At 41.1% G+C, this 245,453-nt stretch overlaps 1 protein-coding gene, 1 long non-coding RNA gene and 1 other non-coding gene across 7 annotated transcripts; 1 reads left to right on the top strand and 2 right to left on the bottom strand.

The window, feature by feature from the left end:
• The first annotated feature begins 108,401 nt into the window (after positions 1-108,401).
• Positions 108,402-226,135, top strand: EPB41L4A (erythrocyte membrane protein band 4.1 like 4A). 3 transcript variants are annotated; one of them, XM_038123344.1, is made up of 24 exons: positions 108,408-108,490; positions 108,749-109,063; positions 155,048-155,152; positions 161,827-161,878; positions 162,370-162,448; positions 166,049-166,146; positions 168,641-168,761; positions 172,881-172,968; positions 175,061-175,149; positions 175,529-175,592; positions 184,824-184,915; positions 185,841-185,918; positions 188,393-188,505; positions 194,565-194,646; positions 199,209-199,292; positions 201,443-201,556; positions 203,887-203,934; positions 208,415-208,492; positions 212,854-212,973; positions 218,206-218,253; positions 218,836-218,904; positions 219,781-219,891; positions 220,896-220,977; positions 222,032-226,135. In XM_038123344.1, exons 2-24 carry the CDS (start codon positions 108,965-108,967, stop codon positions 222,158-222,160), a joined length of 2,043 nt encoding a protein of 680 aa, XP_037979272.1. In that variant the 5' UTR covers positions 108,408-108,490; positions 108,749-108,964; the 3' UTR covers positions 222,161-226,135. The 3 variants fall into 3 exon arrangements, with proteins under 3 accessions (XP_037979271.1, XP_037979273.1, XP_037979272.1); XM_038123343.1 differs by having other exon boundaries at positions 108,402-109,063; XM_038123345.1 differs by lacking the exon at positions 203,887-203,934 and having other exon boundaries at positions 108,402-109,063.
• A 1,166-nt stretch (positions 226,136-227,301) lies between these two features.
• Positions 227,302-230,557, bottom strand: LOC119695255. 3 transcript variants are annotated; one of them, XR_005255125.1, is made up of 5 exons: positions 230,268-230,557; positions 230,091-230,162; positions 229,262-229,378; positions 228,431-228,989; positions 227,302-227,977 (listed from the first exon to the last, which is right to left on the bottom strand). It is a non-coding gene; the product is annotated as an uncharacterized LOC119695255 (long non-coding RNA). The 3 variants fall into 3 exon arrangements; XR_005255124.1 differs by having other exon boundaries at positions 227,418-228,651; positions 228,814-228,989; XR_005255123.1 differs by having other exon boundaries at positions 227,333-228,989.
• LOC119696222 lies at positions 229,835-229,967 on the bottom strand. The gene has a single exon (XR_005255546.1). It is a non-coding gene; the product is annotated as a small nucleolar RNA SNORA13 (small nucleolar RNA).
• Positions 230,558-245,453: the final 14,896 nt, after the last annotated feature.

Genomic DNA, 245,453 nt, shown 5'->3' with positions numbered 1-245,453 from the left:
CCAAGACAGGTTCCTGCTGAGGGGTGGGTGCGAGCAGCTCTCAGGTGTGGGAGGGAAGGGATGCCGGCGGAAAGCTCAGAGTGCCCACGGGCACTGTGGAAGCTGAAGGAAAACAGGGGATGGACCCTCGTTATGTGTTTCTCGAGAACCTCACGCAGCCGGCAGTCGGGCAGTTTGCCTTCAAAAGATCACACAATCACGGGATGGGCAAGGTTGGAAGATATCACAGCAGCTCATTTGGTCCAACCTCCCTGCTTAAGAAGAGTCACCTGAGTGGCACAGCATTGTGTGTAGACTGTGCTGGAGTATCTCCAGGGAGGGAGACTCCATAACAGCTCTGAGCAGCCTGTCACTGGTCTCATGAGGATAAAATCTTCCCTGGCAGCTCCTCTTTGTCCATGTGCTCAGTGAGCTTTGCCACAAGTGCTTCAGCTTCACAATGGATGAGCTCAGACTCTCCAGTTTCTCTCTCAAGCTGGGCTGTCATGGCCTCGCTTGGCAGTGATGCTTTGGTGGTCACCTCCCAGCCATGAGGATGGGTTCTATGCCACAACCAGTAGTTCCGTAGTTTGGTAGCTGAGGTGTCTCATCATTTGTGCCTCAATGTTGCCTAGTTTGGATGACTTTCTTGACTTACAGGTGAAATGTTTGCACAGCCTGTATTCCTCTTCCCTATTTAGGCTTGTATTTCCTCTGAGGTTACTTCAAGTTGATGTAGATCCCATCCTCAGTGGGAGGCAAGTCTGGTGTCATGAATCCCCAGCATATCCAGATACAGCCCGGGGCAGACAAGGTTTTGAGCTTCTCTGCTAGCTTTGCCATCCTTGACCACACCATTGTACTCCCTCCCCCAGTTAAGGCTTTTGTTTTTAACCCATCTTATGAGTTCTGTAACTACCTTCTTTCTTTTGATGTATGTACTTTTTTACTACCAGTTTGAGTATCCTTTGCAAGGTGTTCTTCAAATTCTTTTCTAGTCCTCATTTCCTGCCTTGATGAGACCTGCAGTGTTTTTTACAGCTTTCTGCTCTCTTTATTTTGGTCTAGACAAGTTCTGTGCCCTCATTATCAAAGGAATTGCCTTGGACAGAGATCACACTAGAGCCTGTCACGAGAGGCTGTCAAACCACAAATGTTTGTGAGTGTTAAACACATATTTAGGAAAGCTGGTACATACTAATGAATAGCTGTGTCTGTGTATTTTAAGTTTTTATATTGTTTTTTCTGCTTAATTTAGCAATGAAATTTTCCTATGATTCGAATATAATTTTTAAATGCAATTTCTATCATTGCTGTTTCATGATTATCCCTGTTTCAAGTGTCATAAAATTGTATCCTACAAACCATGATCATGAATAGCTAAATACAAGCTGATACAAATTTGACCCGTATTATGAAAACTGGCACAGTTAAATATATGGAAGAAATTCTTTACTATGAGGGTATTGAGGCACTGGCACATGTTGCCCAGAGAAGCTGTGGCTGCCACATCCCTGGAAGTGCTCAAAGCCGAATCCAGACTGGATGGGACTTTGAGCTACCTGGTCTAATGGCAGGTGTCTCATGACTGGGGGTTTGGAACTGGATGATCTTTATAAGGTCCCTCCCAAACCATTAAAATATCCTGTGATTCAGCTGTCCCAAATGGTATCTTTTACAGAGTCACATGACATCACACTATTATGGCTTTTTTTGAAAGACAGTTGTTCTCTGTAATATTTTTGTAAATTCAGTCACCCTTAGTTTTGCTAGCATATTGCCCAAAAGCTGAAGGATAAGAATCATAATAATTTTATATTCTAAGGAGTTTGGATTAAGTCAAAGAATGTTCACTGTGTGACAGTCTAAATAAAGACAATTTTAAATGTCTCTGTGGTACACACAATAACCTTCCACTTCATAAAAAAAAACCTTCAACTTTTCTTGATCCAATTTATGAGAATGTCTTCGAACAGATTTCCTCCTGACTAACACAGTAGCCCTCTGTAGTGGAATAAATGTATCAGGACTGTAGCTGGACAAGGAAGAGTTATGGATGTTATCTAACTGGGTTTCTGTAAAACTCTTAGTACAGTCCCCCACAACATTCTTATGTCTAAATTGGAGAGGTTTGATCTTGATAGATGGAGTGTAGGATGGAGAAGGAAGGGCCTGGGTTGCCATATTCAAAGAGTTACAGTGAATGGCTCAATGTCCAAGTGGAATCCGGTTATGAGGGGTGTCCCTCAAGGGACTAATCCTGTTTAATGGCTTTATCAATGACAGAGACAAGTGGGAGTGAGTACACTCTCAGGAAGTGGACAGATGACACCAAGCTGAGTAATGAAGTTGATGTGCTTGAGAAGAGGGACGTCACCTGGGGAGACCTTGACAGGCTTGAGGAGTGGTCCCACGTGAACCTCATGAAGTCGAACAAGACCAAGTGCAAGACCCTGCACCTGGGTTGGAGAAATGCGGTATTCACATACTCTTTGAACAGAGAGAGACATAATTCTCTCTCCCAGGATCTTTCCTGGGGAAGGCAGTGAGAAAGCTCAGAGAGAGAAGAGAAAAGAATTCTTAGCTCTACGTGCTGCTCCTGTTGTTTGGCACATGTGGAATGTGTTATGGAGATGGTTTACTGAAAGGGATTTGTTAATTGGGCTCTGATGGTGGTTGTTTGGATTGATTGACCAATTAGGTAAAAGCTGTGTCGTGACTGTCTAAAAGGGTCACAGGTTATTCTTTAGTAGTATAGTATAGTATAGTATAGTATAGTATAGTATAGTATAGTATAGTATAGTATAGCATAGCTTAATAAAGCATTTTTTCAGCCTTCTGAATCATTACATATTATTCCCGCGTCAGAGGCTCCCTGCATTGATAGGGAAATCCCCACTATTAAGACAAGCACGGCAATGAATGAACTGAGAGCAGAGAGAAAGGAGTCGAGGGTACTGCTGGATGAAAAATTGGACATGAGCCAGCCATGGGCACTGGCAGCCCAGAAAGCCAAGTGTGCATCCAAGGCTTTATCCAAAGCCCTGTGGGCAGCAGGGGAGGGAGAGGATTCTGCTCCTCTGCCCTGCTCTGGTGAGACCCCACTCTGGGCTCCCAACACAGGAAGGACATGACTTGTTGGAGTGAGTCCAGAGAAGGGTCCCGGAGCTGGTCAGAAGGTTGGAGCACCTCTCCTGTGATGAAAGTCTGAGGGAGCTGAGGTTGTTCAGCCTGCAGAGACCTTGTCCAAACAACTGTAGGAAAATAAAACTACAGCAGTAGTCATTTGCAATTTGCAGTCCCTTGGTTCCTTGAGGTAATAAAGTGAACATATGCATTTAAGTATAAGCTGCATCTTTGTGCTGAAGTGCAGCACAGGACTGTTGCCACAGCTGAAATATAGAGAATGTACCTGCCCCAGCAGTGTAAGCTAGCTCACTGGTATGCTGAGAGTACTTCAAGCAGCTGCTGCAGAGCTTTTGCAGCTATAGATCCTCCCTGGCCCCTGTGGCTGAACACCTGTAGCTAGCAGAGAAAGAAACTTTGGCTAATACACCATCTGTCTTTGTGAAAAGGGAGAGTAAGGTACTCTCAAACTAACCTGCCTCATAGGGGATAAAGTCATACAAGAGAGGTAGAAAAACAGTAACCAGTTAGGATTCTCAAGGGACCTGGCTGTAACTGCTCTAGATTGAGGCATAAGGAAATGTATGCCATTAGAAATCAGTAGGAATTTGCCCTAGCTATTTGCCCTAGGAAAAAAAAAAATACAGCTGTTTTAAAATCTGTCTCTCTTCTTCTCTGTATAGGAGTAACTTATTGCTACAACCCAGCTATGACCTTTCCTTTTCCTCCCATTGTGCCTTCTGCTGCTGAGTACCTATTCCAGAAGTAAACACAGGATTTGTCTGTGTGCTGAATGGAGAATTCACTGAATAACGGTGAATGTGGTATACTGTGGTAGCGTGAAAGTTGTGGATGTGTTTCTCAAAATAGTCTCTGAAACAATCTGCTTTCTTGTCTTTTCAGCTTGCTGGCTAGTCACTCAATTGGAGATTATTACCACTTGTTGTTTAGTTTTTAAGACATTGTTCAGATGATGATCAGATTAATATTCCAGTGCACTTAAATGTTTGATACATGTACATAAATCAATTTCTGTCCTCAATCAGTAGATATAAGAACATACACAAGAATAAGCCAGAACCTACTGAACAATATAAAGTGGCAGCAGGTCTAATTCAGTAATTTGACAGTTGAACAAGATGATCATACTGAAGATTCACTCTGACAAGTTCTAAAGGAAATTTGTCCACCAAGACAAGTTCTCTAGCTATTGGCCCATATATTCAAATGTTAGTTGCAAGATGGATGTTTTCAGAAGTGCTTTTGGGGCAATTCTATAGCTCACTGTGAAAAACTTTTCTGTAGGACTACATTTTAAATAAAGGCATGAAAAATGTCAATGCTGTTAACTAGAATACTAAGTAGAATAATATTCTCCTCACTCTGGAGAATATAATTACGGGAGGAAAGCATTTCTTACAATTGGCAGTTTCCTGTGTGGTGTATTTAAACAACATTTTGTAGGAACATTTATCTTTCAGGACAAAGGCCAATCTGGAGAACCCCAGGTAAGTAAAAGCAGAGACAGAAAAGTTAGATAGTAGTTTTACAGATGTTTGCTACAGAGGGACTAGCCTTCTCTATTTATGGATTGCCAATCACAAAGAAAATTCACCCTTAAGAAGAATGACTTCCCTTTTTTGTGTTTGGTTTGAGCAATTAATATTTTTACATTAAAAGGTCACTCATTAATTTACTTCGTTTTGTGCTACACAACAGTAAGTTGTTTACTGGAGAAATTTCAATCAAAAGAAAGAAATGGGAAAGCATGAACTCACAACACCTTATGTCTTGAGTTCCAACATATAACAGAGGAAAAAGTAAGAGATGATTTTCAGGATAAATAGTCTAAACTTGGATATTCTGTAATCCTGGAATCCATAACTGGAACTGTAAAGCTTATTATTTTTTAATAATTTATTTTTGGTGTAGTTAAATATCAATGCATTAGCTAATTAGATCAGAGAACTTGAAGCAATGAAGCATGTGGTGGGTAGTCTGGTTCATGTTAAGGTTCACATTTCTAAGAGAAAACAAAGGGAAAAAGAAAAACACTAATGTCAGAAAAGAAATCCCAACTTGGGATCCCAGGATCAAAAGCCACATTATTTTTAGTTAATCTTATCCAGTCAATATAAAGGAAAGGGATAGTTGAATGGAATATGTCCAATTTTCCTGTGCTGGAACTGAAATGGGAAAGAAAATGAGATATGAAGGTCTTGAATATTCATGAAAAAATGACTTTGAGTTTAGTCCAGAGAATGAGTCATTTTGAGTTATGCTCAAGTCCTGACATCAGAAGAGGTCTGAACTTGCACCCTGAATTTCAGCTTTCTGAAAGAAGGGTGTTTTTTTCCACAAAAAACAGATGTCTACATCTTTAAATAACATTGTTGCTTCCCTTGGGAGATAGAAGGGATAGAGACATCCTAAAGGTGAACTCAGTTGATGTGCTTTGCTTACCCAAGTCTCTTAAGCCAGGAAGATTTTTAAATAGTTCTTGCTTTACAACAGGAGATGTCATTAGCCAAAGACACAGAGTAAAAAATTTTCTCTTGAATTACTCAAAAGTATTACAAAGTGTAGAGAAGCTGGTATCTAACAGATGGGCAAGGGGTGCTCTTGAGAAAAGGTTGAGATAAAAGTCGGCTATAGATACCAAAGGTCGGGACTCAAGTGACAGAATCTTTGGAGAAATTAGAATTCAGTCATTGCATCAAAAAGATTGCCTGTGGTAAATAGAAGAATTACATATGGTGACCCAAGCTACTCTGATAAGAGCAGACAGGCAGCCATCTGCATGATAATGTTCCACCACAGAGCAAACAGTAATGGTAAACACTTCACAGTGAAGACATTAAAACTGGACTTGTAAAATAAAAGTGGATGATTTTTGCTCATGTAGTCATTTCCAAAAGTGAAAAAAATATAGTTGTGTTAAAATCCGTCTTTCTTTTTCTGTGTATAGGAGCAGCTTACTGCTACAAACAGCAAGAATAATATGGACTTTGTATGAGCTCTAAACCCAATAAAATTAGCAATGTTACTGAACAAATTTTTATGTATTCTTCCAAAAGAAGCAAATCTCTGTTATCTTCCTCAAATTTTTCTTATGATCAGAAGTAACTTCCTTACCAGGGAAGCAACTGTGTTAGCATGTGGGCTTGATAAACTTTTGCCCTCTATTGGTTTTTATGTAGAATAAATGAACTAACACTGATGATACCTGTACTTGCAATTTTCTTGAAGGAAGAGTTAAAAATTATAGATGGGGAATGGAGCAGTACATTTCAGTGTTCTCCAGATTATGACATCTTATGTGAAAATCTTCATGCTTTGTTTTTTCATGCTTATGCTACAGTACATACTAAAAGAAACATTTCCATATTAAGCCTTAATTTCTATAAAATTTAAGTAAATATGGCAGATAATACAGAGTGCTGTTAGGACATGATTTTGTACACTCTGTGTAAGATTTAGCTCAGCAATGTGAAGCTGGGTTGAACATATCACATGGGGCAATTATTCTAACTTATTTTAGGCATGTAAGAAAAATTGCCTGCTAGAGTTACCTGATTCTGCCTGCTGATTATAAGCAGAATCTAGAGTCATAGTTCAGCATTCATGTTCTTAAAAGAAAACATGATAATCTTGTATTATATATCAGTACATTATAAGATATGACACAATCCAGTGAGTTAATGCAACTAATACACTTTTAGAAACTATGTGAGAATCAAGAAAAGTAGATAATTTTATCCAAAATACATACATTTTTGAAATCTGAAATCTGAAATGTTTGCATTTCTATTGTTACTGCCACTGGTCTTTTTAAAAGTAATATATCCTTTATCTGAGATATTACTACTGTTTCCCTGAGAAAAAACCCAAACTAACACAGAGGCCTAATTTATTATATCTAGGTCAGATATAACTCAATTTAAACTAGCACATCAATGTCAGTGAGATTAAATAGCCACACTCATGACCATCTTTACATTATTTATTTCTGAAAGTCTGTGTCATAGTTCACCAATAGCAACAGTATTGGCATTCCTTATGCAAAGTTCAAAATAACCATGATTTCTCTGTCCACACAGTATTCTGGGAAAAATCTTTGAAGGCTGCCTAAATGAAAAGCTCATTACTATAACTACATCACTTGTGCAAGTTTTGAGAAAAAAGATTTAGAATCAGGTTATCTCCTTGAAAACTTGTTGAAAGCTTGATTTGGTGCAGTGTCCAAGCTTCCTTCACAATTCATCTACTGAAGTTCATGTAAAAATTTATATTATTTACAGGGACATTTATTGTGGAGGGATGTATTAGCAAGTGGAATGTATATAATTAGAATTGATTTGGTTGTTGAGAAATGGTAGGGCTTTAGGAAAAAATATTTAAATTTAGATAAAATGACATTTTAATAACACTTCTTGTGCAGTAGAAGCCAGCTGAGTTAATAAATTTTCTCAGAAAAAATAAGAGAGTAAGAGTTAGACTTTAGATATCAGTATTGCTAAATTCATCACTATGGGAAAGACCACACAAAAGGTCACATCTGAAACCACTCTAAAAATTCCTGGCATGTTACTAAAACTACACATGATAATCTTATTTTAGAAGCAAAATACATATTTTTCTTATTGAAAACCAGTGTATTTCAGCTCAGGTAAGATATCTACTGTCCTGCTCTGATGTGTCTCATGTTTTCATGGAAGATAGACTGCAGGAGTTTTAGTAATGATTCAGAAATAAATACTTCTATGTAGCTACTCAATTAGTTACTTAAAAGGGAAATCTGTTCTGACATGCCCATCAGTCTCGACCATGAAGTAGCGACAGTGTTTCCACATTCACAGGTGTAGATTTTTTGAGGCATTGGTCAGTCACAAATAGTGCTGATCAACTTGTAAATTCCAGAACCAGGACAGCTGACAGAAGCTCTCATGCAGAATAAAAGTCACAATTGAAAATCAGTTCTGAAACTGCTGTGGGAGTATTGGAGAGAGATGTATATTTCTTCAGAAATATATCTATCTGGATGGTGTCATTTGCAATAATTTCAGGATTTGTGTGTACAATTTAATGGAGTGGTAGAGCTCTTTGGCAGAATGTACAGACAATCTTAAAAAACATTACTTGCAAAGGAAAGCACCTGAATATTAAGAAATCTGAAGGTTGCCTGTGCAGTATTAATTAATTTGATTTCTACATTTGTTTCATCCCCTCATGCTGTGAATCAGTGCTTGTTCATAAAATCATAATATCTTATCTACAGGGATCGGGAATCAATCAGCAAACCACATGTACTGAAAATATGAGAACATGGTGTGTCTTAGTTTTGCTCTCTGTGAAGAATGCATTGTTCTGTTTATTCTGAATGGGTATACTGTGATTTTTGTTTGAAGCCACTTAATTCATGTGTCCAGAGAGATAGTAAAGCATTCTCTAGTAATCCTTTCTCATCTGAAAATGCCCTGTCAGCCATATTTTTTCCCAGGATGAACTGTCCTAGTTGAACTAGTCAGTCCCAAAACGGAAGGTGTACCAAGTCTTTCACACTCATCTGAGATCCTCTTTGAGTTTTGCTCTTTGCAATTTGAGACAGAGGCACTGCCACTGTGCCTAATCTTACAAAAACAGGGGTACGTTATCTGAAAATTAAAGTAGACTGTATCACCAGGACCTGTCTAATGCACATGATTTTTAACTCCTTCGAAGAATGCCACTGGATTTGTGTGTAAAGTCATAAAATACCCACACAGATTCCTTCCCAGTGAAGATAATCTATCCACACTACCATTAATTTTATTCTTTTTCATGGTTTTCACCAACTTGTCCTGCGAAGAATTTAGGCTTACTGCTCTTTAGTTCCTCTTCTTCAGGTCTTTTGGAAGCCTTTTAAAATCAGTGTCATATTGACCATTTTGCAGTTGAACAAAGAGAAAAAAATTAGAAAAGTCTTTGAAACCTAAGGAAGTATTGGAGCCAAATCTTGCAGAACTTGATAGTCCAAGTAGAATTGCATGCTAGTGAATCTCTGTAAAGCAATATTGTCACTACTGCATACTTACATGGTAGTGCAATAGGATAGAATTAATAAATACATATTCCAAATCCATTTGAAAAACTCGAATGTGATAATTTCAAACCACTGAATTTAAATATTTTTTACTTTTAGAGTGCTCAAACTACTTTGATAAATGTAATTTAATATTTATATCACAGTTTAATTTTCTAAGTAATTGTAATCTTAGATTTCTGTTCCTGGTCAGTTTTAGTTATCTGAATAATATTTTATCCAATGTATTTTTCTGATGTTTTTGGTGAAGTTAAATAAAAACATCTGACTATGCTAAGGCATGATTATTTGGAGGTGCAGAAGATAACATATAGATTTTCAAGCAAGTACAGAAAGAGAGAGAACTGACTAAACTGGCATCTAACTATAATACTGGGATTGTTATGTACAAGTAAAGGAAAAATTGTATTTAGTGTCTATGGTTATAGCTTAAAATCCCTATGAGAAGTAGCTCCAAAACATTGACACATGTACGTCTGTGTGTTCAGGCTGCCCACAAACTTCAAACTACAAGGCAAACATTGTCTCTTAAGTGAAATTTTGAATATGAAAAACAGATAGAAACCAAGAGACTGTTCAAAGAGAGGTAACCTAAGCAAGAGAATTGGCTTCTTCTACCTGAGTGGCTGGTTATTATTGTACTTGACATTTTCTAGTTGGTAACAGCATTATAAAACCAGCACAGGAGCTAAACTCAAAGTTGTCAGAAGCTTATATGGGCACCTTGGCAGAAGCAAAACACAAGTTAGTTGACTTGATTTTTGTTATTGACATGAATGCATAACAGGAAGATTCCAGTCTAAGTAAAATTTATCAGGATAAATTTACATCATTAGCAATTGGAGGAAAAATCAAATATGCGACGCAGCACCATGCACTTTTAAACTTATTTTTAGAGCCTGAGTTTAATTACCTCTGGCACTGTCACAGCTGCTACATGATTCTTAAATATTTTAACTGAGCAGTTTGCATCCTAATAGAGAGGCTGTCTCCAGTACATGTTCTATCCACATTCTGAAGCAGTTTCATGAAATAATCTAACTGGCTGGGCTATAAATACCCTATTAAAAAAAAAAAAAAAAGGCACAGTTCACTTCTTACACAGTTCATTAGATGGAGATAGTAAGGAAGGACAGAATGGTGCAGGAAGCCAATTTTACCCTTCTTCTTACCTGTAACTCTGTAGCTATTATGGGTTACTTAAATAAATAACCAGAATAGATTATCCATTACATATTTGAAGAGTGGGTAAGTAACTGTGCCTTTAACTCTGACATAAGCAAAACCTCATCTGGTAACTTCATTTAACAGTTATTAAGAAATTGGCATCTAGCAATTTGGGAACTCACATAAAATGTTTTATACATTCAGAATCCCCCAAATTTTATTGATTTATGATTTAGATATTCAATCAAGCCTAATATGATTATGTTAGACATTCTGCCAGTTTCTGAAATTAATCTCTTACATTATACTATTCAAAATATTTCACAACACAAAAAAGCAGTCTAAATTCCTGTTTTGTCAACAAAGAATATTAAATTAAAGAAATTTTGAAATAATTAGAGACTGATAATGACAAATGGTTAGAAGCAGGCCCGAAAGAAGGCCTTATTTTGAGACCTTGAAAGGATATGACTGCATGCTTACTTTTTACAAATTGAGTTGATTCATGCATAACTGTTCAATATCTACAGCTTTATGTTTTCATGATATTAAAGAATACATATTTACACCCATTTGCTTTGACTAAAAGTTGTGTGGTCTTAAAGTAGTTCTTGAAGTCTAAAGACCCATATATTGCTACTATCTCCATTGTCTTCTTTTCTCCTCTAAGTTATTCCCTGATGTCTTTCTGATTTTCTCTCTTCACCTTGCTTACAGAAATCTGCTCTGCTAAGCTGCTATGATAGATCAGGAAGGAGAGAGACAAGAAAGAGAATAGAAATGCTTTAGCTCAACCATCAAATATGTGGGATTGAAAGAAAATCAGGCATCAGTCATGGAAGCATTTGATCTTTTACTTAAATGTATTTCAAAGGAGGAATAGTGCTGTGAAAGATCATGGGTTTATGCAAGCATTTCCATGATTACAGCCTATGGATTATGAATTAGAATTTTTCATGGTGGAGTCAATAGAATTAATTTATTTAATTCTTCTGAGGTCTGAACTTGAACCAGTTGCTGAAGATGGAAAATATGCATAAACTTTCCTATAGAAACAAGAATTAAAAAAGGTCAAATGCAGAGGATAAGCTTTACAAGCATACCTGTCTCTTCATGTCACGTACCTGCCTGTTCTGTACTGGCGGTGGAAGATAAGAGTTGAAGTGAGGGAGAGATGATGCTGGGCTTTTTCTGGATCAGTAAAAAAGGCTTTGACAACAAATGGCTTAATAAGATAACTCCATTAATTAGACAAACTAAAAGTAATATAGGTAGGAGTGAAACCTGATGTTCCATGAGTGGCTGGGGCACCCTGAATTTGTGCACCACGAGATGTAGCCTGGATGGCTTTTCCCATGGCACACTGTGCAGAGCAGATCCTGTCTGTGCCGAGAAGCTCTCCCTTTCAGTACTGGGAGATACTCCATTGTTTCATTACAAGAAAACAGCACTATTCCTAAGGGATTGTAATGGGTACTCCTTGCTGCACTTGTAGGTAAAGGCAAGGCCAGGCAGGTGATGAAATCACTGATACCCAGTGGGAGCTGCCCGTGGGCTCCTCTGTTCCAGTAAACTTGCTGTGTTTATCCTGCAGCTAAGAGCTTTGTGTAGCACAGAACAGCCCTGAAAGCCACCCTGTGTATTCAGCACAGCCCTCTGCCTATTCAGGTGAACTATTGCGTGGATCACTAGCTCCTAAACATGGAATGCTGTCCTGGTCTGGACCAATACACAACCTAGGAGCACCAGGCGTAGTTTCTTTGAGACCTCTCTGTTGATGCCTTCTGAAGGCTGACCTAGAACAGAGGATAAATTTACAGAGTTAAAGAATAAAGTAGGTATTTATTAAAAGGCTTCGGTGGATACACACCTTGGGCAGTACAAGAGCCCAGCCAGGGCTACAGCCAAGATGAACCCAAAGTGGTCAGAAAATAGATGACCGCTCATGCGGTCTCACACTTTAATAAAATTTTGGTCCATTTGCATATTGGAGTTAATTGTCAACTATAGCTTTAGGTTAAGAAGTAACATCTTCCTTGTTTTTCTCTCTTCAATTCACCGTTGTTTATACTTTTTGGGCTTGGAGCTTGTAACAGTTGTCCTCGGACAAGCTGGAAGAGGATTGTTTTGTCTACCTACCCTGTGAAGAGAACTTGCTAACACCTACTATGAAGCTCAGAGTTACACACTAAAGCAGCACAGAACCTGAAAAATATAGAAGCTAAAACTTAAGCAAATCGTCATTCCTTCATGTTTACTTTGATGGGTAAATTTATGTTTTTAAGGCTGTAAAAGTACTCTTCCTTCTAATGAGAGGCTGTTGTATTAAACACTGTTGTCTAAGGAAAAAGAGGAAGAATAGATAGATTGCCTAAAATAAATACAAATTCTCAAATTTAATCTTGTCATCTAACACCTTGTAAAGTAATTTTAGATCAATAAACTAACTATGTAGCAAACAAACAAAAATAATTTTCAGAGTATAATAGAGGTGCTTCTGTGTGTGCATTCTAATGAGGATGTTTTCTGTTGAGAAATGAAATTTCTGTTTCAGCCAGAAATGAACCACTGATTGGGAGAAAGTAATCCTTCTCCTATCTGCTAAGGGGTACAGTAGATGCACCCTTCTTTAGCCCCTCCTGGTTTGGATAACATGGTATATATTTCACTGCACATCCTATCACAAGACCCTGGGCATTCAGCCATTGTGTGACCAAGTATGGTACTTGTTGATTAATAGGGGAAAAAAAAGAAGCAAAACAGAATCTATTCTCGTGTTTCTTCCTTGAAAAATTAGAGGGATACCACAGCAATGAGACTTCAGTTGCCCTTGTTGAGATCAGCTCAGGTATTTGTGAAGATTTCTAACTCCAAGTTCGCATATGTGATTACATATATTTTTTATTTGCCTTATGAAATTTTTTCTATTTAAGATTAACTTTTTCTGTTTCCCTGTGATATCAACTTGCTCTACTTTTTACAGATTAGTAATGCATATCTGTATATTAATGGTATTATTACATCAGAGGCTTGGCTAACACACAGACTTCTGTTTCAAGTGCAGTCTTACTGTCATATCAGCATGATTTGTGGTGGAGCTAATAAAAAGTGACCGCTGTAAAAGAGGTATCTCTGTTTCCAGGCATAAAAATTTGCACTTTTGAAAGCAATCCCTTGGTTGTATCTCTCCACTGCTTACACACTAACATTGCACCTTGATTTCTGGAAGTTAAGTTAATTTAGTAAGTATTTTAGCAATGAACACATTAGAAATTTTTTTATTGCATTTTTAAAATAGAAGAAACAAATCCTAAAAGTCTTTCTGTACAGGAAGGGAATGGTAATGTAAGTGAAAATAATAAAAGAGAATCAAGCTTAAATATGAAAACATAAGGCCATTTTTCACATATGGGCCTGTTCAATTTGGGCCTGTCTGTCTCACATACAAATATCTAAAAATATTTGAAACGAATTATTTTGTTCTTACCTTAAAATAATCAGTAAAACATATGGGATAATGAGTATCATATTTTCCTTTCTTTCCTGCTGTTTTAAATTTTTTAATTTTTTTTAATGCTAAATGGAAAGGACAGGGTACAACATCTCTGTTTCTATGTATTCTCTATTTATCTTCTCTCTAAATTGCCGTTCTTAAGTCCTGCTGTGCAACCAACAATGCTTTTAAATAATGTGAAACAGAATAAAAAATTTGAAGGAGCAGTGCAGTGTGCCCTGAGAGGTGATAGGTGTTCCATCCCTGGAAACACTGGAGGTCCGATGGGATGGGGTTCTGGGCAATCTTTCCAGTCAAAGATGTCCCTGCTCATTCCAGTGGTGTTGGACTAGGTGACCTTTAAAAGGTCCCTTTCAGTCCAAACCATTCTGTGATTCCATGAAAAATTAGAGCTGTTGCATTGTCACTGGTTTCTTTTAAGCTTCTAGGCTGCAATTAGATTCTCATCAAGCTATTCTCAAGCTGTTTCATCCATGTTCTAACCAGTAAATGCTACACTGAATTTACCACATCAGGATAGCACTACTCTCACAGAGTTCAAGCTGGAGATCATAAGGAAGTGCGGATTTTGGACACCGACGGGGTGCAGACAGAGCTAAGCTAAATAGAGGACCATGGAGGCTGCGCAACTTAGAGATTTGTGCTGTATTCCTGTTATGGTACCAAGTACTGTTTACTTCCCAAATACCAGTGGGGTTTAGGTGACACAATATTCAAATAATGAAGTGGGGGGGAGAAGTGCCTGGGTAAGTGGCATTTCCTCTGAAAAACACGTTGTATTTTTCTAATAGAGGAGACTAGTGCTTTAATTTCCCGTGACGGTCATGTAGGTTTCATCAATCCTGTTTTCCAGTGTGTTGCATTGCCTCAGGCGACTTGATTGGTTTTAAGAGAGTCACTTTCAGCAAAGTGACACTTTCTGTGGTGTTGTTGGTTGCTGTGCTCACACACCATGGACACATGCATATCTTCTGATAGCTTTTCCTCAAGTACACACTTCCTGCTTATTCTAGGTTGCCATCCAGTGCTTTTATAATGGCTCCTCATCTGTATACATTTTACAAATAAAACATCCCCTTATGCATTGCCCTTTACATATTCCAGTTTCTACATACCTCCTAGTAAACATGAATACAAAATATTAGCATTCAATATAATGTAACTAATATCACAACTGTATTGAGAGTGATTGCGTAGGAACATTTGCTGGTCAGATTTTGCATCAGTAAGCAGAATATTGAACATGGAATTGCCTGGCATAAAATCTTTATCCTGGACACTTTGTAAATAACAATATGCAGCACTACTGCAATCTAAGGAATTTATTTACTCCTTTGTGGTGCCAAACATGTACAGCAGAGCAACTTTTCTTATTAAGGAAACAGAAATGAAAAAAAACCCACAAAGTGAAAGTGGACTGAAGCCCTCTGGTTTTGTTAGTCCAGTCTGTTCTGTTTTTTCTACAGTCTCCCTTTTCCAAAGAAAAGGCACTGAGAAAAAGTCGTAGGGAATGTATTCAGACATGTTTGCTTTACACACCTGCTTTGCAATATTGGGTGTTCAGGATCACTGTCTTGACTGAGGGAGGGTGGGGAGATAAGTAGCCAAGGTAGGAAGCACCAGTAACTCAGTCCTAATGCTTCCTTCTTGTCCACATGTCTTTCAGTCAGCTTCTTTCTCTGCAATCAGCCATCTCTGTGGACTGGTGCGGAGGGCTGTGGAAGAAACAAGGCCACAGCTTTGCCAAATGAATGCTTCCTCCTGCACGCACATGTTCACAGCAGAGTGGCTGGACAGGGGCTGAACCCCTCTCAGAGCCACATTTCTGATGCAGGCAGCCTGAGTGCTCTCACTCGGAGAAAGAGGCACTTTCCTCCAGATTTTCACTAATACTCTGTGTCAGGGTATTAATGAAAATCTGTCCCTTGTGGTGAATCATTTCCCAAAGGAAGTATAGGGGGGTTTTGGGTTTTTTTTTTTGTATATCCTCCTTGTGGAGTTGATGAGAAAAACCAGAAGCTGGAGTGTTATTTTCAATGGTAAAACAATAGGAGGGAAGTTAGGTAAATGAAAAGGAGGAAGGACGGACTGAGGAAAGGGAAAACACAACACAAGCAAGAGGAGAAAGAAATAAAAGTAAGGAAACCTGTATCTTAAACAACTCCAAAACACCAAGGGAGCATTTACTTATCTTGTATTTATCAATCTCTCCATATTGGCACAATCACTGTATTTCACTTCTGTCATTGGTACTCTACAGCTTATATGTGAACTCAGCTATTCTACATGAGAGAAGTAAAATAGGAAACAGAGCTGCATTATGTGGGAAATTATTTTATTCAGTGAGCAAATGAAGGGAAAGAGGGAAAAGAGCTTCACTGCTTTAATTTATGTCTTCTGAGCTATATCCATCTGGAGCTTTGCCTCAAGAGAGCTTCAAGGTGGTGAAAAAGGGGACTGTTACTGCCCGCCATAGTACAGAAATCATAGATCTGTTTCCTTCGATGGAATGTTGAGATACATTTTAGAAATAATATTCCAATAAAAATATTAATTTTTGTATATATTTCAGATTTCTAAAAGTTAAACATTACATAGAGACCGTTGTCATAATTTTTTTTCACTTGTCTAATTCAGCCTCAGGTGCTCCTGTAGTTTCAAATCTGACCTGAACAGTTAAGAAAACTTGCAAAAAAAAATTCAAGTTTTATTTACTTGGGGAGTCCCTGGGGGAAAAAAATAATTTGTCTATATTTTCAAGGTTAAAAAATGTAATGCATACATTGCTTACAGCAGTATTTCACCCACAGTTTTTAGCTGGGTTGATTTGTCAGAGAGGCAGCTGTTAAACGGAAAAATAATAAGGTCAAGAATGAAGCTGTTTTATTTGTAGCATGAGGGCATTTGAAATTTTTGAAATTTGCTAAAATATGATTCTAACCAGAAATGGCATTTGCTAATAGCCCAAAGGATTTTGGCCAGTATCTCGTTGTGTTTCATAGACATCTGGCGTGGTCACAGCCAAGGAAGAGGCTCAACCCTGAGGTTGTTTACTTTCAGCACTGGCAGAGCATTGGTCAGAGATTCAGTTCTTGGTAAGAACATCCCTATTAGAGACAAATTTCAGTGTATTGCTGTGGATGTATAAACTCATAGCTGGAGTGGCTGGATTGTGGTGATAATCACTGGTCATTGTGATTATCTGTTCTGGACCTCTTTGGGGCTTATTTCTGTTTTATGCTGAGTGTTTATCATAAAACACATAAATGTTCTTGGGAGGACAAGGTAAGGGTACAAATCACTGGGTTTTGGAGAATACATCTGCGTGATGTGCAGCACAAACACAAGCCCTTTTCAGCTGTTTGACCAGTAGGCAGCCACTGGGAGTCCTGAAGCTACATTGATGTGCACTCAACTTAAAAAAACACCAAAACCCATTCTTTAAAAACAAATACTTACTTGTTTGTCTCATTTTTGACACATCTTAATCTCCAAGGCTCTTATTTTTGGAGTCCTGTCTACTAATATCTCATTCTAATCCATGTTGCGGTTTTTGCTTTGGATAAAGCTGTTTTTCCCCACAGGCCAATACTGACTGACAGCTTTCTCATCTCTAAATGTTCCAAGTGCTATAACCATTTTTGCTTTGTACAGTCACATGCCGTGCTGTAAATACATCATGCACAAAAGGTTAATTTATGTAACTGCTTTATCAGATATTTCTTTGCTCTGCATAAGTGACTTCAGCAAAATTCATTATATTAAGTATTAAACTTATATTAATATTTTGGCACTGCAGTTTGGAATTTACAGCATTTTTAGAGATATCTGTCTTTAAAAAGAGAAAATTCTACCCCTGTCTTAAAACAGTCGGTGTTTCAAGACTGGCTGCAAAGGCATGAATTATGCATCATATCTTCCCTGTGCCAGATTAGGAAATAATGGTTTCCCTCTTATTTGAGTAGTTACACCAGGAGAACTAAATGAATGCAAAATATAACCTTTAATTTTGTTTCAAAAATTCATTAGTTTTCGAGGCTAAAGGAAATATATAGGGGTATTTCTCCCCATTTACTACTCCATATTGAGACAGTTGTGACCTACAGGATTTCCTGAGCCTTTTAACTACATGTCAGATTTTTTCTTCCATGAATTTGTCCAGCCAAACTTTATGCATTAATGGGTTTGATATTCAGAATATATTGTATTAAGAAATTCTACAATTTAACATTTGCAGAATGCAAATTTACCTCCTATTTTAAAAAAAATTCTTTGAGTAGTAATACAACTTGATACTCCCTCAAATTAAATAATAAAACAAGATTTTGGGAAAAGAAAAACTGTCACAGAAACATTGAAAGGCATGTATTTTATTTAGGTGCTATTAGTGGAGAATTGTCACTGAGGCAGCTTCTGTCAAAGCAGTGTCCAACTCTTAAATATTGTATAGTGAGCTGCCTGGATAATAGATTGAAGACAGCTTTGAGCATGCTATATATGACATACCTCATAACCATTCCTCAATCTCTGCTTCTTCTCCTCTTGAGAAAAACAAACAGAAAGCTTCTTTTTAAATGGTTTATCTTTGTATTGTGAGAGAAATGTGGTTAGATGTGGCTGTCAAAAATTCCATAGAGAACCATTACTTTATGGTAATCTTCATCAGGCCCCATTGATTTCAACTCCTTATACATTTTTAAAAAAATTAAATACTTACATTTAAATATCCTTTAGCCTTCATTTCCTCTTCTGAAAGATGTGTTCCTACTACCTTGTAATTAGACTTTTATTTATGAAAAATTACATCAGGATACTTTTTATTTTAAATGGAATAGTGAAAATAGCCACTGAATATTTCTGCTTTGTAGTTACTTACTTCAACTATGATTTTGTACCATACTGCAGCAATATGTCATTACTTACAGTGGGTCTTTTTTGATTTTCAAAGCACGAGAAAGGGTCTGATATAATAATTTGTGATATACTTCCCGGTTTTCTTGTGTATTGGAACAGACGTTATATTAAAGCATAATTGTTTTTATGTTATCTTTTTTAACTGCTAGTTTGATGCACCATTTCTTCCCTTTTAGATTTTTTTTTAGATGCAAAAGATTACAGAGAGAATGTAGGTCACATGTCACAACAGCTGCTTGCTTCCATGTCCTTGCTTACACCTGAATCTGCAAAGGAGGAAAAACACACAGTCTGCTCTGAAAACACCAGTTTAAAAACTGAAATGAGAACAGACAGAAACCAACGTTTTTCAACTTTTCTGTAATTATTGTAACTCATGGACTTCATGCTTATAGCAACTACATTTGTTGGTAGGCTCAATATTTGCAACAGCTGTGCCTGGAGCGCTGGATGTTGTGTGCCTGCCACGTCTCTGTGTCTCTGAAAATTGTGGCCCACACATATTCTTTTAACTAAGGAATCTGTAAAACTCTCCTGACTGTATTACCAGCTTTACAGAAAAAAAAATGGGGGGATGCCTTTGACCTATAAATTAATATAAATTTCATGACCCACTTTTTGAGGCTTCCTTAATGTCCCTACAGAGTCATCTCCTCCTAAATGTAGTTAGTGCCTTTTGACTGGTAGTCCTTATTTTGCTATGGATCCTACCTGGAAATCCCACACTAAGGATGTATGTTGGTTTTATTGTGTGTGGATGACAGCCATGTGGTGAAACTCTTACCAAAAATCAGTAAAAATAAAACTCCATCACACCAGTGTAGCATTACAAAGCAGGTGTTTTTATTTGGCCAGATCCCCTGAAAGTTGTGCATACTGATCTTAGAAAAAGTTCCTGTTTATATATTGTATTTTACATATGTATCCATTGATTTTCCTGGAATAAACATGTGTATAATAAACATTTTCCCCAAGTCATTAACACATGTTTTCTCCCCTCTGCTCATGTTCTTCTGTCCCGGGGATCTCTCTGGTGGTTTCTAGTGGTCACAACCCCAAAGTCGCACCTGACCATCTGGTGAACTGGTAAAAGTTGGCACAACTGAGCTGGTTGCTTTCCTGTTCCCCTTCCTACACAATAACCATTCTGTGGTTCCACAGCCAGTGTTTTTTAAAGCATAAGCATTGTGTTAGCCCACCAGGTGCAAAGAATTTTTCATCAACAAAACTCTTCTAAGGCAGGCATGTGATTATCCCAGATAAGGCTGAAATGAGACTATATTCAATATAAATGAGTCACAGTCTTGCAAAATGAGTTGTGGTTCAAAAGGTAGTGTAATATATAATACAGTTTCAGTAATGTTGCCCACTTTTAAAACATAGTTCTGTATGTTAATATCTGTCAGAGGACAAAAATATTTCTTGTTATTCACCTGACACTGTCATCAGCCTTTGACTTCTAAGCAGTTCTGAAGAAAGGAAGGAGGAACAAGCTAAGTAGCTTAACATTTTAAATCTCATTTACTTTACTATAATAATGACATTTATTTCCAAAACAAAATTACTTAGCATACGGGGCAAAGGGGATTACAGTTCTGCTGGGGTGTTAGCATAAATCCCAAAGTTTGATAACTAAATGCATTTATATTTCTAGTTCCTGTCTACACAAAGACTGCTGATATCACGACATAGACAGCATTAAAATAGCAAACTCTCTGGGCTAAGGAGCCAAGTTTAAATCTAGGATATTTATCCTTGAAAAAGTAATACCCAGTTAAATGTGTTCTGCTCCAGGTAAGGATGGTAAATTCTTAAACATCATTCAAGCAGTCAGTCACTAAGAGATTAAACATACCCAAAAAAGGTTTTAATTCCTATGCAAAGGAGCTTCAGTACTATTTTTTGCCTTAGAACATAGTGATAGTATGAAGAGCTGGGTACAAGATATCATTCCCTTCCCATTAAACTTTATATTACAGAGCTTATGTTTTCTTAGAGCTTTTCAGTTCCCTCAAGGGAAAATTTTTTCTAATGTTTTCTGATTTTTTCTTCACTGTGAATGCAAAGGGATCCTTATTGCTTTTCTAGAACCTATCTGATCAAAAAATATTACATGCATAAAAAGTTAGGCTTAAAAGAAAGCTATTTAAGTATACAAAGATTTGGTGTCTCTGAAAGAGCTCTCTGTACTTATGATCAGAAAACATACAGTGTTCAGATAAAACAGGCTTCATCCTAAAAGGTCTGCTCCAAGTGCATATTTTGAGTTTGGCTGAGTTCAAAGCCTGCTGGGCTAGCTTTCTGACTTATAGGGAGATTAAAAGTTTCATCACAGGCTGATGATTCTGCTTCTCTGCTTCCACAGATTTCAGCAAATCAGCAGAACTGTGCATGAACTCCAGTCCAGCAGAGCCCCTGATCACTCAAAAGGCAGTGTTCAGCTGCTCAGCATGACTCTTCTTGCTGCAGTGTTGCCACACTCCCCGATTTTTCAGGGTGGAGCGCCACAGAATTAGATCCTTTCAGTGTGATTAGCTCTTTCATCAGTCTTAGCAATGACACAGGACGTTTTGCTTAAAAATTTATAGGTAAAGGAAGAATGGATATTTATGTTTTGGTTGGATTGTGACAGAAGTGTGGCCTATTTTTATTTCCTACAAAATACACCATTCCTAGCTTTAAAATAAGACATGTAAATCTAAGCAATTGCCTACATAAAAGAGATTGATCAATATCATCAGTAAATTAAGGTTTTTTAATGTCTTTTGTGATTCAGAAATTATAAATTATATTGCCACTACGAGGACCTATGAAAGTTTTATTTCTTTGTATTTGGTTTTGTTTTGTTTTTTGGAAAGAGAAAGTATGCTTTGAGAAAAATTTATAAAAGGAAAACTGCTTCTTTTTAGTTAATTATAGAATTGAAGATATTGGGGAGATAAACGGCTCCAAATACTTTAAAAATCTTTTAATTGATAACCATTGGTGTGAATCAAAGACTGCAGGGTCAGACAGATGCTCAACGGAAACCTAACTTGGGATGTCTGATGAGATGCTCCATTTCTCCCCGCTCTGCAGGCAGCTCACAGCCGGACCTTAAATCACCATTGCTCAATGCACAGCATTGAAAAGCACCATAATCAGCCCCACAGTTTAGAAGGTGCAGCTGTCAGGTATCTGTGCCACTGGTAAAGGATGGGCAGATGACAGGAGTACCTTTTTAAACAGTCTTAACCTGGGGGGCCCCCTGGTTACAAGTCAGAATCCAGAGCATGAGGTTTATACAATGGTTCTTCAGTAGCATAAAAGTGAATCTTTTCATGTGAATTGTCACTGTGACACCTGATGTGCTAACAGGAGCTCTACACCAATGGAAAACTGTAGGGAAGGAAGGCAGGTTTAGAAAGAGAGCCTAAATGCATGATGCTTTTATGACTGGTCTGCCATGTATGGTCTCTTGGGAAAACTAAAACACAAGCCAGGAGTTAATCAAATGTACGCATAATGCTTCTCATACTGTAGTATTTATAAAATTTTTGGCAGACCCGAAGCTGTTAGCAAATTGTGGGAAGGTCCCTTAAGATGGAAAGATATGGTTCATTCATTTCTTCCTTAGGCAATCTGGGAACTCTGAGTTTTTTGTGGGTTGAGCTAGATGCCGTAAGTTATTAAGACTTTTCTTTGATGTCATAATTATTTTCTTGGTAAGAAATGTAATACTTCAGCAAAATTATTGCTGTGGATGGAAAGAACAAAATCATAACATTCTAATCTGCATCTCTTTAATGCTAGTAATAGTGTAAACTTGTAATGACTTTCAATTTGCCATTAAGTATAATGGCAAAAATCATAATAAAAACTGATACCCTTTTCAAAGATGATCTGATAGGACTGGTTAGGTGAATGACTACAGACAAAAATGTGAAGGCATGACATGCAAGTCTGATGCCAAGCCCTTAAATAGGCCCTGGCAACACAGCCAGAAACATGCAATGTCACCTATTCATGGACTCAATAAATCATAGAATGGCTTGGGTTGGAAGGGACCCCAAAGCTCATCCAATTCCATGGACAAGGACACCTTCCACCACCCCAGGTTGCTCAGAGCATCATCCAGCCTGGCCTTGAATGCCTCCAGGGATGGGGCAGCCACAGCTTCTCTGGGCAAGCTGTGCCACTGTCTCACCATGCTCACAGGAAAGAACGGCTTCCTAAAATCCAAGACCAACTTCCTCTTATAGCAAACACAATTTAAAGCTCATTGAAGTAATTTTGTTCACTGAAATATAATCAGAAGCAAAACTGTAAGGACAGTTATTTAGAGATTTATGTTTTGATGGGTGAAAACTCTTCCTATTTTTAATGCTTTGCTAAATTATACTTGAGAAATTAATGACTAAGGATTTCACCAATAGCATTCTAGTTACATTTTCAGTTAGCACACCTTATTATAATGTTTAAGACCTACAAATTCACATTTTTAACACTGTCACAAAACTGGGTGAGCAATTTGAGAAAGAAATATAACTTGTCTTTTTAATATATATCTTACAAAAAAATAAGAACGCATGCAAATGGGCAATCTAATCAACTCCTATTTTTAAAAATCTGTAAAGCATATTAAGATCTTTCTAGAATAAGTGATTTGTGGGATATGCCTAGTCATATGTGCCAAGGCTTAAGAATTCAAATATATACTCAAGATACTCAAATTCTTTGATGCTTGAGGAAAATACATGGCAAACCCCACAAAATCAGGTTATGCTTTACCTATACGACTATACTTTAATATATTTTTCAATATGTGAACTGGGTAATTAAAGGGAAGCAAAAGTTCAAAGTTAATTTTCATTTTACCTAGCTATGCAATGGAATGGTTAACAAAGTTAACACAAGTACTGCCATTTGTAAATGGTACTTAGTATTAACAATCAACCACTTGGTTTCCGTCCTCTTTTCAATGATTGGTTTTCCTAGAGCATTTTTGCTTCTTCCATGAAAATAACAGAGGAGGACTTTGGTATATATTTTTCCATTGTAGAAGTAACAAATTACTTTTTGGAATACATTTATTTTTTTCCATAGCTCAAATCACCAGAGATCACATGCAAATATCCATTCCTTCTGTCCAAGTCAGTAATTGGTTCCAGTGTTTTGTCAGCTGAAATAGGAACTAATATTTTGATGTCAATTCTTAAATATGTGTTCTATTCTGCCAAGATACAGGAGATTGGAAAACACCACTACTTTATCTGAGGTGACAGTCAAGGGATACTCATGGAGACTCTTCAATATTTAATGCCAGTTATGGAAGAAAGGAAGAGGAAAACAAGCACTTGACTTGACTGATGTAGTTAGTGGGATACCATTTGTCACTGGAATTCACAGGTCTAGCTTACCTCTTCAGTTTATCCTCATACAAAATTTCACAGGGAGTGTATTTCCCTGTTGTTAACTGGGAGAAGACATTCATTGTGTCTACAAAAAGCCACATTGATGAAGAATGATGGGTTGCTGCCCACCAGCCTCTCCCCATTTGGGTTCCACATGTCAGAATCGCTGAGGAACCACTTGTGTGTTCATCACACGAGCGTTTGGGAAGAGGCGACACAGGGCTGAGGGCAAGGCACAACTTGAGTTCTGGGAAAAACAGTTCCACTGCAGCCTTCACATTGCAACCACTGGTGGGGACATCCTCTGCTTAGGTCTTTTCTTACACACAGAAAAGGCAGGTATTGAGTTCAGCTTAAGCTGAATTCTTTCTGGAAAGATGATGTGCCTGAATTACATTGCTATTAAAAAGCTACAAGTAAGTGGCACATAAATTTAAAGGATTAACCTGAGCATGTAACTGTAAATTAAAAAAAAAAAAAAAACAACCAAAAACTAAGGCACAAAATGAGGCAGAGTGTGTTGCAGAGGCTGAAAAAAATGAAAATTATTGTAAACTCATGTGTGGGGCCTACAAAGAAATTTATAATTCAGCAATTTAACTAAGGGGAAAGGAAATAAAAGAGAAACAGAGAAGGTTGGAGCATTCATCTCTCTCTTTTGCTTCTTTCTTCACAGAAAGACAATTTGAGCTTATTTATGATTGTTGCCTGAACATAACATAGCTTCAGCTAGGAGTCAAATAACTGGCAAGAAAATGGGAGAAAGAGCCTTGAAAGAATATCAAACAAGTTATGTGTATTCCAATCAGCACTCTGTAAACCCCAGCAATTATTTCCAAGATCTCTTCAAAGAAAAAGGAAGAGTGGAAGAAAGTCCACTGTATTATTTATCTCTAAAAAAGGCATGTGGAAGGGACAATGTGAAGAGCTACAGACCAGTCCCACTCAAAGCTGATTCCTGGGAGGAGACAGGAAAAAATTATATGTGACTGTTTCAAAGATTCAGCTAATAAAGCAGTAAGACAGAGCCAGCATGGATTTATCTAGGACAAATCACGCTAAATCAATTGAATTTCATTCCTGACAGAGGGACAGTCATAGCAGACAAAGTAAGAAACAGCTGTTATATCCATGGTCTTTTACGAATACTTTATTGGTACTGCTTTTCACAATTTGTAAAGCAAACTAGTGAAACGTGTTCTAAATTAAATTACTGGTACATTCATGTACCACTGGCTGGAAGGATGTTCTCAGAAATCAGCAATTAATGAAGTGCTCTGAGAGAGAGAAAGAATTTCAGGCTGGGTTGACAGGTTACTGTCCTAAATCTTTTGTTTAACACAATTTCCATTCATAGCTGACTATGTACTAGTGCAGTTTCCAGGTAACACCATGATAGGAGAGTTTGAAGTCACTCTGAGGGGTAGTGTTAGCATTTAGACTTGAAACGTGCTTTTGCACTGAAAAGTGAATGCCATTTCTTATTATTTACTTCAAAGATGAGACTGAAATCCACCAAAACTCTCTGCCAGTAATAGGGATCCAGAAAACTGTGATTTAAATAAATTAACAACTATTATAGTCATTTGCATGAATGCCTACTTTAGAAGCACAGACAGTGAATTGCTTCCTGACACTGGGATGCATATATGTTCATCCTTTCTTTTCAAAATATAAAATAATGGCAATATGGATGTGGATGAGATTTTACTCTGTTTCAGAGAAGGACCAAGTGATAATCCTATTAGAAAGCTGTAAGTTGCCTGCAGCTGGTGTTTTTTTTAGTATTTCCCATTGCTGTTATCACCTATAATGCTGTAAGTGAAAGCACGAGCAGAAAATCAGATAAAAAGGGTAAGTTTAAAAGCAGATCTAGAAGACCTAGCTCACACTGAGATGTTCTCTTAGCGCTGATGTTGATCCCTTTGTTTTTATCTCACTTTTTTGGTTTTTATTTGCCTCAAAACAAAACCAGCAAAATTAATCCAAATCTTCCCATGTAGCATCCAGCATTCATTAAAAGAATAATGTGAAAAAAAAAAATACCATGGTATTTTTTTCCAAGAATTTATTTTCTGGGGTATCAAAAGAACCCACAATACAAAGCAGGAACTTTTTTCATATGGAAGTTAACACATGCAGCACTTCTGTCTTCAGCACTTTACATGTGTGATGCCTTTACTTTAAATCCAAAATTAAAAGACAAGGAGTAAGATAGATTGGACTTTTTGACAAGAACAAGCCCAGTCAAAAGCTCAAAGGTTAGTAATCGTCTTTCAAAATCACTCAGTTTCAATATTTGAACTCAATGGGATGTGGAGAAAACTGTTAGATAATGGTTCAAGCAACCTAAGAAGCAAATTATTTTTATACTTTTCTACCAGGAGGGAATAGATGGAAAAGAATAGCAGCACTGTATAGAGGAAAATCACAGTCCTTACAAGGTGGCTTCATAAGGAGCAGAGTCAGGACCACAGAGTCCTGATTTGCTGCTGTTAAAATATCCAAGGATTTTGCAACATTTGATTTGCTTTTCCCAATGAGAGTTTTATGAGCAGTTAAATTTTTTTTTCTTGGCTACAGCAGGTTTTGCAGGAGTATGCATAGGATTTGTAGGTAGTCCAGAAATATGACAAGAATATAAAAAATCTGATATTAAGTTCTATGGAGTTTTTTGTGGGTTTTGTTTTGGTTTTTGCTTCTTGTTCTTCCCTTTTTAGGTTTCTTTTTCAGTTTTTGGGTTGTACTGTTGGCATATTAGCATGCCTTTAAGCTCACATCGCGCCTTCTCAGTGTACTGCTTTGATGGTGTATTTTGTTTTTCCAGTTTTCTCATATTTTCTTTTCCTGTCACCCATTTTTATTTTATTTAAATATAAGTTTTTTATAATACCTTATGACTGAGTCAGAAGACAGCATTCAAAAAAATATAAAAAGTGACAAAACTATCCCATCTACACTGAAGTGTGTCATGGGGACACAGGTCCCAAGTATTCTGAGAAAGGAGACTTAGAGTGTTTATTTACTGCTTATAGTCCCAAGACTCACACTCCATGTGAGCAGACCTGAAAACTGTAGTAGTCCTGGGAGAACTTAACAGGATAGCTGTGCAATCAACAGAAACAAAACTAAACCCAGGTCTGCAAGAAGATCCTTTTTTTTTAGTGTGACTATCCTGTCATGTATTCCAAAGAGAAAGCATTCCTCTCTGGAGCCAGACATCACAGAACTTCCTCATGTGACTGACATCAAAAAAATCTTGATTTATTTGTGTCTCTTAACAAGGCTGGTTTGTCTAGATGGAAGAAGGAGCTACACAGCTTGAGTCAGGCACTAAGGCAAAGAGCTGCCAGGCACGGTCCCTGCTGGACCCACATCCACACTGAGCAGAATCACACTCCTTCAGAAACACAGGAATCTAGATCAGAGCAGGCTTCTCGAGTCGAACTTTTTTCCACCTCTTCCCTTCCTCACTCTCTGCCCCAAAAATGCCATTCAAAATAAAATAAAAGAGCTGTTGCCAGGCAACATCTCACCATATCTTGAAGTCAATTTTTTATGTGGATGCTAGATGCTGAAGTCTGTATGGATGTATTAGGCACAAGATAATTATTGAATTGCTAACGAGAAAAGAATAATCACACCTTTCTTAATTATATATGCACTAGATAGAGATCAAGATCATTAATTATTAACTACATTTCCAATCAGCTTTTTCATTAATCTTCATAGAATGTGAGTTTAAAGTGTAACAAATCCTTCTAAATTTATGGAGCCTGATGGGATTAATCTGAGGATACTCAAAAAGCTGGTTGATGTCATTGTGAGGCCTCTTGATTTTTGAATGGTCTTGGAAATCTTGAGAGGTCTCTGTTGCCTGGAAGCTGGAAAACAATGTCCCAGTTTTCAGCAAGGGCAAGAAGAATGACCTGGAGACTACAGGCCTGTCAGTCTCATTTCAGTGCCTGGTAAAATTATGGAGAATATTATTCTGAGAGATAGTGAAAAACACCTAGAGGACAATGTAACCATTGGTCACAGCCAGTGCAGCTTTCTGAGAGGAAAGTCTTGCTTGTCAAACCTAATTCCTTTTGCGACAAGGTAAGCCACCTAGAGATATGCCAACTAACGTAGTATTCTGGATTTCAGTAAAGTTTAGGATCCTGTCTCTCCTAGGATCCTTCTGGACAAAATTATCCACAACTGGATAAACACATCATGTGATGAGTGAGCAACTGGCTCATCAGTCAGGCACAAAGGGTTACAGTGACTGGGGTGACATCGGTGACCTCTCTGGTGACCTGTCACTAGCAGGGTTCTGCAGGACTCCGTTCTTGGCCCTGTGCTCTTCAACATAACATAATAAAATAATAACATAATAACATAATAAACAACCTGCACACAGACTGGAAGGGAGACTCAGCAAATTTGCAGATGATACAAGAGAGGGAAGAGCTGTTGACTCCCTCAAAGGCAGGAAGGCCCTGCAGAGACCTCGACGAATCAAAGAGCTGGGCAATCACCAACCGTGTGCAGTTCAACAAGGAAACATGCCGGACTCCGCACCTGGGATGGGGCAACCCTGGATGTATGGAAAGATTGGGGAATGAGAGGCTGGAGAGCAGCTTCACAGAGAGGGACCTGGAGATCCTGGTCATGGCAAGTTGAACATGAGCCAGCAGTGCCCTGGCAGCCAGGAGGGACATCCCTGTCCTGGGGGCATCGGGCCCAGCATCCCCAGCTGGGCAAGGAAGGGGATTGTCCCACTCTGCTCTGGGCTGGAGTGGCCTGACCTCAAGAGTCCTCAGTGAAGTTTGGGGCACTACAGTATAAGAAAGACATTAAGCTGTTAGAGGACATCCAAAGGAGGCCATGAAGATGGTGAAGGGCATTAAGGAGAAGCCTTGTGAGGAGTGGCTGAAGGTGCTTGGTCTGTTCAGCCTGGAGAAAAGGAGACTTGAGGGGAGACCTCACTGGGGTATGAAACTTCCTTGTGAGGGGAAGAGGAGGGGTAGACACTGATCTCTTCTTTGTCATGACCAGTGACAGGACCTGAAGGAATGCCTGGAAGTGTGTTAGGGAGGTTTATGTTGGATATCAGAAAAATGTTTTTCAGCCAGGGAGTGCTTAGACACTGGAACAGGCTCCCCAGGGAAGGGGTCACGGCCCCTGAGTTCAAGAAGTGTTTAGACAATGCTTTCGAGCCCATGGTGTGATTCTTGGGACTGTCCAGTGCAGGACCAAAAGATGGACTTGATGATCCTGGGTCTCTTCAAACTCTGCATATTCTATGATTCTATAAATGAAATAAACTGTGCACCGGTCCTCAAGTCAAAGAAGGTCTACCCATCAATACTAGTCAACCGGTGACAACAGATTTTAAAAAAAGGCTGAGAATGCTTTTATACCTCAGTCTCCACTTGCAATCTCTACTCCCGCACTTCTCAAGTAGATGGACAGAAGGATGGGGCATGGGGGAACCTGAATGTATTTAACTGTATGGGACCCAATAGGATTCATCCCAGAGTCCCAAGGGAATTGGCTGATGTAGCTGCCAAGCCACTCTCCATGATATTTGAAAAGTCATGGCAGTCAAATGGAATTCCAGGTGACTGAAAAGGGAAAACATTGTACCCAACTTGAAAAGGGTAGAAAGGAGGATTCTGGGAACTCGGGGAAGATCATGGATTTTAAATCCTCCTAGAAACTCTGCTAAGGCTCATGGAGGACAGGGAGGTGATTCCAGACACCCAGCACAGCTGCACTATGGGCAAGCCCTGCCTGACCAACCTTGTGGTCTTCTGTGGTGGAATAACTCCATCAGTGGACAAGGGAAGGGTCACAGGGGTCACAGATGTCACTTACCTGAACTTACGTAAAGCCTTTGACACAGTTCCCCACAACCTCCTTCTTTCTAAACTGGAGAGAGATAGACTGGATGGACTGTTCAACGGACAAGGAATTGGTTGGATGGTCACATCCAAGCATTGTGGTCAACAGCTCAGAGCGCTGACAGACATCAGTGACAAGTGGTGCCTGTCAGGGCTCTGTGCTGGGACCAGCTCTATTTAATATCTTCCTTAATGGTACAAACAAAAGGATTGAGTGCACCTTCAGCAAATCTGCAGATGACACCAAGCTGAGCAGTGCAGTTGACACTCCTGAGGGACAGGATGCCATCCAGAGGGACCTGGACAAGCTCAAGCAGTGGCCCATGGGAATCTCATGAGGTTTAACAAGGCCAAGCTCTGGTGCTGCACCTGGGTCAGGGCAATCCCTGGTGCCAGCCCAGGCTGGGCACAAACAGATCGAGAGCAGCCCTGCCCAGAAGGACTTGGGGGTGCTGTGGGGGAGAGCTGGACATGAGGCAGCCGTGGGCACTCCCAGCCCAGAGAGCCAAGTGTGTCCTGGGCTGCACCCAGAGCCCCGTGGGCAGCAGGGGAGGGAGGGGATTCTGCCCCTCTGCCCCGCTCTGCTGAGACCCCACCTGCAGAGCTGCCTCCAGCCCTGGGGTCCCAGCACAGGAAGGACACGGAGCTGCTGGAGAGAATCCAGAGGAGGCACCAAGGTGATCAGAGGGATGGAGCACCTCTGCTATGAGGGAAGGCTGAGAGAATAGGAATTGTTCAGCTTGGAGCCTTCTCAGGAGAAAGAGGTTTTCGTTTATTTAAATAGCTACAAGGAACAGAGTGCCCAGGATAGGCCCGAGCACTCATGCAGCAACTCAAAACAAGAACAGTACGTTATCCCCAAACGTTCTGCATTCTCCCTAGAAAACAACTTTCCAAAAAAAAGAGAACCAAGCCCAATCGAACTTCCCCCTTTTATACCCCCTTCGAGCCCAGGATTGGTGGATTTTGGATCCATGCAGTAATTGGTCTGTTTCCAGGCTTCTCATTGCTCTCTAACGCCGTTCATTCTGGACCAATCATTTCTGCAGGGCGTCGAACAATCGGTCAGATCTTCCGTCCAATCTTCTTCAACCTCGCTCTGCCCCACCGGACTGTTCCTCCACCAAACCCTGGACCCTTCCTCCAGAACATTCCAACAACTCCAACTCTCAACATAACAAAATTAATACAATATAATTGAACTCTAACATAAGTTAAGTTTTACTTATAACAGGTTCTTATGGTTACCTAATTGTGGCCCTCCAGTACGTGAAGGGACTTCACAAGAAAGATGGACAGGGACTTCTTACAAGAGCTTGGAGTGACAGGACAAGGGGGAATGTCTTCAAATTGAAAGAGAGTAGGTTTATATTGGATATTAGGAAGAAATTCTTTTCTGTGAGGGTGGTGAGGACCAGGTTGCCCACAGCAGTTGTGGATGCCCCATCCCTGACAGTGGTCAAGGCCAGGCTGGATGAGGCTTTAAGCAACCTGCATAGTGAAATATATGCATAAGTGAAATACATATCTTTCCATGGCAGGGGGTTTCCATCAGGAAACCAGACAAGCTTTAAGGTCACTTCCAACCCAACCATTCTATGATTCTGTTAGATAAGGTAACCATTCTCCTGAATAATTTGAAAAGGAGAACAGTAATTGAGATTCTTCACTGCAACGTTCAGTCTTCTTGCTGCTTAACTATTAATTCATCAGTACTTAAATAAGTATAAAAATATTTGCCTTGAAATGCATATTTTAAAGCTTAAATAGTCACTACAGTGCTCTGGTTTTATTTCTCAATCAAAATTTTGCATTTTAGCTCAATAGTCTGTTTTAACAAAGTTCTCTGCTTTCAGATGAAAATAGCAACTACACCAGATACTTTAATTTCAATCTTAATAATAATGAGGAGAGGAAAGAAATAAGAATAGGAAAGTCTAATTGATCACCTAGGGAGAAGGAGACTTTACTTCCTTTCTTTTTTCCTAATTAAATAATGTAATAATGAATGAGTTAAACAGGTATGTGGTGGAGATGGCCCTATTATCAGCACAATGTTGGTATAAAATGATTGCTTTCCTTCAGTTTTAATTGCAAAATTGTAATGAGGACAGGAAGCATTTATTAAAAATCATACTAAATTAATCAGATTTGTAACAGCGTGTTTGAATGTAGTCTTTCATTTTGCATTTAAATTTTTTTGGAAGATGAAAACTGATCACAAATATTATGAAAAAGGGGTCATTCAAGCAATTCTTCAAATTAAAGGTACAATATATACAGAGTGTTATTCTGAGAATGCCCCAGTGATTAGATGCATGGATATTCCATTCTATTAATATTCCTATTTTGGAAGCAGAAATGGGGGGAAAAAAAAAACTGCGTCAGAAATTTCACTGCATTGCCATAAACACCTGCTATTGTCACCTGCTAATTTGTTGGCTACACCAGAAGCAGGATTCTGCTTCTGAGTGCCACACCTTTCATTCTGGCCCCTACACTAATGAGACCTCCATAAGCTGATTTAATTCACTGATGTGTCAGAAACCACCATAGCAAAAGGAGGGTGGTTAGTTGTTTCATTTTTGGTGTTGCTGTGTTGCATCTGAAGGGTCTGGCAAGTGCCAGAGAGGATAAAAGGGCATGGGTGAGACCATCTGGCAGGTGGGCAGAAAAGAAATGGAGATGGGTGTCAGAGGAAATTTCACCTGAAGGTGGCATCAGAACTTCTATAAAAAGAACAAACAAACAAAAAAGAAAAACAACAAAAAAACCCCAAACCAAAATAAAAGAATATAATGTAATGTAATGTAAATACAATATAATTAATATAATATAATATAATATAATATAATATAATATAATATAATATAATATAATATAATATAATATAATATAATATAATATAATATAATATAATATAATATAATATAATATAATATAATATAATATAATATAATATAATATAATATCCCTCCAAAAAACCACAGAGACATTTTGACTCCCCTTGTGCTCTGGAGGGTTACAAAGGTTCCTGCTTCCTGCACAGCTCCTTTAGCAATTAAAGTCTGTTATACAAGAGGTGACTTTCCCTGCCTCTCCTCTGGTTCTGCACACAGATGGTGCTGGGATTCAGGCATGCCAAGCAGCTCAGCCTCTGCAGGGGACCTGGCTGTGGTGATACCCACCCACAGGGTGAAACCTGGCCCCACCTAGGGAACTGGATGATTAGGTGAGGCAGAGGTACTCAGAGTTCTATCCAAAAATCTGAAAATTTTAAATGCATATAGGGTTTGGAGCATTTTTTTTTTTTTGCCAAGAAAAATAAATTCAGAGAGGATACTGAAGACACTGAGCTATCTTCCAGTGCTTGCAGGAGCATTATGAATGCCTTCTTATAAAGTGGATCACTATGCATTCAGCAAGAAGATTATTGAGCAGTACTGTTTAAGTCATAACTAAACTATAAAGTTGAATTTCTGCTTTTCAGGTCATTTCTCATCTCAATAATTCCTGTAGTCAATCAGATATGAAGAACTGGGCACTGTGATATTTATGCATTTTTGTGTTTTATACATTGTGTTTAATTGTTTAGGGAAAAGAAAAGTAGAACAAACATATGTTGCATGCTAAATTAGCAATTACATTTAGTTAGAATTAGGGAACATTCATCACTTTTAAATCTCTTTTACCATGTATTGTCAGCAGTTGGAATGACACCATGTTCCAATGTGGCCAGTAACATGACCTTAAAGCAAGTAACTTCATCTCCAGCAAGTATTATGAAACTTAAAAATAGCTTAAGCAGCTGCTTCTGTTACACATCCACGTAGGTTGCACCAGTGGAAATGAACAAGAAATATTTGTAATAGTTCCTTTTGTTGACTGTCTCTCTCCACATCCTCTCCAGCTGGTACAGAAGACAAGTTCATATTTTAAATGCTGTATATTTTCAAGTGGTTTTATTTACCTTTAATGTTCATCCATTTTCTGATTTGACCTTCAGTTCTCCTGATATCCAATGAACTGGAGAGTAAACACACACACACACACACACACACACACACACACAGACACACATTCTATGCACACTTTCTAAATTATTTCCTTAATGTGCAGAACATTCAGCCTCTAAATGTCAGAGAAGAGAAGATGAAGTGGGAGTTAGCTTTAGGTGGCACTCATGATGAATTTCTTCCTCTTTCTGCAACTGATCCAAGGACACAGGCCTTTTTTCCTCATTTTGGTTAACAGTGGTGAAGTAGGCATGTAGAAAGATTTGAAAACTACATAGTGAACCGCTTCAGTTCTGAAGCTCAGTACCCCTGAAATCCACGTCTAAGACACTAAACTCTGAGATATCTTAATCTGCTTTGCTGTGCTCACCCAACCTATTTCTCCCAAGGCTGATTAAAGCTGTAGAAAGTGTGAGGTACATGGATGACTAGCACAGGTCTGATGAGAATCTGCACCACATTATTTTTGTGAAGAGGACTATATTCATATATCCTGAATCCCACCAAACTCCAGGACTTAGTGGCCAGTTGCCCTCCAAACTAGTAAAAAGATTTAAAGGAAAACAATGGACAGATTATACACAAGTAAAATTTTGACCCGCAATATGATGTTATTTATTCAAAGATCATGGTTGAGTAGTATTTTGCTTCAAGTATTGTGGGGGTGAGTATCTGGATCAAAACAGATCCTATAAGCATTTGGTGTGGATATTTCAATCTCTCGAATAAACTCCACTTTTTTCCCCCTCAGGTTAACCTCTGGAGTTTAGCAGTTCCTGGGTGTTGGTTTACCAGTCAGTTGTGTTGTGGTGCTCTTAATTTTATTTGATGCCATTCTCGAAAACTCCTCCACAGAAGTTCCACTTTGAAAATGCAGATGTGTGAAACAAAGTGAACATATTGGTGTGTGCTTAATAGTTTTCTCTAATCTTCTAAGAATCAGCCTAGAAAGATGCAGGGAGGAATTAAAAAAATGTTCTATACATCTGTTTGCTTCTTGTGTGTGTAAAACTGTCTAAACACCCCATTCAAAGGTTTTATTTTCAGCAATGGGATTTGTAGAAGGGTTAGCGGCCAAAAGGATAAAACAAAGTCTCTTCAAGTGGACTGGCAGTAGCAAACACAATATTGAAAGGCTGTCTCAGCCAGGCGTGGCTTCACAGATGAGATGCACACACACATCTGCTGCTGGCTTTATTGGTGATTCAGTAAAGCATATTGCACTGGAGATATGGGATGCTATAAACCAGAATGTGATAGTCTCACAATAAGCTCAGAACTCCAGATGTCAGTGACACAAGGAACAGAAGCTCAGCAGAAGAATCATACTTTCGGGAGCTGCCCTGTCTTTTCACCTGCAACCTTGCAGTGGCGGAGAGTGATGCAGAGTCTATTCAGGAACTCTCTCCTGTACTCTGCCACAGAATTCTTCATGCTGAGAAGGAACCATCCTTCCTCTCACACTAAAAGGACAGAGATATTCTCTCCCATGCCTTTCCAGTTGGTCCCTTTGCCTCTGGTGAACTGGGACCCATGGGGTATATTGGCAGTGCAGTATACTCCCACAAAACCAGCATTTTCCAGGATGGCAGAGTATTTTAGTGTTTTTCTGGTGAAACTGGTGTTTTGGTGTTTTTCAATGTTACACACAGTGCTAAAAAAAAGATTTAGAATTAAATAAATAGACAAACATAAATAAAGAAATTGAATATTTAGCAGGGTCCTCCCCTAGTCAGCAAGGCATATTGAATATTTCCCCTTTAAGGAATGAAAATGCCGTTTCCATTCTGCCCCTGCCTATTTCTTGTTCAAAGTGCTTTAGCTTCTTCCCTCTTATCATTCAATTTAATTCACCATCTGTCCACCCAGGACTTAGTATTTTCAGCTGAGATTTCAAAAGGAAGACCACATTAATCAAACACTGGTACTTTTGAAGCAAGTAGGATCTAGAAGAACATGTTTAAATCACGACATCTAATTACTGGTCACATTTTTCTTTAGCTCAGCCTGTAGGAATGCATGTGCTTCACAGGTTGGTACATTATCCAGAGGTTTAAGCACTCAGGATGCAGAGGCAGGAGAATTAGATTTTCTTGGTGACATTAAGAGGACTCAGGGGTAACTTCTGCTTACAGCTAACAAGCTGAAACCAAAATTAGTGCTGTGTCAGAACGCTCACAACAAATCAAAGTAAGGTTAATAAATACACCCAGGGAATACAAAAAAAAGTCAGAAAAGACATCATTAGAAGCCAAGCTGTCAAGAAAAAAAATGGCTATTTTTGAAAGGGTTGAGACAATAGAGACAATCATTGCTGAAAAATGGCATTTTGAGATAAAATAGGTCAGCAGAAGTAAAGAATGAGAAAAAGTAAACCAGCTAAAAGGAAAAGATGATTGCCTCATGAGCAATTATTTTCCACTCCAACTAACACAAGTACAGTTTTTCTGACCTTTATTTTTTGCTTGTCACCAATCAGTTCAGAACCTTTTTCTGTAAACTGTCCAGCTTTTAAATTGCCATTTAAAAACAAATTTTATCAAAATTTCTGATTGAAAAATTTGGAATAATTTAATGATCATCTGATATGCATTTTACAGTCAAGTTACAGAAAGGTGTTGTTTAAATATATATAGTTCAAGAGACTATTACAGTCATTTTTAAAACACATGGTTTATGAAAACTATTTAGATTACTTCTGTAGGAAAGAAAAAGCTGTTTTCCAAGATACATTAGCCTTGGATAGTGAAGAGCAGTTGAGCTACCTGTAAAGTAGCTGATTTAAAATTTTTATCATACAGTTTTTCCTGTAGCAGCTTTCTGTAACCAGTTTCCTAATGTTTTATCTTGTTTTCATTTGAATTTAATATAATTGCTTTTGCCTGCATATTCTCTTTAAATAAGATGTTCCCCCTTTCTTGGGACACTTTGGACTTCTCGTCCTGAAGGTGTTGTCTCTGATACTGGAGCTAGAAGGATGTTCACATTGCAGAGCAAAAATCACCTCTCCAAAGGACTTCTCCAAGGACCACAACACCAAAAAAAAGGTCCTGGCCAACCACCATAGTTATGTGGTATATTCAAGATCTTTCCTTTAACATTTTAAGAGCCCCATAATAAATGAGGATTGTGGTGTTGAAAAATTGCCATGTTATATCCAAGTATTTTTGCTGTATAGCAAGAGGATGTACAAAGAAAATACCATCTGCAGTCCAAGCTGTCTGTATTTACACAGGAAAATATTTGAAATTTCTTGAAAAAAATGGAGTTTCACTTAGCTTTACATGGATTTCAAATTTTGCCAGACCTGGCCATGTGAGGAGCTGCTTTCCCTGTTCACCACATCCTGAGTGCTCCTCATGCCCTGAAACTGACCCTGTTTCTTTTGAATTTTGCTGCTACCTCCATTGAGCTCTGTATGAGTTTATGTGGCATTCTCAGCTCCCATTGGATCAGGTGCAGAGGTCAAGACAGAAAATGTTGTTTAGATAGTAGTGTTTCTCTATTTACTAACTACATATCTTTAAGTATAAACCTTGAAAATGGTGAGTTTTCTTTTGCTTTGTCAAAAACTGACGTCTGGGATCTCACTCTGATTTTATGTGAGCCACAGCTCAGCTAATTTCAGTGGACTTGCCCCACATTTATGTTGCTCTGGGAAAAGTGTTGGTTTTAATTCTGTCATCAGGACTGATTTTAGAAATTCCATCCACTGTAAATACAGTTCTAGGAAACCAATTCAGTGAGTCAGACTTGTTGATGGGTTGTCCCAGTCTCCTGGCATTTACGCACTAGATGCCGTTTGAGAGTTCATTTCAGATAATAAACTGTTCCGTTTCTGGGACTTAATTGGAGTTCATGACTCACTGGAAGTGTTGAGTGCCAAAAAATTTGCCTTTTATAAACTTCTGTTATCAGAAACTCATAGCTATTTCTCATCCATGCCAAGTAACATTTTCAAACTGTGTGTTTTCAGAACAAATTGGAAGATGTATCGTGAACCCAGGATCTTCAAGGATGCCTTGTGGCACCACATTTAAATTTTTGAACAGGTTAGTACAGGAAAAAGTGTAAAAGATATACCACAGTTTTTCCCTGTCTTGGACCTGTGGACTTTTCAGTAAAAGCTGGGCTGTGTAGAAACCTCAGTCACACAGAGGTCTCCTGTGGGTTGAGACTGTTCGCAAGATGAGGCAATGCAATGTGACATATTCATCTTGATGGGAGATGTTAATTATGAAGAGAGATGTGCAGCAATTTTGTGTCTTTAGAGACAAAGAATAGGCTGTGTGCAATGGCAAAAAAAAATGGACTTCATTCTGATGTGGTCAGAAACAGCCTTAGAACAGCGAGGAAGCTGTGAATCCCAGAGACCACTTACGCACTTCACACTCATCAAGGAGTAAATTTATTTTAAAAAGCTGTTGTCACTAGTTGCAAGGTAACAGTGTAGTTCCCTCAGGCTTGTGATCAGCAAATGAATTTTTCTGATGATATAATATTGGTAACTCTTGGTGCTGGAGCCAGAAAAAAAAAAGGAGGACTTTTTCTGAAACTTCTCACAATGCAATTAGTTTTATTTGTCTGCTTTACTCATAAAATTTTATTTGACCCTAATGTAATGTTCAGTGTTAATTAAAAGCTCATTTTTATAACTTGCTCTGCAAGAAAATACAGCATTCCACTATTGCATCTTAGAATAACCACATGCAGTTTTCAATTGTAAGTGAATTATAAAGATGAATCCTTAAATGTTTTGCTATCTCTACATATTGTATTTATATGTAAAACTGCATCATATATACTCCCCAGTTGGCTTTCTAGACAAAGGAAGTAAAGAAAATGAAGAAGTAGGGAAGTAAATTGAGGCAAGGTAAAGAGGAAGGTTACAAGGAATGCTGAGTGGCAAAGAAAGCACAGCTATTGTTTAATGGATTTGAATTTTCTTTACTGTAGACATTGCACCAGGGCACAAGACTGAAGGCTTCATTCTAGAGCCCTTTTCCTTAAAAAGTTTTGGATGGATTTCCACCACTGCTACAGGGTGGTGCACTGGACCATTCCCATTGACCTCGACAGGGACACAAGCCTTGCAGCAGAAAACAAAATTCTGTGTCAAACTATGTTTTTTTACTGTGTGGAATTTTAAATATTTCATCCTATTGTTATTTACCACATCCTTCATATCTTCTCATTCTTGTAATAGCTGTAATTGTCCACTATTTTTTGTGAGAGGAAATAATGTCTAAATGTTTGCCCCAGCCATAAATTTTCACATTTTCTCTCTGCTTACAGTGAGGAGACCTTCCTGCCCTCTTTATGTTGTATTATGCAGTGTAATGCAAATTAGTGAATTCCTATAGCATCATTGGATTAATTCCTCCTGGGAAAAAAAAACCAAACAACTGGCATGAAATACTAAAAACAGCTTTGTGGATGCCTTCAAATTTTTTGCATTATTGGCATAAACTGGTGCTTCATAGGGGAAAAAATGAGCCTGTCAGTTTTGTTTGCATGCAAGTTATTGCCTCCCTTGCAAAAGCAATCTCATTCTCTGTGAAAAGCTGCTGTCAAGTCAAACAAAACGTTCTTCTGTGAACGGGCACGGTTTGTGGAACAGGAGGTTACCCCATTACCGTCAGTGACAGCGGGGAGGAGTTGTGGCAGCAGTGTGAGGCTGTGGCACTGTCAGAGGTCTCCCTTCTGATGGAAGGTTGTGCTGCCCCAGCAGGGTGTGAGGGCTCCTTGGCCGTGCTCCTGTGAGGTTGGTATCCAATTACAGGATGAATCAAGGTGACAGACATGCTATGTGTTAGGGCTGCAAATAAGATTGTGCTGAAATTAGAGGTTCAGTTAAAGGATTTTCTGCAGCTATGTTATCTCATGATGTGTATCAGTCTGGAGTGTGATTGTAATGGAGTAATTAATCTATAAAATCATTGCATTCAACAATTGGGAAAAATTACTCTAACTAGCAAGAGGGCATATTCAAATGTCTTTTATTGATTTATTACTAGAAGACACCTGAATACATTTATCCCACAACTGTGTACATGAAGGAAGGAAAAATAACCCCAAGCTATTGAATAGTAACACCAGTAAAAAAGCTTTTAAATGAAAGGTTGTATTAGATGAATCTTGCTGTAACTAGCAACTAGGTCACACTGAAAGAATTTTTCTACCAACAAAAGGTTCTTCCTGATTTGAGGTTAAACTGGCAAGAAAGCTCAGTAGGTCAGTAGAACATCCTGAGGGGGAATGCTGACCAGCCAAAATCTTAATAATCAATGTGATTTCCTAGAACTATTTCCTAGAATAAATATCAAGGGCTGCTGCTTGACAAAATCTGAAGGCTAGAGGTAACACAGAAGGATGACTTCTAAGCATATTTTTAACTAATTGAAAATATTAATTTATTGTCAGGGTTTAGTGGAAGAGGAACTTCATTCCTCCAACTCTTAGATAAACAAGCTGGAAAACTTTGAAATGAAAATGAAGAAGCCTTTTTCAAAAGCTGATTGTAAACAGTAATTTCTGTTCTGTGTGAATTCCAACAGCTGAAAATTTAATTTCATCTCAATGGAATGAAGTCCAGGTTTTTAACTTCCTACTGAGACCTCATTTTTATACAAATACTTAAAGAAACCCCAAACCAAAAAAACATAAAACCCCAAAACCATAGAACATTCTGTTTTGACAGAAACAAAATATTTCTTTCAGCTTTTGACTTTTTCTTTTCAGAGCAACAACTATATTTGAGAATGTTGATACATTAGTATTTTCTGTGGAGAAATATGAATCATTGCAAACATGTTGACTTTTGAAGCAATTTACTGTCTAATAAACTATGTTTGCATAACTTATAAAATACACTTGGACAGCAGCTCTTCTGACTCTTTCAAGCAAAGGAGGAAATACTGGGTCATGAGGAGGAAACCGAGGAACTGGCAGATTTCCAATATATCACCTTTTCTTAATGAAATTCCTTATCATAGTTTCTTATCATGATAGATTACACAAGGCACTCAGTTATTCCACTTAAAAAACTCTGCCATTAGCATCAAGAACTGTCATTAAAGATATTTATCTGCATAATCTTTCTACATTACTTGTTAATCTTTTGCTAATCATGACCTCTTTATCTTTCTGTTCCTCTACCTGCTCACATTGCTTACAATTTGGGTTTTTTGGCAAAGGAAAAAAATTAAATGAAACAAAAAAAATTAAAACATAGGATGAAACACATGAGTAAAAGTTGTGAGGAGATGAGAGTATGATAGGATTCATCATCTGTCGCCTTTCAATATTGTTGATCAACATGTGCCAGAGATTACTGCTGTGAGCAGTACAAGAAGTAATGGATTAGTAAGAAGTGTGGTGACCTTCTGCAGAACTCTGTAATGTGATGTAGCCTCAAGACACATGTATTTCTGTATAAAAATAAGCCTCCTTTTTACTTTTATCTTTTAATGGGAAAAGTTCTTTTTTTTCCTTCCCGTTTTCCAATGGTACTGTAATATGAACCTTTGCCTTTGACACTTTTCCTTTATTTTCTTACCTAACTGGTGGCATACATTTCCTAAGGCTAAGAATGGCACTACTTGCATCCAAAATTAGAGTCAGGCTTGCTACCACTGCAAATATATGAAAACAAAAGCATTGGCAGAGTCAGGGAATTTGCTGATAGTTATAAGGGCTGACCACAGGAGCTCTGCTCAGAGATTGATCCTGGCTGGGTAACAGCATCTGATGTCTGCACGTTGCCTGTGCAAAATTATTTGGAAATCTCAATCACAGTCACATCAGATTTCAGCTTCCTGCTTTTTGCTCTAATAAATGGTGATCCTTTAAACTGGCAGTGTTGTGCCATTGATGGTGTGAGTCCACAAACTCATAGGAATGCAGGGAATGCTCCTTGTTGTTCCCAAGGATGTCCTTGTGCCAGAAATCACTTGTATCTCATTGATATCATGAGGGCTGGTTCTGTGTCAGTTCTGGCCCTATACCCAGCATATTTTAATGCATACTGCACAAAAATAGAGGGTCATAGTCACAACTGGGTCAAAACAAAGACCTTCCAGTAACCCATCTCAGACAGAAATGTAGGAAATTATAGAATATTACTGAAAGTTTGTAGCATTCAAGTAAGGAGTATCTGGAAATCTGTGATTAAGGAACTTCCTGAACTAGATGTTGAATTGTGTTTGTTGTGTTCAATAGCCACCCCGAATTTGTCAGCTGTCAGTTTTTCTAATCCCACTCCCACTCCGACTACTCGATATTTGAGGATGATTAATTCACCGGCTTAGCTGTGTGCTATTTCCCTTTTACTTGCTTTAAGCTTGCTGCCTGATAACTTTATTATGTGCCCCCCATGCTTGAGCTAAGAGGAAAAGTAATCAACTGTCTTTAGCTTTCCCTTGCCTTCTCTTCCACTTTTCCAGTCTACAGAGTCCAAATCGACTCAGATTACCTGATACCAGAAACTTAAAAATGTTTGTACACTTTTGATCATCACTGTTACTGAGTCCTCCACCTTCTGTTTTTCTACTACACACTTTTTGTGTACAAAATGCAGGAGTGATAGAGTTAATACAGGAATATAATGGTATTTTTCAGTTTATCCTGTACTCATCACTTGGTGTTTATAATTATATTTTATAATTTTTTTCCTCCAGGAGACTGGCACTGAATGTCATGGAACATTTTATTACCCAGTCACCCATCTCTAGATGAGACTCTCCTGAAGTTTACTATAATTGGCAAGGTTCCTTGCCATTGTATTTAGCCTCCTTTTCAAATAATTTTTGGATTTATTTGGCAATATAATCATCCTTGATCAGAACTGGGGACCCTGCTAATAATTTGCTTTTCTCATGGATCTTTTCCACTTATAATGAGGGTAACAGTGAAACAAAATGCAGGGAAAAAAATTAATCTAATCTTTCTTATGTTGTTTGAATTATTTCTGCTTGAGCCACTCCTTCGTTACTTGGAAAAAGGAATCTAGCTCTCTACTGTTGTTGGTTTAGTGTTTTTAGAACATACTCAATCTATGCATGTGGAGACAAAAATAGCTTCAAAAATCTCCTCTCTGCTTATCATCTAGAATAAAAATAAGGAACAAAGAAGCAGGTAAAAAGGAGATGCCTGCAGCATGTTTACAGTGAATGACATTGCAGCAATGCCGCACTACAGTATGTCACACTTATTTATGGATTTGAAGCTATTTTCCATGTTAGAGGAGAATCAACTCAGTAGAGGGAATTTGTTATTCACTTCCTAAGTCAGATGCAAATGAATGCAACTCAGCCCAAAGATTTTTTTTTACAAAAATCCTTTTGATTTTCTCTCATTTTGAATGGAAGAGCACTATCATGACCACAGTGTACTTACAACAACACTGGCATTTACTGTACTATCTGATTGTTTACGGAATTTTAAAAGGTTTTTAGTAGAAAACTCAGGCATAATAGAGAAAGTTTGACATGGTAAGATCCCTCACTTTAAAGGTAGAAACAGCAATCTTTCAAATTAATTTCTTAATCAAGTCAAAAAAGGTAGCCTAGTTAGACTGGTTGGCAATAATTGAGCTTTAGTCTATAAGTGAAGAAAATCAAAAGTGAATTAGATTTTTCAAAAAAAGTACATCTTTCTGAATCTAGTGGGCCTATTAATGAAAACAGTAAAGGAAGAGACTTGTATAATGAAAATCACTTTGAATTTTCAAAATCCAGTGAAAGGTAATGCAACTCAACAGCATTTTACAAGAGAATGGAGAAATGAAAAGTAATGTCAGTTTGAAAAAATCAAGTGTTACATTTTTAGAAAGGAAGTGTTCTGAAAAAGTTGAGCAGAGATGATGTAAATTGGTTTTGCCTGTGGACTTGAAATTTTCATCGCATGGATTATTTCCACCAGGAAATATTTTGCTACTGCTCTTTTTAAGTTTATCACTATTTTTTCAAGATTGAGCTAGTAAAGAAAATGTCTTTTAGTGTGCCCCAATCTTTAAAGGAGAACTTGTAACTCTCTGTGAATCAGCTGTGGGTTACAGAGGCTCTTTGCCACATTAATCCTAATGCCTAGTCAATGCAACAAAACCACTCACAATACAGTGTCTATAGGAATATTTTACCTGTGTCTAAATACAGCATTTTCTGAAAAGGTAGGGAGATAAACTGACCAACTGGTCTAGAGAGGACTAGAGAGTCTTTCTTGTTCTAAAAGTGCTGGTAAATAAAGTCAGGTAATGAGATCAGCTATTCCTAATACTCACATATGTTGAACATGACACATTTGCATCCTGTCAAATTCCAAAAGAGAATTAAGTTTTTAAGATCCCTGTTTTAACACCCACTTCAAATTGCAGTATTTCTTTTACAGCATAGGATGTGTCTCAATGCCATGCTTAATTAGGAGCACCTGAGATAGGATTCAGAAATGGAGGTAAAGAAACTTCATGCAGCCTAATGTTCACATTCCTCCCAGCTGAGGAGTGGTTCTTTAACAGCAAAATTTTAAAAGGTATCTTCATTATATGGGACCTGCACTCCTTTTATAGATAGATTTTTTAGATTAAAAATATCTAACCATTTGGATTAGAATTATCAGAAGTTGTTTAAAAATCTAATCTATTGTAAAAATTGAGCAGGGGCAAAAATTTAAATGTTGCTGTAAAAAAGCTGTCTTTCTCAGCCTTAGCTTCTAGAGGAAACAAAACAAGACCTAAAGCAACAAGGAATAAAGCTGGTCTGAAATACTGTTTTGAAGTTCCAAACTCTGACACTAAAGAAAGAAAATGAGTAAGTTGCATAGACAATCAGAATCTTATTTAATCTGCACTGAAATGAAGATGGAAAGGACAGTGAGTATACTGGAGGGTAGGTCTGGAAATCAAAATGATTTTGACAAATAAACTAATTAGGATGGCAGTCAGAATGAGCAAAGGCAAGGTAAGTGATTTTCATCACTAATAAAAAATGAGGAAAGGTTTTGAGGCAGCAAACCTTTGGAAAGGAAAGTGAAGATCACGAGACTACAAGACAAACTTCAGTTAAAAAACCAAAAATCAGTGTTGTTGTGAGAGAAACAGTATTCAAAGCTGTGTACAGGTGGGAATAGTGAAGGGTGAAAAATATGGGCAGTTGGGCAGGTGTCCCTAGGGCAGCTGCTTCCCCCCAGATGTTATGGGCATAGATGTGAATAAAGCAGCACAAAGTTGTTGGCCACACTGCCTGGAGCCCTGGCAATCTGGAGAAGGATCTGTGAACAACTGCAGCCTCCTCTAAGCTAAGCAAAGTGCAAAAGGTTCATCTTTTATTTGCTCAGCCACTTTGCAGTTTTCCAGTTCTTCATTTGCACATGGTATTGCCTTCACTTACCTCAGTTGCTCATTAATCTGGACTCTGTTGGTGGTTTTTGTTTCCTGTATCCACTTTCCACAACCTTCCTTATCTCTTTCAATTCTGCTTAGATGGCAAATACTGTTCTCACTAATGGCAGTGGGCTCAGCCACTAGTTATTCCTTTTTGCTGTTGCCCACGGCAACAACAGGATATTTGGGATATAATAGCACATTAATCTCTCTGCTCATCATAGCTCTGGTAAGGCTCAGCTGAAGTCTGTCCCAGGCTTGTGTATTGCCTTTAGGAAAGATGTAAGTAATTTAAAAGAGTCTGGAGAATTTATTATGGTCAAATATGACCAGTAAGGAAAGACTAGAGAATCTGTCATTCTATGGTCCAAAGAGGACTCAAAGGGCACATGATAATAATCTGAAACTAAATAAATGGTTGTTATGCATCCAAACATTTTGCTACCTGTGCAAATGGGGGGTGATAAAAGTTAATGGGCTTCAATCCAAGCAAAAGAAATTTTAGCTGTATATATTTTAATGGGAATGGAAGTACTGGGAGAGGGACTACCAAAAGAGACAGGAGCAGTCTTGGACAGGTATTTGCTGCAAGAATTACTAAAGATGAGATAATCTTTCAAGAGTCCTCGCAATTGTACTTATTATGATTCTGTAACTACTGTTTCTGTTTCTCTCCTTATTCTATTTCCTTTTGGAATAGTAACATATATTCTACAACCTTAAAGCTTTGGAAGACTATTTTTTAATAGCACATTTATGAAGATCCAAAGAAAATTTTCTTTCTTGTGGTCACTGTGACACATTTTCATAAGGGAGGCACCAACCCTCAATAAGCCTTTCTTGTAGGAAAGGAAGATGGGTGATGTTTTATACATACATGACCATTAAAAAACCATAAAAATATGTATGTGTGCTGCAGTTAAACCTTCACTTAAGCAAAGAGAATGATGTTGGCCTGAAGCCATCTGGATCAAATGCAGGCAAGAATGACACCTGGTGTTGAAAACTTCTCACAGAACTTGGCTGGGACAGGGAGCAGCAATCTGAGTAGGGAAGACGCTGAGATACTAAGAAGGGCACAGGAGCAGGACAAAGAGCAAATGACAGTTTAGGGACACAGCTAGGATGGAGCACAACGGAAAAAGCAGAAAAGAAGGTGTTAAACCTGAGGGTGGAGAGCAGAAAAATATGTGTGTTCAAGTCCATGTCCCTGCCTGGTGCTGAACAGTTCCACCTCAGACACCCAAGAGCTTTGACAGATGCCAATGAGTTGTCATGGACCTCTCAGCAGAACAGTAGCTTGGATCCCAGAACAGTAGCCACCTTGGTGTGGTGCTGCTCCTGGGCTGCAAAGTCCTGCATTGGAGCAGCTAGACCTGGAACTGGTTCACACAGAGCTTGTGTACCAGGCTGCATAGCATGTACCCTGAATTTCACTATTACTTTACAGACAAAAATATCTGTATTTTATACAAAATACAAAAATTTTATACAAAAATATCTGTACAAGGCAAAGTATCTTGTTCATTCCATAATCATATCCTTCCTCACCTTCTGCAGAAAGCAAAGCATCTTAATATAGACTCAGTTTCTCAGCTTGGTCCAGGGGCAGCAGTTTGTGCAGTGGACTGAGCTCAGACTGAGCTCTGAGTATTACAAGCAGGATACCACTTACCTTGCAAGCGCTTAATGAATTTATTGGTATTGTGAGAAGTCTGGATACTGTTTCAAGAAAACCTCATAGAACAGCCCATAATAATTTCTCTGAAGGAAGGAAGGACTTTAAAATTTGCAGAAATGCCACCCTAAGGTCTATTACCTAAATTCTGACAGTGAGTAGAAAAAATAGCGGTTTATTGAATGTTGCTACTTCTATACAGTTGACTCAGGCATGGAGTCCAGACACAAGGCAAATGTAATTAAAGGCTGTCTCAGACTTGTGTCTCAGACACAAGATTACCTTAATTCTGACATTTTCTTGATACTCAAAAATTTGCAGCCTCAGTAGTACAGAGACAGGGTTAACTCGAGGCATCCATCAAGGACCACAGGCTGCTGGGGGAAATAAAATTGCCTTACCGTTTTGGCCTTTGCTGCAGGCCAGGAAAGCCAAATACTCCATGTCCTGCTGCTGGGTGGCAATACCTACCCAGGTCAAAGCACCCACATCCCCTTTCCTTGGCTGTAGGGGAACTGCAAACCTGGCCTGACAAACAGGCAAAACCCAGTCACATTCAGTATTAGGGTACAATAATACCTGAAACTTATTGAGACTGAGGAGAGCAAAATCTTTGGCCTTCACTACACCCAAGCTGCAGAAGCATCAGCCTGCAACTTCTGCCATGGCTCAGGGCTAATCTGTGCAGCTGCTTATGCAGCCTTTCCCCCCCTCCCGCCAATTAACAAGGGATTTGACTGTTCAGGCTTGTTTGATCCCTGGTGAAAAGTCTTCTAGAAGAGTCAGGGAATGTGGGAATGCAGAGAGAGAGAGAGTACTTAAAGGGGCAATGGGAAAGGGTGGAGCAAGGGAAACTCTCAGAGGAAAGAGGAAAGCTGAACAGAGAGAGGTTGAAGTGAGATAGAAAAACACAGCTACTGAGTTATGAAGTAAAAATTAATCTCATAAATATACATATTCAGCAGCCCCCTCTGATCAGTTAACCCATTATCTTAGCCAGAGGAACAGCTCTGGGCTTCTCTATGCCATACAGCTTGAATGGTAACACCTCTGCCACTTGGACGCAGTGCACACTGCACCTCAGGACCTGCTCTGTGGATTGTGCCTGACACACTTGGTTGTAAATAGAGCAAGACTTAGTGAAGACTGAGGGGTTTCAGGGGTTATTTTAGATCACACAAAGAGCATGGAAGCTGTTGCTGTTCCATCAACTTTGGGCAGCTTTATAGGATCACTTAATAATTAAAACAGAAAAAAACATCTGGACTAACCTAATCTAAACTTCTTTTATTCTCTTCACTTTTCAATCTATAATAAGATTCCTCGTGAATGGGTTAAAATCAGCTAGGCATATCTTACCAGATCTATTCCAGGTAACTAATCTACCCTCCCACTTGAAATATACTTGTAAGGAAACAATAAATATTTTAAATATAGTTTTAAAAAAAGAGACAGGGTAAGGTTTCCCTGTATGGCACTTACATAAAATAACCATTACAAATTTTCCTTTACCAGCAGTGTGGTTTCCTGTATGTGTTCTACTCCTTCTAATCTGGTTGAAGGGAAAACATGTCATAATATACTGCTTGTATTCATTTTATTGAAGTACATGCAACAATCCAATATAATTTCATGTGCCCCTGAAGCTAAAGGAAAAAGGTAATATAAATGGTTTTTTACAAAGACCACTGGGCTGCACTGAGCTGTATTGAATGTTTCATCTTTTCTTTTTCAACAATATATTATTTCAAAAGGTGTTTGAAGGTTTCCATGCTGAGGAAGTGTCAGTACAGTTCAATGGGAAATCCACTTATCCATATGCCTATAGCATTTCTAGAAATATTAGCATAATGAATTTTCTCTTGTGCTTTGCTCAGAGAATCAGCTGCACATGAAGTACCTGAATTATTTACATATTTTGGCCGTTACGTGTTTCAATGTAACAACATTTTTGCAGTCTCTTAAGTAGGTCATAAAATATAAATTGTGAATGCTGATTTTTGTGGAAAGGGTTACATATCACAGTGAAGTCAGACTTACACGAGAAACACAAAAAGCTCACTGGCACTGAAAGCATTTGTGGCCTACTTAATTTACTGGTAAAGGAATTTACCTTTGAAAAATCAAAACAGAAATTCTGGCTTCCTTAGTGACCCGTTCCTTACTTACCCTGGACTCAGTTTTTTTCTGTACTCCAGAGGGGAATGTGTTCCTCCAACCTATAATTTCATCCTTTTCTCTTCAGCTCCTAACAATCTGACTTTTGCTCCATGATGAATCAAGACCACTGGAAAAAACTGGACATACTGACCATATCTTCATCCTCCTGCAGAAACATATATGCTTATGCCCTTATTTGTGCCCTGTCTTGTTTGTCCTTCTGAGGTATTATTTTATTCATGTTCTTGGATAACAGACTAGGTTCCCTATTTTGATTACAGAGGCTTTTTATAGTTTATTGGTCTGTGATTTCACTATTACAACACAAGAGCTGTAACTGATTGCATACAAAGCCTAATAACTCACCTTTATAGGCTCTATAAGAGTTTACATAAAGCTATTTTTCGGTGTTCTCTTGGCACAAGTTGAATTGAGAAAGCTCTTGGGAAGACAGAATCAGGAGCGGTGTCCCCCGTGGTTTTCCCAGTGATCCTGCTAAGTCTTTTAAAAGAAATGTACCAAGGTAACTTAAACTACATCTGATCATGCCTACCTGGCTGCATCTTACATATATACTTGTGGTGGTGTGCTTTTTCTGTTATAAGTTCAAAATGGTTTGTTCTGGTTGCCCCCCATGCATGCTTGGTTCACCCCAAAGTTGTACCCTCCCATTTCCCTGTCCATGTCCCCAAAGACCAACCCTTTATTCTGGATTCTTCCCTGCCAGTCAGTGAAACCCTGCCCTTCTCCCTTGTCCATCACTGTAGCCCCACCTTTATTCCTAGAATCTTTGATGTCTATTCTGTATCCCTTGAAATCCCATTGGTATGTTTAAACGATTCTCCTCCCCTACTGCCCCCCATTGGCTGTCACGATGTATTCCTCGCCCTGTGCTCCTCCCCAGGTATCCTCCAATTGGTTGAAGTTTGTATCCTCCCTTTGTACCCTCCCCCATATTTAAGTTGTTACAAGGTTGTATTTATTGTCACTTGTCCTTGGCTCCTCTCAAGAATTAAACGTTCTGGGAACATATACAAGTGTCCTTTCTAATTCTGTTGCTTCAGATTCTTGATTCCGGTTAAAACCAGCAGCTGCAGACAGCAGCCTTGCTACTTCAGGGTACCAAGCAGCCCTGCTCGCACCTCTACACAGACTGGCCCTAGGGGCGGATAGGGAGTGGCTACTCTTGGCAGGGGCCAGGAGATAGGGCTAGCCAGAGGTATCTCCTATGGCCGTGGTGTCATATATCCTTCTTGAATGTCTGGGTATGTGTATTTTTATTGTGAGAGCCTGAAGAGGAGAAGGAAGTTCTGAGAAGAGAGAGAAAGCAGAAACTTGAGGGTGTTTTTCTGCGTTGTACTGTAATTAGAAGCTTATTCTTCCTGTTTTTAAACTATGGACCCTGTAGTTTCAAACAAAAATTACTTTCCGCATGAACCAATATAGTTTCACATAGATAAAAAAAAATCTGAGCTCACGATGTTTGTCCAGCCTTGGTTTTGTTTGAAATCTAGGCTTTCTGTTCTTGGTCCTGTGAAGAGGCATAGGTGTAGGCATGAAATACATATACTTGCTATGAATGTGCACACAGAATGTACTTTTGTAGATTGCATCTTCGCAGACTTCTACTTTTCTGCCCCATTTTCATTATTTATTTTTTTCATCGGAACATGTCTGGGTTATTTTATATTTCATTTCATCCAAAATTCCAGCTTTTCACAGCATCATAGAGAGAGAAGGCTCTTTAGCCAGATAACTTCCATTTCAAGATTTCCTTAAGGCATCAATATCATTATTTAGGAAATCAAAGAATAAAACATAATGGTCTTTAGGCACATAATTCCTTCTTTTAAGTTATTACTAATGAGGTCAAGGAAATCCTGGCCAGTCATCAGTGAAATTTATGGATCATGCTTTGTGTGCCATCTAGTGTTATATAATGTTTGCAGAACTGTAAGACAGAAACTTCTTGTCCTACTGTCCCTGAGTTTAAAGAGCATCTCTTGAGCATATCACTTGTGGGAGCCTGCACCTGGATTGAGAGCTGAAAATACAGCTAAAGCCAACCCAGTTTTCAATCAGAGGTGGAGGAGCTGCATATTCTGTTTGGTTCAAGCACCAAGGCAAACAATTTGTTTAACTTCTGTAGGCAACAAGGCCCTGTTCCCAGCACAGCTTTGCCACCATCTTGAGCTGTCTCTGTAATGTGTCCTGGCAGTGCCTTGATCCAAGGTGTTCCTTTTAAATCCCCAAGGACAAACGGGGCAAAAAACCAAAATCCCTGTGTTGTGACCTGACTCCTTTGTGCTCTCCTTAATGTGTTGAAGAAAAGTGTCTTAGATAGGAGAAGGCAATGGAAAGGATTCCAGTAAATTAGTGGCATCCCCAGTCAAAGGCTGATTCATTGAGCTCAAGTCACTTCTGCTTGAGAATTCCACAACAGGGAGTGATGTCCAGTTCTAGAAGTCCTGCCAAGGGCAGTGTCGTGTGTGCCACAGTGCAGAGTGCAGCCTCCAACAGCCTTTAGAGCAATACAGAAGAGACCTGGAATTCTGGCATCCACTTGAATGAGTGGATGTCAGGGAGAGTCAGAAAAAGCTTGTAAGGGGCTGGAAAGGCCAAGGGAAGATGGGAACTGCAGAGGCAGGAGCATGTGGAGGAAGAGATGTGTCATGGTATAGTTGTGACATCTTACACTGGCTGAGGATTTCTTGCTTCCCAAATAAAACCTACTAAGCTGCTGCTGGTAGATGAGGAGTGTTTGTTGGACGAACAGGGGTTTAAATAGCAGCATCTCCTTCCTCTTCATCCTTTCTCATATTTCTGGACCGTTTGTTATTCAATTGGGACCTTCCTGCTGAGCCAAGAGGTAGCAGAGTAGAAATGGAGAAAGTACAGAAGCTGTATGTTTCATGTCCAATTGTTCACGTATTGTTTAAATCCTCATTGTCTTTCTTATGATCGCATTAGGGAACAGAAAGGCCAAACTGGGGCGTGGCCGTGTGTGACTGTGGTATTTGCTGAGTTGCCAGGAGAAAGGAAGAAATGATGAATCTGACTCCATGTTCTTAGAAGGCCAATTTATTATTTTAAGTTACTACATTTCAATAAAGAATACGATACTAAAACTATGCTAAAGAATAGAGAAAGGATACAGACGGAAGGCTACCAAGAATGAGTAAGGAAAAACTTGTGACTCCTTCCAGAGTCCCAACACAGCTGGACCATGATTGGTATTAAGTCAAAACAATTCACATGCAACCAATCAAACAACCACCTGTTGGATAAACACTCTCCAAACACATTCCAAAGCAGCAAAACAGAGGAGAAGCCAATGAGATAATATTGTTTTCCATTTTTTCTGAGGCTTCTCAGCTTCCCAGGAGAAGAATCCTGGGCAAAGAGGATTTTTCAGAAAACATGATGGTGACGTGACAGTGGCCCTGTGTGATGCAGTGGCCATAACAGGTAGAGGCCATTGTGATGCGGGGCCCCATCCTGACAGTGAGGGTATTTATGGAGCAGAGAGGTCTAGGGTGCTCAGTACTAGGACAGTAGCTCTTTCGCAGGGCAGCAGCTCTCCAGGGTGACAGTGACAGGTCTGCGGCACAGGACGCCCCAGGCCAGCATGCAGAAGGAATGGCCGGCAGCAGAGCCGGCCTGGGCGGGCCTCGTGTCTGTATCAGCTTCTCTGAGCAGGGATGCAGATGCAGGGACAGGCCAGCAGCAGCAGGAAGCGTCACAGCAGGAGCGAACAGGGCTGTCTGTGCTTGTTGAGTGCCAGCAAAGCCCTTGGTGGCTGTGGGGGCACAGGAGGTGCGGGCCTGTTTTGAAGGAGGTCATTGTGTCCTTCACGAGGAGGCCTTCAGAGGAGCCAGGCAGGAGCTTCCGGGCCCATGGCTGGCTGCAGCAGCAGGATGGCCTGGAGGAGAGAGAGCCACAGAGGCAAGGACAGGGTTCCTCTCTGAGGTGCCCCAGGGCCCTCGATGACACACCTGGGCACGTGAGTGCCAGCCACAGAATGGGACGGCCTGAGACCGAACGGGACGGGAGCACAAGCCTGCCCTGGACGATGGGCTACACCGCACCACAGCAGCCACAGGTGACATGTAGGAGGTTCACTGAGGGCACCACAAACCATCAGGTGCTACTGGAGCGGCTGGGAGGCCAGGCTGCAAGCAGTGAGCCAGTGTCCTGGACCAAGGAGCAGGAGTGTGAATGGGCCCTTGATTCAGAACTGTCTGAGGAAGAGGAGTGGGAAGATGCCCTTGATCGAGAGCTGTCCAAGGAAGAGGAGTGGGACGACGCCCTGAATGTTGAGGTGTGTGAGGGAGAGGGGTGGGAAGACCGAACAGGCACAGAGCTGTGCCAAGGGACAGATGGTGTTGGGTAATGTTCCATCTGTCCCTTTGTCAAATGCTTGGGCCTGCAGGACAACAAGGGCTCCCAGCCTGGTCTGAAGGACGGGACTGCCTTCCCCAGAGATGAGGCAACAGTACAAAGTGGCACACAGGAAGGACCTCAGGACAAGGAATGCCCCCCAGCTGAAGAGCAAGAAGGAGAAGGTAGCACAGCCATTGCCACCCCAGCAGCTCAGGAAGAGCCCTCTCTGGTGGCGGAGCAGGCAGCAGCTGTCCCAGACCCTGGGCAGGCCATCACCTACACCATCCATTTGTCTGCCTTCCTGGACGCCCTGGCTGAAGAGACCCAGATGTCACGGAGGAAGGCGTCGAGCGTTCTGCAGAAGGCCTTAATTGCTGCCCAAGGCAAAGGAGAGCAAAAGAGGCAGCAGCCAACAGGCTGCCAAGAGATTGTGCCAGAGCCAGCACAGTTCATCAGGTTTGATGGCCTGGAAAAGGAGCCGCCTGTGAAAGAGAGTCCTGGCCTGCAGCTGCTTGAAGCAGAGCCAGACCTGCACGTGAGCATGTTGGAAGCAACAGAAGCTGGACCACCTGCAGGACCTGCCTTCAGGTCTCCTTCACCCACAGTCATCGATGCCCTGGCTCGAGAGAGACGGACATCCATCTTCAAGAGAGCCCCAAGTGTTCTGCCCCAGGCCTTCACTGCAATGCACAGGAGAGGAGGGCAGGAACAGCAGCAGCCCACAGCCTGTGCACAGGATCTGCCAGACACAGGCCAGAGTATCAGCAGTGAGCTCCTGAGCAAGGCTATGACTGTGATCCAGGGAATCAAGCAGACAGAAGAGCAGAAGTACCCGGAACACAGCACGGATGCAACATTTGCAGTAAGAGCTGGAGCAGCAGGGGCAGTGAGCCTGGCACATGCCCCACACAGCCCCACAACTGATGCCCCAGCTCTCCCGGACACAGCCCTGTACATGACAGACGAGCTCTTGAGCAAAGGTGTAATTGTGATCCAGGGATCTGAGGAGCACATGGAAGAACGGGGGGACCTGGAACAAGGCACTGGTGAGGGGATGATGGTAACAGCCCCAGCAGAAGGGACAGATGGGCCCGGACACAGCGTGCACAGTCAAAGAGCTGATGCTCCAGTATTCCTGGACTACAATGACTACAGACGGACGGAGGCGGTTAACAAGGCCGTGCTTGTGGTCCAGGAACCATCTGAATACCCAGAGGAGCAGCAGGAGCAGGAACTCAACCCAGAGGATTCAACAAGAGCAGAAGGACCTGCAGACCATGCCCAGAGTGTTCCTGCACTTGGAGTCATGGATACAGAGACTCGCCTGAGATGGCAGAAGCTTGTCTCGGAGGCATTGCGGGTCCGGAATGTACTGAGGGCTATGTACCCAGAGTCCTACAGCTGGGGGTATCTAAACCCTGCCGAAATTGCTCCTGCATCTGCAGTCATCCACAGCCCTGCTCGACAGAGATGGCAGATGGCGATCCGGAGAATACGTCAGGCTGTGCGCTCAGCCTCCACAGCCACCTCCAGTACAGAAGGGCATCAGCCAAGAGCTGATGCTACGAATGTGCTGGACACAGCCAATAATATCCCGAGAGATATTCAGGAGAAGGCTACTCTTGAGATACGTTCCTCCAGCCAGCAGAGTGTGGAACAGCAGGATGTGGAACACAGTGGGGATGTGGCATTGGCAGTGACACCCACTGCAGCAGGGGCAGAGAGGTGAGCACATGAGACCCACAGTCCCAGAGCTGATGCTCTGGAATTCAAGGACGGTAACGACTCCTTCAGGATGGAAGACTAGGTCCACACTTCCACGTGGTAGGCCAGCAGGAGCCCAGTCAGCAGAGACAGAGAGCCCAGCACATGCCCTGCATAGCCCCTCAGTCCATGACCCACTGTCCATGACATAAGTGGCTTTCCCCTCTTTTCTTTATCATCCTCTTCTTCTTCTGTAGGGTTTCAGTGCATAAATCCCCATATATATAGATACACCTCTCTATATATTTATATACACACACTTCTATTTATATATACACACATATGTACACATACATACATATTTTTATATACACACATGTATACCTATCTATAGATACACATACATATCACCGCTAGAAGTTAGTTTCTCATAGCACATAGATGGTTTAAGGATCATTTGTGAATATGGAAGTGGTATGCCAAATAGGTGTACACTGTATACAAATGTGTCTTGCTTTTTAGGGCTGTATTACAGGCATGAATACATGTGTATATTCAAATAATAAAGGTATATGTTACATATATATACATAAATATATGTGTTTATATACATATGTTTAAGTACACATACATATATACACTGATGAAATATATAAGATCTCTCCAGGCTACCCCGCCGAGCTGCCGCTGGGGAAGAACTTCTCCAGAGGACCCAATGGCTTTCCTCGGACGATGAGACCACGGCAGGGGCTATGCAGAACGGAAAGAATTCCGAATCACATCGCCCAGCCCGGCCTAGAGCCCTCGAAACGACCTCAACTCGAAGCTGCTCTCCGTAGCCCCTGCCCCGCGAGCCTAGCTGGAGCCTGCTGCAACTTTGCTGAGCCCTGAGCTGCACCACCGCACCGCACCGCACCGCACCGCACCGCACCGCACCGCACCGCACCGCACCGCACCGCACCGCACACAGCCGCTGCCTGCCAGCGCGGCCCCGGCTCGCTGCCAGCCCCCGCGCTCCCGCCCGCTCTTTGCCGCCCCGCCTTGCCCAGCCCGGCAGCCAGTCAGGGCACAGAAAGCTGCTGGGAGCGGCCCCGCACTTTCCGGTGGGGAGTGCCCGGATGCCCGCGGAAATCAGCTCGGGAAATCGGGCGGTGGGAGGAGCCTTAGCGCCTCACAGCCGTGGAGTGCGCCATGAGCCCGGCGGCATTTCGCTTTGGGGTCCTTGGAGGGATCAGCGCTCGTCCGCAGGGTCAGCTTGGCTCTCCCTCCTGCCCTTCCAGGCTCGCCTTTCCCTCCTTACGGTCCTTCTTCCCAGTCCGCATCTCCCCTGCCTGCCCTGCTTCGCCATTTTCCCGAGGCAGGTCGCCGCCTCGAGAACCTCGTGCTCCCGCGTTACCCCGACAGAGCAGCTGCTGCCTGCAGCCGGCCCGCGGCCGCTGCCGTGTTGCCCGCAGCACCGGCCGGCAGTAGCCAGCCCGCTGCACAGTGTGACTGCCATTACTTTTCTGTGTAGCCTACGCACCATTACAATGCTGTAGTGACTGAGGGACTTCAGTCCCTGGGGAGACAGGCCAGCTGAAAAAATGGGTGAATCCAGGTGGAGGCCATTAGTCTCTTTGAGAATGTTTCCTAGTTTTTTGGGGTTTATGCTCTGGGTTTGTCTGAGTCACACATTCACTCCTCCTGTGCTGGGCTGGCTAATGAGGGAGATACGCTCATTTAATGAACTCAATGAGAATAATTTACATCATGGATCCACTTAAATGTAGTAGGGAGTTGATGTTACGTTCAGGAAATCTGAGTGGAGCCATACAAAAAAAGGAATCACATAACGCCACACAGATCTAAATAAGATGAAACTTAGAAATTTATCTGTGAAGTGAAGGCCAGTTTTTCATTCCTTTTGTTTTGAGCCAAAACGAGATTTTTTTTTTTGATTTGCAGCACCTAAGTTGCCACCCCTTCTGTATTTCCCAGGGCTTAAAGAGCATCTCTTGAGCATATCACTTGTGGGAGCCTAGCACCTGGATTGAGAGCTGAAAATACAGCTAAGGCCAACCCAGTTTTCAATCAGAGGTGGAGGAGCTGCATATTCTGTTTGGTTCAAGCACCAAGGCAAACAATTTGTTTAACTTCTGTAGGCAACAAGGCCCTGTTCCCAGCACAGCTTTGCCACCATCTTGAGCTGTCTCTGTAATGTGTCCTGGCAGTGCCTTGATCCAAGGTGTTCCTTTTAAATCCCCAAGGACAAACGGGGCAAAAAACCAAAATCCCTGTGTTGTGACCTGACTCCTTTGTGCTCTCCTTAATGTGTTGAAGAAAAGTGTCTTAGATAGGAGAAGGCAATGGAAAGGATTCCAGTAAATTAGTGGCATCCCCAGTCAAAGGCTGATTCATTGAGCTCAAGTCACTTCTGCTTGAGAATTCCACAACAGGGAGTGATGTCCAGTTCTAGAAGTCCTGCCAAGGGCAGTGTCGTGTGTGCCACAGTGCAGAGTGCAGCCTCCAACAGCCTTTAGAGCAATACAGAAGAGACCTGGAATTCTGGCATCCACTTGAATGAGTGGATGTCAGGGAGAGTCAGAAAAAGCTTGTAAGGGGCTGGAAAGGCCAAGGGAAGATGGGAACTGCAGAGGCAGGAGCATGTGGAGGAAGAGATGTGTCATGGTATAGTTGTGACATCTTACACTGGCTGAGGATTTCTTGCTTCCCAAATAAAACCTACTAAGCTGCTGCTGGTAGATGAGGAGTGTTTGTTGGACGAACAGGGGTTTAAATAGCAGCATCTCCTTCCTCTTCATCCTTTCTCATATTTCTGGACCGTTTGTTATTCAATTGGGACCTTCCTGCTGAGCCAAGAGGTAGCAGAGTAGAAATGGAGAAAGTACAGAAGCTGTATGTTTCATGTCCAATTGTTCACGTATTGTTTAAATCCTCATTGTCTTTCTTATGATCGCATTAGGGAACAGAAAGGCCAAACTGGGGCGTGGCCGTGTGTGACTGTGGTATTTGCTGAGTTGCCAGGAGAAAGGAAGAAATGATGAATCTGACTCCATGTTCTTAGAAGGCCAATTTATTATTTTAAGTTACTACATTTCAATAAAGAATACGATACTAAAACTATGCTAAAGAATAGAGAAAGGATACAGACGGAAGGCTACCAAGAATGAGTAAGGAAAAACTTGTGACTCCTTCCAGAGTCCCAACACAGCTGGACCATGATTGGTATTAAGTCAAAACAATTCACATGCAACCAATCAAACAACCACCTGTTGGATAAACACTCTCCAAACACATTCCAAAGCAGCAAAACAGAGGAGAAGCCAATGAGATAATATTGTTTTCCATTTTTTCTGAGGCTTCTCAGCTTCCCAGGAGAAGAATCCTGGGCAAAGAGGATTTTTCAGAAAACATGATGGTGACGTGACAGTGGCCCTGTGTGATGCAGTGGCCATAACAGGTAGAGGCCATTGTGATGCGGGGCCCCATCCTGACAGTGAGGGTATTTATGGAGCAGAGAGGTCTAGGGTGCTCAGTACTAGGACAGTAGCTCTTTCGCAGGGCAGCAGCTCTCCAGGGTGACAGTGACAGGTCTGCGGCACAGGACGCCCCAGGCCAGCATGCAGGAGGAGTGGCCGGCAGCAGAGCCGGCCTGGGCGGGCCTCGTGTCTGTATCAGCTTCTCTGAGCAGGGATGCAGATGCAGGCACAGGCCAGCAGCAGCAGGTGCATGTAGGAGGTTCACTGAGGGCACCACAAACCATCAGGTGCTACTGGAGCGGCTGGGAGGCCAGGCTGCAAGCAGTGAGCCAGTGTCCTGGACCAAGGAGCAGGAGTGTGAATGGGCTCTTGATTCAGAACTGTCTGAGGAAGAGGAGTGGGAAGATGCCCTTGATCGAGAGCTGTCCAAGGAAGAGGAGTGGGACGACACCCTTGATGTTGAGGCGTCCGAGGGAGAGGGGTGGGACAATGCCCTTGACCTTGGGGTGTGTGAGGGAGAGGGATGGGAAGACAGAATAGGCACAGAGCTGTGCCAAGGGACAGATGGTATTGGGTCATGATCTATCCATCACTTTGTCAAATGCTTGGGCCTGCAGGACAACAAGGGCTCCCAGCCTGGTCTGAAGGACGGGACTGCCTTCCCCAGAGATGAGGCAACAGTACAAAGTGGCACATGGGAAAGACATATGTGTGTGTGTGTGTGTGTGTGTGTCTATATATAAAAAAAAAATAAAAAATATATATATGTATGTATGTATATATGTGTGTGTATATACATATGCACCTATATGTATATATGCACATAGGTACATATCTATATATGTGTACGTATATAAAAAAAAATATATAACACCCCCAGGGGTTAGTTAGTGTCACCACATAGATCACTTAAGGATCATTTGTGAACCACGCTGGTGGTATGTCTGCTTTGTGTACACTGTGTACAAATGTGTCTTATTTTCTAGGGATGTTATATAGATTTAGATACATGTGTATATACATAAAATATGTGTATGTTACTTATCTAAAAATACATATATATACATATATGTGTATATATATATGTATATGTCTATATATATAGGTACATCTGTATGTATACATAGTATATACACTGGTAAAATATTTACTGATGATATATACATATATATTACATTTACATGCATAAAATATATACTGTTATTGACCAATATTTATATACACACACACCTGTAGGAGTGTAGCAGCCTATCTATATCTATCTCTCTATATATCTATATCTGCCGCAGTGGTGTTGGTGGCAGAAGTGCTGTGACCTTCCCAATGAAGCGTCTTCATAAAGATGTCCCCAGGGAACAGGCACAGTCCTGGCTGGTTGAGTGGTTTCAGCTCAGCCGCAATCCCAGTGATGCAGAGAAGGAGGGACTAGAACACTGTTTGGCAGTTCTACAGAGTGGAGGTCTTTTTCAAGAGCAGGGCCCTCTGTGAAGCGAGCCAGGGACTGCAGCTCTCTCTTCACAGGGAAAAGTGGGGTTTAAATAGGGAGCAAGAGGGGTGGGGGAAAACTGGCAATGAATAGGATACAAGTGACTTGGTGGGGTGACAGGGGAAAAACCAACGGGATACAAGAAATCAACAACTGACTGCAAAGGATTCTGGTCAGGACAGTTTTCTGACCCTAAGTACAATGTGCCTTGTTCATGGGCAGGCTCTCCAGGGGAGAGCAACCACTCCTTTGCTGGCCGATTTCTTGGCCCCCACAACTCCTCCTTCTTTATTCACTAAGAAAGCCTCTCCCAGAGACTTGATGAGCAGTCTTTTAAAACAACCAAACATGCATATAGAAATAACAATGACTAGAAAAGCCCAAAAAACATTCTGAAGAAGGGAACCAACCCATCTCTTTGAGTTCCCCGCTCCCAATGATGTCCTCAGACAACAGAGTTTTCTTCTCGGTTTTGAGTTCCTTGACCATATCTTGGAGTTTTTGGATGCGCGTGTGGATGCCTTCGCTGTGGCTAGATAGATGAAGCAGCACAGCCCATTGAACTCCTCGCAACCATGTCCATGGGCAAGAAGCAAAAAGTCTACCGCGGCCTGGTTCTGGAGTGTTGCATGACAGGTGGTCTCTTCATCTGTCAGAAGGTCACTCAACACAGCAGATATTAAATTGGCCTGCTTACCAAGCCAGTACTCCAGGTGAGAAAGCTTACCAAGGGCTTTGGCAGCAGAAACCCTGGGTAGGAAAATGGACATCACCACCCTCTTGATATATGACCAATTAATAATTTTGCTGTTGCAATTTTCATCCAATTGAGTGAGCTCTCGTTTATGGCAGGCCAATTAATACTTTTTCTGCCAGTTGGTAATAGTTGTTGAGTTCGGGGTGAGGATGGTAAGCTGGCCAAGTGTGCAATGACCTCCTTGCAGACAGGAGGGAATGCTGGCCCAGACTCTATCCCCACAGATCAGGAACGTGCCCTGGGATGACAGGTGGAGATGGAAAGTGTGCTGCTGGTGTAATTGCACCAATTAAATTGGTTGTATGTTTTGTCATTAGGTGACACATTTCTCATATAGATCAATTTTTGGTATTCAGCAGCAGGCCGTGGTTTACCTGATGGACGGTAATAAAACTTAATAAAATATGCAGCCTTGGAGAACCCCAAAAGCTCCAATTCTTGGGGCTCCTCTGGTGCATGTGGCAAAATCCTCGTCCACTCGTCCCCAAGTGTCCACCAGATTGGGCTCCTTGCCTGTGAAAGGATATTCGTTGGGTTTCAGGACTAATGCCTACCAGGCATGAGGTAAGGGGATTGCTGGCACTGCCCATGGACAAGCACATGTTGTTTTACTGGAGAGACTTTGCAAGGGTGATCCACACATTCTCCTTGGGCTGTGGTACTAGCCAGGCATCCACTGTTGACATCGCAAAGAGCATCCAGAGGAGGAACATCCAAGGGGTCAGGGACTGCAAAGGAACTATATTTTCCATTGTGCCGAGTAGTCAGACCATCTGTGGGAGCATTATTAACAGAAGAAAGTTAGTTTTGAAGGGTGGGGTAACTCTTGTGTTAAACTCTCCTCTCCTCTCCTCTCCTCTCCTCTCCTCTCCTCTCCTCTCCTCTCCTCTCCTCTCCTCTCCTCTCCTCTCCTCTCCTCTCCTCTCCTCTCCTCTCCTCTCCTCTCCTCTCCTCTCCTCTCCTCTCCTCTCCTCTCCTCTCCTCTCCTCTCCTCTCCTCTCCTCTCCTCTCCTCTCCTCTCCTCTCCTCTCCTCTCCCCTCCCCTCTCCTCTCCTCTCCTCTCCTCTCCTCTCCTCTCCTCTCCTCTCCCTCCCCTCCCCTCCCCTCCCCTCCCCTCCCCTCCCCTCCCCTCCCCTCCCCTCCCCTCCCCTCCCCTCCCCTCCCCTCCCCTCCCCTCTCCTCTCCTCTCCTCTCCCCCCTTCTTTAATGAATTTATGAACAAAGAAGTAACTGGTGTTAGTAAAAGGGCTAATGATTAATGAAGTAGTGGATTGCTGGTGGGACCAACAGTCACTGGCGTTTGCAGCATGAAGGTGGCTCTGCGTTAAGGTGCATTGGCATCATCCGTTGGTGGATGAAGTGATGAGGAATTATGAAAAGGATATTGCATGGTGAGGGAAAAGGAGAAAAATGAGGAAGAAGAGGATAAGAAGAGAGGGTGTTGCAGCATTCAGCTCTGTAAATAGGGAAGGGAGGGCGTTTCAGGACCTTTGCTTATCCTGAGGAGTGGCAGCGTCATGGCAGCTTGGGCTTGTTTGGGACCTGGTGACTTGTGCATTGGATCTCAGTGGCAGTGTTCTCTGGCGGCATCTTTGTCTCCAGGCGGAGGTTGCTTGTTGATCTGGAGGACCTGTGTGGGTCTCAGTAGAGTCTGAGTTATCTGGCAAAGGTACTGTGTTTGCGGGGCCTAGGTACGGTTTTGCATCTTTACCTGGGAGCCATTTGGGACCAGATGGTGTGGACACACAAGCATACCCTCTTCCCCAGGTAATCAATGGGAAGAGCCCTAATGTTTGTTGTGATTCAGGGTCCTTGATCAGCCCGGGTGGCTTCTTGGTAAGCTTAGCTTAGATTGAATTGGAGAAATGCCGTATTACAGGGGGGTCAGGCTCTGAGGATGAACAATTTAGGAAGTTGATGACATAGAGCACTTTGCAGAGTCTCTCAACGGGAGGAATGATCTCTGTTCCTCCCCGCTGCTGATCAAGGACTCTTTTGAGTGTTTGGTGGGTCCTCTCCACAATTGACTGTGCTGTGAGAGAGTGTGGTATGCCTGTGATGTGCTTCACCCTGCACTGGTTGAAGAAGTCCGTTAGTTTGTTGGAGGTGCAAGCAGGTCTGTTGTCTGTTTTTATTTGTTGAGGGACTCCCAGGGTAGCGAATGCAAGGAGAAAATGCCGGATGGTGTGCTTGGCATTCTCTCCTGTGTGGGCTGAGGCAAACACAGCACCTGAAAACATGTCGACGGACACGTGAACATATTTTGTCCTTCCAAAAGAAGGAATGTGAGCAACATCAGTTTGCCATATCTGGCAGCTGCTGAGACCTTGAGGATTAACCCTGGTGTTCATTGATGGGATTTGGTGTGATTGGCAATTTGGACAAGTTGCAACAATTGCCCTAGCTTGGTCCCTGGGTAACTTGATCATTTGAATTAATGCAGGGGCATTCTGATGGTAAAATGAATGGGATAGTTTTGCTTGTGCAAAGATGTCTGGGATATTGGCTGTTCCAGCAGGTGTGGCAAGTGCATCCGCCCTCCTGTTTCCCTCTGCAATGGCACCTGGGAGGTCTGTGTGTGACCTCACATGCATGATGTAGTAAGGTTGCTTCCTGTGGAAGATGAGATGTATTAGTTTAGAAAGCAATTTATATAAATTTGGACTGGGGACCTCCTTCAGCAAAGAATGTTCAGCCCTCAAAGCTATGCCAGCGACATATGCCGAATCGGTCACCAAATTGAAAGGTTCTTGGAACCTTTTGAAAGCCCTGACAACAGCTGCTAGTTCAGCAGTCTGTGGTGATCCTTCAGCCACTTGGACATCAGACTCCCAATTCTGCGTCCTGGGATCCCTCCAAGTCATTACTGACTTGTGGGATTTCCCTGAGCTGTCGGTAAAAATGGTCAGAGCTTTGAGCAGTGTTTTGCTTAGTAATGATTTGGGGACCAGATTAAATATTGTTTTGAACAATCTGTGGCCAGGTGGCTGGATGGAAATTTGGCCTGTGTAGCTATCAAGGGCAAATTGGAGCCTTTGTTGGCTTGAAGCAAAGGCTGCAATTCCCCAGTTTTAAGTGGAAGAAAAACTCACTTCATGTGAGAGTGAAGACTTCACTTCAAAACAGTTCACTTGCACGTGAGTTCACACCCCGCAAGAGTGTGGAGGTGGGCTCTGGCCCTTCTCATGAGTTCTGCCATGATTTTCTGCAGAGTTGTAATTGTTTTTGTGGATAGATTGTGTGTGAAGACCCACTCAGTAATGAGGAGTGGGTCCCTCAATGTCCCGTCCCATTGGCAAATGAGTGTGTGGAGATGCGGAGCCTTACCGGGAATGGCAGGTTGGAAGGGCAGGCTAGGTTAGTACCGGTGGCCTTGTTGTGAGGACAGGGCTTCTTGAACCTTTAGGATGGACTCCCGGGCCTCTGGCGTGAGGGTGCATGGGGAGTCCAGGTCCTTGCTGCCGCGGAGTAGGTTGAAGAGGGGCACGAGGACTTTTGTTGTGATCCCGAGCAGGGGACATACCCAGCTGATGGACCTGCACAGCTGGTGTAAATCCCGCAGGGTCCTCAGGTTGTCCCGGATGGTGAGGTGCTGGGGTACGACAGTCTGCTCATAGATGAGGAGTCCCAGGTAGGGCCAAGGGCAGTTGTGTTGGATTTTGTCCTCACGGATCTTGAACCCAGCTTGTTCAATTGTCGCAATTGTCTTCTGTAAAGTCCGGTGGAGGGAATAGTCATCTGGTGCACGGATAAGGATGTTGTCAATGTAATGTAGGATAATTGAATCTGGGAACAGGGTCCTCATGGTGGAAAGGAGTAGAGAGGGCAAGGCAGAAGAACAACCACTGGTGAAGGGATCTAGGGACAAAGAGCCCCAAACAAGGGAGGGTCCAGGGTATATAAGTGGGACAAGATAGGAGTGGTCAAGATACAAATACACCAATGGGGATAGGGATGGGAGGAGGAGTCAGAGTGGGGTGATACAGCTTTTGCCAATGAGGGAACAGGGAGGGTGTGGTGTTCTGGGGAAAGCCAATGGGGAATCTGGGAATACAGAACATTCTGGAACAGGGGAGGAGACCTTAAATTACAGATAGGACTTCATTTACATTGAGTGCGGGGGTGTCTTGTCCTTGGGCATGTCCCGACAGGTCCCTTGGGCCCTCAGCCAACCTTCCGCCCAAGCCCGGATAGTATCAATGCCTCACCAGTAAATGACGCGCAGGGGGGCTTCTTTGCTTGCCAAGTCCGGAGGAGTTTATTTCAGGAAAGGAATAGAAGGGAGCAGGGGTACAACCCTCCCCGAAGGGCAGCAGAGGCAAAAAAGCCCCGACCTTAGGGGGGGTCCGGGTATATATTCGAGGGGGGTAAAGGCGGAGAGTGAGGAGGAGTTAAGGCGGGTTGACAGGGCACGGACCAACGGGAAAGAGGGAAGGGAGTGGTTCATGACAGGGGACTAATGGGGGACAGAGGACAACAGAACCTTCTAGAACGAAGGAGTGGGGAGCGGGTGAGTGGCACACTGATTGACAGGTGGGGACTGCCTCATACACACGCCTCCTCCCAAGGCATCCCCGATGCCTCTCTCAGCCCACCTCCCACATCTCCCCCCTTTCTATTAATTAAAAAGACATTTTTGAATGCCTTAGTTATGGTCTTCTTAAAACACATGATGGCTATGGAGACTATCATAAGAATGACAAGCACCCAGATTAGGCTTTTGATGATGGAAGTGGCCCACCCAGGAATACCCCATTGCGCCAGCGCCCGGTCCATAGGGTCATAAATCTTTGTCTCTGTAAGTAAGGTGGATACTTGGTCCTGGATCCTTTTGATATTTTCGTGGATGGAGGTGCTTCTGGAGGTAAGGTTGAAGCAGCAGAGTCCTTCAAAGTCTTCACACCCGTGGCCATGGGCGAGTAGAAGATAGTCAATAGCAGCCCGGTTTTGGAGGGTTGCGTGCCTGGTGGTTTCTTCATCCGCCAAAAGGTCGGACAGGGCGGCTGAAGTAGCGCTGGCCTGCTTACTCAACCAACACCCCAGATGGGAAAGCTCCCCGAGGGCTTTCGCAGCAGCGTACCATGGCAGAAAGATGGATGCTGCGATCCTTTTGCCCTCACTCCAATCATAAATTTGGTCATCGCATTTAGGGTCGAATTGAGTGTACGCACGTTTTTGTCTCGTTAATTGTTTGTCTTTTTTCCAATCCAGAATCTGTGTTTTGTTCGGGGTGAGTGTAGTGAGCTGGCCAAGGCTGCAGGGACCCCCTTGGATCTTAGATGGGATCCCTGCCCACACCCTATCCCCACAGATAAGGAACACACCTCTGGGGAGCAACCTGGGAGTAAACGTGGATTCAGATGCCTTGTGGCTGGTATAGTTGCACCAGTTGGTATATTTTTTGGAATAAGGGGACACATCTTTTCTTTCTATTTTTCCCATTTTTTCTTGGGATTGTCCAATCATGTGCCAATGTTCTTGTTTTGGTTTATAGAAAAAGTTGACACAGTAAGTGGCAGGGAAGGAGCCCAGTAAGTCCAATTCCTGGGGTTCCTGTGGTGCATGCGGGAGGATCCTCGTCCACTCATCCCAGGTGTCTACAGGGTTGGGTTCCTTACCAGCATAAGGATGATCTCTTGGGGACAGGGGCATTCCCACCAGGCATGTGGACAGTGGGTCGTCCACTTTTCCCATGGCCATGCAAAAGCTGTCCTGTTGTATGGACTTTGCAAGGGTGACCCAGATATTTTCCTTCGGCTGCTGTACGATCCAGGCTGCAGATACCCATGTGAGCGAGGCGCAGATGAGGAGCATCAGGGGTGTTCTGGGAGCTTTGTGAGCCATCCTAAAGTTGGTTTCTATAATAGAAAGGACGGGGTGAGTATCTTAAAAACTCTTGGTTCCACACCTCTACCGTGTCCCTTGATATTACTTCCCCCTCTCCCCCCCCCTTCTTTTTTTGAATACTTGAAGGGGATATTGGTTAGGGTTGGGGTTTGTGGGTTCTAGGAATGAGGTTAGGGGGAAAGGGGAATGGGATAGGTGGGGATGGGAGAATAGCAGTGTCCGGCATGGTGGGTAAGTATCTCCTGGTAATGAGTACTCTTGCCGCAAGGTTGGGAGGAGAGATTTTCTTTTTTCTCCTGCGCCATGCCACAGTTCTGTCCTGAGCATTCTCATCAGGGGGTGCAGTCTCGGTGGGCACTTCAGCGTCCGCGGCGGCTGGAGTTGAGGCTTCCACAAACGGCTTGACAAACTTTGCTGGGATCCATCGAGGGCCCTGCTCGGTGGAAACACAGCCATACCCTCTCCCCCAGGTTACCAAGGGATATGGTCCCTTTATGTCTTTTGAATCAGGGTCTTTGATTAACACTGGTGGCCTTTCTTTTAAATGAGCATAGGTGGAGTTGTGAAAATGACGGAGAATGGGGGGGTTCGGCTCCTTATCCGAACAATTTAAGAAATTCATTACAAAAAGAACTTTACACAACTTCTCCGCCGGAGTTAAGAAGGGATTAACACAGTGTTGGTGGTCTAATAATTTTTTGATTTCTTTGTGGACCCTTTCTACTAGGGATTGCCCTGAGGGGTTGTGTGGGATTCCGGTGCTGTGTTTAATGCCCCAATTCTGTATAAAAAGTGCAAAGTGCTTAGAGGTAAAAGCAGGGCCATTATCAGTCTTAATTGCTTTGGGTACGCCTAGTGTTGCAAAGGCCATATGAAGGTGTTTAATAACATCTTTGGCTTTTTCCCCTGTATGAGTGGAGGCAAACACAGCCCCTGAAAAGGTGTCTATTGAGGTGTGGATGTATTTTAGTCGTCCGAATGGAGTGTAGTGGGTAATGTCAGTTTGCCAAAGTTCAGTAGCCTGCAGTCCCCTTGGGTTCACGCCAGCTGCTATTGATGGCAGTGCGTGGGATTGACAATTTGGACATGTGGAAACGATTGCTCTGGCCTGTTCTTTGGAGATTTTAAATTGTCTGGCCAGGGCAGGGGCGTTCTGGTGGAAAAACGCATGGCTCAAGCGAGCCTGTGCGAAAATGTCTGGGACTGATGGAGTTGTTAATGCAGCCATAGCGAGAGAGTCCGCTCTTCGGTTGCCCTCGGCTATGGGCCCTGGGAGCTCTGTGTGCGACCTAACGTGCAAAATGTGGTAAGGTTGCTCTCTGTGGGAGATCAGCCAAATTAAATCAGAGAGCAAGCTATACAATTTTTTATTTGAGACTTCTTTCAACAGGGCGTGCTCTGCCCGTTCTGCTATCCCGGCAACATAGGCGGAATCGGTGACCAAATTAATTGGCTGATGGAATTTTTTAAATGCTCTCACTACTGCAGCAAGTTCTGCAATCTGGGGGGAACCATCAACAATTTGGACATCAGACTCCCACTTCTGAGTGTCCAGGTCCTTCCAGGTGAACACCGACTTGTGGGATTTTCCCGAACCATCGGTGAACACAGTGACAGCATCTGCTATAGGTGTTTTACTTTTGAGAGATTTTGGAGCCAAATGTAACGTGTGCTTAAAAAGCTTATGTTTAGGATAATGTATAGAAATCTGGCCGGGATAGCTATCTAGTGAAATTTGTAGATGCTCGTTAGTTTGTAAAATGAAATCCAATTGGTCCAAATTATAAGGGAGGAAGATGCACGCTGGGTCGCAAGAGGCGAGGGTTAATAGCCGTTGGCGACCTTTGATGATTAATTTTGAAATTAGCTCAGGTGGGGTGGTGACAGTTTTTCGGGGCTGATATGGAAGGAAAACCCACTCAATGATAAGGAGTGGATCCTTCAACCTATCATCCCACTGGAATAATAAGGCATAAAACCTGGGGCACTCACCCAATACGCAGAGATTCAGCGGAAGCGTGCTATCAACCCGGTGTGCCTGCCGAGTCCTGATAGCGTCGGCCACTGTTTGCAGCGCCTTCCTCGCCTCAGGTGTCAGAGGGCAGGGAAGACTCAGCTCGCTGTTCTTTTTCTTGGGACTTCCTGGGTCTCCTGGTGGTGTCTTGAGAAGGTCGAAGAGGGGTGACAGTTCTTCGTTGGTGAGTCCCAGGAGCGGGCGAATCCAAGTGATGATCCCACAAAGCTGTTGCATGTCTCGGAGTGTCCGGGGATCGTCGTTAATAGCGAGGTGTTGGGGCACGATGGTTCGCTCAGTAATCAAAACGCCAAGGTATTTCCAAGGTGCAGAGAGCTGGATCTTTTCTGCTGCAATCTGGAATCCTGCGTCTTTGATGGTTGAAAGTGTTTTGGTGAGAGTCGCGTCCAGGTACGTCTTTGTTGGGGCACAAATTAAGATGTCGTCCATATAGTGGAGGATGACCGCATCAGGAAACAATTTCCGGACTGGTGACAACACCTGCGCTACAAAAGTCTGGCAGAGCACAGGGGAGCATTTCATTCCCTGAGGAAGGGTGGTCCAGTGATATCTTTTAAAGGGCTCTGCTAAATTGGTGGTGGGGACGGAAAATGCAAATCGGGGGGCATCTCCCGGGTGCAAGGGGATGTTGAAGAAGCAATCTTTGATGTCAATGATTGCCAGTGGCCAATCCCTAGGGAGCATGGAGGGTGAGGGGAGGCCTGGTTGCAGGGGTCCCATGTCCTCGATGACATTGTTTACTTTTCTTAAGTCCTGCAGGAGGCGCCACTTGTCCTTGCCTGACTTCTTGATAACAAAAATAGGGGTGTTCCACGGGCTGGTGGATGGTACTAAATGCCCCAAGCGGACCTGTTCTTCTACTAATTCTGTGAGCGCTTTAAGTTTCTCCTGAGGAAGGGGCCACTGGTCTACCCACACCGGCGTATTGGTCTTCCAACGCAGCGGCGGGGTAGTGCGCTCCACAGTGGCCCATGCTAAAAATCCCACTTGGGGTCAGGGATGTCGAGGCGGGCCCCCCACTGGGACAACACGTCCCTGCCTAACAGGGCTACATTAGATGAAATAACAAAGGGCCGAATGGTGGCGATTTGACCCTCAGGTCCCTCTACACATACATGGTGTTTGCTCCGTAGTGAATTGACTGTCCCCCCAACGCCTGAAATGGTCCCACAAGGCGACACCAATTCCCAGTTGCTGGGCCACATAGATCTGGGGATGATGGTGATGTCTGCCCCAGTATCTGCCATGAGCCGCACTTTGATCGATTTCCCCTTATAGGAGATGGAGACGGGCAGTACAGGCCTCTCTTTAGTGACATGTTGGGATAGAAAAACCCTGTAATCGTTGTCCGCAGCGCAGGGGTCTTGCTCAGATAAGATGTACATCTGTGCAAAAGGAGTCCCTTTCTGCAGGGTAAAAGGCGGCTCTATGCAAGTGATGGAAACAGTTACCTCATTTCTGGGCTCGAGAGTGACGACTTCAGGTGCGACTGTAATGTGTTCAGGTGTGTGGCGAGTGTCAGCGAGGATGAGCACTGTGGTGGTTTGTTCACAATAAGGAGGGGGCAGGAAGCCCGCCGGTACTCTTACCAGGTCCTCGTCGGTCAGCAGGAGGGTGACACCGCTGTGGAGCAGGTACCTGGTGTTGTTGCTGAGGTTGCGGGTACGACGGAGGAACCGGATCCCGTTGTCAAGGTCTCGAGTCTGAGAGACGACCCTGTTGGGAATTCGTCCTCCCTGATGGTGGGGAGCGCTGGGCGAGGCAGCCGTCCATTTATTGTCGTCGCGCGGGGCCATGTCGCGCTCTGCCATCCGTTTCCCGGGTTGTAGGTGTATCTCGGACCCTGAAAGAAAGGCTGGGGACCTCGGGGGAATCTTGCGGGGGAAGCAGGGTTATAATGTCCCAGGTAGTGTGGACAGTTCATTTGCACGTGCCCTAATTGGCCACAGTAAAAGCACCTGATGTTCTGTAAGTTCATCATAGCTTCCCCTACTTCTTTTGTTACTGTGGTCATGGTTTCCCCCATTTCCTTAGTTACCGTTGTCATGGCCTCCCCCATGCCTTTAGTAACAACCTTGGTCAGAGTGGTTTCGAGGGAGGAGGCTCTAGTGCAGGCGTTTACCATGTCGGTGATAGTTGGTTCAGGGTCCTGGGGCAATGCTCTCAGGATCTTTTTTGTTTCTGCATTTGCATTAGACATCACCATCTTTATTAACAGTTCCCCTCTCGCGTCCGGGTTGTCAATCTGTCTATCAATTGCCTCCCTCATGCGGTCAACAAATTTAATAAAAGATTCAGTCTCTTCCTGGCGAATGGAGGCAAAGCTTTGAAGAGGTGTGGAGTCATCCGGCACTTTTAACAGTGCTGCTTTGCCTGCCTGCTTAATGTCTGCTAACAAGTTAAAAGGCAGCAGTACTTGGTCCTCAGGGCGATCAAATTCACCCTCACCCATGAGGGCATCTAAACCATCGTTGCCATCCCCTAGGAGCTGCTGCAGGTTGTATTTATTCACAAGAGGCCGCAGCAGTTTTTTCCAATGTCCCTCCCAGACCATACACTCAGTGGGAGATAACAAGGATGAGGCAATGTATTTGAGGTCGTGGGGGACAAGGTCATATCCGTTAAACATCAAGTCCAAGACATTTTTAAAATATGGAGAGTTACGTCCATAATCTTTGGCAGCCCTCCTTAAATCCTTCAATTCCTTGTACGGAATTTGCTCCCACTTCGGTTGATTTCCCCTCCTCACAACAACAGGAGCCGCAAACCTGTCAAGGTCCTTCACTAGGTCCAAGTCCCCCTCCCTCAAAGCCTCCTTGCGGATCCTCCGCCAGCTGCTACCCGGCCCGGTATCGGAAGAGGAGCGGTTGTCATCCTCCTCCTCCTCCTCCTCGGAGGACGAGATAAGAATGCGTGCCTTGCGGTCAGCCGGCAGGGCACGGCGGTGTGATTGTTTGAAAGCCAATATGGCCTTCTTCCGGTCTACGCCACATCCGGTTCCAGTAGCGTGGGAATCGGAAGCAGTGGGTGGGGTCGGGGGCCGGCGGGAGGGTGGGCTGGGACTGCCGCTGGAGGCGTGGTTAGCACCGCCCACAGAGGTCCCGCCCATAGGTGTGCCCAAGGAGGAGGGAAGGGAGGGTCCCGACGCTGACGTAATCGACGGTATAGGTGGGAGGGGACCCGACGGAAGGGCGGAACCCGACGGTTGATGGGCACCCGGAGGGGGGGAGTGGGAGGAGCCGCCATTTCGTGTCCCGTCTCTATGATTTTTATCTCCCGCCACGTGGCGAGCGCCATTTTGAGAGTTAACGAGTGAACTGGGATCTAAACTGGGAACAGGGGGTTTAGGTGCAGGGCGACGGGATGAGCCCTGTCCGGGGTGGCCAGTCCCGGGCAAGGAAAGGGACTGAGTGGGAAGGGGGGTGGCAGGGGGCAGATGGCGACCCTGTGCCGATTGGCAGGATCCAGCGCCCATCCCACTCATAGGGGAAAACGGGTTAGGGTCGAGGGGGGTGGAAAGCGGGGAAGGAGAACTGGGGTCCCCAAACTCCCTTTTCGCCTTTACAGCGCTGTAAATTAAATCGAAAATAGGAAAATATTTCCCAACCCTAAAATTCCCCACGACCTGCATCTCATAAATCCTTTTCCCCACATTTCCCCAAAACGAAACTGATTTAATGTTTTCCTGATTAACCTCAGGAAAATGTTTGCACAGAAATTTAACAAAAGCCTTCAAATCCCCTTTTTTAAAAGAAATGTTTCCCTCAACCAGGGTAGAAGAAACTTGGAAATATATCCCCTGCTGAGCCACGGTCAGGCGGTTGCCCATGGTTTTTTAAAGTGTGGCTATTAATGTCCCTCCCTCTGAAGAAACCGAAACAATAAAAACCGTCACTCACTCTAATGTAGCGAGGGTCTTCAGAGGGGCTGGTGGGCTGCTGCCGGTCCCTGGACGTCTGGAAGCTTCCTCGAAGCCGCGGTGGTTGCTCAGAGCCAGGGGTTGTCGGCAGACCCGAGCCAAGCAGCCCTCCAGAAAACGAAGGGGTAGCTCGTCTCGGAGCCGGCACCGAACGGCGCTTGTAATCCAAAAGTCTTCAGGGTCACGGATCCGAAGAATTCTGGAGTCGCTCAAAAGGGACTTGGGGGATGCCCAAGGTCCCTCGTTCGGGCGCCAAGCTGCGGGGGTGTCTTGTCCTTGGGCAGGTCCCGACAGGTCCCTTGGGCCCTCAGCCAACCTTCCGCCCAAGCCCGGATAGTATCAATGCCTCACCAGTAAATGATGCGCAGGGGGGCTTCTTTGCTTGCCAAGTCCGGAGGAGTTTATTTCAGGAAAGGAATAGAAGGGAGCAGGGGTACAACCCTCCCCGAAGGGCAGCAGAGGCAAAAAAGCCCCGACCTTAGGGGGGGTCCGGGTATATATTCGAGGGGGGTAAAGGCGGAGAGTGAGGAGGAGTTAAGGCGGGTTGACAGGGCACGGACCAACGGGAAAGAGGGAAGGGAGTGGTTCATGACAGGGGACTAATGGGGGACAGAGGACAACAGAACCTTCTAGAACGAAGGAGTGGGGAGCGGGTGAGTGGCACACTGATTGACAGGTGGGGACTGCCTCATACACACGCCTCCTCCCAAGGCATCCCCGATGCCTCTCTCAGCCCACCTCCCACAATTGAGGAGCAGGGAACCCTGGGAGAATGCTCCAACTTCTCACTCTAACCTAAACTGGGGAGTTCTCCCAAGGCATCCCAGCCCTGACACTACCAATACTGTCTCCTGCAATGATTAATGCCTTGATTTGCTGCCACAGTGTAGGTGCTGGACATGCCTTCTGCAATCCCCTTCGTGAATGCGAGAGCAACAGTGTTCCTGGTAGATGCATGCTTAGCACGAGCCTCAACCATCTGCTCGATGGTGGGCTCCGGGTCGAGAGGGAGGGCCCTTAAAATTCTCTTGGATGCTGCGTTGGCTTTTGCCATTGCTGTTTTTACTAAAAGTTCTTTTTGAGCCTCTGGGCTCTCTGCTTGTCTCTCAATGGCCAACTTAAGGTGGTCTTATATATTTCATGAAGGACTCACTTGACTCTTGTTTGGTGCTAGTGAAACATTGAGTTGGAACTTTGTTGTTGGGGGTGACAAGGAGTGACATTTTGGCAGCGTTGGCAATGTCCTTTTAAGTGGATTCATCCAGGTCTCTGGCCTGGTCTTGCAGCTTTTGGAAGTCACCTTCACCTGCTGTTCCAATGTTAAATTTGGTTTGTTAGCGTTCTTAGCATCTGTGCCAGCCAGTTGTTTAAGGCGTTTTTTCCATTGCCTTCCCCACAGCATATATTTTGCTGAGGAGAGAAGGCAGTTCATGATGCTTTTGATGTCATGTGGAACCATAAGGTCAGCAGTGAAAGTGGCTTCAAATAGGTTTTTAAAGAAATGCAAGCCATGACCATGGTTCCCAGCCGCTATGCAGAGCTCCTGCCACTCCCGGTAATGGATGGATTCCCACACTGTGATATTTGCCCCAGCCCTGTCACGCCTATACACTACTGGAAAGGCTATGATTTTCTTTGACAGGGCTGAGTCCCCCACCCGAGTGGCTTCTCTTTGAATCTTGGCCCAGCGATCCTCATACTCAACATCTGAATCCAAGTATGAGGAGTCACTGCTCTCATCCTCTGAAGAGGATGGAGGGCGCTTAATAACAGCGCAGGGCCATTTCAGGCAACTGGAGTTTGCCTGTTTTTGCAAGGCATTGGAAGCCAAGATGGCTTCCTTCCAGTTGACATCATTCCGACTTCAGGTCCCAGGGTTGTGGGAACCAGAAGTGGAGGGGCCATCGGGGGAGGAGCTCAGGTTGGAGGAGGCGTGGATGGGCTCTGCAACTGGGAGGGGTTTCCAGGTGGAAGGGGAGGGTGCCAATGTGGTTACACCCATTGGCAATGCAGGAAGGGAGGAGGAGCAGGACACAATGGAAAGCGTGTGAATGGAGGGGGTAGAGGCGGGAAAGTGGAGATTTTGGGATGAAAGGGTGGGAAAACTTGGACATGAAGATGACAAAATGGCAGGGCTGGCCACGTTGCCAGTGCCATCTGTGGACGGGTAGTAACTGTGGGAGATGCAACTGGGTAAGTGGGCATAGGGAGGAGGTTTGAGGAAAGGTCCAGGGTGGCATGGGCCAGTGCTGGCAGTCCTGGCAAGGGAGGAGAGACAGTTGGGGGGTGTCAGGGAGATGGCAGCAACCCTGTGCCTTCTGGCAACAACCACCCACCAACTGCCTCTTGGATGGGGAAAAGGGTAGGGGATCACGGGAAAAGGATGGAGGGGACGTGGTTTGTAACTGGGGACCTGAAACTTCACCTGAAACCTTTCCCAAAATTTTCCCAATTTGTCAACTGATTGTACAATAAGATGAAACAAAGGAAAAAAACTGCGCAACTGAAAAATACACTTTCGCTTGAACCGACTACAGTTCTTTCCCAACTCCATCCCAGAAAGAGCTCAAATGAGCAGAATTGAGAGTAGTCTTCGGAAAATGTTTAAAAATCCTGTGAACAATTTTTTTTCAAACCCCCTTTTGAAAACATAAAATTTCCTGCAACAGGGGTGCCCACAACTTGGATGTAAAAGTCCCTTTCAGGAGGGGTAAGCTTTGGTCTGCTGAACTGATTCCCCATCCTGAATTTCTCACTCTCCACCCAATGGTAAAAGGAGAACTAAAAGCAAGAAAGGCCCAAGAAGGTGAAAAGTCTTTGAGGGTAGGAGACTCATGATTTTTCTTCAGGCTAATGTCTGCAGGGCCAATGGAAAGCTGGAGGGTGGGTGGTTGCCTGGCAGCCGGTCCTCAGGGAATCTTTCTTCTTCTCTCCAGATGGTCAGCGAGGGTCCCAGTCATTGCCCATCGGATAGCCCTTGCTAAAACGCAAGGATTTCTCCTCTGGGGATGGCGGCTCCAACAGTGGCTCACTCCGCAGTGAAAACTGCAGGTGGACGCTTCTTCAGGTGTAGGATTCTTAGCTAAATAAGGCCATGATATTCTCCTACAGGAATTGGACAGCCCTGGCCTGCAGATTACAGAGATACTTTGAAGACCCTGTACTGTCCTCGGAACAAGATAGACCATTTACTGGCCTTGAATAGATACATCAAGGAAGAAAAAGCATTTTGCTAAGGTTAGACTAGATGTCAAGCACATCGTGAGGACTGCTAACTTGGCACACCTTAGCTAAAAATCCTTATGGCATGACAACCAATCAGTAATTGTTGTAGTGCAGTATGTAAACCATTTTGTTTAAATGGTTTCTCCCAGCCCTCCCCCCTTTATAACCAAGTGTTTGCTCAGCCCCGGTTTTCCTGCCACCCTCCTGATTGGTCCCCTGTTTCCCAAGTTCAGGTTGTCAGTTATATTCCTCCACCCCTGTTATCATTGTTTTTTGCTTAATCATTCTGTTAACCCCTCCCTAAGTCCTTGTCTGTCACTCAGTGTCTCCGCCCCTTATTCCAGAATGCTCTCTCAGGCATATTGGGTGATTGGAACAAGAAAAAACACCAAAAACACCCCTCCCCATCCTATCGTCCATTTGCAAGCCAGAATGTCCATTATGTTAGCACCACCCCTTCTGCCTTTCTTTATTGGTTCATTCAATATAGCCACCCTTTACTCCACCCCCTATATAAGTTGCTGTCTTCTGTGAACTTGGTCTTTTGTTCGTTTGGCCTCCCTGGAGGAATAAATTCTCTGGACTGTACCCCGGCTCAAGACCTTCTTTTCATTACCTTGCCCTTCCTTCCACTGTTGCCTGACTCCTGCAAGGTGCTGCTTGGAGCCTAGGGCCACCTCGCCGGAAGCTAACCCAGGTAGTGCCCCTCCCTGCGACTTGGGCTGCGTGTCGGCTCTAGCCTGGCACAAGCCTCCTCCCAGGACTGGGAGTAGAGCCTCTTGCAGATGCAGCACGGCAAGGAATTAACATGTATGTGTGAATATAGCTACTTAACCAATGAGCTTTAAGCATTAGTGGGGTGAGACAGTGTATAGAGAAAGATAAATAAGCCAAAGTTACTAAATAAAGTGAGAATGGCATGCAGCCACATTGGTGTGAGTGTCCTTACTCGGCCAGCTCTCCGACTGGGACCCTCTTCATTCAGGGGCTTCTTCCAATGCTGTATGTTGAGCGCCAACTGCTGCATTGCCAGATTTCTTCTGCCTGACTAGCTCCCGACACCGACAGTGACAGTGGGCCGCCCCTAGAAAGCTGTCGAATCCGGGGTGTGGCTATAGGGCACAGCTGCTTTATGGCACGGGTGGACTGCATTGGGGATAGGACTACGCCAAGGGTAGGGACGAGGAACAGGGAGAGGCCTTCTGTATGTTTTCCAAAGGTGTTTATTCCCCAGAGGGTCAGGGACAGAAAGACAGCGACTCAAAGGCGTACATCAATTTGTAAACGGGGGTGGTTCCAGGGGAGGATACAATCTTTAACCAATTGGGAGAAACCGGGAGTAAAACACGAGGTGGGGAATAGAACGTTTAAACCAATAGGGGATTACAGGGGAGGAGAACGACTTAAACCAATGGGGTTCTGAAGGATACAAAATTGATAGGGAAGTTTCTAGAGAAAGGGGCAGGCTTGGGGAGGGATTGACATTCAATGGGAGTAGGAACAGGGAAAAAAAGGGCAGGTCTTTGGGGAGATGGACAACTAGGGCAAAACCAACAACACAGGAGGGAAAGGAACACTCCTTTAGTAACAAAATATGCTATGACAATACAAAATAGGAAATATTATAAAACTGACTACTAGAACCACATTACAATTGAAAACACACACTGCAACATATATCTATGTATTATATGTACTGATAATAACTTATATGTGTGTACACACACCTATATATATATATGTATTTGTCTTCATATATACCCACATATGTATAGATACATACATATCTATATATGCACATATATGTATTGTAAATCAAGGTCAACTCTGAGAAGGGGAGAGAAAATGATGCATCTGACTCTGTCTTATCAGAAGGCTAATTAAGTACTTTATTACACTATATTAATCTATACATCTAAAACTGAATCTGCCATGCACTCACTCTTGCTCACAACTGCAAAGAACTGCACTCATCCTCTGATCCTTCCACGACCGTCTCATGACTGTCAGCAGACAGTCCCGACACAGACACACTCTTGGCCCTGATAGGCCAAGGGAAAAAAACATCCTCATTTTGGGTAAACAATCTTCACATTCCATTCTACTTTGGCACAACACAGGCACAGCAAGCAAGATAAGAATTGTGCTTTCAGAGAATGTGAATCCCAGAAATATTCTTGGGAAAAAATGTGCCTTGCTTTTCTCTGTGAAGAGAAATGTGGCAACATCTATGTATATCTATGTATAGATGCATAGATGTACTATGTATAGATATACTTTTATAGAGCACTCCTAGAAGCTAGTTAGTCTCAGCACATAGATAATTTGTAAATATGGTAATGGTATGTCAAGTTTGTGTACACTTGTACAAATGTGTCTTACTTCGTAGGGTTGTAGTAGCCTATCTATATCCATATCTATATGCATAAATATATCTATCTATACCTAATCTATATCTATTATGTATATATCTAATCTATATTCATCTATGTATTATATATACTGATAATGAGTTATATATACACACCTATATATAGACAGATATATATACATCTATCTACCTATCTCTATCTACATTCATGTAACCCACATATATACAGATACATACATCCCTATACACACACACACACACACATATATATATACTAATATATATACACACATAAACAGGATCCCTAGCGGTTAGTTAATCTCAGCTCATTGATTATTTAAGGATAATTTGTGAATATGGTAATGGATTGTCAAATTTGTCTACACTGTGTACAAATGTGTCTTCTTTTGTAGAGCTGTAATGGCCGATGTTTATATGTATGATATAAATATATGTAATATAAACTGACAGTGACATACATATATATATATGTGTATATATATGTGTGTATATATATATATATATGAAAAAAAAAAGTGTCAGGTGGTAGTGACATCTCTGTATCTCCATGTCTATCTCTATCTCTGCTTCTACCTCTACCTCTATCTCTGTCATCTCTATTGTATATATCTGCGGCGGGAGTCTCGGTTTCCACTCCGTCTGCTGGGGGGAAAACCCTGGGCCGCTGCTGGCAGGACACCAGGGGGATGAAGATTGTACCCTTGTCCAACAACACTACCCCTCAGACCACCTTCTGCCCAGTCCCAGATGTATATTCTCCGCTCACCGGGGCAGACGGAGGTGACTCAATCCCGGATACTTCCAACGAGTTTATTGCAGGAGATGAAACGAGGGAAAAGTGGTGGGTCGAAGGGGCAGGGAGATAACTGTGAAGGGCACTGGGGAGATAATCCAACAGTTGAGGGAGGGTCCAGGGTATATAAATGAATAGGGGTAGGAGGAGTCACAATACAAATGGTCCAATGGGAAAAGGTGCAGGAGGAGGGGCTAGGATGGGGTGATGGAGAACAGTCCAATGGGGAATGAGGAGGGGGTGGCTTTAGGGGAACAACCAATGGGAAACCAAAGCACAGAGAATGTTCTAGAAAGAGGTGTGTGCAACACTTGTCATTTTCATACACATTATCATAACAGTTGTAGAGAACTATAGGAAATTACTACAACAACTGAGTCTAACTTAAACAACAGAACGCTCCCATGGCATGTCTATGCCAATTCTCTCACACCCATCACCCACATGTATCTGTATCTATCTATTATATAAACCGTTTAACACCTCTGTATATGCACACCTATATATACCTGTGTATATATATTAATATATACCCTCATATGTACAGATACATACATATCTATACACACGCACACATATACAGCACCCCTACAAGTGAGTCTCAGCATAGATTATTTAAGGATCATTTGTGAATATGGTACTGCTATGTCAGGTTTGTCTACACTGTCTACTAATTTGTCTAGTGCAAAACCAGTATTCTGATGTAGGGAAAACTCACTTCCTCACCCCCACTCTGCTTCGGAATGTCCCACACAGAAGAAACACAGCAATAAAGGCATGTTTTCTGAATGTTCTGAAGTCTGCAGGAACTTTCTTCATCCCAGTGTAGGAGAACTTGGATATTTGCTTCGATGACGCAGATGAGAGTGTTTGTAGTGTCACTGTAAATTTCCTTGAAGAGGAAGCCTGGCTGCTGTTCCGGTGCCTTTTCTGAATCAAGCCTCCTCAGTGATCTGTGCTCATGGAGCGCAGGAGCCAGGCTGTTCACCGAGCACCAGTCACACCCTTGTCCATGCTCGCAGTGCCTGCACACCACCTGCCGACCAAACATTGACAGGCCATCGGCAGAGCCGTGGTAGCAACACCCTGCATCTCTCTCATCTCTCTCTGTCCATCTCTTTCCTCCTTTTCCTTCCTTTGTTTCTGCCTTTTCTGTCATCTCTCTTAGTTGTTTTTTTTTTTTTTTCCTTTTTATCAAGAAATGGTTCAAAGATGTAATATCGGTCTTGTTTATGACTAATTTCATTTCAGGAATCTGATAAGTTTCCCTGCCCCCAGCTTCAGTCTGGGTTGGGACATCTTTGGTGTCAGAAGTGGGAGTGGACCAAGATACCAGCCAAAGAGGGAAGGGAGCATAACAGAAAATTAAATCCCCCAAACAAGAACAACAAAAACAAATATGCCAGCCTGTATGATGAGTGTTACTCACTTTTAATATATATGGTGATTGTCAAATCAAGAGGAAACTCAGGGGTAGGTCCTTGACTAGTTCTTTAAGGAACAAATCTTTAAAATATTTTCCCCAATATTTTCCTGGTGCAGACATAAGCCTGTCACACTAAAGACAGGGCTTGGAATCAAGCATACTTTAGGAGTTGCCTGTTGCACTGCCCTTGTGGATGCCATTTGCTGCACAGGAGGAACTGCAAGGTGATTCCTGGGTGGATTCTGTGTGATGGATGCTGTTTCAGGCTCAGCATTCTGTATATCTGCACACAAGATCTACACAGGCAATCTGGAGGTACCACATGATACCGTAAAAAGTTCATAATCGTCATTACTATGATCTGGCTAGTGGAAGGTTGTTCTGCTGCATACAGCCTGGCATTCAGAGGTATCCAAAGCATACCATTGCACATCCAATGCAAAGGAGGAGATGAAGGAAGGTTCAAATGAAGTACAGCAGGCACACTGTTGAAAATGTAGCTTAGACAGTCACATAAAATTGGAATAAGAATATTAATATTTTAAAAATTAAGTTGACACTTTTATGTCTAAAAAAAGCTTTCTAAATGTCAGTCTGTAGCAGGATGCTGTGCCTAAGCCCAGATACAGCAGTTTGAACTTAGTCATATTTACATTCTGTCTGTGATGAACTGAGCAAGGAGGGCCTGCTGTTCATTGATGAGATTGGGCAAAGAGGATATGCTGGTTTTATGTCTCCTTGACTGACCATCAGACCCAGTGCAAGTCCATGCAAGGCCCTGATATGAAGAATCAAAAGTGTTGAATAGAAGAAACCAAAGAGCTGATTACCAAAAAAAAAAAAAAAGCACATTTTGCTGAATAAGCCTGGCAACACTTAGCTTAAAAATATCTGTGAGTGACAACTGACATCAATTAGGTCACGTTATATGCATATATGTAACAGGAATTTTATACTATCATCTCTTTCTTACAAAAGTTTTGTACCTTTTCGGTGTTTTCTGGTGAGCAGCTCCTCTGAGCACACCCTTTCTCTCTCAGCAGGTAACCAACTGACTCCAGTTCCCTTCCTGCTTCAGGGCATGTTCTCTTAACAAGCCAACCCACTCTTTTATAGCTCCTGTTGTTCTTATTAGTTACAGCTGTGGCCTGTTGAAGTTAGGCCTTCTCCTCATTTTTGATAATTGGCCCAGCTGCAACTCCTTTAGGGGTAAGATTACTTTCTATACCATCTCCATTCTATTCCCCCACACCAGTCCCACTTTTTCACAGTGAAGACTTCTGGCATACCTCCCTAAGGTGTGTGAAAATCCTTCCCTTGAGTGTGAGTACACCCCAAGGCTGCTCCTGGAGGCTGAGTGAAAGAGATTTGCCCATAGTAGTTGGTATGAATGAGTAACACCAGTCTCTCCTGAAGAATGGTTTTTGCTAGCCTTAGTGCTGTAGCAGTGATTCAACACTGCTTCAAAATAGTCCATTACAGTAGTAGTTATAGGTACCTATACTGTGTGGAAATTATGATGGAAGTGTTTATTGTCTACTAATTAGTATTGTAGGAGTTTTAAATAAATTATTGTTTGCCATCCTTAGTTGGACAAATCAGTACAAGGGCTGTATAATCATTTAGGCATAAAGCATTGACTAAGTGTAGGGCTAAGATTAAATTGAGATGCACCTTGATCCCTCTCTGAGGAGGAATTTAGGTAGCAAGGGGATCCTTTTTGCACTTTGTGTCTCAGTGAAAGGGCTTCTCTTACAAACTTTGACTGATGCATGCACCATTCTGCAGGCACCACAGAGGTTTCCAGGTGTGACACTATTTCTGTCTACCATGGTACTAAACTTATTTGCATCAGACCATTGCAGGATGCTAATTCCAAAGCAGTCAAGTCAGTCAGCTGGAGAGTCTTCCATTGCCTCAGTAGCACAGAGAAAAGTTCTTACGTTTAATTGCAGGTCAGTAACACAGGAGTGACCCTAGACAAGCATCAACAGTTTGGCTTTCTTCCCGATTGCAAGAAAAGCCTTTCAGATTTTTTGGCAAAATCCTAAAGGAGTAAAAGCTAACACCTGGTACAGGCAGGTCACTTCCATAAGCAAAAACTTCCTTCTCCCCAGTATGGAGATTCATATCACACACCTCTTTGCACTGTTGTCATGCTGCCTAGACTGTCCACAGAAAATAAAGCCATGCAAGGACCTGAGCCTTCTGTAACACAAGGTCATACAGTGCACTTAAATGACCTGTTCAAGTAGTAAAAGATGTGAGATCTGAAATCTCATTGACTCTTTGTAAGGAGGATTATAAATATGTAAGTAAGACACAAGAAATTATGGTTAAAAATATAGTGGTTAAAAATAGTTCTCTACATAGTAGTTATACTTACAAATATTTGTACATTATCAAGGTTTCAGGAGAAAAAGCTTGCAGGAGCAGATAACTCCAGTTAGTCTTACTTTCCTGAAGAGAAAAAGAGGTTAGCTCTTGTCGGAATCCAGAACATCCCTCTGGGTGTCCTGGATGGCCAGAGCCGCTGGCAGGGGGCTCTGAGACCCTGGCATGCAGCCAAAGACACACGTGGGGTTTTGATCTTAGCCCGTGGAGCAAATTACCAACTCTGTATGAAGAATTACAAGCCACAGACACACAAGTTTAGATAGCATAGTAGAAGTAGTCACGAAGTAAAGGGTAGGATTTCTGAGTGCTGTACAGGGGGGTTTTAAGCCTTGTACGCAGGGGTCCAAGTTTTGTACATGGGGGTCAGGGGTTCTAAGATGGAGGGACTTGGGTGTGGCCTGTCCTCTTTCTTTCTCCTTCCTAACCTCCATGTCTTTGGTGATGTTGGCACTCACAGATTGGTTTAGAGTAGAAAGTCACCATTCAATATAGATAGTAGGTATTGGAGAAAAAGCATAAACATGTAGTACGTAATATATGATATAAAAGATGGCACCAGCCTCCTGGGAGGAGAGAGTGCCTTTGTCTGAGCTGCTGAACGGGCCACAGCAGCTCAGGAGAAGAATCTTGTAGATAACCAACAATAAACAACCTTGAGAACAGACAACAGAAGACTACTGAGTCTTTCTTCGAAGGCACGGGTTGGAGGAGGGACTTTTCCATCTTTCGGGGTCATCCCAGTCCGGGGGTGAAACCCCACAAGCTCTGTCCTTAAACTAGAGAAGAATTTTAGAGTGCGTCAAAGGGTTCTTTATACCACTGACCATTGAAGCTTGTTATATGTATAATGGTGTCGTATACTGCATACAGAAGTCCTGGGGAGGTGCTGAGGAGACCACAAAATCAGAGGAGTGCATGTCCTATCTGTCTTCTCATGCAAGAACATGACTTGCACCTACATTCAGGATGTATGTCACCATTTAAATACTTGCAAGAAAAGGAATTACTAGAGTCTTAAATCTTAACCACAGAAATATTACTCTCTTTAGAGTACAAGCAGATATACCTGGCACACAGTATTCTCAGTGATGGGCAGACACTCTTACTAGTCAAAATGCAAGATTTTAAAAAAGTGTCTTTTTTCCCTGCTACTTGTTAGTCACAATTTTCCTTTGACTTCATAGTCACAATTTTACAGCTACTTCTGTCTGCAGGTGTTAGAAATAAATTTGTAAGTATACAAGTGTTACAGCTTATCTTTCTGTTAAAAATGATCCACTGATTCTGACAGTGCTAAACCTGTCTTGTCACCACACACAGAGATATCCTGGCTTTGCCCAGAGAAAGGCCAGTTATGCTGAAACAGAAAGGGGAATACAGGATGACAACTTCATTTGTCCATAGCATTAAGACAGATAGTTTGGCAGACCAGAAGCTATTCCCGCATCTCAAGCAGCTGCACTAGCAAGAGTATTGAGCTACCTTGAGCTAGTTCTCAAAGCCAGCACCATATTTACATCATAGACTACTTTTCATGTCAAGTGGGTACCAGGCCAAAACATTGCCTCATTTGGTGTCTCCTTCTATGCTATCTATTCAAAAAGAATTCTACTGCTCCAGGAAACTTGTGCCCCTCTTGCTGCGAGGTGATGGACTTAGCTCTTGTCCGTCTAGATGCTCCCCCTGTGCCAGTTGCATATACACTTCCCACTTGCTTGAGGGCAGGCTTCCAATATGTTAGGGCATGGTGTTCACATCAGGGCACTCCCTCTGGTACTATGAAAAGCCCTTTCTCTTCTTGTGCACCGCAGGTGGCAGCGGGGGAGCAGTCAGCTTGAGCGGGCTTCTTCTCCCATGCCAGCCCAAGCCCTCCAGCCTCTCTATGGACAGCTGAGAGGGGCTGATGCGAAGCAGTGTCTTCTCTGTGCAGCTAAGGGGGCGATTTGGCAGTTGCTCCCTTCTGTGGGAGGTGGGCTGAGAGAGGCATCGGGGATGCCTTGGGAGGAGGCGTGTGTATAAGACAGTCCCCACCTGTCAATCAGTGTGCCACTCACCCGCTCCCCACTCCTTCGTTCTAGAAGGTTCTGTTGTCCTCTGTTCCCCATTAGTCCCCTGCCCTGAACCACTCCCTACCCTCCTTCCCGTTGGTCCGTGCTCTGTTAACCCGCCTTAACTCCTCCTCACTCTCCGCCTTTAACCCCCCTCGAATATATACCCGGACCCCCCCCAAGGTCGATGCTTATTTGCCTCTGCTGCCCTTCGGGGAGGGTTGTACCCCTGCTCCCTTCTATTCCTTTCCTGAAATAAACTCCTCCGGACTTAGCAAGCAAAGAAGCCCCCCTGCGCGTTATTTACTGGTGAGGCGTCGATACTATCCGGGCTTGGGCGGAAGGTCAGCTGTGGGCTTCCATCCAAGGGACCTGTCGGGACCTGCCCAAGGACAAGACACTCCCGCAGTCTGGCGCCCGAACAGGGACCTTGGGCATCCCCCAAGTCCCTTTTGAGCGACTCCAGAATTCTTCGGATCCGTGACCCTGAGGATTTTTGGATAACAAGCGCCGTTCGGCGCCGGCTCCGAGAAGAGCTACCCCTTCGTTTTCTGGAGGGCTGCTCGGCTCGGGTCTGCCGACAACCCCTGGCTCTGAGCAACCACCGCGGCTTCGAGGAAGCTTCCAGACGTCCAGGGACCGGCAGCAGCCCACCAGCCCCTCTGAAGACCCTCGCTACATTAGAGTGAGTGACGGTTTTTATTGTTTCGGTTTCTTCAGAGGGAGGGACATTATCAGCCACACTTTAAAATCATGGGCAACCGCCTGACCGTGGCACAGCAGGGGCTTTATTTCCAAGTTTCTTCTACCCTGGTTGAGGGAAACATTTCTTTTAAAAAAGGGGATTTGAAGGCTTTTGTTAAATTTCTGTGCAAACATTTTCCTGAGGTTAATCAGGAAAACATTAAATCAGTTTCGTTTTGGGGAAATGTGGGGAAAAGGATTTATGAGATGCAGGTAGTGGGGAAATTTAGGGTTGGGAAATATTTTCCTATTTTCGATTTAATTTACAGCGCCGTAAAGGCGAAAAGGGAGTTTGGGGACCCCAGTTCTCCTTCCCCGCTTTCCACCCCCCTCGACCCTAACCCGTTTTCCCCTATGAGTGGGATGGGCGCTGGATCCTGCCAATCGGCACAGGGTCGCCGTCTGCCCCCTGCCACCCCCCTTCCCACTCAGTCCCTTTCCTTGCCCGGGACTGGCCACCCCGGACAGGGCTCATCCCGTCGCCCTGCACCTAAACCCCCTGTTCCCAGTTTAGATCCCAGTTCACTCGTTAACTCTCAAAATGGCGCTCGCCACGTGGCGGGAGATAAAAATCATAGAGACGGGACACGAAATGGCGGCTCCTCCCACTCCCCCCCTCCGGGTGTCCATCAACCGTCGGGTTCTGCCCTTCCGTCGGGTCCCCTCCCACCTATACCGTCGATTACGTCAGCGTCGGGACCCTCCCTTCCCTCCTCCTTGGGCACACCTATGGGCGGGACCTCGGTGGGCGGTGCTAACCACGCCTCCAGCGGCAGTCCCAGCCCACCCTCGCGCCGGCCCCCGACCCCACCCACTGCTTCCGATTCCCACGCTACTGGAACCGGATGTGGCGTAGACCGGAAGAAGGCCATATTGGCTTTCAAACAATCACACCGCCGTGCCCTGCCGGCTGACCGCAAGGCACGCATTCTTATCTCGTCCGAGGAGGAGGAGGAGGAGGAGGATGACAACCGCTCCTCTTCCGATACCAGGCCGGGTAGCAGCTGGCGGAGGATCCGCAAGGAGGCTTTGAGGGAGGGGGACTTAGACCTAGTGAAGGACCTTGACAGATTTGCGGCTCCTGTTGTTGTGAGGAGGGGAAATCAACCGAAGTGGGAGCAAATTCCGTACAAGGAATTGAAGGATTTAAGGAGGGCTGCCAAAGATTATGGACGTAACTCTCCATATTTTAAAAATGTCTTGGACTTGATGTTTAACGGATATGACCTTGTCCCCCACGACCTCAAATACATTGCCTCATCCTTGTTATCTCCCACTGAGTATATGGTCTGGGAGGGACATTGGAAAAAACTGCTGCGGCCTCTTTTGGATAAATACAACCTGCAGCAGCTCCTAGGGGATGGCAACGATGGTTTAGATGCCCTCATGGGTGAGGGTGAATTTGACCGCCCTGAGGATCAAGTACTGCTACCTTTTAACTTGTTAGCAGACGTTAAGCAGGCAGGCAAAGCAGCACTGTTAAAAGTGCCGGACGACTCCACACCTCTTCAAAGCTTTGCCTCCATTCGCCAGGAAGAGACTGAATCTTTTATTAAATTTGTTGACCGCATGAGGGAGGCAATTGATAGACAGATTGACAACCCGGACGCGAGAGGGGAACTGTTAATAAAGATGGTGATGTCTAATGCAAATGCAGAAACAAAAAAGATCCTGAGAGCATTGCCCCAGGACCCTGAACCAACTATCACCGACATGGTAAACGCCTGCACTAGAGCCTCCTCCCTCGAAACCACTCTGACCAAGGTTGTTACTAAAGGCATGGGGGAGGCCATGACAACGGTAACTAAGGAAATGGGGGAAACCATGACCACAGTAACAAAAGAAGTAGGGGAAGCTATGATGAACTTACAGAACATCAGGTGCTTTTGCTGTGGCCAATTAGGGCAAGTGCAAATGAACTGTCCATACTACCTGGGACATTATAACCCTGCTTCCCCCGCAAGATTCCCCCGAGGTCCCCAGCCTTTCTTTCAGGGTCCGAGATACACCTACAACCCGGGAAACGGATGGCAGAGCGCGACATGGCCCCGCGCGACGACAATAAATGGACGGCTGCCTCGCCCAGCGCTCCCCACCATCAGGGAGGACGAATTCCCAACAGGGTCGTCTCTCAGACTCGAGACCTTGACAACGGGATCCGGTTCCTCCGTCGTACCCGCAACCTCAGCAACAACACCAGGTACCTGCTCCACAGCGGTGTCACCCTCCTGCTGACCGACGAGGACCTGGTAAGAGTACCGGCGGGCTTCCTGCCCCCTCCTTATTGTGAACAAACCACCACAGTGCTCATCCTCGCTGACACTCGCCACACACCTGAACACATTACAGTCGCACCTGAAGTCGTCACTCTCGAGCCCAGAAATGAGGTAACTGTTTCCATCACTTGCATAGAGCCGCCTTTTACCCTGCAGAAAGGGACTCCTTTTGCACAGATGTACATCTTATCTGAGCAAGACCCCTGCGCTGCGGACAACGATTACAGGGTTTTTCTATCCCAACATGTCACTAAAGAGAGGCCTGTACTGCCCGTCTCCATCTCCTATAAGGGGAAATCGATCAAAGTGCGGCTCATGGCAGATACTGGGGCAGACATCACCATCATCCCCAGATCTATGTGGCCCAGCAACTGGGAATTGGTGTCGCCTTGTGGGACCATTTCAGGCGTTGGGGGGACAGTCAATTCACTACGGAGCAAACACCATGTATGTGTAGAGGGACCTGAGGGTCAAATCGCCACCATTCGGCCCTTTGTTATTTCATCTAATGTAGCCCTGTTAGGCAGGGACGTGTTGTCCCAGTGGGGGGCCCGCCTCGACATCCCTGACCCCAAGTGGGATTTTTAGCATGGGCCACTGTGGAGCGCACTACCCCGCCGCTGCGTTGGAAGACCAATACGCCGGTGTGGGTAGACCAGTGGCCCCTTCCTCAGGAGAAACTTAAAGCGCTCACAGAATTAGTAGAAGAACAGGTCCGCTTGGGGCATTTAGTACCATCCACCAGCCCGTGGAACACCCCTATTTTTGTTATCAAGAAGTCAGGCAAGGACAAGTGGCGCCTCCTGCAGGACTTAAGAAAAGTAAACAATGTCATCGAGGACATGGGACCCCTGCAACCAGGCCTCCCCTCACCCTCCATGCTCCCTAGGGATTGGCCACTGGCAATCATTGACATCAAAGATTGCTTCTTCAACATCCCCTTGCATCCGGGAGATGCCCCCCGATTTGCATTTTCCGTCCCCATCACCAATTTAGCAGAGCCCTTTAAAAGATATCACTGGACCACCCTTCCTCAGGGAATGAAATGCTCCCCTATGCTCTGCCAGACTTTTGTAGCGCAGGTGTTGTCACCAGTCCGGAAATTGTTTCCTGATGCGGTCATCCTCCACTATATGGACGACATCTTAATTTGTGCCCCAACAAAGACGTACCTGGACGCGACTCTCACCAAAACACTTTCAACCATCAAAGATGCAGGATTTCAGATTGCAGCGGAAAAGATCCAGCTCTCTGCACCTTGGAAATACCTTGGCGTTTTGATTACTGAGCGAACCATCGTGCCCCAACACCTCGCTATTAACGACGATCCCCGGACACTCCGAGACATGCAACAGCTTTGTGGGATCATCACTTGGATTCGCCCGCTCCTGGGACTCACCAACGAAGAACTGTCACCCCTCTTCGACCTTCTCAAGACACCACCAGGAGACCCAGGAAGTCCCAAGAAAAAGAACAGCGAGCTGAGTCTTCCCTGCCCTCTGACACCTGAGGCGAGGAAGGCGCTGCAAACAGTGGCCGACGCTATCAGGACTCGGCAGGCACACCGGGTTGATAGCACGCTTCCGCTGAATCTCTGCGTATTGGGTGAGTGCCCCAGGTTTTATGCCTTGTTATTCCAGTGGGATAATAGGTTGAAGGATCCACTCCTTATCATTGAGTGGGTTTTCCTTCCATATCAGCCCCGAAAAACTGTCACCACCCCACCTGAGCTAATTTCAAAATTAATCATCAAAGGTCGCCAACGGCTATTAACCCTCGCCTCTTGCGACCCAGCGTGCATCTTCCTCCCTTATAATTTGGACCAATTAGATTTCATTTTACAAACTAACGAGCATCTACAAATTTCACTAGATAGCTATCCCGGCCAGATTTCTATACATTATCCTAAACATAAGCTTTTTAAGCACACGTTACATTTGGCTCCAAAATCTCTCAAAAGTAAAACACCTATAGCAGATGCTGTCACTGTGTTCACCGATGGTTCGGGAAAATCCCACAAGTCGGTGTTCACCTGGAAGGACCTGGACACTCAGAAGTGGGAGTCTGATGTCCAAATTGTTGATGGCTCCCCCCAGATTGCAGAACTTGCTGCAGTAGTGAGAGCATTTAAAAAATTCCATCAGCCAATTAATTTGGTCACCGATTCCGCCTATGTTGCCGGGATAGCAGAACGGGCAGAGCACGCCTTGTTGAAAGAAGTCTCAAATAAAAAATTGTATAGCCTGCTCTCTGATTTAATTTGGCTGATCTCCCACAGAGAGCAACCTTACCACATTTTGCACGTTAGGTCGCACACAGAGCTCCCAGGGCCCATAGCCGAGGGCAACCGAAGAGCAGACTCTCTCGCCATGGCTGCATTAACAACCCCCTCAGTCCCAGACATTTTCGCACAGGCTCGCTTGAGCCATGCGTTTTTCCACCAGAATGCCCCTGCCCTGGCCAGACAATTTAAAATCTCCAAAGGACAGGCCAGAGCAATCGTTTCCACATGTCCAAATTGTCAATCCCACGCACTGCCATCAATAGCAGCTGGCGTGAACCCAAGGGGACTGCAGACTACTGAACTTTGGCAAACTGACATTACCCACTACACTCCATTCGGACGACTAAAATACATCCACACCTCAATCGACACCTTTTCAGGGGCTGTGTTTGCCTCCACTCATACAGGGGAAAAAGCCAAAGATGTTATTAAACACCTTCATATGGCCTTTGCAACACTAGGCATACCCAAAGCAATTAAGACCGATAATGGCCCTGCTTTTACCTCTAAGCACTTTGCACTTTTTATACAGAATTGGGGCATTAAACACAGCACCGGAATCCCACACAACCCCTCAGGGCAATCCCTAGTAGAAAGGGTCCACAAAGAAATCAAAAAATTATTAGACCACCAACACTGTGTTAATCCCTTCTTAACTCCGGCGGAGAAGTTGTGTAAAGTTCTTTTTGTAATGAATTTCTTAAATTGTTCGGATAAGGAGCCGAACCCCCCCATTCTCCGTCATTTTCACAACTCCACCTATGCTCATTTAAAAGAAAGGCCACCAGTGTTAATCAAAGACCCTGATTCAAAAGACATAAAGGGACCATATCCCTTGGTAACCTGGGGGAGAGGGTATGGCTGTGTTTCCACTGAGCAGGGCCCTCGATGGATCCCAGCAAAGTTTGTCAAGCCGTTTGTGGAAGCCTCAACTCCAGCCGCCGCGGACGCCGAAGTGCCCACCGAGACTGCACCCCCTGATGAGAATACTCAGGACAAAACTGTGGCATGGCGCAGGAGAAAAAAGAAAATCTCTCCTCCCAACCTTGCGGCAAGAGTACTCATTACCAGGAGATACTTACCCACCATGCCGGACACTGCTATTCTCCCATCCCCACCTATCCCATTCCCCTTTCCCCCTAACCTCATTCCTAGAACCCACAGACCCCAACCCTAACCAATATCCCCTTCAAGTATTCGAAAAAAAGAAGGGGGGGGGGAGAGGGGGAAGTAATATCAAGGGACACGGTAGAGGTGTGGAACCAAGAGTTTTTAAGATACTCACCCCCTCCTTTCTATTATAGAAACCAACTTTAGGATGGCTCACAAAGCTCCCAGAACACCCCTGATACAACTCATCTGCGCCTCACTCACATGGGTATCTGCAGCCTGGATCGTACAGCAGCCGAAGGAAAATATCTGGGTCACCCTTGCAAAGTCCATACAACAGGACAGCTTTTGCATGGCCATGGGAAAAGTGGACGACCCACTGTCCACATGCCTGGTGGGAATGCCCCTGTCCCCAAGAGATCATCCATATGCTGGTAAGGAACCCAACCCTGTAGACACCTGGGATGAGTGGACGAGGATCCTCCCGCATGCACCACAGGAACCCCAGGAATTGGACTTACTGGGCTCCTTCCCTGCCACTTACTGTGTCAACTTTTTCTATAAACCAAAACAAGAACATTGGCACATGATTGGACAATCTCAAGAAAAAATGGGAAAAATAGAAAGAAAAGATGTGTCCCCTTATTCCAGAAAATATACCAACTGGTGCAACTATACCAGCCACAAGGCATCTGAATCCACGTTTACTCCCAGGTTGCTCCCCAGAGGGGTGTTCCTTATCTGTGGGGATAGGGTGTGGGCAGGGATCCCATCTAAGATCCAAGGGGGTCCCTGCAGCCTTGGCCAGCTCACTACACTCACCCCGAACAAAACACAGATTCTGGATTGGAAAAAAGACAAACAATTAACGAGACAAAAACGTGCGTACACTCAATTCGACCCTAAATGCGATGACCAAATTTATGATTGGAGTGAGGGCAAAAGGATCGCAGCATCCATCTTTCTGCCATGGTACGCTGCTGCGAAAGCCCTCGGGGAGCTTTCCCATCTGGGGTGTTGGTTGAGTAAGCAGGCCAGCGCTACTTCAGCCGCCCTGTCCGACCTTTTGGCGGATGAAGAAACCACCAGGCACGCAACCCTCCAAAACCGGGCTGCTATTGACTATCTTCTACTCGCCCATGGCCACGGGTGTGAAGACTTTGAAGGACTCTGCTGCTTCAACCTTACCTCCAGAAGCACCTCCATCCACGAAAATATCAAAAGGATCCAGGACCAAGTATCCACCTTACTTACAGAGACAAAGATTTATGACCCTATGGACCGGGCGCTGGCGCAATGGGGTATTCCTGGGTGGGCCACTTCCATCATCAAAAGCCTAATCTGGGTGCTTGTCATTCTTATGATAGTCTCCATAGCCATCATGTGTTTTAAGAAGACCATAACTAAGGCATTCAAAAATGTCTTTTTAATTAATAGAAAGGGGGGAGATGTGGGAGGTGGGCTGAGAGAGGCATCGGGGATGCCTTGGGAGGAGGCGTGTGTATGAGGCAGTCCCCACCTGTCAATCAGTGTGCCACTCACCCGCTCCCCACTCCTTCGTTCTAGAAGGTTCTGTTGTCCTCTGTTCCCCATTAGTCCCCTGCCCTGAACCACTCCCTACCCTCCTTCCCGTTGGTCCGTGCTCTGTTAACCCGCCTTAACTCCTCCTCACTCTCCGCCTTTAACCCCCCTCGAATATATACCCGAACCCCCCCCAAGGTCGATGCTTATTTGCCTCTGCTGCCCTTCGGGGAGGGTTGTACCCCTGCTCCCTTCTATTCCTTTCCTGAAATAAACTCCTCCGGACTTAGCAAGCAAAGAAGCCCCCCTGCGCGTTATTTACTGGTGAGGCGTCGATACTATCCGGGCTTGGGCGGAAGGTCGGCTGTGGGCTTCCATCCAAGGGACCTGTCGGGACCTGCCCAAGGACAAGACACCCCCGCACCCTTCCTCATCCAGCCTGTCTCTTGCCACCTCTCACCTCCAGAAATTCTGCTTTAGGCGCCTCCAGATTTGCCTCCAAGCAAGGAGAGTGAGAGCTCCATGGAGGCTGTGGCGGAAGCCCCGACGAGCCTTCCTGACTCAAGCAGGTAAAAGGCGCTTGCATTGACTGCAACAAAAAGGGACTTAGCTCGTGCCTCTGGGCTTTGCCCATCTAATCCAACCAAGCACATCATGGCTTGCAGGCTACCCCGGTGGAGGAACCCAGCAGGAAACGACAGCGAGAAGGCCTGGGCCAGAGATGGAGAATGGCAGCCCAAGAGGAAGAGGGACGGCAGGAGATGCCAGCAACCCAGGAGGCTGCGGCACGCCAGGAAGCCCAGGTAAGAATGCCCCAGGCTCTGCTGCCTGCCTTTCTCTCCACACTGCCCTGAGTCAGCCCAAGGTGCTGGCAAGAGCCACCAAGGGCTGCTGCTGGCCAGGGCTTGGCGAGAGCTCCTCTGCAGCCCTTGGCTTCCAACGCAGCCATGGGCTGTACCTCTGCAGGAGGAGTGCTCTGCGCGGGAGAAAGCGGCCGTGGGAGAGGCTGTGAAGATGGGGCAGCTGCCATGGCTCTCCCTCCACTTCTGGGTGTAGCTGTCTTTTCAGCTGCCCTTTTGAGATAAGGTTTTAATCAATTTCAATTTCAAAAGTTGTAGCTCCATGGTTAAGGAGGTAGGTCTTTTGCTGTTTGGGAGAGGGAGATGCTGCTTTTTGCCCTCTTCCCCCCACTCTGCTGCCACTGTGCCCTGTTGCCTTGTACGCCCAGGCACCCCGTCCCCTCTGGCCGCGCTGGCTGTCAGCCAGGCCGGGCCGAGCAGCGCTTTCAGCCCCAGTCCCGGCTGCCCGCACCTGACAGGAGCGGCGGGAAGGCCGGCGGCACCGGGCACCGTCCCCCTCAAGGCACCGGGGAGCCGCTGAAGGGCCGGTAAGGCTGAGGGCACCAGGGCTGTAAGGGGCTCAGCGCCTCTGAAGGCACCCTTCGGCTGCTCAGGAGCTGCTGCTGGTGCCCAGGGCACTGAGCGGACGGTGAGGCAGTGGGGGCTGAGGGCAAGCAGTGGAGCTCTGGGGGCTGAGCGCGATGGTGGCGGAGGCTGAGGGGGCAGGGAAGAGGCACGGGCTGAGAGGGCTGGGCAGGCCCAGGGCGCTGGGGACGCTCAGGGGGATGGCAGCACTGCGGGCGCTCATGGACTAGGAGGCTTTGAAGGGACTGGGGAGCTCGCGGGTGTGCTGAGGCTATGGCGGGGCTGAGGGCACGCCGCAAGTGACTCAGTGCTCCCTTTGCTTCCTAGAGATCTCTGTCTGCTTGACGTTTCCAGAAGGGTCGCTTTGCGCGGGACCAAGGGACCGAGGGGGAGCGGGAGCAGATGGGCCGGCCCTGTTCCCTCTGGATCTTGTCCTAACCCTATTTGTACCGGGTTAGCATTGTGCCTCTATATAGTTATGTCCTGTCTGTCTCCAGTTCTTCCTCAGTATGCGCGGCACAGTAGAGCTATACACAGTTCTGTGTCTTTAGTTACTGGGACATGAGGGTGTAGCTGGGTACTTTGGTCATTGTATAGCTTTGCACAGGTTCATGTTGTATAGAGCCATTTGTATACAGAAGTCAATGTTTTTTCACAACACAGATCCTTATGTTTCTCTCTGCAACAATTCCTACATAAACCTGCATCACACTGGGCAGTTTCCTTCCAGCTCTGTGGGTATTTAGAAAGGGCCAGGGATGTTTGTCACTCTCCCTCCATACCTGGAGCTGTACAGGCACCACTTTGTAACCTGTCAGTGATGAACTGGCAGTGATCTCTGTCGCTTGCCATGGAATCAGCAGAGACGTAACTATGTGCAGTTAGCTTGTAGCAGAACTTGTAATTGCATGTAAGAAGCACAGGTACAACAAGCTGTAGCACATTTGCTTTTTCAACTCAAGTTGCCTTTGGTGCACTTCTACTTGGACAGTGCTGCTGGAGCAAGGCGCAATTAGTGAAACTGGAACTGAAACAAGTGTTGGTTGGTGTTCTTGGGAGGAATTAGCAGATGCCGGCCTTAGGATCCAGGAGGGTTTTGGCAAAGACGGCTGCTGGGGGCTGGGGGAAGGCAGGCAGGCCTGCCCAGCTGAGCCCCCAGTTGTGCAAAGATGGGCCAAGAAACCATAAAAGGGTCTGGGCAGGCGGTGGAGCCACACATTTGGGGAGAAGGAGCTGCAAGGGCCTGCTAAGGAAAGCTCCAATTGCCATTGGGAAAGTGGGCAAAAGAAAGCAAGCCCCAAGGCTAGAGGGCATCTTTCTTCTTTTGGGACAGCCCATCCCAAACTCATCTGTGCTACTATGGAAGGGGGATGCACCAAGGAAGGCTCTGTGCAAGGATACCAGTGAGGAGTAGATATAAATAGAAATATTTAAAAAAAAATCTCTGTGAAACACAACAAGAGAAACTGAAATTAGTACATATAGCTATATATTTACAGCACAGAGACATTGGATCAGATATGTAAATTTAAAAAGATTGTGGTTTACACAGATTTGAAAAACAGATATTAAAGCAATTGAAGGAACTCAAGCTTACTTGAATGATGAGTTGTTTTTCTATCCTGTATAATTTAAAAACTATGTATGTATACATGCTTTTGTAATAAGAAGTGTTCATTTACTTTAAATACTGATATGTATTTTTAATTTTTTTCTCAATACATTTATGCACTTTTTGGTCCAGATAAATCCTATTAAAATATAATCTTTTAAATATATTTTTCAGCAAATGTCAAAGAACAAAGTTAACATGACATCTCAGTAATTATGGAAAACAAGATGCTATAAGATAGAACAGAGGATGTATAGCCATTTATTGATATAGCAAGAGTAGAAAAAAGATTTGGAAGTCTCTTGTGCTTTTTTTTTTGCCTGGTGATGAAATCTTCAAATTTACATGAAAAATATGACTGGTACAAGAGGCATTTACCTTAATGTTAGTAGTTCTATCTTTAGGTATTATGTAATGGTAGTTTTCTTATCTAAAAACAACATAAAAAAGTATAAGACTTCACCTATTTTATTTTAAAATTCACAAAAGTATGAAGTAGCAACATTCTGTAGTGCATACTATATTAAAAAATTACTTTTAATTCCAGACAATAAACAACGAGGCATCCAATTTATCAATGTGAAGGGGACTTCACACTTTTCAGGCAAACAGCTGATTAAGTTGTTAGCAAATTATTCAATAGCACAAATGAAGGAAACAGATGTTTAAAAGACAGAATAATGTTTAGGGCACCACCTACTCTTAGCTCACTATATTAGCAGGAGATTAAGAAACATTACATACCTACAAGTAAATGGAAATGATGGTCATAAAGAATGTGGATTGATCGCACTAAGAAAACATATGGAAAAAGCTTTCTCTTAACATGTCACAGGGTAGAGATGGAATAGCTTCTGTAGAAGATCAGAAGAGGTGGGTTTAAAAGCAGTAAAATTTATAATACTTAGTGGAATAAGAATATCCAAAACAAACAAAGAAAAATAGTAATATAAGGGAAGCTGAAAAAAATAGAAGAATATTGTACAACTCAGAAAAAGCAACAAGACAAAAAATTTCAGATTTTATCTAGCACACTAAAAAGAAATACATTGACATCATCCAGTGTAAGTACTAGTAAATCACCTGTAATATGTAGGAAGTATACCCAAGAAAGAAATTAAAACTGTAAAAAAGAAACAGAACATCATGTCTCAACTCCTCAATCAATGCAACATTAACTTTCTGATTACTGAAAGCCAGATACTTTTGGTTAAATTAAACTTTCTAATGGGCAGTGCCAAATCAGTAGAAATAGTGGAGTAATTCTAGGAGCCTTTAGAATGCCTTCAGCTACTGAAATACTGAAATATTAATTTAATATATTTATATATATTAATATTTATTTAATATATTTATATTAATTAATATAATTTTAAGAATTTGATTTACAAAATCTTGACACCATAAGGTCTGGTCACTTTAGATAAATTTTAAACTGCACATGTTACTTAGAAAATATAGGATTTAAATTCTGCATTGTTAAATAAAGTATTTTATTCAAATTGGGAAGAGTTGGTGAATAAATATAGGCATTTCTAAAATTAAGATAATGATCACCATTTTCAGTTTACATATAGTCACTTTTGCCGATTTCATACACAAATAGTCCTAATAGATGATGAACTGAAATAAAAGTCCATTATGAGATTATACAACTACTTAATATCCTAAACCACACTTCTGAAAATAGCATTTTGTTTCCTCAGTATAACTATAGATCACACATTGTTATATTTTAACAACCAATTCTTTCAGAATCCTGGAGGAGCTCTGACCTTGTTCACTGTGCAGCTGAAGATATTTCTTAAATTGTCAGTGACTTTCAGCGATCTCTCTTCCCATTCAATGCTACCAGACTTCCTAGGGGTGACCCATGAGTCACTGTAGCTCCTGTGTTTACTCCAGTTATTGTCAAGAAATGTGATTATTCCCCAGACAAAGAATCACCGTCTTCTCTGGCCACCAATTTAAGCCCGAAGCTCAGTATGCCTAGGTTTGAGTGGCTATTGGCTTAATTATAGTCAGCCTTCACAGGGTGGAGTCTCTCTGCCTTCAGGGATTGTGTCTTCTGGCTGTGTCTCCTCTAGAGACTAGTGCCAATGCAGTCCGTTTTGATGAAGAGCAAAACCAAAATGGTTCTTCATTAAAGCAAGCTGTTCTGAGCAGATGAAACTAAGGGGGACATCCTGGAAATAGTTTACATGGGAGAACTTTTCTAAGTGTTGTCCCCAATAAACTGGACATCCTGACTAACCAGCAATCAAATTCTTGACAAGGTTAGTAATTTCATTATAACTGAATAGCTTTTCAGTATTCTTTAACCAGGTATATCTCTGCCTATGAAGAAATATACAGGATGATCCCACAAATGGAGATATTGTCTTGTTTTGTAGGTATTTCGATAATCTCAGAACCCTGTTTTCTCTGTGAACTTAAAAGTCATACTCTTGTATAAGCCCAAATAAACATCAAATTGTTAATGAGTTTTCTCTGTGATTATGGTCAAACTATTAATCTTGTATAAGTCCTGTGTAAAGGGCATTGGAAATACCCTGTGTTAAAGAAGCTCATGAAGTTATGCGTTAAAGAATGCTCTGTGGTTGGAGAACCCTGGTATGTTCAAAACCTCGTTCAGACTAATGTGATGTCTGATTTGTTGGCTGTCTAGTGCATATTCATATAGATGCAAACAATATTCTGCCCTTACGGCTTTCATTTACCTGTGTGAATCTATAAAGCTGTGTAGTCTCCAACATCTAAGGTTTTAAAAGCAGGGGTGAATAATGTCCTGAGGAAACTGTGTCTAGCCTCACAGTGGATTAAGCTGGAGTTTGACCTAGAAACATCTTGAAATCCTTTCCAAGCTTATCTTTTGCTACCATCATCCTAAGATATTTGTTGATATCAGGTGAATTGTCACCAGTTCTCTGGTGAGTCAACCTTGACTGAGTGCCAGGTGTCAACCCATTCTTTTTCACTCACACTTCTCAACTGGATAGGGGCAGAAAATATGATGGAAATCCAATAGATCAAGGTAACTACAGAGGTATCTTTTACTAATTAGTGTCATGGGCAGAACAGACTTGACTTGGAGTATATTGGTTTAATTATTTGCCAATTAAAAATAGATCAGCATTATGAGAAAAAAAGACAAAACCTGAAAGCCCTCCCCAACTTCTTCCCAGGCTCAACTGCTCTATTTCAGTGTCAACACTTCTACTTCCTTCTGCCTCCAGCAAGGGACATGAGAAATAGGGGCCGGGGTCAGTCCATAGCAGTTCTTCCATGCTTCTCCTTCCTCCTCACTTTTCTGCTGCTGCAGCATGTCCTTCCTGTGGGATACAGACCTCCATGAACTGCTCCAGTGTAGGTCCTTGCCACAGGATGCAGATCTTCACTACTGCTCCAGCTGTTCCCTTTCCACAGGAAAGGGTCCTTCAGGAACAGCTTGCTACAGTGTGGGTCCCCCACAGGCCACAATCCTGCCATCAAACCTGCTCCAGTGTGGGCAACCTCCACTTGCAACAGCCCCTCTGAAGTGGGCTCTCCATGGGCTGCAGTTTCCTTCCTGGCACCTTCTGCATAATCTGCTTGGGTTCCTCCATGAGTACAGCGCTGATCTCTGTCCCCTGTGCCCTCCATGGGCTGCAGGGGCACAGCTGCCCCACCATGGTCTCCTCCAAAGTGAGCAGGAGAGTCTCAGCTCTGGCACTGGAGCACCTCCTGCGCCTCCTTCTGCACTGACCTTGGGGTCTGCAGGGCTGTTCCTCAGATTTTTTTCTCAGCCTTCCCTCACAGTCATTGTGCAGCATTCTTCCATGTTGTTAAATGTGTTATTACAGAGTCACCACCATCTTGGCTGAGGAATTGGCTGTGCCCCACAGTGGGTCTGCTGTGGGTTCGTTTGTGGGGCTGACTCATCCTCCCTCTCCAGTGACCATTCCTGCAGCATATCCTGCCAAGACCTGGACACTTGTACCTGGTACAAGTTCTGCTCAACAGCATTCTAAACTTGGTTTCTCCAAGTGCAGAAGGATCACAGAGGAAGGAACAAGAAGTGGGTGATTTTTTTACAATATTTCCAAAAATGGGATCCTTGTCCTGAAATGTCATGCTTATTCTAAGCTGACTATGCTGTCTTTGAAAGCTTCAAAGTAGTAGATGAAACAATCAATTTAGAAGACCCAAGTGTTTTTTCTGAAAAGGTCAGTATTGTTTCAGTCAGCTGTCTGCCTCTTCTGCCAGTCCTTACATCTTTTACAAAAGAACTTGGATCACTAGTAATGATTACTATACAGTCAATATTGCCTTCTTGGTTTTCTTCATACCTCTATTGAGAGAGCAGTATAAATAAAAGACTTCTTTTTTTTGGGGGGTTTTTTTGATGGTACAGACAGCAGCAAATGGAAATACAATATTTATTTTTAACTGGTAAAAAAATTTGGCAGCATTGTAGTCTGTACAAAACCATTTATAAATATGCAAGGAATGGTGCAGAACTTGGTTACAACCATCAGTTGGATTAATAGATGTCAAGGAATAAATACACCACCATTCAAAATGGTATTTCAGGTATGCTGTTCTGGCAATGAATTAAGATCCTAGGAATGCACACCCTATCAAAACAGCATGAACTTGATATAAATACATGTACAAGCAAATTAAAAATTCATTGTGATCATTCAGTGCTAGCAGCAATGGAAATTATTGGTGAACTTGATATTATGAATATGGAACACTATCAGTTTGTAAAGAAAAAGCATTTCTGTAGAAATATTAATAGAGAAGGAATGGCTTAATCTCATTAATCTTCTCTTCGCAGATGCTGTGTACAGAGCCCTTATATCCTTGGAGCACTGCTGTATCAGTGCCTGGCAATCTGTGCTTTTCTGTAATGTGGTGGGTTTGAGAATATGCATCTATTAGAATAGTACTGCATTTTACATGCTGTGCAAGCTGTAGCATTCCTACTTTCATGTCCTAGAAAATAAATTAATGTCTATAGTGTAATCAATGTGCACATAATATTTAGCATGCTAAAAAGGGGTGTACACTTTGATTTATTCATGATCATCTCTGAACATCTAATGTGGGACACCTAGTTCTCCAAGGCTGACAAAATCCCATTTTTAGTTCAAGGTATAGAAATATACTTGGCTTCATGAGCAATCGCTTAATTTTTTATGTTCAGGTGCAGGGGAAAAGAACCTCCAAACACTGAAAAACCCAAAAAACATATTATATGAGCAACATAGAGCATACCTTGCTGTTTAATAACCCATGTGCTTAGGAGGAGTTACAGCAAGACAGGTTACCAGTTCTCTGCTGGAAGCACCAGAAGCACATTTTTAAAAATTGTGTTTTACTGTGTAGCAAGGTAGGAAACCAGGCCAGGAACACATCCTGGGTTTTTGAGGAGCACAAGAGGAAGCAGATGAAGGGGAGAAACACCCATGGTTCTTAGACCACATTCCTGTTGCCCTCAAGGCAAAATGGTACATTGGAGGATAAGACCTGCACAAGCAGCATTTGCACTTCAGTTCCATAAAAGCTGTTTCCATTTTCGTGGCCTCATCTGATACTCTCTTTCTGTCTGTGCTTGGCAGGCCCAGCTCCTACAAAAGCAATTCCTGGTTAGAGCATTTTTATAATACTTTTATCTTCTTTCTCTTTTTCAGTTTACATGTTCTTTTCCTCCACTTTTATTTCTGTCTTCTCTGATGTACCTCTCATAGTTGCTTTTATTCTCCTAGATTTCACTTCTGTATGGTGTACTTACTTTTCAGTTCTTTTCATCCCAGCAACAAACAGATGTTCTTTCTCCTCCTCCTCCTTTTTCTCCTGCCCTTTTCTTGTATACTCCCTTCTGCTCCCCTATGCTGGAAATTGAGTTTTTCCTTCTTTTTTATTTCAGCCAGCTGACTGTTAGCAGTCAGCCAAGTAATTTGAACTTAGAAGTGGGGTGGCAGTAAATTAGACTGTTATTCAGACTGATGAGGAGCAGAAGGTATAGTTGTACTGTTAAAGCCTGTGTCAGACACACACTATGAGAATATGAAAGGCAGCAGTACCAGGGCTTTAAAAATGCTCTGAACCTCTTCCATTTCTTTGAAAAACACTGGGTGCTGATAATTTTTATTCTGAATGCAAGATGAGTTCTGTAATTTCCTTGCTTTATTAAGGGACTTGCTGTACCATGGAGATTTCATTTCCATTTTTTCCCATATGTCTTAAGGAGACAATTAAATACTAAGAAAAGATACACACAGAAATATGTCAGTCAGGTGTAACCATGGTTAGAAGCTCCCAGAAAAGGAGAAGACTTTCCAGATTGTACTGTTGTTCAACCTGACTTAATAATTCCAGAAAATACGCTATATCAGAGTGAATTTCTGTCTTCTGCAGCAAGAAACATCCCCCATATTGAAGACAATGTTATAAACATGAAATAAATTAGTTTAGCTTAGTGGCCCTGACTGACTTTGAGCTGGAGCAATCCGAGCAATCCCTCTGCAGGCTCAGCATCACTCAGAATCAGAGGCTGATGCAGGAGCTTGAGGGAATCCTTCTCATCCATCTGCTACCAAAAGGAAATTTGAACGGAAGACACAGCAGGCTACATGTGGCATGTTTTAGTCTGTGTCTTCTCATATTAATTATCTGAGTCTACAAGATATATGACAACCTGGTTATTTCCTTAATCAGCTGTGGGAGCTATTTAAATCTCTTTGCTTTTGAAATCCACACAGATAAGTCTAGTCACTGAAGAAAAGATTTATTTCTTCCAATTTCCTCCAGCATCCCATCACCACCCTATCTCATCATAGCTCACAATAGATGATGCTGTCCAGACAATAACTGCATTTTCTGCTTTCGAGGTTCAGCTAAAGATCACTGCTTATCCAGAAAGGGCAATTCTTCACACAAATTGTATTAGAAAATCTCTAGATTTTCAGGTTGTCCAAAACTTGAAGTGTTGCTGCATACTACAGCTGATATTATTTTAGTATACATCTCACAATGGTAGAAATTGATATTAGCTACATGAGAGTGACAGGTTTAAATTAGAAACTGTGTTTAGGATCTCAATTGAGAATGTGGCTGTAATAGCCAAACATCAGAAGAGAGAATAAATGAAGATCTAATACCTGTAAAAAAAAAAAAAATTGACCTGAACTTTTAAAGATTAAGGTTCACAGTGGAGAGTTTATTAAACATAAAAGTAGTCAGCTGTTTTCTCCATCAGAACTTCCTACTGATGGCTTGTATATATAAATGTTTTCTTTTATGCGTGGAAAATGCTTGTCTTAATGGACATCTATGTCACTCTTGACTAATGACCTGACTTGGAGTTCTGGCTGGGGAGAGTCCTCTCAGCCTGTGTTTGTCTTGCCTAGATTATTGCTTAGGTTTATTGTGTCCCTGGGTTTATTGCCGTGGCATTTGTGGACATCTGTCTAATTAATCTCAGCGGAACGGAATTGAGGATCTCCGAAACTTGCATCCAGAAAGTGGCAGAGAGGAAAAGAAGATGAGATGGCTACAAGCAAACATGGTTTCTGTTGTATTTGGACAATGTGGGGCACAAAAGGCAGCAAACTGGTTACCTGAGCCCCCTGTCATCTGCCAGCCAGCACAGCCATCCTGTCCTTGGGATAAAAAAAATGCTTCACTAAGTGTGTTCAGAACAACTGCTTTCTACAAGAATGTCAGAGTATATCAGATGCCTTGGAATAGGCATTCACCAGCTCCCTGAGATGTAGGTTTTGTTTTAATGTTGTTCATTGTCTTACCCCTAAGATGCATGTCTGGAACTGTTCTAATGGGATAGGAAAAAGTGCAGTAGTGTGGAGACAATAGTCTCCTCTTTGTGCTTAAGCATGGATCAAGTCTGTTGTGCTTGATTAAGAAAAGCAACAGTTTATCCACTAGGTAGTATTCACTGAAAAACTCTTCTCTGCAAGAAGATTACTTCCCAAATATCCACAGTCCTTCACAGCCTCTGTTTTTCTCTGCAGACTGGAGCTACAAGGTACTGGTTTAAATTGTGAGAGCATGACTTGAAGTCATGTAGAGAATTCTTAGTTTTGTTTCCTCTTTGTGAGTTAGATTGTTACATCTTGCCACTCAATTACCTTTACTATTAAAACTTATTTAAGTTCTGCCGAGGAAGCTAAGCATAAGCAAAATAAAACAGGATCATCTGGTTCTTCTTTGCATAGGGGTAACTTGTGAAAGCCTTGGCAGAAACTTTGTAAAACCACATCACACACAAAATTAGGTTCAATAAATAGTAGCTAAAACCAGATTTTTTTTTTCTTGGCTTGATAAAAGTGTACAGATCTTTCAGTCTCTAATTTTAGCTCTACGGTTTACAATAAATACCCTGAAAGCTTTATTTTAAATTTTTCTTGGGTGGAGGAGGTATAGTTAATGTCATGTGTTTCTATTAAAAGATCAGCAAGTGAGAGATGCTTATTATTTCCTTGATTGCTAAGTGTGTGTTTGCAGTGTTACAATCTTCTGGGGTCTTGTTAAATGTGTGAAGAAAATTAGGAATTGATTGTCATTCAGTCCCATGTCAGTTCAGAGGATCTCAAGGCATTTATTGCTATAGAATGACTAATAAATGTAATCTGTACAAGTTTACTTCGTGGTCTCCTAAGATTTTAAAAAATGTTTTGTTTTGTTTGCCTGTGTGGGTTTTTTATGTTATCCTTGCACTATATATCTGAACTTTGGCCTTTCTGTAGCCTGTTTTGTAATTAAGTGGTCTTAACTGGCATGTCTTGCTTTAAGGACTCTAAATGTATTGCGTAGAGCATAATGTCAACATTTTTTGCAGGAAATATAAAACTGATGAATATCTGAATAAAATTCTTTTCAGAGTGTTTTCGATCATAGATTCTAATGGTGCAGTGGGTGCATACATGTCTAATGTGTAGTAATAACACAGAATCCAGATAGATCAGTAGTTGACAGCATCCTTGAATGTGTTTTAAGTAAAACCTTTCATTAGTGAAATAAGAAATGTCAATTCATGCAACATTGCAACAAACTTTTGCCTCTGAATACTGTAAAATGCTATGTGGAAAGTTTTCTTTTTCTATGGCTGCTTTGCTCCTCTTTTTGGATCCAAGAACCACAAATAAGTAGAGTTCTTAACAGCACGTTGAAGCTCTGGAGAACCCCTGTGGCAGGGCTGAGGACAGGTGTGTCTGGGTAGGTGGGCAGAGCAAACCAGAGCAGTGCAGTGCTGCTGGGGGAGTTGTACCTTATTTTCCCTGTAAAGATCAGAGACCCTACTGGACAGTAACTGTTGAACAGTTGTCTCAGTAAGATTTTTTTCTTTAATGGAAGATACATTTGTACATGCAGCCCAGGGAGTATGTGCTGTTTCTCTGTTTTCATTTTAATTTTCTGGCATTAGATCTCAGTGCTTTGCCTCTGCTCATTGTTTGAGCAGGGAACTGAGTCCAGGAGACTTGTTTTTACATGTAAAGAAGAATGAAGAGCTTCCTTTGTGCCTCTCTTAAACTTTTCACTCAGTCGCTGGAAGCCCACATGGATAAGATGTTGGAATTGCATCCCTACATATTAATGGATAATAGTGGTAGTCAAATGATACTGATAGCTAGAACAAGTCATCATAACTCCTACTACATTATCAGCTTCCTGACAGCAAATGTTTGTGAGCAAAACTGTGTGAAAATGAGGGAGAAAGCAGATATGCCACCCTTTGTCCTTTGCGCAGTCGAATTGCTGGTATGTTAGAATATGGATATAGATCACTTCCTGTACAGGAGTCCTTGTGGTGCCATTGCAGTGCCTTGTTTATACGACCTCATTGAAAATACTGCATTACAGCTAAAACTGAACATTTTAATGAGGGTGTACTGGATCACAGAGGCTGCAGTGAGTTCTGCTGGCTACTTCATCAAACAGGCAATAGACAAAAATGCCTTTATGCTCTGCTCCTGTACTTACATGCCTGAGTTAAACATGTCCATAAGTGTTTGTGTGATGAGAGCTTACATCAACAAGTTTCCCTTTGCAGCGCTTGACCTGTGTTTTTTATTGTAGAGAGAAGTAAAAAGGAGCTCAGTTTCCTAATGGATTTAGAAAACAGATGGCTATCTCAGGATCTTCACGAGTTGTGAGCTGGTCCTGATACTTGAAATACCGAGGCAGGGCTGGTCTTCTGTAACATGGTGCTCCAAGGAAAAACTGGGCCCTACCTTTTTGCCTGCTGGTCGTTTTGATTTCCTGAGCTTCTCAGGGCTCACACTGGTTCATAGTCTAGATCCCATCTATTCCATCCCCTCTTCCTCTGCTCCCCTGGCTGATTTTCTCACTGCTGAATTTCAGAATCTCCTCCCAGGTTTTCACCTCAAGTAGCAGGTTCTGGTACTGCTTCTTTATCAAGTGTTTAACTGTCGGAATGCCTGGCTAGGAGACAAATTCATGAGTTAGCTTCTCTGTGCTCCAAATGCTGGCATCAGCTCAACATGACCGTGTATTTTGTATTTTTCCCATGGACCAATCAGCTAATGTGCAGCAGCATAAAATGGATCTTCAAAAAGAGAAGACATGAAATATTTCACTTGGACAGCTTATAAGTGACATATAACCCAGAGCAGTATCGGTAAAACTGCTCAGATTTGGGATGGTGATTGTAGCTATATGAACACTTTAAATTATCAATAAAGATTTTGAAGCAGTTTTGAGTTCATTGAACCCTCCCTTTCACTTGATTAACCAGTGATTTACACATATATAATGACTTTAACTGACTTAGAGGGTAATTTATACCACAATGTGCATGATATATGGATCTAAATAGACTAAAGAGAGGGGGAAAGGAACCATCTGATCTCTAGAAAATTGTCTGCTGTTAGAGGGGTTCAAGAACTGTTTGAAAAATGTGTTTAGAAAGTCATGAGTAATTCCTAAATTTGCTGTGCTTTCTGGATAGCATTCTCACTGGGTATGTATTGCCCAGGAAAAAAGGTTAGGAAGTCGAATTTTTTAACTTTGACTAGTCTTTGTAAGTCTTTCTAGGTCTTTCAAAAGGCTTTATTTTTATGAACCTATATGGTGGGTTTTGTCCTGATCTTTCCAGTGCTCATGGAATATTGTTTTTTGCAGCTACAGCATGGATATGGAGATCCCAACACCCCAAGGTCCAAGTTGAAATATGAAAATGAGAGTGTCATTACTTGGGAGCAGCAGGGTTATATTTAGGACAGGTGTTTAAAAGCAGGGTTTTATAAACATAATTTCCTTGTACCCCTCTCTTATGCTATATGAACAAGTTAATGACCAAAAGAAAAACACTTCTGCATATTCTTAAATTTATACATGTGAACTTCTTCAATAGGACGACTCATGCATACAGATTTACGTAAAAGCACAGGCACTTGTGGGATCAGGGCTTAACTTGTAGGATCCCTTTTCTACCTGAGAGGGGATAATCCTGAAGGTGAGGTATGTGTAGCAAAGAAAGTGGATTGTTGTGCGCTCCAGAAACTATAGAGAGCAATCGCAAAGGCAGTTGGAGGATCTGTTCTGTTCCTCCTTTTCTTTGTTTGTTGGGTTTTGGTTTCAATTTTTTAAAATTGATTTTTAAAAATGTATCTATTTATTTGTTTTCAATACCGTTGCTTTTAAAATTAAATATACCTGTAGCAAGCTCAGTATCTAACAGCACGATGGAGAATAGACTTCCGATCTAGGGCACTTTCAAAAATTCAACCTCTGTTGGACCCTTCACCCGTGGTGTCTCCTGAAGCGCTTCTTTGTCAAGGGCAGAGTCAAAACCCGCTCCCCGCTCTGACGCCCGCCGGAGCGGAGCGGCGCAGCCCGCAGGGGTCAGTGGTGCCACGGGGACCGGGGCCGCGGCCGCCGAGACGGGCAGCGCTGCCCAGCGGCGACGGGGACAACCGAGGGGCGCGGGCCGGGGCAGGGATCATCGCCCCCGCTCCATGGCAGAGGGCAGCGAGGGCCCGGCCCCAGACCTAGAACGCCGGTGGGGTCCCGTGCCATGATGCGGCGCGGTGCCGGTGCCGGGCAGGTGCCGTCCGCCGCTCTCCAACCCAAAGGCGCCCCGGGTGAGTCCTGCCCGGCGGCCGGCAGGAGGCGGCCGGCGCTGCCCGACCGCTGGGTCTCTCTTCTCTCCATCCCTCCGCCCCCGACGGGGAGGAGGCGAATGCTGCCGGCGCCCCCGCCCCCGCCCCCCCTCCTCCCCACGGCCGCGGGCAGCCGGGGGAGCAGCCCAGCGCCGCCGGGCACTGTCACCGCCCCGCTCCGCCCGCAGGGTCCGCGGCCGGAGGTAACGCGCTGGCCGGGCGGGGACCACCCCCACGCCCCGGCTGCGGCGGCGGAGAGCGCTTCTCCGGCCCCGCTCCTGCACACAAAGGGGAGGCGCGGAATCGTGCGCGGACGGGGCGGAGGACCAGGCGGGTGGGCGGCTCGGTACCTTCCCGGGGCGGCAGCGGCGGGGGAGCCGCCTTGACAGCCGAGCGCGGGCGAGGGCTGTGCCCTGGGATCCTTCCTAAAAAAGCCGCCGGTCTTTTTCCCACTTTCCCAGAGAGAGAGCCGGGCAGCCCCGTCCAGGCTGTTCCGCGGGATGGCGGCGGGCCGCCCCGCGGGGCTGGGCGCTGCGCCCTAGCAGCCGCCGGGCTCCATCCGCGCAGCCGGGCGCGGAGCCGGGCGCGGCCCAGACCCGGCTGCGCCTCAGCCCCTCTCCGCAGCCGCCCGAGGCTCTTCTCGCCTCCCCACTCTGTCCTCGGCCATCGCAGCAGGCATGGGCTGTTTCTGCGCGGTCCCGGAGGAATTTTACTGCGAAGTTTTGCTCCTGGACGAGTCCAAGCTGACCCTGACCACACAGCAGCAGGGCATCAAGGTAGGGACGCCGGCAGGGCTGCGGAATCGCGATGCGGGAGAGCCCGCGGGGCTGCCCGGCGGCGGCTTCCCCCCAGCTGCGCTGCGGTAGCCGGGAAGGGAGCGGCGGCGGAAAAAATGGGTTTCGGGAAGAATAACGTCGTAACTTTGCTTACGGTCGCGCAAAAGACAGATGGATCAGGGTGACGCGCGCCGGTGGGGCAGACGGTGCTCTGGAAGGCTTCATCGAGATAGTGACTTAAAGCGAGCAGGTGCCGACCACCCCTTGGCGCTCGGGACGCTCCGCGCAGAGGTATTGTTCTGTACCTGCCAGAGCATGAAAAGAGAAGGCGGCTGTGTGCACGGTGTGTTGCGCACCCATGTTGAGTCATTCCCCGCTCCCTCTGCCTCGGGCCGTGCCCGCCCTGGGACGCGCTCTCCCGGGAAAAGGCCGGGGGCAGCGGTGCGGGGCGGGAGCGCTGCAGCTCCTGAGCGCTAGGGGTGAAGTTCCAGCCGCCTCCCCAGCCCGGTGTACCGTCGCCCGGCTGGTGGGAACAGCTCCTGCGCCGCTGCAGCACGCTCGGCGTGGGTGAACTCTTCAAAGTAGTCATCTGCCAGGCGCTAATGAGCCCTGACAGAGCTTGTGAAAACTGAGATTTTTGTAAAGGCCCTTAACTTGGTCCTGTTTGGTAAAGCCTGATGAAAGCTGATAGCATGTCGCAGACACTTGAAGTCCTTGTTCGAAGATCCGGGGACATGAATTTATTAGCAACGTAAGAACGTGGTTTCAGTGTTGGATCAGGAAAAAACCCAAACAAACAAAAAACCCCAAACAAACAAACAAAAAAAACCAAAATGAAAGAGAAAACACAATCAAAGAAAGAAATTCGTTCTTCTAAAATTTACTGTTGGAAAGGGCTGACCAGTTTTACCTAAGACATCCAAAGAATAAAATTCTGTGTGCCTTTGTGTTTTAGCTTGAATTATTGAAGCTTGGTGAAGCACCTGGGGAAAGGAGAACCTGAAGGAGGGTAGCGGGGAGAGGGAGTTTATATTTAACAACATATTTTCAACTGTAATCAGTGATATTACCAGGTCTACATGTATTCAGAATTATCAAGCTTTGCTGAATCAACTGCCTGCAGATAGGCCCATAAATCCATGCTTAGCCCTGAGGAGTAAGCAAATCATGGTGACGCTGGAATTCAGTACCTGTGTAGGGTCTTTGAAGTCTAAGTTTAGATGCTTCTGAAAAGCCTTACCTTTCAATGTGCAGATGCGGGTGTGTATATCATGCATGCTTTTGTGCAGTAAACGTGCAGTCGCAGAAGTATGTTAAAAATGTAATCTTTAAAGATGGTTAGTGTAATGAATCTAAACCCTGAAAGGGAAGTGCGGTGTCTAATGGAAATTAATGTCCCATGGGAAAGAATGAGTCTGAAGATTCTTTCCAAGAATGCATGACTTGCAGTGTTGGGAACTGTCTAGTTTAACATGAGTGTGTGTTTTCCTGCCATTCTTAGTGTGATCTGAATGTGGTGTAATGCTGAATATTTCATCCCTTCTACCTGCTGCTTCTCTGTCTTGAACGCAATCACAGAGTAGTCATGGAATCAGTTGGAACAGATCAGTGTGGATCTGACAAGAAAAGTAGTAGTTCATTAACATTTTGGCATAGGCACTCACGCTGCGCAGTGAGAAACCTTAGGGAAGGGAGAATCTCCCTTTTTGTAGCAGCCTGTTTTCTGTGTTTTCTTTTTCTTTCCTTTGTTTTAAGATATACTTGGTACGCAGTGAAGCCACACCCCAGTGCTGTAGCTCCATGGGCCTTTGAAAAACCAAGGTGAGGAACTGCAGAGCTCTCTCCCAGGCAGCGGTTTCCACCATGGTGCCCTCCCTTGCCTTTGTACCCGCATGAGTGCTTGTGCAGCTGTGCATGAAGAGCAGCTCCTGTCCAGCTGAAGGCTGGCCACCGGTTTGCCTTTTGCTGGGTGAGCCTTCAGCTGGGCCTTTGTGCCCTGGTCCACTTCACAGCTGGAGGATGGCAGAAATGGCTTTTTCAACTCAGTCCTGGCTTCAGTAATTTTCAACTGCTCAGGGGACGTTCATGTTGTTATTACTCTACAGCTTTCCAGGGACATTATATTATCAATTCTTAGTGAAACAGAACATAAAATTTGTCATATTCGGTCATGCTTTGTCATTTGTCACTTTACCCTTGAAATACAAATGTTTTATTTTAAATCTTTTAAAATATACTCAGGTGAAATGTACTCAGAGACTTTTATTTTTAATTTTTTTTTTTTTAAATTGGCATTTCAGCTTTGGCATCTAGGTATAATTTGTAAAAGTTCCTATGGGTTTCATTTTAAACCAACATTTTTTAAAAAAACATTTCCTTAGAACTACAGATTCTGGATGGGATCTTCCTTTTGTCATCTTCACTTTTAATTTGGTTCAGAGATACATGGGAAACAAACTTTTGGTACTCTTTCACATATCTTGAATTGTTACAGGAGCAGTGGTTTTAAATGGTTATACAAGCAACTTTGCTCTCTTATTTTCCCCCAAGCAGATGCATATCTGTTAGAAATAAAGCCACAGCTCAACAGCTTTTGGCAATCTATGTACTCGCTTGATATTAGTGATATAAACCTACTTGTTTTGAAGGATGGAAGGCAGTGCCCTGTAGAAGTCTGAGGCAAGTTTGTTTCTTCAGGGAACTGGATGTGAAGTAGATACTTGTATCCAGAGAGTTTTGAGGATGCATTGCTTAGTTTGTATAGTGGTTATTTCTGACTTGTTATGCTTGGCAGCAACTCTACTCATCAAAACATGACATTTTAAAATTACAATTTCATTGACTCATTCTTCATACTACAGAGGGCTTCAAATTGTACTTCACATTGAAACAATGAGCAGCAGTGACAAGACTGAGACTTTGAGTGCAATTTAAGGAAAATTTTCTCTGTGGACTTGAAAGAGCTTGTTAGGGAAAGGAAAAGATTAGTTTTCTTCTGGCTCCCAAGTGGGGAAGCTAAGATGGAAAGAAGTCAAGTGGCTTTTTCAAGGTCATATGTCAAGGAAACAACTTCCCTTTGCGATGAGGGTGATAGGAACTGACCATTCTGCCATGGGCCATGCTGTCTTGGAGGGGTTTGTGAGGAACTCTTCCTCAAACCGATTTTTGATTCTCAGGTTTTTTTTGTGGGTTTTTTGTTTGTTTTTGTTTTTGTTTTGGTTTTGGTTTTGGTTTTGTTTTGCTTTGTTTTGTTTTTTTACAGTTCTCAGTGCTGCGTTGCTGTTCTCCTTTCTGCCTCTGTGGTTTAAGGTTAGAGCACTGCTCTATGAAAATGTGTAAGCTGATTCTCCAGCACTGAGGCTTACAGGAGACTTATAAAAGGCAATCAGAAAAGGCCATCAGGTGTCTCATAATCTTAATTTTAATGTTTTCTTATAGTACATTAACAGAGATATTCTGGAGTGTACATGCATTGAGATAAAAAAGTGATGGCAGTTGTTAGTCCCAGCAATTTTGGGATGGAAGAGGCCACCACATTCTTATACAGTTTGTCTAGTCAAGGTGTATGGCCTCAAATGGGGACAGCTTTTTCTCTTAAAAGGATGTTCAAGTTTCCAGTTAGGAAATGGGTTTTTGCTTAAGATATGGTAAGAATGAGCTGCCAGCTGAAAAGCAATCACTTTTCCAGGACTGCTACTTTGCATTCTCTTCACACAGACTAAACAATAACTTAGGCATTTTTATGGTACAGTACCAGTTGTAGCTCATCTGTTGATGTTGCAAGACATGTCAGTGGACTTTTGACGTGATACCTGACTGTAGGGTTGTGGGCATTACATATTTTGGCTCTGTTAAGAACTGGGCTAATCGTCCTTGTAAACAGTGGGATGTGTTATTGCACAGATTTGTTTTTGGAGGTTAAGGAAAACCTCTGTGGTCCCTTAAAAATAATGCCTTGAAACCTATTGGTGATCAGCTGTTTCATAAAGAGTGCTCATCTTGTAATGTGTGTGTTACAGGAATCTAAGAACCCTTTTTTTTCTCCTCTTGAAAATAGTATTTAAGGGAGAGATTTGTTTTGGTTTTTTTCTCCTGAAGAAGCTAAAATGATATGAAGCATCTGTGTCTCATGTTTGCATCTCTTTGGTTGGAACAAAGATCTCAAAAAAAAAATATTAGCTACTTCTGCAGTGAAGAAGCTCTCTAATTAGTCTTAAGCCGTCTGGTCATTGCACTTTTGAAGTGGTCCTTGAAATTCCTCGCTGAGCACAGTTTTTATGTTCTGTTTAGATTGACATGTGTGATGGGCCAACAGTAGTATTTCATTAGAAGAGAAGTGATGAACAGGAATGATACACAAGGTCTTCCTGGGATAAGTATATGTTCTATAATATTATTTTATTAGGTGGTACCATTTATCACTGTTGGGCAGTGATATTCTGGCCATCATACCATTTACTTGATGATTTACTGAGAATTTAACAAAATGATGGTTAAAAAAAACCCCAAACACTCGCCTCAAAAAAAACCAAACCAAAACAACAACAACAAAAAACAAAACCCCCCAAAAAAACAACAAAGCAAAAAGAAGCCTGAAATAAAGAGTGATTGATATTAGGAACTGTGTTAAATAACTGGATATGTAAAAAGCATGAGTGGGAGCATCAGAATATTATACATATTGTGAAGATACTTATGGAATAATTGACAAAAGGATTCAGTATGATCTACAGAAATAGGTAAACACACCATTTCTTAGAAAGTTTTCTGTGGATTATGTGGATTATTCTGGTATTTTTCCTTTTTTTTGTTGGTTTTTTTTTTCATTTGTTTTGTTCAGTTTGGTTTTTTGTTTGGGGTTTTTATTTGTTTGCTTTTTTCTTTGTTTTTGTTTTGTTTGACTTTTTTTTTTCAGTTCCCAGTGAAGCTAAACAGTTCCAGACCTCATGTCTTTAAAATACAGTGTATACAGAAAATATGGAATGCACTTTTACATCAAGCTATATTAGCTGTAGGTACACCAAGGAGTCAACCTGGGAATGATAGGGATCTGTTTTTTTTCCCAGTGAAAATACTTAATGGATACATTTGATAGCAGGAAATAGAATCCTATGAATAGAACGAACTTGTATTGTGTTAATTATTTTAATTGAGAGTTAGCATTAGAATCAAATTGGTAGTAATTTGCTGTGAATGTGGAATGTATTCTTTATGAAAGTGATTTCTGCTGGTTTATTCTTCTAAATTTTACTAGGAAAGGAAAGTGTCTTTTTTGTGAGAAATTTTTAAAATTTTCTAGTCACACTACTTCAGAAATTTGAAAAATCTTTTTAAAGATGGATTGCAGTAGCTTTCTACCTATGGTATTTTCAGCACCTACAGGAATTACTAAACTGTAATATCAAAAGTTCAAGCATATTTAATCATATTTTCTTCTGCCCTCTTTGGTATTGATTAATAAAGAAATAATTAATTGATAAATATTTCAAGGCAGATTCTTCTTGATATTCAGCATATTGATTTGAAAAGAGTAGTTAATAAAAAGTGAATTGATTAAAAGGGCACCATCTCAGTCTCATTTCAACCTTGTAATATATTTCCTTTATAAAGCAAGAGTTCTGCTATGTGTACATGTTTTGCATAGCAGCAGGAAAATTACACAGACAATATCATCAAGTTCCAAGTGTGAATAAATACTCATTTTCTTCTTTAATGCAGTTGACACCATACATCTAAGGATCTTCTGTAGCAAAAGAAAAAAAAAATTGACAAAAAAGTAAGTTATTGATAATCCTTTCCATATCAGAAAGGTGCTGGTGCTTCTTATATTTCCTTATGGGTATAAAATGGTCATCTGATTGCACACTGAAGGCCAGATCGTTTATATGAAATTTTGAACTATTTCAGTCCTCTAAAAATGGGCCGAAACAGTGCACAATTCTACTTTACAGCAAATTAAAGTAACAAAATGGCTCATCAACATTGCTATGAACTGCTCTGCAAAAATTTGTGTCGCAAATTTGAAATGGATTACTAATTTTTTACAATATCTTTACAGATAAGGCCAGTGATCTTGAATACCCCACAGAATAACCATGAAATAAATGAACAATGAGACACTTTATTTTCCCTAGGTTCACTTAACTAATTAATGAAACCAGCATGACAACAAGAAGTAAGTCCATTAACTTCTAAATGGAGTTATGTCTTAGTCAACTTGAGGTTTGAGCAATAATATTGTTAGAGGTGTCTGTTCTTCTGTTTTCATTGAGCAGTAATTTCATAATAGGACCAGCGTAAATGTAAACTGTAAGGCTGCTTTTTTGGTACAGTTTTGGGTTTATGTAACTTGGATCAAGCATTTCTTATATTACAGTATTTTATTATAGTTAAATATAATCTCTTGGTATGTTATTAATTTTAGTTCCTAAGAATTTTGAACTAAAATTCAGCTGTAGAATTGCAATCCTTTCCCTCACAAAAAGAAGACTGCTAAAAATTATCACATTATATGAGGAGAAATATTGAAGAGACTGAATTGAAAAGTTGTTCCAGAAAGACAGTGTTTCTAGAAGCTTAAATTTTATGTCACTTCTTGCTGCAAAAATACCTGTTTTCAAGATGATATTGAACACATGAAGAAAAGAGAAATTATGTATTGGTCATGTTGCATCATTATTAATATCTTTTTTTTTTTTTGCTAGAAAGATGAGAGATGACTTGCCAGTCTTTTAAATTATTTTTTTAAAATTTATTTTCCTAAACGGGATTTAATTTTATAATGACAGATCAGCTATATTACCTTCACTTTTTTCACAATAGATACATTTCCAACTGAATAATCACATTTCAGTATCTGGGTATAATTTTGCAAACTGCATTTTTAAGTGCACATTTTAGATGCTGCTTTTTGATCAGATCTTGTTCTTGCTGCATACTGATTTAATTGCAGAGTTTAAAATGAAGGTTGTCATTTCAGTATTGATTGAACTTTTGTTCCCACTTCTTCCATTGCATCCTGAGTTGTGGATGGTTGAACACTGCAGGCACTAAGGTCAAAAGGACATGCTCGAGGTCAACACATGCTATTATTCAGAAGTGGAAAAACAATAGAAACATTGCAAAATGAGAGCTCAGCTCCTTTGGTTTTGCTGCAGCATGAAGAGGGGAACCTGCCTGTTTTGCCAAGTTGGAAACATGCTTAATCTGCTCTCTTTGGCTTGTGACCACGAACATTGATTTCTTTGAAGGGAAGAGACCTTTTGTGAATGGTAATTCTAGCAGTACCTTTCCAGAGGCAGGAAAAAGACACCTCAGAACTTCCTTTGAATTGATATACAAATTGTTTTTATTGAAAGTAACAACCAAAATTTAATATACCCGCATAGTCATTTTTGATCATTCTAGATGGAAATCCCTGTTGGGCTGAATGTACCACTAACCAATGGTACTAGGGTAGTTATGTTATAGTTTGGTTGTTAGAGGTCTCAGAGGTCTGTAAAAATTCCTTTCTAAAAAGCCTTTCATTCCTCTTGCCCCTCATGATTTCTTTTTAATTCTGTCTCAGAAGTGCATGCAAATGGCAAACTCTCACTCCTATCAGAAGTTTGTATTAGTTATGCTTGGTAAGAGCAAGCATAAGACTTTATATTAAGTGAAATCCAACTGCTCCTGCTTACATTTAAAATAAATAATAAAGTCATTACAGTAATGGGTAGTTACTAATGTGAAGGAAAAGTGGATCTAATTTCTATGGGCAATGTGTTTATTTATTTGTCAATATTTACATTTTAAACTGTGCAGGATTACAACTGGTTGTCCATAAAGCAGAGAAGAAGACAATCTATCTTCGTGTAGTTCTTGAATTTTTGGGCATGTGAGTAAAATCTCTTTGTGATTGAGTGAGCCAGTTTGATAATAGATCGCTCAGCACTTGAATACTTTTCCTCTGTTCTCAGGAAAGTAAGAACTGAGTGCACTGAAGAATAAGTTCTCTTGTTTGTGTGAGAGACAGAATGCCTTTTAGGAATGGAAAGGAAGGACCTTCAGTATCTCAATTCCATGAAAAGAATTTAGAAGGCAGAAAATGGCAGTTTCCCTATATAATTAGTGGCAAAATTTGGCATGACTATTAATGTAGGCAAGCACATGATTTAACACTTTGTAGAACAAAATGCACTTGATTGTTTGTAGAATTGATCCAAAAGAAAGTTCATCCAAACAAAATCCAATGGATTTGGTTTTTGTTTTTCCACATACTATGTATTTCACTGAAAGTTCTCTTTTATGTCTGAGAAGAGGCTATTTGTAGTGTTTGGAAAATATTTTCTATCTATAGTAATACTCATTTGTATGTTATACAGAATATCTACTTTATTTTATTATTAATGTTTTAAATACATTAGATATGGGGAAAAAAATTACAGTTCTTGTTTTGGTTCCACAGTTTTTTTCAGATCACAGTGTAAAAGAATTGTGACAGACTTCTTTCCTGTTTGGTGGATGAATGGTAGCTGGAAGGAATGTAATGGGGTTTTGTTCTTTTCCCCCTTTAAAATACCAGAGCAAGAATTCTCTTTATAAGAGACTGCACGGAGAACCATTAGGGAAAGTAAATTTTCTTTTATGCTATTTGTATGTACCACAGAAAACTGATGGAACTAACAGTTCAGAATTATAAAAATGAGGAGGAATACATTGGAGACTAATGAGGAGTGAGTTCAGCACTGACTCGGGACTTGAAGCAAGTAATTCAACACCCCTTGTAAGAAGAGGTAATCCCACAATGCTGGTGTGACAGGTAACATGGAAGCAGATTCTCCACATCTCTCTTGGGGATGCCTCAAACTGTCTGCAAAACTTGCTGTTTTGAAATGAGTTTTGCTTTGTTTGGCCAGCACCAGGTACAGAAGAATGCTGCACTAGGCCCTGCCTCTGCCCTGATTCCGTGCTGGTGGAGTTTCCTGAGGTGTGGAAGGTAGCTGTAATTTATAAAGTGGTGTAATCTCCTCATGGCCATTGAAAGGAATGCAAGTCACGTGTCAGAACCAAGTGGGATTGGAAGGCCATGACTGCCAGCCTTCTGTGTTTGTTCCCACGGAGGAATCCTCAGATCCTTGTTCCCTGTGGTTCCTGTGGATGTGGAAAGTGAGCAGGAGTGCAAAGGAGCTTGTTGCAGCCTGACACTTCCACTGTGTCACACAGAGCCTGGACCTCCTCCACAGGGGTCCTTTCAAGTGTGCTTCAGGCTGACAGGCAATCTTTTGTCTGTGTGGTTGGTTTGTTTATTTAATATGCCAGAACAAAAGAAAGCTGAGTGTCAGACTCTCATAATTCTGATTGTCATACCATGACTGTAAGGGGTGGGTGATATGTATCAGGGTGCCTTGGAGGGGACAAGACAGCAAGTAATCATGAAAGCTGTGCCTGGATCTCCTTTCAGAGCAAATTAGGATACCTCAGGAGGGACCACAGGAGAGAGGTAGCTTAGGTTCAGTAGAGGTGATCAGAAGGAAAAGTTCCTGGGCAAATGAAGGAGAGTTGCAAATGGACAGAATGGTCTTGCAACAAACAAACTTTTTTGTAATGCCATTTGCTTTGTGAAAGAAGGGGAGAAAGCCGCAAGCCTTTGTAGAGGAACCTTTTGATGAGGCGTGTGAATGTCCTGACCTGCCCTCAGCTTTTTAGGTTTAATTTCTATTGGCTACTTTGGGTAGGGGAGGAGGAACTGGGGAAGGGAGGAAAAGGGGGAGTAGGAAAAACATTAAAAATGTTTTTTAATAATATTTTCAGGATGGAATAAAGCCCTTATGTTCAAAAGATCAAATATTTTCCCCCTGCTTTGAAGTGATGTCAGATTCTTCAGCTGTATTCTTCTCTTCATTATTTTTTGCTTTCTAAAAGTCCCATCTTCTTGTGTACAACACGTAAGTTGGCTAAACACTTCAGTTCTCTTTTCAGTGTGTGTGTCCTTCTTCTGAAACATAGCAAACTCTAAAGCTGTGGGAAACAAAAGCTTCTGGTATTCTTCAAAGGATACCTACCACATTTATTCTGGGTTATTCTGAGAAGCCTTTTGTTCTTAACAAATGCATTTCTGTTGATAAATTATAATGCCTTTAAAATCACCTCTGACTGAACCATCTTTCTCCAAAAATGAGGAGTGTTCTGGAGCTCTCTCAGTGCTCCAGGTTTGGATGGATGAGATTTACTAAGAAAATATTCTTGGCCTTGAGGTTCCTTTATCTGTGTCTTCAGTGTCTCAGAGCAGTTCCTGCAAAAGCAAATTCTCTTTCTTGGACCACCATTTAGTAATAATGTTTCTTTTTCTTTTCCTGTGAAAGGAATAGTGAGTTACCATGGTCTTTCCTGGATTGGAGAATACTTGAAATTTTGTACCTGGTTTCAATTCCAATGTTGATGACATACATTTTGGAGTGCTTTGGCACCAACTTCAACAGGAGCCAAATAGAACCCAATTTTTTTATGACCAGGTTCAATTAATAAATGAAAATTTACTTGAAAGAAAGAATGTAATTTCTTGGATAAAGGTGACAGATAGTATTAATGTAAAATAAACATAAAAAATTTCTACCTCTTTAACAGAAGTCAAATCTTTTTCTTAATCATCCTTGGCCTTTCATCAGTATTCAGCTCTTGTATCTGTTTAGAGCATGAAAGCTGTGTTTGTTGTTTCCATGTCTGAATTTTTATTCTTTTGTTTCTTTTTTCCTACTTTCCTGGAAAAACTCTTCTACAGGACCAGGTTTCATGAACTATCTCCTGAAATCTTTGTTTAAAGGAAAACTGACCATGTTTGTTTATGATGTCTGCTGCTTTGGGAACAGGTGAACAGAAGTCAGAACAAATGATCAGAAAAAAGAATAGGTTTATTTTTGGTATTACATGTGTGTTTGTCTCCAACAGAAATTGGTGAAACAACATGGCGAAATCAAGTTATTTGGGGAGAGGAATCTGTAAAATGTCAAAAACAAGATAGCTCCAAGTACTATTGTTGTTTAAAATCTTTCTTTGCAGTGTTTGTAGTTTTGTGAAAGCTGAAAATTTTTCCTGTGACATGGAAAAGCTCCAGAAGTAGGCAGAAGTCCTGCAGGAAAGCTTGACTCCAGCTTGACGTATTTTGTTGAGAGGAAGGTTTGATTGGGAGGAAGTTAAACCATTTCCACTGAGTTGGCTGAAAATGCATCAAACACAGTTTTTTAATAGAGATACATTTTCTTTTTCCTGTTGCTTAATCTGTATCTCAGACCATGACACTTTCAATTATCTTGATATTAATTATTAATTAGGTTTTTTTTATGCTAATTTTTTTGTTTCACTCATGAGTTTTAGAAAGATCAAGGTAGAAGATTTGCAGTAGGGCAGCACACAGAAATATTTCTGCTGCTGTGTGTGAATATAGCATGCTTATAGAACCCTCCCTCCAAGAATATTTACTTGGAACTTTTCATAGACAAATAATGCCCCCAAAGAAACTTCAAAATTGAAAGGGTGATTTTTTTCCTTCTGTATTAGTTAATCCTACTGTGTGTCTTACCTTGAAGAGAATTCAAACCAGACAGATTTTTATGTGCCTGCTGTACTAAGGTATAAGCATTCACTTGAAAAGTAACAAAAGTACAAGTCAGTGTTCATTTCAGCATTCACCTCTCTGAAAGTTACATAAATGTGTGTGCTGCCCAACTCCATGCCGAGCTTGAGGTGATTATACTCTGTTTGTATCTAATCCACCAGTGGATTCATGCAATTCTATTGAAAATGGCAGAGTTACTTTGCCTACAGTGGATTAAAGGCTCTTCATCGTAATATGCATTTTTCCTACCTAATCTAACCACACAGAGCACATGGACTTGGTATTATTATCTATAAGATGAAGAACATCTAACACGATGCTGCTTATTATCTTGTTTTTCAAGCTTGCTGTGATTCATATTCCTTCTCTGGCATACAGAAGGAATATGGGGTAAGAAAAATTACTTGAACTGAAGAAATTGCTGGGTAATTGAATTTTGAACATTGATTTTTGAGTGTACAGAAAATGAAGCAAAATAATGTACTTGAGCAGCAAATTACAGGAGGTAGGACAGTGTACAGTGCCTTCAAGAAGCAGGTGTTTGCTGGGGAGTTCATTGTGCATACAAATGTGCTTGCATTTTGAAGTTGGTTAGGAACAGTTACAGGGGAAGAGGAAACCTGACTGGCCTAATCCAGGCTTTTTCTATTCAGTACAGGCTTGAAAAAAGAGGGGGAATATAATAATTTAGGGAAAAGCTGGGTTTTGTTTGTTCTTTAAAGTTTGAAGCAGGCAAGAACCAGAAGTATGATTTAAAGGAAATTGCAGTAGTGGTTGTTGTAAGTACACAGAGAGGAAGCCTTGCATAATTTTCAATCTGGAAGGAGGAACTGAACATTTAATTAAACAATGCCTTTGAATCAATTAGTCTGTACTCCAGTATTCTTAGTACATACAGTTTTAGGTTATTTTACAAGTCTACAGCTGTCTCCTCCTGTGTAACATCTGAGAGGGAGGTACACAGTGGTTCCAGGAGCAGAGGGAATGGAAGAAGGCTTCTAGGCCTGAAGATTTTAAGCATCTCTAACTCAAAGCTGCAAAGGTAGCACATCTGACAAAAGCCTAACAGGTAATTTTAGAGTGAATATTGACCTTATCAAAGTCTACCAAAAATCTATTGAACCCCTTTGATCATCCCATCACCCCTTCCAGACTGCTGAGCCCCAAAACCTCAAGAGTTTCTCTGCATGCAGAAATGGTATTTGACTAACTGGATCTGCTTTCATAGGGAAAATAAAATATCATCCACCTGTAATCTGTTCGAGTATGCATTGTAATAGTGCTCATATAACATAGGTTACTCCCTTGTGGGCAAAGGAATATGTTGGACAATGTTGAAACACCTTGAAACATATTTATATATATAATTACACTGAAAAATAGCAGAAACAGTGCTTTGGTGAAATAACAGACTTATTGAACCATGTCATAACAGATGATTGTTGTGATTTTTTTTTTAACTTCCTTGATCTACCCTTATCTACCTCATTTAGATAGAAGACTGGATCTGCTTAAAAGGACACATTATTTTAAACAAGGATTTGTTCGGGTTTTTGGCTCTTGTTTCGGGGGGAATTACATCTTCTAATGACACTTGTTTAAGCCAAAATAAGTCAAGTCAGTTGTTGGAGTTTAGTCATTTCACACATGTTCTGCTAGAAGAGGAGGAAAGAATACTCTCCTTTGTTGAATTATCTCAAACTGCATTTAAGCAATAGTATATCAATGCAAATAAAGTGCAGATCAAACAGAAGAAAATTATGCATAGTAAAATGAAGAAATTGGAAAGATCTGACCTTGATGAGGAAGAGCCTGCCAGTTTCAGTGGGAATTATCATATGTTACATAATCATAGGCAGGATTGCAATTGTGCCCAGAAGACACAGGCATTGGAACTTATTTTCAGAACTATTTAGGTGCTTGCATAAGAGTCTTTCAAAAGTCTTTTCTAAAGATTGTACTGGGCACTCAGGCAACTCTGAAAACCTCTCAGGACTGAATCAATGGTTACAGAGTAAATATCAGGACAACAATGTCACTTAAATCGAGGTACCTGCTGTATGAGAGCTTGACCCAGAGGCTGAGACTGGGAAGCAGTATCTCAGCTATATGAGCTGGCATTTTCTTACTCAATGCTAAAAACAGAAGATAGAGAATTTTATGCTGCTGAGGCTGTGGACTAAACAGTTTTAAGGAACAGTTGCTGCTGAGACAAAGAAATGTTTGCCCCATAGCAATTCTTCATACAGAAGAATTGCTTCAAAAGGAAGGTTTGGCTGTCATAGGGTTGTTTAGGTGGTGACATTGAGCTGAAAGTTCTGTGATTCAGGTTGGTGTGTTACCCTATCTGAAATTCAGTTCTCCAGAGGGATTACAGTGTCTAAATATTTTACTTGTGTGTAGTATGTGCAGGCCCTGCTGATTCTTACAAGTTTCTATGGAAAGGTTTGGACATGTGATCAAACTGGTTAAGTGTTCAGTCTGGTAGCTGTCCGTATGCATGAATAGCAAATATTTAGTAATTCAGTTTATTTTAGATTGCACTAAGAGGATTTAGTTGCATTACCTTTTATTTGCTGTTGGCTAAGAGCCTTCGCTCGTTGTGGTGGTGGTGGTTCAGCTTTCGTATCTTGAAGGCTCTGATTTCTCTGGGAGGTTCAAATCTGCAATGCTTCAGTCTGATTTTTACAGTGGATTTCACTTTGGTGTTTTTGTCAATGCAAAGTCTTGAATTTCTTTCTTGCTTTCATGTGAAATAAACTTTCTGTTGTCATGGTTGCAGAGAGGAGCTCAAAAGCATGAACCCTGCTGACTCCTAAAACCAGTAAGCCTGCATATTTCTGTGAGGAAGCTTGGCACTAAAGCAAGTGCTATGATTTTTTTTCCCCTTGAAGGTAAAGTCATCATTTCTCAATGGCCAGGATTGCTTATGTCGAACAGCAGGGACAGGAGGGAATAATCAGATGAGTAGTATATATAGTCAGTGTATAGTGAATTACGTTACATGAGGGCATGGTCACAATTATGTGGTTCATTCTTTACAGGTTCTTTTAGTGTGATCTGTTTTTGAAAACCCCAACTAGAGGAGCCTCCCAGGAGCTCAGCTGCAATCCTTTGTTACTCTTGCAGTAGAAAGCTTTCCCTGACATCTTGTCAGGGTCATGTTTGTTTTCAGTTAATCTACTTCCATGTTTTCCTGACTTTGGTGGGTGTGTGCAAAGAGTACATTTGATCCTTAACCTTTTTCCACATGCTTTTTTATAGAACATTAGGAGACTTTATGCTAGGAGATGCTACAAGCTTTGACTTTGAGCAGAGGCAGACACCCAGGCAATTGTCTGCCAGCCAGGGTGGAGGAGGTTACCTGAATATAGAGCATTAAATTGTTTGCTGAACTCTTCCACCACCATCTCTCCTACTCATGTACCTAAGGAAAATATCAGGATTTGGGTTTGTTTTACCTTAGCTGCTTCTGTCATGCTCAGTGTTTCTGAGTACCCCCAGGAACCTTAATCTTTGTTCCTGCAGTATGTCCTCACCGTTTTGCAGTTCCCTCTTGCCTTTCTTGAGTAGTTCTTCTTGTTCTGTTGTTTCCTTGCTGGTAGCATTGGTCTGTTGGCCAAAGACTTGAGACGGCATGTGAATGAGCAGAGTGCAGTTCTTTTTCTACCAGCACTTAGGACAATCTGGGATTCATATCTCTGCACTAAAAAAAGTGGGAATGGGGAAATGGTTTTGGGTTTTTTTGTTTGTTTGGCTGGTTCACTATTTTGACTTTATGTTTTGGGAGCCAGGGATTAGTAACTGTATCTTTTATAATCCATGCCACAGGGAGCTACAGTATTTTAGCATTCCTTTTTGTGTCTCATCTCTAAATCATGGTGACAGTAATAAAGCAGGAGGGGCAAGTGGCATGAGGGGAAATAAGCACCGTAGTATGAAACATATATTTCAATTAAAATTGATCTTATCAGATACAGGTCCTTCTACCACATACAAGTTCTCATACAGTTCTTTGTTAGAAGATCTGAGAGGACCCTGAAGACTGGAAATGTGTTGAAGCAAATATCTGGGATTTTATTTAAACTAAAATAAAAAGGGTTGACTAAAAGCAAACCCACAAAACAGAAGCAGAGCAAAAAATATGCAAACAAACTTCACGCACCGGCTCTGCCAACTTCCTGGCCCCTCTCCCCTTAAAAAATGCCTACAGCTGTGGACAGATTACCCTCCCCAGAATTAATTTTGAAATTTAGGTTTGCTGGCTTATGCATCCAATATTTATAATTTCCACTACACTGTTGCATCCAGTGTCCCTTCTCATTTTGAAATGCTTATGCATTTACTTCCCAGAGGTAAACCCCACGATTTTGGAAAGATTTTAGAAAATTCATGGTTTTTAGAAAACTCAGGGGTTTTAGAAGATCCCTCTGCTTCCAGGCATCTAGCAACAGGACAAGAGGACGTAGCCTCAAACTGTCCCAGGGTTGGACATCAGCAAGAATTTCTCCCTGGAAACATTGTTCAAGCATTGGAATGGGCTGTCCAGGGATGTAGTGGAGTCACCATCCCTGGAGGCTATCAAGAAATGACTGGACGGTGCACTAAGTGGTATGATCTAGACTGGTCAGAGTTTGGACTAGATAATCTTGGAGATCTTTTCCAACATAAAAGATTCCGTGATTTCAGGAGGTTCCTTCAAGTGAACTCATTGCTATTTGCATTCTGCACTCAGGCTTTGAAGAAGCCATTTGTAATGGCTTCCTATTAGATTAGTTCTGGCCTTTCCTGTTTGAGAAGTGCTCTGGGTCTTTTAGTCATGCTGTCATTCTGACAGTGAAGCATTAGACTGAAACTGTAAATGATATTAACCACCTTTCTTGCCGACTGCTATGTGGGCAACAAAATCACAGAAACAGAAAACGTACATTGAATCAATATTTTCCACTGTTGCTGGGTTCAGTTTTACTGAAGGCCTGTAGAACCTTACTGTAGCAGTTGATGTTGATCTCCAGTTTGGCACTTGGCTTGCTGAGATTTATGGAGTCAGGAACAGCCTGCTTTGAGTTACACATCGGATGCACTTTCTGGGCTGGGGGAGTGGTATAGCAGCACTGATATTGCAGCTGAATTTTTAACTCTGGCATCTTTTTTTAAGATCTGGGAATCCCAAGTGCTGTAGAAATAGGAATGACACAGCAGAGGTGATGTCCCTTCCCATTCATGCTTCTTCCAGCCTAGAATTGTTGGTATTTGTAAGTCTGGCTGTGGAGACAGGTGGGATGGAGACAGGCTAAGCAGACCTTTGTAAAACTCTTACTGCTCAACAAAATTAAGATGAAAAATGTCTTTGATTAAGAGAGTGTTTCTTGAAATCTATCCTGGTTACAGCTGCGTGTTTCTCCTCTCCTGACTTGTCCAAGCCCTATGTAAGGTAGCCTGAGGTCTACTTTAATTTACTCCAGTTGGCAGTGGTCCCTGAGGAGCTGTATGTGACCTGGCCATGGCTAGAACAGGGCTGATCCCAGCCACTCCCTTTCCCCACCCTGCCAATGTGCTGTGGGCAGGAGGGTGTGGGAGCTGGATCTGTTGAATCAAAGCCCACCAGGTTCCTTCCAAGTGAGGAGCCCCCAGTGGGGAACTTGCTGAAATTTTCTTGTTTAGGCTGTGTGGTGTGCAGAGAAGGAATGAACCTGCTGTCTTCCTTCAAATACTCCCTCATGCCCACAGTGAGAAGTTTGAATGCTGCAATGCAGTGCCCTGTAATTTGAAAGACAGGCACAAGGACTTCTGGCTGAAGGCAGTGGGTTTTATCAAGGAACTTCTCTAAAGGCCCTCTCAGAACAACTCTGCAGTTTGTTAGTCAGAGATACTAATGTCTCTGTATCTTTTGCAAAAATGTTACTTGGATGACCTAAATAGGAATATTTCAAAGAAAATTTAGTTGCCTTAATTAATTTACAAAAGATAAGTTTATTTTTCATCTTGCTGGAACGAGTTTTAGCATCCTATTTCACTTAACAGTGTGTATATGAATAGTAAATGCAATAAATAGCTACAGAATACAGTGTAACATGAGAAACTGAGATCATAATTCATTCAACTCGTTAATTTTTTCTTTTCCCAGTCCTCTGCATCAGAAATACTATAATAATTGCTTTTAAATCTACACTTCTTGCCTCACTCCCTCAATATATGCCATGTTTTGGGAGTTGTTGTTAAAAATGTTTGTGCTGAAGTGTAGGAATTGATTCCTTGTGCACAGTAGAGCTATTGTTTCTTTAAATAAAAAGAAAAAGGCACATCCATGGATTATATGCTATCACCAATACATTTTTAGTGTTACTTGCCTGCTTCATGCATTTATTTATCTTTATGATTTATAGTCAGGCTCAGTATTGGCTTTCATCTCCCTTGATGGCAGATTTAATGCAACACATACTTTAGGAATTGGGTTGTCATTGTAAGAGTTTACAAATCAAAAGTGTTGCTCCAATGCATTGTACCTGTGTTAAGACCACTGTTTTTTATTACATGGGGAATTATTGTCTCCAGCCTTCTGAACAGGCTTATCATCAGTCATAGAAGATACATCCTAGAATGTGTAATATTGTTTTGACATAATGTTGTCAGATAGCAGCAAAAAAATATTTGTTTCTTTTTCCCATATTAACCTTTAACTTCACCTTCATGTTGCAGTAGGCTGTTATCAGCAAGAACAAGTTATACTTTAAAGTTCAGCAGACCAATTAGTTACAAAAAAAAATTCATTATGACTCTGATTTATAGAACCTGAGCGGGTTTGAGATTATAGTGAACAAGTGTGTATTAAATTGCGTAGCTGGAAATCTAAAACCTTGAGTAAATATTGACTGTGAAAATGAATTTTCAGGATTTTTTTAAGCATTTGGATATGTTCTGTGCAAATCACCTGCATAATTTGGTAACTATTTGATTTTACTGAGTAGTTACTGAAAAAGATTAGCCTTAAATAGAATAGAAAAACCAAATAAACACACAGTGTAAAAATGCCTTTCAAAAAATGTATCCTTTATGTAAAAGAGTATACAGTACATAAAAAAGATAAATGTAATTTATGCTGGGATCTCTCTATCTATCTGTCTACCTAAAAAAGGAACTGAAAGACTAGAGCCATTTTCCAGGAGATTGGTGGCTGAAAAGTGCAAATGTGCTGAAGAACTGCTGAGCTGCCATTCCTAAAAGTCTGCAAGAGGGCTTTGAACCTCTTGTGAAAGAGCAGAAGGTGCTCAGAATTTTGGTGAGTTGGTTGCAATGGGAAGAAGTTTAAAGATGTGTTGTCCATGTGATGTACACTATCAGTCACCTTTGCTGACTGAGATGAAGTAAATTTAAGGAATTGTAATTGGATCTTTATACGGACAGTTTAGTTAAATGTCACATTTTCCACTTTCTCCTCTGTTGAAAAAGACCGTGACAAGGGCCTGGAAAAAATGTCTGTGTGTGTGTGTAATTTTCTCCATATATTAAGACAATTTAAAAAACAACATAAATGTTCTAGCAGAACGAGAATTTATGGTAAAAGTTTCAAAACATTGGTGTTCAATGGAATCTTTTTATTTTAGAGGAGATTTCGTGCACACACATCCCATAATGTTTGCTTTATGTCTCAATACTTTTTGTCAAGAGTACTAATTTAACATGTAAACACAGAATGAACATAAACCGCCCCCCCAATTTATTATATTATCTGATCATGTGAACACACATTTTTAGCCTACATTTTAAAATCCTAAAAGTAGTGTATTTTTTCAGATTTCTGGGTATATTTTCCTGAAAACGTAAGGGCAGGATTTTCAGGTATGTTTCCCGGTGGCATATTTCCTATTTTACATGGCTTCGTAGATTTCTGTTGGCTCTGCATTAAATTTACGGAGTTTGAAAATGTCTCAGGAAGTTTTGCCTGAACATGAGGAAGAACTTCTTCACTGTGCAGTGACCGAGCACTGAACAGACTGCCCAGAGAGGCTGTGGATTCTCCCTCACTGGGGATATTCCAGAACTGGGGCACAATCCTGGGATAACCCTGCTTGAACAGGGCAGTTTGACCAGATGACCCCATTGTGGCTCCTTCCAACCTCACCCTTCTGTGATTCCCTGATTCCAGCTGTGCATTGTTAATGCTGATCTTCATGTCTAGGGGTTTCTGCCTGTGGTATGGGACAGAAAATTTATCAGGGAAATCAGGTCAGTGGAGACAGAGTTGATTGTCCCAGTGACACAACAGCAGGGAGTAGCAAATCTCCTATGAGGAAAGAGCTTGTTTTATTTTGGTTTTCTGAAGCATGTTTGCAGTGCGTTGTCTGAGTAGGGCAGGTGTGTTTTTGTACTTTGTTTGTGTATGGTGCTGTGTTCTGAGCTGAAGTGAGGCCAGACTAGGAATCCTTTGGATATGACCAGAATATTCCCAAAGTTTCCACTAGTACAGTGTTTAGAAGTGGATTTACAGCTGTTGTCTGGACTTTTAAGTAGTTTGTGGGCTTGTGAAGAAAATAGCAGTATTGCATTTCTGGTTCATGACAGGTTTTGTGGAGCGTCACTGTGGAAATAATCTGTCCTGACACGACTGTGGGGTGCCAGTCATGGTTTCATAAAGCCAGGTATGCTTCTCTCAGTGCCACAAACTAACACAGAATTAGCCAGTTTTTAGAAGTGAATAAACAACAAATCTCAACAGCATGTCTGGGTCTGTTTCAAAGAATTTTGGAGATTATGTGTGGTTACCAGCATGTTAGTAACTTTCTGGCAGAGCAATTAAATGTTTTCCTTTATCCCTACTTGGGCCAACTGGGACTGCTGAAAAGCCTACTTCTAGATCACTTCTCACAAATTACTCTGCCCTGTATTCTGTTTGTGAAATACTAAGACATCTTATTCGTTCACCTGTATAGCAGCAGAAAGCCTTGGAGTAGGCAGGGACTGCAGAAGGCATGGGATTTTTTGCCTTGTAGGTGATAAATAGTATGATGGAAATACAAAGCAAATCTAGTTTGTGTTCTGTATACTTCACCTGCCTGGGAGTGTTCTATAATTAGCCTTACATGCAGTACCCAAGGGGACGTAAAAATCATGTTTTAAAACTAGATATGGATAAACCTGCACAATAAATTGATGCCTGACAGGCAATTCTCTGAGCTTTTTAGCAGCACACTTTGATTGCCTTTTGGTTCCTATTTCATCCTTGCTCTCTTTTTACCTTTTCCCTTTTATTCTGTTTTTATGAGGTGTTTTGAGTGTAGGGGTTTTTTTTGTCCTCTCTCTTTGGTTGCTTGTATAGGCTTGTTAGGCAGGCTCTTTCTCACCTCGTCGTGCATGATCAGGTGATGGTTCTGCAGAACCAGCAGCTCGCAACTGGAGTCTCACAAGAGGGTGAGAGTGGGTGGATGGGGCACGGGGGACATGCAAAGCTCATGTTCTGCTCCCTAAAGGTAGATGTTTATGCTGCCCTCCCTGTTAGGCAGGAGAAGGTGGTCGTTTCTTTCACGGAGGGCACAGTGTTTGGAGTGTGAGAAGGAAAGGAGCCGTGCTCTCTCTCCTTCTGTTTCTGCTCTTTCGCTCTGCCTCCGTTTAATGCATTTTTGGCTGTCTCCTTCCTGACTGGAGCTCCAGGAAGATCCTTCCAATTGCTACCTATCTTCTTTCTGTTTTGCAGAAAAAAAAAAAAAAGGTTTACTTTTAGAAAACAGACTTTAGGGTTGAATTTTTTTTCTTTTTGTTGCTCTACTGTGTTGAAAGCAGACGTTTACTGCCATGTCTTATGTTGCTTATCAGTACATGAAGCCTAATGCATAACTGCTTTCAGTACAGCTTAGGGATGTTTTGGTCTCGGGCACATGGCTTTGAAGCAAGAGCTCATTTTCTCACTCACTCAGCCAGAGAGATCCAGAAGAAGGGTATTCTTCATCTGAGTCCTTTCAAAATTTGAAAGCAAATTTAGAGCTGATGGCTTATGACAAAGCCACCCCCACTAATGAATCCAAATAGTATTTGTACAGTTGGTTTCCATCCAGTTTTAAACAAAATCCATTCTCTTCCTGGGAGTTCTTCCTTCTCTTCACTTCTTATTGAAAGGAAGAACTGAAATGCAGTTTTAAAGTACCCATTATCTATTTTTGGTATAGATCACATCAGTTGTGACAAATTAAGTTGCATGTGTGGCTTGCATATGGAAGTCAAAGTGTGACAGTAGAGATCTGTGGGTGCTTTTTGTCTGACTTACAAAAATTACTGCGAACAAGGAATTTTTGGTTTCAGGTAGTATACAGGTAAATAAATGTGAGTGGAATTCAGACACTAAAACTTGTCAAAGAGGATAAAGTCTGAGAATATCAGCTCAGAAATTGTGCCTGTTTATTTCATCTAAGTAATTCAGTTATCCTTTTCATTCTTTAAAAAGCACCATCCATAAGAAGGAAAGGCAGTGCCTTTTATGGCAGATTGTGCCAATTGAAGTAAAACCCACCCATCATCTGTGAAGGAAAAGGATTTTGTTTCTGCTTTAAGTGCTAATTTCAATGCAGCTTCAAATTTGGAGCAATCATTATGTAAAACTGCCCATACTTTAGCTCATTTTTACTGGCTTATACAGTTTCATAAACCTGCAGAGACAGATATGACAGAGCAGCCTGTCTGGCAAAAGCACAGCAAGAAAGCGAAGTGCTTAAAAATTGGCATTCATCTTCTTTTAGACAAAATACATTAGAATATTCCTTTAAACCTGAAATGAAATTATTGCTTTTTTGAGCTGCTGTCATGTTTGTGGTATTATTTTGCCCTTCACTTAATGAATCCCAGAGCTTCAGGATTGCTATTGACATAGCGATTGCAGTTGAATATAGAAGTAATTTTTCCAACCCTTTCACATTGTACTTGCTTGGTTGAGAGCACTTATTATCTATCAGTGTTTGAATCCAGTACTGCTTTCTTGCTGTAAACAAAAAGACTAATGAAGGGATGTATCTTCTTGGAAATAGGGAATGTTATCTGGTATTGAAGTGGCAGAGGGGGAAAAAGAATCCTATTGTATTTACTGAGTAATCACCCCTACTTTGTATGATACTATGCAATATACCAGTAAGATAAAACCTAACAGATGTCTTATGTTTCATATAAAATTTAGCTTAGGTTTTCTCATGAGAGAACCATGGAGGTTTCTGTAGGTTTTGCTGCTGCCTGATACAGTGAGAAAATCCGAGTGCCTCCAGAGGCAGTACTTTAATTTATGAGGAGTCGAGTTTTACCAGCCACTAGTGTATTTTCACCCCTCTGGACAGAAAAAGAAAAAAAAATTAACTCCTCCATCCGCAGGAGCCTTTGGCTTCAGAATTGCACTGCCCTGAGCCATCCCTTCCAATATGATAATCTGGATCCTTAGCATGGTTATTCCTAAAGGAGGATTATGGAGAACTTCAGTGGCAATGAGCCTTTCTGCTAGCAGCGCTCTGAACTGGAAACATGAACATGTGAGTCAAGTGTCCAGGCTTTGAAATACATATTCTTCTGACATGTTTGGATACAGCTACACATCCTTCACTGCAGCTGTGATTGGTCACTACAGTGGATATTTAATTTTGGTGATATCCTGTTAACAGTCCTGACCCAGAAATCATTCTGTCTTCCTTAGCTGGTGAAAATTTAGATACATGCAGTATTGCCTCTCTAGAAATTTGTGCTCAGTTTTTAAAAAGGCAGTGATGAGAACGTAAAGTTTAAAATTAAGTGTTAATATATCACCTGTTAGGTTGTTTGACATGTTATTTTTGTTATTGTCACTATTAATTCTTTTTAATATTTACTGTGAATTTGTGTAGATATCTTTTATCCATTTCAGCTTACTCCGCCCTTTGCTCTTAAAAGCTCTCTGTCAGAGGCCTTCCTTGAGTTGATACTGGGAGGCACAGACCAAATCACCTTTAATCTCTTTCTGATGCACCGAAAATTTCAACATTCTTTGACCCCTCCCACATGAGAAGATTTCCAGAGTTTATCTGTTTATTTTTTTAAAATCCCCATCTGAACAAGTTTTAATTCTTGAAGTACAGAACCAGAAGAGAACTAGTTACATTTCTTCAATTATATTAAAGTATTGCCACCTTCCTACAGGGATATGTGGAACAGAAGTTCATGGGGTTCTTGTATTCTCTCCTTACCCTTGCTTAATAACTACATCACTGTGATCTCAGGTTCACTTGCTTATTCCTGGTGATGCCCAAATTCCATTCAGAGCTGCAGCTTGTCAGTACACAAACCTTACTTCATAAAATTGCTGTATTTTCTTGCTATAGATGATCTTGCCCTTTGCAGTTGTTAGAATACATGTTTTCAGAGAGCTTGTCTTACCAAAAGGCTCAGGTGATTTTCACCAATAACTGGCTTTTCTCATTACTTGTCACTATAGTGATTTTTGGAATGTCTACAAATTGGAATGTCTACAAATGTCTACAAATTTCTAGGAGGGGTCTTATATTGCAGGTCATAGAAAAAATGTTGCCAAGCCCTCCTTTGAACTTGGAAGACAGTCCTCTACTAAAAATTATACTTTAAGGATGTATAATTCACAACATTTATTTAATTTAATTAATAGTTCATTGGTATTTTTTTATAGTACAACTTTTAAACATTATTTAGGGTAGATTTACTTATAACTGCCAGACATCTCCAGTAAATTGTTGCTGTTACAGCAGGCTCCAAAATTTGAGTGTGTGTGGGAAAAACAGACCCCTGCCGTAATACACATTTATTTTACACAAAGAAAATTGTTGATTTTAATTTTTTTCCTGACTGTGGTTAATTATTTTGGGGAAGGAAATTTTACATATGATATTTCTGGTGCTGGAGCTGAAATGGTATGAAACCTATAAACAGAGCTTTCCCCCTCCCACCCTCCAGAATAACATCATTATGGAACGCTATAATCAGGCTCTTAAAGGCTTTTTCTGTAGTCTGTTTACACAGTCACAGTGTTTACATGGCAAGGCTTTTGTGGTGGGGTCTGCAGGGGTGGCCTCTGTGAGGGGAACAGGGGAGAAGAGGAAAGGATGGAGCAGCAGTGAGGGGCACTTGCGGATTGAGCACAACCCCTGCTCCCCATCCCTCTGCACTGCTTGGGTCGGGGATACAGGACTCAGAAATGAAGTGAAATTGAGCCTGGCTAGAAGAAATTGAAAGCATTTGAAGTTTTGCTTCAAATGCTTTCTCGCCATCTCACCACTCTGCGGTTTCTCACCATCCTTCTTGTAATTGTCAGCAAATTAAATCACCTTTCCCCAAGTGGAGTCTGTTTTGCCTGTGACAGTAACTGATGAAGCAATTTCTCTGTCTGTATCTTGACCCATAAGCTTTTAATCTTGTTTTCTGCCTTTGTCCAGCTGAGGTGGGGAAGTGAGGGAGTAACTGGGTGGGCATCTGGATACTCACTATAACAATAAAGATTTTGGACATAAAATGTTAGCAGCCTGGTTTCCTTGAATTAGAACAAGAATATATTATTGTAAGGGGTTATGATAATGCTGCTGATATTCATGAAGAAGGGTATTGGAAAAATTGAAATACTAAGGAAATACTAAGAAAACACTAAGTTATACATGTGCTTGGCAATAGTATGGTGCATGATTGCTCTCCCACTCCTGTTGTAGCATTGAGTTGATACATTCAGTTTTATTCTACACTTACTGTAGTTCAAAAATATTTAGCTGTATTTTAAAAGGTACAAGTTACAAAAGCTATTTATGCTTGTTTTAGTTAACCTTTGTTTGGTTTTGTGGCTTTTAATGCTTTTTCAAATACAATTTATTTTGGCTGCAGAAGGAGTAGATTTTTGACACTATTGATAATTTAATTGGTTTTGGGGTTTATAAGGTATTTTAGCCTTGGTGTAAAACCTATTCTTTCATGGTTTTTACTACTGGTGCATATTAATATTAGTCTTCCCGTAATGAAAATGGGAAAAAAAAAACCAAAAAAAACCCCCCAAGAAACGAGGAAGAAGTGCCAATATGAATGGAAGATCTTTGTAATTGTTTGTCACTGCGTTTTGAAACAGTATATGAGAAAGTAATGTTGATCATGAATTTCTGATAATTTATTTTGGTATGTGATCAACATGAAAGTTCCACAATTAAATTGCATATGTTGAGATACGTTCTGCTGCAAAAATTGTACTAATAATCCATAGTGAAAAATATTACTTTTATTATTATTGTGTGGATAGAGAGGAGCAGGAGGAAAACATCTCCGGGTTCTCTCCAAGGGGTTTGAGAAACATGCAGTTGTGAAGTTGTTTCTTGACCCACAGAAAAGTATGTTTTATTTTTGTATTTTCTTTAATATCATGTATGTTATGTGTCAGGTTGGAGATGTTCTGTTGAAGTGCCCTCCTTGTGTGAGTTACCAGAAGGAGTTGTGGTATTGTGGCTTTGTTTTCATACACTGTGGAGACTTTATTTCTGTTTGAAGTACTGTTGTGCCGTTTGAAGGCCAGCAAATTAAGAATCAAACTGGCTTTTACATAATGTTTTCTTATTTCTTGAAGAAACTGAAAGTTTTTAATTGAAAAACATATTACTAGGTCCTGGAACCTCTAGTGATGTTTGATTTTGTTTGTTTGTTTTTGTTTTTTTTTGATTTTGTTTGTTTGTTTTTGTTTTTATTTGTTTTGGTTTTTCCTTCTCTTTTTTTTTTTTTTTTTTTTTTTTTTTTAATTTCAAATAAATAAAATGGCCTGGGATCAATTCACCTGTCCTTCTGGGTAGATAATGTGAGCACTGGCTGAAGTTAAGCCAGATGTTGCATACTAATAGCAAGAATTTATTTTTCTCTGCTTGCAACAAACTTGTCTGCTTGGATGCCTCAGACCTTCCCATGCCAGAGGCTACTGGCAGGCACAGGTGCATGGCCATGGCCTTCTCAAGCTGGCAGCAGGTTTGCTGCAAATTCCTCAACCTCAGGGTAGCTCTGTGGTACTGCAGGATCTGGATGTGAGGACATGGGGGACTGGTGTGTCCTGAGGTGCCACTGAGATGAGACTGTGTGGACTGGATTCCAAAGAATTTGGGAGGCCTGAATGAGACAGAAGCATTGTGTCACCACATGGATGGATAAGCCAACGATGTAAATAATATTTGTTAATGACAGTCTTCTGTATTCTTCAGCTGGGTTGGTTTGAAACACTTGGAAATAAGTTCTTGAGTTTAAAATGTGTTCCTATTGTGGAACCTGCTTGTGGAAAATAGTATAACAGGTGGCTTTCTCATCCACAGCATAATTTCTTGATTGAGACCTGATTTGGTTCTCCTGTTTTATAGACAAATTGGACTAATGCCTAAGGCAACAGCTTTAAATTAAGATTTTCTGGCATATCTGTGTGGGGTCCAACTATTGCAATATTCCTTTCCAAAACAGAGCCTGAGGCTGCAGTACCACAGATTTGGGCTGAAATTTTGAGTTAATTTATTTTCTTTCCAACAGCTTTATGAAGATAAGAAAATGAAGGACCAGTAGGATAAGTATCTTCCCTTGTGCATTATTAACACAAATGTCTTGCATGCTAATTGATTGCACTTATTTAAACCAGGGTGTAGCTGTAATCTGAAGACGCCATCAGTTATCTAGCTGCCTATATAGTGGAGGTTATGAAATAGTATTTTGCCCTGGGAGACTATCTTAGTGTCTTGAGTCATGAAATTACCTAAGGTCAGAATGTTTTATTTCATTTTTCTGTATAAAAAAGCAAAAGAAGTGTTAGAAAAGTTCCCCGAAAGGTATTTAAGTATAAAGTTTTAAGGAGTATGCTGGCAGGAAAGGAACTTTCCTTTTAAATGTTAAACTTACACAGTTCTGATGGTGCCTAGCCCATGATGAACTAGGGCTTTGCTTGTTACAGCTAAGAAATGTTCTCGCTTCTTGCCTTTGAAACAACCAGCTTTTAAAGAATTTGTGCTTGGAAATTTCAATATTAATTAAATTATTTGCAACTGTTGTTTTGGAGATTACTTTTGAGCTGTGAGGTGCTATATAGTCTGCCTGAGCTTTATAGGCAGGTAGCACTTGTTTCTCCTGTGCTGGAAGAAAAGGAAAAGGAAAATAATGTAGATAAAGGTGCTTGGAATTTGGTATTCAATGCTGCATTTTTTCAGACACTGTTTTTCTCATTTCCATATATAAATGAAGAATGAAGTTTAATCTGTAAGAGAAACAAATTGTAGCTGCAGATTTGGCTGTGAACTGCTTGAGTTGCGAAGCTCTAGTAAGAAAATTGTTGATATCTTTTAATTGTAAGTTATGCATAAGAAATATTTTCCTCTATCAACATAATGTTTCGAAACCATAGCAGATTTGACTCTGTGACATAGATGGCAGAAATTACATCCATAAGTTCCATGCTAAGTTCTGGGATATCAGCTCTATGTAATGGCAAGGCTCTGTTTTAATTTTTGCCAGTTTGTAAGCAGTAATTACTGGAGAGTGAAAGATTGATTTCCAGTTTCTTTTGGGACTGGGCTTCTTTCCTCATCTAGTTGGTAAATGTAAGCAAATTCAGTTTGGTATTGCCTTTCCCAGAGGAAAGTCAGAGCATTGTCTTGTTACAATAGAGGTGGTTATAGCTGGCCCTGTTTAAGCTGTCCAAATTTTTCTCTTTTCAACAGTAATAATTCATAGTAGTACATAGAACTAAGTTGGTTGAATAAAACCATAAAAGACAAAAGTAAATGTAAGAATTGCAAAGTCAGTCATCTTATATTATAATTAATGTTAAGCTATCAGATCATGCTGTGACCGAAATGGCTTTGAGTGGGTCACTGAGATGCTTGTGCCATTGTTTCAAAGTGGCCCTGTTAGCAGCGCAGTAATTTATTAAAAATAGTCTGCTTGAACTAAGAGTCTTTTGTTAATAATTACTGAAAAAAAAACTCGTGACAAGTGCTGCTGGCCTCAAGTTTCTATTTTCTTTAGAAACTCCTCAGAGGCAGCATTTCTGGAAATTTTGCTATAGGTAAACAGAGCTGAGTTGTGTAATTGACTTCATGCATAACCTATCGTCTGGTGTGTTTACTTTTAATGTGAAGCTGACTTGATGGTTAACACTAGAATATCTCACTGCAGTTAAGAGTTGTAGTTAATATCTAAGAGATTTGTGTAATTTCTTTTAACTCCTGCTTTCCTTTTATATAAATATAAGCAGTATAAAAATGAACATAAAGCATTTTTGTGGGAATAGTCGTTATGAGCGTGTCCACTATGAATTAATCATGTGCTGTCACATACAAATATTTTTCAGTATGTGTACTTATACCTTCAAAATATTTTTGAAGTTCAAGTGAGTAGCATTTGGATAAACAATACTCTATTGTTTTGGAACAGTAGGTCTACTATTTATAAGCATTTCAATAAAAAATACTGATAATGCTTGTTGACTAGATGTCTGTACAAGCTCTGTTAGGAGTTGGGAGTTTTACAGACTACCTCCGATTTCCCCGCCCTTTTTATAGTTGTATCAATTATATAAATTTATTTTAATAATTTCTGTATTAGAAAGGTTTCTTACAAGATCCTTGGAAGCCAAGGATATGTGTATCCTTACCCCAAACTACTATTTCCACTTACTCACTTTCAAGTCTAATTTCAGACAAATGCAGATAAAGGGATGCAGCACTAATTAGCTCTCTTCTGTGAGCTGTGTTAAGTTGTGTGATAGGATCATTAAAGCTGGATGGACCCTCTGGAGGTCATGTAGTTTTATCTTCCTTCCAAGTTAAAGCAGGAACTTTCCCAGGTGAGTTTTGAGTCTCTCTAAAGGCGGAAGCTCCATAAACTGTGGCTGTAGGCAGCCTGTTTTCTGCACTTACTCCCTCTCTAGTGAAGGATTTCTTGTGCTGCATCTTGTGATCCTTTAATTTTCTTATTGTGTATCTGTGATGAGAGTCTGGCTCTGTTGTTTCTTGCTGTGACTACACCTTCCTTTGAGTTCTCTGCAATGTAGATAAGTCCTCGTGAATACTTGGATGTCCATGTGCTGCACCCCACTAGCAACCTTTGCAGCTCTCTGCAGAACTTTATTCTGGTTTATCTTTGTGTGGGACTTGGATAAACTCACCTTTTTACAGAAAGGAGGCTTAATCATTGTCATGTAACTCACGCAACCAGGAGAGAGTGAGGAATAAACATGAATTTTCTCATGTCTGTCCATAAATAATATAAAAAAGTTGTACTTCATCCTTATCTAGATATGGTGACTGCGAATTAGCAAGACTTTTGATGTGTAACTTCTGGTCCTAATTAGCCCAGAACTTTCCCAGGGTGGTAGGAGTGTGAATATACCAGATTAACTGCACCTGATCTTACCTTCTTTGGGTCTGTCTTCTGAAAGCAGGCAAAAATATTATAATGGCTATAAAATTACTTAGAAGAAAATATTTGACCTCTTCATAGTCCTAGTGGCAATGTATTCTGCTTGCTATTTTATGAACATCTGTTTCTCAAGTAAGCTACTGAAATAATTGGACTCCAAAAATTTCCTTTTCCATAAAAGAGAAATCTTAAGCTTCCCAGTTTGTTTGCTAGGTATTAAATTTGTGCTTATTTTGGTAAATGTTATGTATATAAGCCCTTCTGTGAAATGCAGTTTTTCTGAATAGTATCTTGCTTGGATAGGATTAGGACACAATGAGTGCTGTCAAAACAGCCACGTCACCAGCTGACTTGTCAAACGGTGAAGTATTTGGAGCCTACTTACGCCGCTTGGTTTTGACAGTGGAGTTGCACACCTTTTCTCCTTGGTGACAGATTTGACAGCAAACATTTTATAGGGGAACATAGTAAGACCTACAATATTCTGCTGTTTGGTGAGCCAACAATGTCTTTGACTTTGTCTTTCAACAGCTGTGCATCTGACTTATTCAAACATTTTCTTTAGTTTTGTCACCTGGAACAGTGCAGCCAACTGGTTTGTAACAGTTGTTTGAACACCGGGTGTTTACAGGTCTTGTGAACCCAGCTGAGGCTCCTCTACTTATATCAGCTGAAGATGCTGAAAAATTTCGAGTCTCTGAGACTTGTTGCACTCATAAAATTATTCAGATAGAGATTTAAAACATTTTTTGCCATTGTCAAATGTGTAATGCATTTATGATCTCCAGGGAAAGAACTTAAAACTGGGTTTCACGGCTTGGATTGTATTATCTTTTTTTTTTCTTCTAATTTGAAAGAAGGACCTGCCCAATTAATGTAAAGTTGACTGGTGTATATTTGAAGTGTAGGCTTTTTCAGTAGGATCTTGGTAACTAACTTGTCTTAGCCACTTGGATCTTGGTATTGTGTGATGATATTTATTAGGTTTAGGAATAGAATGCTGAAGTTTCCTTGGACATATCTCAGCTGTATTGATTTTAGTGGATTTATGCAAAAAATTAAGAAGAACTAGATACAAACACAAATCAGCATTTTAGTAACAGAAGGGATGCATGATCATGCTTGCAAATGTGGAGGTGAAAAATAGAAAAAAATTGATTCTTACTGTGGGAATAAGTACAGAGAAGACTTTCATATCAGAACAGGAAGAACTGTTGTTCCTGTTTGTATAGTATTAAAAATACTTGTGGACAAAATGAAGTCATTACAAATTTGCAAACATCTCAATTATTGAATATTAACATACTTTTGCCTTCTTACATGTAGTGCTAGGTGTAGTCTAGTTTCTGTAAAAACATGCAATGAGTTTGTTCTTGCTAGTTGCTAGGGCTTTATTTGAGCCAAGGTTTAGACCTGTAATTGTGGACTAAAGTAGAGTGATATAGAGGACATATATGAAGCATTACCTCAGAGCTACAGTAATGAGAAACTACCCTTCTCCTCTTCAAAAATTATTAGCCAGGTAATTTGGCCTAAGTGGTAACTGTCCCCTACCCAAGATGGGAGCTCCAGCATTGTTTGGGTTATTTCAGCTCTGAAGGGGATAACAGATGGGTTCCCCTCATCTAGCAAAACCGTAATGTTATTTCTGCTTCAACCAACAACTCTGAATTGAGCAAAACGTGTTGCTTGGCAGCCTCCATGGACCATTCTCAATCTAGCTGTGCAAGTGGGCATGATGGTTTCTCTCATTTCACTTGCTTTCAATTGCCTGCACTTGATTTTCATACTGTTCTGCTTCTGTGTCAAAATGTGACATCCCCAAATCCATCAGCTGCCTTTCTTGAGGAAAAGTCAGCAGCATATTTCAGACTATAATAATATTCAAATCCTGTGTTCAGCTTTGAGTCCCTCATAACAGGAAAGTCAGTGAGGTGCTGGAGCATGTCCAGAGAAGGAAAACTTCTCTGGGAGCTGGGAAAGGGTCTGGAACACAAGTTGGATGATTGGGGTGGTTTAGTCTGGAGAAAAGGAGGCTCAGGAAAGACCTTTTTGCTCTACAACCACAACCACCTGGAAGGAGAGCGTTGGTTGCATGTCCCAAGAACAAGTGATAGAACAAGAAGAAATGGCCTCAAGTAGTGCTGGGGAGTTTTATATTGGATAACAGGGAAAAATTCTTTATGGAGGGGTTGTCAAACAAAGGAACTGGCTGCCCCGTGAAGTGGTTAAGTCATCACCCTGGAAGTATCTGAAAGATGTGGACGTGTGGCACTTAGGGACGTGGTTTAGTGTTATGGATTTGGCAATGCTGGCTGAGTAGTTGGTCTCAGTGATCTTAAGGTCTTTTCCAACTTTGACTTTCCTGTGATTCTTTAATGGAGTTGGTGTCACCTTTCTTCTCAGTGTTCCCAGGAGAAGTTTGTGCTCTTGCGGCAGGGAGTGACAGCTAGGTAATAGCTGAGTTTATAGAAACTGCCAGACAACTGTAAAGGAGTGAACAGCTTGAATGTAAAGAAGTGAGAACTACTTCACTCTGGGAGGAAGTGAGGGTGCATTGGACCAGGCAAGCCTTCAGTATCCTTCTTGAGTTTTTTCCATATTTTCTTAGGTAGCCTGGATAATCTTTGATCATCCTTCTTTCAGTGTGGGTTTATTGCCTGTTCTGTGGTTTTGCTTTTTGTTAAAATGTGTATTAAAATACAGGGAAGATACTAGGGTAGTGCTGTCCATTCATCCATGAATGACTCAGTCACTGACTTTGGTGGTGTGTTGCACGGCAGCAGGTTCAGGCTGGGCCTTGGAAATGTCTAAGCCACTGGCATTACTCCCCCTTAATTATAACTGGATGAATGCCATGTACATCACTGGCATAGTGTTCTAGTCCTCCCAGGCCCAATCTAGATATAAGTCGTGTATTTTAACAGCATATCTCTGTCTGGGAGATGGCCAATTTGCAGTTAAAATCTCATACATTTTGCATAACTGGATATACCAAATGCCTTTTATCTCTGTGCTGTGGCTGGGATAACTGATCACTACTCCGGTGCAACTCCTGCAACCTGGGGGACTTGTTTGAACATTTTCATACTGATTGTATGCCTAAAATTCCTAGCAGGTTTCTGACTGAGATGTCAGCAGACTATGGCAAGTCAAAATCCATTAGCTTTTTGAAGCTTACCTGAGAGATCTGTGCTATCCTGGTTCATTTTCATTGAAACCAGATGAGTTATACTCCCAGGAGCAGTTGTATAGGCTGTCATCCACCCTATCTTCAGGAGGGGAATGGGGATGTCAAGCACCTTTGGCATCTTTCTGAGAGCTGCTGGATTTGTTACAGCTGGGAAGTTGGATGAGACTGTCCTTGAGAGCATTTGTTAAGTGGGTATTTCAGCTAGAGCTAAGAGGGCAAATAAATGAAAGCCTTGATCCTTAATCATGGCTGAGAGATTGTAGTACAACCTGGTGACCAAGGAGCAGGGCCTGGGAGAAATACAGCTGGGATGAATCTTTAACATGGTGGATACTGGACCAACACCTGTTAGGTTTAGACTTCTATGGTGGAAAAGATTTACTGAAACCTACTTTGACTCATACAGAACTGCACCTTTCAGTAGGAAGAGACAATCTGGCAGTTTTAGTGTCTTCCTTCCTTTTATTAGCTACCTGGGATGAAGTTTCAAGTCTCACCTTGGCTGGGAAGCATCAGCATTTTGGGGGATGCCCTAAATAATAACACAACCTCCTCCACTTATAAACAAACACGGTTATTTAAAAATCATTTTGCATACATGTTGTAACGTGTACATAGAAAGAGATACATATTCTAATATGGCTTTGTATGTTGTCTCATGTAACAGTCCTGATGTGGTTATTGTCAGCAGAGAAGTTTTGTGAGCAGGAGTTCATATCACTAGAAAAAAAAACAAGAAAAAAAAAGAAAAAAAAAGATGCAAAAGTTAAAACTTTATATTTTACAAGGAAGGATGCTTAGTCACAATTAATGCTGGAAAATGAGAGTCACTGACTTCTCAACAGAACTTCAAGAGTCACTACTTTGGTTTCTCATTTAGCAGCCCATTGACAAAGGGATGAGTATGGGCATGGTTAAGGTCCACATGAAGTGGTAGACCTTAAAAATGTAATTTACAGAAATGGTGCCTCTTAACTAAAATGCCAGGGGAAGCCTAGGGACTATTACTTTATTGAGTTCTGCTAAATATGCTACTGGTTTTACTCTAAGCAAACTACATTATTTTATCCTCAAGCAATCCGATCAAAACTGAAGGGTGTATCCTCCTGTCTTCAAGCTAAAGGTTGCTGGGGTTTTTTTGGGTGTTTTTTTTTTGGTTGGTTGGTTGGTTTTGGGTTTGTTTGTTTTTTTTGGGGGGGTTTACTTTTGGATTTCAGTGTGAATAGGATTTTGTCTAAATCATCTAGTAAGCTAAATTTACTGTAAACAAAAGTAATACTGCCAAAAGTCTTGTATTCAACACAGATCAGAGCTGGGTAATTTTGCCTTAGAGATTTGGACATAATCAAGTACATTTTGAGCATGTTAAAAATGAAAGTAGTGATCTATTTGAAATGAAATGGTCTAGTCTGCAGAACATGTCATGGCTTGCCTGCAGTGAAAGAATTGTGTTGGGCATATGCAGTATTTAAAATAATTCCTTTAAAACCTGATCACTTAAGGTTGTACCCTGCTCTGTGGCAGGGTACAGCTGTAAGAGAACTGGAGACCCCTGACAATACACCATTGGCTTGCCTGCAAGCTCTGGATTTAAACAGAAGACTTTTTACAATCAGCCTTCAGTTTCATAGTTTATTTTGCTTTTCTTGCAGTCATCAGTTTTTTACTCTGATTATTGGGAGGTAGCTGGGACCTGTGTGATGTTTGGGTCCAAAGAAAGGTGATTAAACTCATGAATCTGGTAGCTCCACTGTGAGCAAATTTTAGGCTAAAGGCTTAAAATCTTATTTCTAACATTAATCTAAAATTCTCTGCCTTAAAAGTCAGTAATAAATTTCACATTTACATAAATCTGAACGAGTTATTTTCACATCACCAGTGAAAAATTTAAATAGATTTTTGTTGTCTTCTGGTAGTAATCAACTCCTTTTTTTCCCTCATGAGAAATATGTTTGTGATTTCATGTCCATAGTCAGCAAGCTGTTTTAAAAACTGTTTTCCTTCTTGTTTGAGATGTGTAAATGGACTCATAGAGTATAGCAGGTAGGAAAGGGTGGTATACCTGGGGCATTTAATTAACTAACCTCGTTAGTCTGATAATGGAGATGCTGCAAGGATGCCTTTTTTCAGTGGAGTCACAATACTGAGACTGTGAGCATTAAGGAGTTAACTGCTTACATCTCTGCCACTTTTGTTAATGCACAGACATATTTGCTGGTTCTGTACTAAATGTAAAGAAAGAAGGATCTGGTTCTGCAAAATTACATGTGCCATGTTTGTGTATAGATCTTAATACTATGCTTATCACTAATCTGCCTATCAGTTGGCAGTAAAGAAATTTATCCAGATTTGCACATGTATTTAATCACTTCTCCTTCATGGAGATGTATTGTAGAGATGCTAATTAAGGTGTGGTTTTTTTTTTATTATTTTTTTTTTTCATTATATGGAATATTCTTGTTAACTTACATAGGTAAGCTGCCATCATGTATAAAAATATAACTCTCATATATGTAATATATATCATGCATATCATATTACACCGTGTATTAAATGCTCCGTTTCTTGAATGTTCCATATCAAAGAATAAAAATCTTCTGCAGGAATAGGTTTCAAGTCAAGGTATAGCAGTTAATTGGTTTGTAGCCTCATGTTAAAAACATCTTTCCCCAACAACTTTGGTATGTTAAACATCTCGTAAAAATAAAGAGATTGTGGTAATTTTATTGATGACTGTGTGAACATGCAAATTGTGTTCTCTGGTTTGTGCAGTTCCATATCGTACAAAGGCACTTCAAAATATACTACCCATTTTAGGGATCCGGTGAAGACTAAGCAGTGAGAAAGTAGTGTCCTTGCTTGAATCCCTGTGATTAACATCAAGTCACTACCTGAGAGGTTTAATTGCTGAAAGGGAAAAAGAATGGAGGTCACTGGGAAAGAAAATCTTACTAAAATATAGTTGCCCTTAAAACCACACAGAATATTTTGTGCATTACCTTTTCATAGGGAGATAGATGTGTTATCACTACAGTTCCTTGCCCAAGAGCTTGTTCAGAGTAATACTGACTTTTTAATGAAATCTCTGAGGAAATAGCTGTAAATTCAGTGTGAGAAGCTTGTGGGACTTTCCTGAAGAGAAAGGTGCAAGGGAGAGGGTTGTTAGCCCTACTGGAGTTGATTGTTCTCTTTGTAGATTTTCTACTCATCAGTTTCCAGACTCTGCAATGAATTATTTCACAAATTTTTGTTCAAATCAGTTTACCTATTTCCAAGAAAAAGAAAACCAGGCAACTTTTATCTGAGAATATCTTGGAGCAAAGAGATTACAATTGCTGTCAGCATGGTCACCAAGCCAGAGATGTGTTGTTCTCCATTTTTTAAAAAAGATATGCCTAAAATAAGCCCATTAAAGATGCTGGAATCTCTCAGGAGAGATTTCCTCGGACTTTCTCAGTGAAGTCCTGTTAGGATGCTATCTCACACTAGCACTATGAGGTCCCAGTGTTCCTGATGCTTGAGTTTGGGCAGCAAAACTGAAAACAATTTTCTTGCATTTGGAGCCGTCAAATGTGTCTCTGCGTTACCTGTCCCACAATATGAGAGTGTGGAGAGATTTCCTATCCTGATTCACGTGGGGACAAAGGCAAAGTCGGAAGGGAAGAGTGAAGAAACAGATTGGAGGTGGGTCAGAGTAGTGGAGGGAGGGTTCAGTGCAATCCGCAGGAACCAGTGAGGATGTCTGTCCTGGGGAAGCAGCAGTGTCTGTGACAAGGGGGTGTGAGCATGTAGGGTGCTGTTCGTGCTCTGTGGAATGAGGAAGGATGTGGGAAAGGGCAAGGAACTGGGAAGTGGTTCGAGAAAGCACACAAAACCCCCTGGGTTACACCATGGGTAGATCTAATTAAGGACTACAGCCCTGGCAGCCAGGGATGAGCAATGATGCCGGGGAAGAGACAGTGATGGTCCTGTGTGAGTTGCAGGGGGAGGGGAAACAACTGGTGGTGACACTGCCACACCCACACAAAAGAATGAATTAATGATTAGCAGGTTCTGTCGATGCTCTAAATTTAAATTATGTGTGTTGCTATTTTAACTTAACACTTGCGTTTTGTATTTATTTATGTGCAGGGGTATCATTCTACAAAACAAAAAACAAAAAAAAACCCAAACCAAACCAAAAAAACCCAACAACAACAACAACAACAAAACCCCAAAAAAAAAACCTAGACTAGCTTGTATTCTGTTTTATCTGAATATGCAGGGCTGGAACCTGCAGCGATTCGGGGACTGATTGACAGCTGAATGATTCGGGAATTGATTGACAGCTGAATGAGGCACTCTGGTTGTGAGTGTGGGTGCGAGGGGCCAGGGAGCACTAGCAGAGGGTGACAAGAGCTGGGAGCTGTGATGGATACCTCCTTTTCATCCCTCTGCTGCCGCGGCTCCGTGAGCGGCCTTCCTTTCCCATGCACGGGCTTTTATGTTGTGATTTTTTTTCAGTCAGGCCTGGTAAAGTTGAATGCAGCCCAGCATCAGTAAAATGGTAATAAGAGCCCATGCAGTGTGTGGCACTGGATAGCATCTCTTCAGGACAGCCAGAAATTCTAGAAGGGAAGGAGAGAAAGCAGGTGTATAGAGTTCCCCATTAGCAGCCATTATGGCCTGCTAATGGGTAACTTATTCTTGTCCTGGTGAAAACGTGTTGACTGCCTTTTTTTTTTTTTTTTTTTTTTTTTTTTTTGGGGGGGGTGTGTGTGTGTGTGGCATTTGTTAATGAGACTATCTGGAAAACTATTTTTAGAACAAACTACTTGCAGTGTATCCTCCATTACTCTAATGGAAAATGTCTATTGAACAAAAAATGAAGACTTTTTTAAAAATGACAATATTAATTTTTTTTTTAATATGAAATTCCAGATGTTTATTTTTAGAAATTAGGAATTAAGTTTCCAGTATAATTAATCAATTTTCTGGGAAGCACAGTGGCAATAAAATTATCAAAGAAGTACAGAAATCATATGTACATTTTTCAGGATAATATATGTATTCCTTTGCCTTCTGTCTGTCACCACTGCAGATGTAAGTAACTTGGTGGTGTCAGCCCAAATGAGAATTTGAACTTCATCAAATGGGAAATAACATTCTAAAATATTAAAAATCATAAAGTGTTTGGGAAAAGCTTTTTGGGATGTGAGCGGCTCTGTGGTGGGGCAGGACTCCTTCAGGTTTGTGGTGGAAGAGGAAAGTTCCAAAGATCAGTGTGCTTTGAAAGGCTTGTTGAATGGAGAGAGCTACTATTTTTGTTTTGCATTTCCCCCTCTTTTTCTTCCCTGTCACCTATGCCAGAGCTAGGGAGAAAAGGTGGATCTGTCCAATTAAGAAATATACTTTCTCTTTGTCCTTACTGTTAGTTTTGCACCTGAGAAGGTCGCACTGTTTTTCTTGTAATTTTTTCTCTTGTAATATCTCTTGACTGATAATGAGACTTCAATTAACAGAATCAGATGATAAACAAAATCATGCTAGCACTATTGCTTTTGAAGAAGGAAAATATAAGAAATTATTTAAAAAAATAAACTGAGCTTGATAGAGGTTTCTAAGGTGTGAATTGACTTGAAGATGAAGATTTAAGTCTCTGTGTTCTCTATGTTGTAGCCCTTAATCTTGAACATGGGGATTTAGAAAGAAAGGGTTAAAAAATAAATTGAGAATCTGCTTGGGAATTACCATCATAAGTTGCTGACTTCATGACCAGAAAGCTGATGAGACTTTGAGAAATGGAGACTAAGGGAGGGGGAAGAAAAACAGAGGGATGACACACGTCAAAGTCAGAGAGCAGCAGAAATAATTATCTTAAGAAAAGAAGAAGCAAGTTGAAGGCAAAGTTGTTAACAAGATTGAGAGCAGGTGGTAAGCAGGGCACCAAATTTGGGCTTTGCTGAGGGAGAGAGAGCATGAGAAGGTGGTTTGTTTTTTTGCTCAGTCTAGTGGAGCGCTGTACAAACAAGCTTCTGCAGGTATGCTCAGCTCTTACAGTACAGCTATTCATTCTGAATGAAAAAATTACAAAATAAAGGATTGGCAAGGTGTTCACTGACCTTTTCTCCTGCCCATTCTTCTTGCTCCTAAAAGCTTCCCAAACAATCTAACACAAAAAACCATCTAACCATTCTGCCAGGTAACAGTTTGAGCCAGCTTCTTATAATGAGAATATAACTTCATTACTTCTTTAACAGCTGAAACCATAGTAAGATCCCTGAGCAGTTTGACAGAGTGAGTGTCTAGTCTTTAATTTTTAACATTCTCTTTCTGAAAGTCTTTTAGAATTCAGCTCTTTACTGACACTCTCCCTTGTCAGTCTTGCACTTAAAGCAGTAAAGCAAAGCAAGTGACATATATAAAGTCCCTGTTCTCTAAAACTGCTATGCATAATCAGTTTAATATGCTCCATGAAAATGCATGCAACACCTAATTTAAAAGAAGTGTTTAAGTGGATGACCATAGGAAGAGATAAGGTGTTAGAATTGAGGCTTTAGTACCTCAAGTGCCTCCCTTTGGCACAAAGGCAGAAATCACAAAATTACAAATAGGAGGAACAGAACCAAATATACCAGGACTAGATGACTGATACAAAAAATGATTATACCTATGTATTTATTTCTCAGTTGATACTTTGTATGTAACTTGACACAACTAGCATGAGAAATATTGCTGTAATAAAACATAAGAAATAAAGGAAGAAAAATAAAGGCAAAATAACTAAAAAGGGGACAAAAGACAAACCAAGAATGCCAAAATAAACAGCAGCAAAAACCAGATTTTTAAAATTGCAAGAAGTTTATATGAGAAAGGTTTCAAGAAAGATTTCAATGACTGCAAAAAGAATTGCAGAAACCATGTCATGAAAATCACTTAGAAAACGGGATGCTTACTTTATTTAGAATGAATGTGCCAAAAGTAAGTACAGCATCCTTTCTCTGCCAGGATAACTCTTCCACCAAATGCTCTACCATGGAGCTGCTCACCTTGCAGAGTAAAGGGCCGTCTCCTGACAAGAAGGTACACTAGGTCACACAGCTATGAGTGAAGAGCAGTTTCAAAAAGTAGAACAATAGCAAGCTACATCTTCACCATTCTCTATGAGTGGTTGTTTTCTGTATTTTTAAATTTCATTATTACTGTTGCAGTTCCTTTCTTAGGTGTAGATTTATTCAAAGTACATTAGAATGATGGAAATGTTCATTGGTATTCAGTTCTTCAGAAAAGCTCTTTTCTGTGAAAAGTTGAAATGCATTATTGTTGGTAGTTTAACTCATCTGTCATATGACTGATGAACTGGATAATGTTAATATCAGGGGACAGATTAGTGGATAGATTTTAAAATAAAATCTATATGGCTAGAATTCCTCTAAACAGAACCAGTTTCTGCCATTTTGTGAAATATCATTTGTTGCAGAGAAGAGGTCAGTTTTAGAGCACTAGTAAGTAATTATGTTTCCAAAATTTATTTGTCTTCCCATTACGTATTTGCTTATTCTACTTGCCCTTTGTTTTCTTCATTGGGCTTTGATTCCTGCTTAGAGCAGTCCTTTTAGCGTGTGTGCATTTCCAAATTGCATTGCTATACCATGTAAATATTAATACACTTGCTTACATCTTCTCCCCAAATAGGACCCCACTGAACTGAAGTAATTTCCCAACATTTTTCCCAATTTCCCATAATTTCCCAACATTCCCAAATAGCCAAACATTTTTAAAGCCTAATTCCTTTAACTTTTCTTCTGTGTTTCAGAGTCAAGTAAATTAGTTTACATCTATCTGTGACAGTGCCTCAAAGTGCACTCCAGCCAGTAGGTACCAGGGGAGATGTTTAACTGGCTGGAGTCCACGCTTCTAGGAATGTATCCCTCTCTCAAGGAGGTTGCCCCTGGGCAGATGAATTTGACAGAAAAAAACCAGAAAAATATGGTGCATCTTCAGACATTTTTTCTAGAATAGAAAAAGAATTTTTCTAGAATTTCTGACTGAAATGCAATGGATTGACCACTAGTGAAAGCTAAACTGATTTACAGGTATCTTAATGTACAGCACTTAGAATTCTATGTCATCTGTTCCATCCAGGCAGGTCAGACACCGTGTCAAGTTCTTGGGATCAGTGATAGGGAGGTATGCCTATGCCCATAAATCCAAGGAATTCTCACACAAAAACCTCTGAAAACATGTTGGCATGTCTGCTGCCAGTGAAATAGAAGCAGAGAGGCAGGGATGGATTAGTACATTTTGGATGGTTCATTCTAATGATGTATACTTAGGGCGGCCTGTGATGTTTCATTTGTATTTGTTAAATTCTCAGTTCCTCAAAGTATTTACTTCTGTTATATGGGGATGCCTTGGATGAATAACACTAATGTAAATTCTTCTCTGTTTGGACATGCATTCTGGAAATTAAAGTTAAGCTGTTTTGTCTGGGTGAATATTTGTAAATGTTTAGCATTTTTAATTTAAAGACTTTTCTGTGCTTGAACATGTGGTATGCAAATTGAGGCCTGGGTGGCACACTGCCTTGGGGAAAAGGGGTCCTTAGTCTTCATTGTTAAAAATCAAGAACTTTGATTTCAGAGCTGGAAGAATAGGCCAAAAAGAAAAGTGAGAAAATGCTGTTTGGAGACACCTATTTCTGCTCTGGGTCTGCTCACTCTCATGCATGATTGTGTGCTGCCTTTGTGCATAATTTTAATCTCTCCTTGGTAACCTTTACCTAGGGCAAATACTGCAATTTGGTCTCCAAGCATGCTGCATCAGGGGGTACTCTCTGATGGGCATCTCAAAAGGCAAAGGTTGTGTTCAACCTAAGTTCTAAGACCTTTTTCTGAGCAAAGGCTCATGAATTCTGCATCTTCCTTAGCTATTTTTGGGGGTTATAAGAGTTAGAGTGGGTGGATTGAATTATTTTCAGGAGAAAAGCGCCATGATGTCTGCTTGATCTAAAAGAGATAATAACAAGAGGCTTCACTACCTATAGCACTTTTCCTTCAGTAGAGGGACTAGCATCCTACTGGGGTGGAGAGTTTGTCTTCAAATGCAGTTAATGTCAGTAATAGTTCTAATGTGGCCTCCACTGCTCTGTACAATACAGGAGAGAAAATTAAAAACTACCCAACAAGAAAAACCTCACTGGAGCTAAAAACCAGTGAGCTGTGTGAAAGATAAGAATTTCTGATGACTAAATATAGAGTAATATAAATATGTTAAAACACATAATTCTGTGTACTGTTTTTAAAAGAATAATTTCTATTTGGTTAAGAAAACTACAGTTAAATCAGCCTTCTCCCGAATGTTCTGTCATTTTCTTTAGCCAGTATAAACCTGCCTTTCTGGTTTATGAAGCCACAGTGCTAACATGTAAAGCAAGATGTTATGACTCATTGAAACAATTCTTTGTTCTCTCTTGAAAGCATTGCTGATGGTATTTTCAAACGTATTTGGGTTTACCCCTAAGAATGCAAACCTTTTGCAAGTCTGAGCTTAATGCAAGGCAGATTATGTAATTTTTGCAATGCCATATGATGTGAATGTAATCCTGTTAATATCTTTGATAGTTTTGGTTTCCAGCTTTGCTGAATTTTGCTGTAATTTTATCTGGGGAAATAAGATGGCTTCTCTTGGTTTGCAAAACATGGAGCAGATGCAGTAAAAATGTGTTTCAGGACTGAGAAGTAGTTACTGAGGGATTCATTAGCAAAACTTCCTTCTTGGTTTGCCTTGAAGATGCAAATTATTTGCATGAAACCCTGAAATCATGTGGCTGAAACGGAGAACTTCAACTGAAAATGAGTCTGCAGTGGTTTCACCAAGGGTCAGTGTTTTACGTGGACAGTGCTCCCCTGTGCTGGGAAAATACGAGGTTAAGGAAGGTGAGGTTTGAAGGGTGTGAGGATAGGTCCTGGCTCACATCCTGGCTGTTCCCTTGCAAATCACTTCTTTGTGTTCAGCAGGCTGTGCTGAAAGATGTGAAATGGATTGGCAGAGAGGGCTGTGGAGACTACAACATGCAGTCTGTTTTTGCTGTAACAAAAGCACTGAGCATCTTGCTGCTGTAGAGGTGGAGAGCCCCAAGCATTGTGAGCTGGATGGGTTTGCTCAGCCTTTCCTCACAGCTGGACCACCTGTTTCTGCAGGACCTCTTATTATTGAAGTGTTAACTGAGCTGTGTCAAAAGAGAATAAATTAACAGGCATTTATGTTTTCTATCTGCCTACCAGTATAAGTAAAAAGCAGTTTAAAAGACTTTTATCTCTGAAAGGAAAGAAATGAGGCTTTAATTTTAACCAAACCAGGTCTGATACATGCATCTTTCTTGGGGATAACACACCAGCTTTAGGCTCCATAGAAGGAAAGCTGTCCCAAAAACTCCTTGTGCAGTCCTCAACTGAATGAAGCAGAAGACTTCCAGACAAGAAGGGTAGCTGCATTCTAAGCTGGTGCAGAGTCATGCAAGTTGAACTCCTGTAAGACTAAGCTTCTTTGATTACTCCCAGGATTGTGTACTGTTATTGTAAGTAAAATAATACTTACATTATTGAAATTGACAGCTTCATCTTGGTGGCTTAATCACTGTTTCTCAGTGCTGTTAATAAAACCAAATGACAATGTGAATAATGGTCAGACAAGGAGTGGAAAGCTCATTGAAAGCAAACAGATTTGATCTTCACACAGTCACAGAAGCTGAGCAAGGCTTGGATGGGCACCACTCGATGTGCCCTGTGAGCCATGGTGCAGGTACCCCTTTTTACACCTTCTGCAAAGGTTTACTGACCTCAGTGTAGCTACCTGTGTCAAAAACCATCGACTCTGAGTGGCTGTTGTTGGAGATCCTTTAGTCTAAAATGTTCTCTGAATGCTTAGTGCCCAGCTGGAAGTGTTGCCATAATTTATCTGCATGGGTCATTTGGGGTCAGGGCTGCTTGTTTATTTTGAGCTTTTCTTGTGTCACTCTCTAAAGATGCCTGTGCAGTCCTAGCTTCCTAAGACATTGCTGTGCTGTTTAAATGATGATGGAAATAGTTACCAATGCTGAAGGTAATTTACCTTATATGACACAAAATCATAGAACATGCCAACTGGAAGGGGTTCACCAGGATCATCAAGTCCAATACATGAATGATGAGATAACAATGTCCTTTTCAGTGAGATATCTCCTCTGCTTCTTTTGAATGACAACTAATTTAAAAATAAAATGAGCAATGACAATTACCACTTCAGTCTTAAATCTCTACTGTATAGTAATCAAACCTGATTTTTAGTATTTTTAAGGTGTGTTTTGGTTTGTTTCAACTTTTTTCTGCAGTGCTCCTGATGATCACTCTACAGCTTGTCTTGCCTTGTTCTCACAACCTGACTTACTTCAGCTTCTTGTTGATGAAACTGATGATAAAATCACTGTATTGCTCTGCTTTATCCAACTTGATAAATTGAGATGTAGTGAGTTTCTGCTTGCCTTAATCATGTTTCCCCCCAGATTGCCTTCTGTTTTGTGACTGATCATTAAGGCTCACTGTAAACGCTGAGGGAAAATGTAATTGCAGTTGCCTGATGTAAACAACCATTCTGATGGATTCAGACAAAGAGAACCTTTCAAGTACATCTCCTAATTTAAGCAAATATAGAGTAAATCTGGTGAATGGCATGGATATGCTATTTCCAGCCTACCAGAGATGTTTACCTTGTCATGGCTTGCTGAGTGTATGAGTGGCCACCTGAAATTGTTGTATTGTCCCTGCTCATGGGATTAGATATGAATCCTCACCAAATGCACCTGCTGAAAAAAACCAGATCTTCACTGTTGTGATGTGATTGATACTTCACCAGCAGAACAAATTAAAGAATTTTAAAATCAGTATTATTTGCCATTTTAATTTTGAAATTATCTGTTCATAGGTTAGAAAGTGAAATTGCACAAACAGTATCTCACAGCTTCCACTTTCTGTTTCTTTTCTCTGTGGTGATTTTACTACAGTCTAGTAGTTTATAAAGTATGAAACAGCTAAGCAAAACCTAATTATGAGTTATGTCCATGTTTTCTTGTGGAATTTAAGACTATAATCATCAAAGGCTCTAATTGATTCTGAGAGGGGATCATTTTGTGTAATTATTCTCCATCTTCCTCATCTGTTTGTTGTTGGCTGCCAGGCGAACCAACAAATATGAGGCATTCAGGTGGAAGTGAGCTTTTTATAGAGCATATTGTCCCCAACATTGTTTGCAAATACTGTCGTAGACACTTAATGAAGTGCTATTCAAGGAAACGGTGGGATTATTTCAATTCAGGGTGTTGGACTGTTCTCCCTTCTGCTATCAAAAATATTTTACAAGAAAACAAATAAAACTAACCTTCTTCACAAAGATTAGTAACAGAGAAGTTAATTATGTATAATTTAGGTCTTAAGGGCAGTTTTGCCTCCTGTTTTCCATTGTCAGAGTTTGAGTGACGGGCCTGTACTGGAAGGGTGAGTGGGATTTGAAAAATGCTGTGTTCACTAGAACCGTGGGGTTTTTGTTTGTTTGTTTGTTTCTCTTTTGGTATTGTGTAACTACTACCTTGCCAGCTTCCTAATAGTATTTTACAGAATTATTTTTCAGACATGCAAAATATTTTCATCTGTACTGCTGAAATTTTTGTTAAAGGCACTGGGAACTGCCCCAGTTTTTTTTTTTTTTTAGACAAAGCTAACTAAATGCATGAATGCCACTGCACATAGCTGACAAAGGCAGAGCATCTTTGTGAATAGGCTCTGTAAATTCTTTCCCACAGAAGTCAACGAAAGGGTCGGTTGTCCTGGGCTACGTATTTCGTCACTTAAACCTGGTGGAAATAGATTACTTTGGGCTGCGCTACTGTGACCGAAGTCATCAAACAGTGAGTAAAAGACACAGCAGATTGGATTTGCCATGTATAAAATTCACCCTGTTGTACTGTTTGCCTGTAAAGCATTAGATTGTCATACTTCCCCTAACTGTCACTGTTTCATGGCCCAGGCTTCCAGTAATAATTTATTTTGTTTATTTCCAATAAAGTCTTGGAATAGCCATTAACATCTTAGATAGGAATGGAATCAGATGCTAAATGTTGTTGAAAACTAAATTAAGAAAGTACAAATAGTAAAAATTATTATATGAATGTAGGATTGATATTTTTTCCTCTTCAGCACTGTGCCCTGAAGCCAGTGCCTGGTGCTCTGTGCTGCTGAGCCTCACTTGGCCCTGCAGTGCCTGGGAAGCAGTGTCTCTGAGTGCATCACAGCCTGCTTCACTTGCTGCAACACTGGCCAAACACCTGTTTCAGGGTGTGTTGGGCAATGCCATTTTCACTCTGCCTGAATCGTCTCTGTGTCCCTGAGCCCATGTTCTCTAGAGCCTCCTTGGCAGGGACTCACCCCACATCTGAGGCTTTTTCCACTGGGACGTTACCATCCTAAACAGAGGAGGAGATCTTTTGGCCAGGCTGAGATGTTTCAGCCAAAGCAGGCAGTGTTTTGGAGCAGTGCTGTCTGCCCCACCAAAGGCTTGTGCAGGATTGCTGCAGGCAGAGGTGAGGAGCAGGGGGTGCTCAGCAAGAGGGACCAGTGCTGTATTCACAGGATGGTCTTCATACTACCTTAAAATTATGAAGGGAATAGTGCCTGGCCTATGGTTAAATTAAGTTTTGAAGCCAGTGTTTTGTGATGCACTGCACAAGCCTCTGTTTCATCTATATATAGTATTGACTTACTGAATTGGCTAAATATTTGCCCATTTCTTCTGTTAACCAGAAGTTGATAATGTAAAGACTGAATTTAGAACAGTATTAAGCAGATTACCGATTGCTGCTGAGAGCTACAGACTGCCTTACTCCCTGTGTTTTAACTTTTGTGCCATAGTCTAGAAGTGTATGAATTCAGTTCCTTGATAGGCTTCTAATAATTTTATTCCATGAAGATGAAAGCCAGATTCAGCTGTGAATTGAAGGTAGACTGTTTAAAATGGTGGTTTTGATTTCCTGAGGAATTTGAGGTGTGAATGAAGAGCAGGAAGGTATTTTTTGCTCTCAGAAGTGTTTTCCTTTTAGCTGTGGTTGCAAATAAAATAGAAATGGCTGTCCCTGGGAATATTTCCAGAAGCATACACAGGCTATATTTAGTGGTGTATATAAAAATATTACTATAAAAATGGATTGCTCCTCTATTATAAAAGGGACACTTAAAAGCACGTTTTAGGGCACATCCTTTTGTTCTGCTTTTTCTGTCATGTGGTGTTCCAGTAGTGTAAATTTAATGTTAGCTTTAGGCTTTATCCTCTGGCCAGCCCAATGTCAGGAAGCCACTGTGATTCTTGATTTTCCCATGGATTAGGAAGGTGTTTATCCCACTTCTGTCATTCGCCTGCTCTTACACAAACACTGGCCTTGTCAGGTGGATATGGGACCTCAGCTGTGTGTAAGGCTATGGACTGCTCCTGCCCAGCCATGGAGATGCTGCCACAGGGACTGCCAAGTGTGTGCTGCTGCCTTTGCACCTGGGCTGTTCTGTAACATTGTGAAAAGGCCTGTTGGTGGTGTTTGTCTGTGTAAGGATAACGAAAAGCTGATGCTCCTTCATCTGAAAAGTTCATAAATGAGCCAAACAGTGCTACTGTGCGTAGTTTTATGTGTTTTATGTGTGGTTTTATGCTGCTAGCTTGCTATTTTTAGTGAACTCTTGTAAGCTCTTAAGAATGGGCAGTATAATGGAAACTTCTAACACAACAAACAACACCTTGTGCTTTAGCTGTAAACATATATTTAGTTGCATGCTGACTGTGGCTAAAACTCTGTGCTGTTGTGGGAATTAGTTCAGTAATGGCTGGCAAGAGGCCTAGATCTGCATTTTGGACTGGATTTTTTTTGGATCGACCACCGTAGATTTCCTAAGGGAAGAGGAAAAAGGTTACCTTGCTAATTAGTTTTAAAACCATGATCCTGAATTAGTCTCAGAGGGAGAAAAGTGTTTGGGGGTTGGGCTACCTATTAATACATTGCTTGTGGGGAAAGTTTTATTATTTGTACTGTCTGTTTTTTTTGTGACACTGTAGGTTTAACTGAATGACGAACAAAGCAGCATAGACAAAACAATGTATTTTAAAGAACGCAAATCAGTCACAAAAGAAACATTTTTTCTTATTAAGGGTTTGAAAGGGATTGTTTGGTTATTTTCCCCATTACTCTTGCATGCCTCAGCACTTCCAGGTGGTCTTTTAAGTGCTGTGTTGGTGAGCTACCTCTTATGTGGGTGGTATCATAATTATTTTAGTGCTTCTGGTAGGGCTTTAATGAGTGAACAAGGTTTCACTGTGCTCCGTAGTGTATATGTATGTGTAGCATTAAAATGGTCTCTTCCCGAACAGCCAACAAACTAATTAGCCTATGAGAACAGCTGGATGCAGCAAACAGATTGACAAAACTGGGTGGCACTGGCAGGGGCATGAACAGTAGGGTAAAGCATTAATTGGATGACTCTGTCTCTAGGGTAGTAATTTGGTCATATTACACAAATTTTGCTTTACTGACATTCCAGGTTTCCCCAAACTCTCCACAGTAAAAGGACAGTATTCAAACGGAAGAATCAAGCTCTGGAAGATTGAAAGTTGATGTCAGACTAGCATTACATGTATCTACTTAATGCTCTGACCAAGACAGGTCTCCAAAGGAACAACAAAATGTATCTTCTAATAATTAGTTTAAATACAGCATTTAATAATGAATTAAAAATTCCATGATATAAAACTACATCCCAGTGAACAGATGGGTTCAGCCAATGCTGTGTCGTCAGTAGTGTTTCCTAATCTCATAGTGTCTCTGCTGACAAACTACGTAGTGCTTCTTCTCATGTGGTATTTGAGTACCTTTTTTGTGGTGCTAATTCCTTAAAAGAAAGACCAATTTTGTTTGAGTGCCACAGAATCTCTAACTGTGCTTCATCATCTAACCTTCACCTGAGCATTTTGCATTACTGCAGAGAGTCCTGGCACCCAAATTAGTGTGAGTTGACACCAGATACTGTCCTCATGGTTCTCAATGTGGATAGTCAGCTGGGTCTTCCTGGAGAGGACATTTGTGTCTTCTGCCTCATCTCCCAGGACTTTGTGCCCCATCTGCTATTTCTAGGTGAAACCCAACTGCCGGAATATGTGTAGCAGAAGCTGAGGGTGGCTTAGGAAACTCTGTCCAGAATCACAGAATCTTTAGGTTGGAAGTGGCCTCTGGAGATCACCCAGTGCAACCCCCTGACAAAGAAGAGTCACCTGGAGCAGGTGACACAGGAGCACACCCAGATGGTTTTAGGATGTCTCCAGAAGGGGAGACTATACGTGCTCCTTGGGCAGCTCTTCCAATGCTCTGCCACCCTCAATGGAAGGAAGTTCTTCCTAGTATTGAGGTGGAAATTCCTGTGTTTTAGTTTATGCCATTGCTCCTCATCCTGTCACTTTGCACCATTGTAAAGTCTCTCCTCCAGACTAAATAGGCCCAGATCCCACCTCTCCTCATAAAAGGCATACTCCAAAGCCCTCACCATCTCTTTGACTCTTCTCTGGACCATGTCCATTAGCTGATTGTCTCTCTTGCACTAGGGAGCCCAGAACTGGACAAAGTTTTCCAGATGTGCCTCACTAGGGCTGAGGAGAGGAGCAGGATCACCTCCCTTGACTTGCTGGCCATACCCTTCCCACTACAGTCTCTCATTGCTTTAGTATTTGGGGAAAACAGTGGCCCAAGAGTGTACTTCTCCAGGGCCTGGGTGAACTGGCTCTGGGAGGGCTATCTGGCCACTCTCACTGCTGCTTCCTGCTGTGCTGCAGCTCCCAGGTGCTCTCCACCCAGTCCCTTTGTGGGGGTGCCTTTGTGGCTTTGCAGGCGTATGTAGGATAGCCAAGCTAGTTACTGGTCTGGAAGAGGCCAGCATTTTATTGAGGTACACAAAAGGCCGAGATAGCAGTATTAATACATGATATGTCAGGAAAAGCTGAGCAGAATTTAATGAGGGAAAGGGTCCTCCTGAAGCCAAAAGGTGTTCCCTTTTGTGAAATGCCAAAAGAACCATGCTGTGTACAAAAAACCCAGTACAGCAATAAGAATATCTAGAATACTAAATATTCTTATTTTTTGACCTGATAGCGCTAATATGAGCTATTGTAATCAGAATATACCACATACTGGTAGCCTGCTAGGGCTCTAAGAGGAGAAATAGAAATACAGAAAGACAAATCATGATATTCATTCATATTGCACATGCCCCACCCTGCAATGTAAGTGTGTTTTTCTCCCCTGCTAGGAGGAAGCTCTGTTTGAGCATGCAACCCTGAGAGCACAGCAGGTAGGAGGTAACCCATGGCAATACAGGGAATTAATGAATTAATAAAAGATCTTAGGAAAAAGTCAAATTGTACTGAGCTTGTGTTTTGTTGAATGGAATTTTTTAATGGATTTTTACACTCATCCCCAAGTGCAATATACTAAATTATCTAGGAAGAAAGAGAATTGTTTGTGTGTGTTAAATTAGATGTCATAACCAGTGGAAGGAAAATGGAGACTGATAATGTTGAGTAGAAGCAAGAAATTTTAGAAGAATATTATTGGATTAAAACAACAGACACAAAGCTGATGGTCAGGTGAGTTACAGGTAGTTAAGAATAAACTTTTAGAGTGCAGCAGGATCAGTTCACTGATGATGTCATAATAAATATAATCTATGTAACTTCAGATTTTAAAACCAAAGATGATAGCATTAAATACACATTTATATGCAAGAATTGCCTGAAAATTTTTACATTTCTTATATAATAGGGGCATCCTGAACTCAACAGTTTGAGGTTCTTTGCACTGAACATTTGCAGGAAAAATCTGATACAGCAATTCCAATTCTTAGTGTTGTCTTAGGCTGTGGGAAGACTTGAAAATTTCAGATTATAATTGAAAAATGACACATTTTCTCTCCAAAATTGTGTTTCTTCCTGTTGCAAATGTAATCAAAAACTAACACCTTGATTGTGAGAATCTAATTAAGACAGTCCAGCATTTAGTTTGAAGTTGATAGATCTTTCTGCACCAGACACTTCATTGATTAATACTACAGCAAACATTTCTACTTAGTTAATATTTTGTTTCAAGCAGGTTCATGGAATTTGACCCAAGTTTAACCCTATGCAGATAGAAAAAATTAAGATTCCAGATTTGTGGTAAAGTTCTTGCAGGCACTTAAAAGGGCTAATTATGAAGTACTGCATGGAGTTTGGGTGGATGCTGCTTACATACCTGGCTTGTATGGGAGCCAGGTTTGTAAAAGTACAAAGGACAAAAGAGACCATTTATTCTTTATGCTGCACTTTAAGACATCTTTTTTTATTTTTAAATGTAGTTTCTATCTAAAATTTAATCAGGAGTTATTTTCTTTAATAACATTGTACTTTTTAAATCAGTCTTAGTAAATAAAAAATTATTAAAGCAATACTATATGCATTTGTAAAGAACAATTAGTAAACTAGTCCCTTTAGTAACTGGATAGTTGCATTGGTTGGGACTATTACAAAATTATTATGTTTTTTTCACACTTCATCTGTAAATGTTAAATACTTATAGATTCACAGCACTGATCCCTTGCAGCTGGGTGAGGAGGTGCTGGGTCCTCCAGCTCTCTGCAGCAGTGGTGAGCTATGTGCAAGCCCATGCAGGGGGACACAGGTGGGAGAGCACTGGGGAGTGTCACAGAGGCTGCCAGGAGATGAAAAGGGCAAAGGCAGCGTGTCGGAGCTGCCTTGGCATTCACCACTCCGGGGTTTGTTGTCAGGAACTGCTGTGCAAGTGCATTGGATTAATGAGACAGTTTTTTTGTTCCATTTCTCTTGACACTTCGGCCTATCAGCTTGGTGGTGTAACTATAGCTGACGCTGTTTATCCATCTGTACAAGCATTTAACAACTATCTAACATACATTACTTTGTAGGTGTGCTTAGGTATGCTTGCAGGGCCCTGGTGTTGGGATTCTTGGATCTCTAAACATTCTCATCTTTACTGTCTGACTTTGGCTTGAAAAATGCCTTTGCGTTATCCATGAAATTCCATTCAACTTTGGCTTACAAATAAAATGTTAGAAATCTCCTGCTCCTCCCCCTACCTCTTGCATTCTTCAGGAAAATTTTGGCAGCCTTGAAATAATAAACAGCTGCACAGTGATTTTAAGCATGGGTTTGTGCCATGGCCACAGAGCCAAGTACTCACCAGAGAAATGAAAAGGCAGATGAGATTCCTGTCTCATCTCTACCATACTGAAGCGCTTAATCTCACCTGTGCTGATCTCAAGACCTGTGGCACTTACAAAGAACCATATTTTCTCATGCCAGCTGATATTTATTTTTACTAGCACAAGCAGCAGCACTCTCTCTTCCAGGGATGAGAGTGCAGTTCCTCCTGTAAGCTCAGTATGGGGGAAGGAGAAGAAAAGGTTAAGTGACATGACTAACCAATTTTTCTGTGTTAATTTTTCAAAGTTAAGTAACTAATTTCCATAATTATCTTTCTCACAGTACTGGCTGGATCCTGCGAAGACCCTCGCTGAACATAAAGAATTGATAAACAGTATGTATTTCATTTGAACTTAAAGGACAAAGATGAAGTAACAATGTTCCATCTACACAGTTGGCACAATATTCTAGTCACAACAGATTTATAGTTCTTAACAAGTTTGTTATTGCAGTTCTTTGCTGTATCAAAATCTCATATGTGGATTGTACATGGTATCATTTAACAGTGTCATTATTGTCCAAAGACTGCTGTGTGCTTAAATTTTGTTTTAGGCTAATAAGTGGTGTTATTCCTAATTTGTATAAATTTATAGTGGCTGTGATACCTCTTTCTTATAATGCTAATTTTCTAATAAATATTTTCTAATAATGCTTAGCCTACCAAAACCATTTGCTGTGTAAATGTAATATTTTTTCTGAAAATTTCAAGTTTCATAAAATGTTAAGATAGGCTTCTCAGTAGCTGTTTTGTAGTCAACTAGTAACAATTAATACCAATTAGCGATTAATGACAACTGAATTTTACACCAAATTTTTTTTCCTCAGCTGGACCACCATACACTCTGTATTTTGGCATTAAATTTTATGCAGAAGATCCATGTAAACTTAAGGAAGAAATAACAAGGTACAGTATTTAATAAAAGTATAGTTTGTTGATCTCAGGCTAGCAATACATTTCAACCAGGTGCATATTGTTGTGGTGTGCCTGGGTTTTTTTTTTTCTTGAACATCTGAATGTTTTTGCTTGAACACTGGCATGTAGAAAGGAAATTGTGATTAACTTCACAGTGGTTGATAGAGATGACTGTTAGGAAGCCCAAGAAGAAAAGGTGTTCTCTGGCGCATCAAAAATCAAAGGGCCTTGATGTGCGTTTTCGAGAGGTTCCCCCCCCCCTCCCCCCCCAATATTTTCAGCATTTATACTATGCTATAACCAAGTTTCGAGTTTACTTGGATATCAGATATAAATACAGGGAATTTTCTTCTTTATTGGCCATAGCCTAAATTCCAGAACTGTTTTTCAAGGGGATTTCTTTTCAACTTACTAAAAATATGTGAAGGAAATTGAAGAGTTGCGTGCCTCTGATTCTTTTACCTAAGCTTGTCCTCTGCAAAGTATGAGGATGCACACTGTAACACATGCACATGCTTGCACACAGACACACACACATGGTTATCTCAACTCTCTTACAGTTTTGGGGTGATCTGTCTGTTTTATTTATTAAATGTCTTGGACAATTAACTTTAAGTTCAAAAGAAAACTTGACAATTTGGGTTGGTAGGCAGACAAAATTAGTGTGCTGGCTTGCATTAACAAATGCCAAAATACTTCTTTTGATGTCCTAAGAATGTGGCACATGAGGATTCATTAGAATGCATGCAAGGTTTTTAATTTTCCTAAATCAAAGGTTGCAGCACAGGCAGAATATTTTTCTTACTCCAGAGTGAGAAAATTCTTTTGTTTCCAACTGGCACAACAGAAATGGAAGTCTCCAATGTAACAAGACCCAGGCTGGCCTGGTAAAAAATGCTGTGACTTGGCAAGTAAAAGAACATAAGCTGGCAGCAATGGGATGCCCCTGGACTATGGAAATTTGGTGCCATTTTCTTGTACTTTCCCAGAACAGCTTTAAATCCTTCTCATAGGGAAAGACAGATGTCCCTGGGAAAGGGAACTTTGGCCACAGGACCTGTTGTGATTGCCTCCCAGGAGGCAGGGTGGAGCCAGGGGGCTAAATTTTCACAGGTTCTTCCTTTGCCTTGTGATAAGGCCAGCCAGTGATCTACACTGCTGATAAGTGTTCAAATCCAGTCAAGAGGGGTTTCAGTGTCATTAGGAAGCCTCTGGTCATGACTTGACAGTGTTTGGTCATGCAGAACTGGCACCTTAGGTGGTACAGAAGGCCAGCCTAGAAAGTGATAAACTTCCATGAAACACATTGAATAGCCAACTGCCTTCAACATCTGTGAGCACTTACTCCCACAGGCTCTTAAATCTTGGAAGGAAGGATTTTTTTTTTGTTCAGGAAAATAACGGTAGCAATAAATAATTAATAATAATAATAATAATAATAATAATACCACCACCACCACCATCTCCTTAGAATAATTTGGGTTGGAAGGAACTCTTAAAGGTCATTCTTCTTAGGAGGCATTAAAGACCCTCTTTTCCTTTGTAATAATAATGTTCTGCCTAACTGTATTATTCCAGTGATGTGTTAACTGCTTTGTGCTAATCTATGTGTTTCTTTGGAGCATGTATTTATTACTTTAATGGACATGAGAGCTAACTCTGTTGTTATTAGATTCTGATGATCTGTGCCATTACGTGATTACTCTGTGCAAATAATGAAAGCCTGTCAAATTTGTAATTGCTTTACAGCAGAATCTGCCTGGCTTATCGGCAAAAGCTAACACTGCGGTGTTTGCTGGATATGTTTGCTAGAGAAAACTTGCAATTTGGCACTCTAATATATGCATGACAAACATAGGCACACAAGGTGAGACTGCTTTAACTATAGGTATGGACAAAAGGCAAGGAGCTCAGTGGCTTCAGTGGGAATTGAGATTGTTCACCTTACAGAAGTCACTTAAGCAATTAACAGTGCAGGATGCAGGTGTATTTTGAGGGTTCCTATGCTATTTTATTTTGAGACTACAGAAATATTGGTACCTGCTGCAAAGATAATATATTTCTAGCGTCCTCTCCTTCCAAGCTCTGCTTTATAGAGGTGGAGAAATGCTAACAAAAGTATGGGTGTGCAACAGAAATGCATTTCATGTCAGAAAGATGAGGTTGTGTACTCCACAAGGATGTAAAATCATCTTGGTCATTATCATAATTCATACAGGGAAGATTTGTCTAGGTAGGATTGCAAGCATAAACTAGAAGCAAGACTGAGGTGTTGCTTAGAGTGAGGAAACACTGAGTGTCTGTGCTTTGTGTTGCCCAGAGACATTCCCAGGAAATTCCTATGCTAATGCCATTCCTCTAAAGTAGAGAACATTAACCATTTTTTAGAGGATGGACATTCCTACCATAACATCTGTCACAGCACAAACTCTGGGGGAAATCATTAATCAGAAAGTCATGGGTATCTTTATTCAGAGGCTCATCTGATAAGGTCTAAAAAATTTGGGTGGACCTTAAGTTTTCTGAGTCAGCTATCATGTAACCTGCACTTTGTAAACTTCTCTGAAATCAGTGTAGGTGCACTTTGAACTTACAGAGCATTCCGAGGTGCTTTCATAAGTTACTTGTACTAACACAGAATAAATTATTTGCAGGGTAGCTGAATGGCTCTATGTAGATAAAATTGAACTAGTGAATAATGGAAAAGCTATGTGCTTGTATGGAAGACTCTATTTTTTTTCCTGTAAAAATTACCTTCATTGTATTTTTACATTTTGTAGGAAATCAGTGCAAGATATTAACTTAATGTGATGTGAAACACTGCATAAATCTGTTGTAATAAAACCAGACAAAATCCAGATAGCATTTAAAAGATTTCGTAAAAATTATTATGGAAAGTTGCAAAACTGCAGATCCTTTATATAATGGCTTGTTATCTTGTCTCTTCCATCTGTTTTGGGCATATTCTAAGTGGTCTCAACTTTATCAAGTGTAGAAGCAGGTTATGACTTTGAAAATTACATTTTCACCCCTGTTATCACTATTCCAAGCAGGAGAGTACCCTGTGCTATGACAGATTCAGTTAGTTGCTGATGGCACACACATCCATTTTTTTAAGGGTTCCATCAAACTTCCCTGCTGCATTGTAGTCAATACTCTGGTATGTGGAGAGGAAATATTTGAGTAAGCCAGCATCCAATACCCAGTCATCCTTTACACTGATCCTGTGATGAGGTTAAACTTTTGCCCTTTGATAGGTTTCTTGTTCAATTTTTTGATTCCTATCCCTCTTCCCTACTTCCTGACTTCTCAGTGGAAATCAAAAGAGGGAGATGATATTTTAGCAAGATAAGTAATTGTATCTGCACAATCTAAGCAGATTGGAAAATAGGGAGTGCTCCCTTTCCTCGGTAGTTCCACTGGATGAATATTAGTTGTTACTTCAGGATCAATAGGGGAAGTCATTTAGAGGTGAATACAAGCATTTACTGTCATATAGTTATGGTACATGGTATGTGCACAGTTAAAGGGATAATTGTGAAATATTAATTGGATTTAAAATAACAACTTTGTTTTATCTCCGTGTTTTAGGTATCAGTTTTTCTTGCAGGTAAAGCAAGATGTTCTACAGGGCCGTTTGCCTTGTCCAATCAACACTGCAGCACAGCTGGGAGCATACATAATTCAGTGTAAGTTCTCCTGGCCCTCTGAGAGCTTATTTCTTTCAATCCTGCATTGCGATCAATTTTAAGTGATGACTGAAGACAGCATTAACACTTTATGCATTTGCTTCCAAACAGAAGTAGTGTGACTGATTTCACTTCAAGAGCTGTAAGTAAATGACCATTCTGGATAGATAATGCAGGAGCAATATGGCAGTTAGTGTAAAGAAGAAACTTTAAAATCAGTCTGAAGACTCTGCTAAACATTATTTGTTTTGCTGGGGGATATTTTATCAAGTACTCAAGGCTTTATGACTTCGGATTACATGTAGAGTATGACAAAACCTTCATCAGGAGTCTTACAGATTTCAAAGGCTATTGGCAGCCTCAAATCTGGGAAATAAAGTATTATCTCAAAAATTGCATTATCAATATGAATGCAGTTTACTTAACGAGAGGATATGATTTGACCTGAAGTGAAGAGTTTTCATTTTATTTAGTATTTATCTACATTCATCCATCAGTAGAGATCTTTTCTGGAGTGGATGTTATGTGCTGCATGCTTAATAGAACTAGCAATCAATTGGAAAGGAACTGCCTGTCTAGAGGTGTTATTCTTTTTCCATTACAGCTCAAGATCTATATTCAAACAGAATTGCAACCAGAAATTGTGTGAAGTGCCATACTGGGACTTCTGTCTGTAATTTCTTCTGTGTTAAAATTAGATTTGTCTAAAGTGATATGTATCAATGAAAGATTATTTGTACTATTGGTGTTACAAGTGTGACTCAACAACACTTAATATAACATAATATAACATAAAAAATAGTCGTCCTTTTATATCCATTTTAGAATGACGTGGCAGAATAACTTGTGTATGAAATGGGAATGGACCTAATACAGGATTTCATGATGAATTATATGTGTATCTGAAAAGCTAAAATTTCAGGCAGTATTTTATTTGTGTACCATTATTTTTACTTTATTTTGCCATCTAAGAATTATGACATGTCACCCTCTGAAAAATTGTTTGCAATGCACATTTCACTTTACTGGCAGACACACCTTCTCTGAAAAGTGTGTCTTCAAGTGTGAAGCAGGAAGATATGCAATGATGGTAGCATCTTCATTTTATTATGTGAAATGAGTTAAATAGGAGTAAATTAATGCCCTTCAGTTATTTTGTAAGGTGGTGAGAGCTGTTGTTTTGGTTTAGTGTCCTGTTCCTGTAATTCTAATCTCAAATATTTTGTTGGAAAACAATGAGAAGGTTTATGGGAGAGAGAAGAGTTAAAGCATGGCCAAGGTTACAAGTCATGGCCAAGGTTACAAGTCAGTCCAGGCACTAGGAGGTAAACATTCTCACAGGCTCTATAAAAAACTTTATCCTTGTATTTAGGGCTTGCAGTTGTTCCAAATACATAAAGACACCTGAGAAATGTCTGTCTCAGACACTGAACACATAATTTTAGTGAAGGTTTTCCAGTGAGACTTCTCAACATCCCTACTGAGCAGCTCACCATCTTTTTCTAGCAATCTCATTTCAACATTTAGGAAAGAAACATCAGTAGTTAGATGAGTCTTTTCATTCTTGGCTCCTGAAGCCTCCTTTTGGCTATGTTTTAGCTCAGTGGACAGAAAGCACCTGTGAAATCTTTCTCAGAGAAACCCAGTGTACAGATGTTACCCAGGGTTATAAAAAATTGAAATACTAACTTTTGCAGGGTTTATCAGATGCAATTATAGTTAAGATCAGTAGATGTGAGTTCTGGCCAAGATGATATTTGTTTTATAATTATGTTGCAACATATGCACAGACATGACTAATGTGTACAAATTCAGGGTTGTGTCAAACAAAATTACATTGGCTATTCATCATGTTCTTTTTTTTTTTTATTAAAGTCTTTTGAAAGCTGTTTTTATTTTAAAAGTGAATTTGATATCCAGGAAATACACTGATATTTTATTGAAAAAGGAAAGCTTGTGATTCTTCACAAGAAACACCATTAGAAGGTCTTCCCTCTAGGACTCATAGAATGTTTACCTCCATTTGTATTCGCAGTTTATGTTTAAGTCTCAGCAATAATATGGAACTTTCCTGCCAGTAATACTGCAGTATATCATGAGAGCATAGATTACAAAACTAGACTTTTCTTCTACACTTGTTTTGCATATGTTGCCAAATAATCAGTGTCATTGAATTCAAACTTTACTGGCTTGGTTAAAATTTTGCCTGGCCTGTAGAAGCAGTAGGTTTCCTGTCAAGGCTTCTAGCTCTTTCTAGCTCTAACCTTCTATATATGTTTTAAATGTGTGAAGACAATATTTTCTTGCTTTCGTGTGTGCTGATGTGAATAGTTCTGTATTCTCTTGCCTCATTCCTTTTTTTCTTATCTGACTGCCGATTAAATTTGCTGTCAGCTGGGGAGGGTTAGCTGGGCACCAGTAGGTGGTTTATATAACACATTTTTTGGTTGAGAAGAAGCACAGGTGACCTTTGTTTTCTCCTTGTGTTCTGTAGCTGAGCTGGGGGACTATGACCCGTACAAGCACACGGCAGGTTATGTCTCCGAGTACCGCTTTGTTCCTGATCAGAAGGAAGAGCTGGAGGATGCCATAGAGCGGATACACAAGACTCTGATGTAAGAATTCTGTTCTGTTGGGAACTTGGCAGGTAATACCAGACTCAGAGATGCTAGGCAGGTGGGGAGGAACAGCCTGTGGGGCAAAGTGGAGGTTTCTAGACTTGAGGAAAGGACACAGGGAATCCAGTTACACCTCTCAGAAGCAGAAAAGATTTTACATATTGAAGCTGTTCTTTTAGGAAGTGAGTGGGACAATAGATGGAAGTGTGAGGTGTGTCAGACCTAGGTATGGGTGTTTCAGAGCCAGTGGTTTTAATAAAACATATGCCAGAAATTCACATGTAGAGCCAAAATAAACATTTACTCACTTACCTCCAAGTTCATGTTCCTGGTAAGTGTAAGGAAGCTTGTTCTAACGAATCCAAGTTAGGTGCAATTGTGATATAACCATTTATGAAGATGAGAGCAGTAAGAACCCTTTAATGAGGGTGCTTATCATAGCCTTTGTCAACGTAATGAGAAGAGAATCAGTTACCCATTTAGTAGATCTAAATTTCTTGATTCTTTTCCTATAATGAAGCCACAGTCTGGATAAAGGTTAGGTAATTTTTGCCGTAGCATTGTGTGCTAATGTTACATGTGTCTTGTTTAATGAGAATAGGTATTAACTCAGGGTCACAGCTGTTCTCTGAAAAGTTTTCCAGTAATTGGAGTCTGTGCCATTTGCCACGTTGACCTGAGCTTTCTCTTCCAGGGAAGAGAGTTTGTTGTTACTAATTATTTTTATGTGGTTGCATGACAGCCTTATACTAATTGATACTTTTCAGAGAACTTATTACATATATTTCTATAAAGTAAAAAAGTATTGTTTTTTTCCATTCCAGAGAGAGGAAACTGAGTCACAGCTCATTAGTTTGGTTCAACATCACAGAAATGGTTTGTGAGAAATAAGACTTGAGATGAGTTGCTGTGAACTAAACAGCCTTCATTTCTCTTTCTCAAATTTCTGTAGTCATTAGATTCAGAAGCCGGTGGTTGTCAAGGGAAGTGATCACTGTCAAACACTAACTGATCTGGAGCCCTGGTACTGTTCTGCTGTTTGTCTGCAGTTGGGTGTCAGGGATTTAGCAGCATCAGAACAGACAGAAAAGCTAAGGGTGTACTCATTGCTACTTTAGCCCAACTGTTATCATCAGCACTGCCAGCTTTGACTTCTGCACAGGTGACCACAGTCTCTTCAGCTAAGAAGTGTGAAGCTATAATGGGTGAGGGCATCCCAAATTGTCTCATTGACCTGAGACATTTTAAGGACAGGTTTGGGATATGGTTTTGAAGAACTGTTTTATTCTTTCTGGATCCCAGCATGGAAACACGGGGGCTTTTTGTGTTTGTTTAGTTGTTTTTTTGTTTGTTTTGTTTTGTTGGGTTTTTTTTGTTTGTTTGTTTTTCGAAACAGCTGTGGCACTACATATACCTTCCTTCTCCTGGTTATGTCAAGAAAAACTGGTTTTGGTTGCATGTGTCCTCTCCGTTTTTTGGGTTTTTTTGCGCAACACAATAGCTATTTGGAGATTCAGTAAGGATGCAGTTTTCTGAGAAAATTTCTAAAGCAAGGAAGGTGAAGGAAGAAAGTGGAGGGGGTTTCTGACTCTGCAGCCTGCCCACTGTGATTGTAGTCCCATCTATAAGCCAACCTGACAGAACCAAGGTCAGAGAGCAGTGTGAGGTGACCTGATGTTGTCAGGCATGTCTGGAGGATCAAGCAGTGATTTTGGCGCTCACTTGTGAGGGGGGAAACACTTGGTGAGGACGGAATGCCTCAGTGCAGACAGGAGAGCCAGTGTTGTGCTGTTGACAGTGCCCATTTCAGACTGTGGGAGATCTGTCACTGACTGGTGCTTGGCAAGTCAGCTACTGCTGTGTTTTGAATCAACACTTCATGCTGCCAGTGGGGCACAAGCAAAGCAAAAATGCCCCTGATATTAAGCTTTAAAAGCAGCTTTCAGTGTTGCTTAGGACCTCAAATTGCACTCAGGTGTCCTTTGTCCATCTAAAAGAGTGTGTGTGTGTGTCAGCTGCATGGCTGTCACTTTGCTAACTCTGTCATTCCCACTGGCAAAGACTGCTTTAGTTTTGGGATGTGTGATGCTGAGAAGAGTTTGTGTTTTCACACACGATAAAAATGAAACACTCTTTATACTAATGGGAGTTCTTTCAGTCCCTGACAGTTCTTTATCCCTTCATGTTCTGGCTTCTCAGTCTGCTTTTGGGAGGACTTCTACCTCTGGCTTCCATCTGCTTCCTTCAGAAGCTCCGGCTCACAACTTTGCTTCCTTCAATATTTTTGCAAATTCAGTTTCTAAAACATGATGTATTACTCTGAAAGTATTTATAAAAACACACTCAAACAATTTATTTGACATTTGAGGTTTTTGGTCCTTTCAGAGACAAGTGAGAATAGAGGAATAAGTGCATCAGCGTTTTTCTTAGCCTGGTCAGTAAGGAAAGACTAACAGCAGGGTTTAAATTGGTATTGTATTCTAACACTAATTCAGTAATGGGATAATCCATTTTGCTCAGGACTGGTATTTATCCTGCTTGCAAACTCATTGAGACAATACAGCCCCTGTGAACATTTTGCTTACATTTTTGAGATATAGTTGCAAGACTTTAAATTTAAAAATCAAGCTGCAGAGTAAATTTTTACAGCAAAAGTGTATAAAAGGTGTGACAGATTGGACATTCAGCACATCAGTAATGTCACATGTTCTGCGTGTTCTGAATACAGATAATGAATGACACATCTACTGGGATTTGTAGAAAGGGATTTCTCTTACAAGTTTCAGGTCTGCTGCTTTTCCAGGAGTCCCTGGAGAGAAGAGCACCTGGAAAAGTGGCAGTGCTGCTGCATGGATAAGATGAGTTGAAACAGTCCATCTGCCAGATACAAAGAAGTCATTTTAAATGCCTATGAATACCTTTAAATATCTATTGCATTAATGCTACCACTGCTGCTTCATTTCTTTGACCTTGGAAGTCCTTTTTTCTTTGTCAGCCATAACACAAAGTTGGGAAAACCTGGATGGTAGCTTGTAGGCTAGAGAGAATGGTGACACAAGAAGCAGGAATGTGCCTATTGTAGGACTTTTCTAGATATTTGGTCAAAATGTTGAATGTAGAATGTTATACTTCACACCTTGAATTTAAAAGGTAGCATATCCAGTGAAGTATTTCCCCAAGAAAACCAACAGGATGAAGCAGGATACGCATTTTTTTTAGCTGATATTTTTACAAGATGTGCTGTACTTTCCCAATAACAGTCCAGTTGCTTTCAGATAACTATTAAAAAGAAATGAAAATGAAAACATGACTTCAGCTATTTCAGGCTTACAAAAGAAAATCTTGTTCTTGTATCAGTGACTAATATTAAGTGAAGAGCAAATTAAATTCTGAGGATAAGGCTTTGAATTTATTTAGTTGTTTTGTTCTTTTTGAAAATAAGTAAATTTTCAGTAATGTCAAATGTGTTCCTACTAGCCGGGATTTCTCCCTGACCAGTCTTCCCAGTTGTTTCCTGCCAGTGGTACTTTTTAACTGATGGATTGATGTCTGTAGTGGGGAAGGCAGGCAGGATCTTTGAAATGGCTAATCTCATGAGACAGACTCCAAATCTTGTTTTCAGCATAGCAGACCTGGGTGCTGCCAGCTGTTGTGACTTACTGTAGGCCAGATTTTATGGAGAATGTAATAATTTCTCTGAAGTTATGAACCTTGCTTTCAGTAGCTTCAACACTTCTATCGGGAAATAGTACCCCAGTCATTCATTCTATTCCTGCATTATTAATAATAATGTAATTATTGGGGGGAAAAAAGTTATTTTGCGTATTGAAGCCTGAAAATGAAATGGGTGAAGTGTGTTTGTGACAGCAGTAAAAAGGCAAAAGAAACTGCATTAGGCAAACATTATATATATGATAGCATATATGTCTGTGTTAGGAGACCACTAGAGATCTAGTCTTACCTGGAATAAGAAGTTCAGACTTAAAAAGACCATGACAGTCTAAAAAACTGGTAAGAAGGGCTGCATATGCATCCAGAAAACTATATTTATTAATACGATCTATTTTGATATGTTGATTGGAATTATAAGATTCTTAAAAATAATTATGTTTACAGGGGTCAAGTTCCTGCTGAGGCAGAAGTGAACTACTTAGGTGTGGCCAAATCTCTGGAAATGTATGGAGTGGATCTCCATCCTGTTTATGTAAGTATTAACTGAAATATAATTACTGCACTAGTGTGTGAAACAGTACTTAGATAGTTTTGTTGTCACAGGATAACTGAAAAGGGAACACTACTCAAGAAGCTCAAGAAGTGCAAAGAAACACATATTTACAGACAGAGAGGATTCAGTTATTCTTATATACAAAAGCCTAATGATTTTCAGATCAAATGCTGTGATTGTGTTATGCCTATAAAAACCAATCAGTTATAACCTGGATAAAAACAATTCAGATAGAAAAGAAGTAATTCGTGCAAGTGTCAGGAGACATGAGTGAGGGCTATCACCTTTGTCTTTGACAGAAGAATTTACATATTATTTTAGTTTAAATAAAAGCAAGTGTGTCCTGAAACCTTTGCAATACTATTGCAAAAATTAGGGTGGAGTAGCAGTAGCATGTCTGGCTTTTTAAAATATTTGTTATCAAGGTTTTGCTAAAGATCCAGAGTATGTTTCCATTTTTTCCTGTGTTGTATCATGCAGCATTGCAAGTTGTCTGTATTGCCTCAGAAAACGCCTCCATTTCTTTTTTCTGTCAGCATGTATGCTGGGATTGGATCCAAGTCATCACCTGGAGGCTATGTGCTCCTGGTGGAAACATCATTCTGTCTTGTTTGAATTATTCTGCTTGTGGCAGGCATTTTTTTTGAATAAAAGAAAATCAAGAGTTCAAATGGGGAGTTGTAGTATATATAGTTCACTGAGTTAGATGTCAGTACTTTGTAAAATTACTTGAAAGAAAATAAAGAAATCAACATACTACCTGAAGATTAAATATGTATTTCCTCTGAAAAATGTGTAGCCTGCAATATAAAGTACCTTTTATTGCACCCTATGGCTTAATTATATTCATATCCCAGGCTTTGTTCCCCTCCCACCAATGAAAAAATGGGGAGTTAATGGAACAAGATCCAACATGATCCAACAAAATCGTGTTAACTTAGTACAGCTGGAATTTTTTTTGCCTCATAACTTGCCTTTGTTGTGCAATGAAATCCCTGTCTGGGTAACCTGTAAACATCATTGTTCCTACTTAAATTACATCAGCAGCAGGAGCCCTCGTTTGAGACTGAAGCTGCACACATGACGAGATGCAGTTATTTTCCTCCTTTGGTCATATTAAAAGTAAAGTTGCCTTTAGCAGTTAATTCACTGAGGAGCACAGGCAGAGCTTGCCAGGTGTGCTTGACCTTTGTCAGCCCTGTAATCACACAGGACAATCAGTGTCTCAAGTCAGTGCCTCTCACAGTTGATAATTCTGCTGCTGATGCTCTGCTGATTTAGACTTGCAGGGCTCTTCCTCATTGCCCCAAGTAGGCAGGTGAATGAGCTTTTCCAACTTTCTTTTAACCTCATATAGTAGGGTTTGCACTCTTTCAGCTGTAAGCTGCTTCTGGTTTTGGTTATTGACTGTAAACTGGGGAGGTGGGGACCTTCCGCCCCTCAGCAGCAGGGCTTTCACCCTGTTCTCTCCCAGTCCAGTTCGAGATTTGTATCCTGACTTCAGAAATGGTTTCCTTCCGAGGAGTTGATGCATGTGGCTAATCCCTGCATACCACTGCTCTTTCTGGACAACAAAAAAGAAGCTTGACTCTCCCAAAGGAGCTACTACACTTGGAGGCAGCAGCAGCTGCTACTGTTTTAGGATGGAGAAGGCAGCTGTGTTGTTGTATTATAGGTCAGAAAATCACTAGTTACTTTCAGCTGAAAGTTGGGATATCTGTTGCATTCATGTCTGAATAAGGAGTTCAGTTTCTGAGTTTTGGCCATTTGCCAAATAACAAAAATTAATTCAGTGAGAAAACAGAAAAAAAAGAAAAAAACAAGTATTTTTCTTTTTCACCATGGTGTGAAATTCCCTTTCTTTCCCTCACTACCATTCTTTCTTGCCTCTTTTCCCCCAGAACTACAAATTTTCATATAGAAGCTTTCATAACTACATCAAGTACTATTTTCCCATTTGTACAGAGTGAAACAGTACATTCAAGTCACCAGGATGAATTTCTCCCTGGATCTCGCTGATACTGTGATTCTACTTGCAACTGTATGAATTACATAGATTTTTATTTTCTAGGGTGAAAACAAATCTGAATACTTTTTAGGATTAACGCCAATAGGAGTTGTTGTCTACAAGAATAAAAAACAAGTAGGAAAGTATTTCTGGTATGTACTATTTAAATAAATTGTTTTAGTCTGCACTAAAACAATAACAATGTTGTCTGGATGTCTGTGATTTGTGGTATCTATTTGAAAGTTTAATCATAGCAATATCAAAAAAGTATACATAGAATTCTTAATATTTCTTTGGATGATGCAGATTTTTAATTCTTTGATATTCCAGGTGATAGATCACCTTTACCATACTCATGCCGAAATGTTTACACATCACTAATTGTGTGCTGACATCTAGGGCATACCTGAAAAATAAATCTACCTGTGAATTTTTTTTCTTTGTATGCAAATGTACACAATTTTACATGTTAATACACTTGAAATTAAAAGGTCATGAAGTTTGGTCTGTCTTTTTTTCTCAATATTACAGGCCTAGAATTACGAAAGTTCACTTCAAGGAAACACAGTTTGAACTTCGAGTCCTGGGAAAAGATGTAAGTTTTTATTTAGGCCTTAAAAGATCAAAAAATAATTTTAGGTCTAATGAAGGTGGAAATGTAGTGTATCTGCCACAGCCTAATTGGTTTTATTGAAATTTACTGTAATATACAGTAATAAACAATATACTGTAATATACAATAAACAATATACTGTAATATACAATAATATACAATAAAAATACTGTATTGTATTGAAAATTACTGTATGAAAATGTAGGTGAAGGGAACATCACAAAACTATCAGGCACAAAAGAGGCAGCCGTGTTATATAGCTTGAAAACCATTTGTCACAGTTTGCATTTAGGCCATTTGAGAGAAAGCAATGTTGGTTCCAGTGGGGCAAGGGCTGCAGGTTGATATGAAGAGAGAAGGTTTTAGGATGCAGTGAGTAAAAAAATGTTATCCCCTACAAAGCATGTGGAGTAGGGAGAGGAAGAGACTGTTGAGAATGTAGGAAAAAATAATGACATGCAATAAAAAACATGGTTGCGGTCAGTTTGTGGTTTTTGCTGTCCGGTTTAGTTATAAGTTTAGTTAGCTGAAATATTTTTTGAAAATACTTTGTATGTCTTTTTGGAACATGAAAGTTGATAGTTTCATAAGGACTGATAGTTAATAGTTTTCAATAGTATTAACCTGCTGGCAAAAATCCTCTTTACTGTTTGTCTGTGTGTTTTTGTTCACCCTTTTAATGGTTGTCAGTCTCATCCATGGTTTTTCCATGAGGACATTTGTCTTGCTCCTGTTGTGGACAGCATTTCTGGTGTCTTTGCAGATGTCTTGGCAAATCTCTCTTTTGTTACTCCCAAGCTGCTTGTTTATATTTGGTGTGGTAATATATGGCAATTTTATTTCTGATGGTGTGTTTGTTGAAATAGGAGAGTTATTTAAAGGCTGGGGGAAGGTTGGGAAAACTTTTCATCATGTTTCATGTAAAGGGTGAGTGATAGTTCATGTATAAACAAGTCTGAATTTGACTTGGAGTGAATTGCTTGGAAGTGAAGCTGTAGCTTCTCTTTGATGCCACATTTCCAGTTTTCTTTTAACCATGTGGAATTGCAAAGGCTTAACATGCTGGATGGAAAACCTGGAAGGTTTTGGAAAAGTTGAGGCTGTGAATATTGATGGCTGTGAACTCTTACGATTGTGATCATAAGGCAAACATTTTGACAGAGCTTGGTTGTTTCAAGCCTTGACAGGTATTTCTAGGAAATTGTTGGGTAGAACTGTTAGTACAGGGGTGTGTACCTTCCCGAATTTCTCCTTGCAACTAATACTAATCTGAAGTATTTCTACAGCACTTCATATCCTAAAAAGATCAGGAAGGGCCAAAATGGCACAGAGAACTCTTTTTCCTTTTTTTTTAACACTCTGGGGGTACTTTGAACAAAATTATATATTGGAATAAGCAGAAAGTAACCTCAGTCTCTGGATTAAAGTTATCATAACAAATTATGCTGTTCTGCACAGAGGAGGAAAAGCTCATCAGTGTATTTGTGTATGTTCCAATACTCCTGATTCACAAATTTATTTTATTCTTGTGTTTTTTTTAATAAATGCTATCACTTTGTCCTCCCATGTGACCCGTGAGTATATTACAGGAGCCATTTTCACTCTATCCTGCCTCTTGTAATATAACTTTACAGCCCAGGGAATTAATATTTTCCTTGTATCAGATATGGTATACTAAGTCTGGCATGTCTGTTCCAGCTAGTTATAGAGAGCTCCAGAAGGAGTAGTAAAATAATTCAGGAGGAGTAAAAATAATGGGGGCTTTCCCATGTCTTTAAACTGAACTTTATGGCATAAAGTGAAGGAGCTAATACCAGGTAACAGAGCAGATTATTTCTGGGTGAACTGAGTGCTTTGTGTGAATCATGTTTTCCATATGTGGTAAAAAGTCTCTGCAGGATGGGTTTGATCCATGTTTCCACGTGCACCAGCTCCCCTTATTCACACTGTCACCTCTCACTGCTCATAAATAGGAAGTTGTTGGTGCCTTTAGCACCAGCAAAGCTCTTCCCCTGGATGGAGTTACTTGTGGTAACTTCTTTGTTGTTGCTTGCTGAGATTGATGTGAAATTTTTTCAACCATGCCAGAAGAATCTCTGTATTTCCCACTAGGTGGGTGGAAATGGACATCTGATCTTCTTGACAGATGACAGTCTAAATGTACAAGTCCATGCCTTCAGACTACCTAAATTCCGCTGTTGCGTCTGTGTCAGCCAAACCTATGGCTGCTCATTTTCTTGTTTACATTGCTTCACTTTTCATAAACTTGATGCTTACTGAGCAGAAGATGTTATTGCTTAGTGTCTTATAATAAAGTAAGTTGCTTTGGCTTTTCTGTTTTGTAGTGTAACCTCTTGTCCTTCTTCATATCTCTTCCATGAGAATAATTCCTGTATATTTAGCTGCCTCATATTTTTTTCCTGTGCACCTGTTGGTATTGTACAAGCATGACCATCAGTATTTTGGTTCTATCTTTCACTACTTTGCTTGTATCACATGTTTTCTCCCTTAGATCCTTGCTGTTGCCCCTTCATAAACAAAATACTGCCTTTAATATTTGGCCATCCATGGACATGTGAGACTGAAGCTCTTTTTCAGTGGTGTTAGTAAATGAATCAGCATTTAATTGTCCCGCTGCACAAATCCATGGTGTGAATTCTGAGCTTTAGGTGTTAGGTCCTCCCTGTCACCTCAAAGCATCAACATGAAATTAGGAACCCTTCCCTTGCAAAGGCTTCACATATTCACATTCCCTGAACATGACATAAAATGGCCAAGAATTTTTGAAGATTAAAGAAATTTATTTATTGGAAAACTGAGAAATTAATCTAATGCCTGTGCACAGTTCCTGGCAGCATGTCTGTGGAGCAACCTTGCTGGAAACAATCCAGTAACACAGTTGGCTGCCAAAGCCCTCCCCTCTCCACCAGAGAAACAGAGCTTAGTCACAATGGATGCTCTGGGTGGGAGTGAGTAGTGTAAGGGGTGCCCAGCATACCTCTTGTGTTTCCCCATGTGAGGAACATGGCCTGCTTCCTAGATTTCTCTCTCAGCTAGGGACATGAAAGGAAACAGAGAAAAACATGCCTTGATAGAGCTGTGTGGGCTGGGAATGTAAATGTGATAGTAGGCAGGAGTGAGAGATGTGGAGTTTTTTTGCCTGTAGGTACCAAGTACTTTTGTGCTGTTCCCTGGACCCCAGTACTGTTTGGTGTAACTGAGCCTTTTACTTTAGTTGCTCTGTGTCTGAACATGCACGTGAATGATTTCACTCCTTAGCAGGGTTTATGCAAAACTTCTGTTCTTACTTTTCCTGTTTCACAAAACAGAAAGAATTCAATGTGAAAAACACTTGCTTTCATCATTTTTCCTCTAAGAGAAAGGCTTTTTTGAATTCTGAAATTTTTATTGGAAGAGATCTTGAAATTTGAGTGGTTTTGAGTCAAAACAATCTCGCAATCTGTGCAGTTAAAAATTATTTCCACGTTTTTGTGTGTTCCTCTGCAGTCTTCCATGTTCAGATGAATTCACAAGGCAAAATTGGCAATGACTCTTCAGGAACAATACCAACCACTGATGCAAGTCCAAAGTACATAATCCTCCCCATTTTGTGTGGCTGAAACTTGTATAAAGACTTTTTTTTTTTGTTGTTATTTTAAATAGTCCAGAAAACACTGTAAATATGCTTTGTCTTTTTAATCTGCTTTTCGTAAGTGTCATTAGTCTGAAAAATAATTATGTTAATAAGGTGGTTCAGCTGTACCCCTTCTTTTCCTATCAAATGCTGGATTCTGTCTTGAGTTACAAATTCCAGTCAGGAACTTCTAATTTGATTTATTGTTCCTGCAGGTTTTTGGGAAGATTGAACAGGATTTGAAGATATGTTACTCTCAGTCTTAAGTTCAATTTATTGTATATGTAGTTTCCCGACAAAAATAGCAGTTTGATCTTTCTTATGGTTTAAGTATTGCAAATGACTTTTGCATCATTTGCATTTGCACACACTTAACTCAGAGTGATAGTAAAGGGTGAAGGTGAACAAGCCCAGTGATATTAATATGTCATTTTAAACAGTTTTGGCTTGTTTTGGTTGCTTGGGGTTTTCCTGCCATCATAGAAGGACTGTAGGATTGGTTCAAGACCTGCATAAAATTAAATTCACTGACACTCAGGTGATACTGTCAGCTTTCTTTTTTTGTAATTTTTCCTTAGTGTTTTTGAATTGCTGTATTTGCTATAAAGCTGAGATATGTTTGTTTCAATGTTGACAAGCAACTGGCACAGCTTTATCAATTTTAATTGCCAACTTGGCATAATTTTCCTAAAGATTGACCTTGTGTAACCAGTAATAGTGCACTGTTTGTTAGATAAGCTGTGATTTGTCTGCATATGTCTATATATAAAGACAGAATACTTCCTATTGGAATTTAGAGCTGATGGTACCCAGGTATGTGCCTAAGAATAATTATTCTGGCAAAGAATAATGTTCCGAAGCAGTAGCTTCAGAGCAGGTGTTAATAGTTCTCTTACATGTGCAGGTGTCGTATGTGCAGTGTGCCCTGTAACGGGGCGAGATCCCTCCTTATGTAATATTAGCACTCACTGTGACTGCGAGGAGTGGTGTGTGTGTTGGCATGGTTCCTAATGTGGTTTTGGGGTTTTCTTCTTCATTTTCTGAGCCTGCATTGCTGGGAGCCCGTAAATGTCTTGTAAATTAAGGTAGCTTAAAGTCTGCTCTGAATCAGTGGTTCTTGAATAATTTTTGCTCTGTGGGTAGCTTCAGTTCTCCCTGGAATGGGTGTAAATCTACTGACAATGGCCTCTTATCCTGGGAGTAATCTATGAACTCCAAGAACAAGGGATATTCTGGCACTCAGAGAGAAGTGCTGTCATTTTAAGTGTGTGTCTTCTCTTTCAGGTGGAGCTGAGCTTGCCCTGCCTAGGAACTGAGCTAGCTGGGCACAAAGCATCTCTGAGCCTGAAAGCTGTGTAATCAGGCTGGTGAGGCAAAGCAAGCAGGAAGCTGTTTGCCAAGCACTCCTGAACTTGTGTACTAGTTCCAGAGGTGTTCTGTGCTTAGGCAGAGCAATGACCCCTCTGACTTGTCTCCTTTGAAGGGTTTTGTAACACACTTTTAATCTTTTCACTTGAGAGGTGTGCGTATTAGGGTGCAGCACTGTTCCAATTCCCAGCTCTCTAGTGGAGGTCTTAAAGGCCCTGCCAGATCAGTCTTCTGGCTGCTCTGGGAGCCAGCATAAAAACAGGGAAGGGCTTCAGTGTCCATCTGTGTACAAGTTTGTAGTGTAGACAAGCTATCTGCATCCACTGTGCTAGTCTCTCTCTTCTCCTGTGGCTAAAAATAGTGGTGGGGTACTAGCAGCATGAGCTGTAAAATGTTTTGGAGACTGCAGGACAAGTTTTCAAAGCACCTAAAAGGAGAGGGATTTGTAATGCTCGTCCTCACTTTTTTTGGTGTGTGCCTTTGTCAGGGAAAGGAGGAGGCAGTCCCACAGCTTGGTTATTGCTGCAGAAGTTCTTTTGCAGCCTCTGGTCCTATCATCCTGCCCCTCCCTTGCTCCTGCAAGTCACAGATGGGATTGAAAATAACCATACAAAATAAGTGGTTTTCTACTTGTTTGATCAGCAAAATGGGCTTTGTGAAAGAACAAACAAGATGGCTCAAAGGAGAGAGATCTGCAGACAGCCAGGACTGCTCTGGAAGGAGCTCATGATTTACAGTGCCTCACCTTTAGTACATCGGGAACTCTGAAAGCAGCAGGATGAGTAGCCAAGAGAAGATTGTGTTGCACCAAAGAGCACTGAATGACTTTGGAAGTGCCATTTCCTACAAATCATTAGTAAAATTACAGTAGGTCTTTGTTTCTTTTGGTTCAGATATATGAGAATAATAAGCAAAACACCCAGCTAAGACTAACTACCTGTAGGAAATGGCTATGTTCAAAATGCTAAAAATATTGCCTTTCATTAGGAACAAAAGGTCATGGTCTTAACACGTAAGGCCATCCTTGCTTTACCTATGCAAATAATTTTTTTCCCTTGGGGGAAAAATGTTAATCCAGAAAGGTATTGCTGTTTTTGGTACTGCTTACTTTTTATATAGGCATTTATAAATTGTTAGGGTAATCACTACTCTTACAAGCCTTAAGTAGTCCTAAAAGGAATATGGAGGAAGTCCTAAACATGGCTGTGCTGTAAGCAGTGTCATACTGGACTTGGTTGCTGTAAGTTACAGAATCCTTCCCAGGTAAACTGAGAAATGGTGAAAGAATTATGAATTGTTTCCCCTTTGATGAGGATGAATATTTTAAGCTCTTTTTCCTCTCTATAACACAATTTTTTCCTCTCAATAGCTGAATTTAATTGTGCTATTGAGTTATAGCAAGCATCAGTTTTGAGGCTGTGGTTTTCAGACATGTGGTTTTACTTCAAATTCAAATAAATAAGCCTAGGTGTGTTGGTCTGTCCCATGGCTTTTAGGCAATTGTTTCATTTTCCAGATCTGAGTTCCATAAAGTTTTGGTAAATTGGATCTATAGGGTTATTATCCTCCTCTCACCTCCCCCCAACCACCCCTTTTATTTTTTGCCCTTGCTGAGTGCTGTTGATTGCTGAATACTAAGTTTAGATGTTTCAGCATCATCAATATTTTTCTTACCAGCTAGGGTGAACTCTCTTCTGCCTTAGAAAATAATGCCTTCATATGATGGAATCAGTAATTTTTGCTGGTCAGATCTTTCTGTGATATGGCAGTATAACTATATGGTCCCTCTTATTGTCATTTATTGATTTCAATGTGTTTTCCCGCTGTTTGTTCTGTGTATGGGAAAGTTCTAAAACTGTAACTTAAAGAAGACAAAATGCATGACTAGAACTTTTTCACCAACTTTTCCCACTGTCGTTGAATGCCAGAGGCATTCAAACTGGTCTAACGGTAAGATATGGTAGAAACACCTTATTTTAAAAATTCTCTTTAAAGAAAGAAAAAAAAAATCATACCTGTCTTCTCTCTGCCCCTCCCTTCCCACATACCAGAAACTCCTTCCTTTGAGATTATATAATTAAATGAATTTAATGCAACAGAGGATTCTTTGCCTAAAAGTAGGAATGAACAAAGAAGGAGCAAATCCTGCATATTAAAAGTGAGTCATTGAGTTATAGAAGCTAAACTGATTCATCGTATTGCATCAAGTTTGCAGTACTACAATCCAGTTTGATATTATCCTTTTGAAGATGAGTATAGTTGTGTGGGTTTATCTGAAATCCTATTAGATGACAGTCTAATACAGAAATTGTAATTTAAATCAAATAATGAAATCCAAAGCTACTTTTCTGGTATGTGCAAAGTAAGCAAACACAAAGCACCACTCTACATGTTTTCTTTTAAAAATTTACAATGTAAAATGCATTATGATTTTTCAGTGGGTAGACTCTTGTTTCTAGCCATCAGAGGAGAAGGAGCAATGTTGTTACTCTGGAAGATATATTGATTTTTCTCCTTTACTATTTTCAAGATTTTTCAGGAAGCCTTTACTTTTCATGAACTAAAGTTATTTTGTCTTTAAGTTAAACCACTTGTGAATCCTGCAGAGAGATCATGATCCCTATCAAACCTGAGGGACTTTGGGAATATATTTATGGGACCAATGTACTACGAAGTAATTTTATGATATACACAGCAGTATCAGATGAATCCTAGATTTCAACATTCTTGGTGGTCATTGTCTTACTGTTCTGCCTGTATTCTTCTCTCTTGACATGGAGAGTAAAATGTGCTTTTGATAGAAAACCAGAGAATTATTTTAATTCCTTGGCTGTTCCAGCCAGACATTTAACTAAAATAAGGCATGGGAGAAAATAAGCTTATGTATAATTTTTTTTGGTCAGGGAATGCAATCTCTATTATTCTAACCACAGGTGCAAAATTCTGTTGTTTAACTGTTATTTGTGTCAAGGTGAAGGAAAAGCTACTTGAGGAGGTAATTTGTGGTTTTGTGAGGCTGCTTGACAGCTGTTAATAGGGATATAACTGGACTTTTGTTATAGGTGAAATTTTGAATTCTAGACAACACCGAGAATTATTTCACAGTTTGCAAGGTGCTTGCAGATAATATTAAACAACAAAAAAATGAGGAGAGGGAAAAACTTGCCTGAGCTCTTTACTTGTGTATGCATGGCACTGCGGAAGTGTAAGTAATGCAAAGGCATAGATTGTTCAAAATCAGCTGCTGAAGGTGGTGTGAATCACACCTCCTTTGTAACTCACACCTTGCTGAAATGGTTTGAGACTCAGTTTTGTTACGGGGGGGGGTGTGTTGTGCCATGCTGAGCTCTCACACTGGCATCACTGGGATTGCTCATTCTTTGTGCAAATCACAGCTGAAACACCAAGCGCTTGAGTTCACCAAGTGAAAAACAGATGGAAGGGTATTTCTGTGAACACATCTGAGTGTTTGTCTTGTTGAAAACAAGCACTGTGATGTGTCTGTTGTTTCTCCTTCTCTGTTGGAAATATTTAATTATTTGTATGTGTCTCACTTCTCTTTTCTCTGCCAGTTTCTAGAGATTGGCTTTTAAACTTTGTATATGCTTTTGTTCAGCTGTTGGTGTCTTCCTTAAGGGATTTTAAGTTGGGTTTTTAGACTTCCAACTTTTTCTTAGCATTTTGAATTATTCTGAAGTTAGCTTTCTTTAAAAAAGAAAACCCTTCCCTTCTTCAGTTTTTTTTTCCCTCAGGTTTACCTTACCCTGTTTTGTATGTTTCCTCTGTCATTGCTTCATAACAGTTTATAATAGATCTTGAGCTCCTTTCTTTCTTTCCCTCCCTTATTCTTGCCTTTTTTTATACTGTTAATCAGAATATTTTTGATTGACATCTGAGCTGCCATTTCAGAAAACATCAGAAACATAATATTTGAAAAAAAACCAAAAAACTTGTGTGTTTTATTTGGGAAAGAAGCTGATGTGTATGAACAAAGGAACATAAGTGTTTCAATAATCTCTTTTCTCTGGTTTTCAAAAAGAAAACCACTTTTAAATGAATATTTCTACAGAATTACAGAACCTGCTTTTCTTTGTGCTGATTTCTTTTCTTGCATGAACTGACATGGCTGGTTCTTGTGTTCAGTAAATGAGATTCACTCCGATGGCAGGATCCCCCGTTAAGAACATTCATTTATTTTGTTTTATCCTCAGTGCAATGAAACTTCCTTCTTTTTTGAAGCACGTAACAAGGTCACATGCAAACATCTCTGGAAATGCTGTGTAGAGCATCATACATTTTTCAGGTGAGTGATGCAGAAGTTAGCTTGTGTTTTCCATAGGGCCACTACACTGGGAGCCTTGTTATATCTGCAGAGTGGTGTAACAAAGGCTTGCTGCCTGGAAACACCTTTTTGCTCTTGGTTATAGAATGCTTTTAAAAGCCAACACCTTTTCTTACAGTTAATGTGAAACAATGTTTTTAAATTGGGTAGTTTGGTGGTTTCTTTTGTCTTAGCATTCTTTTCTAAACAGTACTTCTGGTTGTGTAGAGTAGACTTTATCAGAAAGATGGCAGGATTTAAGGTGACAAATAGATTTGGATGTATTTAACCATCAGATTTTCTGTAGCAGCATTGGCTTGAGGCCTTTGGAATTCAGACATTATGATTTTCTACAGTGCACAGAAATATATATATTTTTTAATAGAAATTCATTGAATTTCCATAACATTTTGCTTACTTACAAGGTAAGGTGTATAGAATCTTCTCAGTACTGCACATCTCAAAGCACTTGATTGTACTGTTGCAGAAAACACCAAGAGAAATGTGCCAAGGTGTCTAACTGAGAACTGGTGGCTGGAATCCTCCAGGCTGCCGTTAGCAGTGCTGTAAACCAGTGAACTGAGAATCCCTCCTGCAGTCTCACTAGTGTGGCAGGGTGTGTTTGCCTTCTCCCAAAATTAGATGAAAGGCTGCTGGTGCCAGCAATTTACACTTCGCTCTGAAATAAAGAGGTGTGCAGTCAAAACAGGGGGGACAAGCAGGCAGCTCTGGGAGACTCTCAATCCCGTAAGAATCTGTCTAGAGATAGGGATGAAGAGGAACTTGCAGGAAAAAAAAAAAATTTTGAGCCCAAATTTGTATTCTTTTTTCTTGACTTGGGAAGGGGACTATAATTCAGACCTATCTATGCAACTTATTCTGTTATTTTATTTTTCAAACTACACAGGGTGCCAGAGAATGAATCAAACTCTCTGTCAAGAAAAGTCAGGAAGTTTGGATCCATAGGTTATAAACATCGGTACAGGTGAATTTTTTTGATTGTTTAAACTTCAATTCATTCCTTCTTCATTCCTTTTCACATCTTTCCTTCCAGTGAAAGAAAACCATCACCCAGAATATGACCCACTATAGTTCTGAAGATGAAAGATGAATCAGGGCCATTTTAGCAGACTGTCTTTGGGAGCCTGGCAGTTTTGGGACAAATGTTTCTTCTCCAGATCCCCAGAATTGGTTGAGGCTTGCTATAGTCTGTATTCAAAGTGGGAGCAGCTTTGACAATTCTTTAAATCATTATCTCCTTATAAGTCCTGAAATTACATTCATGTCCTAAAGAGTTTTTCCTGACTGCTGGGGAATACCAAAATGAGGGTGTATCTTTTCTGACTTGAAGAGATGACAACATTTGATGATTATTCAAGGCTTTAAACCTTGAAAGATGCTGTAACTTGAAATTAAGGATGCATAAGGAGCACTTTTTCAATGCTTTTTTATCATGCAAGAAATAAGTGGATCATAATGAGTAAGGTTGATAATCATTAGTTAGGCAAGTCTTTGTCATTTTGCCTATTTCCTAGTCCAGATTGAGTTTCCACACTCTCTATCATGATCCAGATTCTCCTTACTGTGGACAACAGGGCAATGATTGTCCTGCCTTTTGTGTTTGTAGTGGATCCTGGCCTGCATTACCCCATCTGGGATAACGGGTAGGAGCTCACTGATTCCTGACGTATGGCAGATGAGTTCGTTCTGTTGGATCACTTCAATAGATTGGAGCAGGGCACTGGTCCTGGGGAGGAGAAAGCTTTGTACTGGCAAGAACTTTCTAATCAATTAAAAGAAAACATGCCATGAAGCAGTTAACTATGTTTGAGCTATTGCTGTTGGTGGTGCAGTTCAGTTTGTCTTCCTGTTTTAATAAATGTCATGGGTGATATGTGATCAGGCCTGCCATGTTGGGATGATGGGCATAACTGACAATTTTGGTTGTCTTCCCCTTTTTGTCTTTGGCCCCCATTGTATCATCAAAAGCAGTGACAGTGTTGTGTATCTGTACACATCATTAGCTCAGAGCAGAAACCATAATCCCACTGTTTTTCTGGGTAAGTGGGGGGACCATAATATTTTCATTTTTCTTGTGATGTTGTGTTTTTAATTTTCTGTTTTGTTTGGTTGGTTGGTTTTGGTTTTGTTTTGGGTTTGTTGGGTGGTGGTTTTTTTTTTTTTTTTGTTTTTTTTTGTTTTGTTAAATCTTTTAGGTACTTCTCATCGTGTGTCAGACAGTTTTCCAGAGGGCAATTTTCTTGTCTTTAAATCAGATGCTTTGCAGGTCTTAGTGGAGGTGGAAGGTCCTATTCCCAGATATTTTGTTAAAAGTGCTTCTGGAGTTTGCAGAGCTGTCATGGTTGCCAAACTTAAAAGTTGAGCAGAAGAGTTTTCTGGCAAACTTGGGAGTATGCTATAAACTAACTACATAAACAAAAAAAAAAAAAAACCAAACCAAATACCCACATTACTGTGATGTAGGGTTAGGATTTGAGATTTTTTGTCCTTCAATTCTTTTATAATTTTGAAAACATTTAAATTCTGCAGTGCTGACATGCTGTTGTGAGGGACTGTGAAGGACTACTGGTGAAAATACTATCAGTATTTCATGGAGTCTATTCACATAATTCAGAAAATCTACATAAGTAATTCCTTATTCCTTATTCCTGTGTAGTTGCTTAGTACTTTCTAGTACAGTCATTTTACTTCACAATGATCGAACTTCATGTGTTAAGGAATTAATAGTGACAATTACTTCTCTTGTGTAGTAAGTTTCCAGGAACAGAGTTTTGGGGAGGAATATGAATTTTAGGTTTTTGTTATGACCACTATATTCTGTTTAGTCACACTGAGAGGAACATTAAAATGAATATAAAAGAATTTATTTAAACTTAATAATTTACTTCAGTTGTGCAGTGAAGAAAAACCTTACTATAAACAAGAATCAAGATTTTACTCAATTTGTTGTCATCTGGGGCTGTGCTAGTGAGAGTCCTTTATTACAATTTGTTTTGCAGTCTTTTAGGCTGTCATTCCACATGCCAGAGGAGTAGCCCCTGACTGACTGGAACTGAACAATATTAAATATGTGTCAACAATATTAAATATGTTTTCCGGGAGGAAACTTACAGAAAAATTCAGGAAGAAATAATATTACTTAAGAAACTTGTATGTTAGAATATTCTAGGTTAGAAAAGGTCATGCTATCTTAAGCTATTCCTAGCAAAAACCATTTTGTTTTAGTGGCGTATCTCCACTTGGAAATGCCAAATATAGGAGAGGTTGGCACAATCTCTTTGTTGATGATTTTGCCAGTGAGTGATTAAAAACAAAATTCAGGGTAGTGCCGCTCAACAGGAGGGATGACAAGTTAACAGCATGGGTTTTTTTTCAGCCTAAGGGTCCTCTTGGATAACTTTCCGAAGTGTTTTCTCATTATTTTATTGTGTTTTGAAGTGGCAACGCATCTTTGCGGATGACCAGAGACCCTTCTGTGCAGCTTCCGCGCCCTGACCAGAGTGTTGAAAGAAGTCGCAGCAAGACTTACCCCAAAAGAACACAACAGACAGGTAGGTCATTCTCTGCTGACCTGGGGGCACATGTCTTCTTTTTTTGGTTCATTTTGTCATCAGAAGGTGACTCAGACCTGCTGCAGTGTCCTTGAGGATCTCTCAGAATGGATTCTGTATTTTGCTTTCAGTCAGTATTTATATCTAAGGTTAACAGGATATGAAACTTCCAGCTTTCCAGATAAAAGAGTTGCTGTGGATTAAAGAGGATAGGCCCCCATGTGTGGAGGTCTAATGTAAAGGTTGAAAGGGAAGCTTGAAAACAGGCTATGCAAACATGTTTCTTAACTCTGGAGACCTGTCTCTTGCAAACGAATTTTATACCTATGTGTCTTGGTTAGTATCCCATTGTTTGGGTGTTTGACTCAGGGTGCCACTTTTTGCACCCTCTTCCCATTTCAAGGACAGTATCCCTTTATTTTTGATATTGAGTGGAACAGAAGTTAGTTCTGCATGCAGAAGCTGTCATGGAAAGCTGGAGGTTTTCACAGGTGTTAAAGGAGATAGGATTAAGCTTGGATCACAGAATTCGTACCCTAGATAATGGATGCTTCCTGAAATTTGGTAATAGAGATATCAAGCTCCAGGTCCACATATGATTACATGGGTATTGCTTAGCTTCATCTGTGACAAGAAGGCACACACACTTGAGTCAAACTTGTGCCTGGAGTAAAGTGTGTGTGCGTGTGTTTGCTATTTGAGAAAAAACTTATCTGGGCTTTAAAATGTAAATAGTATCTGTCATTTATTGTCGTTCGACATGCCACTATAAAATTTGAGAACCTATTTTTAAAAAGAGAGCAGATATATACCTCTAGAAACCTCCAGTGGTTATCCTGGATGTGGTCTTTTGATTTAGAAACAAACTGGTGTACTCTGCCTTTTAGCTGTGGTGGCTCTTGAAACATAACATAATTAAAAGTGTAGCCTTGGAAAATAGAGGCAGTTAACAAAATTTTTAAAAAATGTATTGCATTTAGTGTAAAAAAAGAATTGCTTTGCTTTTTAATTCTGATGTGTTTCACTGTGTGTGCAGTTTTAAGTGGGTGTCTGAGAGGACAAGTAGCTAATGACCCTTGAACCTAATGACTTAAACTTTTTGTTCACCTGGACTGTCCTGTTCTTAGGGCAACAGTTCAAGCCAAGCAGCATTTCCTACCTCATTAGTCCCTGGTTCTGTTTCAGGAAATTTATGTGGCTATTTGTCAGCTAAAATTCATCTCTTGGTTTAAAATAATGTTTGCCTTAGCCCAGGCAGAGAAGGTCAGTCTGTGTTGCTGCAAGGCTGTGCATGTGTTGTGTTTGTTCATTTTGTTTTCAGTCTCTTTGGCTGGAAATATGAGGAAAAACTGAAACTTTTCTGTAGCCTCTTCTGCTGATGCAATTGGAATCAGAATTCTCTGGGCAACGTGTGTTTGCTATTTTGGACACTTTCTCCCACTTTAAAATAAAATGTCTGCTTTTTCACCATTTTACTTACATGTGGTTGTGTAATCTCTATCATCCATCTGTTTTCTTTTCAAATTCAGCTTAGTTGATTGCCCATGTGTTCCAAATGTGCAGTCATATCACTGGGACAAATGTATTAACTTAGATGATATTAATGTTAAATTAATTTGTTTAATTTCCGGCTCAAAATATGGGCTGAGGGAAGAGAGCTATGTCTTTCAAATGCCATCATGCCCTATGAATAAGCATTTTTTCTCCTTTTTAAAAAATTTTTTTCTTTGTTATTCGCAGTGATAAACGTTGAATACTCTTCCTCCATTTAAACAGTATTTCAGAAGAATGAAGACTTATGCTGCAGCTCCTCGCTGTGTCAGGCAACATGCCTGACATCATGTCTATTGAATTAAATAAACCTGCCTCTTTTTACCTAAAGTTGTTCTTAGATAAAATAAAGTCCATTTCACACAATGAATGAAGACTATTTGGCATATTTTAATCACCATTTACTTAAATATATTATCCCAATGTAGATATTATTTTGTAGACTATTTTTTTATCTTGCAAATTAACCTGGTGCTCTAATAATTTTTGCAGGTTATATAAAAGCTTCCCTGACTAAAATATTTGAGAAAATTAAATTACATTTCTTCTTAAAACAAATATTTTTTTGCATAGTGACATTATGGAGGTGGTGATCATTGATGACTAGTCCTTTTTCTTCATTTTCTGTTTATAATATGGTGTATTAACACTACATATGATTTGTCCAGCATTTTAAACAGGGTGATTTCAGTTAACATGTATTATATCATAAGGTATTTTCTGTCAAATACACCATTAATTAGGATCTAGCTGGACGAAGTCTTAAAATTTAATTTTTTTGGGATGAAAGTCAGGTTTCCATTTACTTCCCCAAATCCAACAGCTCACAAGTAGCTTGTATAAAATAACTTCCTTTCACCTTTTCTGAGTTCAGCATTTTTCCTCATCTGCTTCTTTCCCTTTTTATCTTTTCTTAAGACTGCAAGTGAAATGTATTAAAGGCTTCATTTTTGCACTCACTGCAATTATCCAGTTTGATTTTGTTTAATATTTTTTAATCTATTGGTACCAGTGATGGGACCAGCCACAGCAGTGGCTTTGGGGACAGTTAGATCCAAATGCATGACTGCAGAATATAATATTGGCATTGCCTCCATCAGATAAGTGTCTGTGTAGTGCTAAAACATCTAACCTCTGATATCTAATTAAAACCCTTCCCCTTGTTGCTTCTTTTTTGTGTACATGTTCTGGTGTTATAAACATAGTATGTGCTTTTTATATATTTTTTCTGTCACCTGAAGGTAGAGGTTAGTTATCTTTAGCAGAGCTGAGCAATAATGTTTCTTTGTCTCATTGGTACACTGAAGTGTGCTGAAGTCCTTAGGGCTGCACGCACTTGGTGAGCTCTGGGTTAAGAGCTGGAGCAAGTGTCAGCCGAGACAATGATAGAAAATACTATTTCTGTTTTCAGTAAAATATTTGTGGTTTAACATAAAGATTGAAGGAGATGATGCTGTCAACAGAGAGAATCTATTTTTTGTGTATACAAGCCACTGCTGTTGATTGCTTCCCCTGATAGGATGAACAGTGCAGACCTTTTGGCTTTAGCCTGGCAGATTATTTTCCTAGAATACAGAATGCAGTGGTTTAAAATGCAGTAACCTGAATTTTTTCACTTGTTTGATACATTTCATATCTCCGTTGTTCTAGGACTAGTGCAAAAATTGTATCAGGAAACTTTATTGGTTATGATTTTATATTAGATCTAGACTGTGTTTTTATAGTAGTGCATGGGGGGGGTTTGCTGTATGTTTAGGCTGATATTCAAGTTGGCATTCATTTAGAGAAAGAGTTTTTTTGTTTTGTTCTGTCAAGTCTTTTGAGCGAGATAAGCATAACTTCATTCATTTGCTTATTTTTCCCATTTCAGCTGAGAGAGAATTACAGTTGCAATTTGTTCTTGCAAATAACAAACTCAAATGTGGAACAGAATCTCTTGCTGTTCTATTTTACTGTCTTAGGGCCTGACGGATAATGTTCAGCTTTCACAGCATAGGGTGAAAGTGTTCATTATTCTTTTGGCTGCGTGCTGAACATAAAAAGCTCCCTGGGAACATCCTCTCAGGACAAACATTGATGTGACCAGACCTGTTGCTGTGGGTCTGAGTTTATTCAGCGGTGGAAAACACGTTGCTTAGGGTTTGTTGTTGTTTGGTAGCTGAGGACTTGGTTTGTCCCTGCCTTTGCACGCACAGTAATTGTATAAACCAGTGTAAAATAAGTGCTTAGAAGCTAGGTGGAGAAGTGGGTGTGGGTATTACAATTACAGTACTGTCTGTATTTTGATATTTCCTAAGCCACAGATCCCTGTCACTACCCTAGTGGTAGCTGTGGTAGATAGAACTGTTGGTCTGGCCCAGTAAAAAGTAAAAGTCTTTTCCCAGAGAATTGTAAGATTGGATTTCAAAGTTAGATTTTTGAGAAAATTGATCTTGGTGTGATTTTAGCTGTTTCCTAATTTTTGTACTTTGAGCTTTATACTTTAAAGTTTACTTAAAAGCCAATGTTTGGTCAAAGGATGGGTGTGACTACTTCCGCATTTCAGTCATGGGGTGTGAGATGAACAAACTCTTGAGGCTACAGGCTTAGAAAATAATGAGAAAAACAGCCCTTATCACAGAGTAGGCTGTGCTGGTGTAGATGTATGAAAGTCCATTCATTTTTGTAGGCTCACAGTAGCCCAAGGTGCAAAGCATGAGCTCTCACTGCATGTTTTCCATTTGGTCGCACTATCTGCTGCTCTCATGACTTGGTTTAAACACAAACACTGCTTCCAGATAATGTCAGTTAAGTGGCTTTACCTGATAAGAAACAGACATGACAAGCTAACTTGCCAGGCTGATCTAGTTTTGGACACTTGAGTTTTTAAAAATGTAATAGTTGGGTTGATTTGAATGGGCAAATCAGCGTCATTATGGCTGTAAAAGGGAGTTAAGTGTGTGCATTCACTTCATTAGAAAAGTTCAATGCAGTGCACTCAATCCTGAGAGTACCTTATCCAGCCAAATGTAAACAACCAGGGAAACTCGCCACGAATGAGATGTTCAAGATTTCTCCCTAAGGTATTCTTGAGAGGCCTGTTGCCTTGGCAAGCAATAAGCAGTGATTTACTTAAGTTTTTGCTGTGGGGTTAGTGGTTGGACAGTGTTTTTGGAGTCTGCTCTTTTATATTAGATAATTATATCATACAGAGGTATAAGGTGGTAGAACAGTACTGTAGTCAGTAAAAGATACATCAGGTGGAATATACTTGGAGACTATCATTACAGTTTCTGTAAGTGTGGACAGAAAACTCCTGATTAACCCACCATGGCCTGATTCCCAGAGGTGACTGGATGCTTGCAGAATGGTAAGGATATTACCAGACATAGCAAACTATCACTTCTGGAGGTGTCTATTACTTTTATATCATCTGATCCTTGGCTGTTTTTCTGGCAGTTGTTTCACTGCTATGATATGTTTTGGAGCCCAAGTTTTTATTACTCCATTAAGTGACAAGGACTTTCTGTGACTTAATTGAAAACTGCCTCACAGAAGAATATGTGAAATACTGAGATCAGTTCCTTTGTTTGAAAAAGTCATATATTGATTTCTGCAGAAGACTGGCAAATCTAACCTGTAAGAAAACCAATTGATGAGCAGACAAAGGACTTTAGAAAATCTCAAGTATTTGTGTTGAGGCAGGGTCCAGAGACTTTGTATGCCAAAGGGGTGGTTTGGGAAGTTGAGGGATATTGTGAAGAAATCCTTTCTCTGAGGCTGAGGGGAAAACTTACCATGCAAAATCTTTTTACAGCTTAAATTAAGACATCACATTTTTGTTTTAGCCAGTCAAAATGGCTTGGGGTTTGTACCACTATATTAACGACATTGTGATGCTGTTGCTTGTGTCCAGAGGACATCATATTATAATCTTCAATCTATTTAATTATCTTCAATGAACATGCTCAGAATCCTGTCCAGAGGATGTCTTCGTCAATAATGATGTTGTTTTGTTGTTCTGCTTTACATCTGTTTCTACAGATGGTAACAATTTTGTAAGAAATGTCAGAAATTGCCAATTAGGTGGAAACACAATGTGTGAACTGAAGGGAAATTACAAATTGATATTAACAGCATAGCATGAAAACTGAAATCATAGCACCAGCAGGAACCAAACTGTATTCTCCTCACACCTTTATTCTCATTGTTGACTGAGCAGGGAATTTCCTTCTCTTTACAGTGGCAGAAAATCCCTTTGAGAACAACAGCTTCAGACTTCCCTGTCTTATGTGGAAGAGTAATGAATGTGCTTCATGTTAAACTTTATTGTGTCCTGGTACAACTAGAAATAAGGCTAAGACACAAAGGTGTCATCCTCACACACCTTTAACAAGATGAGCATGCACCAGATATTTTGTGTGTCATTTTTTCTCTCGTGCTGCCCAGTAGGTGATTATGCTGAGTAGGTGTGCTACAGGATTCAACTGTTTTTGGTTTGGTTTTTTTTTGGTTTTTTTTTCCCCCAGGTTCTAAGAACATGAGCCAGATTACAACAAATGGGGAAAATGAAGGAACTACCAAAATTATTGCACCTTCTCCAGTGAAAAGGTATGTAGACACCCACAGTTTCCTTACAGCTTTTAAGAGTTTGTACAATGCATTGGATAGAGGAACACATTTAATGATCATTAGTATCAGTTTATCACACCACTGAGTTCAGGATCATCTGATCATCTGCTGCCAAAAGTCAGAGAGTGTTGCCAAGTATTTGATTTTATAAAACCCTGATCTTCCAGTCAATTCAGAACATGGATTTCAGGTAACACATGGTTTGCATACCCATAAATCAGCACAAGTTAACGGGAAGGCAGACAGTCTCAGGTTGAAATAGGAAAAAAAAAAAACAGGTAATGACCCAAAGTGCACTGGTCAAGATAGTCCTGTGAAGTCCTATTAGTCTCTCCCCTGGGAGCTGTGGGCTGGCTGTCAGAGCCCTCAGGTCACGGGCCTTCTGTCTCTGGACAGAGCAAGCTTGGAGTGTGTGGCAGGGAGGAGCTGGGCATGGGCTCTCTCCCAGCAGGTTTGTTAATGTTGCAGTGATTGCCCATTACACTGTTCAAATTGTAGTAAAAGTCAGGTAAAAATCATGTTTGTTCCTGATCTGTATGAGTAGTGAATTGCCAGGGCTCCTCTGGACTTGTGTGGTCTGCTGTGTGTAATTTATCAGTGTTGAAGTACACATCTCTGGTTATTAAGCATGTCTGAAAGGAAGAGGTAAGGCTTCAGAAGGCTTCTGAAAGGATTCAGAAAGGGGTTTGTATCCCCACCCCTAATTTTAGGTGGAATTTATGTGCCTGAATCAGAAAAACAGTGGTCTTATGAAAGAATGAGTCAAAACCACCATACTTAACTTTTGCTTAACTGCCTAGATATATGTCTCTGCATGCTTGGCAATCCTGACAGTTGGGTTTTTTCTTGACTGAGTCTCCTTTAACTGGGCTTAGCTATGCATTGAGGCTGTGGGCTTTACAAACTAGGTATCTGGACTAAACTGTGAAAAAGGATCTAAAAGATGTACTGGAAATACTCGGTGGATAGTGTTCTCTATTGCCTAACATTTAGAACAATTGACATCCAAAAGAAAAGTTGAGCTAAATTGCTTTCTCATTTTGAGGGAAATTGAATCCACTATTCTAGCCATTATAAAATAATGCTAATTGTGTGTTTAAGAGTTTATGATTGCCACTTGGTCATGCTGAAGCTGAACCATTAAATAGAAAACAATACAGAGGTAAAAAAATACATGAAGGAAAGGCACAAAGAGGAGGGATCCAGGTTCTTTACAGTGGTTCTCAGTGACAGGACCAGGTGGGCACACACTGAAACACAGGAGATTCCCTCTGAATGTCAGGAAACAACTTTTCCCTGTGCAGATGACTGAGCACTGGCAAAGGTTGTTCAGAAATGTGGTGGAGTCCCCTTCCTTGGAGATAATTCTACAGCTCTCTGGGAATAGTTCTGGGCAGCTGAGTCTGGGTCACCCTGCTGGAGCAGGCAGCTGGACTAGATGACATCCAGAGGACCCTGATGGCCCCACCGTTGTGTTGTTCTGTGATTTGTTAGGAGAAAAAAAGATATAAAGCAAAAGGTACCATTATTCCACAGCACAGAGATCATTGTTTTAGGAGGCATGGAAGTCCTTTACCTCAGAATTTTTAACAAGGAGCTGTTAAAAAGAAACAGATAGGCAGGTTTTAGACGAAGAACCAGAATAAGTAGCTCTCAATATGACAGCTTCAAGGTTACTGAGTTTAGCTTCTTACCTGGACAGATTAAAAGCAGTTCACAGACAGATTCTTACTGTGTTCTCAATGTAAAAGTGTTGTTATCTTATTGCAAGAGTCTCATACCTTCTCAGTGATTTCTCATGGATCGTTCTTCTCAACACTGCTCCTTCTTCTTCAAAGCCCAGGCAGCAACTGACTCTAGGTCCCAGTTCTCCCTGTCTTATAGGACTGTTCTTCCTTATTGGTTACAGCTGTGAGTCAAGCCTGTTTCTGATCTTGGATAACTGGCCTGGCTGCAACTCTTTGGGAGTAAAGCTGCTTTTTACACATTTCTTATATTCTATTCCCACCACAGATTCTTACTGAGTCATGCTTTAGACAGTGTTAGTCACTTCCAGAAAAAAAAAAAAAAAGTAGTTGGAAATTGTTTCTCCATTTAATATTTGATTTATTTTTCTCTGTGTCTCTATCTGCACATGAAAAACACCTTTTGGGTCTGCCAGGCTTCATGTATGTGAGAGCTAGCACACAAAATTTGTGTATCACTTACAGTTTGGAAGTTTGCTTCATCCTGTGTAATTCTTGCATTAGTTGTTAGTGATGCTTGCAGAGCATCTTTAAGTTGTGTTCACAAGCTGAGTTTTCATATTTAACGTCTAATTCACTGTTGAGAACTCTAGTTAATCACTTCTGAGTAAGTGGTATAAACTCAAATCATAAAAACCCTCCAATGAAATCTCACTTGAAATTCAGATACTAACCCTTTCACATACTTTGAATGAACTGAGTACCTTTTGCAACTGCATTCCTGGAGATACTGCTGGTATTTGAAGAGCTGCCATGCTCTAGCTTTCTATCTGTAAAGTGTGTGTCTGCTCAAAATGAATTATGACTTGGGAATTTATTGCAGTAAATTCACCTCCCAGGTACATTTTCTTTCTCCTTTTAAGATTTGAAAACAGTGTTCACAGTTGTTTAAGTTCAGCCTAGGTATCGTTCAGTAGTGCTGAACACTCTGCAAATCAGTTCCTTTTTGCAATATGGGACAGAAATGTATTTATGTGAGTTACTTGCTCAGTCTGTAGTAAGCACATATTTTTAAGCCTAGGAATAGATTGCATGCATCTATGAGTCAGTAATTAATGGGTGCAGTATTAAGAAAATTATTTACCTGATAAGGTGTAATTTAATTTCTTTTCCTGCTGACTTACTGCAGCTTTGCATTTTGTTCACTCTGTGAGAATTAAATTATTAACTCAGTGACCTGTAGTAACCAAAGGCTGGGGTTAAAAGTGGATTAGTGAGTTAAGTAGCCACGATTCCTTCATAAAGCTGAGTCTGTCACCTCCTGCTCTGGGGAAAGAACTCCCAGCTTATATCCTCCTCTCTGTAAGCAACTGTAAAGCTTTTATTTTTCCTGCTTGAGTTGCACTTTATAACTGTATGGTGTATTAATGACTGCACGGGGTTGCTGTCAGTAGTACAGATGACCTTAGTGGAAATGAATGTGGCTGCCTCGTTCTGTCTCAGGTGAATTGCAGGAAAAGAGCTCTAGAGGTGGTGCTGCAGGAAAAGCTCTGCTGAGCCATTGGACAGGAGTGTGCTTCAGCTAAAAGCCACTTCCCAGCATTTGAAGTGGCAGTTATCTGGGAGCATTAATGGGTCAGCAGCTGTAAAACCTGACACTGTGAGAATGACAGGAATAAGGGACGAATTGGAGCATAATGCTTTTTCCCTCCATCCCCATGAGTATGGTTGGAGACTGGTTACAAATGCTGATATATCTCTCAAGCCAGGTGACTGTCCTGTTACTTTGCCTTGCAGCAGTCAGTGAAGTCAGCTCTTTCACAAAAATGTCTTTCTGACAAAAATAAAACCCAAGGCTTTACTGGGGAGGGTGTGAGAAGGATATGCTACTCTGTGAACCTATGAACCTGTGATCTGTCATGCTTTGAATAGTTTTCATCAGTCCTGACTTTGCTGCTCCCATTTTAAAGTACATACTGTACACCTGGAAAAATGGTAGAGAAATATGATAAGGATAATCTGAGGTATGTGGTGACTCCCGTACTGGGAGAGATTAAGTAGTCTGTGGTTCTTTCACTTGGAAAAAGGATTAGACAGTAAAAATTGTGTAAAAAACTTAAGGGGTGGAGTTTTTGATTTAGGGAGCAATCGTTCGTAGCTGTTTTTCTTTATTTCTTTCTATAATCACAGAAGCAGCCAGGAACAAGGGATTGAAGTTTTGAACCAGGTGGAAGTTTTGAGATAACTTTAAAAAATTGTTTATGTCCTAGCCAGATACTGGAATATACTCCTACTAGGCACTGTTTATGACAAAAATTAAAAAATGCTCTAAAGGTATTTAAGTAAACCCATAGAAGAAAAGTTTCATTTAGAGCTTTGTAAAATAAAAAGGAGGTAAAGCCTCTGGTTTAATAATCTTTTAACTGCATATTATGGAAGACTGTGAGCTCATGCTGTATATTTGCCCTACTGTTAGATTTCTTGCTTAAGTATCTGTTCATGTTTATTTCTGGAGACAGGATTACCTGTTTTTGTGACTCAGTGCTGCCACAATTATGAGGTTGCAGAGATGATATTTTTGCTCTTCTTTTTTATTTTTTTTTACTACTTCTTTCTCTTTCCCCTTATGTTTGCTCTTTATAGGAGGGATTATTCAACATAGGAGCTCTTTGCCCTCTTTCACATAACAAATAAGTAACTATATGCCAGGGTGGATCTCTCTAATGACTGTATGCCTTTAAAATTAAATTTTAAGTGGTCAGCATAAAAGAAAATGTGATCTGTGTGCAATGTTTTGGGTTAAAAAGAAAAAAAACAAAACAACAAACACGTGTATTTATCTTTACTCTTACTTAGCTTTAAAAAGATGAAAAATGAAAACAGTCCAGAAACACAAAGAAGTAAAACAAGTGCTCCATGGGAGGAAAATGGCCCACAAAGGTAAGGCAAGACTTGATGTCTTGGGTATTGTGCAATAATAAATATTATACTACAGCAGAAGGTTGAAGGTTATTAATATAATATATTAATGTGTTATTTGATTCATAATAGATGTGTATTGCATGTAAGCAGATAGGTTCTTTCATGGATAAATGAACAGTTAAAAGTTAAGAAAGTATGTGTAAGAGGGGTAGCCAGTTCAGCAGTGGCTTTTTACAGAAATCTCTTCATAGACCTCTGATATTTAGAATATTTGTGAAAGAACTTGAAAACGGGGTAATAAAATTTGGTGATGATACAAAATTGTTTAGGATAGTGAGAAATTTGTCTGTGAAGAGTGGCAGAAAGACTCCTAATGTGAGTGATGGGTAGATTCTGTTGAGTCAAAAAACATAAAGAGAAGTACATAAGGACAAAAAAATAACCCTAGATTTCTGGTTAATATGAAGTGCTGTGGAATTATGATGGATAACAAAGAAAACATCCACTGTGTAGCAGTCAGAAAAACAATTATCAATTATTAGTAAAGCAAGAGAACAGAATTATGCCATTATATAAATTGGTGGATCACATTTTGGAAGCAGTTCTGATGTTCTTATCTCAGGAAAAGAGATAGGCTTTGAGAGGAGCAGCAAAGGTGATCAAAAATGTGAAAGGCTCTGCAGTAAATCTGTACAAGGAGCAAGGGCAGAGGCAGAAAGGAATCTTGCTTCAGACTGTAAAAGAGGCAATTTCAGGGGATGACATAGAAAATCAAGAGTCATATTGAGAAAAGAGCAACTAGGACTCTATTTTTCAGTAAAAGAACTAAGGATCTTCAGGTGAAGCTATTGGAAGTGGTTTAAAAGGCAGTCAGTAGTGGCTCACCATGAGTGGGAGACCTGTGGTCCTCCTTTGCAAGCAGGTGAATTCCTGGGGGAAGCTGAGTGAGTCATGGAATAAAATTCCTGAAGGGTTTGTGAAGACACAGGTGCAGCAACTGGCTCAGTAAGTGCCCTGGACTGGGAATAGTGTGGGACTCGGGGAGCACTGGGGAGCTGCCTTCAGGGTTTTGCTTCCTGTAGCTGGTTGTTTACAGCTGCTGTTGGAAACAGACTACTGAACCAGACAGCATGTAAGTGTAATCCAGAATGGTCCTGCCTTTCTATGACAATTCAGATCTATAGCTGATGTGTCATTTGGGGTACCCTGATGATTTACCCTTTGTGCTCCTTCTGTAAACAGCAGTAGTTTCTCGAGCAGGAGCAAAGCAGTGAGCAAATATTCTTCTGCTACAGACCTTTCTTTGGTTATATTTAGAAAAGTGTCATCTTGTCACTTTATGTCTCCAGTGTTTCAGTTGCTCTCAGGACAGCAGGAGGTTTGATCCTGCAGAAGCCAAACAAGGGTAGGGTTGAGTTTTTGCAAAACTATTAATTCTAAAGCACTATGCAGGTTTAGACACATAAGGAAGGCTGGATGTTGCAGGGAGACACTCACAGCTCTTAATAATTCTCATTGAGATCAGCTGTGGGAACTTTTCACCTGTGCAGAGCAGTGCTGTAATCAGCTGTCTGCTGAGGTAGATGAAGAAGAATAGATTCAATTTGAAGGCCAGAGGCTTTTAGGAAAGCAGAAAGAAAGCTGGAGCTTGGAACATCTCCACACTGTTGGCAGAGGTTTGCGTGGATGAACAGAAGAGAAATGGAGATAGAATTGTTTCACCAAGCATCAGCTTTGTGATGAAGAGAAATGTCATGACAAAACATGGGAAATTTTCATACTTACATCTATGGAAAACATGAAGAATACCTAGCTCTGGGTTGGATATGCCATACTAAAGCACAGAAATTTTATTATGGTAAAAGAATATTAATAAACTAAAATCTATACTTTGTAAGCTTAGAGTTGTTGACCTGACAATGGCAAGAAGTCTCTCTCCTGCATTTCAAGGTTCAGTGTGAAAAAATTTGTTCCTAGAAAGCAGTACTATCTGCATTTACACAGAACGCTCACTAACACCCAGAAAAGCACACACAGCTGAATACTCACTGTGTGTGAGTGTGTGCAGGCATGCACGGATCTTTTAATTTTTGTGAGCTGAATCTCAGCTGGCCTAATTGCCCTGGAAATTTTAAAGCTGACTCTTTGCTCTTCCTTTTTAACCTTAGTGGACTGTATAATTCTGCCAGTGACCGCAATAAATCACCAAAGTTTCCTTACTCTCGCCGAAGGAACCCATCTGGTGGCAGTGAGAATGAGTCTGGGCAGCCAGTTCGGAGGAGGTAAGAGCCTCAGGATTAATTACTGTCAGCTTTTCTGTGTAGAAACTGGAGGTCCTGCATGCTCAGTGCTGAGCTCCTGGAGGCACAGTTGGGTCCTGGGAAAGGGGCTATTCCAGGGACCAGTAAAAAAAGCCCACCTGCTAGTAAAAAAAAAGCATCTGAGCAAGAATACCACAGGTGTTTTTGGAAAGGAAGCTTTGGTCAGGTTGTTTGCTTGTGTGCTGTTGTGGGAAAATGATGTTAAAAATGTGAAAAGTTGCATTATTGGCATGGGCAAGATTCCTTTAGTTACTGGAGCTCTTTTTGCCTGGTGAGTGAAAGCACTGATGGATTTGCTTGCTTGACAGTGAGCTTCCAAAGCAGTGTTATAAGTACATTTCCTAACTTTAACTGCCCCAAGGATTACACAATGAGCCCTAAAGCTGTCTTCAACAGTCCCATATATGAACTACTTTGCATTAGAGAGGATGCCTGCAAAAATACAACTAGTGACAATTTTAATTGGTATAAGCTGAACTGAATGACTTAAGAGTATGGGTGGAGATTCTGTGTGTCCTTGAGCGTGCCCAAAAAGCAAATTACAGGGACAATTCTGAAGCAATAGAGTATGGAGAAGACTGTGTTACCTGGGATGATTTGTCCTGCTGAGAAGCTGCTTTCATCAGTGGGGCACCCTGCCTGGTGCTGTGATCTGTCATGAAGTATAAAAAAACACAGATGCTGTGCCATATTCGTTGCAGTCTTCTAGAACTGCCTTAGGAGCCAGCACCTCAGAGTTACATCTCTTTCTGACAGCTCTGAAATGAGTATCTGTTTGGCCTTCAAAGCCAGAGCTGACAGAGGGGTCTCTGACAATGCAGCTATATTGATGAGGAAATCCAATGTGATGTGGAGCTTTTATCCTTGTCAGGTTTCTGAACTGTTTCAGACCTTTTATCTGCCATTAGCTGTCTGGGTCAGGAGAGAAGAAACTCACCCATAGTGCATGCTTAGTGACCTCAAATAAATCATTGTAACTGTCAGGTAATGGGAGTTATGTTTATTTGTTGGATAGAGCCCTTGTAGGTGCTAACAGCAATGTGTTTCCTGAATGGATTTTGTCATGTTTTAACCTCAGCCAAGTCCCAGGCAGCCCCTCACTCCCCTGCCAGCAGGGAGAGAATCAGAAGGGTAGGAGATAGAAACCTTGTCAGTTGAGAAGCACAGCGAAAGCCACGCACCCAAGCAAAGCAAACCAAGGAATGCATTCCCTGCTTCCCATTGTTGAGCAGATGCTCAGCCATTTCCAGCACAGCACAGCCCATCACACTAAGGGTGACTTGGGAGGACCAACACCATCAGTCCAAACATCCCCTCCTTCCTCCTCCTTCACCCACTTTATACACTGAGCCTGATGTCACAATGTCTGGGATATCCCTTTGGTCACCCGTCCTGGCTGTGTCCCCTCCCAGCATCCCATGTACCTGCAGCCTCCTCCCAATGTGGCCTTGGCTCTGTGCAATCCTTGCTCAGCAATAGCAAAAGCATATCTGAATTATCAACCCTGTGTTCAGCACAACCCCAAAACACAGCCCCATGCCTGCCACTGTGAAGAAAACTAACTCTACTGCAGATAAAACCAGCACAGGTTTTCTGATGCATTACTAGCTTAGTTGTCAGAAGGGCTCTTTTGGCTTTGTAAAAACAAAAGAGTAGAGATTTGCAATATGAAGCTCTCTCATATCAAGAAGAGAGAAGTGTTTGTGCACTGTGCAGCAGGAAATTGTTTCATCATCTGGGATTTGCATTGGGCTGATCTAGTCAGTGGACAGACAGTCATGCCAATAGCAAGTTTTCTCTTGCACTACCATATGAACAGAATGTTTTTTAAAGTCTTATCTCTCATGTGAGACTGTGAGGACTGACAATAGTAAGTAGATTTTAACTTAATTATGCCTTCCTGAGTCTTGGTTTTATTCATGCACTTTCCTTTTCCAACTGTTAATAACAATAGCTGTGCTGCTTGTGTACTCTTTACTGGAGTTAAGAGGAAACCACCGTGCTCTGGTATGCTGGAAACAGTAGGAAACTCTAAAGGGCAGCATGCTCTGCTTAATTTTGCAAGTCAGAGGTTTGCAATGAGAGCTTGAATGGAATCATGCCTTCAAAGCTTATTGTAAAGATGTCCTGAAGGGTTTAAAACAAGCACATGCCCTATTTTCTCTGCCTGACATTATACTGGAAAAAAATCCATCAAAAAATTAAAACACTTTGTGTTTTTTTATGGGTAGTTCTGTGTATTTGTATTATGTTACTCCATGACACTTCATTAAACTTCCTTAATGTCACAGGAAAAATCAAAACAGTGGTGAAGATTCAGATTTAAAGCAAAGGAGAAGGTAAATATATGATCTATAGCAGCTATGAAATGATACTGAAGGTACTGGTCATATTTTGTTTCACTGCATTCCCTTCTTTCCTTCCTTCCCCCTCATCTCCTAAATGTATAAAAGGTTTGTTGTGTTTTGACCTTTTTATTTTTTATTTCTTATCTTCTGCTAAAATGCTCTGTGGCTTAGCCTCATCACAGCAGAGTCTTGCAGCTCATTGTTACTACCCCATGTTAGAAGCAGCTTGTGAAAGTTTCCTAAGGGCTTATCTGCAACTTGAAAGTCAGTTCCAGAACTTTTAGATTTTGGATTTTGAACCTGCAGATTTGTTTTTACTTCTCCAGCCTCCCTACCCACTTTTAATTAATCTGTTTTCCAAACAAGTGTGCTATTATCTGAGATGAATTGTCCTGCCAGAGGTAAGTGCAAAGGCATATGTAACTCCTGATGGTCCTCTTGCTGTGTTGTACATTTTTTGTCGTTTTTTTCTTAAGCTTCTCCTTCCTGCCCCCATCTCCCAGTTCAGACCTGACTAGTTATCACATTTCAGATAAAATGCAGGTGTGAAATTGGGTGTGACCTTCAACAACTTCAGTTTTCGACAGATTTTTGCCACATCTGCTTGTCATGACTCTGTTTAGTGCTCCTCCTCGCTCCTGTGCTCCAGCTTGCACTGCTGGCGTAAGGAGACAGTGGAGTGCATTTCAATGTCAGAGGCTCCTGGAGCTTGGGAAGGCGAGGAGGCACTCCCAGGATCTGAATCACTGCAGCAGCACAGGAAGGGAGCTCTGGCAGAGATACAAACACCTCGGGACAATCACAGGAAGCCAGAGAAAGTGCTCACATACTTTGTACTTACTATGAGATAATAGAATAATTTTTGGAAGGATGTTAACATTACAAGCTGCAAGTGCTAGTCCTGTGATAGATGTCCAACACTTAAAACTCGGAAGATTTAGTTAAGCATCTCAGGTGGAAAGCCTTAGTGCTCAGAAGGGACCTCTTACCACGTTTGTTATTGTACATTGCAAAAGATGTTCTCCACTGCCTCACAATTTGGCTATTCTCCTCTCATTTTAACCAGAAAAAGACTGTACCAGAATGTGAGCTTTCCTCAGCCCTCCAAGCCCTCACCTAGGCAGTAGTTGTTGTGTCTCTTGTAAAACTGACTATGACTTCTTTCTGGCTCCTTATTCCAGAGTATATAGGTATTCTACCTGCAAAATATCAAATATATTACATCACAAGGCAAACAGGGGAATAAAGGAAATAAGGTACCTTACAATTGCCAGAGGTCAGTATGACCTCGTGTGTTCTTGCGCCTGATTTAGGAAGCTATCTTTTTTTTTTCTACCCATTTTTGGTATTTTATTCAGATCAATAAAAGATGATATTTAATATTCAGTGAAAGATAATATTCTGACAACAAGCATGAGCAGCTGCCACTCAGCTGACAGCTCAGGAGCCCTTCTGGGTCCCTACAAATGTTTTCCTGAGAAGGAACACAAGGTTTCACAATTCAATATGCAATATCCAAAAGGTGAATCAGATTTTCATTCCTGAAAAATTAGAGAAAGGCTTATCTTGAGTTTGATCAATTTGGATGTTTTATCTTGTACTTTGCCTGCCATGCTGTGATTTTTGGCTGTTTTGGTACCTAATGGGATAAATTATTTAAATCATATTAAGAAACTTCTTGTCATACTGAAAAATGTAGAAGAGTCATGCTAATGTCCTGAAAATGTGAAAGAACAGTGTTGCTCAAAGGACTTATTGATGTTGATGTTAGTGGTGCATTTATTAAACATCTGATAAGACCAGGCTGGGGAAAGGTATACTTTTGGCTGTGTAAGGTCTCCTGCAGTTCTAGAGCATTTATTGCTCTTAACTATTCCATTATGCTTGAGTGACTCTTTTTGACACAATCTTTCAATCTTCCTTCTTCCTTTGGGGTTACAATTTGCTGTATTAACACACATATTTTTTATTCCCACTTTGAGCTTCACCCAGAAAAGTGTATTTTTAGCTGGCAGCATCGATAAACTGGCTTTAAATTACGAACATGAAGTTTGGGGATGGGGAGGTCAACAAAACTGCAGGAAAAACAAAAAACCCTCCAACAACATTTTTAGTGTTAGAGAATCGAGACATTATTCTGGCTAGGATAATACCGCTGTTCTGACCAGGATGTGCAACAGAAATAATTTAATCCTCAGATAGCTGGGTGTGGAGAGGAAATAATTCCATGACATATACATTTTACCAGATTTGTCACTGACTTTATACAGTCAAAACCCTTAGAGATTCATTGGTTCAATGTTCATTGGTTCCAAGTTATGTAGTTCTCAGTATTTGGTTTTCTATTGGATATGAATTTGTTTGCCTCCAATGCTAATTTGGTCCTCATTCCTGTCTTTCTTTTCCCAGACCATGCTAGAGTTGATGTTTAGAGTTGATGGTTGTTGATGGGCATTGTCTTATGTGTTTCTTCTGTGCTACTCCCAGTCTGTTAAAATGTTAAGTTCATCAGGCTTTGCCTAGTGGAACAATGCCCTGAAAAAAACTTCAGTTCCCTTCCCCCAGGGCAAAGGCGAACAAACCTGACTAAAGCTATAAAATGAAAAAAAACCTTGAACTTGGTATCTTTTCCAAAGGGAGAAGCTCCTTCTCTGGGGGAAATTTCACTTTGCCAAATTTATTCCCCTCAGGCAAGCTGAGTTGAACTGATTTTCCTAAACTTTAGCTGTCCTATTATTCTAAAACATTTTTGTTTGAATGGGAACTATTTGAGCTAATGATTTCCTAATTTAGGAGAGGGGAGAACGGGCTCCATAGACCACGGGATTTAAAGGCTCAGCAATTTGTTGGAGGGAACTATAATTCCCTGGTATTATGGGGAGTTTCATGAGGCTGTCAAGTGTGTCAGAATGACATCTGTGACAGTGTCCTGGTTATTTAGTCCTAGTCCTCCAGAAAGCAGAATGGTGTGTGCCAGACCAGATAGAGCAGCTCTGTGCTGCATCTGTGCTGTTCCCTGGGAACAATCTTCTCTCATCCTGTTTGGGCTCTTCCATTAGAACATGCAGTGAGCAGGTGCTAGTCAGGAACTTCCTACCTTGTCATTAAATGCTTCCCCTTACCTGTTACTAACACCTAAGGATCTGCTTTCTCTCCTTGGCTTGTTTGAGGTGTAGTTTAACAAATCTGTCCTCTTACAAATGTCAGCTATGAAAGAGTGAAAGAAAAGCTGAGAGGCATAAGAAAATATGTATCTCTACCAGCATAATCAGGAGTTATCCCCTTATAGCTCCTATTTCATGGCCAGAGATCTCAGAAGAAAGATTTTTTTTTTCCATTGAAGCAAAACCATCACCAGTTCCATCTCCAGACAGCCTAAATCCTTGTAGACCAGCTCCTGTTAATATCAGTCAGCTTTCCTCATTAATCAGCTGAGCTGTCAGTATAGCAGAGAAACACGTCTGTCTTTGGGAGAATTCATGGAATCACAGTAATGTTCAGGTTGGGAAGGACCTTTTTCAGATCATCAAATTCAACCATTCCCAAGCCATCCTCACACTAAAGAACAAGTGGTCCAAACCAGATTTTTTATGAGAGTGCCAGTTTTAGGCAGTGGTAGAGTGGCAGAGTCCTGGATTTTAGGACCAAAGCCCTGACAGCTGGTCTGTCAGGTGTGTCCTGTCTGTTGGTGTGCTCCAAAATGCAGTCATAGATTTAAGGGTCTCAGGTAGCAGAGAGGAGTTTGCCTGTAGTAGTGAAGCCTTTTTTCCATAAAGAGCAGCAGAATCCTAGTGCTACTGGTGTTTCTTCCATGCTGCCTAACATTCCCTTCAGACAAGCTGGGTTGAACTGATTTTTCTAGACTTCAGCTGTCCTGTTCTTCTAACACATTTTTGTTTGAGTGGGAGACATTTGAACTAATGATTTTCTAATTTATTATAGAGAGGAGAACAGACTCCGTAGAGACTGAGGACTTAAGAACTTACAGGATGGGAGTGGAGGGGAATAGAATATATAGATCTCTGAGCATTTTGTTTTGCCTTCAAACCCAGAATTCTGAGTAATTTCTGCTGGGTGTACCAGAATCTGCAAGAAGAAAAGAGCCATACAGATTAGAGATGAAACATTTCACACCTCCAAGAAACAAATTGATGTAGCATTTACAGAAAGAATGCTGAATGATAAATTAATACAAATTTTAAAAAAATAAACGAAACAGTGAAATTATTCAAAATGAAAACAGCACTCACCTGATACTACACTCTGGGTGCACTACTTTTGGAGCAGTTCTTCCCAATCAATTAATAAGGAAAAGATAATATGACTTGCAGGTGTAGACAAGCACTCCAGAGTCTTTTAATTCTGGTTTTCTGAGTAATGTCTTAACAATATTGTTTCCTTATTTAGCACTGCAATAATTTTGGTGTTAGTAGAGAAATTCATCCTGAGATGTCGCTTTTCTCTTCTCCAGGTCACGGTCCCGTTGTAACACCAGCAGTGGCAGTGAATCCGAAAATTCCAACAGAGAGCATCGGAAGAAGAGAAACAGGTGACAATATATTAAATGTTTTGGACAGGAAGACATGAAACAGACAAATGGAGATGGACTTTTCTCAGATAAACCTAGTAAAAAGGGATCTAACATATTTTAGGTGTATAGAGTCTTCCTGGGGCAGCTTAAGACCCTTTTCTGCATAAGAAGAGTGGTAAATGCCAGAATACATCATTATAGTTGTATGCAATGAACGCCTGCTCTCCTGTTCCTTGGAAAGAGCTCAGTAATGAACCACAAGATCAAGTACTGGGCACACTTACAAAAGACGTATGGTATAAATGCAAATAAAGTGGCTGATACCTTGATAATGATATTCTCAGCATATACTTTTACCTCACAAATTCAAATGCCGATTTTTTCAAGCAGAAAATAAGCTGTTGAGAAGTAAAAATATTTTTAGTGGCTATGAATGTTGCTTTTAAATTAATGTATTTAATTGCATTAAGATTTTGCTTTCCAAAATGTCAGGTGTGGGCCCAAACCCAAAATGTGTACAGCATCAAGTTTCAGTTGGACAGCAGTAGTTCATATCAAGTGATCCTAACAAGTCCTGTATTATATATTCTGTTTTTCTTGTTGCTGGTATGAAAAAGATGACATAACTACTGATTTCCTATAAATTCCCTTCAAAGCTGTGTATTTTATGTTGCACTGGAGATCACAACATCCTGGAGGTATTTCTGAAAATATGCTTTTTAAAAGCATATAGAATTTCCTCATATTGCATAAACACAATGCTAGAGAAATGTAACTGGAAAAAAAAATAAGGTAAAGTTTTTAAGTTACTGTTTGCATGAGCTGCCAGCATTTCTTCATGTCTTGTATTCAGTGATAAATGATTTCCAGATCTCTGGAAGCTCTGAGAAATAATTGCATGCTAGATAGTGCAGCAGGCGTATGCAGTATAATTACATCTTCAGCATGACTTGCAGTAGTTAAAGAAATGTTAAAAAATCATTGTGACACTCACATGGGATGGCATAAAGCACGTCTGAGACATGAGATTTCTTTGAAGCTTACCTAAATTAGAGCACAGTCTTGTAGGGTACTTGGCTAACAATAACCTAGTGTGCATGGAAGGTTTGTTTTCCAGCTGAAGTTTAAATGACATGCTGAGTGTAGTTTCAGTAATCAGCAGTAAATGGTATTTTGTATCCCTTTCTCCCAGAACACTCTTGCCAGGTTTTTTCCCTCTTGTGAAACTCCTTGTGCAGGGAGATCCACCAGCAAGTGAAAGAAATTAGAGACTGACCACAAGAATGTTTTTAAGAACTCCTGGCCATATAAAGACTGAATTGTAAGAAGGATTAAGTACTGCTTATCATTTTTTGAAGAATGAAAGGGCTTTTACCCGCACTTCCTCACTTCATGGAAAAAAATTAAAAATAAAATGAAAAAATCAATTATTTGGTTGCTTCTAAGTTTGTCACGTTTTCAGAAATGGAAGATACAACAAAAATGTTAATATTTCAGCATCTCTTTTTCTTAGGTGATCACTTGAAATCTGACCAGAAAAAAATCATTATCAGTGTTAGATTAAACAAGTACTAAATGAGCTGGAAGTCTAAGACTTGTTCCTTGTGAGCAGGTGCAGAAAAACAACCGGTTATAATGAATTTCTGCATTTTGTTAGCAGCCATAGCAGGAACATAACAAGCTGGAAGGTCAGAGGCTCTGAGCAGCTTTCCTGTTTTCAGAGATGAGCCAGCACTAGCAGAGTTAATACAACATTATAATGAGGCTTGCAACTGGTGTTATCCAAATTTCTGCTGTTGCATAGACTAATACAATTTAATTCCCAGTACAATAATCAGGTCCCTGACACAACCAGAAACAAAAGCTGTTATTTTAATTGAAAAAAATGAGTGAATATTCACATTAACCAAAGAAGTCTGCTTCTGGTCACAGTAGAGTAGAATATACTGTTCACATGACAAGAGATCACTGTGAACTATTTGCCAGAAAAAAACCCAAATTATCAGAGAAAAACAGAAACATAAATGAGAGCTTCTGAAGGTAGAAAATTAGAAAAATCATGGGGAAAATCTTTTTACCCGATTTCAATCTTTGAGGTTTCACTCTATTATATAAATGTTTTCTCCTAAGCAGATGTTCGTATGAAAGCGAAGAAGAACCTGTGATGAGCATATTTCAATCACAGAAGAAATGCATTTGCATTTTCAATCCTGTGGTCAGAATTTATTGTCTAGGTAAAAATAGATTAAAGGAGCAGACAGTGCATACTGAAGTATACTTTCCTTCCTGGCTACACTTAGAGGCTGCATCTGATTAGAATCAGAGTCACTAAATGGTTGAGGCTGGCAGGGACCTCTAGGTGTCATCTGGTCCAACCACTGCAGGGTCACCAAGAGCTGGTAGTCCAGGACCCTTCCCATGTGGCTTTTCAGTATCTCCAAGGATGGAGATCCACCACAGGGCAGCCTGTGCCAATGCTCAGTGAAAAGTTTGAAAGGAAAACTGTAATGGGCTTTCAGTACAAGGGACCCAGTTTTTATTCAAAAGTATCTTTAAATACTTTTGAAATAGAATTTGAATAGAAAAATAAAAATACTTTTGAATAGAAATGTAAGATTTGAGCTAAATTTTTTCAGCTTTTTTTGTTGCTTCTGTCACCAAGACTCTAAAAAATTTGCCCCAAAATTATTAGAATTTGAATATTGCATTCAAATAATGTATTTAATGTAAAGATTGTGGTACCTTGGTCATCTTTTACCTTGTTAAATGTGACCATAATACCTCTCTTTGCAACTGCAAAATGTATGTTCTTCATGTCTCCATCTAGTAGAGTTCTGCCGTGATGCAACAGTACTTTGAGTTTGCTGACACGACTTGTTTTAATAGCTGCTATGCTAACTTTATATATTTAGATTTTCAGTATTTTTGTGCAAGTGACTGCCATGTGTGGGAGGGAGTTGGTGGTGTCTATACCATATGGGATGATTGCTGTTTGCACAAATTGGATTATTTGGGATGAAAATCACAACTCATTACTTGTAGTTGTTTGAGTCTTTCTACTAAATCCTTAGATAGAAGTTTATGTTAATACCTGTCAGCAGCTTACAGATTTAAAAAGACTTGCTTAGAAATCAAAACCTGAGGTTGCAGTCTTCTCCAGATGCTTCATACCATTTGGTAGAGTTGTGTCTGTTTACAGTAGTTGGGGATTGAGCTCAAAATTCATTATGCATGTGAGAGAAGATCTGATTAAAGGAAAAGCAGAAGCCTGTGTAGCTGGTTTAGCCTGATACAATTCAAAACTCAAAGAGAAAAGTACATCTGAAGTGAAGAGCAACAACAACATACTTTGCATTGCCTATGTCTCCAGTGTAATCCCTTTATCTCTGTTGGCTTCTTTGTTTGTTGTACCTGTCAGTCTTCCCCTCTGGTTTCTCCAGTATCTCAGTCATACCATCTGATCAGACAATCCACACTTGGGAGATATTTTCCAGGGATGTTTTGAAATCCCTGCTGAATTTTAAATTCACTGCTTTTCCATTTGCTCCACCACCTTAACACTTCATCCCAGCACTCATATGTGCAACCTCAAAACTGTGGGAAGCATCTGTGGAACTCTGGTCAAGTGCTGTCTGGCTGCCCAGAGGGCTGTGGCATTGTGGAATCACTGCAGCCTCCTAACAAATGTGCTCAGTTGACAGGGTTTTGATATTTGGCTCAATTTGTAATGCATTGCATTAATGAATTAATTTATTTTAAACAAAACAACTTAAAAATAGAAGGAATAAAAGGCATAGCATGTCATTTAGATCCACACAAGCCATGACAGGGACCAAACCCTCAGAGGATGGTGCAGAAGGAGTGCCATGGAGATCTGCATGCATCCTGAGCTTTAGGATGAAAGGATGATTCTTCTGAGTGGGGACTCACTGAGTCGGTTTTCCCTTGGACCCTAGGACGGTGCATGCTGCAGTAAAGTGCTTCTGAAAGTTGTAATAGTAGAACCTTGTGGCATGATGTGAGTCTCTCTTTTGGTGCAGATGAGGTAGAGTGGAATATGTAAACAGGGAGAAAATTCCAGACGTTTGGCTTGGGCTGGGAAGAAGAATTCCAGTTGTGGGTCAATCCTTAAAGGCATGGATTGTTACATTTTTTGCTCATGCTGTTTCTAAATAACAAATCAGCGAGTTTTCTTTTATATTGTTCTTACACTTTAATGCAGTTTGGGAGTATTAGTTAAAATTTAGCGAGATGAAAGGTCAAGAACAGCATTGCAGGAGCTGGATTTTTTGGGGAGTGGGGCTGGAAATGCCCCATTGCTTCTCAGAGCATCCTGCCCTGAGAGCCCTCAGACTAAACTCTTGGTACCTCTTTTGCAGATTGCGGCAGGAGAATGATATGGTTGACTCAGCTCCTCAGTGGGAAGCTGTGCTGAGGCGGCAGAAGGGGAAAACCCAGGCAGATCCAAACTACCGGCGATCCAGGCACAGATCTCGATCGTATGTAACCTTTGCGCCCTTTGATGTGTAAAGTAAAGCTGTTGAATCTGTTAAAGAGCAGGAGGAATATCTCCAGTGTGGAGGTGGCCCTTAGCTGCTGAGGAGCAGAGATTTTTGGGTGGCATACTCCCACATTAGCAGATTTGTCTATGTGGTCAAATAGCATTTGTTTAGTGATTTGAATTTTAGGGCACAAATAACAAAGAGAGGGTTTTGTAACAAAGCTGCTGAGGAACTCTGTCCATCATGTGGGAAGAAGTCTGGGCTGGTTCTGTAGCTCACTGAACATTAGTTCTGTAATGAGTACAGTGATTCCTCTTTTCTTGATAGCTGCAAACATTTTTATGGAATACATGCACACCTGTTTAATCGTATAATACCTGCCGTGGTGTTCCAGATGAAAGCAGCTGCTCATGTTTCCGTGTCAAATTATTCCTGACAAGCAGCAGTCAGTGATACATTGCGTCCCAATGTCAGGATTTCCATGACGGAGCCATGCTGCCAGGCACTGCTATTCCTGCTTACAGCCTGTTCTGACATGGTGAAGTTATCAGCTTTTGATATTAATTTTCTCAGGCTAATGAAAATGTTGATTTCCTTTAATTTATATTTTTCTTCTAAAATGGCCTGGTTTTGGGGCATGGACACACTGTTTGGTATCACTGAAATCACAGTCAGCATTGAAGTTTCCAGCATTAAAATCCACTTGATTCTATTTTCAGTTGCCCATGTTGCTAGAACTCATTGCTGTCTCCAGTTTTGTAGTGCAGAGTTTTATTTCTTTATGAGGAACAGAATTTACCTTTAAAGGTCCAAATATTGGAATTTCTTCTTTAACAGGCTTTGTACAGACTTGTTTATTTTTAGCTGCACAAAAGTCTTGTGTTAGGTGTAATTATACAGTGATATATTACTAAACTTAAGGAATATTAAAGCTTACTTGTATGGAATCCAGCGAATACAGTTCATTAAATTTGATTTTGGTTTGTTTTATTATATACAGAAAGTGCTGTAAACTAGGAAATGTACTCAGTTAATAATGGTTACATAAAATTTGTAGCCAACTTTTCTTTTTTACCCACAGGCCGGGTAAATCTCATTGTTCAGACAGCACGGGTTCCCTCTTGTGGTTAATTTAACTTATGAAATGGCTTCAATTTTCCAGCACAGTGACATTCTGAGTTATATTTCATTTAAACTACTTTTAACAAAAACACATAGATGTTAAGCATCTTAGAAACTAACTTAGAAATAACTTTGAAAGCAGAGTCCTAGAGGAAGCAAAGAAGATTTTGGAGGGCTTCTCATTTCCTTTTGCTATTCTTTTAGTTATTCATGAGTTTCTCCTTTTTATCACACTCTCCAGTTAAAACCAAACCCACAAAAACAAACAAACCCACAATGAAATAAGCCCAAACTAATTTTTGAAAATAAATTAGTAAAAGGCATTTAACTGTTAACATGTAGTACATTATAAGAGAATGTATTTAATTTAGTTTGGCTCAGCTGTTTGCTTACTTGACTGGATACAGTTCAGAAAAAAAGGAAACATAATTCCATAGGTTATGGTTGTTTTGATTTTAAATGTTGTCAAATGGTCATTTCAACTTGCCCATTCAAAAATTGATACAAACCCTTAAATTTAGTAGAACAGGTAATTCTTTCACAGTAAGTCCATTATTGCATTTGTAAATGGAGCTTCCCTTTGGATATGTGAAGTAGTGTCTGAAATGTACTGTGCCTGGCATAGTGCATTTCATTTGCTTGATAATGAGTAATATTAATCATTTGTGGTGGCAAGGTGGCATCTCCTTGGTCTTGGGAATAAAAGTATTTGACAGGAATTTGACCTTTCTTTCTCCTCAAGAAATAAGCAAATGCAGAGAGCTCCCAATTCTAGTTCCACAGGGTTTATTTTCAAGAGTTCATGTAAAACATCTGTGTAGCCAAAGGGCATTTTCTAATTAAGAAGAATGGCCATAAAATTCCATGGCTATTTAAATTTACCATTTGTGACTCAAAGTGAAATATCAATCAGAGTGCAGATGCAGGCACAAAAAATAATGTAGACTTTATTAATGTGTAGAGCTGTTCCAGCTTGTGAAAATGAAATAAAAAATAAATAAAAAACCCCGTGAGATTCATCACTTACTGGGAAGTCCCATTAGGTTTCTTGTGCATTAGAGAAACTGATTAGCATGCAAATTGTCCAGAAGGTATTGATTCAGATACTGAGATAGGACAGTCTGAGTCCTATATATCAAACCGTGAGTGAGTTTTTAAAACATTCACAGTCAAAAGATGAAAACAAAGTAAAAGAGGGATTTTGATCTGGCTTTGAAGATTTAACAGAAGAATTGCTTTGTTGTGGGCTCTTAAGAACCATACAAACATGAATGTCCTATGCAGTATATGCAATACCTACATTTCATCTTACATTTCACTTTTCTTTTTGTAAGCTTTCTGTTGTTTTGCTTTCAAAAGAAGGGGGACCAGGCCTTTGGAAAGAAAATGCCTTAATTAAGTTACTTTATCTGCATCATATTTCTTCATACTCTTTGGTGGGGAGGTAACCTGAATAAATGCTGTAAGGTTATCCCAGTATGGTAACACTTCTTAAACAGACGGAAAATAACTAGTTGCAGGATGTGAAGTCTAAGAGAAGTTTGCTCTGAGGAATCATTGTATTTAGCCCTTTTTTCTTTTCTTTCCCCATGGTATGCCATACTGCTAAATTGGTATTGTAGAGCAAAGTCTTTATTATTAGTGTAATTGCAGGGATGGAAAGAAGGAACATGGCAGAGATCACAGAGCAAAACACCTGGAACTGGTCACAGAAAGCAGGAAGCACAGTTCCTAGAAAATGGAGAAATGAAGATGTCTTCCTATTTAACCACCCTCTTTCCATGCTGCCCCACAAATTAATATTTCTTATTGTTAGTGAGGCTTTACATGATGCTTTGTAATACTTGAGACTTAAGACCAGGTCCTGAACTGCTGTATTTCCATGAATAAGTAAAAGCCGAGAGCTGATCAAATGAGTCAGTGATGTGCACAATACCCTGCTTTGTGCAAGTCCTGGGTTAGGGAGCAACCTTGAGGCTTTGCTTCCTCGGGCAAACTAGGGCTTGTAAGCATGACAAAGCCTCCCTGGAGAAGCTGGCATTTTCCAGGGAGCTTTCACATCCCCCACTGTCTGATTATTCAGCCTCCGAAGAGGATGCCTATCTTTCCACCCCCAGGGTGACCGCAGGGTTTGCAGCTGCTATTTTGTGAGCAGGAGACTACATGGGGGCAGAAATCAGTTCACTACTGAAGGGTGAAAAAGGCTGTTAAATGCCACTGAATTTACTGCATCAGGGAGTTAAAAGCAGCATGGACAGATGCAATAAAGAGAAGTAAATGCAAGAAGGGTGAAGGAGTTTTAGGAGTATTGTACTTAGCCCTTTTTTTCTTTTTTCCCCATGGGAAATACTGCTTAATTGTATTGTACAGCAAAGTCTTTATTATTAGTGTAATTGCAGGGATGGAAAGAGGGGAAAATTGCAGAGATCACAGAGAAAAACACCTGGAGCTGGTCACAGAAAGCAGGAGGCACAGATAGAAGTGAAAATCAGAGAAAACTAAATGCATTATATTAATAAACAGAACCACAAAAATCTTTAAAAAGCTCTGAAGACAGACAACAAATGGACTGTAAACCACCCATGCTGTATCTGTTGCCATCATGAGAACCTGAGGAGCTGGAATGGACAGCAGTTTGTCAAGGATGGGAAACATCCTGCCTGGAAAGTCTTGGAGCCTGAGGTGGTTATGGATTAATTTATTTTAGCCCTACTAGGGAAACACAAATGCTAGGTTGTTTTTTGCCTTTTGGTCTTTCTCTGTTGTTTATAAACCAGTCAAGTAGTATCTCCTAGTACTTCTGCTCCTATAAAATCTAAAAAGTATTCCAAAACATTACCATTCCAAAATATTCTGCTTTTATATCAGCTGTATAGTGTTTACTGCAATATAGATGGCTCTGAACATTATTCCTAGGCTGAAGTCTGGAAATAAGCCAAACATGGTAATGGTGAGAGCCCGTTCAGAGGTGTAAAAATGCAGTTCTCTGCTGTCCTTCTTGATCTGCATCTAAATCCAAATCTGCATCTATATATCCAAATATATATATATCCCTCGTAAAGCATCTTTGAATATGTTAGGCCTTTTTGCCTAAGAGAAAAAAATATCAGTCTGAATGACCTGATGGTGTAAGACTTAGTATTTGAGAAACTTTTGGTGTGTTTATGTGTGCTGTATGTGTCTAAAAGTTGCATCCCTCACATCTTAGATAGTGTGGAACAGTCTAGCTGTTGACACTCAGCTTATATAATGACAAGGAAAAGAGTTACCTGATCTCTCCATGCAAATGTAGTTCTTGCCACTGTCTAAAATCTTTACTTAATCTATTACTCTGAATGGGTTTAGGTGAATTCCAGGTGCAGCTTAAACAACAGCGGTGGTTTTGCACTTACCTTGCAGTAGAGAAGGAAAAGAAAAGTGAATACTTGCTAAAATATTTAGGTGCTTAAGTAGGCATAGTTGCTGGTTTGATTCGTTTGTTGGTGGTTTTTTTATTTTTTTATTTTTTTGTTTTTTTTTTAATTGGACACCAAAAACACATAAATTGAGCAGAAACAGCAGAAACCTTTTTTGGAGATGAGAGAAAGAAAGAGAGAGGCTGCCCTGTGATTGCAGTGGAGCCACAGGTCTTTACTGGTGTCCACTGGGAATGGCTGGGATTACTGATCTGTGGCCTGTGGCCTGTACCTCCTTCAGCCCACCAAGGGCTCTGTGGGTCACAGGACATTTCTGAGGGCCTTTTTCAGAAGTTTTATTCCAAAACATGTTGTCCTTTGAGGGGTAAGTGTTGGCAGCGACTGGGCAGTGATTTGGCTTGGGGAATTGTGCAGTTGTTTGTATTTTATGTACACTCTTGCTGAAGGCTGGTGGAACTGAAATTGTGATTGAGAGCCTGTTGTTCAAGAAATGACTTTTCAGTTGAAATAAAGTGATGCAGTTTAATGAATTTTCTGAGATAACAAACCTTAAAATTGCAGTCACTTGTGGATTATATTTATCATGATTTCTGTGCAGGGTCTGTGCTATTAAAAAAGTTACTTGGACAGCAACATGGTCATATGATGGTTTTCACAGCTGAGCCTTTGTTGTCTTTGTTGATATTTATAGGAGAAGCCCAGATGTACAAGCTAAAGAAGAACTGTGGAAACATATTCAGTAAGTGTGGTCCTTGTAGGGTCTGAGAGATGCTTGGTTTGCCTTTAATGTAGTTATTCAAATCCCATCCACTGTGGCACTACACTGATTTAGTTTCAGTAAATTATGTATGTTAATGACCTGTGTGTAGAAGATACTGCAGGTCACTGAGTGCATTGAATAAAGATGACCATTGTATGTAAATGAATTATTAAAGAACAATACATCATTTTAGAGATTTATTCCTGTGTGGCTTCCAAGATGTCAATATTGACACTTTTAGCATGACACCCCATTACCCCTTAGGAAGATATTTAGCAATTCAAAGCATATTCACTGTTCAGCACACGTAATGTTCATGATATTGCGAAGCAACAAGATCAGATTTGCAGGGAGGTGAGAAGGTGGAACAGGATGAAACATGCAGTTGAAGCAATCAAGGTGAATTTACACTTATTTCAAAATAAGTGTCCTATTTTGATGTCAAGACAGCTTCAGGGCTGACAACAGCTTGTTTTAGTAAGTCTTCTTAGCCCAATATAATAAAAATTTTTGCACTTCACAGTTACTGTTACATTTTTTACTTTTCCTAATCCTTTATAGGAAGGAGCTTGTGGATCCATCTGGCCTATCTGAGGAGCAATTGAAAGAAATTCCATACACTAAAGTAGAGTGAGTTTGTGTCAGAATTTATTTTTTGTGAATATAAAAGCCCACTTTTCTTACTTTACTGTGAACTCTGTCCTACTGAAGTAGGAATGGGTGTACATATAATCTATAAGCTCTTATCTATTCCAGATACTCTTCCCCTAGGATGGGTTGGGTGAGGATACTTAATAATTTTAAAAGCAAATATTTTTCCTTTTCAAAATAAGAAAAAACCCCATCTCAATCTCTCCTAATCTCTCCCACACACTCATGAACCTGTCTGTGTGTTCCGTATGTCTCCCTATGCTAGCCATGAAACTTATATTATAAACTACAGAATGAGAAAGAAGTGAATGCAAACAAGAAAATCAATTTTTTCTTAAACTTCTTCTTTGTTCTAAATATTCTGATCATCCAAGGCACTCCTTAATCTCTGCAGCCCCTTCCCTGGCTTGTCATGGGCAGCTGCCAGGGCATAGCTATTTCCTTAAGAACCAACATCCATTTCACTGCAATAATTGTCCATTTGGGATTCCAAGTGTCAGTGCAAGCAGCTGAATGTGGGACAAATGGGATCCTGGGTTGCATTATAATGTACTTCCAAACACCACTAGGCAGAAAAGGCTGATGTTAAGGACATATAAATTAATGCATTCTTTATTCAAGTTCCATTCTCAAATATGAGCATGTCAGTTTGTGACTTCTGCTCTCTTAAAGGATTGAATTCCAAGTGCAGACTTCTAAAAAGAAGCATCAGCCCTTTAAATTCAGCCAGTGAAAGAAGCCATCTGTTACACTTCAGTACGAAATGCGAAGACTCTCAGTCTGCAGCTGAATTTATGTTTTGTGCCAAAGATCTGGTTTACCAACCCCCTGTTGTGAATTCTGTCTCTCTCTCAGGACTCAAGGTGACCCCATCCGCATCCGGCACTCGCACTCCCCTCGCAGCTACCGGCAGTACCGGCGGTCCCAGTGCTCTGATGGGGAGAGATCTGTCCTGTCTGAAGTGAAGTATGTGAACATGGTTATTAGCACTGAACTAGTCTAGTGCAGCCCAAAAGTCGCTTAGAGATCATGGTGGTAAGAAACTGCTAATGTGGCTTGTTGGTGGCACAGGGTTCAGGCAACCCCCTGAATATTATGTCTTCAGAGCTAAACATGAATGAAACAACTCCAAAAACATTTACAGTCTGTTCTCAGCCACAGTGGTTTTCTTGTTCCATTTGGAAGGAGTAAAAACTGAAAAGGCTGAAATAAACCTATATTGGTCTTAAGTGGTAGGTCATAACATTGCTCAGGGGATGAGAATCCATGAGTTGCTTTCCAGGTAACTTCATTCTTTATGGAGTTAAGATGTTATCAGTGTTAGGTCTGTAATTTTTTTTCATGGGAACTCTAGTACAACCCCCTTCATCAATCGGTGGATCAGTCTTTCCTAGAAGACTGAAGAGTACTTATGAATGGAAAAGCAACAGCCCCATTCTCGGTTGCAACAAGGCCATAAAAACATGAAAAGCAGTCCCCACCTGGAAGGCTAGTTTTAGCTGAATAGCACCCTGAAGGAGGTGTGGCACACCCATGATTTCATGTGAGACTTGTCTTTGCCATGAGGGTGGCCGGGCCCTGGCAGATGTTGCCCAGAGAAGCTGTGGCTGCCCCATCCCTAGAAGCGCCCAAGACCAGGCTGGAGGGAACTCTGAGCAAGCTGGGATAGTGGAAGGTATCCAGGCCTGTAGCAGGAGGTGGAACTGGAGGATCTTTATGGTCTCTAACCAAACCATCCTGTCATTCAATGATGTTGTATCAATTTGGGCTGCTTCTAAAGACCAGGAAAAGACAGGGATGGGATGGGCTGAAGGTGCCCACGGAGGATCAGCATGACAGCTTTCAGATGTCCCAAGTCAGGTGATAGAAACCTTTCAGATCAATAGAGCAGTCTGTGTCGGTTTCATTGTTCTTCTTCTGCACGGTTACCTCATTAAAACAATATCCATTTTGTGTTATCATAATTCCAGTGTCAAAACTGATCTGGTCCCTCCACTGCCTGTTACACGATCTTCAGATGGGAAAGTTCCCACCAGCCAGCTGACTCAACAGGTTAGTGATTGTACATCCTTTTCAATTTCCCTTTTTATTGGAGGGAGAAGTGGGGCTCTAGTGCTTCATTTAAGATAGTCTTTGTTTTACAGTGAAAAATAAAGATGAGATTTTTTTTCAGCAGCAGTGTGAATTTAATTTTTGCATTTTACTTACACTTTGTTTGTATTCCAAAATACATATAGTTCTGTAGCATATGCCCCTGTGAAAACCTGCTGCTGCTGCTGGAAAACTCTTTCCCAATCTTATGCATTCCTAAGATGCATATCTGCTTGTCACTGAAGGAAAACTGACTTTTACCACTCACTGAATTATCCAGATGTGGTTGTGATGCAGTTGTAATCACATCATTTATTAGTCTCTTTTAGAGGTTGTCTGAAGAGTTTTGTTGCTTGGGCTTGAAACAGTGCTGCTTTTATTTTCCTTTCTCTTATATTTTTTCCCCCTACAAACACTGAATATTTTTTTATGCTATTGACATCTAAAAAGGACAGAATTTGCCTTTTGTTAATCTAACTTAATCACTGTCTTTCATCATATATTACACTACCATATTCTCTCAGTTTTGATAGTTTTCTTGAGCTCAGAATGTGAGAAACAAATTCTATTCAAAAGCACTCCCAGGTCTTTTGTACAAACATACAAAAGGAGAACCAAAACATGGAAGGGAGAATTCCAGACACCTAACTTACTGTACCAGTAGTATTGAAATGTTCAGTGTGTACAAACACTTCTCTTTTCCCTCTGCCCCAGGCTCCCTTATGACAGTGGATATTAATTCCTTGTGAGTGTTTTGCTAACTATAAAATAATTAATCATGGCATTTCCTGAATAGGCAATAGCACAAAAGGGCAGCAGCTAGCAGGAGGCAAGAGGGGAAAAAAATTCTGTTTGATCAAATAAATGTAGAGACTTTAATATTCCTGTTGCGTGTATATATATGTATACATGAATTGCCATACCATAGCCTAAGGCTTTCATAGCAAGCTAGCAAAATACAGTGTTTAAATTCTGCTGTATCTTTTCAACAACATGTTTAATTTATTCTCTTCAGAGGCAGAATGGATCTAAAGACAGCCTAATAGAAGAACCATCTCTGCTATCCACTAATAATGCTGATCGAAAACCCAGCACAAAGATTGTAAAAACTGTACAGGTGTCACGCTTCAAGGTGGAGACTTGACTCATGAATTGAAGATGGTGAATGGATTTTGGTCTTTGGAAAGTGAGAATTTGTTTATGTGTGCAAGGGAAGGAACTGAAGTCAACATGGTGGTCTTTCCTTCAGGACATCTGGCAGTGCAGCCTGCTTGCTGGGAAGACCAAGCAATGATTTTATCACCAGCACCATTCTAGTGGTGTGACTGATTGAGGACAAGCTGCCTGATAGACAACCAAAACCAAAAGTCTTTGCAAAACTGAAAGATCAGCAGTACATTTCCAAAAAATGAACAACAACAAAAAAATTGCTGCAACAAAACAGGCTTCATGGTCTGCTCTGTAACTGAATAGCCTTGTTCCAGGAAGTGACTGTTAACTGACATGATCAGGATCAAGATAAGTAAATAGTCATATTTTTGGTCAATTGTGCAATACAGTGTGATATGGGGAAATTATCTTCACAGTTTATATGGGGATCAGCTTATGTTTTGAGACATAAGGATAGCTCTTGCAAGGGTTATTTTAACCTAGCACAGTAACAAATGTTTGTGTTGTTGATACAGATTCTGACTCAACCCATTTAGCTCAAAAACAATAGACTCTGTAACACGCTGTAGCAGTGCGTTCCAGAGGTGATACAGACTTACTTTGCTTTGGGCAGGTTTAAGTGTTCTAAGTTTCGAATGTCCTTTTGTGTAGAGGGACTATTTAAATGAACATTCCATACCACAGAAATACATTTACCAACTTGCAGTAAAGCACACTGGAAACTGGGGACTATAAATTGACCCACTGTGTTAAGACTGCTTAATAAGGCACTTCCTTGCTGGTTAAATGAAACTTGTGGGGTAGTATTTAAAACCAATAGAAAATAGCGCCTTTTTTTTTTTAATCTAGATTAGCAAAATCTGTCTTAATATCTCATATAAAATAATCTGACACTTTTCTCTGAGCCATTTCTACTATGATAAAATGACAAAGGCAGTATTTCAGGTATGAGAACTATAATTTTTTTTTCTATTGTCATGTTAGGAATACTAAGTTTTAATGACGCTGCACATTGAGTCGGTTATCTTCTAATACATATCTGAAGTGATGCCTGGCTCTCCTTTTGTCCTATCACTTCTTACAAATATCTGAGAATCACTTCTCTGCCTCCCATTTGTCCACAGTCAGCACATGGATGAACCTTCAAGTGTTGCTGACTTGCTAGGGAGCTTAGCAAACTCTTTGTGTCATGGAAGTAATTTTTTGCTAAGTGTAATCATTGAACTAAGTCCCGAATTTGTCAAACAGTGTCGCAAACAGCTGTAGCAGCTCACGTGCCTTTCTACATCTGTCCTCTCTACACTCAACCCTCACAACCCACAGAGATTTGCAGTGATCCCTGTGCCTTCTAGTCCAAGCAACACCAGGGAATTGCAGCTCTGTCAGAAAAGCAACACTGCTTGAGAACTGGAGTTAGCATAAGGTGTTCAAGTTACACTTTACAAGAGGCATGGGATTACTAATACACATTTTAGCTGACGAAACTGGTCTGCAAAATGTTATACAGTGTGTTTTATTTTCCACTTTATGTTTTGATTCTTCGTTGTTTTATGATCTGAGGTGGTCAGGCGGACGTTACTAGCCAGGGTGGCAGCCATAGTTTGTATATTCCTATCACACTATGGAGTGGTCTCTAGGTTGGGAAGTGCTGCAGGGAAGGCAGATTACTAAACAAATGCTTTTCTTTGGTCATTTACTTGGGACAGCTCTGCTTCTACAGTCTCAGTGAACAAATCTAAGGGAAGGAAAGAGCAAGATCAAAAAAATTCATGTACTAAAATGAATGTAGTAAAAATTCAGTTTTCATGGAGGTTCTTTAGAATTTTTTTTAATTTCCTGTGGATTTAATTTGAGGAACATTGTTGGGCTTGGCTTAAAGTATTGGCTCAGCTTTGTAAGTTTGTTAAAAGGTTTCACTGTCATTGCTCCAATTTAAAGTGATCCTTTAGGATCTGTTTATGACCTTGTGTAGTACTGTCAAAAACAACAGTCAAAAAAAGCCCAAACAAAACAAAAAAACCCAAACCAAACCAAAATGAAAAATAAAAAGTGCAAACCCAAACCACAACAAAAAACCCTGACCAACCCCTAAGAAAAAAAAAATCACCATGGCAAAATGGCTTAATGGAGAGCATCACAATCTTTTGGAAGACAACTGAAAAATGACAAACTGTACAAGAACTGGTTAGCGTCAGCAACGAAAGCTACTCCTTGTTGCTTTGAGAAGCTGTTCCAGCTTGGAGCATTACACACTTGCTTATAGTTTGCCGCTTTCTAATGATTACCATTAGTTTGCTATCCTTACCCAGGCACAGGTAAATAGCACATATCTACTGCTGCAGGAGGATTTGTGTTACTGAGAATCATCTGTACATAGTGTACCTGTCTTGCCAATCTTTAAATATTGATCACTAAGGTTTATGTTGAACCTTGTGTTTTCCTGTATGCTTTCATCTTCTTGTGGGCCTTTTGTGTGTTATTGCTGGATACCGTCAGCCAGGTGCATGGTATTTTACTGCATCAGAAAATAGCTTCTGTCTAGTCTAGTTGTGAAAGGTTTAAATTCTCAAGTCACTGGAGAGTTGTTTTGTAATCAAGCTAACCTTTTTGCATTTAGATGAGAAGTACACAGAGAGAGCCCTAGATTTGAGTTAGTGATCTTCTCCCTGATGAGACTATGTAGGAAGCGGGTTTTTAGCAAGTTTGATGTTAGCCTGGGCCACTACAATCCAATTTTGTGTCCACAAAAGACTAAAGATATAATGCCTCTACTACATGTTTTCCAAATGTTTTGTTGTGCCAAAACAAGGCAAAACTTGCAAGGAGATCACTGTCAGCTAGTAGTACAGAAAAGCAAGTTTCTTTCATATATGTTATCCTCCTTTCCCTTCAAGCTTCTTTTCCTCAATCATTTGAGGAAAAGCACCTTTTTATGGTATTTTTGTGAGAGATACACACAAGTGATCAATCACTGAAAACACTGTGTCACAGCTATGCCTTCTACACCTAAACCAGCTCTACATGTCTAAGTGACCAGCCTCTTAGAGCTCTGAGCTACACCTTGCCTTCTCCATTGTTGCTACCCGTCCCCAGCTCTCCTGGGGCGTTCACTGCCTAGAGGCAGTTACATTTTCAGATCTGGATTCTGGATGTCAGTACTTGTACATCCTGATGAATCAGGCAAAAGACATGAGATAACAGTGTCAGGAAGTTTACCCTGGTATGAATGCCATATACAGATCCCTGCTCACTTGGACAAAGGACTGGTATTTCAGGCATTCTCATCCTAATTCTCCTGAACTGATCTCAGGCCAATGATTTTAACTTTGTGCCTCTGCCTTTACCTCTTCTGAGACTTCCGTAAGTGCTAAGCATCGGTAAGTTATAGAATTCTCACTAATTAGCAACAATTACAATATATTTATACAACCTTTTGCAAAACATGTATTTTATACAATAAAGAGGGCTTGCAAACCACAGCACAAAAGCACTGTTGTATATCCTCTATCGGTTCCCTTGCTTAGTTGGCTGGTTTCTTTCATCTGGAACTAGCCTGGACCTGCTGTTTTCTACCCTGCGCCTCTTACTGGTATCACTAACTCTGCAACTTGTATTCTAATCAAGCTCATTATATTGATGATGTTTGTTGCAAAGTCATTACCATTTAAGTTGCCAAATTCATTCCCTTTATACAGGTGGATATTGAACTGAAGAGATAGCATGTTTTCTTTTGGGAAGATTTGTTCAATTCAGAGCTCCCTAGAAAGGTGTTTGAAGACAACATACATGAATATACCAATGTGATACATTTGTTCCATGTACATTAGGTATTCATGAAGCAACTGTGTGCTTTATTTTGAAATGAGTTTGATAGATGGCTGTGTCAATACTTGTGTCCAGGTTATTTAAAAGGCAAGTAAAACTTGAATTTTTAGGGCATTGCATGGTTGCCTGTGTGTCTTATTTACATTACACTAAGGAGCAAAGCCTTCAGAAACACAGATTCATTTGACACCGCCATCTGGTAAAAACAGGTGTAGTACCAATTAAAATCCACTTGAGGATACAGCTTCTCCAGATTAAGTATTTTATCTTGTAGCAGGAAGTTGTCAGTGTAAGCTTTGGGTTTCCAGTGCACATCTATACCAGTTTCCTTTCTCACCTAAAAATCACCAGGGAGCAACAGCAGACTATGTAAGCTGTCAAAGCAAAGACACAGATACAGAGCCAGTGTGGCAGACACTCTCTCCTTAATGTGTCTGATTTTATTCCCGTATTTGTTCTCCTGAGTAAGAGCTGTGGTATATTGACCTTGGCAGGACACCAGGTGCCCACCAAGCTGCTCTATCACTCCCCTCCTTAACAGGATAGGCAAGGGAATTAGATGAAAAAATCCTTGTGGGTCAAGATAAAGGAGTTTAACAAAGCAGAAGCAAAAGCAAAAAAAAAAAAAAAACCCAAACTCCAAAAGATTTACTTTTCTACTTCCCAGGAGCACATGGTGTCCACCCAGTTCCTGCAAAGCAGGGCTTCAGTACATGTAGTAGGTTGTTCCAGAATATGAATACATTATCCTTTCTCTTCAGTTTTTATTGTAGAGCAGATTCTTATAGTCTGATTTTTTTTGCAAGGGTGCAATTCAGTTAGCCAGTCATACGAAATAAAAGGCAGTCCTAATGTTTAACATCATACTTCACATTTACCAGCATTATTATTTAAGTAATCTGTGACCCTTGCATGCGCCTATTGCTCCCTCTACCTCACTTTTCCCTTGTTCTACCCCACTACAACACCAGTATTACACATTAAAGCTTGGGGTTCTACATCTTTTTTAGTTGAAAGGAAGTTTACTCTGGGGTTGATACCAATCAAGTGTCTAATCCTGGGGTTAGGTACCAATCATCAAATCCTATCACTAGCTGTTGCTCTTGAGATTTTTTTAAGTTTTAAAAAGCTACTCCTGTTAGTCTTACACTTCAAGAACAAAGGCCCACAAGCAGAACTCCTGAACAGATGGTATCTTCAGGGAATGTAATCCCCAACAAACCCTAAACTTTCAAGTACATCCCATAATTACAAGCTGGATCTCTTAAAAAATAATTACTCTTGTCTAAACCTCCCTCTCTCTTGATGAACTAAAAATAGCTTTACACTTAGAACTAGTAACATGCTTACATTCAGTACTGAAAAATCACACAGTGCAAGATACACAATTGAAGCATTTGTTCTTCTGATAAACCATGTTAAGTCTTCCTAGAAAAATTAGCAGCAATCCCAGTTATCTCAAGAGTATTTCATTGCAAGTTATGCTGAAGCACCACATGATGTAGCTAGTCAAGGTGATGATAAACCAAACTTGCCATTCTCCATGCTGGATAAACACCTTTCCTGCTATTTTTAAACCCAGGTTTGCTGAATTTCTAGTTTTGAAATTTCTACTTTTGCTCACCACAATACAAATCTCAGGCAACCCTATGTCCAAATACTACAGGAGACCATGGTTTAAGTCATCACATCCCAACTCACTCCTAGGCTTTGTTTCATCCAAAGAGGTGCACTGGTTTCCCACCAATAACACAAAGAAGTCTGAACTCTGAAACAAAAGCAATTGTTACTAAAGCTTGGAAAAGACAGAAATTCTGAGAACAGAAACATAAATCTTTATTTTTTTGTTCATACAAACATTACCAGACACTGCCACAATGCAGTTAAATGCACTTTGTCTTACGACACAGAGGCTTAGTAGTCCATCTTTTAGGCATTGCTCTCAGGCTGGTTCTAACAATTCTTCCTAAGGAAAAAAATAAACACACAGTGTGAGACTGGACACATGTAGCACACAGCTCTTTTCTAACATCCTCTAAATGCCCAACACTAATACAAAACTACAAAGATGAGCTTCCCCTCATCCCTTGGGCAAAAATGTAAAACTTGCAAATCTAATTTTTAGGAAGCCTGCCTGTAGAGAGTCCTTTTGCCTAAGCAGGGGTTCAGGTGGTAACTACAAGCTGGTGGCAGTATTAACACTTTCTGGCTAGTGGGAATCCACAGAAATTTCTGCAGTTCTAACTCATGCATATGACTGTGCATTAGAAAGCACTCTGGGAGCAGTAAGCCAATAATACAAGATTTAATAATTTTATGCTGGAAAACAAGCAGCAGCCCTGTTACTGGACACATTACTAATAATGGATTATACAAACTTTTCTCTTCCCAGAGAGAGATTCATACACAGAGTGCCCACCTTATCTTCAGCCCTGCAAAAGTCCTCAGTGCCTGGGCGTGGATGGATTCCACAGGCTCATTTCCTACCAGCAGCAGTAGTAAAGGATTCAGTGCATCTGTGTTGCCCAAGCAGATTCCCACATTTCGGTGATGAAACTTTCTGATTTTATTACTTTCAAGAGCATTATGGCCAACCTGGAGGAGCTTCATCACTTCACTGAAGATTCGTTATATTTTATCCTGAAAAAAAATCCAACCCAAACAAAATCTACAGTGATGTAGTACAGGATCATTTACACCAGATTTCCAAGTATTTCAGAGACTTGGATTATGTGTCACACCCCTGGGTATGTGGGTTACACAAAAGAAAGACTTGATAGTGCATGCAATTTTAATTAATACCTTCTTTGTAGTAATGAAATTTAGGCTGACTTGCGCTACTCAGTTTTTCAGTAGTGTTGGCTTTTCCAAGACTTTACAGTGAAGCAGTATGAGATTCCAAGCTTTCTTTCATATATTGCCAGTCTTTTTAACATTTTCAATCCTTGTGTTCTGAGCTGCTCCACAGTATCACACGCCTAAAAGCAAACGTGAGAAAGCAAGTCCTTGTCTTGGAAACACTGGCAGCCACAAACCGATTTAAAAAGCCACCCACACCAATTTTTTTTATTTTGTAGCTTCCTCTTTGCTGTTTTTGATAAGAATATAGCCATCAGGCTGATCTCACGCTCACTGTTTCAGTTCTAACTTCTGCACTGAAGTCATTGTGCCAAACCTCCTTCTCAGCAGAAAGCCTGCTCCATTGTAACGGCAGGCTACAGGACAGAGTTGCACAAGGAATTATTGTCACAGTTGTGCAATCAGCACTTGGCGGCTTCTTCCCAAATGCCCTTCTCACACTCGAGGCTTTCAGCACTCAGGGCTATCTCTGGGAGATCCTGAACTTCCAGCAAAACACACTAGAAACCTGCAAGAAGCAATCCTAGCACTAACCATTCTGTCAGGACTCTGACAATATCAAAGAACACTTTACACTTGCAAAAGGGCATCAAGGAAAGGCCAGCAAGAGTAGACAACGTATTATTCAATACTAAATAACAGATCCAGAAATCTACAAAAACAAAACACAATTTTTCTCCTGTGAGAAGATTTTAATCTTTTCTGTGCATGAGCATTAAGCTGTAAATATATTTTTTCAATAGAAAATCTAGAGGCCACAGCTAGACACTTGGAAAGCTACGTACTAATTACTTGCAGACGTAAAGACTGTGACAGACAGGAGAGCTAAACAATGCTAAAAGTGGCCATTATAATTTCAGCTTTTCTTCTTTTAATAACTGTCAGATTCTCCACTTTAAAAGACTGAAGAATAAAATCCACACAGCTACCCAACCGTACTACTTCTACATCTTGTTTGGGTTTTTTTTGTCCTTGCAAAAACAGAGAGGAAGAAGATACATAACCAGCTCCCTGAACCAGTTTGTGCAAGAATTCCTCTTTGCCTTTTTTGACACCACATTCATTCTGGACAGGAATGAATGGGCAACACAAAGGCCAAAACTCAAGTATGGGAACTCTACACCTCAACAAAATGAAATTCACAGCTTATGAAAAAGAGCGAATAATCAGTTGAAAAATATTTCAAAATTCAAACACTTAAGAAGAGAAGCCAAGAATACCATGTTCTTGGGACATCTTTTGGTCATGTTGGTGCATGCTCCGGCCACTGACCCAACTTCCATTGCTTTCATCTGGAGAAAAAAAAAAAAAAAAAAGGAGAAGACATATTTTGAAGAGCGACAGAGACACAGGATCAGTACAAGGAGTCTAAAAGGACGTAGTCTAAAAGGACGTACTAGAGGTAAGTGCCCGATTTGGAAGACAAGCAGCGCCAATAAACACAACCTCACACCGCCGCTCCCTCAGAGCCCGCGGCCGCCGCGCTGCCTGCCGCGGGGCCAACCATCCCTCCCGAAACGGAGGGGGGTACGCCGTGCGTCGCCTCCTCCTCTTCCCGCAGCACAGCGGCTGCGTTCTGAGTGTACCGCAGACGCGAGGCTACAGACTCGGCCATGCAAGCAGAAGGAGTCCTGAGCAGGCGACACCGCCCGGGAAAGGCGCCGAGGTGCGGACTAGTATCGGCTCTCCCCCCTGTCTCACCGCGGCGATGGAGGCGCCTCAGAGAGGGCGAGAGTGTCGCATTCCGCTGTCTCCGCATGCGCAGTGCCGCGCCCTCCGGCGGCGGTGGGCGCTGCGGAGGGGAGCTTGCCAGTGCTTCCTGTTCCTTGTGGAAGCTCCCGGTGTTCCCGGGGTCTTTGTGGGCGTTCCCTGTGTTCCCTCTGCCCTCGCGGCGGGGAGGTTGCGGCGAGCAGGTTCCCGGGGTTCCCTTTGTCTTTACGGGGGCAGATCACGGTGAAGTGAGTGCACGGAACGCCCCATCCCGTGCACCGCTCGCTCGTGGTTGCGATGCCTTCAGGTTGAATTGTTTGTTCCCAGGCTGAACTCCCCTCGCCTTTTGTAAACATAACCAGTGCCCTCAGATAACATACAGTGGAAGTTGCTTAATAAAGAAAAGGGCTGTGTTTGAAGAATTGCGCAAGGTTACATCACAGAAATAAACATGCATGAGGTGGGCCGAGGATGTTTTGCTGTGTGAAAGCTGTGACCATTTACCCTTTGGTGTGATTGATTTGTGGAAACCTCCACTTTGCTCCCTTACAGAATAAGCAATGTTTCTTTTCTAAACTTAGCTCTGTGTCTGTATTCAGAGAACCAGAATGGGCCACATCCATCCCAGCAGTGTCCTGCTGTTCGCTCCGCTGGAGCATGTGGAGAGAGGAACCGGCCTTGGTTCACGCTGCAAGTTGAGACAGCCCTCGATATTTAAGGCTTGAATGCTGGCAGAAGCTGAGCTCTGAGTGCACATTTTCCACATTTTCTGACCTTGGTTCACACATTTGAAATCCTGTGAGATGGGGGAATCAGAGCAGGCAGGTACGCCAGGAGGATAAACAGGCAGCGTGTCTAGGGAAGAGCAGGATGAGGCTGGTGCCAGCCATAGGGAAACCTGTACAGCTCTCCTACTTGCCTTGATCTGGTGGATTAAGCTATCCTCTAACAAAAAATTCTACAACACTGCTGATTCCCACACTTATAAATCCCAAAGTTCACAATTTTCTGTGGGTGAAACACAAGATGTGCCTGCTTCTCTGCTTGTGGAGTGGTCAGTGTTTTCTTGCACTCTATAGGGTTTCACGTTCTTTGCTGGAATCCACCTTGCTCTGCTTCCTGGGGCTGCTTGCTTCTTTTGGCTCCTCCTTACCTGGGAATATCAGAGGAAGCACTTACATAGTGTCCAGAAGGTAGAGTTGCTAAGTCACTTCTGCAGAACAGCCTGGAGTGTGACACCTTAGCTAAATTAGAGGAGGTTATGAGAAGGCTGACTGATGTCCAAGCAAAGAGACATGATAAATTGCAGCCAAGAGAGTTAGGAGGAATAAAGATAAATAAAAGAAAAAGTTAAGGGGCAAACAGATGTCATCACTTAGAGCTTCTGGGAAAGTCTTCATACTTGCGGGGGTGCAACATTAGTTTGCTTTACAGAAATTAGCTTTTGCATAATTATGCTTAGATATGTCTAAGACAGGGTATTTTAGTGCTCTGTTTATAGCATAAACTAAAATAACATCAACAGTAATTTTAAACAGATTCACCTCTAATAGCTTTGGCTTGTCATTTGAAATTCTGTTTGTCTTAGGTGTTGCCTCAAGCCAAACTTATGCATGCATAAAGGTCAGCACTTTGAGTAAAGTGATACTTGTAATTCACAAGTAGAGGTCTTGGAGGGATGAGATTGTTGGTGACAGTCAAGCTGTTAAATCAGTGGAGATCTGTTACTGTGTGTTGCAGATATGTCACTCGTCCCGGCTAGATGGTGACGGGGGGAAGGGGGGGCGACAGATCCCCCTCTCTCGGGCTCCGCAAAATCTCAGCAGCACTGGTTCTGGGGTGGAACTGGGGTAACTTTATTCAGTGGTAAACTCCCTCCCCCGGGTCCCAGAACCCCGAGCTCGGGGCAGAGAACAGCTTATAAACCGGGGCGGGGGGGATGGTCAGGGCATCAGAAGAAATTCAAGGCGGGGAATACAATGTCTAAACCAATGAAGGATTTCAAGGAAGGAAAACGTCTTCAGTGAACCAATGGGGTTTGGAAGAATACAAAACTGACAGGGAAGTTTGTAGGCGAAAGGCAGGTTTGGGAGAGATTGGCGTTTCATGGAAGGAGGAGTAAAGAAAGTTCTGGGGAAGGGGTATGGATAGGAGGGGTTTAGAACTTGGCAGGGAATAGCTAGGTAACAAACAAAAAGCCAACCACTTAACTAAACTAAATAACAATAAAGGAGTAAGTCTAGTTTTAAAAACATAAAATACAAGATGGGCAGCCTGTGCCACTCTAAAAACAGGAAAAAAACAACATAAATTACAAAATTACAAATCAAACAATAATCATACTAATAAAACAAAAAACACACTACAACACTGATACTGTCAAGTGTTGATTTGCCGCTCAGGGATAGCTGCCTGGACAGAAGTTGAAGTCAAATATAACTAGGTTTTGATTATTTAAGTGAACAGTATAGTGAGGAAAAACTTTAAATATCTGTGACATTTATTATTTATGCCTGGGGATACAGGAGAACTTGAATAGCTAAATGAGAAAATGTTTCATCTATGGAACACTAACTGACTGTATGAATGACGTAGTCACTTCAGGTGAACCCAGAAATTGTCACTGAGTCACAGAGTCACAGAATGGTCTGGGTTGGAAGGGACCTGCTAGTCCAAGCTCCATGTCATTGGCAAGGGCATCTTTCACAAGACCAGGCTGCACAAAGATGCCCCGCCAACCTGGCTTTGAAGACTTCCAGTAATGGGGACATCCATAGCTTCTCTGGGCAATCTGACTCTATCCTCAGCGTTTCTTCCTTATGTCCAATCTAAATTTCTCTTTTAGTTTCAGACCATTGTTCATTGTTCTGTCACTACAGGCAAAGGTAAAAAGCCTGTCTGTATCTTTCTTATAAGCTCCCTTTCAGCAGTGAAAGGTCTTCAAGGTCTGCCTGTAGCTTTCTGTTCTCCAGGCTGAACAACACCAAGTCTTATGAACCCAGCCCTCAAACCTCTTGAGGTCTCTTTGAAGAGAATCCCTTCTCTCAAGCCTTTCAGTTTGGTGTCATCTGTAAACTTGCTGAAGCAATCATATATCATTGGGAAAACAGTGATCAAAGCTGTTAGATCATAAACAGGCTAGGGACATTGATCACACATCCTGTTTTTCTTTTCTTATTGAACAGCTTTAAAGACAGTAAAAATAATCAGTGGCACAATTTGCAAAAGACAGGAGAGGATACTGCACATCTGGATTTATTTACTTTTTTCAAACAGATTCATTTAGTCCTATCAGGGTTAGAATTTTCTGGAAAGTGGCAACATAATTCAAAGTGGAATGACTTAATGTACTTCTCTTCTCGATCATCACAGTGAATCTGAATTCCTAATCTCTGAATCTGTGGTCATTTTATTTGTTATAAATATTCCCACAAAACCAGGACATGCTAGATTGAAGGAATAACTAATAATAATTCCAAGTTACCTAGTAGATAAGAACAATCTCTTGAGGTGGAAACACATACCACATTTAAATATGTGGGAGGTTTAACAGAGGGTTAAAGTGTGAGTCCTTCTTTGCCAGGTCAGGACACTTCTGTCCCAGCAGTTGGCTCTGTTGTTCAGATTATTTACTGTACATTTTGCATGGTTAGCAGCTTTGAATTATCTGCTCTGGTATAAAGCCCTGTTGTAGCTTTGTAGCCTCTTATGTAGAATCTGAGTTAAACCACTGTCCAGTAGCATGCAGTTGTTGATGTATTCCAGTTTGTCAGCACAGCCACAGGGCTGAAGAGGAAAACTTTGACCCTACAGAGATTAAGAAAGAAAAGCTGAACCTACCTAGTGAAAGGTATAAGACACTCAGGCTTTTTGTCTTTGAAGTTAATGGTGAAGTACTACTTTCTCTTTTGTTTCCTAAGCATGTGATCAATTATTTAATCACTGGAATTATTTCAGTGTCAACTTGTAATATTTTAAAGCTATATTATAAAAGGGCTAAAGAATATTAAATTCTTGAAGGTTTTCTGAAAAGTTATCATTTGGCTGGCTGAAAGTGCTGTGTGCATTACTTGTCATCCTGCCAAATGGAGAAAGCATGGAAGGGAGCAATGATAATGACTACATATACTAGTGTATTCATTCTTTTGCACAAATTTCTTTTCAATCTGTTTAACCAGCTTGCAAGTGGTACTGCAGACTTCCAGCAGCAAGGTACCTGTGTCTCTGAGTACGTGTGGACAGCATTTGTGTTTTCAAGGTCAGCTGAGCTGCTTCAAACCCAGCACTTAAGGGAGTCTGCTGTTAACAGCTATATAAGCTGAGATTTTTCCTTTCTTGGGCACTTCCTGAACATGCACAAAAGGCCTTATCTTATTACTGAAGTGTTTTGTCAGACCTGAGAATATTTCTGACAAGTTAGTACTGAAAGAGCCTATTAGGCTTTAAATGACATTAACTTTAGTTTTAAAAAGTACTGGATACCATAAATGGTGCCTTCATTCACTCTTCTTATTTTCAAAGTAGAATTCAACAGCTGGCAGCTGACACAGTCAGAAGGGGGCTCCCCGCACCACCACTCCCCAGGAAATATAATGTCAAACTTAAGTTTTTTATAAATTTTTCACTCTATGCCAAGGAGAGTGAATATGTAGTCTTACTTTACAAGTGGAGTAAGCACAGTTCTGGCTTCTCATCCTTTTCAGTAGTCATTCATTTCCTGCGAACACTAATAAGCAGTCAAAATGTGACTCTGCAATAAACATCTTGTTTTGTTCCACTCTGTCTGGGTGTTTCCTTAGTTTTCCTGGGTGAATTCCAACACTAACTTGTAAGACTAAAATTTCCCATTGTGCTTTCTTCAGCAAGAAAACCAGTTCCTGCCCTTCCTGGCTTGTGGCCTCATTTCAGTTCCCAACATCAATTAACTACCCCATGAGTTTTGTCAGTGCCAGTATTTGTGGCAGCATGCCACAAAACCGGTCACTGAAATGGTCAGACTCCTAAAAACATGCAATTAGCCTTCAGGCACACTAAAATGTGCAATAGAAGATAATAAAATAAATAAAAATAGTTAAATATACCCTGAGAAGAGTCAAGAAAGGTTAAACATATGCGCTGCAGTTTGAGATGTATGTTGCAGGGAAAGCTTGCAGATCCACCTATTCTTTGCTTCCTTTTCTTCATAATGATTAAGGGGCCACTGTGTGCACAATATTTTAGTGGTGTTACAGGAAATCCTGACACAAAACAGTAGACTATTTGGAGGGACCATCACTATAAAAACTGAAATATCTCTCAAGGAATTTGTGAGCAGCAAGGCATTAGTTGGCATTGTTCCTGTTGGGCTGCCTTGAGACACTTTCAAAGTCAGACTTTCTGCGTGCCCTCACTGAACTCCCACCGAAGTTGCAGGGTGTGATTTCCTTGGCTTTTTATCCGCATTAATTCTCGGCGTCTTGTTTTCCTGCAACCCACCAGAGGTCAGTGTAATGCCAAGAATGGCGAGCAATACGGCCAGGACAGTAATGCCCGGTTGCTGGGGTTATAGGAGCGCGGCAGCGATCTGACAACAGCGTACCTTGTCTTTTGTCAGTACCAGCTGAATTAGGGAAAGGGTATGGAGCTGGCAATGAGTCAATGTGAAGTCACCTGTAGGTGGTGAGCTTGCCTCCAGAAGCATGAAGCTAGCTATATCTTTGAAAGAGTGGTAATGTCAATTAGCAGGTTTTCAGATATTCTGGAGAGCCAAAGAATGGCCTAATCTTATTAAGCTCTTGTCTTAATGGCTCATTCCCTTCCTTTTCTGGCAACACTTTTTCGTTGAATAAAACCCCTGGCTGGACTACAATTGTGGTGTTACATTTTAGTTAAATGGTATGCTCTGTCTCACCCCTCTAAAATGTACGATTTTTTCCAAGCTGTGATCCTCCCCTGCAGTATCGTGCATCTGTAATCCCGTTGCCCCAAGTCTTATTCCGCGCCCACCTTGAATCTCCTTGTTAAGATGTGCGACGGAGACGAGACTCTCTCTTGGCCCTTTTCTCCCTAGGCTCTCCCTCTGTCCCCTTTCCCCCTTCTCCCTCAGGATCCATGCTGCTCCCGGGGGTGGGACCCCCAATAAACCCTCATCTAATCAGCACCCTCAGAAGCCGTGTGGAGTCTCCCTGCCTGCCTGCCTGCTGCTACCAGAGAACACACAGCTTAGGGGACCCCCAAACGAACAGCAACATACAATGACATGTTAATTTCCTTCAAAAGTTATAATATTAATGGGAAAGATTTTGGGACTCTTAGTGTAATTTTCTTTTCTCCTTTAGTTTTTATTTGTTGTTAATGACTTTGTTTGCCACAGTATTTTCCTATTCATCTATTTTGTGCAGGCCATTTGCAAGTTCCTCTCAGCTTCTGTTGGTAGCCTCACTTGCTGAGTACATTAAACTACAAAACCCACTAAAATACCTTCACACTAAGCATTTTGGTAAGCCTGTAAGAATTTTTTCTGTTCAGAAATTTTTTATAGCCACTGTGTATCACAGGTCTTTTGGTGCATTGCATTTGCACCAAATATCACAGCTCATCTGGTGCATTGCATTTGAAGCTGGCTTGCCAGAGTGTTTTCCTACCTGTTCTGTGATTTTTATCACTACTAACAAGACAATAGCCCAGTTATCCTTTACATAACAAGTATTTTGAGCAATTGTCTTTTCCCCCTGTGATATGAATCCAGCAATTGACTCTTTTTTTTTTTTTTTTTTGTGGTAGTTCTCAGACTGAGTATTTGGTAGAAATACATACTCAGATAAATCAGTTAGTAAAGAAGATTTTCATGCACCTGAGCATCCTGAAAATAAGATTCATTTACTAATGTGTAAATTTGGGCATCAGTGGCAAATAACAGACTTCCCCCTTCTTTGTACTTTTAGGATAACATGTTTCCATTATTGTATAAATAATTCTCACAATTATTGAAAAAGCCACAGAAAATCAATATGGGAATTGCTTGGTGCAAAGATCTGCCCAGCAGCATATATTTATTTACTCTTGAATTAAGAAGAAAACTTGAAACTGGTGCAGGAAAGTGATACATTAGTCCTTGGCATAGTGTCCACAGTTCTGCTCAGCAGATACGAGCTGCTCAGCTGCTCTGTGGGGATGGTGGATGAACCTGTCCCAGATTCTGATTGTGAGAATTTCTCCATTGTTAAGTCAAACAATTTTAATTTTTGAGTTGGTGGACTGTCAAAGAAAGATGTTTTGTGTGAGTATTGGCACTGTCTTCCACTGTATATGGTATATACACTACACTTGTTTTGGAAGAGTTAACTCTAATTCCCGATACATTCAAATAGTCTAGAAATAGCTTTTATTTGCAAAACATTAGTTATCATACATTTATGTGTATTCTTACCTCGTTCTTACCATCATTGTTAAGGGTTTGAACTGTTTATTTATTGTTGAGAAGCTCAGTCAAGGTGGGCACGGAGTAAAATGGTGACTATTTGTTTGTCTAAATTTACCACCATGTAGTAGTGTAGTGCTGGTAGTTTTTTAGGGTGGTTTGTGAAAGTAGTTTTTTCCTTTCCACTAAAAGTTCAGTCTTATTATGGCACTTTGCACATTAGCCAGGAGTAGAGTGTTCATTTGATTTGACACTGGGCACTTTGGAATATGCCTTCCAGGTTCAGTTTGAATGCTTTCTTCAGTTTCTTGGAACAAGGTTCTTCTAGTCCTGTGGAAATGGGCAGAACAATAGTGAGAAAGATTACAGTATCCTTGCTTTCCTTCAGGGTTTGTTCTCTTTGTAGAGTCCCTAGGACAGGTCCCAGGCTCTCTCCTTGTTCTCTGTTCTTTAATTTCTAGTGGAAAGGAGTGGAAGAGATTCAACAACATTTGTTGTACAGAAAAGGGCTTGTTTATTCTTGTCCAGATAATCAGGAGCTGTCACCTAGGTACTTAAATTACCAATACATTGTCTTTGTAAAAACGTTCCACAGCTGCAACTCCTCTGGCTTTGTAAGAATGGAGCCCATGGCTGTGTTGCAGAGTGATGCATCACTGTTCTGGCTTTTAGTTTTATATAAGTTTAAGTAGCTGTAACAATTCCCTGTGCACTGACTGTGTTGGCAGCATTTCTCTGAAAAGGGTGCTGGCATATCATTACTACAAGTGCTGCTGTCTGTATGCAAATGATGTATCTTGAAAATCACTGTGTCTCTGGGTCACTGGGAAGCAGGGAACTGGAAGGAGAGAGATGTGCTGACAAACACAGAAAGTTTCTGGTGAGAGGAGTGTTTAAAAATGGTCACCTCTGAAAAAGTTAACCACTGACGTCTTTCATCTGGCCTTTTCTGTAGTGATCTGACATTTCTGTGTCTCTGCTAGAAGTTCCTAGTCCTGATGTGCTTAGAAATTACCTAATTTGGACTAATAAAGAAAAAGTGATGCCCTTTTAAGAGTATTTTGACACATATCTATGTTTGCCTGATGACCATATTTTCTAGTCAGTGAGTAGTGTTGTTTTACCTAATGGTAGCAGTGGGCCCTACTTATCTCCTAACCAGAAAAGCAGTTATGAATAGAGTACAGTTCTGTTCTGCTTAGATGGTACACCTGAGACTTCCTGGAAATATGGAATAATTAGTGACAAATCTTGAGGGATCCTTTGAAGGGAGGCAGCTAGGAGCAAGCTAGGTGAAGATTGTGTGCCAATTCATGCACTTTGTGACTTGCTTCCATAGAGTGCTCAGGAAGAAGGGCATCTGGAAGGAAGCTGCAGGCCAGAAAAACTGGCTTGGCTTGCTGCAAACTGACCACAGAACTGGAAATCAGTTCAATCCATGTGCCTTTCTGCCTTCTTTCCCCATCTACTTCTTCTGCTATGCACTTCTATAGTATTATTTGATGACCATTATCTTTTGCATGGTTCAGGTTTTTTTGTTTTTTTTTGTTTTTTTTTTTTCAATATGTCCTTTCTGAGTAGGATTCCAGTAAAATTCCTGAGTAAAATTCCAGGAGCTTTTTCTTTTGAAATGACAGCACAGTGTGATTCAGAGAATGAAATACTCAGTTGTGAGACTGTGCTCATAGTTGAAAAATACTGCTATCTGCTAGTGCTAATATGCAGAATTAACATTATTTTACACTAATGCTGCTCATTAACCCTCAACATTGTAGTTTCAGTGGAAAATGTGTTGGCTTGACATAGGCTAAGATAATCAGAGCTTTTCTTTCATTCTGTGATTGCACACATCCTCTTTAATTAGGAAATTGCAGAGTAGAAGATCCTTTTAGGCTGCAATATAAAAAATGTCAGTATTAATCTACAATATTTGTCCCATTCACTATGAGCAATTATGAGTGATGAATTATAAATGATAAATTATACACTGTGGTATTCATTTGTACTGCAACACGAATAGGTTTGCAATTCTTGTCCCATGCCTAAGAAAACCCTCATAGTTTTATTCACCATGAAAATAGGATACAAGTTTTCACTTCTCCTCAAGAGCTATTTGCTTTAACTTAGACTAGAACATCTGCTGGTCACAGGTGTCTATTCCCTAGGAGAAATTTGTGTTCAGGGTCCACTGAGGACATACCCAGCTGCAATGGCAGGGATGCACATTGGTTGCAGACCAGGCTGAGCCAGCTGAGGTGCTGGATACCTGGCATACCTGTTCCTCATTGCAGACTTGCCTTCTTGCTGGGGTAAATGCAATGCCAAACTATGGAAAGGGCAGAGTGAGGCTTTGGTAGCAAGCTTTCTATTGACCCTTACAGGTAGCAACCATTGGTCGTTCTTGTTAGCCGCGCAGCTGCAGTGCGGGTTTTTCCTCCTGCGAGCAGTGGGGTAGTTAAAAGCAGGCTCTAGGGAGCATGGCACAGCTCTGAGAGTGTGGCACAGCGTTTGTGTGGCAGTTCGCACGGGCAGGGTGGCAGGTTTCCTCCTGTTAGTGAGGTTTTTCATTTGTTGTTTCTTTTGGTTGGTTGGTTTTTGGGTTTTTTTTTTTTTTTGTTGTTGTTGTTAGTAATGGTTTTTACACTATCAAAACCTGCAATTAGTGAAAGTGTATGTAGCCAAGTAGAATCCTCCAAAAAGGATGCGTCTGTCCAGGCCCATTCCTGTGCAGAGTGTTTGAGCTTATCAGTGGTTCTAGGGAGCATTGCAGAAGAAGCCTGCCTGCGATGTTAACAGGTGAACTATCTCCTTTTGCTGGTGGCCAAGCTTAAGTAGGAAGTTGAAAGACTAAGGAGCATCAGGGAAAGTGAAAGGGAAATAGACTGGTGGAGCTCAGCCTTTCCATCTTTGAGGGAGATGCATCAGGAGTCAGAAGACTCCCATGCCTCTCACTGTCAGTAGGAGGCAGTAGGAGGACACCTGGTGGATGAAGGGTGGTGGAAATGGGTTTCTACTTGGGGAGGTAATAAAAACTCCTCCCGACCCCCATCACCTACCCAGGTGCCACTTCAGAATAGGTATGAGGCCCTGGATCTAGAGGCTCAGCCAGAGGACGTAGAAGAAAATGATCTGCCCAGTGAGCCTCCTAATTACACTTTGTCTGTCGGACAGAACACCACTTCTGACATTAAAAAGAAAAGAAGGGTAGTCATAGTAGGTGACTCCCTTTTGAGGGGAACAGAGGGCCCCATATGTTGATGGACCCATCCCACAGTGAGGTCTGCTGCCTCCCTGGGGCACAGGTACAGTATATTACCATGAGACTCCCTGGGATGATTTGACCCTCTGAATATTACCCACTGCTGATACTCCAGGCTGGCAGTGATGAGTTTGAAAAGAGGAGTGTCAGGGCAATAAAAAGGCACTTTAGGGCACTGGGTCAAGTGGTTGATATGGCAGGAGCACAGGTAGTGTTCTGCTCAGTCGCTTTGGTGGTGGAGAAAAACATTGAAAGGAACAGGAGACCCCATGTTATTAACAAGTGGCTTAAAGGTTGGTGTCATCAGCAGAATTTTGAGTTCCTTGATCATGGGGCAACTTTTTTGGCACCTGGCCTGCTGGAACTGAATGGGCTCCATCTCTCTGTTAAGGGCAGAATGATTTTAGCTCATGAACTAGCAGAAGGGCTAGTTGAGAGGGCTTTAAAATAGGTTTGAAGGGGGAAGGGGATGCATCTGGGCTGTCTGGAAGCAGGCCCAATGGTGGTAAGACTGAGTTAGGGGTGAAATCAGCAGCCCAGCTGAGGTGCATGTACACCAATGCATGCAGCGTGGGCAACAAACAAGAAAAGCTGGAGCCTATGGTTCAGCAGCAGAGCTATGATGTAATTGCCATCATGGAAATGTGGTGGGATGACTCACATGGCTGGAGTGCCACACTGGAGACTACAAACTCTTCAGGAGAGACAGGAAAAGGGGAAGAGGTGGAGGGCTGGCCCTTTATATTCGGGAAGCTTTTGATGCCACGGGTATTGAAACTAATGATGCTGAAATTGAGTGCCTATGGGTAAGAATTAGGGGAAAGGCCAACAAGGCCGACATCCTACTGGGAATCTGTTATTGTGCACCCAACCAGGACGAAGAGGTCGACAACTCATTCTATAAGTAGCTAGAGAACATTTCAGGACCACGAGCCCTTGCTCATGTGGGTGATTTTAACCTACCAGACATCTACTGGAAACTTAATACAACAGAGAAGAGGCAGTCCAGGGAGTTTTTAGAGTGTGTGGAGGACAGCATTTTGTCACAGCTGGTGGGTGAGCCCACCAGGGGAGGGACTATGTCAGAGCTGTTGTTTGTGAATAGAGATGGGCTGGTGGGAGATGTGGTGGTTGGAGGCCACTTGGGGCAGAGTGATCATGAAATTATAGAGTTCTCAATGTTTGGTGAAATGAGGAGGAACATCAAACATCAAGACTTTTATATTAGATTTCCGGTGCGCAGACTTTTGTCTGTTTAGTAGACTTATTCAGAGAGTTCCTTGGGAAGTAGCCCTTAAAAATGAAGGAGTCCAGGAAAGGTGGGCATGCTCCAACACAGGAGGGCACAGGAACAGACTATCCCAGTGTGTCAAAAAATGAGTTGACAAGGAAAACATACAGCCTGGATAGGCAATGAGGTTTTGAAGGAACTTAGGAATAAAAAGAGGATGTATCATCTTTGGAAGGAGGGTCAGATTTTTCAGGAGGTATTTAAGGAGGTTACTAGGGCATGAATGAAAAAAATTAGGAGGCCAAGCCTCAGTTTGAACTTAATTTGGCAACTTTTGGAAAGGATAATAAAAAATGTTTTTACAAATATATTAATGGTAAAATGAAGGGTACCAACCTTTGTTCTCTATTGGATGTGAGAGGGAACTTAGTAACTGCAGATGAGGAGACGGTGAAAGTGCTTGTATGCCTTCTTTAGTGGGAAGATGGCTTGTCCTCTGAACAGCTATCCTCTTGGGTTGGCACACGGTGTCAGGGAGCAGAATGGTCCCCCTGTTATCCAGGAAGAGGCAGTCAGAGAAATGCTGACTCACTTGGATGTTCATAAATCCATGGGCCTGGTGGGATCAATCCCAGAGTGATGGGGAAACTGGCAGATGAGCTTGCCAAGCTGGTCTCCATCATTTACCACCAGTCCTGGCTCACTGGTGAGGTCCCAGATGACTGGAAGCTGGCCAATGTGACACCCATTCACAAAAACGGTGGGAAGGAGGATCCTGGTAATTATAGGCCAGTTAGCCTGACCTCAGTATCTGGTAAGGTTAACCCTCAGCATGGGTTTAGGAGGGTAGGTAGCATTTGACCAACCTGGTCTCCTTTTGTGACCAAGTGACCCGCCTGGTGGATACAGGAAAGGCTGTGGATGTTGTGTACCTGGACTCCAGCAGGGCCTTTGACACTGTCTCCTATACCACACTCCTGGAGAAGCTGGCAGCCCACAGCTTGGACAGGAGCACTCTTTGCTGGGTTAGGAACTGGTTGGATGGCCGGGCCCAGACAGTGGTGGTGAGCGGTGCTGCATCCAGCTGGGGCCAGTCACCAGTGGTGTCCCTCAGGGGTCTGTGCTGCATCCAGCTGGGGCCAGTCACCAGTGGTGTCCCTCAGGGGTCTGTGCTGGGACCAGTTCTTTCAATATTTTTATTGATGACATGGATGAGGGGATTGAGTCTTTCATTAGTAAGTTTGCAGATGACACCAAACTGGGAGCATGTGTCAATCTGTTGGAGGGTAGGAGGGCTCTGCAGAGAGACTTGGAACAGTTGGATGGATGGGCAGAGTCCAACAAGATGAAGTTTAGTAAGTCCAAGTGCTGAGTCCTGCATTTTGGCCACAATAACTCCCTGCAATGTTATAGGCTGGGGACGGTGTGGCTGGACAGGGCCCAGGCAGGAAGGGACCTGGGGGTACTGGTCGACAGCCGGCTGAACATGAGCCAGCAGTGTGCCCAGGTGGCCAAGAAGGCCAATGGCATCCTGGCCTGTATCAGGAATAGTGCGGCCAGCAGGAGCAGGGAGGTCATTCTTCCCCTGTACTCAGCACTGGTGAGGCTGCACCTTGAGTGCTGTGTCGAGTTCTGGGCCCCTCAGTTTGGGAAGGATGTTGAGATGCTTGAGCACGTCCAGAGGAGGGCAGTGAGGCTGGTGAGGGGCTTGGAATACAAGCCCTGTGAGGATCGGCTGAGGGAGTTTGGGTTATTTAGCCTGGAGAAAAGGAGACTCAGAGGTGACTTTATCACTCTCTACAGCTTCCTGAAAGGTGGTTGTAGTCAGGTGGGGGTTGGTCTCTTTCATCAGGCAGCAACTGACAGAACCAGAGGACACAGTCTCAAGCTGCATCAAGGGAAATATAGTTTAGATATTAAGATAAATAGTTGGATAAAAAAGTTTTTTACAGAAAGGGTGATAAAGTACTGGAATGGTCTGGCTGGAGAGTGGTGGAGTCACCATCCCTGGATGTGTTTAAAAAAAGATTGGATGTGGCACTCGGTGCCCTAGTTGAGGTGTTAGGGCATGGGTTGGACGTCATGATCTTAAAGGTCTCTTCAACCTAGTGATTCTGTGTGTGTGATTCTGTGTGAAAATAATGTTTTTTTTTCCTCATGCTTGGTCTGAAATATTGAGCCCTCCCTTTGTAGGGTAGAGAGAGATAGACTTCAAAGCCAAGGCAACATAGGATCACCGTTGTACTCTCAGGATTGTGAAGCCTATATTCCTCTATGGATCTGATCCCAGAGCAGACAAGTCTTGGTTCTGTACTGCAGTACACCTGCACATATGACTCAATATGGGCATGAAGGCAGAAGTGTGTCAGAGCACCCTGATATCCATTTGAAAACAGTTTTCAAACATAGATGTCACTATTTCACTGTACTCATTGTCTGTTTGTTGCTGTGTAGTGCTGGCTTTGCTTACCAATATATACTTGCTGTTTCACTCAGACTTCTAAAGGGAAGACTCTGCTGCTACCTGGCCAGGTTCAAATTTGTCTTTTAGGTGGCTGGAATAAATGCAGATTTCCATATTCAACATGTAATTCCCTAGTGTTTAACATCTCAACTAGTTAAAATCCATAATACATTCAGCTTCTCTGGAAGTTGCCTTTAGACTGGCAACCAGATATGATTTTGTCTAAATTTCATTTACTTAGGACTTAAAAACTGCTCTGTGTCAGGAAGTGACTACAGGAAAAGCTTTTGTTTCTCAACAGATCTGCTCACTGTATTCAGGAGGATAGGATAAACAAGCATTAACCACCTTTTCCTCCTGTTACCCTAAGAGTTCACTCATCTAAAAGAAATACACTGAGTCTTCTTTTTGTATATTTTTCATGAAGTTGCTTACTGAATGCCAGCTTTTGTATGTCCTTTGAAAACAATGGGTTTCCCTGTTCCTGCTGAATGTTCTCACGATCATATGCCAACAGGAA

The sequence above is a fragment of the Motacilla alba genome, chromosome Z, assembly GCF_015832195.1.
Source record: "Motacilla alba alba isolate MOTALB_02 chromosome Z, Motacilla_alba_V1.0_pri, whole genome shotgun sequence".
Classification (NCBI taxonomy): domain Eukaryota; kingdom Metazoa; phylum Chordata; class Aves; order Passeriformes; family Motacillidae; genus Motacilla; species Motacilla alba.
This window is presented reverse-complemented; position numbering and strand designations above follow the sequence as displayed.

Bases quoted from the DNA above. Each gene is read 5' to 3' on its own strand.
- EPB41L4A (XM_038123343.1), top strand. From the start codon at position 108,965: ATGGGCTGTTTCTGCGCGGTCCCGGAGGAATTTTACTGCGAAGTTTTG. The intron at 185,919-188,392 runs GTGAATTTTTTT...TGTGTTTTGAAG, and splicing joins GGTTATAAACATCGGTACAG to TGGCAACGCATCTTTGCGGA. The intron at 201,557-203,886 runs GTAAGAGCCTCA...TTAATGTCACAG, and splicing joins GGGCAGCCAGTTCGGAGGAG to GAAAAATCAAAACAGTGGTG.